This window comes from Anabrus simplex, chromosome 6 (assembly GCF_040414725.1).
Source record: "Anabrus simplex isolate iqAnaSimp1 chromosome 6, ASM4041472v1, whole genome shotgun sequence".
Taxonomy (NCBI): Eukaryota; Metazoa; Arthropoda; class Insecta; order Orthoptera; family Tettigoniidae; genus Anabrus; species Anabrus simplex.
In genome coordinates this window covers 18,106,309-18,394,666 of record NC_090270.1, presented here as the reverse complement: position 1 = coordinate 18,394,666, position 288,358 = coordinate 18,106,309, and the positions used below count along the sequence as shown (strand labels likewise).

Here is a 288,358-nt window from a genome sequence, read left to right as displayed (position 1 = left end):
TGCTTAACAAGGACGCTGTTTCCTCTAGAAATTTGGTTGTTTTGCGTAGCATAGAACAAGTGTCACATGATAGATTAAGAAGGAAGGAAAGAGGGGAAATAGGAAAATGGCTGACGAATAATTAAAAGATATATTGCAAGTTCAACACCTCCTCCAGCCTCTCCACCTACCCAGGTCTGTGGTAATACTATGGTCCTGATTGAAGAAACTGAAAGATTGGAAAAACAGTTAGATGGCAAAAGAAAAACTAATGATGTCCTTAAACTGAAATTAGAGACAGCGGAAAGCAAATGACATCAAAGCCGCGGTATCTATAAGTAATTTTATATGGAGTTAATTAAATGTAGGAGGTTAGAAAATTCTGTTCAGAGCATCCATACAAAAGTGGCGAATGATTTGAAAGGAATTTTTACTGAAAATCAAATAAAGATACAAACCAGCAAAAACGCGTTAATTGGACTGATGAAGACATATCGTCGGCTTTTACTTTAAGGTATCTAGGGAACAAAACTTACATTTATATGAGAAAAAAACTCCATTACGCTCTGCCTGGACTTTCAATGCTGGAAAAATGGGCTTCAAAAATTGACATGTGAAACGGAAGTGGTATCCTGGAAGATATTCTGCATATGATAAAGACTGCTGTTGTCTTGTATAATGACCACGAGAAAATTGCAATCCTCCAGTTTGATGAAATGCGCGTTAAAAGTGTTTTCGAATATGACACCCTGAAGGATGACATTATAGGCCCCAGTTCACAATTGCTAGCTGTGATGGTGAGAGGACTGTTCAAGAATTGGAAGCATGTAATTTACGCCGATTTTGATAAAAAGATGACAAAAGACATACTAGACAATTTGGTTTCTCATCTTTCAGAAATAGGGTACAAAGTAATGGCATGTGTCTGTGACATGGGCGCAGCAAATGAAGGCTTGTGGAAAGCATATGGAATCAATGAAACAAAAACATGGTCTTTTGAACAACGGACATCAGAAAAAAATGTATTTCTTTGCAGATACCCCTCACCTGTTGACATTAATTAGGAACTGGTTTCTCGACACCGGCTTCGAATTTTCTAATGGTAAAGTTGTCTCAAAGGAACCTGTGAAAGCTCTGGTTAAGAATGACAGCCACAAAATTAAAGCATGCCATAAAATCGATGTCAGTCATCTAAACTGTAGGGGCACAGAAAGGATGAATGTACGAAAAGCTGCAGAATTAACGTTAACCAATATAGCTACCACGTAACATCATTCCAAATTAGGTGATGATGCAACTGTTGCTGAAAGTATGAGCGAATTCACTGAACTGTTAATAATTGGTACAATCTCATGAATTCCTACAGTCTGGCAATTTCTAGAGTCCCTAGCAAAAATTCGTATGGTCTTCAGTTAAGAAAACAAGACAAAATTTTAGATAAAATGTGTGGCCTTATTAACAGTATGACCTGCAAAGGGAAAAAAGTTAAGCAAGTGTTCCAGAAAGCTATCCTTGTGACTATCTCCTCCTTGAAATATCTGATCTCAGAAGTTCAGAGTCTAGGTATGAAGTACATTTTAACCCACCGACCGAACCAAGATTCACTCGAGAATTTGTTTTCTCAGATCCGTTCTCGAGGAGGAATATACGACTACCCTACACCACTTAAGAGGTGGCTGGAGCTGGAATGGCCAGCCACCAGCACAGTAGTTGTTGTAACATGGGTCAAAAGTTTGTAAGAGTTTTTATAAGGAAATGGAACAAGGTAAAATTATTTTGTTTTTATAGCGCACGGTAGTCTGTGATACAATTTTCATTACTGTAAAAGCATTTCAAAAAGATATGCAAATATAGTTATAAAATGGTAGTTAAAATAACGAATCTCCATATAAAATTGAGCTCTGAACCACGGTTTTCCTAAACTTGTTTTAAGTCAAGATGGTGTTCAAATTAGAAGCAAACTACACCGTAGGGAAGTTTATATTTTTCTCTAATGGGCTACTTTAACATACTTTAAAATTAGGGATTCTTTATATATTTATTCATGATTTTAATAAAGCTCTGCTTATTGATTTATGAGTGTTGGCCAAATTCTAGTGTTGGTAGTTCAGCCAGTTTCCATCAGATGCCGCAGCGTCACAAAGTCTTGTCCTTGAAGTGGGATGATGACAGATTAGCTCTTACCCATGTAGGGATGTGGTGAGTGAGATCTTCAGCTGCTATCAGTCGCTTCCTCACCCTTGGTTCATAACAAGCGGCAGTGGACACGCTGACAATACTTTGTTACTCGCTAGTTGTGGTATGACCTTTCAATAGCACGTTATATTTTGTCGTATTTTATTATACCGTGGTACTATGATTAGTGGATTTTTTAATCCACTGTCGGCAGCCGTGAAATGGTTTTCCGTGGTTTCCCATTTTCACACCAGGCAAATGCTGGAGCTGTACCTTAATTAAGGCTGCGGCCGCTTCCAACTCCTAGGCCTTTCCTATCCCATCGTCGCCATTAGACCTATCTGTGTTGGTGCAACGTAAAACCACTAGCAAAAAAAAAAAACATTCATCGACCTTATTCTTTAAAACACGCCGAAGAATATGGTGAAGAACACCATGAAATTGCAAATGAACTTAAAACAGCTGCCTTGTCTGAGGTAGGTGTTATCCGACTTTATTGAATTGTCTTTGTTATGTTAGTGACGCAATGATGCTTACTATTCAAACTAAGACAATTAACTTATTTTTATTGGTAATTGTAGGTCAGAGGTGAATCTCGTCAGTTCGAATAAGCTACAACATATCTCACTAAAAGAATGGCTAAATGGTGTAACGTTACAGAAAGAGATGCAGTAATGGTTGAGAATCCGCATACTGAATAGTAGTTGCTACTAATGTTTCTGTATTATCTCTGTGTGTATACACTTTAAGTTTTAGTAGAATAAGAATAAAAATGGAATTAATTGCTATAAATGTATGTTGTTCCTCTTTCAGTTGTAGCCTATTGCAATATGGGCAGTGGCAGTTCTAGATACTTAAAACTGGGGGGGGGGGGGGGGGGGGGGGGGTGCTGTTTGGAATTGAAAGTCTTACAGAATTCAAAAGAAAAGTAACCATGTTTATGAAAATACAATGGGCAACATTAGCACAACCATTAACATGTTTATTTCAAATTTCTGTAAATTATCAATTTCTTTATTAATCAAGGAATTTTAAAAGAATTATTTCACTAAAACTGAGAACCCCCACCCCGCCAGAGCTAGAATCGCCTCTGGATATAAGTTTAAATATATGTTTGTTACTAGTGTGCATGGCAACTCACCGCTGCACTGCTCCCCGTGCACTCGATACAAGACTTGCAGGCGGATCTCCCCTGTTTCTGCATTACAACCCTCCTTGAGGCTCCATGCATGTGTCACTGTTTGTAATACCCATTACAGCTGGGACAGATAGTACGCTAGTACTAGCTGATGATGGCTGTTAAGGACCGAAACCACTACTAGTGTAATCTATTTACAATAAATTAAGTACTGATTGGTGGAAAAACACATTTCTCATCTATACATATCTCTGTTGGTGCGACGTAAAGCAACTAGCAAAAAAAAAAAAAAAAAAAAAAAAAGGAAATAACACTTGAAGAAGGATAGATGAAAGTGAGGAGCCCAGCACAAGTAAGTGGAAATAAAGCTAGGACTCAGCTAAGGGCTCCGTGGTCACCAACCCAGACTCCCAAGTTCAGAATCTATGGGCCCCCCTTTAGTCACCTCTTACGACAGGCAGGGGATACTGTGGGTGTTATTCTACTACCCCCACCTACAGAGGGAAGTTGCAGTGCCCCTCAGCTGTTGTGTTCTTCACCAGCACCGTTTCAGAGTTTCATAACGGGTAGGTATACAAAATCGTCGTTTACAATCCTTGTATTTCTTGGAAGTGGGGTTTTCCAACGTAACTAGAATAACTCACTGGTCAGATAGGTCATTCCGGAGAGTAGCGCTGCTATTGACTAAAGCGCCTGACATCACCAAGAGCGAGAATGAAATGGTATTTTTTTTTAGCATAGTAGTTACTCTAATTTCGCTCTGCTCAAGTCATGAAATACAGAACTAATGGATCTTTAGATGCTGTAACATTTATTATTTAAAACTTATACGAAAACATAAGACTTCAAATCCGTCTTTGTAAAGGCAAAGAGACTCTCACAACGGCTCGAAGGATGGAACGCAGGCCTTCTGCCCCTGCGCAGGTTCGATCCTGGCTCAGTGCGGTGGTATTGGAACGTGCTCAAATATGTCAGCCTCGTGTCGACACGTTAAAGAACTCTTGTGGGACAACATTCCGGCACCTCTGCATCTCTGAAAACACATTTGATCGAATCCAAATTTTAACACAATATGCAATGGGATGTTTTATAGATTGTTTATATATTTCAGCTCTGTTTGTTTCCAAGGAAAAAAAAAAAACTGTTATAAATTTGTAAGGCTTTTTTTTCTGCTCAGGGTTGTTGGAAAATTCCATTCTTGGTCACGTTACAATCTTTATCGTATGTCCAAAGTATCACTGTGTGACTAAAAAAATCCGTAAATGAATTCACTTCTTTTATATTAGTTTGTATTTTCATTGGATAGAATTATATTATGTATCACTTACTGGCCGGTACAGGGAAAGACGTGAAGCGGGGACAGGGTTGATGCACTACTTCATTTCAACATTGGAAACAGTGTCCGGCGTGCTGGCCTTTGGTCACAGGGGTCCCGGTTTCGATTCCTGGCAGGGTCGGGAATTTTAACCATAATTGGTATATTTCTCTGACATGGGGCTGGGTGTATGTGTCCTCTCCATCATCATTTCATCCTCATCATGATGCGCAGGTAGCCCATGGGAGTCAAATCAAAAAACCTGCATCTGGCAAGCCGAACTTGTCTTCGGACACTCCCGGCAATAAAACCCATGCGCCATTTCATTTATTTTTGTCAGAAACAGTACATTATTTTGACTGTTGACTGTTAGGCTCAGCACTAACCCAGGCTCAATATTTTCCTGCTTTAATTAATACAATAATATATATATTGTCCATATTTAGTATATTACAGCCATGCAATATCTGAATATACTTCTGAAAAATTATGATCCTAACATGTAAAAAAAAAAAAAAAAAAGTACTTGTCACTTTACAGAAAAGCCATTGTATATGAAATGTAATTATTGTGTTGCCTTAAAAAAAGTATGTACTGTATTGTCCCTATCACGAGCCAGAGGCTCATGGGACCTTTTGTCACCAATAAATAAAAAAAATAAAAAAAAATTCCTTTGTATTATCCATAACAGAATCAAGACTACCTCGACAAAACACAGCTTGGGTTGAGAAATTCTTTTAGTACAAGGGAAGGATTGTTTGCACTGGTTATCTTAATTCAGAACTGTCTAGATCAGGAGGTTTCCAACTGGCGGCCCGTGAAGCCATATTTTTAGGCCCGAGAGAAGATTTTAAGAAATAATGTAAAGAAAAATTACAATAAATATTTCATAGCTTGTTGAAAAATATATTAATTTTTAAACCCCTCATAGAACAAATTAGAACTAATTCATTCTGTCATATTATTTCCCCTTTTTAAGTATTCTCTTGACCTGAATAGATTATTTTTTATTTAAAAATTTTAAAATCTCAATTGTTTTCATGTCTCACTTACCTACTTTTGATGGTTTTTGGAGACGCCGAGGTGCCGGGATTTTATCCCGCAGGAGTTCTTTTACATAAATCTACTGACATGAGGCTGACTTATTTGAGGACCTTCCGATACCACCGAACTGAGCCAAGATCGAACCTGCCAAACTGGAGTCAGAAGGTCATCGCCTCAACGATCTGAGACACTCAGCCCGGCTCCAAATTGTAAAATAATGTTTTAAACAATTGAAATTATAAACCCTCATTTCAATTGAACTATGCATATTATTTCATTATGGTACTTCTGTAACCGAGCTCGATAGCTGCAGTCACTGAAGTGCGGCCAGTGTCCAGTATTCGGGAGATAGTGGGTTCGAACCCCACTGTCGGCAGCCCTGAAGATGGTTTTCCGTGGTTTCCCATTTTCACACCAGGGAAATGCTGGGGCTGTACCTTAATTACGGCCACGGCCGCTTCCTTCCCACTCCTAGCCCCTTCCTGTCCCATCGTCGCCATAAGACCTATCTGTGTCAGTGCGACGTAAAGCAACTTGCTTGGTACTTCTGTACTATTTGCAGAATTTTACAAAAATTGGCCTATTATTCAAGTGCGGCCCACGAACATGACTAAGGTTTCCAACATGGCCCTTATAAATTGGAAACCCCTGGTCTAGATCAACAACAAGATGAGTTTGGTTGTTTAATTGATTTTGATACAGTATAACATCCAAAACTTGAAGAATCCTAAAGGACAGAGGAGTTGACAGAAAAGATATACACATTATCGAAAATCCTTACTGGAGACAAAAGACCTGTTGTCTATATCAGAAAGCAAACTACAGTCCGGTTCCATAGCTATATGGTTAGTGTGCTGGCCTTTGCTCCAGAGGGGTCCCGGATTTGATTCCTGGCAAGGTCAGGGATTTTAACCTTCATTGGTTAATTTCAATGGCTCCAGGGCTGGATGTGTGCGACGTCTTCATCATTAGGTTTCATCATAGGTAGGGCCCCATCCTCACAGACACGGAGGCTGCCTATACAGCATCAACTCAAAAGATGTTCACCAGGCCTCTTTGGAGACCACATGCCATTATGATAGCTAACTACAAATGAGGTAGCCTGAGGAGTTAGGTAAGGTTGTGTTTTATCTCCATTGTTATTCAACCTTTTAAGCAAAGCAAAGTCACCTCTGTACAGGCCATGAAGGCCGTTGGAGGAGTGGAAGGTAAAGGCTTCCAACCATTGTTAACCTCGGCACGTGATGGGGTAGAGTGGTTAGCTCTATGCCCGGCCACCTTTGCCCCCAGGAATTAACCTGGTACTCATTTTTGGTGTAGGCTTAGTGAACCCCAGGGCCATATGCACCTCCAGAAGTGGAAAACTCGTTTCTTAAATTTTATGACTTCCTGACGGGGATTCGAACCCACGTCCTTGCTGGCGAACCGAGAACGCCTTTACCGCCTTGGCCAGGCAGCCCCCCTATTCAACCTTTACTTAGATAAAATTTTCAAAACTGCTTTAGACAGTCAACAAGATGGAGTAAAAGTAAATGGTGGCATAATTAACAACATAAGATAAGATAAGATGCACTTATATTTGCTGATGATGTTATGCTATGGAGTGAGACAACGGCAGAAGCTCAACCTTGATAGGAAGAATTTGAAAGAATGGGAATGATCATCAGCCAAACTAAAACCGTTGGTTTAGTGATGAGTCAAAATCCTGAAGCAGACCACCTGGGAGTGCAAAATGAAGAAATAGACTTTATCAACAACTTCAAATACTTAGGGAGCTTTGTTTCTTCTGACAATACCATAAACCAAGAAAAAGGCAATAGAATACAAGCTGCATCAAAATTCTACCAGTCCATTCGTCAATTACTTTGGGATGACTCATTCCCCAAACTTGCAAGCTCATGCTGTACAAAAGACATCTTGTACCAATTCTAACATACGGACTGGAAGCAGCAACGTTGACTAGATCTGCACAAAGTCGCCTACATGCCACTGAAATGAAATTCCTTCAGTCATGTCTCCATAAGACAAGGAGAGACAAAATAAGGAATGAAAGTATTTGGCAACAAATTGGATTGGACAGGAGCCTATTGGAAACCTTAGAATTAAGCAGATTACAATGGTATAGAGGAATAATTTTCATCACCTACTGAACAAGACAGAAGCAGATCAGAGATTATAAGAACCAGCTATTGAAACCTGCACAGAGGAACCTCCCATTACATGGGCAGAAACAGAAGCAGCCCTTAAGCAGCCTTAAGCAGATGCCACAAGGGAAATCCCTAGGAATCGATGAAGTCAGCATGGACATGATTAAAGCAGCAGGAGTCCAGGGTTTACAGTGGCTACACAGAGTGCTCAATGCAGTTTGGAAAGATGGCAAGATACTTACTGATTGGAGCAAGGGTATCATTATCCCCCTGTTTATGAAAGGAAATCACTGAAAATGCTCCAACTACCAGGGAATAAAACTCCTTTCTCATGGGCTTAAGATTCTTGAGAAAATTTTAGAGAGCAGACTGCGAGTCATCTTAGAGCTACAGTTTGAAGAGGACCAGTATGGCTTCAGGCCTAACAGGTCCACAATGGACCTAATCTTCAGTGACCATATGTTAATGGAAAAATTTTGGGGAAAAGGCAAAGATCTGTTTATTGTTTTCTTTGATATTGAGAAGGCATTGAAAGAGAGAAGATATGGGAATGCCTGAGAAAAAGGAATGTGCCAGAGGGACTGATGAGGAAAGTTCAGATGCTGTATGAGAACTGTAAAAGCTGTAATGTCTACCTAAATTTAAAATTTAGACAAAGGACCCTCAAGAATATACCAGTGAAATGCTTGCAAGCCTTTGAGATGTGGATCCACCAGAAGATGCTCAGTGTTTTGTGGGTTGCTCGACTAACAAACCAAGAAGTATTCAGATTGGCAAGAGCATTTCAAGAACACATTCGAACAACAAAGCACTGTATGGTTTGTTACCTTGGACACATCCTCGGAAATGACCGTTACCTGATCACACAGCAGATTCTTCTTCTGTGAAACTGTCTTGAAACAGGTATCAACTGGACATCCTCCATGATTCTCTGTCATTATAACAATAACCTTTACATCACACTAACTACTTTTACAGTTGTTGGAGAAGCCGAGGTGCTGCAGTTTAGTCCCACAGTTATTTTACGTGCCAGTAAATCTACTGACATGAGGCTGACCTTTAAATACCAACAGACTGAGCCAGGATCAAACCTGCCAAGTTGGGATCAGAAGATCAGCACCTCAACTCTCTGAGCCACTCAGCCCGGTGGATTCTCTGTCCTGAACATCTTTTTTCAGTTGTTCATAGCTTCTATCTTGCTTGACATCTCTTGACATTCCAAACCTTCTTCCATCTATTTTTCCCTCCATCACGCTCTGTTGAAGACAATTTCTGCATAGTATGGGACCCAACTGTGGTATTTTCCTCTCCTTATTGTTTCAATCAGATGACTCTTCTCTCCTACTCGTCTTAGCACCTTACATTTCTCACTTTATCTGTCCACTTCACTTTTTCCATTTTTCTTGACAACTATATTTTAAAACTTTCAAAATACTTTGTTATCTTTCTTTCTTTCTTTCTTAATGTCCATGTTTCAGCACCATATGATACAGTGGATTGTATACAAAGCAAAATATAGGGTCAAAGAGGTGTCGGGAGGAGGCGAACATCATGGCTTGGAATTCACAGTGTTGAAAGACTTTTCCATCTAGCAAGAGATCGCCAATGTCAGGGGGACCTGGTATGGTACTTTGAAGAAGAAGACCATGTAATATTTAAAAGGGGAATTCCTCAAGACAGTATTATTGGACCTTTGTTTATGTTTTCTTATTTATATAAATGGTATGATTAAAGAAGTGGAATCAGAGATAAGGCTTTTTGCAGATGATGTTATTCTGTATAGAGTAATAAATAAGTTACAAGATTGTGAGAAACTGCAATATGACTTCGATAATGTTGTGAGATGGACAATAGGCAATGGTATGATGATAAACGGGTGAAAAGTCAGGTTGTGATTTTCACAGATAGGAAAAGTCGTCTCACTTTTAATTACTGCGTTGATAGGGTAAAAGTTCCTTTCGGAGATCATTGTAAGTACCTACTGAGGTAAATGAAATGAAGTGTCGTATGGCTTTTCGTACCGGGATATCCCAGGACGGGTTTGGCTCGCAAAGAACAGGTCTTTCTATTTGACTCCCGTAGGCGACCTGTGTGTCGTGATGAGGATGAAATGATGATGAAGACAACACATACACCCAGCCCCCGTGCCATTGGAATTAACCAATTAAGGTTAAAATCCCCGACCTGGCCGGAATCGAACCCGGGGCCCTCTGAACCGAAGGCCAGTACGCTAACTGTTCAGCCACCAAGTCAGACACCTACTGAGGTGTTAACTCTCTTGGTGCCAGGCGGTAGTGCGAGCATCCACCCTTTAAATTGCCAGAGCCGATCTGGTCGGCCGTTAACAATCCAGACGGAAGTTGCCAGAGCCGATTACATCGGCCGGCTAAAATTCTGTGATATACGTAATTTTGAGGCAACCTATAGTGAAGTGCATACTTTTGTTACAACCTGTAGTAAAGGGGCTACACGTCATTGTGTGCCTGGCCTTGCTTTGGCAGTTCTTTTTTTTTTTTTTTTTTTTTTTTGCTAGGGGCTTTACGTCGCACCGACACAGATAGGTCTTATGGCGACGATGGGATAGGAAAGGCCTAGGAGTTGGAAGGAAGCAGCCGTGGCCTTAATTAAGGTACAGCCCGAGCATTTGCCTGGTGTGAAAATGGGAAACCACGGAAATTGGCAGTTCTAAGGGGGTGTTATACCTTTCACAAGAGTCGTTTCCTGTGTTTACAAATACCGCTAACCGGTCAGTAAGAATTGCTCCTTGCAGTGAGTGGTTTTGTGACAGGAAAATGGCATGTTATTCACATGATAATTTTTCAGCAGGTATTGATGACAATAAATTAATGCAGTATTTAGAACAGTGCGAAGTTAACGCTGATGATTTATCGGATAGCGATAGGGAATTTAGTTCAGAGAGTAGTGACGAAATTATACCGGACACGTCCGCGGAATCACCGCAGCTAAAGGAGAGACGTTTAATTATGTCTAACAGCACTAAAGCTGCTCTGAATATGGTGGTAGATGAAACTAGTGATAACGAATATGATGATGATGATGATGTCTCTGGAGAACATTTTGTGGAAATTTGTCCCAATGAACCCGACAACATTCCTCAACCTCCTGTCTCCTTCAAGAAAGTTCTTGGACCTAAACATGCCCTACCGTCTGATTCTCCGCCCGTATCACACTTCTATTTACTTTTCACTTACTCTCTGCTAAACCTTATAGTCACATATAGTCCTCTATCATTACCTAAATGCCGGACTCCGCGGGCGAAGTGTAGCGTGCCTGCCTCTCACCCAGAGGTCATGAGTTCGATTCCCGCCTGGTCCTGAGGGTTGGTTCGAGGTTCACTCAATCTAAGTGACGCTAGGTGATTGCAATTGAGGAGATATCTGAGGGTAGGGGACCCCGGTCTGGAAAACCAAGAATAATTACTGAGAGGATCTGTCTCACTGACCATGATTCACCTCGTAAAGTGCAGGTACCGAACTGAGCAGCAGTCGCTTAGTAGTTCAAAGCAAATCACGGCTTTAGTGCCATACATTTCTTAATTTTGTAAATTCTGTTGTATTGTAAAATTATTTTTCTAATATATACTACAACCGAAAACGAGAAACTACTTTTTCTGAAAACAAAAAAACTATAATATCAACTACTATTTTTTATTTATTTAATAATTCAGAATTATTTTAATACTGTGTTGTCCACACGTAGAAAATTTGTTGTCAGTATTTGCCAAACATCGATACATACACGCGAATTTTATCGGTGAGTAAAATTGTCTTGTTTTTATTAGTTACATATATTTGAATTTTTATTATTTACGTTTTTATTTTTCTCGTTCAAATTAGTTATTCTATAGAATTGTATTTAGAAATACATTGTACATAATTACGTATATTCTTTTGTATCATAAATTATTTTTTCAAAGTAGATATTGAGAAAGTGCGAAAATATTTTTCTCATCCTAAAAATAAACGTTATCGACAACTATAAATCAACAATAAAACGTTTTTGACTCTTTATATCACTCCAAACCAGTTTCTTATTCTACGTAGTCGAAATGTGGAAAATTTCCTGCTGGTATTTGCTATACACCGGTAGATATACGCGAATTTTAAAATACATGTATTTCCACTGAAAACGGCCTGGCACTTTACAGTAGTAGAGTGGAGGCGGAGCTCTGGCCTCTTCCAGCTGATGGGGAGCGGCCGACTAGATCGGCTCTTGGCTCCAAGAGGGTTAATATAGGAAAGATCTTCATTGGGGTAATCACATAAATGGGATTGTAAATAAAGGGTACAGATCTCTGCATATGGCTATGAGAGTAATTAGGGTTTGTAAAGTCTCTGGTAAGACCCCAACTAGAGTATGGTTCCAGTGTATGGGACCCTCACCAGGATTACTTGATTCAAGAACTGGAAAAAGTACAAAGAAAAGCAGCTCAATTTGTACTTTTGCAAAATTTGGGGTGGGAAGACTTGGGAGAAAGGAGACGAGTGTTAGAGGGCATTCGACCAGTGCAGGTTATTGTAAATAAAAAAAAAAACCGTGTGTGAATAAATTAATTCCATCCCCTGGTCTAAGGAGTTTGGACAGCCAAAGTAGGGGACTGCCTGTAGGGGTGAGTACAGTGGGGACTTCGAGGGCCCTGGGACCGCTACGGTAGCTGTGAAGGCCCTTCAGGAACTCTGAAAAGTGGTGGCAAAAGGGGCTCTGGTTAAGACGCAGCAGGTCATTATGCTACTTAGGATCCAGAACGTGTAAAAAAAAAAAAAAAGTAAATAAATAAATGCAATGTAAATATTAATCTTATAACAGTTGTATAGTATCATTTGAAATAATTCCACATACTGTATATCAGTTGACTATATTTGTAAGTAGTACAGGAGATATTATAAGTAGAATTTTGTAAACAATATCAATTTATTAAGGATGAGCTGTGTGTTTAATAGAAAACATTGTTAGCGTAAATTGTATAATATTGTATTATAGGAAATTAATGGGGAGGGGAGTTCTTATCTATCATAGTAAGGACCTGGAATTACATTATCGATCTCTCTCTCTCTCAAGATTTTGATTTGATTTGATTTGATTTGATTTGATTTGATTTGATTTGATTTGATTTGATTTGATTTGATTTGATTTGATTTGATTTGATTTGATTTGATTTGATTTGATTTGATTTGATTTGATTTGATTTGATTTGATTTGATTTGATTTGATTTGATTTGATTTGATTTGATTTGATTTGATTTGATTTGATTTGATTTGATTTGATTTGATTTGATTTGATTTGATTTGATTTGATTTGATTTGATTTGATTTGATTTGATTTGATTTGATTTGATTTGATTTGATTTGATTTGATTTGATTTGATTTGATTTGATTTGATTTGATTTGATTTGATTTGATTTGATTTGATTTGATTTGATTTGATTTGATTTGATTTGATTTGATTTGATTTGATTTGATTTGATTTGATTTGATTTGATTTGATTTGATTTGATTTGATTTGATTTGATTTGATTTGATTTGATTTGATTTGATTTGATTTGATTTGATTTGATTTGATTTGATTTGATTTGATTTGATTTGATTTGATTTGATTTGATTTGATTTGATTTGATTTGATTTGATTTGATTTGATTTGATTTGATTTGATTTGATTTGATTTGATTTGATTTGATTTGATTTGATTTGATTTGATTTGATTTGATTTGATTTGATTTGATTTGATTTGATTTGATTTGATTTGATTTGATTTGATTTGATTTGATTTGATTTGATTTGATTTGATTTGATTTGATTTGATTTGATTTGATTTGATTTGATTTGATTTGATTTGATTTGATTTGATTTGATTTGATTTGATTTGATTTGATTTGATTTGATTTGATTTGATTTGATTTGATTTGATTTGATTTGATTTGATTTGATTTGATTTGATTTGATTTGATTTGATTTGATTTGATTTGATTTGATTTGATTTGATTTGATTTGATTTGATTTGATTTGATTTGATTTGATTTGATTTGGTATGTTCTGAGCTGCCAGTGGAGAGATGGTGTAGAATGACATTAGTAGACAAATAAGTTTGAGTGGTGTCTTTAAAGGTAGGAAAGATCACAATATAAAGTTGGAATTCAAGAGGACAAACTGGGGCAAATACTTGTTTATAGGAAGGGGAATTAGGGACTGGAATAACTTACCAAGGGAGATGTTAAATCAATTTCCAATTTACTTGCAATCATTTAAGAAAAGTCTAGGAAAACAACAGATAAGGAATCTGCCACCTGGGCAACTGCCCTAAATGCAGATCAGTAGTGATTGATTGCATGAAGAAGAAAAAGAAGAAGAAGAAGAAGAAGAAGCCATTGTAGACCAACAGGTCCTGTTGCTGTAATCGTTTCCACACACAATTCATCCAGTTCTGCTGCATTTCCCACTTTCACTTGTTTGCAGCAGTTTTTATCTCTTCCAATGTGATTTCACTCTCAGATTCAGTCTCCTCACACTCTACCTCAGTCATCTCATCTACACCTCTTCTCACATCCAGGAGTGGACCTCGAACCAGCCCTCAGGTCCAGGTAAAAATCCCTGACCTGGCCGGAAATCGAACCCGGGACCTCCGGGTAAGAGGCAGAAACGCTACCCCTACACCGCGGGGCCGGCAGTTTCTCCTTAATAGTGACGCGAAATCCATAAAAATTACTGGCAATCCATAATACCGGAAGTTAGCATATATTAAAAGCCTTTAAAACACTGGGCATTTTAAAGGGAACATTAAGTAAATAAAGAGTTAATGTCTTTTTTCATTTATAATATTATTATTAATGAATTTTGGTTTAATTAGGACAAGGCAATTGCAAATTAATGGGGAGGGGAGTTCTTATCTATCATAGTAAGGACCTGGAATTACATTATCGATCTCTCTCTCTCTCAAAGTACTACTCGCTGCTTATGACTCGTGTCGTGTCTACATATCCGTCTCGCTCTATCATTCCATTCGGGTCCAGTCTTAGACCGAAAGCTTAATCTTGACATGACAAGCCATATCCCTGTGTTTTCCCTTTTTTTTGTTCCAGAAAACGGATACCCAGTCCATACTTAACTGTATCTTGATTACGGTATTCTATCACTAATGTACTCATGTAAGATCTTGTTGGTTATTATTCCCACGCCATTCTTTGGTAATGTCCTCCACTGGAGTAGAGAGTGTATTCCTCCCTCAACTGCTTCTTTCCTTTTCCTATCCATTTAATTACACTCAAATCCCATCATAGCTATTTTCTCCTTCTCTATGAAATCAGTCAGTTCTTCTCAGTGGCATATGTTTCGGTCAAGATGTGGGCTCCCACTAGATTTAGGCAAATACACTATAGAGAATACGTGCCACTTTGCAAGATATCGCAAGACATTGATGGACCTAGCAAATTCAACGCCTCTTGAAACAAACCTTTAAAAAAGTACATCATTCCTTTTTACAGATCAAGATAAACCATGATTACTTAACATGAATCTCGGCCTGCCCACTGCCAAAGCCTTTCCTAAAATCCATAAGACCTGTGCCCCTATTCGCCCCATCATTATTTGCAGACCTAGCCCATTATACAAACTAACCCAATTTATCCAGAAATTTCTTAGTAAAAAGTATAAATTACTATCAAACAAATCCGTAAAAATCACTACTGAATTGATTAAAAAATTGGACAAATTTAAAATACAACCCTGTTATACCATCCATTCATTTGATATCAATAACATGTACCTCAGTATCAATACTAAAAAACACTTCCTCATAATCCATAATAACCTAAACACACATAGTGGCCTAAGCAAACTTGAGACTTCATGAAGGTCTCAAAGTTAGTGGTTAATAATAACTGCTTCACATTTGATAAATGCATATATCAACAAGATGGATTGGCTATGGGGTCACCGGCCTCAGGAACTTTAGCAGAGATATATATAGACTCCCTAAAACACATGGCGAATAACAATTACAACACCTTCTCGAATATACTATTTTGATCTAGGTAAGTTGATGATACTTTGTTTATTTTAGACAACAGAACAGTAAACGCAACTACCACCCTTAATAACTTAAACAATATAGATACCCATATAAAATTCACATTGGAGTCCGAATCCAATAAATCAATAAACTTTTTAGACCTTACTATAAATAGACTACCTTCCTCTCTAGAATACAAAATTTACAGAAAACGAACAAAAACAGCGACAACTATCAGAAAAGGCTCTACATATCCGCATACACATAAGTGCGCCACCTATTACAGTATGGTAGATCGAGCGTTAAAAATACCGTTTCCAAAAGAAAACCTAGAGAAACAATTGAATTCTATTCATTTCATCGCCAAATATAGTGGATACAACTCCTCATTTATAGAACGAATCATTAACAAATGTAAACATTGACGAAAGTCAACATTAACAGAAGTAAGATCAAACACCGCTGTATATTCCAGCTTCACCTTTAATGAAAACATTTATATAGTATAGTAAATGTCTTCAAGAAACACAATACCAAAATTTCATACAGAACTACCGGTACCAATAGAAACATGGAAATAGTGCATAATTCCAAGTCAATAAACAAAACCGACATTTTTGCAAAGTCAGGTGTTTTATTGCTTTAAATGCAATAAATGTTTTTCTTCATAGATCAGACAAACTGGACGAAGTTTTAAAATTAGATATTTGGAGCACGTCAATGCCATCACGTACAATAGGTTCTCGGCAATAGGCCAACACATTCATGACTCAAAACATAGTTTCAGTACTATAGATCAAGACTTAGAAATTCTTAAGAACATAAACAAAGGCCCTTTACTCGATGTTACAGAAAACTGTCTCATTCATCTGGACTAATTTTTCAACCCGAATCTAAACCTCAATGAAATTTCAGAAAAACCTAACATATTGTTCGACTTTTTAATCGAAGTCAACATTAACAAAAGAAAGATCAAACCCCGCAGTATATGCCACCTTCACCTTTAATGAAACTTTTATATAGTATAGTCAATGTCTTCAAGAAACACAATACCAAAATTTCATACAGAACTACCAATAGGAACATGGAAATCGTGCATAATTCCAAGTCAATGAACAAAACCGACATTTTTGCAAAGTCAGGTGTCTTATCGCTTTAAATGTAATAACTGTTTTTCTTTATATATCAGACAAACATGCCTTTGCTGGCAGGACGTAGTGTTTACGGTGCACTATGTCTTCTGGTATGGGCTAGAGCAATATTGTTACTTTCATTGATCTGTCTCAGCTTTATCATTGGCTTTGACAAGATGAAAGTGACTGAGGTATGAGTGATGCTAGTAATGCCATTCCTTATGCAGCCAGTTCCTGCTATGAATGGTATGAAAATGTTGCTCATAGGGTCAGTTGGTGCATGCATTTCAGTGGGCTTGGCAGACTGATATGTAATAGCAACTTCTGGCTCGGTGAGAAAAGCAACAAGAAACTGCCTCCTCATTTCCCTAGTACGCCTCTTCAGTGATGCCTAGGCCATTTATGACAGCTGATGGCGGAGCTGTTGAGGATCCAACCAGTCTTCGGGCTGAGGACTAAACATACATACATCAGACAAACTGGAAGAAGTTTTAAAATTATATATTTGAAGCACGTCAATGCCATCAAGTACAATAGGTCCTCGGCAATAGGCAAACACATTCATGACATAGTTTCAATACTATAGATCAAGACTTAGAAATTCTTAAGAACATAAACAAAGGCCCCTTACTCGATGTTATAGAAAACTGTCTAATTCATCTGGACCTATTTTTCAACCCGAATCTAAACCTCAATGAAATTTCAGAAAAACCTAACATCTTGTTCGACTTTTTAATCAAAGTCTTTAAAGGCATTAAATTCACAAATAAGCGATAGATCTTTTACGCTTTGCACAATACTCTCTCGCGCTGCACACTACCACCACTCTGTCCCCCTAATCCGCCTTAAACACCGCCCACCCACCCCTTATATCTCCCCTCTCCACATATCTTCTTCACATAACAAACATCAAGAACGTTACACAAGGTGAGTCCCATATTTTGTCAGACACGACTCCGAATTTGTCTTGCCCCATTTCAAGTAATCTATTCATCTAAATAGTTTTTGAGACAATAATTTACGATACCCTCATTGTTGGACATATACATTTGTGTGTGGGGACTTTAATCTGCAATTCTCGGCCATTGTTTGCATTGCCGTTAAATTATGTGCCTGAAACTGTGGCGATTTAAAATGTATCTTCTTACGATTGTTACGTCGGTTGCTTCGAAATTCTGATTGGCTCAATAAGCAAATTTTTGACTTGAGTGTGCGCAGTGTCGAGCTTCAACTGAGCGACGCGCGGCTTGTCCGGCCTGCACGCCAGTCTGTTACCAGCAGCTCGCCAAGATGGACGCGTTTGGAGAAGTTGTGTACAAAATGCGATTGAAAGTTGTTGGAGTGGAGTTTGATAAACCAGGCTAATAGCCTCGTTAATTAAGGCATTGCCTGAATTATAGCGAAATGATGTTGTGTGTTTCATATTTACAGTTTTTTTAATATTAGTGTGACCGAACTATCTGAAGGAGGGTTCTTCCTTACAAAATGAGCTAGAACGTAAGCTATTGGATTACAGTATATTAAATTGGACACCTAAAAATGTAAGTACAAGTATCTACTTAATTGTTTCGAAACTGTTCTGCTGCCGGATTATTTGGAGAAGAACGTGTGTATCAAGCTATCTGCGACAACTATTATATTAGAAGAAATGTTTTGGCAACGCTGTTAATATTACTTCGTCTCTACTCCGCTACTGTAATTGAAATTAGGCCTATAGTTTATGGACCTGGTGACCACCGTTTATGCATTAAATTAAGCTGGACTTTCTTCTTCATCGGACATTTTAATGATATAAATTGTATCTGCTAAATATTAAAATGTAACTTAACGTGATTTTGGTAATGTTCTATATCCAAATTATTCTTATGAAGTAATTCTGGAACATGGTATATGCGCGGGTGAGAGACCTATTATTCCATTACTTTAATTTAACTGAGATTATCGTTGTGCTGCCTTTTTCTGTTTCTTAAAGTTATTATTATTATTATTATTATTAATTTTGTTGGTGGATTACTTTTTACATTTCTTGGTTCATATTTGTGGCATCCGATGGACTGTTGACAACGTTTTGAAAGACGTTATGTACTAGTATTGTTTTCGTAATGGCTCATTGTTTAATTACTTAAAGGGATGGTTTATTTCCGGTCTTATTCGGCCATTACCGTTTTCCAAGGCCTCCTAAAATTAAAATTGTGTAACCGGCATTTAAATCCTTTATTAATATTTTGGTTGGAAGAAATGTTAAATTTAAAGGACTATACATAATTATTGTAATATTCTGGTTATAATAAACTGGAATTTGTTCCCTATTTCTTGATGATACTTTTGCCCTCCTCAGATTATTCGCGTCCGTTTTTCTTTCCTTCTTCTTTCATTATTGCGTGCCATGTTTTTATCTTATCTCCGGTACGCTAATTTTGTGTGGGCTTTGCCTATTGTCTCTTTAGTCTGATGTTGGCTTCGGTTTTTGGGAAGCTGTATGCTTCGTGTATACCATTGTTTTGTTGTCTGAAATTTTTAAGTGTTTCCCTTCCTAATTTGTAGTTTATTTGAGACATATTTTATTCGGGTTCGTGCGATTTTCTCTTGTGTCCTTTCAATTATTTTCGTGTGGAATTTTTTTTTGGGTCTGCTATCGTTGCCTTATATATTGAGTGTGTTTCCGTGTTTCGGGGTGATTGAAATCCTTGTGTACTGGTTCCGGAAGCAAATTCCAGTTTATTGTGATTAATTGTAGTACACTTACTCACCAAGAAAAGCTGGCCAGTTATGTAATTAATATTTAATGCACGGATCCGTTTTAACATTTGTCATTCATTTATTCTAAGGCAAACTGTAGCTTGTAATCTGAGTGTGTTTTCACGATTTTATTTATCCTAAAAATAGACATTTGTCTCCTAATTTAATGAGTTGAATTATTACAATTTTTATCTTTTTTCTATTTACTTACTTATTACTACATAAAAATTATTTTACGTTGTTATCCGAGTGCGCACTCATGGTAAATTTTGCTTTAAAAATTTATTTTTACCTATAATTGAAAGACATTATTTACAAATTTATTATTTGTTCTACAGTTTTCATTCCTAAATTCTGTTTATATTTTTCCTAATTTTAAGTAAAGTTCAAGTTATTTAAACATTAATCTTGCTTTCATTTAGCAATCTTGACCTGGCAACCCCTCAAGTAGTTAGCTCGATCCAGTCCTTTCCCTTATGTTCTGTGCCCTCCACGCTGGTTTTGTTAATACTGCTCCTGCTCGATGGTAAGTATTTTGCTTCTTGTGCACATTTGGTTATATTTATGGGGTATTATTATCATTCCTGTTTTTATCTTTGTCGGGTTGCAGTAGTGTTGTGGTAGCATTCGCTGTGGTTGTTGTTGTTGTTCTAACAACTTGATAGGTTGCCCAGGTCAATGTTGCTGGCTGCTAAAAGTGACCAACCTTTTAAACTTAAAAATTGTAAAACTGAAATGGACCAAAGTAATTCCTTCCTATGTATGTTTCATGTTTGATCGAGACTTGCTTGTTGCTGCCCTCTTGTACTTGGAGTATGGCGTGGCTCTGTATTTGTGCACTTGCTACTTGTTTTATTTACCATGTTCCGTGGTCATGGAATCCTGTTGGTTTTGGGGTCTGCTCATACTATACCTGCCATGTAGGGGTAAGTTGAAGACCATTCTCACTTTTATTAATAATTAATTTGAAGTATTTACTTAATCTGCTTTCTGATTTAATAATTGAAAGCTTCTTCCACATTTTACCTTAATGATGTGATGTTCTCTGACCTTGTTATCTGCAGCTTCTTGGTATACTAGCCCTTGCTGGAATTGCTGTGCTTGTCCTTGGTGGGATTTACTTGGATTAATTTGTGTTGGGTTTTGGAACTGCTGTTGTAACCCTGGTTTAATCTCTAAGTTATGTTTTTATTCCAGTTTCATCCATGGTCCAGAGTGTCTGATATGAAATTGTATTGTAATAAAATTTTATCTTGCAGTGACTGTGTATCCACCTCGCTGTTTGGCCTGAACATGTGAAATTGATTTACAATCTTGACCCATGGTGACTTTCTCCTTCCTGTTCTTGGTCTTGAGGATCTTTCTGGTATCTGTACTGTCTTGTGGAATTATGTAATGTGTGGAAGAATGCTAGTATTTCATGTAAATGAATGTGAAAACTATAATGGTCTTCGACCTATCAATTTGTTGAGTCTATTGAATTTTACTTAACTTGCTGGGACTAAAACCACTGTAACTTGCCACTGGATTCCATGAGCCACCTTGAATATTCAAAATTACATTTCCGATCTCTTGTGATTGGTCTTGATAATAGTATGTTGAAGTCTTGGGATATTTCAGTTATTTTCTCCTTTTCTTAATATGTAAGTCTTATTCAAAGGTTGGATGGGTAATACTATAACTCATGAATTGGTAATTCAAGAATTTGTGTATGTTTGCTTACTAGTCAACAAAAGAATGTAAAATAACCTTGTTATTTTGGTAATTCTTCAAATGCCGATACAAACTAATGGTCTGGTGTAATGATGTTAACGGTGTTACTTATATGTTTAACTCGGGTGTAAAATTTGAACTATTATCGCTGGTAAATTTGGACATGTGGAACTTGTGTAACTCCTCGAAGCATAATGAAATATTACAAGGTGTCCTGGAAACCTAGTTGGAAAAATTTTGTCTGTTCTAACATGTGTGGTTGAACCATTTTGGTTCAGTGTGGTCTGTAAATATGCACTTGGTCCCTCGCTTTTGCTCGTGTGTGTGGTGTTTCAGTTTTAATCGCGCGGCGTTACACCCATGCATCTGCTGAACGGAGAACTAGTGTATGAAATATCTGTGGTTGCTTACTACGCCATGTGCTGGTGTGATTAAACTATGTTGTGTACTGTCAACTTGTGTGGTGTGTGATGTGACGCTGGCCCCGTTGTATCTCTTCGGTCACACTCAACGTGTTTATCTACTGGTATTTGGTGAAGTTCTGCTATCCCTCAACCAAGTAAGACCTTTCCATGTTACTGTACTTAATATGTTGGACTATCATCTCTGTATCAACGTGTGAACATTTATTTTGGACATTGAAATTGTATCATATAATTTTGTATCCCAACATCTTGACACTTTGCCTCCCCGTGTTTTGGCTTTCGGAGGGGAGAACTGAGACAATAATTTACGATACCCTCATTGTTGGACATATACATTTGTGTGTGGGGACTTTAATCTGCAATTCTCGGCCATTGTTTGCATTGCCGTTAAATTATGTGCCTGAAACTGTGGCGATTTAAAATGTATCTTCTTACGATTGTTACGTCGGTTGCTTCGAAATTCTGATTGGCTCAATAAGCAAATTTTTGACTTGAGTGTGCGCAGTGTCGAGCTTCAACTGAGCGACGCGCGGCTTGTCCGGCCTGCACGCCAGTCTGTTACCAGCAGCTCGCCAAGATGGACGCGTTTGGAGAAGTTGTGTACAAAATGCGATTGAAAGTTGTTGGAGTGGAGTTTGATAAACCAGGCTAATAGCCTCGTTAATTAAGGCATTGCCTGAATTATAGCGAAATGATGTTGTGTGTTTCATATTTACAGTTTTTTTAATATTAGTGTGACCGAACTATCTGAAGGAGGGTTCTTCCTTACAAAATGAGCTAGAACGTAAGCTATTGGATTACAGTATATTAAATTGGACACCTAAAAATGTAAGTACAAGTATCTACTTAATTGTTTCGAAACTGTTCTGCTGCCGGATTATTTGGAGAAGAACGTGTGTATCAAGCTATCTGCGACAACTATTATATTAGAAGAAATGTTTTGGCAACGCTGTTAATATTACTTCGTCTCTACTCCGCTACTGTAATTGAAATTAGGCCTATAGTTTATGGACCTGGTGACCACCGCTAATGCATTAAATTAAGCTGGACTTTCTTCTTCATCGGACATTTTAATGATATAAATTGTATCTGCTAAATATTAAAATGTAACTTAACGTGATTTTGGTAATGTTCTATATCCAAATTATTCTTATGAAGTAATTCTGGAACATGGTATATGCGCGGGTGAGAGACCTATTATTCCATTACTTTAATTTAACTGAGATTATCGTTGTGCTGCCTTTTTCTGTTTCTTAAAGTTATTATTATTATTATTATTATTATTAATTTTGTTGGTGGATTACTTTTTACATTTCTTGGTTCATATTTGTGGCATCCGATGGACTGTTGACAACGTTTTGAAAGACGTTATGTACTAGTATTGTTTTCGTAATGGCTCATTGTTTAATTACTTAAAGGGATGGTTTATTTCCGGTCTTATTCGGCCATTACCGTTTTCCAAGGCCTCCTAAAATTAAAATTGTGTAACCGGCATTTAAATCCTTTATTAATATTTTGGTTGGAAGAAATGTTAAATTTAAAGGACTATACATAATTATTGTAATATTCTGGTTATAATAAACTGGAATTTGTTCCCTATTTCTTGATGATACTTTTGCCCTCCTCAGATTATTCGCGTCCGTTTTTCTTTCCTTCTTCTTTCATTATTGCGTGCCATGTTTTTATCTTATCTCCGGTACGCTAATTTTGTGTGGGCTTTGCCTATTGTCTCTTTAGTCTGATGTTGGCTTCGGTTTTTGGGAAGCTGTATGCTTCGTGTATATCATTGTTTTGTTGTCTGAAATTTTTAAGTGTTTCCCTTCCTAAATTGTAGTTTATTTGAGACATATTTTATTCGGGTTCGTGCGATTTTCTCTTGTGTCCTTTCAATTATTTTCGTGTGGAATTATTTTTGAGTCTGCTATCGTTGCCTTATATATTGAGTGTGTTTCCGTGTTTCGGGGTGATTGAAATCCTTGTGTACTGGTTCCGGAAGCAAATTCCAGTTTATTGTGATTAATTGTAGTACACTTACTCACCAAGAAAAGCTGGCCAGTTATGTAATTAATATTTAATGCACGGATCCGTTTTAACATTTGTCATTCATTTATTCTAAGGCAAACTGTAGCTTGTAATCTGAGTGTGTTTTCACGATTTTATTTATCCTAAAAATAGACATTTGTCTCCTAATTTAATGAGTTGAATTATTACAATTTTTATCTTTTTTCTATTTACTTACTTATTACTACATAAAAATTATTTTACGTTGTTATCCGAGTGCGCACTCATGGTAAATTTTGCTTTAAAAATTTATTTTTACCTATAATTGAAAGACATTATTTACAAATTTATTATTTGTTCTACAGTTTTCATTCCTAAATTCTGTTTATATTTTTCCTAATTTTAAGTAAAGTTCAAGTTATTTAAACATTAATCTTGCTTTCATTTAGCAATCTTGACCTGGCAACCCCTCAAGTAGTTAGCTCGATCCAGTCCTTTCCCTTATGTTCTGTGCCCTCCACGCTGGTTTTGTTAATACTGCTCCTGCTCGATGGTAAGTATTTTGCTTCTTGTGCACATTTGGTTATATTTATGGGGTATTATTATCATTCCTGTTTTTATCTTTGTCGGGTTGCAGTAGTGTTGTGGTAGCATTCGCTGTGGTTGTTGTTGTTGTTCTAACAACTTGATAGGTTGCCCAGGTCAATGTTGCTGGCTGCTAAAAGTGACCAACCTTTTAAACTTAAAAATTGTAAAACTGAAATGGACCAAAGTAATTCCTTCCTATGTATGTTTCATGTTTGATCGAGACTTGCTTGTTGCTGCCCTCTTGTACTTGGAGTATGGCGTGGCTCTGTATTTGTGCACTTGCTACTTGTTTTATTTACCATGTTCCGTGGTCATGGAATCCTGTTGGTTTTGGGGTCTGCTCATACTATACCTGCCATGTAGGGGTAAGTTGAAGACCATTCTCACTTTTATTAATAATTAATTTGAAGTATTTACTTAATCTGCTTTCTGATTTAATAATTGAAAGCTTCTTCCACATTTTACCTTAATGATGTGATGTTCTCTGACCTTGTTATCTGCAGCTTCTTGGTATACTAGCCCTTGCTGGAATTGCTGTGCTTGTCCTTGGTGGGATTTACTTGGATTAATTTGTGTTGGGTTTTGGAACTGCTGTTGTAACCCTGGTTTAATCTCTAAGTTATGTTTTTATTCCAGTTTCATCCATGGTCCAGAGTGTCTGATATGAAATTGTATTGTAATAAAATTTTATCTTGCAGTGACTGTGTATCCACCTCGCTGTTTGGCCTGAACATGTGAAATTGATTTACAATCTTGACCCATGGTGACTTTCTCCTTCCTGTTCTTGGTCTTGAGGATCTTTCTGGTATCTGTACTGTCTTGTGGAATTATGTAATGTGTGGAAGAATGCTAGTATTTCATGTAAATGAATGTGAAAACTATAATGGTCTTCGACCTATCAATTTGTTGAGTCTATTGAATTTTACTTAACTTGCTGGGACTAAAACCACTGTAACTTGCCACTGGATTCCATGAGCCACCTTGAATATTCAAAATTACATTTCCGATCTCTTGTGATTGGTCTTGATAATAGTATGTTGAAGTCTTGGGATATTTCAGTTATTTTCTCCTTTTCTTAATATGTAAGTCTTATTCAAAGGTTGGATGGGTAATACTATAACTCATGAATTGGTAATTCAAGAATTTGTGTATGTTTGCTTACTAGTCAACAAAAGAATGTAAAATAACCTTGTTATTTTGGTAATTCTTCAAATGCCGATACAAACTAATGGTCTGGTGTAATGATGTTAACGGTGTTACTTATATGTTTAACTCGGGTGTAAAATTTGAACTATTATCGCTGGTAAATTTGGACATGTGGAACTTGTGTAACTCCTCGAAGCATAATGAAATATTACAAGGTGTCCTGGAAACCTAGTTGGAAAAATTTTGTCTGTTCTAACATGTGTGGTTGAACCATTTTGGTTCAGTGTGGTCTGTAAATATGCACTTGGTCCCTCGCTTTTGCTCGTGTGTGTGGTGTTTCAGTTTTAATCGCGCGGCGTTACACCCATGCATCTGCTGAACGGAGAACTAGTGTATGAAATATCTGTGGTTGCTTACTACGCCATGTGCTGGTGTGATTAAACTATGTTGTGTACTGTCAACTTGTGTGGTGTGTGATGTGACGCTGGCCCCGTTGTATCTCTTCGGTCACACTCAACGTGTTTATCTACTGGTATTTGGTGAAGTTCTGCTATCCCTCAACCAAGTAAGACCTTTCCATGTTACTGTACTTAATATGTTGGACTATCATCTCTGTATCAACGTGTGAACATTTATTTTGGACATTGAAATTGTATCATATAATTTTGTATCCCAACATCTTGACACTTTGCCTCCCCGTGTTTTGGCTTTCGGAGGGGAGAACTGAGACAATAATTTACGATACCCTCATTGTTGGACATATACATTTGTGTGTGGGGACTTTAATCTGCAATTCTCGGCCATTGTTTGCATTGCCGTTAAATTATGTGCCTGAAACTGTGGCGATTTAAAATGTATCTTCTTACGATTGTTACGTCGGTTGCTTCGAAATTCTGATTGGCTCAATAAGCAAATTTTTGACTTGAGTGTGCGCAGTGTCGAGCTTCAACTGAGCGACGCGCGGCTTGTCCGGCCTGCACGCCAGTCTGTTACCAGCAGCTCGCCAAGATGGACGCGTTTGGAGAAGTTGTGTACAAAATGCGATTGAAAGTTGTTGGAGTGGAGTTTGATAAACCAGGCTAATAGCCTCGTTAATTAAGGCATTGCCTGAATTATAGCGAAATGATGTTGTGTGTTTCATATTTACAGTTTTTTTAATATTAGTGTGACCGAACTATCTGAAGGAGGGTTCTTCCTTACAAAATGAGCTAGAACGTAAGCTATTGGATTACAGTATATTAAATTGGACACCTAAAAATGTAAGTACAAGTATCTACTTAATTGTTTCGAAACTGTTCTGCTGCCGGATTATTTGGAGAAGAACGTGTGTATCAAGCTATCTGCGACAACTATTATATTAGAAGAAATGTTTTGGCAACGCTGTTAATATTACTTCGTCTCTACTCCGCTACTGTAATTGAAATTAGGCCTATAGTTTATGGACCTGGTGACCACCGCTAATGCATTAAATTAAGCTGGACTTTCTTCTTCATCGGACATTTTAATGATATAAATTGTATCTGCTAAATATTAAAATGTAACTTAACGTGATTTTGGTAATGTTCTATATCCAAATTATTCTTATGAAGTAATTCTGGAACATGGTATATGCGCGGGTGAGAGACCTATTATTCCATTACTTTAATTTAACTGAGATTATCGTTGTGCTGCCTTTTTCTGTTTCTTAAAGTTATTATTATTATTATTATTATTAATTTTGTTGGTGGATTACTTTTTACATTTCTTGGTTCATATTTGTGGCATCCGATGGACTGTTGACAACGTTTTGAAAGACGTTATGTACTAGTATTGTTTTCGTAATGGCTCATTGTTTAATTACTTAAAGGGATGGTTTATTTCCGGTCTTATTCGGCCATTACCGTTTTCCAAGGCCTCCTAAAATTAAAATTGTGTAACCGGCATTTAAATCCTTTATTAATATTTTGGTTGGAAGAAATGTTAAATTTAAAGGACTATACATAATTATTGTAATATTCTGGTTATAATAAACTGGAATTTGTTCCCTATTTCTTGATGATACTTTTGCCCTCCTCAGATTATTCGCGTCCGTTTTTCTTTCCTTCTTCTTTCATTATTGCGTGCCATGTTTTTATCTTATCTCCGGTACGCTAATTTTGTGTGGGCTTTGCCTATTGTCTCTTTAGTCTGATGTTGGCTTCGGTTTTTGGGAAGCTGTATGCTTCGTGTATATCATTGTTTTGTTGTCTGAAATTTTTAAGTGTTTCCCTTCCTAAATTGTAGTTTATTTGAGACATATTTTATTCGGGTTCGTGCGATTTTCTCTTGTGTCCTTTCAATTATTTTCGTGTGGAATTATTTTTGAGTCTGCTATCGTTGCCTTATATATTGAGTGTGTTTCCGTGTTTCGGGGTGATTGAAATCCTTGTGTACTGGTTCCGGAAGCAAATTCCAGTTTATTGTGATTAATTGTAGTACACTTACTCACCAAGAAAAGCTGGCCAGTTATGTAATTAATATTTAATGCACGGATCCGTTTTAACATTTGTCATTCATTTATTCTAAGGCAAACTGTAGCTTGTAATCTGAGTGTGTTTTCACGATTTTATTTATCCTAAAAATAGACATTTGTCTCCTAATTTAATGAGTTGAATTATTACAATTTTTATCTTTTTTCTATTTACTTACTTATTACTACATAAAAATTATTTTACGTTGTTATCCGAGTGCGCACTCATGGTAAATTTTGCTTTAAAAATTTATTTTTACCTATAATTGAAAGACATTATTTACAAATTTATTATTTGTTCTACAGTTTTCATTCCTAAATTCTGTTTATATTTTTCCTAATTTTAAGTAAAGTTCAAGTTATTTAAACATTAATCTTGCTTTCATTTAGCAATCTTGACCTGGCAACCCCTCAAGTAGTTAGCTCGATCCAGTCCTTTCCCTTATGTTCTGTGCCCTCCACGCTGGTTTTGTTAATACTGCTCCTGCTCGATGGTAAGTATTTTGCTTCTTGTGCACATTTGGTTATATTTATGGGGTTTTATTATCATTCCTGTTTTTATCTTTGTCGGGTTGCAGTTTTCCTTTTTCTTTTTAGGCCTCACTATCCACATTGAACTGAGACAATTTTAGTCTAACTAAAACCATATTCAACCCACCACTTATTAAGTGCCAGCTATAACATATAATTTTTAGAAGACCTTGTTAATCATATAGACTACTGGACTTTCACTTATACCTCCACCGATATCAACAGAGGAGTGGACTTCAGTTTTACGTCAACATTTTAATGTGTACATCCAGATTTTGAACTCACATATCATCAATCCAACATTGAATGTGTAATATCATCAACAGTTTCACAACCATAGACTATAACACATGTAATGCGTTGCAACATATTACCATATATTTTGCCTACTTTTCATTTTTAAGTGTGAAATTGTCACTTCATGTATTTTATATCAAATTGTACATATATTGTTTATTGTAATGTAATATGTTACTTGCCCAGTTTGCAATTTTAAGTTGAAGATGACACTATGAATAAATAAATTACATGTTGTAAACTAATATCTTGTACGACATATATTTAGTAGGTATCGAATAGGTGGGACCTTCATTCAAATTTTAACAGTGTAATCTCACTTCAATACAGAACAAAATGAAGTTTTAATTAATTCTTCTTCATGTCAAGATTCTCCACCAGATCACACCATATTTTCTTTCTATCTTCAGAATTTGCATTCATTAATATTTTTCCATCCTCCTCATTAATAACAATAACAATCTGAGAAGCTATGTTGCTGAAGTTAACAGTTAAAACACGTTTAAAATATAACTCTACTCAGCCAAGCCAGGAACTACTGCTTTTATACATCTGGTGTTCTGTGACCAAGTACAGTGTTAGTGGCGCGCTAAATCTATGACTGCTCAGTCTTCTCTAAAATTTACCTTGTTCTCTCGTAGGATGACAGCTCTTGATCCACTGACGTGCCTGCAACTCATCTCGCTGTCCTCTACCCACTGCAATACACAGTAGCACTGCCTTGTCAAAGTGTAACTGTATTTCGAATAACCTATACTAAATTCTGTAGCCACAGACACTGTACATGCACATCATTTTAGCTTAAGCAGAGAGGTTGCAATGAGGAACAGAAAAGAACACTTTTGGTTAGAATTACACATGCATACATGCCTATGATTGTGCAGAGAAAATTTTGTGCGTGGTGTTCTAAAAGGATACGGAGAGAGCTCTAGTGATGGGGACAACTGGTGCAGAAATTACAGCTTTGGCGATGTGTAATGAATATGGACTCAATTCTTGATTTTGCTGAGGCAAACGACATCACCATAACCAACACTTATACAACCCCTGTGCAGATAGTTTTGAGAATGAGCCTGTAATTGTAATCACAATTAGGAATAACAAGAGATACTTTGTCAGCAGATGATAACCTGTAACTGAACCAACCCTTGGCAGTCATTTTGCACCATTCCGCAAGATGGCACTTAGTAACGCAGGTGTCTGTACAGCAACAAAATTGCTGTCTGGATGGTGGTAGAAGTGGATGTGAAAATCAAGCAGCATGTGAGCGTAAACTTCCGTGTGGAGTTAAGAAGAACAGGTACAGAAACCTGGAAACTTATCTAGCATCCACCCTGACTTTCACTAAATTTATGTACCAATGAAACCATAAACCTGCTGTTCTAAGGAACATGAATAGAAGGGATCTTGTCAGAGACTGAGAGGAATTGGGATTGATGAGGAAGGAGACCGTCTATTTAGACACCAGTGTATGAAGATATGGAGACGGTCCTTTTGTCTTTTCATGCTTTATCCTTTTCCCCATTCCAATGCTGACGTCTTGTGTTTATCCCATTCTACATATGAACTAATTTGTCACTTGTTTATTCCTTTCCATTACTTTCGCTCAAATACTGGATTTCAGTGACAAATGCTTGGTTTCACCTGAATGAACAAAGCAACATACTAAGTACATCTATCTATATGATTCAGTAGAAATCCGAACCTACAAACAAATGCCCAACAGGTTATCGTAAGGGTATATTTATGGCACATCGCCAGGGCTTGGTGCTCGACATCAGGCGATTATGAAACTAACCAATGGATTTCCATCGATACTTTTGAGACAGAACTAGCAAAATAGTCTCCTTGATTGACATTTTCGAATTGGAACTTATTTCTGTAGAAATTAATTTCTGGTATTTTGCTGCGAGACGTGGACTTACATTATCTTTAAAGTGATTTAAAATCATGAACTGCTCCCTTTTTCTACGCATGATTATATGTTACTACTCATTTGAAACTTACTTATGCTCCTACCTGAAGGTTTGTTGCGACCCTAAGCCTGTGTCAGCTACCGTACTCTACCGGAGAGATCGAATTTCCTTGCCTAGCTGTAACCCATTGCGCATTTCTTTGGTGCATCCTTCCCCAGGCGTGACTAACCAACTTCTTGTTACCGAAGCGAGCAGAGATGCTGTCTGCTGTGAAGATGGAGAGCGAACGGACGCCTATTTCACGGTTCGCTGCGAAGCACGCCTCTAACATGGATCCTGGTTATTCTAGTGTATACTAGAGGATTCACTCCCCTCCTGAAGTGCCATCCTTCTCTGGACCCATTTCTGGAACACCGCCGATGTAGTATATAACTAAATTATTTAATTTTCATTTTGCCTCATCGGCGTAAGAATGTCTTCAGATTTTTGATTACACCTTCAAGACCGTAAGTTCTAAAAAATGTTCTGCTTCATATCTACTGTATTAGGATTTCGCCGAAGTGTTTGCGATGCGTAATATGTGTTTCATGGAAAATCTCTCCTGAGATTCTAAAATCGGAAATTTTTCGGAATATGGGTTCGTCAATAATAATAATTATTATTATTACTGCACGTTAACGTTGCAAATCAGTTCCCATGGATTAATATTGTTGTACAATTATGAACATTTCAAAATTGGAATTCTAAACAAATTTTATTGTTATTGTAAAATTAATATTATTATTATTATTTCCTTTTCTAAAAATTGGTGATGCCTTAAGCCTTTGCTAGAGAGGCTGTGTTAGGGTAGTCGAAGGATACTATTAGAGGCAGTATTCATAAGGTTTTACTTCGCGCTTATTTTCCTATTCTGTTCAATTTTGTTTTCTATTCTTGTATCTTTTTTCCCTGGGGTCTTGCTATTCTGATTTTCTTTGATCCCTAATTTGCACCGTTGCGTCCCTGATTGGGATTGGCTCTACTCTTCCTATGGTGAGCATGCATTGTTGTTGTTGCCATGGTGATAATGAATTTATGCTGGCTGTGAATTAATTTAATGTTTCTGGTGGGATGTTGTAATGTTGATTGCTGGTCTCGCTTGATCAGATTTTTTGGCAGATAATTTGAGTGTGATTGGGTTAATTTCACTATATCTCTGTTTATTCTCGGGATATTATTTTTCTGATTTTCGCCCGAAATTGTGTGTGGGATTTTTCTTAGTTTCTCTCTATTTGTAAGTGGGTGTGAAAACCCTTGTGAGAACTCGCCTAGTACCTTAAGAAGATTTTAAACCTGCCTAATATATTTCTCAAGAATAGAAAACTATCAGTTAACATATGATTATTTTCAAGCATTAGATAACCTGAACCGATGATTTGTATAGATTCAAACAAAACCAAAGGCAACAAAGATTGTTATTATTTATTTGAGTTCTATTAAAGGAAGCTAGTTTAGCTTATTAAGTTGTTGATATTGGGTCCCAATTAGTAAATTCAGGTCTGATCGATCCACAGGGGTAGATTGTTCAGTTTCTTTTTTCTTAAATTTCTATTTTAATTTTAATCCTTGTTGATGTTCCGTTTTCTTGATGTCCAGAGTATTTCTTTTTAATTAAATTTACATATTTATGTCAAAGTACCTGAGCGTATCTTTCTTGTGGACATTTTAAAGCCATACAGTGACAGTTTTCCACGGATAGTGGTCACCTGGTATATCTGCGGTAAGTACTGCATTTTTCCTTGTAATTTTGTGTTTTCCTTGAAAGGTGACGTTAGCTTCCACTTGTTTTCTTTGCATTCTTGTAATGTTTTGGTTGCTGCCAGTGCGGGCATTGTGGAAATGGGTGTTCGCACGTGTCAGTAAGTGGTAGCAGACCGCTGATTGTCGTTTGTTTCGTGCTTGCGCTGTGCTTCATGTGAGTTGTTCCTTCTGAAGAATTTTTTTGGTTAGTAGAGTCTTGTGTTATTGTGTTTCTTGGGCTCGTATCTAACCGTTTTTGCATCCCCAAAATATGGTCACTGTATGGTTTTAAGTGTTGAAGAGTCTAAAGAAAGACTAATAAAGTGTTATTAAGAAACATTACTGTAAAAGGAAGTGCCTTATCCTAGTAATCTCTTGCTTTTACTGTTGCATGTCTGCCACGATGTCCCGAGCTGTGATCTCCCCATACCAGCTGCGTAGGGGAGAACTTGAGTATGAACTCCAAATTAGAGGAATTAAGCCAGCTAGGTCTGTTCAGGAATGTGCGGGTCTCCTGTCCGCCATCTCTCAGGTGCCTATCAACCCTTCTTACGTTTTGACATTACTAACAGTTTAACCGAATTCGAGATCATTCACGAGGAATTTATTGGTCAAACTCAATCCAAGAGCCAAATAAAAAGGCCCAAAGCTAGGGTGCATCATTATATTGGGCGAATACAGGACTTATTGTCCATTCATCCCGAAGCCGAATTTGTATTTGAGTCTGTTAAATTGTTGACTATTGCCACGAGTATCTCCGCAGAGTTTGATGTGATGATAGCGAGTAGAGATATGGAGAATTTAGCTATTTCTGAGACAAGGAATGACTGTAACCTACCCCTGTAACTTCATCTGGCTATGTGGTGTCCTCCCCGAACCACCAGTCCTTATGTTGTGCTACCTATCCTGCTTTTGAAAATCTGGTACCTCGATTAAATGCCTTGACCTCTTATAACCTATTTCAGGAGCTTCTTCATAGTGTAAAAACCTTTTTGTTAAATTCAATTGAGGAAAGTCTGAGATTTCTACGTTTCTTAATCAAGTTGACTGAGTATTCTTCGTGCTCTTTTCCCCCATTGTGATGGAATCTTAAGAGAGAAATTTCGGAAGCTATTACCAAAAATCTGAAGATTAATGAGTTGCACGAATCAATCCTCTATAAATTTATCCCATCTTTAGCCCTCCAGAGCTTAGTCCATAAACATTGCTTTAGAACTCAATTGTTTTTGAGAATATCTTAAGTTACATCTTGGACATTCGCTTCTACTGTAGAGTTTTCAAACTTTCTATACCTGAGGAAGAAATGGTAACTAGAATTTTGAAGGGAATTTTGCCAGCGTATAGGTCGTATCTTGCTTTGACTAAGTGTCCAACGAATTTCAAAGAATTAGAAACTGCATGTTCATTTGCGGAGGATGTAAAACATGGGAATGTGTCCAGGCCAATTCATCAACCCCCTCCTGCCAACCCAGGATACACAATTACCTCGAAATAGTATTAACAAAAATGCTTCAACTGTGGAAGTAAAGATCATCTGAAGAATGCTTGCCCTGCTGTAAAACGGAATGCCAATCTTTGTTGTTATCTGTGTGGTTCTGAACAGCACACTAAAAATAACTGCCCTTCGTCCTTTCGAATCCGTGGCCAATGTCTAAACTCTAAAGTTAAAGGTTCTGAGTGTAGTGAGGCTGAATATCTTGATTATTGTCATTCAGTAGTATGTCCTGAGGGACGTGAAAAGATTTCTGGAAATGTAATGTCGAAGGGCACTTTCGTCCATGTTGGGGTACACAATGAACCTTTGGTTGCCTTAATTGATTCGGGCAGTATTGTAAATGTCATCAATTATAATTAGTATTATCGAATGAGGTCACCTTGTAAACTCCCTGATCTGCAAAAAATTGAGGTTGAATGTGTCACGGCTAATGGAAAGAAAATGGAAATTTTAGGATCTATTATGATAAAATTTAGGGATGAGCAGTTTCTGCTGGAAAACCTCATGTCTTGTTTCTCCTAATCTTTCGTGTAACCTGATTTTAGGCACTGAATTCTTGTCCAGTGTGGGACTGGTGTTGGATTTACGTGATATAAAAATTTTCTTTAAATTCTCCCCAAGGTATTAATTTAATTTATGCCCAGTTTAAGAGTACCAATGTTTCTGGTGTTGCTAACCTTACCCATGAAGAGACTAGTGATATCGATCAGCTAAATCTTGATCATTTGAGTGAAGAAAAGGCAGAACAAATCCATGCTCTCTGTAGGCAATTTTCTGCTGTGTTCACCAGTAATTTTGGATTGACTGATGTTTTGGAGTACGAAATTGAACTGACTGACAACCAACCAGTGAAATCTCCTCCTTATCGGCTCTCCCCAACACGCATGCTTGAATGAAAAAAGATCATTGAACAAATGCTTGAAGAGGGTGTTATCAGGCCTTCTACTTCACCAAATGCTTCTCCGGTATTCTTGGTACCTAAGCATTCTGGGGGATTCAGGGCTGTTACCGATTATCGTGTCTTGAACAGTATGATTTTTCTTCAATCTATACCTTTGCCTGATTTGCATACCTGTTTTGGCTGGGGTTCTGGGGCAAAATTCTTCACTGTCCTGGACCTAAACCAGGCTTATCATCAGATACCATTATCTAAACGATCTATCCCACTTACCGCATTCATTACTGATTGGAAACTTTACGAGTTCTTGCGATTGCCCTTTGTATTATCTTGTGGTGCTGCCGTCTTAACCAGACTCTTGAATGCTATCCCCTCGGACGTCAAGTTCAAGTTTTATATTCAATTATTTGGACGATCTTGTAATCTTTTTCCAACACTACCGAGCTCGATAGCTGCAGTCACTTAAGTGTGGCCAGTACCCAGTATTCGGGAGATAGTAGGTTCTAACCCCACTGTCGGCAGCCCTGAAAATGGTTTTCTGTGGTTTCCCATTTTCACACCAGGAAATGCTGGGGCTGTACCTTAATTAATGCCACGGCCGCTTCCTTCACACCCATAGCCCTTTCCTGTCCCATCGTCGCCGTAACACGTATCTGTGTTGGTGCGACGTAAAGCAACTAGCAAAAAATTCCAAACCTTTGAGGAGCACCTGGTGCATGTTAAGAAAGTTTTAGAATGTCTGAAAAAAGCAGGTCTTACTGTGATACTATCCAAGGTTGCCTTTGCCAAACCAAATATGTCATTTCTTGGGCATGTGGTTTCCTGCGATGGTATCTCCATCGACCACATTAGGACTCAGGCTGTCAGGGATTTCCAAACTCCAAAGGATGTCAAGGGCATTGCACGATTTGTAGGTAGGGTAAATTTCTTCCGTAAATTTATTCCGAATTTTGCAGAGATTGCTGCCCCTCTAAATTATCTGAGACGTAAAGATGTCAAGTTCTCCTGGGGCCCCACCCAACATGAAGCCTTCGAAACTCTGAAGCTAGCTCTCATGAATGCCTCAATCTAAGCCATTCCTGATTTTAATCACCATTTTATTGTCCAAACTGATAAGGCTATCGCTGGAGTTCTACTTCATGAATTTGATGAAGGTCGTAAGCCAGTAGCCTATGTTTCTAGAACTCTTACAAACCTAGAGAGTAAATACTCGGTATATGAACTGGAGTGTCTTGCAGGTTTGTTTGCTCTTGATAAATTCAGGCCTTTCATCGAGCATGTACATTTTGTCCTAGAAACGGACAATCAAGCCCTCTCATGGGTATTAAACCATCTAAAGAGAACTGGTAGAATCACTAGATGGCCTCTACAAATTTCTGCTTTCAGTTTCAATGTTAAGCACATCAGGGGAAATGAAAATGTCATCGCCGACAGCTTAAGTCGGATGTTTGATGGTGGTAATGTGACTGATGAAAAATCTGATTCCGGGAATCTCGAAGTAATTAATATGATTGGTGTTAGTGCAATTCTTACGGACCTTCCCATGCTATTACACGCTCTGGGTGATCATAAAAAATCAGATCCTGAATTGAATGAAATTATTGATAAAATTAAAGACGGAACTGAGGTATAACCTTATACTATCCATGTAAGTGTGTTCTTTGTTGTTAAAGTCCTAATGACCCTCACTTCAAATTTGTTGTTTCCAAAGTCCTCATACCGGTTATATTTAGGTATTACCATTGTTCTCCTTTTGGTGGTCATTTAGGTATATTTAAAACCAGGCAGAAAATTAGGCAATTTTTCATCTGGAAGAAAATGGACAGCGATATTAGGAAAATGGTTAATTCTTGTCAAACTTGTGCTATCAGTAAACCGAGCCTGAACAACCGGGTCAGATTGTAGTCATCTTCGTAAGCTTCTCGCACTATGGAAAGACTATTCATCATTTTCGTGGGTCCCCTACCCCGATCTTCGTCAGGTAATACTCATATTTTGGTAGCTATTGATGCATTCTCTCGTTTCTGCTGGATTTTTCTACTACGTCTACCCATTCTCGAACCACTATCAGCTGTCTAAATTCTATTTTTGCAACTTGTTGCCCACCCAAGTACCCGGTTTCCGATAATGCTAGTGCGTTCACTAGCCTTTCATTTAAGAAGTACTTGTTTGAACTGTGCATCTCGCACGTCACCACTACTCTTTATTACCCCAACCCTTCCTATGCTGAGATTATGAACCGCAAGGTGAAGTCTGCGTTGATTGCTTATCATCATGATAATCAGACCAAGTGGGACTCTAGCTTACACTGGTTAACCTATGCTTTCAATTCCGCCTTGCACAAATCTCCTGATAAAACTATTATGTCTCTCATGTTCTGCTATACCCCTTATTCTCCTATGTCTAATCTTCTTCATATTGAGGATCTTCTGCCTGATCTATCCACGCCTAATGATGTCCGTAGGACTTGGGATGAAGCTAAGAAGAAATTAGCTGTATCGTATGAGAAGTTCAAGACTAGGTACAAGACTAGGTAGAAAACCTAAGTTGAAAGTTGGAGACCAAGTTTTTGTCAAATGCTACCCCATCAGTAAGGACGTCAATACGTTTTCTGTCAAACTTGCTCCTAGGTGTTACAGTTCAATCAATCACTACTGATCTGCATTTAGGGCAGTCGCCAAGGTGGCAGATTCCCTATCTGTTGTTTTCCTAGCTTTTCTTAAATGATTGCAAAGAAATTGAAAATTTATTGAACATCTCCCTTGGTAAGTTATTCCAATCCCTAACTCCCCTTCCTATAAACGAATATTTGCCCCAATTTTTCCTCTTGAATTCCAACTTTATTTTCATATTGTGATCTTTCCTACTTTTAAAGACACCATTCAAACTTATTCATCTACTGATGTCCTACCACGCCATCTCTCCACTGACAGCTCGGATCATACCACTTATATGTGATAAATATCATTTTTGATCTGTATTGGTGATATTTGATTGAAAAATTACAATAATTAATTAATTTCATTAGGTGGTCAAATTGATAAATTAAATTATTGTTATTATTTAAATCACATACCACTTAGTCGAGCAGATTGTCTCCTTTCTCCCAAGTCTTCCCAGCCCAAACTTTGCAACATTTTTGTACCGCTACTCTTTTGTCGGAAATCGCCCAAAACAAATCGAGCTGCTTTCCTTTGGATTTTTTCCAGTTCTTGAATCAAGTAATCCTGGTAAGGGTCCCATACACTGGAACCATACTCTAATTGGGGTCTTACCCCATACTTATATGCCCTCTCCTTTGCATCCTTACTACAACCCTTAAATACCCTCAAACCCATGTGCAAAGATCTGTACCCTTTATTTACAATCATGTTTATGTGATTACCCCAATGAAGATCTTTCTTTATATTAATACCTACGTATTTACAATGACCCCCAAAGGGAACTTTCACCCTCATCAACGCAGTAATTAAAACTGAGAGGACTTTTCCTATTTGTGAAACATACAACCTGACTTTTAACCCTGTTTATCATTATACCATTGCCTACTGTACATCTCACAACATCATCGAGGTCATTTTGCAGTTGCTCTCAATCTTGTAACTTATTTATTACTCTGTACAGAATAACATCATCTGCAAAAAGTCTTATCTCTGATTCCTTCTTACTCCAGTGTCTTTGTTGGCAAATGACCCTATCGCCAAAAGGATTAGGAGCAGTGGCGGCTCGTGAAGAAATCTTCCTACGTGCAACAAAAAAACAAGCTAAATACGCTGTTTTAAATCTGCATATTGCCATGATGAACAACGCATACTTCAAACTTGGTAATAATAATAATAATAATAATAATAATAATAATAATAATAATAATAATAACTATAATAACACTTTTCTCACAATTTATAACTCAGAACAAACAAAAACAACATTAATTTGGAAGCAGATGAACGACAACTGTCTACGAGATAAATAATTCATTCGAGAAATATTGTTTTTACTAACCTAATGGCGCAATATGAAGGCCATATGGCGATCTTTTTTGCTGCAAAACTTGTCAATCACATTTTGGTTGAAGTTCATTATTTTCGAGATAAGCTTTTTCTCTATTGATAGCATCGCTAATGCATTCAACCGTTCCTGACACATACTATTTCGAAGGAACTTTTTAATCCTTTTAAGACTCGAAAAGCACCTTTCCAGTTCTGAAGTGGTAATTGGAATAGTAATCCAAATCCTGAGTAATTCTGTTATTTGCGCGAAGGTATCTAGCAGGGTCAGTTGAAGCAAAGGAACTGCACCATAATTTTCTATGAAATCAGTTCTTTCATACAGAATGCTAAGCTCAGTCATTCTATTCTTGTCTGGTAGTCTGTATACGTCACACACGGCGTTAACTCCTTTTACAGGGAACTGTTTTGAATATTCGCCAAAATTAATCGAATCGAATAAATTTGCAACCTCTAAATAAGAAACAGACTCAAATCTACGACTTACTCTTCAGTGATTCGATCACAAACATCCTTAGCTTCAGCCGACCTGTAGGATTCCGTTCTGCTTCTTTTGCTTTGTGGCATTTCTTAAGAAACTTAATTTGCTATTTGATCGACAGAATCCCTGACTGAAGCTACAGCCTTCGTAACAATGCCAACAGCATTTCCTATTTTGATTGCATCTGTCGATCTTGCTTGTAGCTGGGAGTACAAAACATCCACATGAGGCATTATTCTGTGAAAGAAGGACAGCCAAAATAAGACCTCTTCGTCCTCCAAATTGTGTCTGATTCCACGTACTTCTTGAACTGTCCTTACAGATTTCGACTTTTCCAGGTCCACAAAGCATTGCAACAAAGCTTCATACACGACATTGACGGTTCTAGTCTTGAAGTTCCATCTTGTTGATGGACATCCTTGAATTCGTTGTACTACCACTTTTACCAAAGATGCCAGACGTTGAGATCTGGAAAAGAATGCAGGAAATGCAGGTAGGCTGCAGAAAAATACGCGCGCAGCTTGATTTTGAGAGGCCACGTGTTCTAATACGAGGTTGAGATGGGGGGCGTAGCAGTAAATGTAACTGCCTAGCTTTGATTTCCCTTCGAACTCCACCTCTTTCACCACTCATCACAGATGCTCCACTGTATGTCTGGGCGATAATTTTCTCTGGATTAACACGAACATTACTTTTATTGGCTATTTGTTATTTTTTACGTCGCATCGACACAGATAGGTCTTATGGCGACGAAGGGATAAGAAAGGCCTAGCAGTGGGAAGGAAGCTGCCGTGGCCTTAATGAAGGTACAGCCCCACCATTTGCCTGGTGTGAAAATGGGAAACCACGGAAAACCATTTTCAGGGCTGCCGACAGTGGTGTTCGAACCCACTATCTCCTGGATGGAAGCTCACAGTCGCGCGCCCCAAACCACACGACCAACTCGCCTGGTCCGAAAATTACTATTGACTTGCTGCAGCTTGCACTCAGATATTGCATCTGCGGTTTGTCCGTCTGGATTAAAAATCCCCAAAATCTTTCAAGTGGTTGGCCATTTAATACGTATCTGAACACAATGCCAACTGTGGCTCTTCAGAGTTGTCAGTAGTTTCATCTGCCATGGTAGTAGTGTATTTAGTGTTATGTACTTCCTCCTGTATGTTTTTACGGCAGACTTGCAGCATACAGTCAAGCAATTCATTCTGTATGGTTTTTGATGTGCCCTTAAATACCTTATTGGCTTCCTTGTGTTCCTTAATGGCACTATATAAACTGCTCATAAAATCAACTAATCCCAAGAACACGCCTGGATTTTCAGATCTTTCACACCTTTCGTACTCCAGGTATCATTATCTTGCAAATAAGACGCAAGGAAAAGAAAACAGTATTTCTTAAATCACAACCATATATCCAACTGTTATCGTCGTAAACTTTACAGTTGAAATGACTGACATAACTGGAATTTTTCCCGCGCGAAGGCTTCTGAGTTAAATTTCAGTCTGGAATGGGACGAATTATAATTTTTATATTCAATTTTTTCTGACGTTCTCCTAGAAAATACCAGTAGTCCTTTCATCAAACTGCCCACACTATTCATGTTGTATACTCATTTCCCAACTTACATCAGTGCAAATAGACTCGTGGGAATATAGATCCTCACTAAGAACACTAACTTAATTTTACTTTATATACACCGCAGTGGATAAATAATTTGATAAAAATCCGTATAAACTTTAGCACTAACACCATGACAGAAAAAACACGCACCAGTAATATAACCGCGAGATTAAAAACCGCACAAAGCAACTGAAAGAGCTGCCAACTGATTCATTGAGACCTCCCCTATTACCAGAGTAAATATCCGGCTCCATGGCTAAATAGTTAGCGCGCTGGCCTTTGGTCACAGGGATCCCGGGTTCGATTACCGGCAGGGTTGGAAATTTTAACCATCATTGGGTGTATGTGTTGTCTTCATCATCATTTCATCCTCATTACGACTCGCAGGTCGCCTACGGGAGTCAAATCAAAAGACCTGCATCTGGCGAGTCGAACATGTCCTCGGACACTTCCGGTACTAAAAGCCATACGTTATTTCATTTCACCAGAGTAAATTACATTGTAATGTGGGATAACATTTAGGGTCAGTCAAAGATTCTTTGACTCACCTACGAATTCCTTATTATTGACTCAAAAGGAAGATGGATATTTTAATAAGCATGTGTGCGATAGATTGCCTCCACTTACGCTTTACTTTCGAGCCCAGACGATGCTACTCTCTAGTGGCAGACTCGCTTACCACGTTCAACATCAAGGTACCAGGAGACATCGAGTACTTCTACCCCCCTTGCGGGAGAGGAAGTAACTAAAGACGGGATCAGTGAAAGTTGATCCCGGTTTATGGTATACTCCACCGGCTAGAGGGAGTGTTGCAAGCTTGGCTGCGCCTGCGTATTGCTTCCTTCAGGCTACAGGCAAGGGCTCACTTCACATGAGCACGAGCTTTGTTCCCCGGGAGAACGGCGCTAGGTGTTCGACAGATCTCGTCCTGATTTTCACAAAACATAAATTCATGTCATACTCAAAACAAAGAAAAGGCACCAGGATAATTGTACTGTACATAAATAATATTCCTTACAGTTCCAAGCTACGTGCTGGAGCCCGGTAGCACGTACTGACCGGCCGCCACTGATTAGGAGAGTACATTTGTCCCAAATTAAACCTGGCTGATGTGGATTGTCTGTTGTGCTCGAGGATGTTTTGCCTCTCTTTCCTTTTCTCATGCCTGTGTAAATTATAACCTTAATTGAATATGGTGGCTGTTCTAGTTTAAAAATTGTAGGAGAACTTGCACACTTTGTTCCTTAGGTAATGTTGCAAGTTGGAGTTTAAATTGCACCTCTTATTAGACTTGGATATGCAGGCTGACATGTCAGATATCTAATCAACCTGTGTTGCTAAGTTATTCTATCTTTCCTTATGTACTGGATTAGTTTAGTAAACTATTTCTTGGGATGTACTAAATTTATGTGAATGTTCTAGTTGAATTGTTTTCTGATGAAAATGTATAGGTCCTCTGACCGTTAATTCTTATTCTTGAGTATTGTTCTTCGATAGTGTGTAAGCCAGTTTACCGTTGGGTTGTCTTTCTTGTGTAATATTTAATTGTTGTCCACCTAAGTTAAAAAAGGGGAGGTGTTTTTTTATTAGTTTTGAAAAATCTGCACGTTACTACCTAGTTCGGTAAGTATATCAAACTTCGGGTCTCATCTTGTAGTAATTCTTGGTAATCTATACCTCATATACGGTCATTTAGCCCGGTTACTACCAAGTGACCATGTATCATGATGGTTGTGTTGTGTTGTGTAGTATGCTTATTGCATGAATGGGTTTCCATTTTGATCCATTTTCATTGCTAATGTTGGTCTGTGGGTGATTTGGTGGTGATCAGAGTTAATTCCTCTGTGTTATTCCCTTGTGAGCTATATTTATCCTTGTTGTGTGCCTCAGATAACCTAGCAATTTGGTCGTACGTACTATCGTAAGCAATTGTCGCTAGACGGTTTTCCTTAAATTTGGTAATCTACTCATGAAAATTATGGTTCCATTTGAGTTGCAGTTCGTATGTGGTGTCAAGTGTATTTGACCTTGTCTACCTTGGTGTTGAATTGTGTAGTGAAGTAACGGATCTTTCGCCTGAGAAGTTTCACTTCTTTTGACCTTGTGGTTGGTGTTCTGATCCTTTGCCTGGTGTGATTGTTGTTGGTCTGCAGATTCAATTTGGAGTTAAATTAGGAAGCATTGTGGCTTCATGGCATGTTGTTGAGAATGGTGTCATTCTGTAATCCCTTTGTGGGCTAACGCATGTCTCATGGTTGTCATTTTAGTAATTATTGTTGGAGTTGTATTTATTGAGTAGTTACCTTACTTGGTTTGGGATGGTATTTGTCTTGCCATTTCCTCTGGTGTTCTGGTGGTTTGCGACATTAATTAATTAGAGTTGTCTGCAACTGTCTTTGAATGGCTTCCTTGCTAAGTAAACTTCTTATTTTCCTAAGAGTTTGGTTTTTGGCCTCCTTTTTTTCCCTACATAACTTGAAACTCTGATGGTGTCTTAACTTAATGTGTAGTATTGAAATGTTCATTTAAGGTTTACTTGCCAAGCTATGGTCTTTTTTTTTCCTCAGTGGAACATTAGTATCTATTGTTGTTGATTTGTCACTTTGACACTCTGTGGGTTTGCTAGATGAGTATGAGATTATCTTGGCGGCTCCCAGTTGGTGCTTAAGTCCTCCTGCTATTTGATTACGGAATCTTTAATAGTGTTTTTGCCATCATCATTCTTCCATTGAGCGTTTTCTAACGATCTATCTCATTATCTAATGTTTATGTCTTATTTGCCTGTTCTCCTGATTAATTGGAGGAGGTACCCGTCTTCTGATATGAGACAGTGTAAATCTGTGGATTTCACTTATCTTTAGTCTGGGTTGCACCGAGGATCCATTGTGGTCAACTGGTAGTGTATGAGCAAGATCTTGCTCCCTCGATTCCTCCTGGTCATCGAACCTGAGGTATTTCCTAACCTTTTCATTTGGTCAAATTTCCATCGTGAAAAGTGGTTTGTGTTTTTCATGAAGTTGGTCAGTTATTTGACGCCAGATCATTGTTCCTTCTGAGCTTCTTCCCTAAACATTTTCTGTGCTGTTATAGGCTCCGTGTGCTGATGGGAGAAATGCACCGCTGTGCTGCGAGTGGCGAACATTGTAAGTTCGTTTCAACGCGCACATATCCGCTGTCATCTCACCGTGTGCTGCCATAGCCGACTAAATGATAACAATGGGATTTCAAAGTCTTTCATGCAACAACAATTCGCCACATTATTCCAAACTTGCAGAAAGTGGTCATGTAATAAATTTACAAGAAAAAGAGATCGCAGAAAATAACAACAGAACAATAACAGCAAATGTGATCAGAAGGAAACATTGGTTCGTTAGATATCCTATTATTTCACGATAGATGCAACATAGTAATTAGTGGTGGTGATAACGAGATTAGTGTTCATATACATATTCAACAATGCTATCTTCAGAAGAATATCCTTGGTCTATTTCTAATACGATATCTTGTTAGCGTAAGTTAATGCTACTAGGGAGGCGATTAATTTTAATTTGAATTTATTCTAAACATAACCATGTTTCCTAAGAAAGCCCTTGGAACAACCATTATTATTTCATGAAGGCGAATAATTGTTTCGATGAAATGTAAGCATATTTCAGCTGTTGCTGGACGAATTCTATTTCTATTCGTCCTGGCGGTTGCTCAGGACATGTCACCTCGCGTACTGATCGACCGTGCGAATGGTCGTGACCTCGCATCTCAAACGTAGTGAAAGAACTACAACAAGCGGAAGAGAGTAGAGGAACTTTTTATAATAAAAATTCTCAGGCTTGACATTGGACCTATTGAAATTCCTGATATTGAAACCGCATGTACACTATCAAGAATTATGCATAAGAAGGAAAGTTCAAAACCACTTAAAGTTGCTAATAAGTGATTATTTATATTGTGTATCTGTATTTATAATATGATCAAGTCCACCTCTGCAATATTTAATGGTTGGCGCTGCTAGCTGCCTTCCTCGGGGACCAGGGCTTGAATCCTGACACTACTAGAATCTTAAGATTGGCATGTGATTAAAACGGTGCATGCAGCTCATTGCCATTAGGGGTGTGCTTGAAAAGAAATGCACCACCTCGGGACGAGGACATGAATTTTCGTATGTAAAATATGATACTTCTGTGAGGTATTAATATTACATAAAGGAGGCCTATTTGTGTAATTATATTTGTCTACTGCCTTTCCAAATCCATTTCGTTAGGTTGCAACGGAATACTATATAATTTCACACTTTGGTCTGTAGTACAGTACAGTACAGTATCTTATTATTATTATTATTATTATTATTATTATTATTATTATTATTATTATTATTATTATTATTATTATTATTATACTGGCTATAATTAAGACTATGGCAATACAATACAATGTATATCTATTATTATGCGTGTGGTCTAAAAAGATGGCCTAATGCAACTTGCTTTGCAGATATAACATTGCTCTAATAATTTTTTCTAATTGTTAACCTATTTGTAAAATGGTTAAAATATATGTTTTAAAGAGTTACATTGTATTAATTAAAATGTGTAAATCCTGAATTACTTCTTGCGATTTACTGCTATGATCCACCGTCTTTTCAAATGCATTTCATGAGATTGTTAAGAAATCCTTTGTATCACAGTATCTATTAATGCAGCCGACAACAAGCATGTAATTCTGCCGTAAAGTTATGCCATTAAAAATAATCATCTGAAGACAGCATTGTAAAATGATTCTTCTTGTGATTCTCCTTCTTAATTTATTTATTGGGATCCGCTTTTGCGTTATACCCAGCCACTAGTCGTTTTATCGTGTAAAGCCTAAACTATGAAGGATAGTATATTAATTGTAAGGGGGAGGGGGAAGATAAGAAATTAACTGAAAAAATACATGCAGTATCATGTACTTTTTCAGAATGTACAGGGACACAAGGTTCTACTCTTCACGTCACTGTGATCCATCACGGCGTCTATCTACATCGCAAACATGACCGGATCAACACACAGGGAATGTGGTTTTAGGTTCTAATAATGGCTTTAAAAACACAAGGGATTCAGCGATAGAGGATGACTGTAAAATGATTGAATATATTTATGTAAACATCACACATATTCCAGCTTCTTGTGGTCAGCTGTTAACGAAGGTGCCTCTAAGTAGTTCTCGTAATTTTCACCCGCAGCAGCATATTGCTATATGCACGGAGCCTATACCCATGGTGGTCAAGTTACTCATGTAAAATATTAATTTCTTTCCATCTATGTGTTATCTGTGGCTTGGTGTCGATTGACGGACCTGTTGTTGATGACAGACTATTTGCGCACCCACCATCTTGAAAATATTAGAGGCCTCCAACTGTTGTTCTCACGGCCACCCTTGCCCCAATAACCAGTTAAAACTTAAATCATGGATTTTAATTTTTTTCTTAACTTCACCATTGGATGAGTTTGCAATTGATTGCTATAATTACTCACTATCCTCTTTCTTCTTCTGCCAAGTCATGTAGTAGTTATGTAAGTGTGGGGTTACTCCATTCTGGTTTGTATTTGTGTTTATAATGAACTGAAAATTTAGTTTGTGCGTAGGTAATATTCTAAAGGTTGAAGAATATCTGATTTTTTAGTCCTGCGTCTCTTACAGTAATGTTTGATATTTCGAGGTGATTCTCTTGGTTTTTCTGTTGCGCTAGGATGCTGGTTCTGTATTAAGTTCTTACTTATTCAATGTCAAGTCTTAGTCTCTGTATAACTAACTATAGGCAATGTATTTTAAATATTAGAATAAGGTTTTAAATTTTCAAACTTAATAAATATTAATATTATTTTCAATAAGATGACATAATACATAAACTCTTTATATTTAAGAGGTTTTTTAAAGTTTAGTATGGATAAGTTTGTTAATGGCAAGCCATAAGTGTAAGTTCTAGAACAATGGTATCAATTTAACCTTGTAAGAATATTTATAGCTTAAGATGTTCAAAATATGAAAGAAACATGTCTTATGTTTTAACTATTAAGCAATAAAATAAGGATGAGATCCTAATTTTATAATTGCTTTTAATGTGTTGAATAGGTGGAAATCAAAGTTTTATTGATGAATATTGAATTTTCACGACCGCATTGTAATCGAAACAGACTTTCAACGTATTGGGTCATGTTACGTACATGTAGTACGTGTTGAAGAGATGTTAAGTACAGAACAAAAATGGCCAGCCGGACACCAGTGGGATCCGAACCCACAACCTCCCGATTTCGCGTCGGTTGCTCTGTACTTAACATCTCTTCAACACGTACTACATGTACGTAACACGACCTAATACGTTGAAAGTCTTATGGAGTCTTGGTTGTAGGCGGCTCCACATCGTTCATAAATAAACCAGCCCTCCTGGATAATAAGATTTATTTACACCACACACAGTTTTAGTACACCTTTGCATGTGAGATAGGTTACACTGATTACACCAACAAGACACAAACAGGCGTGATGCTCATGCTCACTCCACGCAGCCGAATGACGCTAGTTTTGCAGCTATACCCTGATGCAATGTTGCATCGTGCACAAGGGTGCGTTCTGTATGTGGGGCGAGTTCATTCTTCCTGATGCCGCCACAGTCTGTTTTGATTACAATGCGGTCGTGAAAATTCAATATTCATTGACATGCCCCACAACGCGCAACTTAAACGCACTCTACAATGTGCTAGCAGCAGTGCAAGACCTGTAGCTCAGATCCTTTCAAACAGAACAAAGATGGCCTAGGCCACCATAGCTCAATTGGTAGAGCAGCCGACGCGAAATCGGGAGGTTGTGGGTTCGGATCCCACTGGTGTCCGGCTGGCCATTTTTGTTCTGTACTTAACATCTCTTCAACACGTACTACATGTACGTAACACGACCTGATACGTCGAAAGTCTGTTTCGATTTCAAAGTTTTATTGTTCTCCTTTTAACAGACTTTCAATACGAAATAAATGAGGATAGTCTCCTTCAAGACCATAAGTTCTAAAAATTGTTCTGCTTCATATCTATTAGGATTTCGTCGAAGTGCTTGTGGTGCGTAATATGTTACATGAAAAATCTTGCCTGAGACTCTAAAATTGGAAATTTTTCGGAACTTGGGTTTGTCAATAATAATTACTATTACTGCGTGTTAACGTTGCAAATCAGTTCCCATGGATTAATAGTGTTGTACAATTATGAACATTTCAAAATTGGAATTCCAAACAAATTTTATTGTTATTGTAAAATTAATATTATTATTATTATTATTATTATTATTATTATTATTATTATTATTATTATTATTATTATTATTATTATTATTATTATTATTTCCTTTTCTAAAAATTGGTGATGCCTTAAGCCTTTGCTAGAGGGGCTGTGTTAGGGTAGTCGAAGGATACTATTAGAGGCAGTATTCATAAGGTTTTATTTACTTTGCGGTTATTTTCCTATTCTGTTCAATTTTGTTTTCTTTTCTTGTTTCTTTTTCCCTGGGGTCTTGCTATTCTGATTTTCTTTGATCCCTAATTTGCACCGTTGCGTCCCTGATTGGGATTGGCTCTACCAAATACTTTAATACACCAATACCGGACAGCTCTATCTCAACAGCATTGAGTGGAGTGCGAACAGCGACGGTTGTGACATCTAGCGTGTTGGTGTGAATTGCATACTTGTCTATGCCACAGTTGAGAGGAATGCACTACACTCACTGGAAATAGTTTTGTTAAAATAATTGAAAAACTACAATAATTAAGAATGAAATTTAAAAAAAATGAAATGCCTCCTTCATAAACCTCCAAACGAGCATTATATTAGCCATGCCTTTCGCTGTGTCTTAAGAGTTGTAAAGCAGAATTTGTTTGAGTATCCACCCAGCCCCTGGGGGAAATATTTAACAACTAGTCTCTCCTCTTCTTTCTAGCCTTTCCTCAATTACCTAGTGGCGGCTAGAGCAGGATTTTGTATGGAATTAGCCTAGTTCTCCGGCCAGATGCCTTGCCTAACAGCAATCATATGTGAAGGGATATATACCGTACTTACTATTGCGTGTTTCTGTGGTTATTTTTCGTATGATGTGTTGTATATACTTGAAGACGCGTATGAATACGAACACAAATCCGTAGCACTCGATCTACAGGCATTAACAGACGCTATTAAAATCTCCGACTCAGCCGGGAATCGTACCAGTGCCCTCTGAACCGAAGGCCAGTACGCTAGCCATTCCGTGGTGGTGATTATTTTAAGAGGAAGTACAACTGGCCAGCCATCCTCTATTAACACTAATCAGAAGGGAAATTGAAGAGGTCAAGCACTCCGAAGAATTAAGGTACCGGTATCATAAAAAGATGAGGAAGAGACGCGGGGGGGGGGGGAGCACGAAGCGCTAACCATTCAGCCAAAGCGCCAAAGGAGGCAGATAACTTAGCAACGTCCATTAATTATTAAGATTCTGGAAAAGAGAAGCTGTAATTAAGGAACAGGTGCTTTGGTCCATTACTTCGACTTCATATTCTTTTTCGGTACGGCCGATCTTCCCGAACTCTACAGGGGAACTCACCTCACGGTGCTATCTCGCTTTTGCTGTACTTTGAATTTGTTTTTACCTATGGAAACAGAAATACATAATATATATAAAACACATATTGGGATTACGAAAGTGAACTACGATGTTCCTGATAAGGAAGAAGTGTTCAGAATTTCCTAAAGTCTCTTTCACAAATGTATGCATGAAGAATTACCCTACACACGTATTAAATTAGTTGGACTGGTGCTCAGGCCTATACCAATAATACACTGAAATAATTTTCTTACGCCGGGCTGAGTGGTTCAGACGGTTGATGCGAAGGCCTTCTGATCCAAGTTTGGCAAGTTCGATCCTGGCTCGTTCCGGTGGTATTTGAAGGTACTCAAACACGTCAGTCTCGTGTAGGTAGATTTACTGGCATGTAAAATAATTCCCGCGGGACTATATTACGGCACCTCGACGTCTCCGAAAACCGTGAAGTACTTAATGCTACGTAAAGAAAATTATTATTATATTATTATTATTACCGGGCGAGTTGGCCGTGCGTTTAGGGGCGCGCAGCTGTGAGTTTGCATCCGGGAGATAGTGGGTTGGAACGCCATTGTCGGCAGCCGTGAAGATGGTTTTCCGTCACACCAGGCAAATGCTGGGGCTGTACCTTAATTAAGGCCACGGCCGCTTCCTTCCCATTCCTAGGCCTTTCCTATCTCATCGTCGCCATAAGACCTATTTGTGTCGTAGCGACGTAAAACAAATAGAAAAAATATGGTTATTTTCTTACAGTAAAAAAAGGTAACTGGATTGGCTATATGCTTTACGTCGCATCGACACAGGTATGTCTTATGGCGACGATGGGATAGGAAAGGCCTAGGAATTGGAAGGAAGCGGCCGTGGCCTTAATCAAGAAGACAGGTGGTCTAATGTTCTAAGGGGAAGGAGATTGCAGGCCAAGGGCTCTATTCAGGATCAGAATTCAGGACAGGTGTCTGTGCAAAATCGGTACGAGTCACTCCAGGTAGAACAACAGAGGGAATATGAGGGACAGGGAACTGTTGCTGAGATGCGTGGAAGTAGGAGGAAGGGGAAAGGTAGGAAAGGGAAATGTAGAGTAGAGGATAGGAAAAGACAGGTAGAACAGGGTCATGGGAAGGAGAAAAGGGAGGAGGAAGTAGCTTCTGCAGCTATCAGGAAAGATAGGGCTGACCAGGAGGGGAGGGGATCAAATGAGGTGGGTAGAGTTGAGGCTCTGGTCATGGGGGATTCCATCGTTAGACACGTGGGGAAAGTGTGTGGAGGAAAGGGAACCAGGGTAGAATGTTATGCAGGAATTAGGTTGAGGCAGATGTTGAGGAAAGTAGAAGAGAGGGAGGAGGGGAAGGAGAAGGTGGTAGTGTTTCACGTTGGTACCAACAACGTAAGGAAAGCTGATATAAGTACCAACATAGTTGGAGATGTGTGGGATCTGGTAAATGCAGCACGGGTGAAGTTTAAGAAAGCGGAGATTGTTATTAGTGGAATACTGTGTAGAAGGGATACTGACTGGAGGGTGATTGGGGATTTAAATGAGACTATGGAGTGGGTATGTGGGAAACTGGGAGTGAAATTTCTATATCCTAATGGGTGGGTAGGAGATAGGGTTCTGCGCTCGGATGGCCTTCATTTAAACCGCAGTGGTACGTATAAGTTAGGAAATTTGTTTGGAAGGGTAATAGGGAGGTACATTCAGGGAAACGGGATGGCCTAGGGAGCGGTGATAAGGGAACAGGGAACTGGAAATCAAGTAGGGGTGACATAAAATTGTTAGTGTTGAACTGTAGAAGTATTGTAAAGAAAGGAATAGAATTAAGTAATTTAATAGATATATATTTACCAGATATTGTAATAGGAGTTGAATCATGGCTGAGAAATGATATAATGGATGCAGAAATTTTCTCACGGCACTGGAGTGTGTATCGTAGAGATAGGATAGGAAAGGTGGGAGGGGGAGTTTTCATTCTGGTGAAAGAAGAATTTGTAAGCTACGAAAAAGTTAAATATGAGACACATGAAATTCTAGGTGTAAGGCTCATTTCTAAAGATAATAGGCAACTTGATATATTTGGAGTGTACAGATCGGGAAAGGATAGCACTGATGCGGATTCAGAATTATTTGATAGGATAGTCAGCTATGTGGGAAACGACATGGAAAGAAATGTGATTGTAGCGGGAGATCTGAATTTGCCAGATGTCAATTGGGAAGGAAATGCGAACGACAGGAAGCATGACCAACAAATGGCAAATAAGTTAATATGGGAAGGACAGCTGATTCAGAAAGTGATGGAACCAACCAGGGGGGAAAATATTTTGGATGTGGTGCTGATAAAACCAGATGAGCTCTATAGGGAAACTGAAGTAATAGATGGTATTAGTGATCATGAAGCTGTTTTTGTGGTAGTTAAAAATAAATGTGATAGAAAGGAAGGTCTTCAAAGTAGGACTGTTAGGCAGTACCATATTGCTGATAAAGCAGGTATGAGGCAGTTTCTAAAAAGTAACTATGATCGGTGGAAAACGGGAAATAAAAATGTAAACAGACTCTGAGATGGGTTTAAAGAAATTGTTGAGGAATGCGAAAACAGGTTTGTACCTTTAAGGGTGGTAAGGAATGGTAAAGACCCACCTTATTACAATAGAGAAATAAAGAGACTAAGAAGGAGGTGCAGACTGGAAAGAAATAGAGTTAATCAATCAATCAATCAATCAATCAATCAATCAATCAATCAATCAATCAATCAATCAATCAATCAATACTGATATGCATTTAGGGCAGTCGCCCAGGTGGCAGATTCCCTATCTGTTGCTTTCCTAGCCTTATCCGAAATGATTTCAAAGAAATTGGAAATTTATTGAACATCTCCCTTGGTAAGTTATTCCAATCCCTAACTCCCCTTCCTATAAATGAATATTTGCCCCAGTTTGTCCTCTTGAATTCCAACTTTATCTTCATATTGTGATCTTTCCTACTTTTATAGACGCCATTCAAACCTATTCGTCTACTAATGTCATTCCACGCCATCTCTCCGCTGACAGCTCGGAACATACCACTTAGTCGAGCAGCTCTTCTTCTTTCTCTCAATTCTTCCCAACCCAAACATTGCAACATTTTTGTAACGCTACTCTTTTGTTGGAAATCACCCAGAACAAATCGAGCTGCTTTTCTTTGGATTTTTTCCAGTTCTTGAATCAGGTAATCCTGGTGAGGGTCCCATACACTGGAACCATACTCTAGTTGGGGTCTTACCAGAGACTTATATGCACTCTCCTTTACATCCTTACTACAACCCCTAAACACCCTCATAACCATGTTCAGAGATCGGTACCCTTTATTTACAATCCCATTTATGTGATTACCCCAGTGAAGATCTTTCCTTATATTAACACCTAGATACTTACAATGATCCCCAAAAGGAACTTTCACCCCATCAACGCAGTAATTAAAACTGAGAGGACTTTTCCTATTTGTGAAACTCTCAACCTGACTTTTACCCCGTTTATCAACATACCATTGCCTGCTGTCCATCTCACAACATTTACTTCTTTGGCCTTAGTCTCTTCCTCTACCTCGACATTATCCTTGTAACCAACAATCTTTACATACTGCTGACTGAATACTTCTGCCTTTTGAAGATCCTCACATACACACTCCCCTTGTTCATTAATTATTCCTGGAATGTCCTTCTTGGAACCTGTTTCTGCCTTAAAATACCTATACATACCCTTCCATTTTTCACTAAAATTTGTATGACTGCCAATTATGCTTGCCAGCATGTTATCCTTAGCTGCCTTCTTTGCTAGATTCAATTTTCTAGTAAGTTCCTTCAATTTCTCCTTACTTCCACAGCCATTTCTAATTCTATTTCTTTCCAGTCTGCACCTCCTTCTTAGTCTCTTTATTTCTCTATTATAATAAGGTGGGTCTTTACCATTCCTTACCACCCTTTATCTTTAGAAATGAGCCTTACACCTAGAATTTCATGTGTCTCATATTTAACTTTTTCGTAGCTTACAAATTCTTCTTTCACTAGAATGAAAACTCCCCCTCCCACCTTTCCTATCCTATCTCTACGATACACACTCCAGTGCCGTGAGAAAATTTCTGCATCCATTATATCATTTCTCAGCCATGATTCAACTCCTATTACAATATCTGGTAAATATATATCTATTAAATTACTTAATTCTATTCCTTTCTTTACAATACTTCTACAGTTCAACACTAACAATTTTATGTCATCCCTACTTGATTTCCAGTTCCCTGTTCCCTTATCACCGCTCCCTAGGCCATCCCGTTTCCCTGAATGTACCTCCCTATTACCCTTCCAAACAAATTTCCTAACTTATACGTACCACTGCGGTTTAAATGAAGGCCATCCGAGCGCAGATCCCTATCTCCTACCCACCCATTAGGATATAGAAATTTCACTCCCAGTTTCCCACATACCCACTCCATAGTCTCATTTAAATCCCCAATCACCCTCCAGTCAGTATCCCTCCTACACAGTATTCCACTAATAACAATCTCCGCCTTCTTAAACTTCACCCGTGCTGCATTTACCAGATCCCACACATCTCCAACTATGTTGGTACTTATATCAGCTTGCCTTACGTTGTTGGTACCAACGTGAAACACTACCACCTTCTCCTTCCCCTCCTCCCTCTCTTCTACTTTCCTCAACATCTGCCTCAATCTAATTCCTGGATAACATTCTACCCTGGTTCCCTTTACTCCACACACTTTCCCCACGTGTCTGACGATGGAATCCCCCATGACCAGAGCCTCAACCCTACCCACCTCATTTGATCCCCTCCCCTCCTGGTCAGCCCTATCTTTCCTGATAGCTGCAGAAGCTACTTCCTCCTCCCTTTTCTCCTTCCCATGACCCTGTTCCACCTGTCTTTTCCTATCCTCTACTCTACATTTCCCTTTCCTACCTTTTCCCTTCCTCCTACTTCCACGCATCTCAGCAACAGTTCCCTGTCCCTCATCTTCCCTCTGTTGTTCTACCTGGAGTGACTCGTACCGATTTCGCACAGACACCTGTCGTGAATTCTGATCCTGAATAGAGCCCTTGGCCTGCAATCTCCTTCCCCTTAGAACATTAGACCACCTGTCTTCTACAACTCCTCCCTTTCCTTCCCCTCCCTCTTGTACACCTACTTATTTATTTATTTCGTGTCAGAGTGTTGAGAAACTTAAAAATATAAATAAGGTATTATATACAAATAAAACACAATACATTTTATGTCACAAAACATGTTTCACACAATGTCTGCCCAGAAATGGGCAACAGAAATTCCCTCTTCCGTGGCTTGAATCAAGTCCTGATGTGTACAACGAACAGGGCAGGACTGACAGTCATACAGGTGTTGGGTAGTTTGTTGCTCCCCACAATCGCAGAAGTCTGACTGATCTTTCAGATAACCCCATTTTTTAAGGTTATCCTTGGATTTACTTACTCCACTCCTCAAACGATTAAGTGCCTTCCAGGTTGTCCATTCCAAATGATGACCAGGGGGTGGAGATTCTTCTGTGAGAATCCTAATTATCTCCCTCAAACTTTCCAACTCCTCCCTCATACCCCTCAATGCCTCACCACACCCACAATAAGTACACTCGCGCTCCTTAGCCATTCTTTACGGGGGGAATTTTAAATTAAAAAATAAAATAACTTATTTGAAAAAAATGAACGGAGGGATATATTGTCTGGGATAGTACACAACAATAAGGTAATTAATATACGACTACACTACAATACTACTTAGTCGTGCTCTATTTTTTTATCCTACAACCCCTAACAGGATAAAAGCTGCTGTTAATTACTGAATATCGAAAGTAATACACAAGAACTACACAATTCCAAACTGCAATTAAGCCTATCCTAATTTCAACAATATTTTATTAAGAGTTTCTACGGATACCTCTACTACACCAGTACTACACAAATATTTTATAATAATAAAATAAGCACACTCAACTCTAATAGGATATTACTCGTATACTACTGTACAGTACACTACAGTAATTTTTAAACTACTTTCAGACGTATCCTAATTACGATACCGGTACCGTACCGTATGTCACTACTAAGCACAACAGAAATGAAATTTGCAAGAACTACTGTACTCAAAGATTACCAACGAAGCTAAATGCTTAGACAAATTATTATTAGTATTACGGTCTAATAGATATACACGAAAGATAACACACGAATATAGCAGGCAAGATACGGCACTATCTAAATGTACTGTATCTATACTACAATGTATCTACACTACACTACACTGCGTTTGGTTAAATGCTTAAATATCAAAAGGTTTGCCGTACACGAAGAAAAACACGAATATAACTGGCAAGATACTATCTAATATATTATACCTTATCTTCACTACAATTCTACTGAAATGTGGTTATGTGATTATTACAGCTGGTGGATTACCGGTACTATTATTTTCCCTACTCCACGGGACGGAGAAAAAAAGTGTCCTTAATTAGGCCTACTGAAAAATACGAGGTTGTCTACAATAATTTCTCAAATATTTCTATCAAAACTACTACTACTACTACTCCAGGGACTTGAACTGCAATTACTGGGATATATGAACTTTATTATTATTAGCTAACCGCTCACAAATACTGAAAGATCGAGGGAACGAAATATAAATTACGGATACTAACTACCTACTCAGAAGTACAAATGAATGGAATACAAGGTCAGCTGATTTTTATTTATATTTACTTGACTACACTACACCCTTTGTTCACGACTGTAGCCAACAATGCAATATTTGAATATGAGGAGCGACAATAATCAATAACAATACGACTGTTAACTATTACCGTGTAATCTCTTTAACTTCTTTTTAAATGGAAGTCTGCAGGCGTATCGTGTTTTTTAATGTAGTAAATTATATCCTTCGCGATAGTTTGAACGGATATCTATACGAAATACCGGAGAAGTTGCTGCAGAATTTACGGTACTATTCCTTACGATAATCTGCCTTTGTAAGTACAACCAACGAACCTACAAATATTTACAAATATTTTTGAAGTTAATATTGTTACCTAAAGTATTGCCTAAACCTAAATTCCAAACAAGGTGCACCTAGCTAGCCTACTTAACCTAGAAAACGTAATTTACTGAAGGCCAACTGAATTACTTGTTACAAAACTTAAATAATTATTACTACTCCCAATTTCTACCAACAAGCACTAAACACCACTATATAAACAGCACTAAATGAATCAGATATACACAAAATTAAGCTATTTCAATAGGTTTTCACTACTTTATCACTACAATAATGCAAGAGCTCTCTCAACAGCCAACCGTTCTCAAGCGCATCCAACAATGCCAATGTAGCAGAGTTTAGAAGGCAGTGAAAGACAAGAGACAAAAGAAATAACAAAAAAAAAGAAGGTAGGAACCCGATATCGCGAATTCATTAAGATGATGTGTTGTGCTTGTAAAATCTTTGTTGTACATACAGCAGTGTAAATAAATGCATTAAATAGTGATTAGTGACCAAGAGTTATAAGCAGTAACATTGGTGACCTCCGACGTGATACAAATAACGGCAAGTTTTCGAAGTGTAGTGAAGTGAAACATAAAGAAGCCACCAATTAAACAACAGCACACTGTTACGTGAGTAGAAGTTCTCAGTCGCATTCATTTCATCATCCTGTGATGAATATCAATCTTAGGCCGTAGACTGTGTTGTAAATTGTGTATTCAGAAACATATACAATAGGAACTAACCCCGAAATGGCAACCCAGGAAAACAAAGATATTCCAACCGTAGGCTGCGAAGCTAACAAGGTTAGCATAAAAATTCCTCCGTTTTGGTCTGAGAAGCCCGAAATTTGGTTTTTCCAAGTAGAAGCCCAGTTCAACATTAATAGAACCGCATCCGAAGAAACCAAATTTAATTACATAATTGCCCAACTAGAACCAAAATATATCGAGAATATTTGGGATATAGTAACAGGACCAGGAACTGCTAAATATACGGCCGCCAAATCACGGCTCCTGGATATTTTCAAAGAGAGTGAAGATGTGAAAATCAAAAGATTGTTTACTGGTGTAGAGTTAGGAGATTACAAACCTAGTCAGCTTCTTAGAAAAATGCAGTAGTTAGCTGGAAAGGATGTGACTGATAAGGTTATTAGAACCCTTTGGTTAGATAAGCTTCCAGATTCGATAAAAAATATCCTAGTCGTGAGCGAAGAGTGCCTGGAGCGTGTCGCAGTGATGGCTGATAAGATGTTGGAGATGAACTCCCGCAATGACGTATTCAAGGTTGATACCCAAGACCCAAAAGGTACTATTATTAATGAGCTAGTTACTAAGATTGCTCATTTGGAACAACAAATCGCTACGATGTCCGTAGGACAACCCAGCAGTCGAAATCGTAGTCATCGTCGGCGAAGCTCTAGTCGTGACCGAAGCCGAAGTAGAAGAAGATACGACCCAAAAGGCAAGTACTGCTATTATCACTTCCGATTTGGTCAACAATGCATTCCAGAGAAATGTAAACAGCCTTGCTCATGGAAGGCGTCGGAAAACTCCAACGGGCAGTAGAATTAGCGGCTAGTTCACATGCCGAGAACCATGATAGAAGCCGCAAACACCGGTTATTCGTAACAGATAATAAAACAGGCCTGCGGTTTCTAGTTGACAGTGGGGCAGATGTGTCAATAATTCCACCAAGGAACTGTGATCGAATCGATGATTCGTTTAAACTTTATGCTGCCAATGGTACTGTAATTCCAACGTATGGTATCAAAACCCTAACTTTGGATTTAGGTCTACGCAGACAATTTCAGTGGCCATTTGTAATTGCTAAGGTCAACAAGGGTATATTAGGAGCAGATTTTTTAAACGAATTTCATTTATGTGTCGATATTCGTAACAAACAATTAACAGATGGCGTAACCAAACTTAAAAGCAAGGGTGAGGTTATGTCCATTTCGGAAAATGAAACTATAAGTACAGTGAACAAAAGTATGCAATTTGCCGACTTGTTCAGGTCCTATCCTGAAATAACATCGCCAAATTTGGTACCAGAAAAGATTCCACATAATATTAAACATTATATCAATACCCAAGGAACTCCAGTTTATTCTAGAGCAAGACCATTAGCACCTCATCGGTTACAGCAAGCGAAACAAGAATTTCAATTTATGCTGGATCATGGAATCATCAGGCCATCAAAGTCAGAATGGGCTAGTCCTCTTCACTTGGTAAACAAGAAGGATGGATCACTTCGTCCATGTGGAGACTATAGGAGACTGAATGAACGGACAGTTCCAGACAGGTATCCTATTCCGAGACTTGAAGACTTTCATCACATCTTGGATGGTGCAACGATTTTTTCCAAAATTGATTTATTCAGGGCGTATTTTCAGATCCCAATAGCAGAAGAAGACAAGCACAAAACTGCCATTATCACACCATTCGGACTTTTTGAATGTAATGTCATGTGTTTTGGACTTAGGAATGCCCCATCGACATTCATGCGGTTCATCCATGGTGTTTAGAATGGGTTAAATTTCGTATTTCCGTACCTGGATGATATATTGATTGCCTGCAAATCAGTTGCAGAACACAAGCATCACCTACAGCTAGTTTTAGAACGGTTGTCGAAGTATGGCCTCCGTATCAACATGACTAAATCTGTAATAGCTGCAAAAGAACTTGAATTTCTAGGGTACCTGATTACACCAAATGGTTCGAGACCACTTCCTGAGAAGGTACAAGCAATCAAGGACTATAAGTTACCTGAGACCGTGCGTGACTTACGCACATTCCTCGGTTTGATCAACTTTTATCGTCGTTATCTGCCAAATGCAGCAGAAACTCAAGCTATTCTACACGAATATTTGAAAGGAGCTAAGAAGAACGACAGCAGAAAAATTGACTGGACCGACTAAGCCAAGAAACAGTTTGAGAAATGTAAAGAAGACCTGATTAATGCTACATTCCTGACATTTCCAGTTCCAGATCTGCCTATAGCCCTTTTCACAGATGCTTCTGATCAGGCTGTTGGAGCAGCATTACAGCAATATGAAGACGCTGGTTGGAAACCTATAGCTTTCTACTCCAAAAAGCTTAGCAGTGCGCAGAAGAATTACAGTGCATATGAAAAAGAATTGCTTGCAATATACCTAGCCGTGAAACAATTCAGGCACCTCATTGAAGGTAGAGAACTTACCATTTTTACGGATCACAAACCAATCACCTACGCATTCCAACAAAAGAATGAGAAGGCATCCCCTCGGCAACTACGGCATCTGCAGTACATCTCGCAGTTCACGACTGACATACGTCATGTCAGTGGCAGAGATAATGTGGTAGCCGATACTCTGTCAAGACTCCATGAAATTTCAGTAATTGATTATGAAGTCATAGCAAAACATCAAGAAAATGATGAAGAGCTGAAGCAGTTACGACAAGACAATACATCACTGAAATTCAAACAGTGTCAGTTAGGTTCTCAGTACATGTTGTGGTGTGATGTCTCTACTAATAACATTCGCCCTTTTGTTCCAAAGTTATTTCGCACAAATATTTTCAGACAGATTCACGATATGGCACATCCTGGCGTGAAAGCAACAGTCAAAAACGTTGTTGCCAAGTTTATATGGCCAGGAATAAGAAGTGATGTGCGTAAATGGGCTCAATCTTGCATTAGTTGTCAACAAAACAAAGTGACAAGGCACACTAAGTCTCCAGTTGGAAATTTCGAGCAACCAGATGATAGATTCAAAGTGGTTCATATAGATATAATTGGACCCTTGCCACCATCAGAGGGAAACATTTACTGCCTTACTTGCATTGATCGATTCAGCAGTTGGATGGAAATCATTCCAATGGCCAATATCACCGCCCAGTCAGTAGCAAGTTCATTCTACAACAATTGGATAAGTAGATTTGGAGTTCCAGAAGTAATTGTTACGGACCAAGGGAAACAATTTGAATCGGAATTATTTAGAGACTTAGCAAAGCTCTGCGGAGCGAAAATGCAACATACCACTTCGTACCATCCCCAGGCAAATGGAAAAATAGAACGGCTACATCGTACTCTTAAAGCAGCAATTAGAGCACACAAGGACCCCAGATGGACTCAGAGCCTACCGACAGTTCTACTTGGTCTACGAGCAGCCATTCGAGAAGACTCCAACTACTCACTTGCAGAAATGATGTATGGAACTACCATCATACTTCCTGGAGTGTTTTTCGAACATTCAGTGCAGTTACAGTGCAATCCAGATACCTTTGTGACCCAACTCTGGGATCACATAAAGCATCTTAAGCCTGCTAAACCTAGAACAGTGACGTCCAGATCTACATTTATTCACAAAGACCTCTCTTGTAGTTCACATGTGTTCTTGAGGATAGACAAAGTTAAAAAATCCCTCGAGCCACCTTATGAAGGACCGTTCCGGGTGGTAAAGAGGCAGGACAAATATTTCACCATCAGTATCAAGGGCAAAGATGTAAACGTTTCCATTGATAGACTCAAACCTGCTTATATACTAGCAGATGAAGAAACAGAACGAGATACAGTGAGGAATCCTAACCTACCTCCTATAACACCCCCTGTTTCCGAAAAATACCATGCCAACCAGAAACAGGAAAATACCTTCCAGGACAGTGAACGAGTCAAGACTACACGTAGTGGTAGAGTGATAAGATTTCCTAACAGATATCGGGACAGAATTCAGTTAATGACTTCTTAGGTTAGGTTAGGTTAGGTTAGGTTAGGTTAGCCTTTTGTCATGTACAGTTCATAAAAGTTTTCATCTTCTGTTAACGTAACTTAGTTACTGGCAGGAGAGTGATGTAGCAGAGTTTAGAAGGCAGTGAAAGACAAGAGACAAAAAAAATAACAAAAAAAAAGAAGGTAGGAACCCGATATCGCGAATTCATTAAGATGATGTGTTGTGCTTGTAAAATCTTTGTTATACATACCGCAGTGTAAATAAATGCATTAAATAGTGATTAGTGACCAAGAGTTATAAGCAGTAACACCAACAATGGCTGTGGAAGTAAGGAGAAATTGAAGGAACTTACTAGAAAATTGAATCTAGCAAAGAAGGCAGCTAAGGATAACATGATGGCAAGCATAATTGGCAGTCATACAAATTTTAGTGAAAAATGGAAGGGTATGTATAGGTATTTTAAGGCAGAAACAGGTTCCAAGAAGGACATTCCAGGAATAATTAATGAACAAGGGGAGTGTGTATGTGAGGATCTTAAAAAGGCAGAAGTATTCAGTCAGCAGTATGTAAAGATTGTTGGTTACAAGGATAATGTCGAGATAGAGGTAGAGACTAAGGCCAAAGAAGTAATAAAATTTACATTTGATAACAATGACATTTACAATAAGATACAAAAGTTGAAAACTAGAAAAGCGGCTGGAATTGATCAGATTTCTGGGGATATACTAAAGACAATGGGTTGGGATATAGTACCATATCTGAAGTACTTATTTGATTATTGTTTGGCCGAAGGAGCTATACCAGATGAATGGAGAGTTGCTATAGTAGCCCCTGTGTATAAAGGAAAGGGTGATAGACATGAAGCTGAAAATTACAGGCCAGTAAGTTTGACATGCATTGTATGTAAGCTTTGGGAAGCCATTCTTTCTGATTATATTAGACATGTTTGTGAAATTAATAACTGGTTCGATAGAAGGCAATTCGGTTTTAGGAAAGGTTATTCCACTGAAGCTCAACTTGTAGGATTCCAGCAAGATATAGCAGATATCTTGGATTCTGGAGGTCAAATGGACTGTATCGCGATTGACATGTCTAAAGCATTTGATAGGGTGGATCATGGGAGACTATTGGCAAAAATGAGTGCAATTGGATTAGACAAAAGAGTGACTGAATGGGTTGCTATATTTCTAGAAAATAGATCTCAGAGAGTTAGAGTAGGTGAAGCTTTGTCTGACCCTGTAATAGTTGAGAGGGGAGTTCCTCAGGGCAGTGTTATCGGACCTTTATGTTTTCTTATATATATAAATGATATGAGTAAAGGAGTGGAATCGGAGGTAAGGCTTTTTGCGGATGATGTTATTCTCTATAGAGTGATAAATAAGTTACAAGATTGTCAGCAACTGCAACGTGACCTCGAAAATATTGTGAGATGGACAGCAGGCAATGGTATGTTGATAAACGGGGCTAAAAGTCAGGTTGTGTATTTCACAAATAGGAAAAGTCCTCTCAATTTTAATTACTGCGTTGATGGGGTGAAAGTTCCTTTTGGGGATCATTGTAAGTATCTAGGTGTTAATATAAGGAAAGATCTTCACTGGGGTAATCACATAAATGGGATTGTAAATAAAGGGTAGCGATCTCTGCACATAGTTATGAGGGTGTTTAGGGGTTGTAGTAAGGATGTAAAGGAGAGTGCATATAAGTCTCTGGTAAGACCCCAACTAGAGTATGGTTCCAGTGTATGGGACCCTCACCAGGATTACCTGATTCAAGAACTGGAAAAAATCCAAAGAAAAGCAGCTCGATTTGTTCTGGGTGATTTCCGACAAAAGAATAGCGTTACAAAAATGTTGCAATGTTTGGGTTGGGAAGAATTGAGAGAAAGAAGAAGAGCTGTTCGACTAAGTGGTATGTTCCGAGCTGTCAGCGGAGAGATGGCGTGGAATGACATTAGTAAACAAATAGGTTTGAATGGCGTCTATAAAAGTAGGAAAGATGACAATATGAAGATAAAAGTTGGAATTCAAGAGGACAAACTGGGGAAAATATTCATTTATAGGAAGGGGAGTTAGGGATTGGAATAACTTACCAAGGGAGATGTTCAATAAATTTCCAATTTCTGTGAAAACATTTCGGAAAAGGCTAGGAAAGCAACAGATAGGGAATCTGCCACCTGGGCGACTGCCTTAAATGCGGATCAGTATTGATTGATTGAAGGTACAGTCCCGGCATTTGCCTGGTGTGAAAACTGGATTCGAAACTCATGGCCTTCAATTTTCAATATCAAGACTACCACGATAACCATTACGCTACAGGCCCACAATTTTTCGATTGTGAAATTTATGGTACTGTTTAACAATGTGGGCCCTCAATTTTGAGTGTACTAGAGCTCCGTGTTTGTTAATATTTTTGGTTTTACGTCCCACTAACATTTCAGTAGAGTATTTGATTTATTTTCTTAATATAAGGGGCATAGATTGTAACCTCAACACAGATGCGAGGTCATAACTTTTTTTAATACTTGCGGTCCTTATCAGTTCCCATGCCCATTACCTTGCTGGGTAATTGGTTCAGCGCGTAACACTTTCCTTGGAATATAACTGCAATGTAATATTATTTAGTGACAAACACTCATACATTATAAACAACACGGCAGTGCGCCAATAATCATACAGGTGGCAATATGTTATTGAAGAGTTGGTCACACCAATCCATGTAGGTAGCAGCACTATCGACTTCCTCGCTGAAAACAGCAAGCTGTCCGGTATCGTCATATTAAAGTATATATTTGGCTCTACTCTTTCTAGAGTGAGCGTGCATTGTTGTTGTTGCCATGGTGATAATGAATTTATGTTGGCTGTGAATTAATTTAATGTTTCAGGTGGGATGTTGTAATGTTGATTGCTGATCTCGCTTGATCAGATTTTTTGGCAGATAATTTGAGTGTGATTGGGATAATTTCACTATATCTCTGTTTATCCTCGGGATATTATTTTTCTGATTTTCGCCCGAATTGTGTGTGGGATTTTTCTTAGTTTCTCTCTATTTGTAAGTAGGTGTGAAAACCCTTGTGAGAACTCCTCGCCTAGTACCTTAAGAAGATTTTAAACCTGCCTAATATATTTTTCAAGAATAGAAAACTATCTGTTAACATATGGTTTCAAGCATTAGATAACCTGAACTGATGATTTGTATAGATTCAAACAAAACCTAAGGCATCAAAGATTGTTATTATTGAGTTCCATTAAAGGTAGCTAGTTTAGCTTATTAAGTTACTGATATTGGGTCCCAATTAGTAAATGTAGGTCTGATCGATCCATAGAGTAGATTGTTAAGTTTTTTTCTTAAATTTATATTTTAATTTTAATCCTCATTGAAGTCCAGAGTATTTCTTTTTAATTAATTAAATTTGCATATTTATTTCAAAGTACCTATGTGTCTCTTTCTTGTGGACATTTTAAATCCGTACAGTGATAGTTTTTTCCTTCCTTCCATGGATAGTGGTCAGCTGGTCTATCTGCGGTAAGTATTACATTTTTCCTTGTGTTGTGTTTTCCTTGAGAGATGACGTTAGCTTCCACTTGTTTTTTTGCATTCTTGTAATGTTTTAGTTGCTGCCAGTGCGGGCATTGCGGGGATGGGTGTTCACATGGGTCAGTAAGTGGTAGCAGACCGCTGATTGTCATTTGTTTCACGCTTGGTCACGGGTCACATTTTACCCTGGAGACCGGCTTCTCACTGTGCTGTCTTGCTATCCTCACCACATCAATGGTCTCAAACATGTTTGTTTTCAAAGCTTCGCACATCGCCAGACTATGATTCTTTCAAGGTCATCCGCTCTCCCATTTTTCTTCACTCCGTATTATAGCTATCTGAACACGATCCGGTCTTGTGTTGTGCTGTTTCGTTTCTGCTACGGGTGACAATTTTAAACTAGTGATGGGCAGTCTGAGACGAGGTCCCGAGATTTCTCGAGATTTCTCGAGACTAGCGCAGGCACTATTTCTCGCGAGAAATTTCGAGAGATCTCGAGAGCGTTGTCCCCGCATTGTGCGGCGAGCAGCGTGTCGTAGGTAGTCGGAGCTGAATGTTGTTTGTGCCGAGTATGCTAATAGCCAACCACGGGCCTTCTCAATTTCGTAAATACGTGTCAACAAGTGACTAGGGCGTTCACTTCTACCGAGGTTTATTTTGACGCAGTATTCTGGCATTGTATGCACTGGTAGGTACACGATTGAGTGGTTTAAGTTCAGAACCTGACGGCTACTGTAGGTACACGTACCTGGATACTAGAGGCGTGCATTATTCGAACGCGAGACGAGGCAAGATGCGCCTTACTGCATATGCAACCACCATTACGCATGAGTGAAGTGTATTCTAAATATGCTGCAGTTTGTTCCAATTCTTTCGACAGGTAGGTGTACATAGTTATCAGACCCCGCATTCAATAACACATGACCACTGCTTGTGTTTACCGATATTTTGGTGACGAAGGAAATAATTCATTAAAATGTTATGGAGTATTCGCGTCGTAATTAGGTACTTCGACATATGACGGTGCAATGTGAAATTGTCTATAGTTGTACGCGACAACTTGAAGTTGTGTTGCTTGTGTTGCTTATTCAAAAGAAGTAAAAAACATCGGCGGAAATACTTCTGGGATGATCCGTCACTTACAAACGCATATCAATGAAGAGGAATAATCACAGAACACCTCCCGCCCGGTCTGAATCACAAGAAGCTACCCTGCCGACAACGATTGTAAGGCATCCAGGTAGGTTTACATCCTAATAACAATTAAAAAATTATACAAGTTATTCAGCTAAGAAGTCCACCTGACATAACTCGTGAACAGTTTAAGATACTGGCATTCTGTATTCACTTTCGTTAATGGTATTAAGGAGCTCATAGTTCAACATGGATGCTTTCCTAGGCTTTTAACAAAATATATCATCACACACGTTTCCACATGAGAACTGCTGATGATAACTTTCAAGCATACATTCGTAGTTACTGGGACGTCGCACAGCTCGCAGCACACGAGCGTTGCCATCACCCCTGCAGAAAGAATTGGAGCAAAGTCGGGCATTTTAGATTACACGTTCGACTCATGTGTAATGAGGGTTGCATATGTAGCAAAGCACGTCTTCCCGGTCTCAGATTCGAATAATGCACGCCACTAGTATCTAAGTAGGTGTACATCCTATCTCCAGTTATTCACAATTTATGTATTGTTATTCACCTAAGATGTCCACCCCAAATAAGTCGTGAACAGTGTAAGATAATGACATTCTGTTTTCACTTTCGTTAATGGTATTAAGGGGTTCATATTGGTTCATATTTGAACATGCAGTACTTTTCCTGGCCTTTTACAAAATGTATTGGCTCACACGTTTTCGTATGAGAACGTTCTTTCACGCAATAACTGCCAATGATATACTAAAGTTTACAGTCGTAGTTACTGGTACGCCGCACAGCTTGCACCACACGAGGATCGGTCTCGAGATTCTCGCGAGAGTCTCGAGATCTGCGACGTCAGTCTCGAGAGTCTCGAGCGAGAGCGTTGCCCATCACTATTTTAAACAAATGTGGATACCAGCATTCTTCAAACAAAATGTGATTTGGAACTAGTGGCACGCAGATCATCATAACAGGTTCAAATTGGAAAAAGTAAGGAATGACGAGATGAGCATTCAGAAAACCTCGTCGCCTGTTTTATGAGGGATAGCGGCCTGTTTTATTGTGTTTTAAAGTGAAGTTTCTATTGTTTTAAATTTTTTATTTCATTTTTAACTACACTCTTATTCTACTGGCTATATTTTTATCTATCTTTGTGTACTTTAATATGCTTTTTAGCTTTTAATTTGAATTAAATATAAGATTTTAAAGATTTAAATGGTGAACACCATATTTCATCTTCTTCCTTCTCGTCACGCACCACAGTCTTGCTATTGATGAATCGAAACTATCTCGCAGAAGACGAAAACTTCACAAGATGAATTTTCGACTATAACTGAGAGCTGCCAGCAGCGTGAGCAGGGGAGTGCTGCGGGGTAAAAGCTCCCTGGTGAGCAGCCTGGCCACAGCTAGCAGCGAGGTGCTAGGGCGAGCATCCATGTGCCAGCAGCGAAGCTGAAGCATAAATGGATGTCGTTATGCATCAGTAGACTAAGCGCCATTTGACGAAAATTGTGAATTTAGCGCTATCTTGTAGAGGAAGTCTTGAACTATTTATAAAAAAAGTTCCCCACTGCATTACAAGATGCCGTTAGTTGTCAGTAAACTGAAAACCTAAGCGACAAAGCGGGGAATCAGTAAAAATGTAAATTGCATCAGTAGACTATGCGACGTTCCAGTTTGCATCATTACACCAAGTGCCACATTCCTCACATAGCGCGGATGACAGTGAGGGAGTCCGCGTTTTCGATAGTGCTAACATTTTTATGGGGTGATACACTGGTTTATCAAGTGACGAAGTTCACCAATGTATCAAGTACTTCCAAACGTAAGTAGGGCAATGCTACTAATCCAGCTTGCTAAGAAGGTTACGACGGAGAATCATTCTCTAGAAGATCTTTCTAAGGTTAGTATCAAAATGATATTGTTGTATGGTATCTAATACGGTATTCTGTAATGAAAGCAATATTTCTGTATTGATATACTTATTTCAAGAAGCTGCGAAAGCTTCATTGTAACAGTGTTTTAACACGTTATGCTAGGTAATGCACGCCAAACCAATGAATTCCAGATCAGAATAATGAAAGCAGGGCCATTTCTGTATACGTATCATTGTTTAGGTATCAGTAATATTGATAATCATCAGTATTCGAATCGTAATGATACAATATAACTGTAATCCTATTTCGATCATTTTGTTACTGTTCTAGACTACAAATAATAACGTAATGCTAGTTACAACTAATAAGCAAGACATTTCTGTGGTGGGAATGCATGATATGAATGCAAGTGCTGAAGGTGAAATTTCGGAGTCATCTCATGGAACTGAATATAAAAATCTAGAGCCACTTCAAGTGGACAACTCTGTGCCTCTGTCACCGAACTTGTTGGAGGTGCGTGTATGTACTGTACTTCAAAACCTTCGTGTCTAATTTGAATTTTAAAATTACGGATGTATTTATTCAATGCTATACAAAGTGTCTGAACATAGGTTAGTGTTTTATTATCATCCATTAACTTTCTTTTTTAATTTGTTTAAGATTCCTAAGATGACCAAGTTAAAGTTGAAGCTGTGAATACAGGGAATGAAATTCTTAATACCAGTACGGAAGTCACTGAGAAGAACTACGCAAACACTGAGGACTGGTGCGGCAATGAACAAGATCTTTCTGGTAATAATGGACTTTATACCGAAAGCAACGTTACTAACAATGCAAAAATGGCAACCGAGGACGACTTAGTGGAGATAGGAAGAGGAAATATCCAATGCAGAACCGCGATGTTCAGAAGAAAAGCTGCATACAGACTAAGTCCTACATGACCCAACATGGAAAGAGAAAAGAAGAGAAGACATTTAGAAATTTTCTTTGTAAATGCAAGTGCGGTGAGAAAGTCTCTTTAGATGTTCGTGAATACGAATTCAAGGAATTTTATTGTGTCGAATCCCATGATGCCCAAACTGCCCTCATAACTACTATGGTGACTGAAGTGCCTATCAGGAGGAAGAGGAATAAATCTTCAGAAAGGAAGTCTTTCACCAGGGAATACAAGATTACCAGTAATCAAGTTTGCAAATCTTATGTTTCTGCAGGCGTAGAGGATTTCCAGGTGTAAGGTTGATCGAGCTCTAAAGAAACTGAAGAGTAGCAACGGAGTTAGAGATCTTCGTGGAATCGGTGGTGGGAGCAATAAAATATCCGATGAGAGAACTAAAGGTGTTATTGAACACGTCAACCAATATCCACGGTACAAATCCCAGTATTGTCGGAAAGAAACCGAAAGGGAGTTTCTCAGTAGTGATACGACCCTTCCGTTAATGTATGACATGTACAAGGGGGAAAATGAAAATCCAGTTTCGTTTTCAATATACAAGAAACTGTTTCTAACGAAATTCAATTTGCAAATAAAAAACTAAAAAAGGACACATGCAATTTTTGCAATTCTCTTGATGCTGAAAATTAAAGGTGTCAAGAATGATCATGATCGAGATATTCTGTCAGATAAGAAGGCAAACCATTTAGCTGAAGCAGAAGCAGCGCAGAATTTGAAGAGAAATGTACTGCGTGCCAAGGAAACTGAAGGACTGGAAACAATTACTTTTGACATCGAAAAAACATTATCATTGCCACGAATTTCAACGAACATTGTGTTTTACAAACGTCAGCTATGGTTATACAACTGCGGAGTACACGAGGAAAGTAATAATTAAAGTCACTGTTACGTTTGGCTGGAAGGTGTGGCAGGTCGCGGGGCACAAGAAGTCGGCTCATGCTTAATGAAACACCTACTGGAAGAAGCATCCACTATTTCTGGGCTAATATTATGGTCAGATTCTTGCGGTGGTCAGAACTGTAATATTAAATGGTTTTAACGATGAAGGCAGTATTGGATCAACACCCTACTCTTCAGAAGGTAACCATGCGAGTTTTAGTACCTGGTCACAGTTTTCTTCCCAACGGCAGTGACTTTGCAGATATTGAGCGTGTCCTCGAATTTCAACAGCGTTTATACAATGCAGAGGACTACTTAAACGTAATGAGAAACTGCAGGCGGAAAATCCTCACTGTTGTTCACCAGATGGAAAACACGTCATTTTTCAGTTCAGTAGAACTTGAAAAATTATCATGAATTGGAAAACTGATGTCCATGGTTGCAAGATAAACTGGCTAAAACTGAAAGAAATCCAGCTCTTGAAATCACAGCCATTCGCTATGTACGTCAAAACTAAATGTGATGGTATGTATATATATATATTGTACAAGTACACAAAAGTTTACAAATAATGAAATGGAAATATCCAAATTTGACAACCATTCCAGAGCACATGGTATAGTGTAGAGTCTTCAGACCACCGTCAAATGCACGAAGTGGGCACTCTTGAACAATGTGTTGTATGGTTTGGTCCTCCACTCCACAGTCACAGGCAGCAGATGTACGGAAACCCCATTTCTTTAAGATGTGACCACACCTCCCTTGACCCGTTCTAATGCGGTTCAGCTTCGACCAGGTTTGGCGTGGTAGTTGGAATCCCTCTACCTTCTTTGTAGGATCTTCAACTAGGTGAGCATTTTTCGGTGGATGTTCGCTCCAACGTTGTTGCCATTTGTAGGTCATGTTGAAAGAATTGATATCTTCTAAATCAACCCAGGTTGGCTTGTGTGATTTCAAACGTGTTGTTGGTGGATCTTGCAGGGCATCATACAATGGAGAGTTCTTATGAGAGTTGATCTTCTTGAGCAAGCTCACCTTAGCTGCTTTCCTCCTCAGATCTTGCAGAGCAATGTTAGCTAGGACTGGTAGCCACTGTGTGGGAGTAGATCAAACAGTACCAGTGATTACCCTCATCATCTCATTGAGTTGCACATCAATCTTAGTGGTATGAGCACTGTTTTCCCATACAGGGGCACAATATTCACCAGCAGAACATAGAATATTAGCATCTGCACCCCAGCTGCTTCCGGCAATCTTGCGGAATACATTCACTCTTGAGCCAAGTTTCCTCGATAACTGTTGTTTGAATGCCAAGGCCCGATCCAGAGTGATTCCATGATCTATTGGATTGTAGTTATGGGGTACTTCGATTCTGTCAAAAGTCACATGTAGCTTCCCTCGGGCTTCTTTATTATTTAGATGGAATGCAGTAACCTCAGTCTTGTTTGGGTTGGGTTGAAGTCTCCATTTGTGGAAGTAATCGCTCAGTTTTGCCAGATCACTAGTTAGAACATTCTCACAGTTCATGAAATCTTTACTCTGGATAATTAATGCTAGGTCGTCTGCATACTGGATTTTCATGGAATCTGTGTGAGGCATGTCATGGATATACAGGTTAAACAAAATGGGGGCCAGAACTGATCCCTGAGGTACCGGTAGGCCATTGTTTAGAATTCACCTGTCAGAAAGCATGTTGTTCATTAAAAGTGCCAACTTTTGACATGGGATGATTCCAATAAATTTGGACATCAAACCCTCCCTCCATAGTGTCGTAAGCTGCTGTAAGATCCACGAAAACTGCAGCTGATTTCAGACCTCGTTGAAATCCATCTTCTACTACAATTGTCAATGTTAAGACCTGGTCTCAGCAACTCCGATGTTCCCTAAAGCCACCTTGTTCGATCGGGATGATTTGATCGATGGCCTCTTGAATGCAATTTAGAATAAGCCTTTCTAGTAGCTTATAGGTCATGCTGAGTAGTGATATTGGTCGATAATGAGAAGCATCAGTTCCATCTTTTCCTGGTTTCAGGATGGCAATTATCTTAGCCTGCTTGAAAAGCTTCGGTAATTTTCCAGTTTTCAGAATTTCATTGAAAAATCCAATAAGCCAAATCTTTGTTTTCGGTCCGATGGCTTTAAGAAACTCTGAATATATGCCATCAAAGCCAGCGGCTTTGTTTACCTTTAGCATATTCAAGGCTTTATCAAGTTCCTCAATGCAGAAGTCACGTGAGTAGATTGGGTGTGGTTTTAGATGGTAAATCTAAATAAGTCAAGACAGGAACGACCACGGGAAACTAGAGTTCCGTTTCATCAGGCATTAATAACTTTGTGGCCAAATGGAAAACCTATTTCTGAAGCCAAACTAAGAGACCTTGGGTCGCTGATGCACCTAATACCTGCAGATGCCAAAGAATTTTATCAGAATCTTCAAGCAGATTCTGACATTGTAAATTACATAGATGGATTCAATGGAGATCCTGATTTTGAGATTGAATGAACTGAGAGCAACAATCTTATTACCTGTCCAGTGATTTGTGTGTATTTATGGGAGTAAATATCTTTAATCACATTTTCTGTTCTTATTATGTTCGACTGAGGTAAGTAATTAAAATTCAATATTTTACTTTGGAATAGCTTTATTTTTCTAGGAATAAGGTAATCATAACCACGTTTAACAACCGTATACTTTACTACTAATTTAAGGGACTGCCATTCTGACGATGATGACGTTTGTTTAAAGGGGCTTAACATCTAGCTCATCGGCCTCTAATGGTATGGGAGTCTGCCATTCTACAACTAATGTATGTTTCAAGCAGAACAAAACTTGCCCATAGGCTTCAAAATATATCAATACTGTACTCTCAGAATATAATAGGCATATCGTGAAGGAAAATCCATAAAAAATATGCATTGTATAGACTACAATGTCTCATGTCTTACCATTCGTATTTGACTCGATAAGTTGAAATTCCTCAAATCAGTAAGTGGTTATAGCAACGACTTTAGGGAATAGCTCTCCTTCTAGAATTTCGCCATCTAAAACTTAAATAATGTACGGGAGTTGTGGCGCGGCTCGCGGTGGATCAAGCATTTAGTGGGCCTTCCCAGACAGTAGGATATTCAGGTTTTAATCATAGCTGCTGCCACGTTATATTTTTTGAAGTTTTACTCAGTAGATACTCAACAGTTAGGGGTTACTGGTGTCAGCATCGTGCTCCATTATTCGCAAGTGAGGTAAACCTTAAATTGCATCATTAGACTAAGCACCATTTCTTCAAGAAAATCTATGTAGTGTGAGTATAAAAAATGTTGAAATTTGGTGCCCAAATTTGAACGCGATTATCTCGAAACCAACTCTTGGGGCTTGGTCTAGTGATGCATAATGGCATCCAAATGTACCTTAAGGCTAGTGTGTGTATCTACCCTATTCAGATTTAGTGATTGTGCACAAGTCAAGTGTGGAATGCTGCACTGTGTAAAGCTGTCAAGACTCTGCTGCCAAGACATGTCTCCAAAGGGTATTCTAATAAAGCATGTAAATATGGTTTGCCATAAAACTTACTTCAATTTCTGGCTCGAGTGATATTCTAACATGGAATGATCAGTGATGAGTATCATACAACTCAAAATAAGGAAACAAGTGTATAGCATTGACGCACCAAGTACAGGGTCTCTCATATAAACCCGGAGCGTCCAGCAGCGTTTTTACTCTCCGAGACTTAAGCAGCAGTACGAGAGGTGTGTGCATAGTTCTTGACCTTGCAAGGAGCATGCACGTGTTCCACCTAGCAGTCGGCAGTCTGAATCTCAGCTGTTAAAACGGTGAGACAGTTACCGGTATTTTCATATATAAAAGTTATTAAGCTGTTAAAACGGTGAGACAGTTACCGGTATTTTCATATATAAAAGTTATTAAGTACGAGATGGCTCATCGGGTACGCTATTCATTTGTTCAGCAATTTCCTGGTGAAGTGCCACATTCACAAGCTCAGATTCATGTAATTGTAAATAAATAAATTTCAAATTACTGGCTCAATGCTCAATAAAAACATGCATGCACACAAGCAGTTAACATTGTTTAAAATCTGCTGATCCAGCCACAAGAGAGATATTGCGAGTGGTATCTTGCATCATTGAATGATCGTTTATTCGACCAACAGCATGTGTTCTTTTTGGATGAGACCTAGTTTCATCTTAATGGTTGAGTGAACAGTCATAACTGTCGCTATTGGTGTGCAGATAATCCTGATGATGATGATGATTGTTGTTTTAAGGGGCCTAACATCGAAGGTCATCGGCCCCTAATGGAACGTGATGGACGACATGATACATGATATTTAAATTTTTTAAAATGTATCCACAGACAAGAGTTAAAAAATATGGTGATGAAAAAATGAGTATGAGATTAAAACAGCAGTGGATCTGATTTGCAATGCCTTATTTTCTAATAAAATAAGAGAAAATACAGGGAGAAAAGGAATATGGCATTGCCTGGTCGTGCATATATATATATATATATACTTCATTTACATTAGACGTTAAAATAACACATTAAAATACGCAACGCAAACTAAAATGAAGTCAATGGGATAAAAACGCAATTGAAACAAATACACGAGGACAAAGGACATCACTAGACACGATAAAACAGACCACTATCCCTCATAAAGCGGATGACGAGGTCTGCTGACTGCTCGTCATCTCGCAAGATAAGGGAGATGGAACCCGGAAGGTTAAGACTACGGCGAAGATCGACCAGGTCCATACACTCCGTATGGATGTGTACCATGGTAAGATGGTTGCCGCAGGTACACACCGGAGGGGCAGATAATCCTAATGGTGTTTATGAAGTCTCTCATTATGATAGGAGGATTGGTGTTTGGTGTGCTGTTAGTGTAAGATGAATACTTAGGGCTTATTTTTTTTTCAAGATGACAGAAATGCAGCGAGTGATAGTTCATCCATTACGTTCCTCAAGGACTGGAAAAGAGCGAAGAAAGTATCATTTGAAAAAAGAAAGAATATAGGAGAATCTGGATCTGAGTACTGACTAAGACCAAACAGATCATCTCAGGGCAAGGAAGTGAACTGCTCAGAAAAAGTGATTCAAAACTGTGACCATAAATGTTTGCAGAATTGACTCAGTGTACAAGAGTATGACCGGGGATGGAAAGATTGGTGCTGGGATGTTAAAAAGTACTCAAGAATTTAGCCAACGTGTTGATAGTCAAGCTGAAAGACAGTGCTGGTGTCTTGTATGAAATACATTTCCAGCGGCCCACACTTGGCCCATGCAAGTTTACAAAGCCTGTTCAAAAAATTAACTTTTTAAATACTGCGCAAATGCTAAGCCCTGGGAGATTCCAATTAAATAGTGATATTATTTCTAACTAGCCACTTGTTGCACATTTCTGAAACAATTAGTTATAAATATTATTATAAATAAATATTAAAAATATTATCCGCATCCATGAATGATTATCCGCAGATACTGTTAACCTTCATCGGCTAACATATGCGGCTGTTGGCCGCAAAATTTGAAACCAACTTGCCGATTCGTCTCGGTGCATCACAGTGTAATGGAAGGAGCCAATATTCCTAAGTTACACCCTTCTCCATTAGGCGGCACGGTTTCCAGAAGTCTCCACGACAAGGAGGCGTCCAGTGTGTCTTCTAAGTTCATAGGTGTCAGATCGGCAGCTGTCTGCCGCACGTTAGCCAGTGTGTCTCAGCTCTTGGTCACAATGTAAGTGTATGTTATTATTATTTTGGTTTGTGGATTGCTTTGTAAATAGGTGTTTTTAACGACATTAACTATAAAATTATTAATGTCTAATACAAATAAGTACATATTATAAAACTTTTGTCATAATATAAAATATACGCATCCTTACTTAGAAACTTGACCATCTACTACTACTTCTGTAGCTAACCGCTTGCTGAGCATCTTCTGAAGAATAGCATTACATTCCTTGGGATTCTGCGTGAAGGTGGGTGGCTATCCCCCTCAAGTATGTGACTGAAAATAAAAGTGTTTTGCGGTTGTTTGTAATATGTGAGGTATATTTGTTTTGTTCGGACATGAACATTTTGGCTAATAGATATTTTGATTGTTCATGATTTCTTTTCGCCTTTATTATATTTATATGATCAACATATTGATACTGTGCATACAAAAAAAAGACAGCATAGTGACGTGAACTAAAACCAACTGAAAATTTATGTCTTAGAACAATAAGAATTGTGATAATGTTTAAGCTTCTAAAATATGTTGTAATGGAAAATCATTCTGAAAAATAATACAGTTTATTACTTAATACAGTACTTATTAGTACTGATTTAAGAGACCTGCTGTATATTATGCATTTAAGTTAAACAATAGCACCGACAGTTAGAAAGATGCAAGTGCGGCTAACAGCCGCAACGATAACCGAAGTGTTAAAAAATTTATGTTAGCCGATGAAGGTTAATATTAAACTACGGTATACTATACCCAAGGTATTGAAACGGATAGATCTGTTAACATAATACAATAGGCCTGATACCTGGCACCAGACCCCCTACAGTCACAGGTTTATGAGGGATTTTCTCTTGCAACAACTACCGACGTACTGACCTTTATTCCCTCCTCCCATTAATTGTGGGCAGGAGCCAGTCAGGCTTAAGTCAGATTTACGGCTTCGTGGTCTCAAGGCTCTTTGTATATCACCTTTCTGCCATATCAATGTCAAGAGTCACCTAAACACAAGCAAAAATAAGAGTATACCTGAGTGAAAATTAATAAATTTCATTATTTATAAATTATCGGCAAAATTACCCGCACTGCCATACAATTTGCATCCGCCAAGACACTAACTTTGTGGATATCCGCATTTGTGCAGGGCTCTAGTTATTGCCCAGCAGCTGTCAGATTTTGAGTGTATTGACTGCGAGTTGTGATTGTCGAAATGTCCAAATATTAAGAGCAGCGTATCAACATTATCTTCTGCTTCAAACTGGGGCAAAGGTTTACGAGACGTACCAAATGAGGACGATGCAAAGTGCAATATACAGTGGTGAGGAAAATTTTTGCTGAGGCCAAAGAAAGCGTGGAAGATTAGGTTGAACGTAAAAGTGCTGTTGACGGTCCTGTTAGATATCAACAGTGTTGTGCATCGTGATTTCCTACCTGAGGGTATTTGGTATTACCTTGAAGTCTGGAGACATTTGAGAGGAAATGTCAGGAGAATAAGAATTTTGGAGAAAATTACTGTGGCTTCCACCATGATAACACGCCAGCTCAGCATCTGGTGAATTTTCGACGAACCCGAATTTTTTTTTTTCAATTTGTTTTACATTGCACCGACACAGATAGCTTTAATGGCGATGAAGGGACAGGAAAGGCCTAGAAGTGGGAAGGAAGCAACTGTGGCCTTAAGTAAGGTACAGCCCCAGCATTTGCCTGGTGTGAAAATAGGAAACCATGGAAAACAATCTTCAGGGCTGCCGACAGTGAGGCTCGAACCCACTCTCCGAGATGCAAGCTCACAGCTGTGTGCTCCTAACCGCACGGCCAACTCGCCCGGTCCAAAGACAACTATGGTGGTGGTTCTTATTGTTATAAGAGGGAGTAGAACTTGGCAACTATTGACAGTAATCAGAGGGAAAATGGATAAGTTCTGATCCTTTGAAGAATGAAGGTACCGGTAAAAGAAAAGGAAGGGCATGACAATTAGACTCCCTAGCCCTCGTAAACCAGGGCGGAGGAGAACAAGACTTGACCAAGAAAAACAGGAAAGATGAAAGCCAGGAACCTGGCACAAGGAAGTGGAAGCAATGCCACACACACCTACAGGAACCATAGTGTCCAACCCATGCTCTCAAGAAGAAAGCCCCTGATCTCCCCCCCCCCCTCCCCCCCCCCCCCCCCCCCAGTCGACTCTTGTGACTGGCAGGGGATAACATGGATCTATTTTACCACCTCAATCCACAGGGGAAACAAGTCAGCTGTGTTTCCTCATTCACCCCATTCATCTGACTTAGATGCAGAAGACCTTTTCTATTACCCAAACAAAATTCGCCCTGTAATGGCGATTTCAGTCAACTGAAGAGATCAAACTCAAATCGTAGGCGGAACAACGAGTGACCTCCCAAACTATCCACTAGAACTGCACCTGTAAGTGGAAATAGCATTGGGAGCATTGTATTAATAGAGGAGGGGAGAACAAAGTGAACAAGACTGCAGGTAAACCCCCCTGAAAGAGTTATTTTCAAAGTTCAGGTATTCTTTGAACAGGCCTTGTAATAAATAAACTCTTATAATACAAAGGTAAATAAGACTGATATAATTGTAATGAAGATGACCAGTTTAGACTGATTTGAGTTATTACAGGTAAAAGTACAGATTTTGTTAATACAATGACTGCAGCAATAAATGAATACATGGATGGACTTAACATACCTAGGCCATTTATGGAGAGCTACTACACTAGTTCATTACAAAATATGGCCAGGAAAGATGTGAATGCTGAATTATAAAAATAATTACAACAAATCTGAAGTCATTAGTCAAATGTAATGGACGGTCAATACGTATTGAAAATATATTTTCAGATTTTGCTACACTATAAAAATGGATGGATTCTCAATGAACAGTTTCATAAAATCATAAAAATGTCCATGTAATCATGACAACACAGAAAAAGTAGGATTACAATCATCAGAAACCATTCACAAGAATCAAAATAAAAATAGGCCTTTTGGTCTGACTATGGGATCAAACAAGTTGACTACTTCTCTTTTATAACACTCAGAATATTACCTTACAGTTATAATTATGTTCTGTACAATAAAATACAATGCAAAGAATATAGTTTTGTTTTATTACCTAGACATCCTAGAACGTGCATGGGCATTTACTGATTCACAAACCACAAGTAGTTCTTGACCATCACACAAACTGTGGCTTCATCCATCACTGTTTCATATTCTAAATATGAATGACAGTCAGTGGCAGAATTCTATGACGAACAGTTCCACTGTGTTCCCAAAGAAGACACTGACCTTTGTTTTTCATGTTCAAAACTGTTGGATCTGCAGCTCAAATTAGTATCAGTGTAAAATTATACATTTTAAAAAACATCATGATAAAGTAGCTGTAGATGCATTCTGACATTTTTCAGTTGCTAAGCTCATGAAATTAAAATTATTTGCAGTAAAATCTTGGTCATGTTGGCTTCTACTATTTGTTTTAGCTAATGTTTCCTCAAATGAACTATACCATGTCAAATTACAGATCCCATTTGACAGACTATCATCTGTTGGTGCAGCTGAAAACAGCTTTAAATGAAACAAACCCAGATTTTATTAAATGTAAACGAGACGTAATTAAAAGTAAAATTTTGTAATTTATTATTTGTATACTGTAATCTAAAGTACATTTGAACTGTAATAAGCATCTGTCTAAGAATCAGCAATCTCCACTGCTCTCATTGTGTTCAGACTCGTTCCCAACTATGCGATGTTTACTGGCCTTACGGGTTGCTTATCAGTCGATTTGGGATTTGCCCATGCATGTCCCAGAAGTAAAAAGGAGGGAAAGTGCAGCTAGACAAAGGAGATAATGTAGACATGATACTGTATAGGCTTTTGGGCTTATGCCGTTTCATTCCAGGCTTGTGTCAATGTCATATTATGTACACATGTTATGTGAACCTCGTAAAACTGTTTCTGATGGTTCGGTTAGCATCCGCTTCGAACGCTTGCGCTGTGCCACGTCCGGGGAGCCATCTGGTGGCAAATGAACGTACCATTTCCACTTCTATTATTACGTCTAAATTTAAAGAGTCATTGTTTAAGAAGCCTTTCTTGTAGACAGTCAAGATTTTCTTCTGATGACGCAGAGCACAGTTCTCTGCAAAACGTAAAGAATTTCACCTTATTATCTTGACACGGCATAAGCCCAAAAGCGTATACAGTATCAAGTCTATAAGTACCGGCCGTGAATGCATCAATGGCAACAAAGGAGATAATGGTTAGGATCTGTACTTATTAATATCAGGTATGAGGCCATAATGCCAGCTGCAAACTGTAGGACTTGCACACTAAAAGGCACAAAACACTACTAAAATAATATTTATTATTACAAAATTAGTTACGTGCTAAGTGTTGTGGAATGGACTTGCAGTAGCCACAACTTCTCTCAAACAACACAATCGAAAGTTGTATCATGATACAAGTATATGCTCCCATTACATCACGTGATGTGGAGCAATCTCTTTCATCATACAAAACAATACTCACTGACTGAAAATGCAACCTTTCGCCAGAAAATATCAAAGTTCCTAAAAGCTAAGTCCACTTAAAGTAACAGGTGATTTATTTTAATCTCTCAGTGCAAGGTTTTCATGATGCTAAAAGGTTATAAAATGGTTGCACTTTTTATAGTTTTATTAAATATGCACAAATCTGGCTAATTTTTTAATGAATGATGTAAACCTGCTCAAAATGGGAACTTTTTTTTTTTTCAGTCAAAACCTATCTTTATGCTGATTGTGTATCATCCAGTATTAACAGAAAGCTTCAAAACAAACTGTTCCACAATATGAATCCATCCATTTACTGCAGAAGAGTCACACACCAAAATCTACATAGCTACTCTTTTCATGTACATTTCCTTTGGTCATCTGCAAACTTGACAGCAATGATACAAATTCACATTTGAAAAGAAAAATCAAAACAACAAACAGGCTTCACTGGACATGGAGATAAGAGAAGAAAAGAAAACCGCATACTCACACAACAACATACTTCATCATGCACATCCATAGCAGGTCACCCTCAAAATATCTCCATATATACTCTATTTACTCATGTATCCTCTGCATATTATTCCTAACTAAAAAAAATATAAGGGCAGTCTATCGTAAAGACAAATGGAACAAGGCTACAATTACCACTGATCTGACTAGTGTTATAAAATATATTGAGTGGAAGTCAAGCCTACATCTTCAGCACGCTAAAACTCAGTCTCATTTTTATTGCTAGCAGAATTGTTACAGCACTGGGGGAATTTGTAATTTCAAGTTTACTGTGGTCAAGAAAATTAAGATCTATATGAATGATTTTAGTACAGTGTCGCTTGAAAGACAATGTTTACATTACAATAGGTTTTCATTGTGCAGCGATATGATAAGTATTCATTTGTCAAGAAGAGCCAGTTTTAATTCATTCGCAGATTTCCTGGCGTCTGTCTTCCAAATGTGAACAAGGTCTGTAATACAGAGAAGTTCTGCACTGCCAAGTCCACTCTTAACAAATAGGATGATATATGTTGACTGTCTGCAAACCTATTTAGAAGGTGCCAAACATGTTTTGAGAGCTAAGTATCTCCTTTAATGCCAGGCAACTTTTCAGTTTCCAGGTTTCACTAGAAATTGCTTTCTATAACTTATTTGACAGAGAGTACAGCACCGATACGGCATGCAATTTACTACCCAGTGGACCAGTGTCTAAGCGCAACTTGCTGTGGCTTGAGTATTCTTCTTCTTCTTGCATTCTGGCCTTCTAAGGACCAAGTTACAATTTCAATTCTTCCTCCTTAGTAGTTCTTTCCTTTTCTTCCAGTATTCCTTCATTGTTTCACTGTGCTTCTTTTTCCTGTCTTCAGTCCACTTTGTGCCTGTTTTCTTTTCTTTCCTCCCTTGGAATCCTTCCATTTGTAAGACTTTCTTCCTAAAAATATTTCTTTCCAATAATTCTGCTTCTCGTATGTTGTTCCTTTCTAGGTCTTTCTTGACTTCTTGAATCCAGGTGGTGGTTGATTTCTTATTTTATGTAAGGTACTTATGATTCGTTTAGTTAGTCTATTGTCATTATTATTATTGAATATCGAAAGCAGTTTGGAACCCTATTTTACATAATATACTAGGGGTATAGTTAAAATGCATATTCAATTTTACAATGAAAATGAATTCATGTATCTAATTGGCGGAAAATGAAGTGGAAGAAGTTATTAAAATATTTATAACAGCATGACTTCTTGAACAAATCATATAGGGGTTTTGATAATTCAATGTTACAATAATTTAAATAAGAGTTCAAGTCATGCCTTCTTCTTTCAAATGCAGCACATTCAAACAGTATTATGGTTTCATTTAAAAAATAAATTGAAAACATTAAATGCTCATAATTTATCCAAAACTTCAGTTTATGCAGTAGTCTATGACGAGTGTTCTACAATTTATACGTCTAATAACACGATAAAGAGTTCACAGTTATGGCCGCAAAGCTCGCAGACACAAGTCGAGTTTGGTTCATGGTAGAATTTTGCCTGCCACAGTTTGTGGTGGTAGCCATGCACAGCCAGATAGATCACAAAGTGCCCATGGGTCCTGGTTTGTTTCCATCCATACTCGGTTCATCATGGCCTTGGTCGAGTAGAACTAAATCCAGATTTCCCTTCTTTTCAATGTCATTTCTTCCAGTAGATTGTAGAAGGCAAAAACAAAATATTTAATGCTATTTAAACATTCTGTGTTTTGGGGATATCTTTGAATCTTCTCCAACTGCCTGAACAATTTAATGTGTGGCAACGTTGAAAAGCAGGGGGCTGAGGGGTCTCCCTGAAGTACACCATTAGATCTCTCTTGAAACTGTTACACTGTTGGAAATTTGGACATTGTTACTCCCTAACATGTTGTGGAACAGAACTGCAGTTGCTTTGTTTTCCTCCACTATCAAACCTAGTTTCTTAGAGATGATGGTCCTACTTAAACTGTTGAAGGCTTTTGAGAAATCTAAAAATACTGCATGGTATTTGCATTAGTGTGTTCTAAAGACATTCTCTAAGTCATCTTTGAGATTTCTGATTGCCTGGAGCAAGTTTCTCCCTCCTCTAAAAACCAAATTGCTCTTCTGGGATTTTATTGTTGATTTCTTTAGTGAATCTTTTTGTCACAAGCTCTGTAAATATATTTAATAGGCTGTTCTAAAGGAATTAGAGTCACACGAATGTCCTTTCCCTTTGTAGAGCACCTTTATGGCTGAAGTTGTCTGTTACTGGAATGTCCCCTGATCGCAGGCATAGATGTATTAGATGTGTAAAAGCTGGAAGCAATAGGTTAGCCACTGTCTAGACATGCCGTCATGTCCAGATGCTTTCCCATTTTTCAAACTTAACAGAGCATTGTGAACCTTCTCTGCTGTGAACGAGCTGATACTGGTGCTGTCTGGTTCAATTGGTTTCTTCCGGTATGCTGCTACTTAAAATGTTGAAGGCTTTTGAAAAATCTAAAAATACTGCATGGCATTTGGTTTAAGATAATGGTGAAGTGCTCCACCCAGATGGTCTGTGTAACAAATTATAGATCTCTTTCTTAGTACTAAGTAAGGGCCATTCTTTGCTTCTTCCACCATCCTGGTTGTTCAGTGAAATCCTTGTGCATCTTTTTGAGTACATACTTGTATTTCTTACTGAAGCAACTATAAGTAGCTAGGTCATCTTCATAATTGCTGGTTTTTGCTATGTGGAGGGCTTGCAGGACTCAAGTAGTTGAACCATTTTTGTGATTTTCATTCTGCTATTGTTGTAGTTGAGGATATAAGAAGTAATTAATTTATTAAGCACAAAGTCCCTATATTCTATTGATGCTATACATTATGTTGTAACAAGAACAGGGCTTCCTGTAAAGTCGGGGTGTGAAATCCATTGGTTAGGCAAATATTCCTGTGTGACAATTTGAAGTTAGACTCTTCTCCACACAGAGTCGAGATCATTCGCCTTTATTTTCCTTTTAAATTGAACATGTTCGTCTATAATTTGCTAGAGTGCAGTTTCATTTGGCTTTCAGGAGGTATTCTTTGCAAGGCTTACCTCATTCTTAACTTCTGCCTTTGCTGGAGAGATTGAGTGTTAATAGTACACTGTCTTTTGTCGTGGGCTAAATCAAATTTGATACTTTCACTGACCTGTCTTAGTCTCATCCTTGGATTTGACCATATGAAATTGACTTGAGGTATGAGTGATTCTAGTAATACCATTCCTTATGCTGCCTGTCCCTGCTATGAGTAGTGTGGAAATGTCATTCATAGGGTCATGCACTTCTATGGGCTTCGCAGACAAATATAACAGCAACTTCTGGCTCAGCGAGGAAGGCAACGGAAAACCATATCACTTCTCATTTCCCTCGAATGCCTGTTCAGTGATACCTAGGCTATCTATGACAGCTGATGGGAAAGCTTTTGAGGATCAAACCAGCCTTCGGGCTGAATACTCAACAGACATACAACTTGTGTATTACCAGCTATTGCAAACCTTGCTATGGCAGGGCAATGCTTTTAAAGTTGTGTTTCTGCTTCCAAGTTAGTTTAATTCCGGCTACATTGAAAAAAATTAAATCTATTGCCCTACTGCCACTATATGTGAAATATCCGGCTCCATGGTTAGCATGCTAGTCTTTGTCCTAGAAGGTCTTGGGTTTGATTCCCAGCCATGTCAGGTATTTTAACCTTGGTTAATCCCAATAGCTCAAGGCCTGGTTGTGTGTGCTGTTCATCATAGGTAAAGACCCATCCTCTCAGATGCGCAGGTCAGCCATATGGCATCAACTCGAAAGAACTGTACCAGGCTTCTTAGGAGGCACCCGCCATTATTATAACTTACATGTGAAATATGTTTAGTCTCCACCTTAGCGACAAGAGCATGTCGTTCTTCTTCCATCTCTTGTCAATATCCTGTCTGCAGTTGATGTTGTCGGCAGTGATTATGTTGCTTCTCGGGGTTGTTTTTTACTAGTGCAGTCATGATTGTTGCTGTGACATCTTATACGGGTGTTAATGGTTAGATGTACAGGCCTATTAGTTTTCTGATTTGAGGATCACAGTGTGCTTGTCGCTGAAGGCGAATGGTAACTCTCCAAGGGTAGGTTTGAAGTAGCAAGATATATCTTGTGGGTCTTCCTTTTGGTCCCTGAGTGGCAAAGATGCTCTGAGTAATATCTATTGTGTTAGTTGCAAAGGTTGTACACAAATGTAGCCGGCTTATTTACAGCCACGCTCTGTATAATACCACTTGGAATTCGCTATAACGTGATTCCATTTCACTTCCAATGCGATTGTGTTCGATTGATCCATATACTTGTTGGGGTGGTCCTGCATCTTTGTTCCATGACCTCAGACCATTTTGTATTATTGTCATCGGATTGCTGTTCTGAAATGGAAGTGATTTCTTCATCTCAACAGGTGTGGGGAACCGTTACTTCCTGACTAAAGTGATCCTTGTTTCTGCTGGTGGGTCTATCTTTTCTGTTGTTGCGTTAGTTCCTTCATCCCTGACTTATCTGGCTCAAGTATTTGTTCATCTGTATTGGCTCTTCTCTTCTGAGCTTTCTTCTCCTTTGTGTTTATTCCATGAGACTGATCAGTATTATCGATAGCATGTCTGTACTTTTTCCGTTGTTGGAGGGTCGGGAGGTGAAGAAGACATTCTAGACCTCAGGCAGATTGCCTTGAATCTGGAGATTTTCTCATCAAATTCCTTTCCTCCTCGATATTTGTTTTTAAGTTGGTCATCACGCAATATCAACTGGATTTGAATGGCTATCTTTTCCAGTATCTTTGTATCAACATCTGACACTTTGGTTATCCTTGGTTTGCATACTGTGCACAACCAGGTCAACTTACAGTAACTTCATATTCTCCTTAATTCGGTGCATATGAAGTGCTGCCACCAGTGGCCACTCTTGCGTTCGATGGCTTCGCTGTTATGATGGACTCTTTTGGAGCAGGTGTCGCACTGATCAGTTGTAAATTCCTTGCTTATTGGCATGACGGCTCAAATCATTGACATGGATCATTTCCGGAGTTAAGGGCACTCTGTAGAAATAAGTACAATCAATGATTTGTCGCGTCAAGTCCAACCTCTCAACTGTACTATTGCCATATCTTGTACTGACTTCTTGTTCCAAATATTATATTATCCCTGTTGCACCTGACAATTCACTCCCAGTTATGTAATATAAATCGTTGGTTAGTAGTAATGATAATGCTCTATCTAAGTCCTGAGGTTGACACTTGATACTTAGTCATATCTGCCATTGTACAAGACCAACTGAAAAAGAAAGTCATATCTTTGCCATTCAAGGAAATTAGGAATCCCCTCAAGAGGAGAAGACACAATAATAGTAATAGCCGGGCTGAATGGCTCAGACTGTCGAGGCACTGGCTTTTTGACCCCAACCTGGCAGGTTCGATCCTAGCTCAGTCCGGTGGTATTTGAAGGTCGGTAGATTTACTGGCACATAAAAGAACGCTTGAGGGACTAAATTCCAGCACATCAGCATCTCCGAAAACCATAAAATTAGTTAGTGGGGAGTAAAACCAATAACATTAATAGGCCTTTACATTGAACCCTTAACACCCTTACATGATGTTATAGCAGCAATCACGATGGTGGTGCTGTGAACATACTGTGAACGCAAGAGATTTGAAACATCGTATTTGCCTCTTACACAATGCTTGTTTGTTTAAATGTGGTTTCAATTTACAGCAAGTGTATTAGGTTACTTATAATAATAACAATCTATGTATTTATTCTAAATACTGAACATGTTCCAGAATATTGGGATATGAAATGACTAATAATCAGTTTGAAGAACAGGAGTGGATATGATCGGGAGGAGACGAACCGGTGAGGAATGAACTGGAAGATGAATTTCTGTTTGAAGGTGACCTATCCAATTTTTAATTTAGACCTGCGATCAGTTCTATTAAAAAGAGACAGAAGATACAAGGAGACTGGGGTGACATATATGGAAACACTGGGCTGTGAGCAGAAGCAGCTATCTCAACCAAAATAAGCTCCGTCTGGATTTGGATGATAATGGGTAGCTATTCACAGAAGGTGTACTGAGGCGGCTAGAAGAAGTGGCAAAGCTATCTTTTTTTTTTGCTAGGGGCTTTACGTCGCACCGACACAGATAGGTCTTATGGCGACGATGGGATAGGAAAGGCCTAGGAGTTGGAAGGAAGCGGCCGTGGCCTTAATTAAGGTACAGCCCCAGCATTTGCCTGGTGTGAAAATGGGAAACCACGGAAAACCATAAAGGCAAAGCTATCTGTCAAGAAGTTCTCTCTTTGAGAGCAAGGAAGGAGGTCAAAGATAATGATCTGAAGGAGAAGAGGAACTTGATGAAGGAGAAGTTTGTTGTAGCTCTGATCTACTGCAAGCAGAACCTCCAGTGTTACCTGGACTATGAGGAAGACTGCAACATTTGCACCTTCTATTTCTTCAGATTGTCACAAAATTCATCGAGAAATGATTATTTTGTCAAAGTGAGCCACAGAGAATTGTAAAACACTGAACTATACACAGAGTAAATGGCAATAATACAAGAGTAGACTCTAAACAAAGTTGAGAGTTTCATAAATTAAAAAGAAGTTTGTCGTTTCACAACGATACGAATCCACAATCTCCAAGATTGAAAAACATAAAGCATATAATTCAGTTAACAGTAGAAAAAATATTTCTAGATATGAATGATTAAATGAAATATACAAATACCTAATTATATATGCGAGTTTTTTTTTCAACGTTAGGAATTACAAGATAAGGTGCATGACATACATGAGTAAATAAAATGTTAGGAAGTTCTAAATTCAAATTAAAAATCTTGATTCTACATGTGTTCATAAATAAAGTAGTATTACAAAAAGGAAAATAATACCGATGGCTACTCTAACAAAATATAAAACTTTGATCACATTTTTAATAAATAGTGGGCTATCTAAAAGAAGTATGTCATTGTCAGTCTTTCCAATTTCAAATACAAACACTCACAGGCACACACACACTCTCTCTCATGCACACAAAGTCTCTTCACGATATTATACACGAGTTTCTTCCCGTGCAACTGGTCCGTGTTGAGTCCACACCGGGGGGCGAACCAGACGATGAAGAAGGACTATGTACACCCGTAGAACTCACACCCACAAATTTCAGTTTTTTGTGATGTCCAGTAAGACCACTTTTACTTAGGCTTCTATTGTGGTGCATTAAATAACGGTGCTGCATTGATGCAGTAGTATACGTTGTCATGGCGTAAGACTTGAGACACGATTTTATAGACGTTGGAAGTGGAAGCTGGTCGATACTGTAGACGGTTGTTCGTGCTACTATGGCACGGCAGCACAATTCCTGCAAACTCAAGACTGAAAGTGGAAAAAAGTTAAAATAAGTAAACATTAATACATAAACAAAGAAAATGTCACACACTCTGATGTATCCAGATCTTAAAGATTGTGGCGACTTATCTATACGAATATTATAAAGAAAGAAAATTTGAGTTTCATTCAGGCTTTTTTCTTCCAGATTATTATAGGCCATACAGAATTAAGCTAGCTTACCTGGGGTGTGAGCAATTCAAATAAAAATAGAGGAAGTCAACAAAATTGTGCAGCAATCGAAAGTAAAAACTATGATAAATATGTCCAAATTATATGGCTAATATTTGTAGCTCTTGATAAAATAAATAAAGTCTGCAGCAACATATGCTTACCTTCTATAATGATCTTTAATATGCAATGCAATATTTAACTTTGATCAGTAGTATCTATTAAAAAGAGTTTAAGGAAATAATGTCCCAAACACACACTGTCACTTCAACTTATACTAACAAGCTTCAGATAACGTTTGCACGGAATTACGTCGTCACACTTGAAGTTTGTACTCAATTTCATTGTTGAGCAACCTGAATCCACCAAACCTGTGCAATGACAAGATTAAGGGTCAAAGCAAAGTAAAACAAAGCTACTGTATTAACTGGGCTAACAGCTGAAAAGCTGGCATATGTAACTCTGCTTCCCATTATACCATACAGCTAGCTACCTTTTCTTTTCAAAAGGTGCCAATTTCCTGTCACAACAATTAATAAAGCACAAGGACAAACATTCAAAGATGGGTTTCAATTTATGATGATGATGCTTGCTGTTTAAAGGGAACTAACATCAAGGTCATCGGCCCCTAATGATATGAAATGTAATGACAATTTTAACAGCCAAAATTCATCCACTGACCTGAATTCAAAACATGATTATGAAGAATGAATGGATGAATAATCATAATCATTTTACAGTTCCAGTTTCCCCGGTACTGTTGGCGAGCCTCTTCCATTCTGTCTTATTGAGGTACTTCTGTTGTTGATGACGTCCTTCCAGAGTCCTTCCCCGATCTGTAATGTCCATCTTTACGATGTCCATCCAGTGGGTTCTTGGTCATTCCACCATCCATTTCCCTGCCACACGTCTCTCCAAGTTAACATATGCTATCCTTGTTGGTTCCATCCTCATCCGTTTCCCTGCCACCCGTCTCTCCAAATTAACATATGCTATCCTTGTTGGCTCCATCCTCATTACATGCCCAAATCACCTCAGTCTGGACATGCTGACCCGATCTAACAATGCTGTCTCAATCCCAGTTTTCTTCCTAACCACATCATTCCTTAAATTGTCCAATTTGGTTTTTTGAATTGTGGACCTAAGGAACTTCATCTCGGATGCCTGCAACCTGGATGAGTCTTACTTAGTGAGGGTGCAGGTTTCAATACCATAGGTTACGATTGGTATGAAGTACTGACTGAACATCACCAGCTTTGATTTTCTTGGTACTTTGGGATCCCAGAGGAGTGTTCGTACTTGCTGGTAAAAGTGAGAGCTCTTCTGCACTCTATTTGCCACCTCCTTTGTGGCTAGTGTATCTCAAGATATTATACTCCCAGGGTGTAAAGCTTTCCAAACTTTCTAGATGATGGTTTCCTAGCATGATGTTCGCTGGTCATCCCTCTCTGTTTATTGCCATCACTACTGTTTTGAGTTCGGTTATATTGAGATTGAACTCCTGGAACTTAACCTTCCATAATGAATGGATGAATATGAATTTAATCAGTGGATCCAACTCACAATACTGGAAGTTAAAAATAATTCCAAAATCAATCCACTAACTAGAATTCAAAAAAGAAGCCGATGAATAATGATTATGAACTTAAAACAATCAGTGGATCCGAATTGCAATGCCCCACCTTCCCAGAAACTAACTTAAAACAATGGATATACTGACCAACGGACTGCTTCGAAAGCATAATCCTGAATTGATGATTCCTGTTGTCTAAAGGGATCCAAAATCCAGGTCAACGGCCCCTCATTATGGTAAAGTCGAACCATGGTATTTCTCATGTAGTGGTTCCAATCACAGGTAACGTAGACACACTGTGTTCCATACATTGTGGTACTAACAAGTAATAGTCGCACAGGTAAAGCAGATCTGTGGTGTTTCTCAGGTAGATGTACTAATCACAGGGACTTGTACTACCCCGTGATGTTCCTAACATAGTGGTACTAATCACAGGCAACGCAGAGTCACAGTCACTCATATAGTGGTACTAATCAACCCAGACCCGTGGTGTTTCTCACACAATGGTACTAATCACAGGCAACGTAAGCCCGTAGTGTTCCACATATAGTGATACTAATCACGTATACTATAAAACCATAGTGAACTACCCCACTGCTGCTACTTATCACAAACCTATTGCGTACCTAACATAGTGGTACTACTCGCAAGTAAAGGCGACCCATGGTGTTCCAACGCTTCGAAAAATGAAGTACCGGATAAAGAAAGGCAAGGGCCATGAAGTGCATGAAAATGAAAGACTCCCTCGAATGCACTAATACAGACGCGGTCAGAAAAGAACAAAAGTTGACCAAGGAAGATCGGACAAGATAGATGAAAGTGAGGAGCCTGGCACAAATAAGAGGAAGCAATGCCAGAACTCAGCTAAGGGCCCTGTGGTGGCCAATCAACGCTCCCAAGTTGGAGAGATCCTGGGACCCCTTTTAGTCGCCTCGTACGACAGGCAGGGGATACCATGGATGTATTCTCCATCTGTGTCCCCCACCTCACGTGGGGTGGTTTTGATTATTGGCAAGAAAGTTTGTCATGTCCAACTGCATGTTGGCTTATCCAGATCCATTAGTTCAGATGTTCAATATACAATATTTTGACAAGTGTAGATATTGCAAGTGTCTCCTGTAAGACCAACCCCTCATTCACATTATGGGAGATTGGCAATGACATGAAGTAGGAGATTGCCTGTAGGACTGAAGTACTGTGGGGACTTTGTATGTTTCAGGACCACTATGATAACTGTGAATGCCCTACAGGAACCCTGAAAAGCGACAGCTAACGGGGCTCTGGCAAAGTCTTCAATGGCAGTTTTAGTGGAATAATAATAATAATAATAATAATCATAATAATAATAATAATAATAATAATAATAATAATAATAATAATAATAATAATAATAATAATAATGATGGTAAAACTTTACATCCCGCAGCCCAACGTTTATAACATTATAGGGAAGTGAAAATAATGTAAATCTTACTTGGAATTCCTTTTAGAGGAGAGATGTGTTCATCGCCATGTCTAGGAACCCACCAGCCCGCCCCGAGAAGTATATTTACTTTTATAACCTAATAAAGAGCAGTAGCCGCCATCGTCCATGGCTCAAGTAGTTTCTTGCATTCTCATTGGTCATGGTGAACGGAATGTGACGTCATGGACATCAATGCTGATAAATACACTGCGCTACCAACCCCGGCTGAATAAAAGCACAAACAAAAACACCATGTAAAATTACAATGCGGCTTTAACCGTTCGGACCAATGGTCTTGTCCAGGTCTTATCCTAACCATCCGCACGGCAAGAACCAGTCCAGACCAATCGTGTTTCCACATGAAATTACAGGTGTAGGGCCGCTTCGCGGCTTCTTACCGTCCAGACCAATGGTCTTGTCCACGGCAAGAATCCTAACCGTCCAGACCAATCGTGCTTCCACATGAAACTAGGGGCCTAAGGACGCTTCGCGGCTTCTAACCGTCCAGACCAATCGCCTTGTCCACGGCAAGAATCCTAACCGTCCAGACTAATCGTCTTGCCACCAGCTATCGAAGCACCTCACTCATTAGTTCCTCCGTACAGAGGTTGGCAGCTCTGAGCATAGCTTCACAACATCCTTCCTGAGAAGGCCGCGAGCGTGTAAACAAACGACAGTCGTTCCGTGCGCAGCTGAATGTAGCGAGTGCTGGGCTGCGAGAAGTAAAGCATTGATATAATAATAATAATAATAATAATAATATAATCTATTTATGTATCACCTACAGGATGTCATAGAAAAATTAAATAAAAAATTAAATTAAATAAAAAATAAATTAAATAATATACATACAAATATACATATATATACAAGCAGATATAAATCTTCACAAGATTATTCACATCATTTACAAAATTAACAAGTTATTACTCCATCTAATGATAGAAATGTGTATAGGCCTATATTGAATTAACATTTATTTCCTTTATGTCTCTTATCTTTTCATTTGTTCCTTCATCATGTTTTTAACACATTTTTAGCTTCTGTTATGTAAATAAACTTAACCCCCTTTTTTCACTGAAGATGGCTCAAACGAGTCGAAACATGTTTGAGTTTTATTACTCCATCTAATGATGGAGATATGTATGTATGTATTGAATAGAAGCCTCTTATGCGGCACAGTCTGATAACTGCATACGGGAGATAAAACTCCACAATGGAATTAATGCCCGCCTAGCAATTCCGAATTGGAAAAAGAGGCTTCTGATAAGTTCACCTGCATACACCCCAGCATCAGTGGGTAGGGTCTGACACATCCCACTCTGACGAGTCTAGTGTCAGACCTAAGACGAAATGCTGGTTAATAGAGCAAACGCCTGAAAAGCCATATATCTAATTTTTGATCTGATTTTTGATATACTCTATTGGTGGGAAAATATCTAATTCCCTTCATGGGAATTTAGAATCACCATTCAGAACTACAGGCTCCTGGAGAATACCACATTGAATGTAGCTGCAGAAAGTACTATGTTGGTGAAAAAAAGTCTGATCACCACCTGCCTAAAAGAACATATCCGTCACACCAAGAATCAAAACACAGATATTTCAGCGGTAGCCAAGCATTTCTATGAAACAAGACATTGAATATCATTTGACAAGACCAAGATCCTAGCAGCTATTCCTTGGAATCTGGAAAGGAAAATCCGCGAGGCTATCAAAATCAAGAAACATACAAACAATATGAATTTAGAAGAAAGATATAAAATCAGTAATTCTGGGATGCATATCATACATAGATTCAGACATACAGACCATAACATAAACATGCAGGTCGAACCTCCTATTACACAACAGTGTGGGCAGCCCTACTACGCTCATTTCTCGGCATGGCTCTCAAGGCCGACCAAGCCACGTACAGATTTAGCAACACCGCCTGACAAAGCCCATGTGAATTTGCCCGCAAAGTGATCTGATTGGCTAACTTCAGCAGCCGATTAAAGGACAGCGGCAAGAGATATCGACATAATTGTTTTTCAAATTACTTATCAGTATGACCAACACTCATATACTTGGTTCACATTGTTTCCGACCATCCTGTATAAGAGAACGGACACAACTTCTAACACACTGTTGCCCCACTTTCCATTTCACTTTCATAAGAAAGATTATTCAAAACAGCTTCCCCAATTGGTGAATCAGTTGTGAGCTAAAATATCAAAGTTATGTTGCCTAGTTTTGATATGATGTACTTTTGTGCATCCGTACCAACCTGCTTTGTTGGTCATTCACAGTGTGAAAGGTGTATTTGTCCAGTGAGCGCATTTCATTAGAGACTTTTATATGTGATGGCTGTGTTGAAATTTCCTCACATTCTTCTCTTTCCATATCGTTCACTACCTGGTCCAAGTAACAAATATACACTAGCCTGCATAACAGTTATGCTATGAGGTTTGCATAAACATTAGGGGTTCATCCATCAGAACCTCTTGAATTTACGTTACTCTCGTTACATTATAGAACAGCGGGCTGGACAACACTTCTTAATAACCAAATTATTTTGCATTCTAACCTAGTACTGCCTAAAAAACCAAAGTCTATTGCTAATGCCAGAAGAACTGATCATTTTTTTTTGCTAGTTGTTTTACGTCGCACCGACACAGATAGGTCTTACGGCGACGATGGGACAGGAAAGGGCTAGGAGTGGGAAGGAAGCGGCCGTGGCCTTAATTAAGGTACAGCCCCAGCATTTGCCTGGTGTGAAAATGGGAAACCACGGAAAACCATTTTCAGGGCTGCCGACAGTGGGGTTTGAACCTAGTATCTCCCGAATACTGGATACTGGTCGCACTTAAGCGACTGCAGCTATTGAGCTCGGTAAGGAACTGATCAAAGGCAACATCAAAGAACATTTTACCACCTAATGTAACAGCTTTGCTCCAAGTGATGCATCAATATGTTTTACAAAACATGAAGCGTTTATATAGGAGAAACCCACTCAGTAAGTTTACTTACGAAGGTGGTTTGAAAAGTCCGTGCAAAGTCTGAGAGATGGCACTACCGGCGCGTATCGAGGTCATGTTTAGTTAGTAGCATCTCTTGAATAAACACACACCAAGTTTCAGCCATATTGGTCTATTTCTTTGTGTTTGGCATTCGTGTGAATCAAGGAAGTCGAGTGATTTTCAAGAAATGGACGAAAAAGAATTTAGTGTGGTGATTAAACATTACTTTATGAAAGGCAAAACGCCTCAGGAGACTAAAGAGAAGCTTGATAAACATTATGGTGACTCTGCACCTTCGATTAGAACAGTTTCACAATTTTCGGACTGGCCATACGGGCACAAGTGACGCTGAACGTTCTGGACGGCCCGTGGAGGTTATGAATCCAGAAATCATTGATCAAATCCATGATATGGTGATGGATGACAGAAGAGTTAAGGTGCGTGAGATTGCTGATTCATCTCGACTGAATGGGTACATAATATTTTGCATAAATATTTGGACATGAGAAAGCTATCCGCAAGATGGGTGCTGCGATTGCTCACGCTTGACAAAAAACGGAATCGTGTGAAGTGTTGCAAGGATAGTTTGCAGCTTTTCCAGAAGAATCCAGAGGACTTTAAGCGTCGTTTTGTTACTGTGGATGAAACACGGATACACTACTATACTCCTGAGACCAAACAACAATCTAAACAATGGGTTACCAAGGGGGAATATGCACAAAAAAAAAGGCAAAGGTTATGGCGACTGTCTTTTGGGATTCGCAAGGGATAATCCTCATTGACTATCTGGAAAAAGGTAAAACTATTACAGGTGCATATTATTCATTGTTATTGGACCGTTTGAAAACCAAGCTGCAAGAAAAACGCCCGCGATTGGTCCATGAGAAAGTCCTTTTCCATAACGACAACGCACCAGCACGCACCTCAGCAGTTGTGGTCGCAAAATTAATGGAAATATGATTCCAATTCGTTTCACATCCCCCCTATTCTCCAGACTTGGCTCCCTCGGACTACTATTTGTTCCCCAATTTGAAGAAATGGCTGGAGGGACAAGGATTTTATTCAAACGAGGAGGTGATTGCAAACACTAATGGATATTTTGCAGACTTGGACAAATCCTATTATTCGGAAGGGATCAACAAACTAGAACATCGTTGGAGGAAGTGTATAAGCCTAAAAGGAGACTACGTCGAAAAATAAAAAAAGTTTTCCCCAAACACGTAAGTAGTTTTAATTTTGCACGGACTTTTCAAACACCCCTCGTAAGATGAAGAAAATGGTGTGATTGTTTCTACTGAAAGCAATAAACAACTACTGCAGCTGCTTGGGAACATGTTGCAGAACTGACAATTAAGATATCATAGTTCTAGTTCTTTGCTGATGACATAGTTTGGGGAGATAATGAAAAGGAAATACAGACACAAGTTGATTTATGGAATGAGGAGATAAGAAATTTTGGAATGAAGATTTAGTGCTGTGAAAAGCAAGACTTTGATCATGGCGAGAGGTAACAGAAAATCTAAGGGAGTGATAAGAATAGGAAATGAACCTCTTGAATTAGTGAAAATTTTTAAATATTTGGGCAGCATGAAGTCACAAGATGGATATTTGCATGGAGAAATTGATTTAAGAATACAGCAGTCTGCAAGCTTCTGCCAGTGTGTGAGAGATATTGTATGGAACAAAGATGTGCCAATGAAGTGCAAGAAGGTTTTATACTTATCCTATTATAAACATATACTGACCTATGCTTCAGCAACCTGGACGTTGACCGAGCGGAATCAAAGTAAGATACAAGCAGCTGAAATGAGTTTTTTGAGGAGCATACAGGGAAAGACAAGACAATATAGAATACAAAATGAGGAAATAAAGAGAAGCATGGGAGTGTGTAAACTTCGAGAAGAGACTGATTTAGCAAAGCTGAAAAGGTATGGACACATGTTGAGAATGCCAGGAGAGAGAATAATAAAAGAGAACATTCATGGATACAGAGACTTCAAAGAAGCCTACGGGAATGAGATGGAGCTCTATTGTGGACTGTATTGCAAACAGAAGAGTCGATAGCAATAACGTACTAGAAGAGGAGGGCTTTGGTACACTACCCTACCTCGAGAGAATCTGGAAAAGGGATTGGAAGAAGTAGTTCTAGTGATAAAGTTTGTGACAAGTTTCAACCTCCAGACTTTATTGAAATGTTTGTAAACATTCCAGGTTGCTCAGACATAGATGATGATTAAATACCTGGTTACAAAGAGACAATGATGGTAGTTATGGTATGGCAGATGATAAAATTATAGTTGCAGGTGCATTTGCACGTAAACAATATTAACACAAAATAAACCAACTCGATATATTAGTAGTACTGTATAATGATGCCTATAGTGAGCTACATCATACAAGGGAAACAGCAGCATTCATCATCATCATTTCCCTTTATCCACCTTTAGCCGGGTAGGGGCACTTTCTTTGGTCTTTCCACCACTCCTCCTCCAACACTGTGTTCCAGTCCAGGTTTCTTTCCATAATACTGCGTTGGATTGTACCCTTCCATCTCAATCGTGGTCGTCCACGGTCTCTCCTTCCTTGCATCACCTTTTTTGGGCATTCTTTCGTCACTTAATCGCTTTATGAGCCCAAACCATCTTAGTCGGCTCTTCTCTATTCTATCATTAATTTTTTCCACTCCAATTTCTTCCCTGATTTTCTCATTCCTTATTTTGTCTCTTCTACTCTTCTGTATCATACTCCTCAAGAACTTCATTTCGGCTGCCTGTATTTGACTCGCATCCTTCTTTGTCATTGTCCAAGTTTCTGCTCCGTAAGTTGTTATGGGTACGAAATACATCTTGTACATAGTTTCCTTTGCTTCCATTGACACGTCTTTGTCCCATAACATGTTTCTTACACTATGATAGAAACAACTTCCAGATTGAATCCTCTTACTAATCTCAGCATCCAGTCAAGCATTCTCATTAACTATCAAAGGGTAGGAAGGGTCCACCTATTCAATACAATTAGAATGTATATTGTGTTATAAAACTGGGACTAGTTTCGACCCCATATATCTTGGGTCATCTTCAGCCATGCTCCAATTGGAAGACATAAGCACACATATAACCAATAATAATATAAACACTCTGGTATGACACAATTTACAGTCTTAATTTAAAACATGAGGTCCGAACAACATACCCAAACTTGAAACTAAATGACACACCAAAACTGCTGTGGTTGATGCCGAACTATTTTGTCGCTCCTACAGCAGCCAATGTTCTTGAGTTGATATCCTTATCTGTGTAGATGAGCAACTTGATTGATATTTTATGTTTGTTCATTAGTAATATGGGTAATGACATGACTTATGTAGCTTTAAGAGGGACATTTGTACTATGGGGTCGAAACTATTCCCAGTTTTATAAGACAACATACATTCTAATGGTACTGAATAGGTGGAACCATCCTACCCTTTGATAGTGATCAATGGTCAATACGGACCATAATGAAATTCGTAACTTATCATTCTCCATTAATTCACTCCCCAGGTATTAGAATGTTTCCACTACTTCCAGGGGCTTGTCTGCAAGTCTAATCTGACCTTTCCCTTCTTTCTCCCACTCTAGACATAACAAGAGTTTTACTCTTTTCTACACTTATTTTCAATCCACGTTCTTCGATCTTCCCATTCACCACATCCAACTGTTCTTGAACCTTCTTGTTGCCTTCTCCCCAAATCACAATATCATCTGCAAATAACATATTCATTTCTTTTCCTCCATATGTTGCTTTTGCTATTTTCATGATGTCATCCATTACTATTGAAAGAGGAACACTTCCCTGCCTCAGCCTGCTAGTTATTTTGAACCAACTTGTCTTGCCAACTTGTGTTTGCACACAACTACAACATTCCTTGTACATTCCCATGATCATTTTCATTAATCCCTGTCCAATTCTTTTTTGCACCAGACTGTCCCAAACTTTAGTCCTGGGGACACTGTCATATGCCTTTTCAATATCAATGAAAGTCATCACCATATCATTCCCATACCCCCCATTGCTTTTCCATTAGTTGTCTCATAACGAAAATTGGCTCTATTGTTGACCTTCCACTTCTGAAACCAAACTGATTTTCCTGTATCTGATTCTCAATCCTCAACCTTATTCTACTTTCCAGTATCCCCTCCATTATCCTAGCAACATGGGGTATTAAGAGTAATTCCCCCCATAGTTCATTAAAACTTTATTGCCTTTCTTGAAAATTGGGATGATTATTCCTTTTTGCCAATCCTCAGGGGTCTCCTTATTCTCCCAAACATTCCTGAGAACCCGATATGTCCACTGCAGGCCTACACCTCCAGCTGCCTTTATCATCTCTACTGAAATTTCATCTATTCCAGCAGTTTTTCCATTCTTCATCTTTCTTACTGCCATTTCAATTTCATTAATTTCAATTTCTTTATCCATTTCTTCATCAACTAATTGCCTTTCCTGGTCGCCCATTGAACGACTGTCATCAGTTCTTATGTTCAGCAATTTCTGAAAATACTCTCTCATCTATTTCTTATGGCTTTGTTAATATTATGCTGTCCGGCTCCATGGTTAGCGTGCTGGCCTTTGGTCACAGGGGTCCGGGGTTCGATTCCCGGCAGGGTCGGGAATTTTAACCATAATTGGTTAATTCCGCTGGCTCGGGGGTTGGGTGTATGTGTCGTCTTCATCATCATATCATCCTCATCACGACGTGCAGGTCGCCTACAGGCGTCAGATCGAAAGACCTGCATCTGGCGAGCCGAACTTGTCCTCGGACACTCCCGGCACTAAAAGCCATACGCCATTTCATTTCAATATTATGCTGCCTTCATCCGTCACAAAACTGGTGTTTACTTGATCTCTCCTTTTGTTTCTTAAGATACCATACAGTAACTTCTTGCTGCTCTACTTATCATCTCTCAATTTCTGTGTGAATAAGGCCCAGCTTTTCTTCCTCCACTTGGCCAAATTCTTTGCCTCCATATATTTTCTTCTACTTTCTTCAGTCTTAGATGTTTTCCAGGCCATTTTCTTTTCCTTCACTTTAATCTTTACCCTATCATTCCACCAGCGTGTCTCTTTGTCTTTCACATTTCCTGATGTTCTAGCACATAACTTTTATGCACATCCAACCAGTGCTTCCTTAAATCTTTTCCATTCATCTTCAACATTCCCCACCTCCATCTCCTGGGTACCAAGGGTATTATTTCCCTTTGAAATTCTTCTTGTATGCTTTTCTCCTTCAACTTCCATACTTTCTTTTCTCTCTTCTTAATGGGATTTTTTCAATCTTTCCCACTTTCAATTTTCCTATCACAACTCTATGATCTCCACCAAAGGCTTCTTCAGGCAAGACTGTAACATCTAAAAGGTTCTTCCGGTGTTCTTTCTCTATGATTATATAATCAATCATGGTCTTTGATCATCTGTCTCCCCAACAATACCTTGTAATCTTTTGACTGTTCTTCTTCCTAAACCAGGTGTTTCCAACAATCATTTGGTTCCTCATGCAAAAAATCAACCAACAACTCGCCTTCTGAATTTACATTTCCATATCCAAAGGGCCCTACAATATCTTCCTTTCCTAGTCTTTCCATTCCAACTTGTGCAGTTAGATCTCCCATCAATAGCACTTCCTTATCTACTATCTGTCTCTTCACTTCCTCTAAGAAGTCCTCTAGATGTTCATCTATGCAATCTGTTTGTGGGGCATACACCTGAAATAGATCTTTCACACCATTTTCAAACTGGAGTCTCATCACCTTCATCCTATCACTGACACATTTTGTATATTTCACATATTCTTGGTTTCTTCTCTAAGTACGATGGCCACTCCATTTTTTGCTTTAGGTCTTCCGCTGTAACAGCCTGTATCCTTCTCTCAGAGGAATCCCCCCCTCATACCCCTCTTCTTGGTCTCACACAGTCCGATATCTTTTTCTATCATGAAGTCAACCATGTGAGGCGAATGGAGGAGGATAGGTTACCTAGGAGAATAATGGACTCTGCTATGGAGGGTAAGAGAAGTAGAGGGAGACCAAGACGACGATGGTTAGACTCGGTTTCTAACGATTTAAAGATTAGAAGTATAGAACTAAATGAGGCCACAACACTAGTTGCAAATCGAGGACTGTGGCGACGTTTAGTAAATTCACAGAGGCTTGCAGACTGAACGCTGAAAGGTATAACAGTTTATAATGATAATGTACGTATGTATGAAGTCAACCAGTTCTTCTGTCTTTCCCGTCAATGTCAGGACATTTACTGTTGCAATCTTGATGTAGCAGCATTAACAGTGTATGTCTTAGGCCCTAGTGTTTGTGAAAATTCAGGTATTAACTTGTTACTCTCGTGTGTAATTTGCATTAGTGAGGGTACAGTATATTTTAGGCTACCTGATTTTCCGGATAATTCAACCAGTCTCTGCTATAAATGGTGTAAAAATGTTGCTCATATGGTAGGTTGGCTGATATATAATAGCAACTTCTGACTCAGTGAGGAAAGCAACAGGAAACTACCTCACTCCTCTTCCCTAGTATGTCTCTTCAATGATGTCTCCTAGGCCATCTATGACAGCCAATGGTGGAGCTATTGAGGATCCAACGAGCCTTCGAACTGGGTACTGAACATACACAAAGTTCTTTATTAATCTGGATGACTTCTGGTCCCAGCTAGTCCGGATAAATGAGGTTATACTGTACAAGATTTTGCTTACAATTAATTATATTTCCTTTGCACCTGCTATTAGTTCACTAAAATCCAGGTTTGTTTTAATTAAATCTCATTATTATACACTGAATGACCAGCAGCATCAGCACATCCATGATAATAATAATAATAATAATAATAATAATAATAATAATAATAATAATAATAATAATAATAATAATGTGTCACAACAACTTTCCTGCACCTGACTGTTATTGAGGTTTACAACATGAACGAGAGACAGATGAAAGAGCAATGACCACCCATAGTGCCATCTCCTGTAGTTTGTGTTAAAGTCAAGAACCACTTATGGTTCGTGATCCTGTAAATGCCCATACATGCTTTAGATACTAAAATTATTAGTACCAAGCTCGGAAGCTGCAGTCACTTAAGTGTGGCCAGTATCCAGTATTCGGAAGATGAAGGGTTCGAACCCCGCTGTCAGCAGCCCTGAAGATGGTTTTCCGTGGTTTCCCATTTTCAAACCAGACAAATGCTGGGGCTGTACCTTAATTAATGCCATGGCCACTTCCTTCTGACTCCTAGCCCTTCCCTGTCCCATCGTCGCCAGAAGACATGTTGGTGCGACGTAAAGCAACTTGCAAAAAAAAAAAAAAAAAATGTAATAATCAAGATTATGTAAATGCACAAGTTGGAATGGAAAGACAAGGAAAGGAAGATGTTGTAGGGCCCTTTGGATATGGAAATGTAAATCCAGAAGGCGAGTTGTTGGTGGATTTTTGCATGAGGAATCAAATGATTGTTGGAAACACCTGGTTTAGGAAGAAGAACAGTCAGAAGATTACAAGGTATGGCTGGGGAGACAGACGAACAAAGACCATGATTGATTATATAATCGTAGAGAAAGAACACCAGAAGAACCTTGTAGATGTAACAGCCATGCCTGAAGAAGCCTTTGGTGGAGATCATAGAATTGTGATAGGAAAATTGAAAGTTGGAAAGATTGAAAAACCCCAATTAAGAAGAGAGAAAAGAATTAAAGTATGGAAGTTGAAGGAGAAAAGCATACAAGAAGAATTTCAAAGGGAAATAATACCCTTGGTACCCAGGACAGAGGTGGGGAATGTTGAAGAGGAATGGAAAAGATTTAAGGAAGCACTCGTTAGATGTGCAGAAAAGGTGTGTGGTAGAACATCAGGAAATGTGAAAGACAAAGAAACACACTGGTGGAATGATAGGGTAAAGATTAAAGTGAAGGAAAAGAAAATGGCATGGAAGGCATGGAAAAAATCTAAGACTGAAGAAAGTAGAAGAAAATATGTGGAGGCAAAGAATTTGGCCAAGAAAGTAGTGGAGGAAGAAAAGAGGAAAAGCTGGGCCTTATTCACACAGAAATTGAGAGATGATAAACAGGGCAGCAAGAAATTACTGTATGGTATCTTAAGAAACAAAAAGAGAGATCAAGTAAACACCAGATTTGTGAAGGATGAAGGAGGCATAATTTTAACAAAGCCAGAAGAAATAAGAAATAGATGGAGAGAGTATTTTCAGAAGCTGCTGAACATAAGAACGGATGACAGTCATTCAATGGACGACCAGGAAAGGCAATTAGTTGACGAAGAAATGGATAAAGAAATTACAATGAATGAAATTGAAATGGCAGTAAGAAAGATGAAGAATGGAAAAACTGCTGGAATAGATGAAATTTCAGTGGAGATGATAAAGGCAGCTGGAGCTGTAGGCCTGCAGTGGACATATCGGGCTCTCAGGAATGTCTGGGAGAATAAGGAGGTCGCTGAGGATTGGCAAAAAGGAATAATCATCCCAATTTTCAAGAAAGGTGATAAGAAAGTTTTGAAGAACTACAGGGGAATTACTCTAATATCCCATGTTGCTAAGATAATGGAAAGGATACTGGAAAGTAGAATAAGGTTGAGGGTTGAGAAGCAGATACAGGAAAATCAGTTTGGTTTCAGAAGTGGAAGATCAACAATAGAGCCCATTTTCATTATGAGACAACTAATGGAAAAGCATTGGGAGTACGGGAATGATATGGTGATGACATTCATTGATATTGAAAAGGCATATGACAGTGTCCCTAGGACGAAAGTTTGCGACAGTCTGGTGCAAAAAGGAATGTTGTAGTTGCGTGCAAACACAAGTTGGCAGGACAAGTTGGTTCAAAATAACTAGTGGGCTGAGACAGGAAGTGTTCTATCACCAATCCTGTTTACAATACTAATGGATGACATCATGAGAACAGCAAAAGCAGCATATGGAGGAAGAGAAATGAACATGAAGTTATTTGCAGATGATATTGTGATTTGGGGAGAAGACGACAGGAAGGTTCAAGAACAGTTGAATGTAGTGAATGGGAAGATTGAAGAATGTGGATTGAAAATAAGTGTAGAAAAGAGTAAAACTCGTGTTATGACGAGAGGGGAGAAAGAAGGGAAAGGTCAGATTAGACTTGCAGACAAGCCCCTGGAAGTAGTGGAAACGTTTAAATACCTGGGGAGTGAATTAATGGAGAATGCTCGACTGGATGCTGAGATTAGTAAAAGGATTCAAGCTGGAAGTTGTTTCTATCATAGTGTAAGAAATATGTTATGGGACAAAGATGTGCCAATGGAAGCAAAGGATACTATGTACAAGGTGTATTACGTACCCATAACAACTTACGGAGCAGAAACTTGGACAATGACAAAGAAGGATGAGAGTCGAATACAGGCAGCCGAAATGAAATTCTTGAGGAGTATGATACAGAAGAGTAGATGAGATAAAATAAGGAATGAGAAAATCCGGGAAGAAATTGGAGTGGAAAAAATGAATGATAGAATAGAGAAGTGCCGACTAAGATGGTTTGGGCACATAAAGCGAATGAGCGACGAAAGAATGCCAAAAAAGGTGATGGAAATGCAAATCCAAGGAAGAAGAGGCCGTGGACGACCACGATTGAGATGGAAGGATACCATCCAACACAGCATTATAGAAAGAAACCTGGACTGGGACACAGTGTTGGAGGAGGAGTGGTGGAAAGACCGAAGAAAGTGGAGAGGAACCATATTTGCCCCTACCCGGCTACAGCTGGATAAAGGGAAATGATGATGTCTGGAGGAGATTTGTCCAGGCTGAGGTAATTGTAATTATTGCTCTGTACTGGTTATATTATAACATCCACATAGGATAATGATTTAAACTTTGTCGGAGTATGTGCATATTTAATTCTCTTAACTGTCAGTAATGGTTAGGTTGTGCAACTGAAACAGCTAATAATTAGAATTAGTTTCACTATGATTGAGAAGTTTCATCTGGGAAGATGTGGGAGTATGGAGACGAATAACTTGTTTAAGCTGTTTGTTCCAAGCTGTCAGTGGAAAGATAGCGTGGAATGACATTAGTAGATCAATAAGCTTGAGGAGTAGAAAAGATCATAACATGAAGATAAAGTTGGAATTCAAGAGGACGAATTGGGGCAAGTATTTGTTTATAGGAGGCTCTAAGGATTGGAATAATTTACCAAGGGAGTTCTTCAACAAATTTCTAAGTTCTTTGAAATCATTTCAGAAGAGTCTAGGTAAACAACTGATAAAGAACCTGCCACCTGGGTGACAGCCCAAAATGCAGATCAATGACGACTGATTTGACTTAAAGTTCAGTCATTCCACTAATGGCTAGTTGTCTTAGAGGACGGTTTGAAAAGTTCTTGGAATCACCGCTAGATGTCAGTGCTAGAGCAACGAGGTTCCCGCGCAATAATCACACATCCTTTGTGAGTGAACACGTGACGCGTCACTGCTCTAGCTGCAGGAGTGTGGTAGTGACGACTCTTTGTTGTTGTTCCCGCGTAGTGATTTGTGACAATGGGAAAAAACTGAGATTCAAGCAGTGATTAAATACTTTGTAAAGAAAGGTATGAAAGCAAAGGAAATTCATGCCGACATTCAGAACACACTGGGGGACTCTGCTCCTTCATTTTTAACTGTTGCCAAGTGGACCAGTGAGTTTAAATTTGGTCGGGAGAGCCTGGATGATGATCCACATAGTGGACGACCAAAAAGTGTTATGACCCCAGAATTTATCGCAAAAGTGCATAAAATGGTCATAGAGAATCGTCGACTGAAAGTGCGGGAGATTGCCGAAGCTGTAGGGATGTCTTCTGAACAGGTATATTATATTTTAACCGAAGAGTTGGGTATGAAAAAATTATCTGCAAGATGGGTGCCGCGGCTCTTGACATTGGACAATAAACGCACCAGATTGGAAATGTCCGAACAAAGTCTGGCCCGTTTTCAGTGCAACCAACAAGATTTTTTGCGCCGGTTTGTGACTACAGATGAAACATGGGTCCACTACTGTACCCCAGAGACAAAACAGTAGTCAAAGCAGTGGAAACATGCTGATTCACCACCACCAAAGAAAGCAAAGGCAGTGCGTTCGGCTGGAAAGGTCATGACCTCAGTTTTCTGGGATGCAAAAGGCATTCTGCTGATAGATTATCTTCCTACTGGCCAAACAATTACGGGGCAATACTATGCAAATCTCCTAGACCAACTACAGGAAAAGATACGCGAAACAAGGCCTGGTTTGGCAAGGGAAAAGGTCATCTTTCATCAGGACAACACTCCGCCGCACACAAGTGCTAATGCAATGGCAAAACTTCATGAACTGGGGTACGAATTGTTGCCACATCCATCTTATTCACCTGATTTGGCACCATCAGATTTTCATCTAATCCCCAAGGTGAAAATTTTCCTCGATGGACGGAGATTTTCTACAAGGGAAGAACTGACAGCCGAATTGGAGAGGTATTTTGAGGCCTGGAGGAATCTCATTTTCAAGATGGGATCAAGGCATTGGAACATCGCTGGACCAAATGCATTAGTCTACAGGGAGACTATGTTGAAAAATAAAAACAGCTCCACCGAGGTAAGATACTTAATTCTAGTACATTCCGAGAACTTTTCAAAGCACCTACGTATATCGTAGAGTTGTTTCGAACTGGTCATAATTTGTTCCCAAACACATTCTGTCTGCAAATTATATCAATGCACTCTGCATAACAGTTCACATTCTGCTCATCCTTGATTTCCTCCCCCCTCTAGTGAACTAACGAATCTGCAAATTGTCAAAAAATTAGGATAGCTGATGAAAGAAGTTGTGATTGCTCATGTCAAATCAATTTTTATATATAAGATTGGTTTTATGAGTTAACCACACAGAATGAGCTGCAGACGAGATACTTTATCAGAGGGAAGACACTACATAAATAATAAAATCTAGACTAAAACTTTAGAACTACAAGTTCCCTATCATAGGTTATGAATTTACAAACCAAATTGTTTAATTTTGCTACCATCCTTCCAAATCCAATCCATCCACCTTCTTCTCAGTCTTCCAACTGGTCTCTTTCCATTAACTTCTCTTTTAATTCCCTTCTTGCTACCTGTTCCTTTCCCATTCTTTTTACATGTCCGAACCATGTGGCGGAAGCTTGTTAACCACACCCGGACGACTGGAGTGGGACATTGATGATGATGATTGTTTAATTTATTATGTGTTGTATGTGAGCATATGTTTTCCCAATTGGATTGTGGCTGAAGATGACCCCGTGTATATGGGGTCAAAACTACTCCCAATTATATAAGACACTATACAAACTAATGGTATTGAATAGGTGGACCCTTCTCTAATCCTTTGATAGTACAGATTGCCTACTTCGTCACTTTCGCTAGTTTGCTATAGTGGGGATGATTTGATTGTGATTATATTTTATCATTTCATAATAATAATAATAATAATAACAATAATACGGTGAACATATACATATGGTATCACTTCAGCAACAATCCAGGAGGTAAAGTATACAAATTAAGAAGTGGAATCTTATAAATCTTGTGGAAAGATAGAACTGTTCGGTATCACAGCTGGGGACCAACCAACTCACTCTAAACAGTATCTTTACTCTTATAGTAAAACATCACAAAACAAGGACATTTTACAAAGTAGCCAGGTAAAGGAACGCTGAGTATAAGTCCAGGATCTACTGACATGGGCTCCGCGACAGTGACCTGGAGGTTGTGATTTACACTAATGGCAGCTAATTTCAAAGGAGAATGGTGACCTGGTATCTTTTGACAGTCTGACACAAATATAATATAGATCAAGCATATCAAGAACAGGGTAAGGGATCAGAGATGAAATGTACTTCCGCCGCCACCGCCGCCGCCGCCACCACCACCACTACTTGTAGAATAGATAAAATCCAGAAAAACCAACCCCCATTAACATGGCTTGAACTCAGAACAGCATTAAAGAACTTGCTTTGACGATCTCACCTCAGATATGATAAAGGCAGTTTGAATACCAGGCTTAAATTGGCTATATACAGTGTTCTCGGTGATCTGGGAAGAAAACAAAAGCCAGAAGATTGGAGAAAAGGAATAATCACCTCACTGTTTAAAAAGGGCAATAGTCGGAAATATGGAAACTATACGGGTATAACATTGTCACACACCTTAAAGCTGTTGGAAAAGATCGATGAAATGAGAATTATGGAGATAGTGGAACCTTTACTTGAGGAAGAACATGGATTCAAGAAAAATCGAAGTACTATGGATTTCATTTTTGCTGTTAGAATACTTACAGAAAAGTACTGGGAACAAGGAAAGAATCTTGTGATTACATTTTTGGGCATTGCAAAGGCCTATGTGTCCCTTGAAACAAGATCTGGGAATGCCCAGAAGACCTTGAGTTGCCAAAGTGCCAGAGTGATAAAGTGAAGATGCTATACCAAAATTGCTACAAATGTGTTCAGACAGGCAATGGAAGATCAAAATGGTTTGAGACAAAGAGAGGTGTCCAACAAGAAAGTGCACTTGTTCATAATAGTAATGGACAAGATCATAAAAGTCTATCAAGAAAATGGATAGCAGACCAAATGACCTGGTATTTGCTGATGGTATGCTCCTATGGGGAGAAACAGAAGCTAAAGTACATAAACTGAGTAGAACAAATGTATTCAATAAATCTGAGATGAAGATAAGCAAAACAATGACCTTCAACAGGAAAGAAACAAACATAAGCCTCTTTTTGGAAGGAGCTAAACTAGAATCAGTTTCTCACTTCAAGTACCTCAGAAGCACAATCTCCAAAGACAACACTGTCAAGCAGGAAATGCTCAGCAGGACACAGAAAGCATCAAACTTTCACAATCAAGTCAGAAATCTACTCTGGGACTGCAAAATACCACAAAAAGCAAAAACAACCCTGTACCACACCTACTTCATACCAATTCTCACGTATGGTTTAGAGGCTTTTACTCTACTAAACAATGACTACAGCAGAATTCAGGCAACAGAAATGAGATTCAGTAGAACTATGAATAAAACTACTAATCCTTGTCATCATGAATTCCTTCCAGCGAGCTGGGTAGGATGTTTAAGAACGATGTGCCTCCATTTATTACAGTCCTGGTATGCTTCTTTTCACTCTAGGGCATCCCATGTTTCTCCTCTCTTCTCTAGATCTTCTGTTATTAGATCTAACCACCTTTTTCTAGGGCGTCCAAATGGTCTTTATCCCGGAACAATCATTTCAAAATACTTCCTTGGGGTTCGAGTCACCTGAATCCACTGAACGAGTCCTAGCCACTTCACACTACTCTAAAGGACAAAATCAGGAAGGAAATAAACAGGAAAGTAGCCAGCATTGAGGTCCCTATTACGAATATAATAAAGGAGCTTAGACTTCAGTGGTATAGGAATGAAGAGCAAGACACCTGCCAGAAAATGCTTCAACCTTACTGTCCAAGGAAAAAGACAAGAGCGAAAGGCCAAAGAAATGCTGGATATACACAGTGAAATCAGATGTGGAGGAGAGAGGTCTCAAATGGGAAGATGTCCTGGAACAGAAGATGTATGCAGACACGAAGAAATGGCGAGCGTTAGTACACCACACCCGGGAAACTGGAGTTGGAAAATGATGATGAGTAGCAAATCAAGGGGCCACCAAACTGGGTACAACTTTAATAATGGGTCTGTAAAAGAGAGGTTTACAACCCAGCTAACACGACGTAACAAGACCATGACAGAATGCTAGTGACCAAACCATTGGTCTGGATTGGTTAAGTCTGGCTAGTGACAAGACCATTGGGCTGGGGGGGGCCAGGTTAGGGCCCCAAAGGGACCAGCAGGCCTCTAGAATCCCCTGCAAACATACTCTTGGCCCCTGACAAGACAACTGCAATCCACTGAAAACCACCGATAGTGACAGTTTACTGTAGGTCGTTATCCAGCAAAAACCACTGATAGTTACAGGGTTCGGTTGGATTCAGTAAGTGGGACATAATTTCAAACTGACCGACTGCTGTCAATGAAACCACTGTTTGTGACAATGATTTAATGCAATAAACATAAAAATTGAATCAATTATTAGCCTATCAAGGTTTTGTCGAGCCGATACACCAGGAAGTGGTGAACCAACACCATGCATACATAGTTTGCAGCAATCTGTAAAAGAGGATACTAATTTATGATAATGTTTTTTCCAGTCAACTATAGTAGCAGTGAACTTTGTTTTTCACTGTTATTGTGTAAAATAGGAAGTTACTAGTTCTGATTAGCACAGTATCCCATCAGAAACACCCACACAGGCAGACAGACAGAATGTTAAACAGCGACTCGTGAACGATGACGGACAGGATGTCTAACAACATTTAAATTTGCCTCCACTGTAATTTTGCTATTTTTGTTGAAGCTAAATGGTCTTCTTTTCATAGGAGGAATGTGTCATGATCCTGAAACTCGTGTTGATAGCAATTCAGTTACTATATATACGATAGTGATCTTTCGTGGCAAATACAAATTACTTCGGAATACCATCTGGGGCCTGTTCCATGAACAAACTTTGTAACTTTTCACTTTGTACTTTTCAGTTCAGATTTTGTTCCACCATCACTTTACAGATTTTGCTTGCAAAGTGAAAAGTTAGGAATCTTTTCACTTTTCAAACCTGTTATGTTGGTACAGAAATGCAAAGTGCAAAGAACTGAAGTGAAAAGTTTTAATAAATCTTGCAATCTGTTAATTAACAAGTATGCACACTAGTTTCTCAGCGTAGAATTTAGTTTAGTGATATAAACACGTTATGATGAGAGCTTTTGTTAGCATCAAGTGAGGACAGTGATGAATCCAATAAGAGAACGTACATAGACAGGATTAATTTTCATAACCTCACTTCGATTGAATTTCGCGAGTGATTTCGTATTACCCCAACACAGCCTGACTATATTCTTGAAATGATGGGTCATTTATTGAAACATGCAACAAAAAGAAGTCAATTCCTTTCCGAAAAAGAACAAATTCTTATATGCTTACATTGGTTAGGGAATGGTGCCCAGCTGCACGGTGTAGCAGCAATGCATGGGACATCAAAATCAATTATTTGCAGAACTGTTACTAAAGTAGTAGATGTTATAATAAATGTAATATTTCTTAACATAGTATGTTGGCCCGATAATCCACACAATATAGCAACGGGATTTCTAATGAAGGGTGAATTTCCTTCTGTATGTGGATGTGTTGACAGTATTCTCGTTAACATTGATGTGTGTCATCATTTCCATCATCATCATCATCATGTTTCTCCTTGACAACTTCGCACAGCCAACTTCTTGTATTAACCTTTCTTTCCCATGATAAAAACTTTCAACGGCACCAAAATTATACTGTCAAGTTCGCCGCAAAAAGTAAAGCATTAAAATCATAGATTAGGCCTATACAGTTTGCTCATGGAATAAACTCGATCGGATCACTCATCCACAAAGACTTTTCACTTTGCGAAGAAAATGAAAAGTACAACCTATATCATGATGGAACAGGAAGACTGCACTTTGCAAGAACTGAAAAGTGAAAAGTGAAAAGTTGAAAAGTTGCAAAGTTTGTTCGTGGAACTGGCCCTTGTCTTAATAACAATGTACTACATATCTGTCGTACAGCCTAGATATGCAACTTTTAAGTCTTTACCAGTCAAATGACACGTTGGCCGAGTGGTGATGCTAATAAACTACGAAATTAGAGATTGGTGGTTCAAATCGACCCATCACCATGAATTTATAACAGGTAAGTTACAAATATATATGATGTAAATAAATATAAGAAAGGTAAAGAGGAGACAGGTGGAGAGAAGGCAGCAGGAGGAGGAGAGTGAAGACATAAAAGACAAGTGAATTGGTAAAACTATTCATTAATTTTAGTTTCTCCCCAACTGAAACCCCTATTACCCACCAGGTCACGCAAGTATAATGTCATAGATGTATCGGCGCATTCTGGCCGCTCTGGAAAGCTACTATTGTCTGCACTCCCATAGTTCAACACAGATAATAGATTATCAACTATAAAGAGCTCCCTGAAACATTTCTAGAAAATAGAACTCGGAGAATTACAGTAGTTGAAGCATTATCTGATCCTGTAATGATTAAGAGCGGGAGGGGGGGGTCCCGCAGAGCAGTATTACTGGATCTTTGTCTTCTTACATAATTCTACAGGGCAATTCAAAATGATGGATGCGATTTCAGAAATTTATTCTGTGAAATCTAATAAACATATCGTAATGTGAGACATGTGCTAAGAACGGTAAACTCTCAAAGTTTTTTCAGTCAAATCACAAGTGTTCTATGTGAGCACCTCGTGTAACACGACATACATCAAGCCGACAGTCAATCTCCTGCCAAACCTTGTGTAGTGTGTCGCGGTCAAACTCTACGATGGCCGTTGTAATGCAGGCACGAAGGTCGTCCAATGTTAGTGGAAGAGGTGGTACATAAACATGATCCTTTACGAAACCCCACAAGAAGAAATCACGTGGGGTTAAGTGGGGGAACGTGGTGGCCAATGAATGAGAGTTCGATCCTCCTGAGATGCACGACCTATCCAGCGTTGTGCCAATGTCTCAATGAGATGGCTCCGAACGCTGCCATGGTAATGCGGAGGGGCACCATCCAGTTGAAGGATGAAATTTGCACTATCCTCTTCGAGCTGTGGCAGGAGCCATTGTTGCGGCATATCAAGAAAAACATATCCTTTCATAGTAGGTTAAAGGAAGAAAAAGGGTCCATAAACCTTCTCATGGGAAATAGCACAAAACACATTCACCTTGGGAGAATCACGTTGGTGTTCCACAACCTGATGGGGATTAGAAGTTTCCCAGGTCCTTACGTTGTCTATTCATAGTCCCGGAAAGGTGAAAAGTCGCTTCATCACTGAAAATTACCCTTTCGGACAACCCATCCTCTTTCATTAATGCGAGAAACTCAGCACAGAAGGACGCACGAACAGCATAATCAGTGTCTTTTAAGGCCTGCACCAGTTGCAAGAGGTACGGTTTCATTTGTAAAAGTTTCCGCAGAATGCGCCAAACAGTTGCCTGTGGAGGTTCAAGTTGCCTCGCTGCCCGGTAGGTGGACTTCTGCGGACTCCGCACGAAACTGGCGCGAACACGTTCCACTGTCTCTTCCCCGGTCGAAGGATGGCCAGTCGACTTTCGCTTACAGATGCAGCCCATGTCTCTGAATTCTGCATACCACGCACGAATGGCTTTTCCAGTGGGTGAATCTCTTCCATACCTGATATGGAAATGCCGTTGAACACTAATCACAGACTTGTTTACATGGTAATCAAGCACTCAGAACGACTTCTGGGGCCTGTTCCACGAACAAACTTTGCAACTTTTCACTTTGCACTTTTCAGTTCAGATTTTGTTCCACCATCCCTTTTCAGATTTAGCTTGCAAAGTGAAAAGTAAAAAGTTAGGAATCTTTTCACTTTTCAAGCCTGTTACGTTCCTCCATTGGTACAGAAATGCAAAGTGCAAAGAAATGAAGTGAAAAGTTTTCATAAATCTTGCAAAGAGACGATTCCCATTTCATCTGTTAATTAACAAGTATGTACACGAGTTTCTCGGCGTAGAATTTTGGTTTAGTGATATAAACACGTTACGACGAGAACGTTTGTTAGCATCAAGTGAGGACAGTGATGAAGAATCCAATAAGAGAACATACATAGACAGGATTAATTTTCATAACCTCACTTCGATGGAATTTCGGAAGTGATTTCGTATTACCCCAACACAGGCTGATTATATTCTTGAAATGATCGGTCATTTATTGAAACATGCAACAAAAAAGAAGACAATTCCTTTCCGAAAAAGAACAAATTCTTACATGCTTACATTTGTTAGTAAATGGAGCCCAGCTGCACGGTGTAGCAGCAATGCATGGGACATCAACATTAATTATTTGCAGAACTGTTGCCAAAGTCGTAGATGTTATAGTAAATGTACTATTTCCTAACAGTACGTTGGCCTAATAATCCACATAATATAGCGACGGGATTTCTAATGAAGGGTGAATTTCCTTCTGTATGTGGATGTGTTGATGGTACTCTCCTTAATACTGATGTCTCATCATTTGAGAGGTTATTTTTAAAGCTTCCAAAAAGGATGTCACGTTTCTCCTTGACAATTTCCAGCACAGCCAGCTTCTTGTAATAACCTTTCTTTCCCACGACAAGAACTTTAACTGTACCACAATTATACCGTCAAGTTCGCCGAGAAAATAAAGCATTAAAATCATAGAGTAGGCCTATACAGTTTGCTCATGGAATAAACTCGATCGGATCTCTCATTCGCAAAGACTTTTCACTTTGCGAAGAAATTGAAAAGTACAACCTTGATCATGGTGGAACAGAAAGACTTTGCACTTTGCAAGAACTGAAAAGTGCAAAGTTGAAAAGTTGCAAAGTTCGTTCGTGGAACAGGCCCCTGGTCTCCAGCTGCAGACATTTTCTTTACTCGCTTCCTGCGTGCTCGTAATGGCTGAAAATGAAACCACGTGGGATGAAATCTAAACTCAACTAAGCTTTGAGAGTTTGCCTTTCTTTGCTCATATCTCACAGTATGATATGTTCATTAGATTTCGTAGAATAAATTTATGAAATCAGGTCCATCATTTTGAATTGGCCTGCATAAATGATATGAGTAAAGATCTGGAATCACAGATAAGGATATTTGCAGAAGATGTTATACCGTATGGGGTAGTAAATGACTTGCAGGATTGTGAGCGACTGTAGAGGGACTTAAAGAATGTAGTGACATGGACAGCAGACAATGGTATGAACGTAAATGGGATAGAAAGTCAAGTAGTACGTTTCACCAGGAGGAAAAGTCCTCTCAGTTTTAATTGCTGTGTTGATGGGGTGATTGTACCTCATGGGGAACAATGTAGAGCAAGTACCTAGGTGTTAACATAAGGAATGATCTTCAATGGGGTAATAATATTAACGAAGTAGTTAAGAAAGGTTAAAGATCTCTTCACATGGTTCTGAGAGTATTTAGGGGTTGTAGCTGAGCCTCCGTGGCTCAGGTGACAGCGCACTGGCCTCTCACCACTGGGTTCCATGGTTCAAATCCCGGTCACTATGTGAGATTTGTGTTGGACAAAGCAGAGGTGGGACAGGATTTTCTCCGGGCAATCCGGCTTTCCCTGTCATATTTCATTCCAGCAACACAATCCAATATCATTTCATTTCATCTGTTATTCATTAATCATTGCCCCAAAGGAGTGCGTCAGGCTTCGGCAGCCGGCACAATTCCCATCCTCGCCGCTAGATGGGGGCTTCATTCATTCCATTCCTGACCCGGTCGAATGACTGGAAACTGGCTGTGGATTTTCATTTCAGTAAAGATGTAAAGGAGAGGGCGTATAAGTCTCTGGTAAGACCGCAGTTAGAGTATGGCTCCCTCACAGGACTACTTGACACGAGAACTGGAAAAAATTCAAAGGAAAGCAGCACGATTTGTTCTGGGTGATTTCCGACAAAGGAGTAGTGTTTCTAAAATGTTGCAAACATTGGGATGGGAAGACTCGAGTGTAATGGAGACGAGAAGCTCGGCTATGTGACTGAAATAATAACAATAAGTTATTTTATTAATTTGACCACCTAATCAATACAATAAATCTTGTCTTTGTTGAATTACATTGACATGTTAATGAAAATAGGACCAGAGCCCTTCCTAGGAGTGTCACTCTGAAGTGTGAAACTGGTAATATCCCAGTGGACAAACCAGTCTCACTTACACATTTGAAAGAGGCTAACCACAGCACGGCAGGCACGTGAACTTATCAAAGGGCCTAGCCAAAGTTCTAAAAAGGTCCTGATAAATTTGAATAGGACCAGAATACGAATGGTAGTTGGACTGTTGACAGGCCACACAATACCTTACAGAGACACTTACACATCATGAAAATCAGTCAGGATCCGATGTGTAGAAGATGCGGTAGGGAGGAAGAGACCTCCACGCATGTGTTATGTAAGTGCGAGGCTCCTGCAAGTACTAGACGTCGATATCTTGGCTCACATTTTGTGAGCCTGGAAGACATCAGGAATGCCAACATCTGGACACGGGTATCCTTTGTAGGAGCACTAGGGCTGGACTAGGCAAACCCGTTTAAGGGACATTAAGAGTCTTCACTTACCTACGTGTGGAGCCCTGCGAAGGCATGGTACATGTTTAGCCTTACTTATGGGCATCATCAGCCATGGGTTTAACCTTGAAATAAAATCAGGCACCTGATTTACATATAAATAAAATAAAACTAATTTATAAAAAGCCTTGAAGAGACTTGAGAGAAAATAAACATATGGTAAAAGACTAGTACAATGTTGGTTTTAAAGACTATGCTATGAGTGAGAAGTTTGCATTTGGTAAAGTATTTGTAAACAAATAATTACAGGTCACTTGACCATCTTTCAACATTATTTTATTCAACACTATGTTTTACAAAATACGATTTTGATCATCATTCTCATTATTATCTAGTTCTGACCGCTAGTCGGTCGACATCATTTTATAGCAATTTTTACCACTTGTCTATAACAAACTGTTGCTTTTTTTCATTTTACTTATAATAGTAGTCTTCCAACGTCACTATCGCAAATACTTGCACCAAATGCAAACTTCTCACTCATAGCATAGTCTTTAAAACCAACATCGTACTAGTCTTTTACCATATGTTAATTTTCCCTCAAGTCTCTTCAAGGCTTTTTATAAAGTAGTTTTATTTTATTTATATGTAAATCAGGTGTCTGATTTTATTTCAAGGTTACACCCATGGCTGATGATACCTATATGTAAGGCGAAACATGTAACATTTTTTTTTTTTTTTGCTAGGGGCTTTACGTCGCACCGACACAGATAGGTCTTATGGCAACGATGGGATAGGAAAGGCCTAGGAGTTGGAAGGAAGCGGCCGTGGCCTTAATTAAGGAACAGCCCCAGCATTTGCCTGGTGTGAAAATGGGAAACCACAGAAAACCATTTTCTGGACTGCCGATAGTGGGATTCGAACCTACTACCTCCCGGATGCAATGTACCAATTTAATTAACATGTTAATGTAGTTCAACAAAGACAAGATTTATTGTACTGATTAGGTTGGTCAAATTAATAAAATAACTTGTCACTATTTCAATCAAATATTATCAACACGGATCAAAAAAAAATATTTATCACATGTAATATGCGGTATGTTTCGAGCTGTCAGTGGTGAGTTGGTGTGGAATGACATAAGTAGAAGAATAACCTTGTGTGGAGCTTTTAAAAGGGTAGTGTCCTAGTGTATGCACTCCAGTATATAACACACAACTTCGCGAAGAAATATATATGAACTGTACCTTAAAATCCTTTTAGAAGAGAGATGAGTTCATTACCATTGCCAGGGACCCACCTACCCGCCCAAGAAGGTATGTTTACTTTCATAACACAACGAAAGTTTTCATGCGCCATCGACCATTAGCCGGCCAGCTACGAGCACGGCCATTGGTCGACATGACGTCATTTCCATAATTCGTAACTAGCTGATTCCGTTACCAACCCGCGCAAAATAAAAACACACCAAGAAACACGCCAAGAAAAAGATGTAATTTAGTAGCTGTAACCAATCTTTCCAAATCCAGGTCAAGCTCTGTCATAGGAACAGTGGACCCCTTTGGGGGCCACACTCCCTTCGAGAGGCTCTTAACTACTGCCGCGCCGCATACTGCCTGCACGGCAGGAAAAAGAAAGTAATTTAGAAGCTGTAACCTATCACTGCAAATCAAGGCCAAGCTCTGTCATGAGAACAGTGCCCCCCTCCCTTTGAGAGGCTCTTAACTATAGCCGCGGCGCATACTGCCTGCACGACAAGAAAAAAGTAATTTAGTGGTTGTAACCTAATAACAAATTTTGCAACAGTCTGTTGGACATTTCCTTAACAGTTGGCAACAGTTTGCACATCGTAAAGGACGCTCCTATCGGCAATCCCGTCAACTGAAAATAAAAGAGCATCACCAGCCGCTGAGCTTCCGTGTACAGCAACCGGAGTGAGTGGAGTGCCTACACTATGGCTATGCCACCACAGCAATGGTCTTGTCACTAGCTGGGCCTAAGTTGGCAGCTGTAGTGTATTGTGACATTGTGCAAGGTGTGTCATGTTAAGATTCCTAACCTCTCTTTTGCACCCCCGTTAGTAAAAGTTTTACTGGAAAAACCTATGAACAATACTTCGGAATATATGCACTATTATTATCAATTAGACTAATGGTTGTCTGCCACAAAACAGTAGCCTCGCAAACCTTCCTTCTAAGAGGCTCTTCACTGAACACTCCTGAATTGTTAGACTAATGGCTTTTCGTCACTATCTAGGACGAGCACAGAACAATGCAAGCCACCTACCCTCTTCATCCACACTTAAAGGGAATTTCATTCAACAGTAGGTGGCACTGTCCTCCTGTGCACCCCCAAGGAAGTGAGTAAGGTGGAAGAAACAAGAGAGCATTGTCCTCAATGCCTGCCATGGTCTTGCTGGCTAGTCCTCTGCAGTTAACTGAATTTGTACTGATGAAAATAATGAAGCTTCTAATTAGAATTTATCGTAGGCTTGTACGATAGTATACCTATATGTTCACACAGTAACGATAAGACACGACACAACCAGTACAAACTGAACAAATGGAAATCTTGAAACAACACTGTCAAACTATTCACCTTTATTCGATCTCCAAAGTCTCTCCATTCCATTTCGATGCAGTGCCATACGTGATAGCTCACTGAAACTTTCACGAATGTTGAAGTCGCACAATGGGCTGACTTCAAAGAATGCCATTCGATTCTTAGCTGCATAAGCTTCTGCTTCCCTGGCTCCAACTTGTCGTTTAAACGCCAAATGTAGGCGATTTCCAACCAGCACCTTGGGCACCCCAGGTGCATGCTGAAACAAGAACAAGAATATTATACCTGTTCTCGAGAACAAAAATACAGCCTTCTCTAAACAAAGAAAATTAAATATTTTTGTCAAACCTCTTCAACCTCCTTCAGCCATCGATCGATACCATCAAAGGACCATTTGTTTGTGATGTCATACACCAACAAAATACCCTGCGCACCTCTTGAGTATGATCGTATTATGGTGCAGAATCGGCCCTGGCCTGAAGTGTCCCATAGCTGGAGCTTTACACGCTTACCATCTAGAAGTATTGTAGTAGTTTTGTACGCTAGAGGAAATATAGCAACCTATTAATATTCTTGCATGCTTAATAATCTAAAATAATCGTAAAAACATAAGAAATTGCACGTTAGTAACGGCTTACCACTCCCACTGCAAAACGGTGATTCTGAAGAACCATCTTCTAAACCACTTAGGATTTCTTGCTTACCAACGTCACTGTCACCAACTAAAAGAAATTTCAATAAATAATCATACTGTTTTTGTTGAGAAGTTAGTCTTGGCTCCACAGCCATAACACAGTCTTTTGTTTCCCTTGCACAGCATTTTACATCTTTCAAGAGAAACTGCCCTACTTCATTGACATGACTGAGGAATTTCACAATAGATGGCGGTCGTGCGAAGTAAATAACACGGAGTGCCAATCGTCTTCACTGTTCAGAAATTCAATCCAAGGACGTTTGAGGAGTTCCGGATGTATATGGCGCAATCAAAAATGGAGCCTATAGGCAAAGAGCAAACTGGTATATTGACTGAGTTAATGGGAAAAGTTGCTTTTGCTAACTATGTAAGATTTGGTACCGTACTATACTTTACTTTCCTTACTTTTTATAGCTTACTATGTTAAGAACATTTTTTTTTTTTTTAATTCTGAAATTTGAAGGTCCCGACTTTCGACCGAGTCAATTCATAGTACAACGCACGTCAATAAAACGGATAATTCCAAAATACATTATTATTCCGCCAAAACTTCATTATGCTACAGTAGATTACTTTTTGCAGTTGTTTTTAAATTAAGCTATTTCTATTGACAGGATAGTTTGACAAGTTAATATAGGGTCTGAAATTATTCTAATGCAACTCGTTTGCAAATACTTAATCAAATCAAACAGAGGGCGTGACAAAGTAACGAAACACCTAATGCAATTGTGTCTTTGTATTTTTAGATCACTTGCACAGCAATTAAGATATTTTTTATAAGGATTTTCTTTGGATATATTTTGTAACCCCTTCATTAAACGTATCGCGTACGAATTCAACTATTGCCTAGAAACTTGGCCAGAATTTTCAGTTCCTAAGCAAAACGTTCATTACTTCGCGAACGGCTGCGTAGTGTATATTTAAAAAAAAAAATACAATTAATGAAGTTATAGTGAAGTTTGTTTTAAGAATCGCCTCCTGGTTAAAACCTGACTAGGACTTGCCCTATAAATATACTCTAAATTATATTTATGCATGGGTTAGCAGATGGATGAACGAAAAATTCTCTTTGTATTTGCAATTATTTGCATTCTAGAAGACATTGAACGCTTTTACTGAAGGCTACTGAATACAGATTACCGTACAACATGAGCACCTGCATTGCTTCGAATTGTGACAGATCATAAAGTTCCTTAACCAAAGCACAAGTCAAACTACCTTGATGTCTTTTGCTGATTAGCTAACCCAGACTATAAGCAGGTTTATAATATTCTTGTTCAACCATAGATCCGCTTGTATCTTCTCTCTTTCAGGTTTCTTGTATAACCTTCTTTGATTAACTTGTAGGCCTATTGCTCCCTATAGTTGGGGGCTTTGGAATACATCCACAGAATCTCCTGCCTGTCGTAAAGCGGGGGACCAGGGGTGCTTATGACTGTGGGTTGGTGACCACAGTTGCTGTAGCTGAGTCCGGCAATGCTTCCACTTGCATCAGGCTCCTCACCTTTATCTTTCCTATTTGATCTCCCTGCGGGTGGGGGCAGTAGAATGTCACCCACGGTAGTCCCTGCCTGTTGTAGAAGGTGATTGAAAGGGGCCCCATAGGCTATTAGCTTTGGAGTGTAGGTTGGCAACCACAGGGCCCTTAGCTGAGTCCTGGCATTGCTTCCACTTGCTTGTACCAGACTCCTCACTTTCATCTATCCTATCCAACCTTCCTTGGTCAACTCTTCTTCTTTTCCAACTCCTATGGTATTAATTCGAGGCCTGGGGAGTCTTTAATTTTCATGCCCTTTGTAGCCTTTGTCTTTCTTTGGCCGATATCTTCATTTTTTGAAGTGTTGGATCCCTTCCACTATTTTCCCTCTGATTAGTGTTAATAATAACAACAACTACCACCACCTGATTGTATTTGGTAGGAAGTATTTTATCTGCACACCCTTCATGGCCTTATCCTTTCTTTTGTCTATCAACTCTAGTTCTCTACACTGCACTCTTCTCTGATGGGTCAGAATGTTTGTTTGTTTGTTTTTTTTTTTTTTTTTTTGCATTGCACCGATACAGATAGGTCTTGTGGCGATGATGTGATAGGAAAGAGCTAGGAGAGGGAAGGAAATGACTGTGGACTTAATTAAGGTACAGTCCCAGCATTTGCGCGGTATGAAAATGGGAAACCAGAAAAAACCATCTTTAGGGCTGCCGACATTGGGGTTTGAACCCACTATCTCCCAAATGCAAGGTGAAAGCTTTGTGACCCAAACTGCATGGCCACTTGCTCAGTGGGTCAGAATGTATATCAAGGGCTGATATTCTCGTTGGTTTGACACTTTAAATAGCAGTAACCACTCTAATAAAAGTTTTCAAGCAAAGGAATTAATAATACAACTTCATACTACCTGTGTTATGTCAAGAAACAAGCGGTGTGGTCTCATGTCTTTATGTCAGAAGTGCCATATTGTACAGATACAGCTTACTTAGCTAAATATAAAGAAATAATTATTCTGCTCTAAACAAGATATAGTAGGTAATAACAAAAGATATTACAGGTCTTTGGTTCTTGTGTGAGATAAAAACAAAGTCCGATTGACACAGGTAAAGGAACAAAATAAAAGATAAAGATGACTTTTTTTTTTTTTTACAAATTGTATTACGTCGCACCGACACAGAAGGGTCTTATGGCGACGATGGGACAGGAAAGGACTAGGAGTGTGAAGGAAATGGCCGTGGCCTTAATTAAGGTGTGAAAATGGGAACCCATGGAAAACCATTTTCAGGGCTGCTGACAGTGGGGTTCAAACCTACTGTCTCCCAAATACAAGATACTGGCCGCACTTAAGCAACTGCAGCTATCAAGCTCGGTGCGGTTCAATTTATGTGGAAAGACCTCTTATCTCACGCTACCCACATTAGGACTGAAGATCTGTCAAGATAGCTCCTCTGCTTCTGATGAAGTTGGCAAGTAGAAGTCTCCCTCTGGGTGGGGGTGGTAGAATAACATCCATGGTATCTCCTGGCTGTCATAAGAGGTGACTAAAAGGGGACCCAGGGGCTCTGAACTTGGGAGTGTGGATTGGCGAACACGGGGCCTTTAGCTGAGTCCTGGCATTGCTTCCACTTACTTGTGCTAGGCTCCTCAGTTTCATGTACGCTATCTACCTACCTTGGTCAACTCTTGTTCTTTTCCATCCCCATCGGTATTAGAGCACTTGAGGCCTAGGGAGTCTTTCATTTTCATGCCCTTCATGGCCCTTGTCTTTCTTAGGCTGATACCTGCATTTTTTTCGAAGTGTTGGATCCTTTCCATTTTTCCTCTCTGATTAGTGCTATGTATAGGGTAGTTCCCTAGTTGTAATTCCTCTTAAAGAAATCACCACCACCACCACCACCACCTGGCAAGCAGAAAGGAACCCTTCAGAAACTAAGAATAAATTGATGCAGAAGTATGAATTTGATGAGGAGTGTTTACATGCTTGTGCGTTCCTCCTTTTCTGTTTCTCTCTCTTCTGATTTTGAGCTGTAATTGTGTTCGTCATAATGTGTGATCTTATTCAGATTCCTATCTTTCTATGAATAACTGGGAAAAACCGAAGAAAGAAAATTCTTCAGTAGGCTACACAAATAATTTCTTAAAAATGCCGAGGTAAGAAAGCTAACGAAAATGAATACTTGCATAAAGAAGAGATGGAGAGCAGCGACTTATCTGTATTTTTCCTCTTCAAGTTCACTGTCACTACCACCATAATCCACCCTTCTCTCTTATCTGTGGTGGTGTTGGTGATTATTGTTTTAAGAGGAAGTACAACTAGGCAACCATCCTCTGTTAACATTAATCAGAGAGAAGAAGAAGAAGAAGAAGAATGAAGGCAAAAGAAAAAGCATGTCTTGAAAATGAAAGACTCCCTAGGCTTTGCAAACATAATACCATCAGGGTTCTTAGAGAACAAGAGATGACCAAGCGAGGTCAGATAGGAAAGATGAAAGTGAGGAGTTTGACACAAGTAAGTGGCACCATATCAGACTCAACTAGAGCCCTGTTGTTGTCAACCAGGAATGTTCATTTGCACTGTTTGTAGGCCTACTGCTTATTACTGCTTGACCAGCCAGACAGGAAAAGAATGAGGAGTACTGCATTAGAGCAAGCAAGGTATTTCAATCCTGGGTTCCCCCTGCGGGTGGGGGTGGTAGAATAACATCCACGGTATCTCCTGCCTGTCGTAAGAGGTGTCTAAAAGAGGTCCCAGGGGCTCTGAATTTGGGAGCGTGGGTTGGCGACCATGCGGCCTTCAGCTTCCACTTACTTGTGCCAGGCTCCTCATTTTCACCTATGCTATCTGCCCTCCCTTGGTCAACTCTTGTTCTTTTCTGACCTTGATGGTATTAGAGCACTCGAGGCCTAGGGAGTCTTTCATTTTCATGCCCTTCTTGGCCCTTGTCTTCCTTTGGCCGTTACCTTCCATACCCTTGTCCACACATGTAAACCACAAAATACTGCTTGAATGTGTTTTGTTTTGTGCTTACAAAATAAAACGACCAGAACCGTTAACAGTAGGACTACCAGAACCTGTTTGTACTGTCTGGCTTGAAGGGTGATCGAGTAATTTTTTTTTTTTTTTTTTTTTTTCCTAGTTGTTTTACGTCGCACCGACACAGATAGGTCTTATGGCGACGATGAGACAGGGAAGGGCTAGGAGTGGGAAGGAATCGGCCGTGGCCTTAATTAAGGTACAGCCCCAGCATTTGCCTGGTGTGAAAATGGGAAACCACGGAAAACCATTCTCAGGGCTGCCGACAGTGGGGTTCGAACCTACTATCTCCGGAATACTGGACACTGGCCGCACTTAAGCGACTGCAGCTATCGAGCTCGGTGATCGAGTAATTGCAGTGATAGGTAATACTGCCTCCCCTCCTAGCAGGAGTGAAGGTGACTGCTGGCTGCCAAGTAAAGGGAGACAAGCAGGAGTAAAGCAAGAATGTACACCCCTGTTGTGAACACACATTTGCAAGTTCAGAGCTCCTGGTAGTTACCCCTTTTTAATCATCTTATTTGATAGGCGGTGGATACGGTAGACGTATTCTACTGTCCCCATCCACAGGGGAATACATCTATCCAGACAAGGGAAGCAACTGCTTGGCCTTCTTGGCTGAAGTATAATAAGCAAGAGAGAGGAATCGATGGTGTTATACGCTGGGAAATGGGGATGGATTTTGGTACATGGAGTAAGAATCTTATTCTATCCTCTGCTGCTGATGGCTGCTGCCAACATTTTTGAAATTTCACATTGTAATGCGTTGGCTGGGTGGATAAATGTGTACATCATTCGGGTTCTAAGATTTTATTAACTAATTGCGGTCTGCGTATTAACACTTGCACCTTACGCTCATAGTACATGACACACAATTACACAGTTCGTTCCCTCTCTCTTGTTCTCACTGTTCATTCGCACTAATTCACATGGACTTAGGTCACTAACACTACATTCTCACTCAGTCACTCCCTTGCGGCTGTCACAGTCCACAGTTCACAGCCTACACACGTCAGTCTTGCAGTTCAGGACGGTACTCTTTGTCCATACACTCTTGTAGAACTCCACTCACAGCCCCATGCCAGTTCCCAGTGTCCTCTTCCATGCTGCACCAGAACATGTGATGTCTTTCTACAGCAGCCGGCCAAGGAAGCACAGGCATGGTGACGAGCATATACAACGAGTCCTCAGCTCCAACATGTGGACACTCCAACACTCAGCTCAGGCTCCCCCTATGGGTGGGGGCGGTATCCCCTGCCTGTTGTAAAAGGTGACTAGAAGGGGCCCCAGGGGCTCTGAACTTGGAGCGTGGGTCGGTGATCACGGGGCCCTTAGCTGAGTCCTGGCATTGCTTCCACTTGTGCCAGACTCCTCACTTTCATCTATTCTATCCGACCTCCCTTGATAAACTCTGTTTCTTTCCTGGCCCCGACGCTATTAGGTTTCCGAGGGCTAAGAGTCTTATTTTCACGCCCTTCATGGCCCTTGTCTTTCTTTGGCAGATACCTTCATTTTTTGAAGTGTCAGATCCCTTCCATTTTTTCTTTCTGATTAGTGTTATATACCAGCGGTCGAAGGGAACTCATCATATCTTTGGCTAACCACCGAATGACAACAACGTTCCCTTCCAACTAATATGCTCACCTCAACACGCCCAACAGCAAAGACCATACCCATTACAAACTCTTACCACATCAAAGAAGATGGTCTAATGGTGCCTACAAAGACATCAATATAGCCCATGGCACCAACATTTCCAACTACTATTATCTCAAAAGGAACCAGACCATATGAAAATTCTCCAATATTTATAAGCAAATAAATGAAAATCAATATTTTAAAACTTCAAGAACCAACAACCATTACCATTGATCAACTTTCCGTAAGTTTTTAACAATACGCCATCTGACAACTAAATGGAATGTGTTTTCTGATTTTTATCTCTATTGTAATATCTTTTAATATGTCATAATCGTCAAATAATTATCGTATTTTTAGACTCCAATATTTTCACAAATATTGTCAAATAACAGCATACTACATTTTATATTGTAATAGTGTCTAACAATCTCCAATACATTTTATATGACATAGTTTTTAACAGCATTCATAAATTATTTCCAATCAGGTACCTGATCTATCCTAAGGTGAAAAATGTGGCTGATGATGCCTACTATTGATAGGCAAAACATGTACCATATAATATATCAATTTCATGTTAACAACTTTGATAAGGACAATGTCCTAATTTTTAAAATTGTATTGTATTGAATATGTGAATGGACAAGAAAACATTCAAGTGTTATTTAATAATAATGACTGTCAATACGCGCTTGTACTTCTTGTGTTGTATTGGTGTGAAAGTAGGGGTGGGGGATGCTGTGGGGAAGGAAAGATGGGCGGATCATTAAGTTTGCGTGCTGTTAGCGGCGGGGAGCTTGTAGGGGCGGACAGGGAGGGAGGGGGTAAGTAATATGCATATAAGCGACTTCCTCAAATTAGGAGTCTTCAGCATTTCCAAACTTAATTCTATACTTTTTCTCTTGTTGCAGACATTATCAACACGCTTTCCTACAAATTAGAATCAACAATCACGCATCACCTAATATCAAGACTGAGTGTCCCCTTTCAACCAGTAGCATAACAAGAGGCAACAACCATAATTTCAATTAAAGGACACAACCAGTTTTGTTCTGTTGAAAATCCATTCTTCACTTTTATAACGGAATTGAAGAAGAACGCCGGATATGAATAATATGTGCTTTAATAATAATATATCAACATGTCATTTTCTAGATTGTTAAACAACCATATATTTTAATACAAACACTCATTCACAGGGCAGCCACAAGAGACAGAATAACATCAATGCCTTGTGCATAAGATTGCAAAAGTTTCAAGAAAGCAGTAGTTTAACACGACCACAACCAGTTTGAAAATTTTTTAATTTTTCATCATACAATCTCTTTTAACAATAATTAACCATCTCAGCCAAGCTGAATTCTTAGATGTTTTTATTATACAAATCCTCAAACTATTAATTAAGAACATGTAATATGGACTTTTTTTAACTCTGTATAATGTAGTATCAATGTAACATTTTGTACAAAATTAGGATCCTGATTAATGATTAAGAGGTATGAGATAAAGGCTGATGATACCCAGCTAGTGGGTGAAACATGTCCCAGTAATGATATTATGACAAGATATAAATTATAAGAACTTGACATTGTATTGAATAGGTGGTTTTTAATAAATATACATGATAATGGACTTAACATTGAAAGCGACTGTACTTAAGGACAGGATGAGATGGAGGAGGCTCATATACCACACCCGGGAAACTGGAGATGGTTTAGGATGATGATGATGATGAATGGACTTAACATACTACTTAGCCGAACAGCTCGTCTTATTTCTCCCAAGTATTCCCTGCCCAAACTTAGCAACATTTTTGTAATGTTACTCTTTTGTCAGAAATCACCCAGAACAAATCAAGCTGCTTTTCTTTGGATTTATTCCAGTTCTTGAATCAAGTAATCCTGGTGAGGGTTCCATACACTGGAACCATACTCTAGTTGGGGTCTTACCAGAGACTTGTATGCCCTCTCCTTTACATCCTAAATAATCAATCAGTCTCTACTGATCTGCATTAAGGGCAGTCGCCCAGGTGGCAGATTCCTTATCTGTTGTTTTCCTAGCCTTTTCTTAAATGATCGCAAAGAAATTGGACAATTATTGAACATCTCCTCATAATTGTGAAGAGATCTGTAGTCTTTGTTTACAGTCACATTTATGTGATTACCCCAGTGAAGATCTTTCCTTATATTAACACCTAGGTACTTACAGTGATCCCCATAAGGAACTTTAACCCCATCAACGCAGTAGTCTGGATGGGAACCGCAAAGTTTAGCCATTGAGCTTATCATGTTTCCCTAATTTAAGTATCATGCAAGTAGTATTTTATATGAATTTTACACTAAACCTAAAATGACGGCTCAATTTTTTTCAGCTCCCATTGTTAACTCGAGCAACAGCAGAAGATGAAGAATTGACTCCAAGCTACATGTTGCAAGAAATAGAGAGTATCCTTTAAAATCTGATGTTGGTTGTTTTTTTTTCATTCTGTAGTTTGGTTTGTATTTTCATATTCATTGTTGTCTTTGAGTAGTGCAGCAATTCCCATGTTCGGGGTTCTGCAAAATTGCATAATATATTTTTAGAATGGTCATAAATTCAAGCGTTGTTTTAACGTAACAGACACTGCACAAGAACTTAGTGATGATTTGAAATGCGGACTTGTTGAAATCGATGGAAGCTTTAAACATATTGCACCAATACTACACATCTTATTTATGTGAACAAGAATTTTCATGCTTAATGAATTAAAACCAAACAGTGAAATAGGCCTTTGTCCATCAAGGAAGAACTTCATGTTTGCCTATCAAGGTTGCAGCCAAGAATAAAATTACTGTGCTTCAACAAACATGCCCAAATATTGCACTGAACTGTCCATGACAGCAGAATTAGGGTATGGATTTAAAAAACTGTTTTCCTTTTTGACTGAAAGTGAATCTTTAGAAAATATGTTTCTATACAATAGTTTACCAATGGTTGTAGAAGTCATCGCCAGCTACAACTCGTATCTGAATAAACATATTCTTAAGCAGTTTACATTTTGACACTCACAATCCTTTATGAATATGTAACATATGACTTAGGAGCCCAGTCATGGCATGAAACATACGTACACAAATCACATGGAATGGTTGGGGGAGGGCAGGGCTAAGCTTGACAGAGCTTCCGTGGTTGTTGTTTAGCCTCTTCATGTCTATGTATTTCCTCTTCAAACACAGTAACTGATGTAGAAACAGTGTGGCGCCAAAGTATACGATTCTCAGGATGTATATCCCAGGATTGAGTGTTAATTCCAGCTGTTTTCATAGTATGCTTTAGCTGATCCCTATCCATTCATCTGAGATGATAGCCAATGATGGTAGCCTCAATGCTTATAGCATGCGCTTTTTCAAGAACTGCAAGGTTGATGGTGACACAGTCCTCCCATTTGATGTTCAAGTTGAATCTAAGTTTCTGCAGATGGAAGCGCTCTAACTTTTTGATATCCTGACAGTAGAGGATCTAAGTTTCACAACTGTAAAGCAGTGTTGATATCATCACAGTAAACCACGACCTTGGTATGCACTGTAAGATCCTTATTCATGAAACTGTTGTGATTATTGGGATTTGATTATTTGGACTCGGAAGACGGCGATGAATTATGTATGTAAAGTATTTATTCATTTGTTTGTTTTGGTTTCTCCTCAGTATGTGAAGTTTGGAATTGTTTGATTTGTTTGAAGTTGATATGATTTTAAGATTATTTGATTGTCATGGTAATTCTGGTGCATACTGTACCACACGCGCCACTTCGGCGTGGGAGATTTCCGGTTTCGTAAAGTTGCATCAATTTCGTAATTTCTAGAGGATTCCCAAATGTTCTTGGTCAGCACTAATTTCTGCGCTCCTATTGGAGAAAATAAAAGGAAATGTGATTGGTAGGTGAAGGAAAACATCGTACGCTCATTGGCCGTGGTAAGATTTCATAATTTCCGGAGAGAAGCGTTGTCGCTGGAGCCTTGCTCTGCGAGGGCGTCTTTTCTGTTTGACCACTGAAGGGAACGGTCACCTTCCAAGGTACGGGTCTTCTTGGCCCCGCCATCCGGTAAGCACTTGATTATTTTTTTTAACCTTTCAGGTATTCAGTTTCAGATGTAGTGTTTCACTTAATTTATCTTGCCGGAGCGTACCCGTGTTTCCTTCTGCTTCCAAATGTTATCATTATGACTTAGCCGTTCCGGTAAGTCACCTCACTTTGTTAAGAGATAGTTCCCGTTTGTTGTTTTGTAAATTAAATGTTATACGCCTTTCGAAGTAATCTTTATAAGTAATATTTTCCTCGGGACTGTCTCATTCATTCCGCTTCATCGTGGAATATTCATCTTTAGGTCGGGTACCCTTTCTCAGAAGTGTTTTTGAGGGGGCTACCCACTGAAGATGCTCTGCTCCATGATTATACGTAAATATTTTTCTCCTTAGATGTATCTCTTCACTTTAGTATAACGTTACCTTCCTTTTATTTATTTCAAACTGTTTTGGGTTTTTAAAGGTAACGCCACGACAGTGGAACATCATGTGTGATGTTCCGGTGTAAAAGAAATTTAATAACTAAATGCTACCCTCATGTAAACTGTAAATTGTAATGGTTGTTGAAATAATGCCGTCAAAATTTTAATGGTATATTGGCTATTGCTTTATATATGAAATTGAATCTAAATTGTTAAGTAAAGTTTAGGATTACATTGACTTCGCTTCTTCAGTATTACCAATACCTTCCACCGCCTGGATATGGTTCCCAGCCGCTTCCCGGTTATCCTTTCTTAACAGTCATGTTGGTTAACCTGTTTGTTTATTTTCTGTGATTAATGTGCTTGCAAATCTAGTTTCGTACATGTTGACATGCCTAGTGTAGAGTACTTTTGGTGAATGCATTACGGTAGCAAACATTTTCTCTTCATTAAACCTATTAATTGTAACCTTACCCTTTGGAGAGGTTACAGAAACCACAATGAAATAAACATCCAAATGCTGAGTGGGCAGCACCAATTCTCCTATCCACATCTTGTGAGCAGTTAGCATTTGTTGAGAAGATACTTCCTAGATGTAAAAAGTGCTTGACCTGCTCCAGTGTAGTATCGCAGTAGAGATACTGAAAACTGGGAAGTTTGACCCAGGTACAAGGCTGTGCGAGTACTTTGGTTTTCTGAACTTTAATGGAGAGACCAAAATGATCGCAAGCCCTTATGAAACAATTGGCTGACTGTTGCAGGAGCTCCTCAGGTGTGAGAGCAGCTGTGGCAGCATCATCTGCATATTGCTATTCTGAAATGGAGAGAAGTAAGAAGTAGTAAGGAGAGATTAAAGAAACTTAGTAGGAAATAGAATTTAGCAAAAATATCACTAAGGAGAACATGATGAGAAGCATAATTGGCAGTCATATGAATTTTAGTGAAAAATGAACGGATGTGTATAGGTACTTTAAGGCAGAAACAGGATGCGGGAAGGACATTCCAGGAATAATTAATGGACAAGGGAGTGTATGTGTGAGGATTTATAGAAGGTGAAATATTTAGTCTGCAGTATGTTAAAATACAGGGAGAATAATTTAAGAGTTCAGACTTCTGCTCGCATGCCATGGGAATTCCCGAGCGAGCGCCATATGGCTTGTGTCAACACTGGCGAGATAAGAAATGTTCACTGCCAGCGTGCAGCTGTTTAGCACTCTGTCCCTCAGTTCGCTAGAAACTATTGGACATTCAAGGTGTGCTGTGAGGTTATTATCACGATGGTTAAATACACTATAGAGCAAAGAATATTTTTGGTCGAGTGTTATTTGCACAAGAAGAAGAAACCAGTTAAAAGGTGCCTTCGAAAATTCCGTAGACAATTTCCCGGCATGACAGTACCATCAAAATGTTACGTGCGTCAGCTCGTTTACAAGTGGCGTAATTCTGGTTCCGTAATCAATAAGAAAAAGAAGCGGAGGAGAACAGCTCTCACATGGGAGAGGTTAGAAGATATACAGGCAAGACTCCAGGTCAGTCCACATAAGTCGCTTCAGAGAGTAGCTCAGGAAAGTGGTATTTAACCTTCTTCACACGTAATGCAAAAAATTGACACATTTACGATCTTATCGGACTCATTCAGTCCATAACATACTGCCTACAGATTTCAATGCAAGAATATGATTTTGCAATTGGCTAATGAATAGTGTCCACGACGGTATTGTGGATCCAAACTTTCTTCTTATGAACGACGAAGGATGGTTTCATTTGAGTGGATATGTCAATTCACAGAACAGTAGAATCTGGGATACAGACAACCCGCACATTTTTCAGCTGAGACCTTTGCACGATGTGAAGGTGGGTGTGTGGTACCCTATCAGTGCCCGACAAATTATCGGTCCGATACTTTTTCAGGACACTATTACTTCTGACCGTTATATTCACAACATTCTAGAACCATTTTTTGCTGAACTGACTGAAGAAGAGAAAAGGGACGGCTATTGCCAGCAGGATAGTGCAACGGCCCATATGGCACGTAGCTCTATGCGACAGTTACGGGAAGTGTTCAATGCTGATCAGATCATCAGTAAAGGCTTATGGCCCCCTCGTTCACCTGATTTAAGCACATGTGGTTTTTATCTATGGGGAAATCTTAAAGTAAAAGTTTACAGGAATAATCCTCTAACTGCTGAAGAATTAAAAATTGAAATTAGTTAGAAATATTGTGCACTCTATCGGTATTCATGAACTACAAAGTGTGTTTCGAAATCTCATTACAATATGTAAAGCTTGCATTGCAGCTGAAGGAGATCACTTTCAGCATCGTCTGTAAATACTGGCGAGTTCATTTTAATTTCGTAGTTGATTTATTTATTTATTTATTTATTTATTTATTTATTTATTTATTTATTTATTTATTTATTTATTTATTTATTTATTTATTTATCTATCTATCAATTTATTTATTTATTTATTACCAGTGAGTTCAGTTTAATTTCCTAGTTGATTTATTTACTTGTTTATTCATTTACTTACTTGTCCAGAGCATCTATGTAGCCGGTGAGTTCAGTTTCGTTTAGTTTCTATAAGCGTAATCATGCCGCTTCTTTGAGCCCACTCTGCCTGCTTGTCATTGCGGGCACTGCTCTCGCTGTCTCCGCTTCCCAGCGCGCCTAATCCTCGGCACACTGCTCTGAACTTTTAAATTAATCACCCTGTAGTTGGATGTAAAGATAATGTCCAGGTAGAGAAGGTGAGTTTTTGTTTAGTTTTTGTGATTAGTTTATTCCAAAAAGGAGTGGATCTCACCCCTCAAATAAGGTGCCCTTGGGGGTCCAGGATAACAATTTGGTAGTGTCTTATAAGCTATTGTATAAGTGGTTATTTAGCACAGATCTTTTAAAATTCCTCTGATAATACCTTACCAGAGAAATACTGAAATCTACCTATTATAATAAAGATATTTACCTTGGAATTATGCTGCTCTCTCATGGTCTAAAACTTCTGGAAAAAATCATAGGAAGTAAATTGAGAGGAATGTTAAAACCTTTATTGGAAGAGGAACAATGTGGTTTTAGGCCCAGAAAAAATCTACAGATCATATATTTGCTATCAGGATGTTAATGGAAAAACACTGGAAAGAAGGGAAACTACTTTTCCTGCTATTCCTAGACATTGGAAAGGCTTATGTTAACATACCAAGGGAGCGCATCCGGGAATACCTAAAAGAGTTGGGGGGGGGTTCATGACATTCTTATTACAAAATTGAAGATGCTCTATGATACAACCACAAATTGTGAGCAAGTGTATTCCAGGCTGTTCAGATGGTTTGAAATGAAGAGAGGAATAGAGCAAGGCAGTGCTTTGTCACCCCTCCTATTTATCACTCTGATGAATGCCACAATAAAGGCATTAACCCTGCAGTGCTCGCACGCGGACTCATAGTCCGCACGCCACTACTTTTCTCTTTTCTCCGTTTATCTTTGACCGTAGGAGATACTTGATTTCAATACCTTCCTGTCAACAGTTCCCATGCGTCATTCTCTCGTTTAGCTTCATTCTGTGCGGTAGTATTGAAATAAATAGCTAATGCGGACTCACAGTCTCGCACGACTGTTGCTGTAGAAGATTGTTGTTGCTGTTTATGTAAGTATTGTAAGAGGGCTATTTTTGTAGGTAGTAGGACTTCAATTGGAGGGTTTTATGTTAAAATTTGTGCTTCTTGAACATGATAGTGTTTTGTTGTAAGTTAAGGATCTTTCACTCTCATTTTAGAATGGATCCTTATGGGAAAGAGGCTGAAAGACTGCAGAAACTGATAAATGATGTTCTAGTAGAAACCGGTTCAGAAAGTGATTGTGTTGATGAAGGTGAAAGTGATGAAGATACCGATGAAGTGGAAATTCCGAGTGAAAACTCAGACACAGAGCAAGACACAGATGAGACGGGTGACAGGAGTGTTTGTTCACCACATGATCTAGTGTATATAGGTAAATTGTGTGCTCCGAATGTTTGGAGAATGTATACAGTGACTAAAATGTGCTGAAAAAAGTTAATTCTGTAGTATGTCTAATGTATTACGTGTTTATCTGTGATTGACAACCTATTTTGTGACTATATCCTGGGTCGATAAAGTGATTATCACTTTAACATTGTTCTATAACAATTCAACATTTGTGATTGTTGTATATACTTTTAGAATGATTAAACATAATGTTAAAGTAGTCATTGTATGTCGAAAATGTACTTTCGCTGTTAGTTTCATGTTAACAACTCTTAAATCTACTTATATCTACGTGCGGACCCACAGTCCACCGGGACTACTCATGGTACAAAAGGCAGCGCTATTACTTGCAGGGTTAAAAGGGAAGGAGCAGCAGGATTTACAAGCTTTCATCTTTGCAGACGACGTGGTGATCTGGTGGGAAACTGAAAATAATGTGGAAGAAAGGCTGCAGAAATGGAGTCAAAAGTTTAAGAGACATGATTTAAGTATCAGCAATGCTAAGACGGTGGTAATGAAGATACAGAGGTCAGACGACGAACTACGAATCACACTAAATGACACCAACCTCGACAGTGTTCCAAAGTTTAAGTACTTGAGTGTCCGGCTCCATGGCTAAATGATTAGCGTGCTGGCTTTTGGTCACAGGGGTCCCGGGTTCAATTCCCGACAGGGTCGGTAATTTTAACCATAATTGGTTCATTTCGCTGGCACAGGGACTGGTTGTGTGTGTCGTCTTCATCATCTTTTCACCCTCATCACGACGCGAAGGTCACCTCAGGGCGTCAAATCAACAGACCTGCATCTATAATACCAATATAAATGGTTTGTTATTGGACATTATAAATTTTCCAGCTAATTCATTCCTGGTTGCTAGCGTTTCACCCCAGTGTGCTAAGTTGGTAAATAGCACACCCACCATTACGCATGGCTAGTGCATTGCAAGTGATAAATATCATTATTGATCCGCATTGAAGATACTATATGTAGGGTGTTAAATAGTTTATTATGTCACCTTTTCAATACATTAGAAATTTTAAACATTTAGGAATTTATCATTATTTTCATATGAGACATGTTTCGCCCTTGCTTGAGGGCATCGTCAGTCATAGTACTACCTCAAGGCATAAATCATTAAATTGTAAATACTAAGATATAAAATTGACATATTACAGTGAGAAAGTCAAGAGAAAAACAATCTTCAATGATGATATAGATAACAATGTATCAGCCGTTGGCTGTAAATTATCAGTTGTGAAGGATAACAGCATCAAAATGTCCTACAAAGGATGACTTAACATATTAACATGGAGCAGTTTTAGGGACTTGCTCTAATAGGTAACACCATAGGGTATTTGACAATGTTCAGCAGCAGTGGTCCATATGAAGTGTTGATGTTATATTATCAGAAATGTTGGTAACTGTTACTAAAATCTCATTAGGAAACAGTGTTCATTGAGAAAACAATGTTCATTAATAAATGGAGTTTAAAAGGGTTATCCTCCCAATAGTATCACCACCTTGATGAAGGCAAGATATATTTTGCTGGGTGTTGTGGAGGCTTGCACGTTCAAATGATCCTTAGAGCTATGTCGGCGGGAGCATATGCTCCTGGTAGGGCCTCCCAAGCCGGACAGGTCCAAGGTGATGATCCAGACTAAGAGTGATACCCTGGTCCTCCAGGTTGGGGGTTGGTACGTGGGGCTAACAACTCCACTACCACAAAACAACATATTGTTCAGAAACCAAAACAAGATAACCGGACGGTCCCAAACTTACGACGACTAAAGCGCGCTAAATGGCAATGATACGGATATATTGGAACATGGAATGTGAGAAGTATCTTTCAGGCTGGGGCTAGTAGAAAATTGAAGGAGGAATTACTTAAATATCAGAAAGATGTGGTAGCATTACAGGAGACAAGATGGAAGACAATCGAGGTGACAGATCTACAGCACTATATTTTGTTCAGTAGTGGGGAAGAAGAAAATAGAATAGGAACAGGATTTATGGTCAAGAAATCAGTCAGTCATAATGTGATTAAATATGAAGCAAAAAGCCCCAGACTATGCCGGTTAAGATTGAGAGGGAGATTTGCCAACGTATCACTAATTAGTGTCCATGCCCCAACAGAGGATGCCGAAGAGGAAGAGAAAGAACAGTTCTATGAAAAAATGGAGCAAGTATATGACAAGTTGCCCAAGTATGATGTTAAAGTTGTCCTAGCGGATTATAATGCCAAAGTAGGCAAAGAGAAAGAAAACCACCCAGTGGCAGGATATCACACTAAACACCAAAAATACAATGAAAACGGGTGGAAATTGATTGACTTTGCCTTTAGCAAGGAGCTGGTGATTAAGAGCACATGTTTTTCCCATAAGGAGATCCATAAAGAGACATGTATATCACCAGATGGTCTGACAAAAAACCAGATAGATCATGTGCTGATAGATGCACGACATGCCTCCAATATAATGGATGTTAAAAGCATGCATGGTGCAGACAGTGATTCAGATCACATACTGGTGAGGATCAAGTTCCGAGAAAGACTGGCAATTAAACCCAGGGATAGAGCTGAGCAGAGCAAGATCTATAATGTAGAACTGGTAAGGGATGAGAACAAGGAGGAAGAGTATAGAGACCGGCTGCAAAGAAAACTACAGATGGACAGAAACAGAGATGTGGACATCAACACAATGTGGGAGGAAACCAAGCTAGCAATAAATACAACAGTGCAGGAAGTACTTGGTGAGAGAAGGGAACAGAGTAGAAATAAATGGTATGACGAAGAAGTGGGTAAGGTTCTTGAAGAGTGAAATCTTGCCCAACAAAGAATGCTACAGAGACCCACTCGAAATAATATGGCAATTTTTAAAGAGAAATGGAGAATAGCAAAGACATTGATAAGGAACAAGAAAAGAATAGAAGAAAGGGAGAGAGTGGATGAAATGCAGAAGAATTTTGAAAACAAACAAGGTAGAAAATTCTTCCATGGGGTTGGACAAATAAAGAAGGGATATCAACCTAGAGTGAATATGCTTAAGGATGAAACTGATAGACTCATTGTTGGGAAAGAACGAATTCTGGAAAAATGGGCAAAACATTTTGAAACATTACTTTCTGTCAGACCAATAAATGAAGAAAGAGAAGGATCAGGCCGTATGGAAACTTCAGAGAGAGATGAGGAGGGTGAATATGGAGATGAGTGTGAGCGGGAAGAGAGGAATGAGGAAAATGGAGTTGAGGATGAAGACGATATGGGATCACCATCGATTGAAGAAATAAGAGAAATTATAAAACAATTGAAGAGCAGTAAAGCCCCAGGGAATGACCTCATAACAGCAGAAATGGTAAAACATGGAGGAGAAGTGTTGGTGAGGAAAATACATGAGATAATTAAAAAGGTATGGGAAACAGGTACAGTGCCAGAGGACTGGACACTAGCAAATATATGCCCTATACATAAGAAGGGGTCGCACATGCAATGCAAGAATTATCAAGGTATATTCTTACTGAGTATAGTATACAAAATCCTCTCTACAGCCATAACAAAGAGAGTTAGTAGTAGAGCAGAAAGAATTATAGGGCAGTACCAAGCTGGTTTCAGACCTGGAAGATCGATGATGGACCATATTTTCACCATGAGAATGACTGGAAAAGACATGAATACAACGTTTGACTAGGACATCTTTTTATAGATTTTAAACAAGCCTATGACAAAGAAAAGAGATCGACATTGTGGGAAACGATGAAGGAGTTTAAATTCCTACAGAAGTTAATAAAATTGGCTAAGATGACCCTGGAGAACAGCAGAAGTCAGGTAAAAGTGCAGGGAAGTCTGTCAAGATCTTTCAGAACCGAAGAAGGCCTAAGGCAAGGAGACCCCTTATCACCAGTGTTATTTAATCTAGTGTTGGAGAAAGCTGTAAGATCAGTAACTACTAATCCGGGTGGTAATATTTACAATAGACTGATCCAAATTTTGGCTTATGCAGATGATGTGGTGATATTTGCTAGAAGTAACGAGGCACTTACAACTGCCTTGAGGGAGCTGAAAGATGCAGCTGGGTCCTTGGGTTTGGAGATAAGTGAGGCTAAATCTAAATATATGGTATCGGAGAGAAGTGGAAGGAACACTGAAAAACTCCAAGTGGATGGTTACACTTTTGAAGCAGTAGACAGCTTCACATATCTTGGCTCAGTAATAACATCAGAAAATAAAGTTGAGACAGATATTGTAAATCGTATTAAGGCTGCCAACAGATCCTACAGGGCATTGTATCCCCTTCTGAGCAGAAAATTAAAACTGTCTCTCTACAAAACAATAATTAAACCAGTGCTTATGTATGGGAGTGAGGCATGGGTATTGACTGAGGCCACAGAGAGGAGATTAAATGTGTGGGAAAGGAAAGTACTGAGGAAGATATTTGGACCAGTGAAGGAGGGAGATTTATGGAGAATCAGAACAAATGAAGAAATAAGATTATTGTATAAGGAGCCAGACTTGGTGACCTCAATCAAAATGAAACTAATTGGCTGGCTGGGGCATGTACAACGGATGGAGGAGGGAAGACTCCCAAGGAAAGTACTGACAGGACATCCTGGGGGCAGGAGAAGGAGAGGTCGGCCCCTGATGAGATGGCTGAAGGATGTGGAGACTGATCTGAGGACCGTTAGAGTCAGGAGGAGGTGGCGTAGGCGTGCTGAAGACCGGGACGACTGGAGAGCTGTGGTCAAGGAGGCCAAGGTCCTTAAAGGACCGTAGAGCCATGGAGTAAGTAAGTTAAAGGGGTTATATTAACTTATTTATATACACAGTAGTTGGCACCAATGCATAAAACCACAGGGTATATTAGCAGTGTCCAGCAGTGGTGGTCTGAAGAATCATTGATGCTACTCTATTAGAAAATCTTAGGAAATTGTAAAGTTTATATATATATTTACATGGAAGCAGTTTGGGGAGAAAGGGCACAAAGTGTCTGGCACCAATGTTCATAACAATAATTACTGCCGTTGGTTGATGATCACAGTTTGACAGGGCAACTACACAGTAATATTTATGTTATTCTATTTAACAGTTGGGAAATTACAAGCTTATAATGCATATTTACAAGGGAGCAGTTTGGGGAGAAAGGATACAAAATGTCTGGCACCAATGTGCATCACATTACTTCTGCCGTTGGTTGATGATTGCAGTATTAACAAGGCAAGTACACAGTAATATGCAGCGTGGTCTGACCTCAGTACACAATTATTGGAATGCTAGGAAAAATATTCCAACATTTTTTAAGATTGCCAAATGAGGTTCTATTAGACGAAAGTCATACTGGAAGCTGTCTGGTTGAAGTCCCGGGTTCGTGAATATGGTTCCATAAGCAACTGTGAATTTGGCTGGCGTGGAAGGAAACTTGTTTGGGTATCGTAATGTTTAGGCATAATTTCAGTGTAGTTGAAACAAAAGGTCGCTGAGTACATGGTGCATTGTGAATGGCAACAATGACGGTAGTTATTTGTTGATAATTGTATTTTCAGGGAACATGTTGCGGGGTTAGAATCTTTCACTTTTTAGTTTTGTTTACTTCTTGATAACTATGAATGCTATGTGAAAAATGCCAGTGTGAGAATGTTGATGAGACTTTAAACGGATATATTGCTGTAAATGACAACACGAAGAACATCGGGACGAAGTTTTTGTTTTTATGATGCTGGCCTAGTGAAATAGAATGGAGTTGCTTTTGGTATAATCCGCAGTGGAGGGATTAAATGAGAAAGTACACTACTACAGAGTCTGAGCGTCATGGCTAGGACGAGACATCTTCATTTCTGTTTGTGAAATGGAGCTGTAGTGGCACGCCATGTTGGTGCCGGTGCATGCTGGATTCTAGCATGTTGTTAAAAGCTGTGGTGGATGGAGTGAAAGTTATCCGATGTGCCGTTGAGAAGCTACTTGTTCGTGAGTGTTGACTGACTATGAAGGAAGCTCAGCCGGAGGCTAAGATAGAGGGAAAAGAGGGCAAACCAAGCTCGATAGCCGCAGTCACTTAAATGTGGCCAATATCCAGTATTCGGGAGATAGTGGGTTCGAACCCCACTGTTGGCAGACCTGAAGATGGTTTTTCATGGTTTCCCATTTCACACCAGGCAAATGCTGGAGCTGTACCGTAATTAAGGCCATGGCCGTTTCCTTCCCACTCCTAGCCCTTCCTGTCCCATTGACACCATAAAACCTAATTTTGCGGTGCTACGTAAAGCAACTTTTAGAAGAAAAAAATAGGACAAGAGGGAGGCTCAGAGCAAGTTGGATAGACTCTGTCAAGAACAATATATAAGAAAAAAGAAAAAGACTGGAATCGAAGGTAATTACTGACAAGGAGTGGTGGAAGGAGAAGCAATGGTGGACAGGTACCAACACCCCGACCTGGCAGGAGCTGGACGAGGAGAAATTAAAATGATGAAATGAGGATCATGATGCTGAGTGATATGGGTAAAGAACTTGTCACAGATAAGGCTTTTTGCATAGGATGTTATTACGAATACCATAACAAATAAGTTATAGGATTGTGAATAACAGCAAAAAAGTTGTGAGATGGACAGCAGACAATGGCATGCTGATAAACAGGGAAAAAGGTCAGGTTGTAAGTTCCATCTAGAGGAAAAGTCCCCTCAGTTGTAATCATTGTATTTTGGGGGTTGCTGTAATTACCTAATATAAAGAATGATCTTCATTGAGGGAGTCACATTAACAAGGTTCTAAATAAGGTTTACAAATCTCTTCATGAGTAGGAGGCGGATATTGTTGAAATGTCATCTTTTTTCCCTTTGCATTAGGACGTTGTTCAGTAGTATAGAAATTCATTGTGTGGTATAACAAATGATAATAACACATTTTTATTTTCCATTCTTTTACATGTTTTTTGCCAATTTGGGTTGATCAGTCATAATTTCTACTTTCAAGAAGGTTTTAAGTCATTATGAAGGGGTGTCAGTAAATAACTGGAATTAATTTTTTGTGTTTCAATTATCCCACGCTGGAGTTTGCAGGTGGTAGTACTGGGAAGGTCTGACCTTGAGTGATACAGTGCAAAGCATGTCACTCGCCTCAGGCTTCTCAGTTCCAGGGGAGCAGCTGAGGAAGGAGGCCGTGTTCGCTGTACCCAACATGGATCTCAAGTTGCAGTCTCTCTCTCAAGTCATTTCACTCATGACTGAGTATCGTGACCCAGGGACTTTGTTGTTTCTTTTATAAGCTGATACCATTCTATACGTACTTGCCTTTTCCGGACTGTTGCAACAGTATAATAATATTTATAGATCCACCTGTTCAATACAATCCACTATTTCACGTGGTTAAAATTTATACATAATACTTAAGTCATAGGTACATGTTTCACCCCTTTTTTATGGGCATCATCAGCCTATATTAATCTTAAAATTATTGGATATTATTATAATATTTGTGATATACGTCATCTTCAATACGGAACCAAAATGAGAATAGTTGCTTGTAACTGTTGCAGTAGTGCGCTTCAATTAGATTTTGTGTTCTCCTGGACAAAACTCCAACACAAACAGTGGAAATGTTCTTACAGAGAGGTAGCTATGGGAAAGATGCAAGTTTTTGATTGGCACAAATGCTTTAAGGAGGGTAAAACTGATCTTGAGTGTGCTCCACGCCCTGGAAGAACCTCAACTTCGAAAACCGACATCAGTGTGAACAGTTTTGATGGTCATGTTGCGGGAAAACTGCTGTTTAACCACTGCAAAGAAAAATTGCAGAAAAAAGACCAAACTTTGCTCAAACGGGATGGATCCTGCACCAGGATAACGCACCTGGGCATCGGGCAATCCAGACACAAAACACAATAACCGAATTGGGTATTGAGGTGATGCCACATCCACCTTATTCACCGGATCTAGCACCATGCAACGTCTACCTATTTCCTGCAGTGAAAAAAGAACTTTGGGGTCATCATTTTCAAAGTGTTCAGGATGTAAACAATGAAATTTCGGGTATACTCAACAGACTATCAAGAAAGGGCTTCGGGGAGTATTTTGAACAGTGGACTGAATGCTGGAACCATTGTATTGTGTCTGAGGGAGAATACTGTGAAGGTCTGTAAGTGAATTTGAATAAAGTTAGCCAGTATTTTGCTGTAATAAAATAATTCTAGTTATTTTTGACACCCCCTCATATTTAGCATTTTGAAGGCTATCTAGATCATGGTTTTTTTTTTTAAATTTAGGCATGTATTCTTCATTATCAGACTGATAAAAGTCTACAAGTGACAACATAAAGAAATTATTTATTCAATTTTTAAAATTTTATATGGTTCAATTTGTTAAATATCCTTCATGACCAAGCAAACTGAATTGCAGTTGTTGGTGACTTAAGAAGGGGTAAGGAAAGGATTTATACCTGTGTTTCCAAGAAATGTGCAGGAACACAATACAGAACTCTGATAGAAGGAAATATTTCCTAAAGTGTCTAAAGTACAAGGAATGCACCAGCCTTCACACCTGCCCCTGCATTCTTTCTGATTATATTAGACATGTTTGCTAAATTAATAACTGATTGAAATAATAACATTAAGTTATTTATTAGACCACCTAATCAATACAAAATCGTCTTGGATGATTTACATAAATTTGTTAGCTAATAATGGGACATGTTTCGCCTTCCCTGAAGGCATCATCAGCCATAGTCTTAACCTTAAATTAAAAATAAGCGTCTAAATAACATGTAGTAATGAAATGAATTTTAAAAATCTTGAAGAGATTTGAAGTAAAATAACATTAAAAATAACAATGATGGTTTGAAAATACAATGTGATGAGATACAATAGTGGAAGTATTAACAAAATTAACATTAGAAGGCTGCTAAAATAAGTACAATGGATAAAACAACAGATTGTTATACAATAAGTAGTAAGATTGCATAAAAGTAAAGTTGATAGTCAAGGCGGTTATAATTAGACGATGGCGAAAAATCTTATATAATCAAAGTAAAGAGGAGAGAATAAAAGTCGAAGTTAGTCGAGAGATCCAAAGTTCATCATGATCTTGAAGATAAAAGAGGAAAGTCAGATGCATATGGTGAAGTTGAAGAACAGTTTCAAATAGGATCACTATGGACCATCTCAAAATTTGAAGTGATGTTCAAATGTTGTAAATTGTGAGTTTGTAGATATTCTAGTTGAAAAAGCATATAAAAGTGGAATCTGTAAATGGAAGCAAGAAACGTAGAGTTAATTGTGTGAAAAGGTATTTGAAAAATATTGAAGTAGAATCGTATGCACTTACCATTTGACGGTGACAAAGATAGCTTGTAATATTATGAGTTAGAAGAATTTGCAACCGTAGACTTCTTGCTACGTGTGTTATAACTGAAGTTTTGTGCTGGAGGGGGATCTGTTTGCGTTGACGTAACTATTGGAGGGGGGCTGCTATTGGTGGGAGGGAAGGAAGAGAGTGTATTACTGCGCGTGTTGTAACGGTGTAAGGCTATTGGAGGGAGCGATGTTCCGGTGGGTGTGGCTATGGGTTTATTGGTTGTATTTGAATTAGCGGTACTAGCGGCGGGGGGAAGGGAGGGGGGTATATTAGCTGTAGGGGAGGTGGGAACTCTAATTGATGTGAGGTTGAAGATTTTTAAGAATTTGTTGGTGAGGGAAGTTGATTCTCGTAATAAAATAATAATCTGTTCATACAAGGGGCTTTTTTTATCAATAGTGTCGTTTAGATTTTTATCTTTATTAAAATGTTGGTCGAGGAAAATAAATAAGTTTTCATATTCTGTCATGAGTTTGCTTTTATCGACTCTTTTTAGGATATGGAGGTCTTGTTCTATTGTGGTGAATTTATGCCCGGTGTCCCTCATATGGTTGGCCATTGCGGAGAATTTGTTGTGTCTTTGGGCATTGTAATGCTCGGCATATCTGGTAGAGAAGCTGCGGCCAGTTTGGCCAACATAAGAAAAATTACATGTAGAGCATTTCAATCTGTATATTCCTGATCCAGAGTAACTATTGTCTGTGATGTTGATAGAGTTGTGATTGAAGAATAAATTACGATTAGTGTTTTTTGTTGTGTAGGCTATTTTTATTTCGTGCTTCATTAATGAATTGGTTATCGGGTAAATGCTATGGTTAGTGAACGTGAATTTAGCGTATTTTGGTTTGACGGGTTTTAATGGGGTTAAATTGGTAGCTAGTTTCAGTTTGGTTTTATTGATGATTTTATCAATCATACTCGTGTTAAATCCATTGAATTTAGCTATTTCCTTGATGAATAGTAATTCTTTCTTTAAATTAGTAGAGGACATAGGGATCTTTAATGCTCTATATATTAAACTGTGATAAGTGGCTTTTTTATGTGAGTTGGGATGTAAAGAATCATTTTTTATGGTTGTTGGAGAAAAGGTGGGTTTTCTGTATATTTGGAAGTCGAATTTGTTCAATGCTCGTGTGATTTTGATATCTAAGAAGTTCAAAGAGTTATTGAACTCATCTTCTTTAGTGAATTTAATATTATTATCTAAGTTGTTGAGGAATGATAGTATGTTATTGCTGTTGTTGATTTGTTTATCAATGATAGCTATGGTATCATCAACATAGCGATGCCAAAGGCAGAGTCCGTTGATGTTATTAATAATCTTACTATGTTCGAGATTATCTAAGTATATATCGGCTAGTATTCCAGACAATGGGTCTCCCATCGCTAGACCTTCTTGTTTGTAAATTTTCTTATTGAAGGTAAAATAGTTGTTGTCTAAAACGAAATTAAGTAATTTTAACCATTCATCAATTTCGATTTTACTCAATGTGCTATGTTTCAACAGATTGTTTTTTATGATGTTAATAGTATTGTTGATAGGGATATTAGTATACATGTTGGTGATGTCAAAAGAACATAAAACGTGGTTTGGTTGTAGACTGAAATTATTTAGGGAATTACAAAGTTCGATCGAGTTCTTTATGGGGTTGGAGTTGTGAAATTTGAAGTGTTTTTTTAGGAATTTGTGTAGGAATTGAGAGGTTTTATAGGTAGGACTATTGATACTATTAATTATAGGCCGAATGGGGACATCATTTTTATGAATTTTGGGCAGTGATCTGACTGTAGGTAATTTTGGGTTCATTACAGTTAATTTCTGATAATCTTGATCATTTAAAATGAAGTTAGAATTTTTAAGAAGGTTCTTTAAGTTACGCTGTATTTTGTTTGTTGGATCTTTGTTAATTAAGGTATAGGTATTGTCTGAAAAAAAGGTTTCAGTTTTATTGATGTAATCTTGTTTGTTCATTATTACTATGGTGTTGCCCTTATCTGCTTTTGTAATTACTACGTTGTTGTTATGGATTTTGGATTTCAGGTTTAGAATTTGTTTCGAGACATTGTAGTTATTATTAGATGTTATCTCATTAATCAAAGTTGGGAGTTTCTTTTTTACTTCATATCGTACGTCATTCTGTTTATCAATTGGGATTTGTTTATCGATATTAGTTTCAGTTTCAGCGATGGTAGTGATGATGTCTTCTGCCTTTTTGTGATTGGGCCAATTATGTTTGATGCCTTTATCTAACAGATTTAATTCTTGGTTAGAGAAGGTTGCATTAGATAGGTTGATTGTAGTGGGAATGTTAGTCAAATGGGAAGGGGACACTTTGTTGTTTGTATTTTGGTCAGGAGTTTTACATTTGTTTTCTTGAAGACAAAGTAATTTATGGTTTAGGGTTTTCTGTTTCTTGTCTAATACGTAAGATAGTTTGATGTCAGTGTAACTTAAAAATGAGCTCCATTCAAGTGGGGGTAATTTCTGAGAGATGGTCAAATGAGTCCTATATAATTGTAAATTTAGTAAAGATTTCTTTTTGTATAATAGTTTAATTTCATTTTTCAACCATATGTTGTTTACTTTCTTTTGAGTGGCATTAGATTTTGAATAAGGATGACTTTTTCTTTGTAAAGATTTGAGAAATTTAGGTACCAACTCTAATTTCAAGCAATCTTTAAGAAACTTGATATCTCTAGAAATCTTGCCTATTTTAATTTTTAGGTTCAAGTACTTGTTAGGTTTTATTATTGCCTGGTTGGCAATGTAAATTAATAACTGGTTTGATAGAAGGCAGTTTGTGTTCAGGAAAGGTTATTCCACTGATGCTCAACTTGTAGAATTCCAGCAAGATATAGCAGATATCTTAGATTCAGGAGGTCAAATGGACTGTATCACAGTTGACCTATCTAAGGCATTTAATGGGGTAGATCATGGAAGACTACTGGCAAAAATGAGTGCAGTTGGACTAGACAGAAGAGTGACTGAATGGGTGGCTATATTTCTAGAAAATAGATCTCAGAGAATTAGAGTAGGCGAAGCTTTATCTGACCCTGTAATAACTAAGAGGGGAATTCCTCAAGGCAGTGTTATTGAACCTGTATGTTTTTATATCTATATAAATAAAAATGAATCGCTAAATGTGTTGCTAAGCGAAAAACTCAGGAACGGCTGGACCAATTCGGCTAATTCTTTTTTTCAAATATTCGTCAAAGTCCGAGTAAGGTTTTTACGAAGAGAAAAATTGGAATAATGCCAAGAAAAACGTAAAAACCCTATTTCTCTTTTTTCCATTCAAACTGTTCGTCTCTCTTTCCTTCTCCCACGTTTGCGCTTAGCGCTGTCCTCCTCTAATCCAGCACGTTAGCCAAATGTCCGTAAATCTCCGTGTTATCGGTTAAAATGGGTGAATATCGGATTATGTACAAAATTTCAAGCCGCATTTGATGCCGTTAACAAAATAAAGGTTTACAAAATAATTGAGTGTGAAAATGTTAATATAATGGAATGTTAATTCAAATACAAAATGTTCATTGCTTAGAACTTATCATGTCATAACTCCTATTTTATATTCACTATATTTGCAATTTTTTCACTGCTGGTAAAGGAACATTTTGGCTCGATGTAGATAAGTTTGTTTTTAAATTTAAATGATAAGAACATGCACTATTTGTGTTTCTTTTCAGTCATGTTCCAAGATTTTTATGTGCAGGCACGATAAAAGTCAGTCGCTGGCCAACTTCTTTGCTATTGAATTTGCATGGGGGGTTAAAGCGAGGCAAATGGTCTTCACACATGGAAGTTATTTTTAAAACATTTGGAATCGCGCGTACGCTCTCCAGACAGTCGTATGCAGTGTCGTGTTTTGTATAGTTGAAGACCTTTGTCTACCCTGATTGTTTTTAAATCTTCACTTCTCAACAAACAAGTTCATCGATTTCTTCGGTTGATTGGTTTATTTTATGTGTGCTTCCATATACAGCATACTCATTTCAAGACTCATGCCGCCTATAAGACGCGGGCGGAGCAACTTCGGTCGAAGAACTTGAAATGCTACAATCCAAGCTAATTTTCAGTCTAATCGGACTGCACAACAACGTGAAGAGCGAAATGAAACTGTTCATAGGCACTGTAATGAATTGAAACATGGTATCTGAAAGCAGTTCAATTCAAACTTGGAAGATTATTAGCTGAACGACGCGCTGCACAGGTTTGTGATATCCAAAACCTATGAACTCAGTTTGCCAGAACTGTTAGGCATTGAAAGACAAAAATGAAGCCGCTGAATTGTGTTGCGCAAATGGCAAAGTGAAATTAGTGCCATTGATTCCACCACCAGATCCATTGTACTCATTGGTTTCAGGAACAGGAACAGATTCCATACATTTCCTTATAAATATAAAAAAATATAACAACTGCTTTCAAATGACTTCCTTTGGGGCAACAAATGTACTTCGGGACAATTTCACGCCAACTTTCAAGGTAACATATAACACACAGACTTATCCCTCATATTGCGTTCTTTTCAACTATTTTAACGGGGAAGCATAAAGAATTTTTGATATCATGCAACCCTATGATTCCGATTAACATGCCATTTGAATTTAAACGGCTGCAGTTTCCAGTGCGGCTCGCTTTTGCTCTGACCATAAATAAATCCCAGGGGCAGTCACTGAGTGTTTGCGGCAGTAATCTTGAAAACCCACGTTTCTCGCATGGCCAATTGTATGTTGCCTGTTCCTGTGTTGGAAAACCATCAACTTTGTTTGTTTACGCGCCAGGTAATCAAACAAAAAAAATATTGTGTATCTTAAAGCTTTACAATGAAAAATATCTTCATAGTGTTGATTAGAATAAGTGTTTTCTATGATAGTTATTTCCTACGAAGAAAGAGGAGTACGTTTTGCCACATTATCTTCACGCCGTCAACTTATCAAATTACTTGATTTGCAACGGGGGATAATTATGGCTCTGTGAGGAATTTGAAGACCTGCTGAACAGTCCCCATCTCCGTTACAGTCAGTCAGGGTTATTTCTGGGTAGTGATAAGCTGTGACCTATTTGAGTATTTCCTTATTGACAATCAAGATATTAATATTCCAAGTAATGAAAACACGTTTCTCCAGTAGTTTGTTACTAACTTTTGGTAGCAGGAGAAAATTAACTCATTCGATGTTGATGATGTAGTCATTTGCATTATTCTGATTTTTGCGTGCAATACAGACTGAATTTTTGCTAATTATTTTTTTGCTATTTGCTTTACGTCTCACCGACACAGATAGGTCTTATGGCGACGATGGAATTGAAAGGCCTAGGATTAGGAAGGAAGCGGCCGTGGCCTTAATTAATGTACAAGCACCAGCATTTGCCTGGTGTGAAAATGGGAAACAACGGAAAACCATTTCAGGGCTGCCGTCAGTGGGGTTCGAACCCATTATCTCCCGGATGCAAGCTGACAGCTGCGCGCCCCTAACCGCACGGCCAACTTGCCCGGTACAGACTGAATTTGAGTTCGTTCCATTGTAATTTATTCTTGACAGAACGACGTCTGTAGGGTCAGCTAGAACAGTATATAAATTATATGAGTTAAGAAGTGGAATCAGAGATAGGCGTTTTGCAGCTGATGTTATTTTGTATAGAGTAATAAATAAATTACAGGATTGTGAGAAACTACAAAATGACCTCAATAATGTTGTGAGATGGACAAAGGCAGTGGTATGATGATAAATGGGGTTAAAAGTCAGGTTGTGAGTTTCACAATTAGGAAAAGTCCTCTCAGTTTTAATTACTGCATTGACGGGGTGAAAGTTCCTTTTGGCAAGTAGTACCAAGAAAATATCTTCATTGGGATAATCACATGAATGGGATTGTAAATAAAGGGTACAGATCACTGCACATGGTTATGAGGGTATTTAAGGGTGGTAAGGGTGTATGAGGTAACAGGTAGGGACCCTCTTAGAGGCAGCCCTGCCCAGGGAGTGGCGCCCCTGCCTATGTGAGTCCCAGAGCATGCTGTTCTGGTGTGTAACATCTGGTAAAGGGTAGCAGCTCAGGGTAAAGAGTGAAGACCTCAGCGGCAGCAAAAACGGAGAATATGATTCGTACGGTGGAGCTGGCAGAAGAGGCAACCCATAAGAAGTGTAACGCCCATGCTCAAAACACATCTTAGGTTCCTCTGCCACTACCTTGTGGGATGAGGAGGGATCCTCAAAGGCTAAAGGAGTAAACCCTGAAAGAAAGTCCTCAGTTATGTTAGGCCTAGTAAGCCAGAGCTTATTTTGTAGTTGCTTTCAAAACACATAAGAGCCTCAGAACACATTTATGAGCTAAATTAAGACACCAGCATGAGCAGACTCATGTCAGGGATGATGGTTTATGCCCTGATGATAGACAGGGTCCTGGCAAAACTGCAAAAATCCCGGAGGAGACCAACACGGATTGGGACCATCAACTTACTCAGTCTCACAGGAAAATGTGAAGAACTAGTGGACCTCATGGAAAGGAGGAAATTAATGATACTGGGGCTGAGTGAAACCAAATGGAGAGGGAAAGGAATGAAAAAATTAAAAAACAATATACACTGTATTGGCATGGAAATACATAGAGATGAGGAATGGTGCTGGTTTCATCATGAGTATAGATCTAGAAGGAGTCGCTGACATTCAGTATGTTAGTGATGGAATAATAAAGGTGACTGTGCATTTTGGCAAAGAAAAACTAACTTTGGTACAGGTGTATGCACCTCAAACTGGATGTTGTCAAGAGGATAAGAACCAGTTTCTTGATGATTTGGAAAAAGTTATTAGTAAAGAGAGAGTAATCATTATAGATCTGAATGCACAGATTGGGACGTATAGAACAGGATATGAGAACATAATGGGACCTCATATATATGGTGGACGAAATATGGAAGGTGAACATTTCCTTGACTTCTGTATGAGGAATGGGTTGGTGGTGAAAAATAGTTGGTTCAAGAAGAGACAGAGCCATAAGATAACACAATACAGTTTAGATGGCCTACAAAAGACTGTAATTGATTATGTCATCTCAGATGAAGAAAGGAGCAGAATGATAACAGATGTCAGAGTAATACCCAGTGAGAGCCTCGACAGTGACCGCCATCTATTAGTAGCACACCTGAGAAACTTCTATGTGCCAAAAGTACAGAACAGGAAAATGCCAAAAAACAAAGTATGGAAACTCCAGAATACAGATAAGAGAACTGAGTATCAGAACGGGATAAAAACCCTGTTACCAAGAGATGAAAGAAAAAATGGAGAGTCAGAATGGACCAGACTAAGGGACACATTGGTTAAGGAAGCAACTGAAGTTTGTGGAAAGACAAGTATGAAAATAAGGGAGAAGGAAGCACCTTGGTGGAATGAAAGAGTGAGAGCAGCAATCAGGGAAAGAAATCTCTTGCAGAAAGAAAGGAATAGGGAGAAAAATAAACCGGATCTTACTAGAGACGAGGCATAGATCAGAAACCTCGAACAATTATACTGAAACACGAAACTGGATGGTAAAAGAACAGTTACAGAGGAAAAGACCAAGGCATGGAATATATTCACTCAGAAACTGGAGGAAGACAGCAGAGGCAATAAGAAAAGATTGTATAGCGTCATCAGAGGTAAAAGGAAACCAATGATTACCGTAAAGGCACTTGAAGATGAAAATGGAAATCTGGTTAGGACAGAAAGTGACATGAGAGAAGTCCTGAAGAACCATTTCGACACCTGCTGAATAGACCAGTTCAAGAACGAAACACAGAACTGGAAATCCAAGCCTACAATGAAGAACTTCTCATCACCTGGACAGAAACGGAGACAGCCTTAAAATCTATGCCTAAAGGAAAAGCTTCAGGTATAGATGAAGTACTAAATGCTGTATGGACAGACAAAAAAAAATACCTGTGGATTGGAGCAAGGGTGTTATAATTCTCCTGTTTAAGAAAGGCAGCAGGTGGAAACCCACCACTGTTCATCACTGTTATGGATGAACGTCAAGGAAAAGTTAGGTTAGGTGAACTGAATGCAGTGGCCTTTGCTGATGATATTGTGATTTGGGGTGAAACAGAAGAGGAAGTACAGACCAGACTCAACGTATGGAAATTCCAGTTCCAGGAATATAACCTCAACATCAGCGAGACCAAGACAGTGGTGATGGCAGTCATCAGAGAAGGGCGTCCAGCAAGTGTAAAACTAGGAGACCACCAGCTAGAGTGTGTGGATAGTTTTCCTTACCTTGGAATTGTAATCTCCAGTGATAATTTGGTTGGAAAGGAAATTACAAACAGAGTGCAACAGGGATCAGAATTCTACCAACAAGTAAGAACACTTTTATGGGATGACATGATTCCAAAAGCGGTAAAACTGATGATATGCTTACAATATTGTGATTTTTTATTCCACCTTTTCAATACAATTGGTTTTATGTTGTTAGATCATAATGCTACAACACTATTTTATAGGGACATGTTTTGCTTGAATTTCAAGCATCCTCAGCGTATATAATCATCTCAAGGTTAAGACCTGTCATATTTGATTTGCTTTGACAAATTTGTGCTTAATTATAATTCTAAAATTAAGTAATAAAATACATAAACTTAGGAATTTATGAATACATTAATAGTTTAACAATATGAATGACTACACTAAAATTGGAATAACCGTTAATTCTAAAGACATTGACGTCCAAAACACAGTATCTTCAAATGTTGAAAATTTGGCCAAAATTGTTTTCTCAAAGTTCTAGTTTATTAAAAACAATTGTAATTTGACATCTATGTTAAAATGTTTGAGTCGTAATTATTGTTAAAACTATTGGTGTCTGAAGATTAAAATCTTGGATACGTTGGAATTCAGCTTCAGGTTTCAATTTTGAGGCTTGCTATTGCAATTTAATAGATTTGAATAGCAAAATGTTGAATTGGGTAGTTTCATCGAACTAGTCTTGATTTTACGATCAGATTTTCCGTTGGTAGTAGTTTGTATTTATGAGGGTTTCAGTCAAAAGGGACGTCAATCCACAATCTTGAGGAGTTGATTTGTTTCTTTCATAATATTTGAATGATGGTGCGTCTGTAACAAAGGAAATTTACATGAATAATGTTGTGTGTTATTGTGCTTATGCAGTGATCTGTTGGTATGTATTCACTTACCCCTTTGACTGCTACTACAAAACCTTGTGGACTTTGTTACATTACGGTGACTGTTATCTGTTGTGGTTCTACTCCTTGTGTTATACGTATGGAAAAGCTGTTGTGAAGGGCGGGTAGGGGATTTAGGGGAAGAAATATTAGGCGGGGCATTAGACATTGGTGTATCATGCGGTGAGGAGTCCTTATCTGTTGTCGAGTTGGGGGTAGGGGAGGAGACTGTAGGCAGGACGTTGGGCCTTGGTGTGTTGTGTGGAGGGGAATCTTTATGCGTTGTCGAAGTAGTTTCTGTGGTAGGAGTTTTCAGATTAAATATTTTAAAGAATTTACTATTATCTGATTTGAAAGTTTGTAATAATATTGGCAATTGCTCTATTAACGTACTTTTTATCTCGACCGCGTCATTCAGGTTTTTTCCCTTATTAAAATATGGGTCCAAATAAATATATATATTTTCAAACTCCGTCATTAGCTTCCCCTTTTCAATCCTTTTGATTTTTGTGAGGTCTTTGTCTATTGAGGTATATTGATGGCCGGTTTCTTTCATATGGTTACTCATTGCGGAATATTTATTGTGCTTTAAGGTGTTAAAGTGTTCCATGTATCTAGTAAGGAAGCTGCGGCCAGTTTGGTCAACATATGAAAATTTACACTGTGTACATGATAGTCTGTATATTCCAGAGCCTTGAAATTTGTTATTGTTGGAGTTTACTATGTTATGATTAAAGAATAAGTTTTTATTGGTGTTGTTTGTTTTGAAGGCTATTTGCATACCCCGTTTTTTCAGTGATATTTTGTTGATGTTGGATTTGCCTTAGAACAGGGATATATTATTTGTCAAACCATAGTTAGACAGTCACCAGAATTCAGTTTATTCATATACTTTAAAGTCAATTTTAAGTTAATTTATATAACATTTCCATAAATTTAAGGGCATTTTATTGCTTATTTTTAACAATTTTTTAGGTCATCAACAGCTGCCCACTTCTTACAAGGGTGTTTAGAGGTTGTAGTAAGGGTGTGAAGGATAAGACATATAAGTCACTGGTAAGACCCCAGTTAGTGTATTGTTCCAGTGTACGGAACCCTCATTTCTTGATTTGAAAACTGGAAGACATCCAAAGGAAAACAGCATGATTTCTTCTGCGTGATTACAAACTAACAAGTAGTTTTATAAAAATGCTGGGAAAACTCGGGAGTAGGAGGATGAGCTGCTCGACTAAGCGACATGTTCTGAGCTGTCAGTGGAGAGATGGAGTAGAATTAGTGAATTAGTGTGATTAGTAAATGAATAAGCTTGAGTGGAACTTTCAAAAGCAGGAAAGATCACAATATGAAAATAAAGTCGAAATTCAGTGGGACATACTGCAGCCAATGTTTGATCATAGGAAGAGGAGTTAGGGATTGGAACAATTTACCGAGGGAGATGTTCATTTAATATATTTCCACCTTCTTTGTAATCATTTAGAAAAGACTAGGTAAACAGTTCAGTGTTCTCCCCAGAAATTTTCGTCAGCCGGGTGGCAGGAAGGAGTAGCCGGGCAGATGTAAAAAATGAATACGATAAAATTTCAATTTATTTCCCTCAGGGCATTAATAATAATAATAATAATAATAATAATAATAATAATAATAATAATAATAATAATGCCTCAGCTACCTTATCCAAACATTTTAATTTGATGCCATCTGGCTGTCTGCTCATCAATTTCGACATTCCGCTAACCCTAGGCCTGCTAGGTGGCAGAGTAAACCAAATCTCTCTTTGGCATCTAAGGCTGAGTTTTCGTGAATTTTGACAGGTAAACACCAAATTGTCACCAGAGATCTTTTATTTGCTGCCATCGTATGACATGGAGGGTGAAATAGACTTTTGGGATCCGGAGGCCGACACCCTACCACTGATCCACAGAGGGCATTAGCAGTAATGTGGGAGCCCTAAATGCAGATAAATGGTGATTGATTGATTGATTGATTGATTGATTGATTGATTGATTCATTCATTCATTCATTCATTCATTCATGGTACTAAGGCTTAGTTGTACTAATCGTAACCCATCAACAAACAACTATAATAACAACTAGTTAGGTATGTATGATTTTATCAAAAATTGAAATACCGGTATTTCTTTAACTGTCAGAAATAACATTTCAGGCAGAGCCACATTGTCAGCAGTTGACTGAGTACCTGACAAGGAGACTTGCAAAACCTTCAGCTGTTGTCAAACTAAAGGTAAAGTATGTCTAAAGTGTTCCTCATCGCTGAAATGAGAACTGTTTGGGTTTGACCACACAGACTTCAATGATACTTGTGTCAGACATCAATTAACATATCCTTAGTTTAATTATGATAATCATTTTGTTATAGAATAGGGTTATAATTAATTGCTGAAAAACAGCTGTGTGGCTTGGGGCAGTATGCACTGTAGAAATATACTGACACCGTGAAACCTGTGAAAATTTTGTTTCAGTCAAACAGGGCCAGCATATGTGAGATGGAAATTTAAACGTGAAATTTTGTCCAAAATTTCTAATTTTCAATCCCAAACAATTTGGAACAAAATTTAGATTTTTATCTTAATATTTGAGTGAGTTATTATAGTTTGAATATTTGTAATAGAAAAGGGGTTTTTGAGAAAAAGCGTTTTTAAGTATATATTTAAGAAACAATTATATATGAAGATTACCTTTCAGATGTCCTTTTTCAAATAGAATGTCCGGCTCCATGGCTAAATGGTTAGCATGCTGGTCTTTGGCCACAGGGCTCCCAGGTTCGATTCCCGGTAGGATTGGGAATTTTAACCATCATTAGTTAATTTTGCTGGCACGAGGGCTGGGTGTATGTGTCGTCTTCACCATAATTTCATCTTCATCATGATGCGCAGGTCACCTATGGGATTCAAATCAAAAGACCTGCACCTGGTGAGCCGAACATGTCCTCGGACACTCCCGGCACTACAAGCCATACACCATTTTTTCATTTCATTTCAGATGGAATAGGTTTTTTTAAAGTTAACATTTTATATTAACTGTATTAAGTTCTTTTAAACCGTACCACTTCTTCTTTGGTTCTGGGGTCTTCCCATTGGCACTGGCTTCAGCTACTGGTTCAGGTTTAACTGCTTTGTAATCTTCTTTACAAATGGTCCTGATGTTTTTGAACAGATAATATTCCGTTGCCTTGTCATCCCTGCTGGAATCAGCCCATTTTCCGCAGAAAAAATCATTATGCTCATGCTTTTCCTTTTATCTATCTCCTGCCAGGTCGGGGCATTTATGACACTTCTCCACCTTCCTCTCTCCTTCCACCATTCCTCTTCCATCATTTTGTCCCACTCCAGGTTTCTTCGTGTTGCACTCCACTTTGTTCTAGGTCTCCCTCTCACTCTCCTTCTCTCAAACTTCATCTCCATTATCTCTTTTGCTATTCTTTCATGTCCAGACCATCTTAGTTTACTCCTATCAATTCTCTCATTTAAGTTTTCTATTCCGACCTCCTTTCTCAATCTTTCTTTCTCAGTTTGTCTTTCCTATCATACTTCTTCATATTTCATATTGCTGCCTTGAATTCTACTCTCCTCCCTACTTGTCACTGTCCAGATCTCAGCCGCATATTTTATGCTCGATAATGCCGAAATATAAATATTATATGCTAGAAAACCGAATCTTAATGAGGCTCATTATAGTTTAGATTTTCATTATGATACAGGTTCTCCACCAATCAGAGTTCAGATTTTCATTATGATACAACTGTTTGATCAATTAGGTAAGGTAGCATCGCACCTGTGCTCAAAGCACTAGCTTTGCACTTGTTTCCAAAATCAAACATGTCGGACACACATATTAACATCAATGCACCTTCTACTTCCAATATTCCACAACCACACGGCACATTCCCGCAAATTCACTTCACCAACTGAATTTGCATTTGAAATAAAGCTAGACTATGATAACCTTCTATCAAAGCTTTCAAAATACAGGACATTGTCAAGGTCTCCGATCCACTCACGGAAAATCAATAACCTAGCGCATGCACCCTGTGCTCTGTTCAGTAAACTCAACTGTCAAGCGACATCTTGACAGAAATTTATGAATATTTAAAAACTAGAGTTACAATTATCGTCGAGCATAAACAGTCGTATGCAACTCACCTATAATTGTAATTATAGGCTTGTTGCATAATGTACTATTGTACATTATTATCTCTTTACATTTCCTTGGTACTTCCTTATTCCAGACGAGGTTTCTTACACTCTGGTGGAATGCATTGCACTGTTGCACCCTCTTGCTAATCTCTATGTTTAGCCTTGTATTCTGCATTAATTCACTCCAGAGGTATTTGATACTGTCAACAATTTCAAGGATTTGATATCCAATTTTCACAATGCCTTTCCCTTGACTTTCTCCTCTTGACATCACCATGGTCTTGCTTTTCTCTGCACTGATTTTGATACCATGCTTTTCAATGTTCTTGTTCTTTGCATCAAGTTGTTCTTATACTTCTTTGCTGTTTGTTCCCAAGACCACAATATCGTCTGCAAATACACTGCCTGACAAAAAAAGTTAAACACCCAGAAGGAGAGATCCAATATTATCCTATTTTGGTGTTGAACGCCATGTGTTTTTTTCCGTCAGAGGTCAGCACAATCAGACTGCTACAGCCCCAGTGGAAGGGGGACAGAGTCACGCGCCTCACCGGCGTCAGTGAGTTCGGAGACTTGGATGAGCGTGGGTAACAGTATTGTGTTTGTGCGCTACAACATGGACCATGGCGTCCTAATGTATATTTTGTACAGTGTAAATAGTTTTGTGAATAAATGAAGTATGTAATGTACATTATATTGGCCTTCCCTTTGCACTTAATGAAGCACATTTCGTGGACTGTGGGAAGAGCTAGGCCTCGTTCAACACGAGTAAGCAACTCTAAAACGAGACCGAATTTTTGGTATACATGCACACCATTGATGAGTGAGTAAATGATTATTTACAAGGATCTGTAATGTGCAACATGCCCACCAGAGTGCATTGGTGATGGCACTGTCCTGTTGTTGATAAGCTGTTACCAGTCAACTGCTGTGAGTCAGACAGCTAAGCAGGACGTGCAGAGAGGACTGCGTATAGCATGAAGCTTATGAAGCACCCGCGATGCCTCAGAAACACGTTAGACAGCCTATCCACCAATTGACAGCATTTGACAGAGGCAGGATAGTAGGATTGCACGAGGCTGGTTGGTCGTATCGTGCAATTGCCAGGCATGTGGGCCATTCAGATGTCACAGTGGCCCAATGTTGGACTCAATGGGTACATGAGGGCACCCAGTCACGTCGTGCAGGTTCGGGTCGACCAAGAAACACCACCCCAAGGCACGACCGTCGTATGGCGCGCCAAGCATTGCGGGATCCCATAACTTTGGCATCCGCGAACATATACCGAGAGTTCCCACACAGTGTCTCAATGACTTGCATCTGTCCGCTGGATTGGGGTTCTACTGCCCCATGCGTCGGTTGCCATTGACACCAGAACACCAACGCCTGTGTTTGGAATGGTGCCTTTCCCAGGAGTCATGTACAGAGGACGACTGGCATCGCATCATGTTCAGTGATGAGTCCCTCTTCTCCATAACCTCCGATGATCATCATGGGTGTGTTTGGCGGCGTCGAGGACAGAGGACAGATTCTGCCCATATTGTGGAAAGACACACAGGCGTAATCCCGGGCACCATGATGTGGGGAACCATAGAATATGCATTCAGGTCACCTCTTATAGTGCTTTGGCAGACGTTGATGGCACAGCAATACGTCACGTCCTACCCCTTATGGCACAGCACCCTGGGACAGTGTTCCAACAAGATAATGCACGTCCATACACAACACATGTGTCTATGGACTGCCTAGAGTATGTTGAGGTCCTCCCCTGGCCAGCAAGATCCCCGGACCTCTCCATCATTGAACACATGTGGAATGACATCGTTCCAGTACCAACCTGCGGGATCTGGAGGGACAGGTGCAACAACTGTGGACAAACTTGCTTCAGGAGAGAATCCAAAAGCTGTTTGACACCATTCTGAACCACAAAGGGCATGCATTGTGACCTGGCGTCAACAATACACCTGTAACTGCCTTGTCTCTTTCATCCCATATTGTAATCAGTTCAGTAAAGGCACATGGTCTTTCAGCATATGAAGTTTCATCACTTTCAACCACTCCTTCTGAATGCTTAACTTTTTTTGTCAGGCAGTGTAGTAAGAACTTCATCTCTCTATTCCCATATGCTTCCTTTCTCTCCTTTACAGTTTTGACCATAACCATTAGAAACTAGGTGACAGCTATATCAGATGATATGTGTCCTCAGGAAATATGCGATCCACAGTTTTATTTCTATCAATGTCCGTTTTGGTATGTACATTACCTTTGTATCCAACATTGAACACAATGTGGTGTGAGGTACTTTGTTGGTGTTGTTATTATTCATGGAATTTATCAATCAATCACTACTGATCTGCATTTAGGGCAGTTGCCCAGGTGGCAAATTCCCTATCTCTTGTTTTCCTAGCCTTTTCTTAAATGATTTCAAAGAAATTGGAAATGTATTGAACATCTCCCTTGGTAAGTTATTCCGATCCCTAACTCCCCTTCATATAAATGAATATGTGCCCCAATTTGTCCTCTTGAATTCCAACTTTATCTTCATATTGTGATCTTTCCTACTTTTAAAGATGCCACTCAAACTTATTTGTCTACTAATATCATTCCACGCCATCTCTCCGCTGACAGCTGACAGCTCGGAACATACCACATAATACCAATATAAATGGTCTATTTTTGGACATTATAAATTTTCCAGCTAACTCATTCCTTGTTGCCAGCATTTTGCCCCTGTGTGCTACGTTGGGCTCATCAGATGGTACCTAGCACACCCACTAAGACAATGGCTAGTGCATACCATGGAGGTCACTGCATAGGCTACTTGGAGCCACCGGCAGTGCCAGTGCACTATGAGAGACTTTGTCTCTTTACCAAAAGATTGATGCCTGCTTGGCCATCAGATGGTATTATAAATTTACTCGTTCGGGACAAATATTTCAGGTTCCCAATGGGAATCAACATCTATATATCAACATACTACATAGTTGAGCAGCTAGTCTGCTTTCTCCCAATTCTTCCCAGCCCAAACTTTGCAACATTTTTGTAATACTACTCCTTTATCGGAAATCACCCAGAACAAATCAAACTGCTTTTCTTTGGATTTTTTCCAGTTCTTGAATCAGGTAATCCTTGTGAGGGTCCCATACACTGCAACCATTCTCTAGTTGGGGTCTTACCAGAGACTTATATGCCCTCTCCTTTAGATCCTTACTACAACCCCGAAACACCCTCATAACCATGTGCAAACATCTGTACCCTTTATTTACAATCCCATTTATGTGATTACCCCAATGAAAATCTTTCCTTATATTAATGCCTAGATACTTACAATGATCCCCAAAAGGAACTTTCACCCCATCAACACAGTAATTAAAACCAAGAGGACTTTTCCTATTTGTGAAACTCACAACCTGACTTTTAACCCCGTTTATCAACATACCATTACCTGATGTCCATCTCACAACATTGTTGAGGTCACGTTGCAGTTGCTCACAATCTTGTAACTTATTTATTACTCTGTACAGAATAACATCATCTGCAAAAAGCCTGACCTCTGATTCCACTTCTTTACACGTATCATTGATATTTATGATCTTCATATATTATTTGATAGTGTTGTGACTTTGTGCCTGACAGAGTGTGGAAACTGAACCTTTTTGACTGTTCTCCAATATTCATAAACATTGTGAGACTTCGCCTATCATTGCGTGTGCCATACTACCATTCTTAATATTACGTACTGTTTCATCTTATACCGATCCAGAGTTTAATTAATCTTTTTCTTTTTCATATGCATTGTTTTACATGTTTTTACGGCTAACGATGACCTGGACTAGGGTCGAAACCGGTCCCATTTATTTTTACTATTAAATAAAAATGTAATCACTACATTTCTTTCCTATGTGTTGAATAGGTTGAACCTCTTTCAATTATTTAATTTTTAACATATATAAGGAAACATAAAGGTCCAGTAATACTGTCCTGAGGAATTCCCCTCTTAATTATTACAGGGTCAGATAAAGCTTCGCCTACTGTAATTCTCCGAGTTCTATTTTCTAGAAATATAGCAACCCATTCAGTCACTCTTTTGTCAAGTCCAATTGCACTCATTTTTGCCGGTAGTCTCCCATGATCCACCCTATCAAATGCTTTATACAAGTCAATATCTTGCTGCTATATCTTGCTGGAATCCTACAAGTTGAGCTTCAGTGGAATAACCTTTCCTAAAACCGAACTGCCTTCTATTGAACCAGTTATTAATTTCACAGACATGTCTAATATAATAAAAAAGAATGCATTCCCAAAGCTTACATGCAACGCATGTCAAACTTACTGGCCTGTAATTTTCAGCTTTATGTCTATAACCTTTCCTTTATACACAAGACAACATTCTGAACGCAGTGAGTACTCTAACAGAATATATCAAAGCAATAGAGGAAAATGTGAAGCCAGGAAATCGCGTGGATATTTTTGAAGCAAATACAACAGTAGAGGTTAGAAAACTTCACATTGACTTGGAAGAAGAAGAAGGGGACGAAAGCAGCAGCGCGAGACAGGTGGCACCATCTATAGACGCAACAACAGAAACACGAGGGGAAGACAACCAGGCAAAGGCGCCAACAATTGGAGAGAGCAGCAATCCGGATGGTAAAGATATAGAGGGCATAGATCGTTCCCAGAAAACATTCGGGGAAACAAATAACATGAGGACATCTCTCGGCCGCATAAATAAAAGTGCAACTGGGAGTCAGAATAGCACACCATCTGCCGATGACGAGGAAAACCACCAAGGAAGAATACAACACGCAGCAAATCCTACATTTCCAATAACACAAGGCAAGAAACGCAATAACGCTATAGTCAAGCAGACGACAATAAATGTCGAGACAGTAAATGAGAAATTAGAAAGCATAATGGAATTCCTGGAAAACAAGCTAGATCAAATAATTGAGCAAAAAGTTAACCAAAGTCTAAAAAGCAAAATTACAACAGAAATAAACCACACGGTCAGGACAGCACAAAATGCATTCGATGAAACAAGCACTAGTACACGCGAAGAGAAGAATCAAATTCGCCAGAGAGAGAAACAAATGGAATAACATATCGCCCTTAACCAATCAAAGACAAAATGATGACGGTGAACTAGAAGCGGCAGAAAAAATGGCATGGCTGCACGTAGGTCGGCTTAAACAGAGCACCACGGCAACAAATATAAGAAAATTCTTGGAAAGGAATGGCATCATAGGACACATAGAATGTGAAGAACTTCATACACTGGGAGACAGAAAAGCTTTTAAGGTCGGTTTCCCATATATCTATCTGGAAGATGCACAGAGCGCGGATTTCTGGCCACCGGGAATAAAAGTCAGAAGATTTCGCTTTCGGAGATATGATAGGAGACCAGAGGAAGAACGAGGGGTGGAACTCCAGTAAACATCTCACCCAATTGCCAAAGAAGAAGGGACCTTGGTCGAGCACGGAAATAAGTGTATTATTATGGAATGTAGAGGGAATAAGAAACGCAATCCCCCACATATCACAGAAGACAATAGACGACACAGATGTTATGATACTGACAGAGACATTCCTCACGGAACCAATGGACTTGCAAGGTTACTATGGTATACACACGCTAGCGACCCCGACGGAAGGAAGACCAGCAGGGGGAGTCACAATCTTCATAAAAGGGAAACTGGGAGATATCAAGCGAATCATCAAGGAGGAAAACATGGTCACAATAATCACATCAGAAATTACGATAATAGGAATTTATATTCAGCCAAATACACCTATAGAAAACATAATGGATAAAATATCTATAGCCATAGAACAAACGAAAGCAGAAAGGAACGTTATAATTGCCGGAGATTTTAACTGCAGGATAGACAAAGAAAATACCAAAACTCGCATCCTTCTTGAGACACTGGAAGAAGAAGGCTTCAAAATAACGAACAAAAAAGAAACACCAACCTACTTTGCACATAACGGTCATAGTGCCATCGACTTACTATTTTGTAGAGGAGTACAACTACAATTGTGTAAACAAGAAGGCCTATGAAACTCATCGGCAGCACCAATAAGGAAACACATACCTATAATGACACGCCAACGCATGGAAATCCAACAAAAGAGGAAGGAAGCAAAAAGACCAAGTATATATACTACGAAAATCCAGCGGGAAACAGTAGAAGAAAGCGAGGAAAACATCGGGAAAGCTAGAAACCTAATAGAAGAAGAAAGACTAGAAGAAGCCCTAGAAACAGCCACCAAAGTAATAACGAAAGCTATTATAGTAAAGGAAAGAAGACACGCACAAGCTTGGTTTGACCAAGAGTGTTACAAGGAAAGAAAAGCAACTCTAAAGGCCCTGAATGCAGCAAAATTATACAGACGCCCAGAAGACTTAACAGCATATGCAGAGAAAAGGAAAAAATATAAAGAACTAATAAAAAAGAAAAAAGAAGAATATACAGAGAAACAAGGAAGGAAACAAGCCGAGGAAGCAAAATCAGACCCATACATAGCGCTGAAAAAGAAGACATCAATTGCAACAGGAGAAATTCATATGGAGAAGTGGGAACATCATTTCTCGAACATACTGAATAAGGAAGGGCTGAAGCAAGCATATGACATAGAAACAGCAGAACCCGCGCATGCTGTGGAGCCAATAACAACGTATGAAATTAGGAAAGCAATACAAGGAGGGAGAAACAAGAAATCCGCAGGACCAGACAAAATTTACATGGAACACTTAAAAGATTCACTTGGCGAGATGGAAGAACTGTGGAAAGACCTAATGAACAAATGTATACAGACTGGGAAGATACCAGAGGGATGGAACACAGCGACTCTAAAGATATTGTTCAAAGGAAAAGGGAGCAGAACATCACTAGACTCATTTAGAGGAGTAGCACTAGAAAATGCATCCTTTAAAGTTTTCACGAAGATACTAAATGAAAGATTACTGGAAGCCTTCAGTGGGTACATTCCAGAAAATCAATTCGGTTTTATGAAAGGCAGGAGCACGGTCCAGGCAGTGAAATACCTAATAAATCAGGTAGAAGAAGCCTTAAGACACAAAGGAGGGAAATATCACGCAGTCTTTGTTGATTTCAAGAAGGCATTCGACTCAATCGATAGGCAAAAGCTAATCGAGAAAATGAAATTGACAATCGGCGAGAGAGACCCACTAGTGAGAATAGTTGAAGCATGTCTACGGAGGAACATAATCCGAATAAACAACAACGTAGAAATTTCTGAAGACATAATACAGACGAACGGAGTTATGCAAGGGGATCCCATGAGTCCCACACTTTTCAACATTTATACAGCAGATGTGAACCGCATAGTAGAGGAAGGATCAAAAGCAGAGCTGATCCTATACGCAAATGACATGCTGATCGGAGCGAAAGAAAAGGAGGATGTGCAAAGGGCAGTCCGCAGACTAGAGACCTGGGTGGAGGAAAACAGCCTACAGATAAATGAAGAAAAGACAGTACAAATGACCTTCAGAAAAGGTGGGAAATCAACGCCCAAAGACAACATAACATTACACCAAAAGCCATTACAAAAGGTACGAAATTACAAATATTTGGGAATAACACTACAGACAACGGCGGCGTCCTTTGGTATACATATTCAAGAAAGAACGGCAGCAGCAATCAGAGCCTCATACAGCATCCAAAACATTTCAAACCTTTCAATCAGCACGGCGATGAGACTTTTCAAGACGACAGTAGCGCCAGTGATAACATATGGAATTGAGATCGTGTGGAAAAAGCTGAAGATCGGAGACCTGATGAGAATAGAAAGAATAAAAGCAATGTTCATGAAGAGGATTACCCGAGTCGGAAAGACAGCGCCATCCCGCATGGTATACGAAATGCTGCGGGAGACGTATTTCATAGAAGACATACGATCACAGTTCTACCTACAATCAACGGAAGCAAGCAGGGCACTAGTAAACATCAGGGAAAGGAAGAAAAGTGAAATCGACCTCGACTTCTACGCCTCACCAGCGATGACGGACGATAGATGGACTAGAGAGTGCAACACACAGCGCCACGTGATAACACGACTATCCATACATGGGTTTCACCACAAGGTATGCGTAAACCAGAAGTTCCATGAGCCAGACGAAGATTGTAAGTGCATTTTCTGTGGACAGAAGTGTAGTAGATATCACATCATAACATGCACGAAAAGAACCAGGACAATTACAGACTATAGCAAAGACTAAAATGTGAAATTTATTTAATGCTCAAACTTGAGTGTACATTTCTCTATTAATATACACAGGGGCTACAATAGCAACTCTCCATTCATTTGGTATAGCTCCTTCAAGCAAGCAATAATCAACATCTTGGATTGTGTTGTGACTTTGTGCCTGAAGGTGTATGCAGTCTGGCTCATTTAACTGTTCTCAAGGGAGACTTCATTAGTTAGTCGGAACATAGAAAAATGATGAACTCTTCTCAGAAGAACTCTTAAGGTTTCACTTTACTTTGTCCTGCCTGCTGGCTCCTCAGAAATGTGTGCGCGTGTGTTTTACATTCAGGAATCATTCAAGAAGAACACTTTCGCACTGCAAGATGTGTGGTTAAGGTTATTTTTAATTTGTATAACTTTTGTTTTCTCAACGATTCATTTGTTTCCTATATTCGTCCCTGTTTTTATCTCCTTGTAAGATGTGTATTATTTAATGTAACGCCTTGTGTAACATAAATTCCTACGTGCTTGCCTGTTTCCCATTTTGGCTGATGATGACGCAAACACAGCGTCGAAACTAGTTCCAAGTACAAATACATGTTATAAATAAAATATAACTTTTTGTATTGAAAAGGTGGACCGTTTTAAGTTTTTCCTATCATCCTTCTCAGTTCAATACGGACAAAAAATGAAATTCTTAGGTTTAAATGTTCTCTGCTTTTCGTGAACATTGTGAGACAGTGCCAAACATTGCGTGTGCCGTGCTGATGCTCGGAAGATTACGCATTACTTCTTTTAAGTGACTTACATTCCACTTCGTCTGAATTTTACAGTGCCTACCCCCGTCATTTTTATATCGCCTCTTCAACTGATATTGTGTGGACTTGACCGTTAACTTCTTTCTTACTTATGCATTGTTTTTCGAGTTATAATCGGCTGATGATGACCCAGACTGGGGTCGAAACCGGTACATTTCCACTTTTAATTAAATAAGAATGTAATCTCTACATCTCTTATTTACTTGTATTGAATAGGTTGAACCACCATATTTATTATTTCAATTTTACTGTGATACTTTTCAATATGGAACAATGAAATGTTTATCTTTAAATGAGTAGTTCTCAGCACCACCACTAGGTGATCTTTTGTCGGATTGGGCAGTGGCATATTGCTCGCACCCCACTTCTCCTGACTGCATGTAGGTCACCTGCTGTCAGTGTAGAGAAGAAGCTATAGCACAATTAAGGAAATTGTCAGAGTCCTGTTCAGAACCTCTCACTTTGTCATGCTGTGGATAGCCTACATAACGACATACGACAACGTTCTGATGGCTTAATTTATCATCATACCATGTTTATTGTCTTCGATACACAACTTTGTGTTTAAAACTGCATCCACTATTTTAAAGTACATGAATATTATTGTATTACTGTAAAGTTTATGAGGTCATAATTGATTATCCACCAAAGTTTAATTGCAGTCGGTTTGATCTAGACCAGACAGTTCCCTTGTGAATGATCATTGAACCTCAGCATATTTGACTTACCTAGGTCTTCATGGCTTGTAACACTCAATTTACTGTAATTTTGCAAATCCTTCTAAAGATATACGACATTGCTTGCGAGCAATTCAGTATTGTAATTATTGTCATCATCATCATCATCATCTGGAGCAGTTTCCAACCACAGGCTGGGTCTGCTTGGAACATAAGCCTCACCAGTTTTCTGTCCATACACCACTTCTCTTCTGTCACTGTCATCCAGTTCTCTCCTCTTGCCTCGATGCTCTTCTTTACACCTTTCAGCCGTCTGTCCCTCGGTCTTCCTCTAGGTCTCCTTCCCTTCAACTCCATTTCTAACATCTTCCTTGGTATTCTCTCTTCTCCCATTCTCTTAACATGTCCATACGACTGCTGCCTTGATTTTTCTATCTTTTTCTGAAGGGGTTCCTCATTTACCATTTCCTGAACTCTCTCATTTCTTACTCTGTCGATTCTTATTAAACCTACTCAACATCTTTGAAACTTCATTTCCACTGCTTGTATTCTACTTTTATCCCTCACCTTCATCACCCAGGTTTCTGATCCATATGTCAAAATTGGCACAAAATAAGTCGTGTAGATAATTCCTCTACATCGCTGTGGTACATTCCTGTTCCATATCAGTCCTCCCACATTCTTAAAGAATCCATTTGCACACCTTCCTCTTTCATTGATTTCCATCCTGTTTCCTCCATTTTCTTCAATTACACTTCCCAGGTATTTAAAGCTTTCAGCTCTTTTCAACTGTTGCCCTCGTAATGCCATGCCTTATATGCTCGGTTCTTGTTTCATGTCGTTACCAGCACTTCACTCTTTTGGGCTGAGAACTTCATTTCATAACATGACACAACTTCCTCCTGTACTTCACTCTCGCTGTTTCCCCATATTAGTAGATCATCTACGAACAGCACCGCTTTCATTCTTCTCTCTCCAGTGCTCTGTGCTACCTTCTGTATTACATCATCCATCACCACTATAAATAGTAGAGGTGAGAGGGCACTTCCTTGCTTTACACCATTTGTTGACTTAAACCATCGAGTTCTTTTGGTTCTGACTTTAACACAGCTTTTGCTTCCATCATACATAGATTTTGTTTCTACGGACACTGCCATATGCCTTCTCTATGTACGTGAAGGCCATCACTAAATCTTCCCCATACTCTTAGTGCCATTCTTGTAGCTGCCTCACTATGAATATGAGGTCAATAGTTGACCTTCCTTTCTAAAGCCATACTGTTCTTCTCTGAATTCTTTTTCCACTGCCTTCCTTATTCATTTTTCCAGTACTTTTTCATATATCTTGGCACAGTGACACATCAGGGTTATACCACAGTAGTTCTGACATTTTCTTCTGTCTTCTTTTGTAAAGATGGGTACTGTTACACACTTCTTCCAATTTTCTGGCCTTTCTTCTCGTTCCACACTATTGTAATCAGTTGGGTGATGTTATTATGGTTTCCTACATTAAATGTTCAAAATGGTGTCCCTTAGCACTGACACATGCATCAACACACCGTAGCACATCTGGGTGTTATACTACGTAGAGTTGTAGATTTTTATGTCATACCAAAGTGCAAAATATGTAATTAAATATGTAATATTCATTAAATATATAATAGTATTAATGCTCTAAATTTACAAAAATATTTGTATATTCCTTTAATTAGGACTTATGGTTATGATATGAGACAATAAAGTCATTTTAAATGCCTCCATATTTTATGACATAGTCATCGTTGTTTCATTAGATCATTTATATAGCCTACGGCTTTCTAATTTTTGACAGTATTGAATAATCAAATTAAAGGCATAATCAAAATACATCAGATGTTTAAAAATAATGTTATGTACTGTAAATCACAGAGTAATTTCCTGCTGCCTTCATGCCTGAAAATGAAACAAATAAATGTTACTAAATAAAGTTACTATAGAATCTGACTTTAAAATCCTGTTAAATAGCACTATTAGTATGGTAATTTTTATCATGATGCGCAGTGTGTCACCAAGTACTTCTCCATGTTTTCCATTGTGATGTTTTGCCCTTAACTTGTTTCAGTAAACTTCCCTTGTAGGCTAAGAAAGACCGCTTTACAAACAAAGAAGTCTTATACTGCCCTTCTTTTCAATACGAAAATCCATCTACATTAGATATGCTGTTGTATGCAGTTGAGGCACTTGGACATACTGTTTTTCACATAAGGAGGGTTAGGAATTCCAATTTTAAAGGAAATTTAAAGCCAACTTTAGCAATTGAAATATATTCTATATGAGAAGAAATTTGCCAATTAGTTTTCTATAGTCTGAAAATTAAACGGACTGATGCAATATTTATGTAATGTTTTTGAATAATTACTTAGATAACACTCATCAATTTTGTAATAACAGACCGAGAATTGGGAAGACACGTCATGAATATGAAGATAACCCCCAGTGAAAGTATGGAAGGTGATCATAGATTATTAATTGTGGAATTAAAACAAGTAAAAATCCCTAAAATTGTACTGAAGAAACCAAAGATCAGGATTTCAGAATTGGAGGAGGAGGATAAAAGAACGGCATTCCAAGATTGGATAAAAAGGAAGTTGCCTAACACGGAAATACGAAGTGGAGAAAACGAACGGGACAATTTAAGACAGACATTTGTGGAAGCAGCAACTGAGGTATGCAGGAAAACAAAAGCAAAGGTTAAGGGAAAGGAAACACGGTGGTGGTCAGAGAAAAAAAAGAAATAAAAGAAAGGAACAAGGTGAAGAAAGAAATGGATAAGGAAAAGCAAAAAATGTATCAGAGGGATGAGAATAAGATAGAAAGGTTACGTATGGAATACAAAAGATTGAAACTACAAGTAAAGAGGAGTATCAAGAAAGAAAAGGAGAAATGTTGGGGAGAGTTTACCAATAAAATTGAGCAAGATAGTTGAGGAAATCAGAAACTATTATACAGTGTAATAAAATCGAAAAGAAAAGATCAAGAAAAAATCAAGGCATTAGAGAGAGAAGATGGATCCATAGTACATGACAAAAAAGGTCTTCAGAAGGTGATGGCAAAGTATTCTGAAAAACTTTATAATGAGGATGACTGCTCTGAGGAAGAAGGAGATAAGAAAATGGAAATAATAGATGTAGAAAAAGAAGAGAACCCGATAACATGGTGGGAACTTAAAAGGGCAGTGAAAGCAATGACCAAGTGTAAAGCAAGTGGAAAAGGTGAATTAAATGCTGATATGATTAAGGCAGCAGGAAGCATTAAACTACCGGGCGAGTTGGCCGTGCGTGTAGAGGCGCGCGGCTGTGAGCTTGCATCCGGGAGATAGTAGGTTCGAATCCCACTATCAGCAGCCCTGAAAATGGTTTTCCGTGGTTTCCCATTTTCACACCAGGCAAATGCTGGGGCTGTACCTTAATTAAGGCCACGGCCGCTTCCTTCCAACTCCTAGGCCTTTCCTATCCCATCGTCGCCATAAGACCTATCTGTGTCGGTGCGACGTAAAGCCCATAGCAAAAAAAAAAAAAAAAGAAGCATTAAACTACAGTGGCTATACCGGGCCCTCAATGCCATATGGAAGGATGAAAGGATACCTGAAGACTGGCAACAAGGAAGCATTGTACCATTGTTCAAAAAAGGAATTAAGAAGAACTGTGAAAATTATAGGGATATGACCGTAGTATCACATGGGCTAAAAATAATGGAGAAAGTTATAGACAAAAGACTGAGAGATATAATAGAAACTCAGAGGAAGAACAATATGACTTTAGACCAAATAGATCAACAATAGACTTGATATTTACAGTGGGAAAATAGAAAAACATCTGGAAAGGAACAAGGAAATCATCTTCGTATTTTTGGATTTGGAAAAAGCTTATGATACAGTTAAGAGAAAACATGTATGGGAATGCCTACTGAAAAGGAATGTACCAAAATCATTAATTAACAAGATAAAAATGTTGTATCATGAGAGTAAAAGCAGTGTACAAGTGGGGAGTGGTGACTCTGAAACATTTTATACAAAGAAAGGTCTCAAGCAGGGAAGTGAACTGTCGCCATTATTGTTTATTATACTGATGGATGAAATCATGAAACGTGTAAAACAGAATATCAGTAGTGATGAAGTGAATGCTCTGGTATTTGCAGAAGATGTGGTGATTTGGGGAAAGGGAGAAAAGGAAGTACAAAGGAGACTGGATATTTGAAATGAAAATCTGAAGGAGTTTGGAATGGTAATTAGTAAAAAGAAAACTGTAGTCATGCACTGTGGAAAAGAGAAAAAGAGAAGACAATAGAACATAGATGGAGAACAGTTAGAGAATGTAGAACAGTTTACATATCTCGGTAGCATTATTAATGGAAGTAATGAAATCAACCCTGAAGTTAATAACAGACTAAGTAAAGGTACAACATTTTATCAAGTCAGAAGCTTTTATGGGATGACAAAGTACCCAAGAGAACTAAATTAACATTATATAAACAGTATTTCATACCAGTTGTAATATACGGACTAGAAACGCTGGTAACTAATAAGAGACAAGACAGTAAGATCCAAGCAGTAGAAATGAAAATTTTAAGAACATCAGTTAAAAAGACAAGAAGAGATAGAATTCAAAATATTAAAATCAGAGAAGAGCTGAATATAGAACCGTTAGTACAGAACATACAGAAAGCAAGACTGAGATGGTTCGGACATGTAAGAAGAATGGGAAAGGAACGGGTAGCAAGAAGGGAATTGGAAAGAGAAGTTATGGGAAAGAGACCAGTTGGAAGACCAAGAAGAATGTGGATGGATCAGATTTGGAAGGACACTAGAGAAGCTGGATTGGATGTGACGGAAGTAATGGAGCAGGAAAAGTGGAAGGACAGAAAGGAGTGGAGGAGGCTTGTTAACCACACCCAGGCGACTGGAGTGGGACATGATGAAGATTATGAATTACCTAGATATGTACAAAAATGTAAAAATGTGTAAAACGATGCACTGGCAGAACCACCATTTGTCAACATTTTTCGTTTTGAGTTGTCTGCATGTAAAGGAATACATAAGAATCCGGGCCCTCTCATTTCCACTCTCTGGACTACATTGAAAGTTTTATTTTTACAGATTTCTTTACCAAGTTCTCTACTGTACTGTTTTGGTAGTTATGGCACTCTTCTCTGGATGTCCAGTTATAGGGAATGGTATTCTCTTTCTTTTCTTTTACAACATAAAAACATAATTCATGGTGTTGCAATGCAGTGAAGGTTAGTGTAAAACATAAAGAAATTTAAATACGAGAGTATGTTAATGCTGTAAATTTGATATTTTTGGTCAGTATCATTTGATAAATATTATCAGATTATTCCCAAAGTGATCATAATAAGTGGCGAGCCCTGTATATCTAGAATTTGTTCAACCTCTCTGTTTTATTTCTTGTTTAAGGTTTTGAAAATAATGCTCCACCTGGTCCACAATGGTCATGTGAATTTCCGTGCCCACTTACGGAGAAACGACGATACTATTAAAGAATCAAATACATTTCACGGCCCTCCAGATCCACTCCTTGGTACGACGCGATACGAAACTGTCCGTCAGTATGCTCAGGTAAGAGAACAAATTGACACATCGTGGGAGGAACCAAGTTCCTCTTCTAGTATCAGCCCAAAATAACAACTCAACACAGCAGTTTGTATTATAAAAGGGAAATTTGTGTATCTGTTTGAAATCATTAGCATACTTCTCACCATGTTACAGACTTGAAATTTGACATGAGAGTAACTCCCTTAGTTTAGAATGAACACAATGGCATGCAGCTTTGAAAGAGGGAGGAACAGGAAAAAAGAAGGGAACAAATATGAAAAGATGAAGAGTCAGGGACAATTGCCACATCTTCATACACTGCTGTCTTGATATAAAAGGGTTCTCCCCTTGTCAGTACCAATTCTTCTTCATCTACAGGGAGTATAATTTAAGTTTTCATAGCAGAGTACTGAGAAAAAGGAGCGCAGCGAAGTGGAGACAGTGATTGCAGTGGCCACAATGGTAAGCGGACGTAATAGTCTTGATGGTGTGGCATGATAATGCCTGTAGAAACTAAATTAAAATGAGCTCACCTGCTATATACATACTCAGGATAAATAAATTAATAAAACTGAACTGACCAGTATTTACAGATGTTGAAAGTGATTTGCTTGAGCTGTGATTCAAGCTTCACATCTTGTAATGACATTTGTTCTGTGAATTGACATATCCACTCAAATGAAACTGTGCTTCATCACTCATGAAGAGAAAGTTCAGATGCACGACAGCATCATGGACACTGTTCATTAGCCAATGAAATCGAGAATACAAACCTCCGCTTTACCCTTATGTGAAGCAGACCAACAACACGCACATTTTCAACCGAGGAAAGGGCATGAAGATCGGAATGTCTGAAGAAGTACTGGGAGGACCACAAAGCCCGAACAATCCCTTCAAAGAGACCTGACCGATGGGCTGACTAAAGTGATCCTAATACTAATATAGTTGGTCCATTATTGGACATTATAAATTTTCCAGCTAACTCATTCCTGGTTGCCAGTGTTTTGCCGCAGTGTGGTAAGAAACATAGAAATCATCTCTATCCAACCAAAGGGAACCACAATTACTGACATAAAAACCTCCTCAAGATCAGTGGCCAGATTCCCATCTTCGACCAATAAATCAACCAGGTTTTTCATGAGGCCATCACTATTCAATTATCTTAACAGTTTGGAATATGAATTCTATTGATCTATTATTTTGTTCACTGTGCATAAGTTTTGTTTCGTGTTTGTCACTTTGTAGGGGTCTATAACTTAAAATTTTATGTATCTCCTTATGGTTGGTTTTACAGGAAAATAGCTTATTGCAAAATTTGTTTAGAATATAATGTACAAACTTTTTTGTGATACAGTGAAAAATAAGGGAAATATCAGTTGTGATTGTGTGAAAATTTAAGTCAAGAGACTAGCTCTGCGGAGGGCTGCTATAGAGATCACATTTTTACAAGCTTTGGACATTTGTCTGTTCATTTTTAATATTATCCTGATTCTTAGTTTGTATACTACATGGAAATAATAATAATGGCGTGTGGCCTCCGGAGAGGCCTGGTGCAGGGCCCTACCTAGGATGATTTCTAATGTTGAATACGCCACACACACCCAGCCCCCAAGCCATTGGAATTAACCAATTAAGGTTAAAATCCCCAGCCCGGCTGGGAATCGAACCCGGGACCCTCTGAACCGAAAGCCAGTACGCTGACCGTTCAGCCAACGAGTCGGACTACATGGAAATGCAAAGGACTGCTGAGAGCCAGGAAGCAAGTACACTGTGACAAGCTGCCTCACAATCTCAGGAACAACATCAGAGGTTGATAAAATTGTAATCATACACATATGAAGTAATTGTAGCCTCAACAATGGGTACAACAGGTATAGCTCATTCCACGTTAAGAAAGCAGTATTGCTCTTATGACAACAAGGTTGCTATATCAAATGGCTCTGCTCAAGAGCATCACGGGAAAACCATGGCATATACCGTATTTACGCGAATAAACCCCGCCACCGAATAATCCCCGCACTGTAACTTTAGGAAGGCTGATTTTGAAGAAAAAAAAAATGCCAACATTGACTCAAATAAAATCCGCACCCCAATTCGTGCCTCAATTTGCTTAACAAAATATGCAGGTATTATTTGCGTAAATACGGTATGTTGCTGGAACTCAATACTTAAGTTCAAAATAAAAGAAGGAAGAAAGTGAGCTTCAAATTACTTGTTTGAAATCTAGGGTACAGGGGTTATAGGGAAGGGGGAGGGATTATTTATATTTTTACAGCAACATAGATAAAGTACCGCACATAAGAACCTCAATATTGAAGTTCAAGGCAAATTGGGAGAAAATAGACAACAGATAAAGTTTATAGGCTCGGGGTGGGGGCTGCAGTTAATTGCATTTAATAAATTTGCCCAGGCAACACAGAGTTCTACTGTGCCATCATATCACCCCACGAAAAGAATGGTATCAATTAAATGTGCTTGTGAAAAAGTGGTAACAATGTGGCAAAAATAAAAAGCGCTTAAGAAAGCTAAATAACAAAACCAAGCACTAATAAACATCATAGCGAATTTCTGTATCAGTACAAATCATGCCGTGATGTATCGTTGCACACCACAGAATCAAAGTCTTCAGCAACAACTGCTGTACAGTACAAGAATGTTAGGAAACACACTAAATAAGACGACTTCTCTTCAACAGTGATAACCTGCCGGTGATTCATAGCGTAATGGATTACGCTATGCATGTACCAGAGCAACTCAGAAGGAAAATGGAAGAAGGCAACAAAGCGATGGCTGTTCCTGCCACCGTGCTTCCTCCCTGCAAATGTATTTATTAAATAAAGAATGTTAAATAATTCTTTTAAAAACTCACGGGCAAAAACATGCCTCATCCGTTTTCTTTCTTTCATAATACAATATAAAGTACATTATAATATTTGTTAATCAATAGGTTAGGTTCTTTTAAAACTCATGGTAGTCTATATTGGTTAGGTTCTTTTAAAACTGTATTGGGGAATAGTGTTAATGTGCAAGGTACACAGACTAGGTTAGATTCTTATCAGATCACTAAAATCAATGAACCTGTAGAAACAAAAATATCTACTAGTAGGCCTATTGTGGAAAATGACATCCAAGATACTAAGAAAGCACCAAGGTTAGTTGAACACTTTAGAGGATACTATCAAAATGTAAATGGGCTTCGAAGCAAACTAACTGAACTTAAAATTTCTTCATGTTTAGCTGACTATGACTTCATGGTATTAACCAAAACAAACTTAAAAGATGAAATTAGTGATGTGGAACTCGGACTCGAAACGTATTCAATTTTCAGATGTGATAGGTCTTCTTTAACGAGTACGAAGGCATCCCATAGGGGGAGGGGGGGGGGTAATGATCTTTATTAACAAGAGGTTTAAACCTACTCTGATACCGTGCATTAACACAGTTGAACAGTTGTTTGTGTCCCTGACTTTTAACACCACAAAATTAATCATTGGGGCTGTATACATTCCTCCCAAGTCTCCTGTCCAAAAATATTTCGAACATTGCAGTGCTGTTGAAAAAATTATGTCAAATCTTGACAACCATTTATTGCTCATTGTTGGTGACTACAATCTACCACATCTTAATTGGATAGTAAATGAAGAAAAATCTTCTGGCCTTATGTCGGTAGGTAACCACACTATGCAGTCCAGTTTAGTTATAGATACTTTTTCTTATCTCTGTTTAAATCAGTTTAATGCTATCCCAAATTTTCTAAATCACTTTCTTGATTTGGTTTTCAGTAACTCCAGTTCCATTGAAGTAAAATCTAGTAATGAAAGCATTGTCCCCCTCGATAGACACCACCCAGCATTAGAGATTTCTTTACCTATAAATGAGTTATACAATTCCTTGCCTGCTGATAGTTTTTATTTTGACTTTTTAAATGGTGACTATAATGGACTAAATTATTATCTGTCACAGTTTAGCTGGGAGGAGATGTTTCAAAATGTATCAATTGATAAAGCAGTAGAAATCTTCTATTCAGTACTACATTATGGCATGGAACTTTACATCCCTATATGGAATTTTAAGACTCCCAAATTCCCAAAGTGGTTTAATCATAAATTGAAGTCCCTGATTATTGAAAAGAAGAAAGCACACAAGCGATACAAAATATCAGGTCTCAATAGTGATTATCAGCATTTCTCGAAATTAAGAAATGAATGCAAGTCTGAATCTAAATCTTGCTATACAATGTATGTGTCCAACTGTGAACGAAGTATTACTTCCAGTCCACAGAAATTCTGGCAATATCTAAGTTCTAAAAGGTCATGTAATAATATTCCTTCAACAATGCATCTTAATGAAGTTAGAGCCGATACTGGAGAAAATATTGTCAGTCTTTTCATCCATTTATTCTTCTTGTCAGAATAGTAGTAGTATGTCATATGATTATCCTTTCTCTGTCAATCTATCAGTTATAAACATTAGTAAGGCAGAAATTTACAACAGACTGGTATCTCTGGAATCAAAGAAAACTGTCGGACCTGATGGTGTTTCAACGTACCTGCTCAAGTACTGCTCATTTATATATGTGAAGCACTCTTTTATCTGTTCAACTTATCATTAAACCAAGGCGTTTCTCCAGTGGAATGGAAGAAAGGATTTGTTAGTCCAGTTCTCAAAAATGGTGATAAAACTGACATAAAACAATATAGACCAGTTATAATTTCTTCTCATATTTCCAAAATTTTTGACTCAATAATTCTTGACAAAATCACACCTCTCTTTAGAAACATCATCATTGATGAGCAACATGGATTCTTTTCAGGACGGTCAACCTGTAACAATCTTCTTTTATTCTATCAGTTCCTCTTGGATGCAATAGAGAACCACTCCCAAGTGGACTGCATTTATACAGACTTCTCAAAAGCTTTTGACACTGTCGACCACGATATCTTGCTGCAAAAACTAACAGGCTACGGAAATAATGCACCTCTCCTCTCATGGTTTGAATCGTATCTTAAAATCACCTGCAGATTGTTAAAATAAGGAATCATTTTTCAGCACCTATTATTGTTACCATTGGAGTTCCTCAAGGGTCTCACCTTGTGCCCTTACTTTTTACTCTCTACATAAATGACATAAAAGATATACTTAAGAATTCTGAATTGCTTTTGTTTGCTGATGATGCAAACATTTTTATGCAAATGAATTGTCCACTTGATTGTTTAAAACTTCAAGAAGATTTACATCATCTGGAAAAGATTTTCATTCAAAATGGGTTGAAACTTAATCATGAGAAATGTAAAATAATATTGTTTTTTTAAAAACAAGAAGAAAATATCACTTCAGTACAAATTTAGTAATAACAACATTCTAACTCCTGTTTCACAAGTTAATGACCTTGGTGTTTTATTCAGTTATAACCTGTCGTTTAATGAACATATTGAAAATATTTGTAAGAAAACATTTCAAAGATTGGGTTGCATTACTAGATACTCTAGAGAATTTTCAAACTTAGCTACCTATCGATTTCTGTATGTGTCTATGGTACGCCCTATACTAGAATACTGTACACCTGTTTGGAACCCTTCTCATCAGACCTCTATCCATAGATTAGATTCAGTACAACATAAATTTCTTCGTTTATATTCATTTAGAGCAGGATTCTCATATGATAATGTAGATCATACATCCTTACAACAGTCCTTAAATATGTATAGCCTGTCACAACGCCGTGAATTATTGGATACACTCTTCATTTTTAAATTGCTTCATTCCTTGGTGAATTGTCCACAACTCCTTGCAAAAATTAACATACATGTACCAGACAGACGCACAAGGTTCAAGAATTCATTGTCTACAAATTGGCATAGAACTAACTACGCATTCAGTGGGCCAATTGAACACATGTCAAGATCTCTAAACAAACTAGATATTGATATATTTAACTGCTCATTGTCAAAATTGAGAAATCACTTACATAATCTCCAAATTTGACTATTACTTTCCTGTGATTACTTGTAATGTAACCTGTGTATATATCTGTACATATTTTTGTACTTATACTCCAATGAACTTTCTTTTTAGTATGTTTTGTTTCGTTTATTCTTCTCTACTGTTATGTAAAATGGTATTACCGTTAATAAAGTATTAATTAATTAATTAATTACGAGGAATTATGAGTGTCTAAGAGGGGGTGTTGATTCCTTGTAGGTCCAGAAGAACAGTACTGCTCTCTTAACATGGAATGAACTATAGTTTGAAATAAGAGTGAAGTGTTGTTGTTTTGAGTCATCAGTCCATAGACTGGTTTGATGCAGCTCTCCATGCCAGCCTATCCTGTACTAATCTTTTAATTTCAATGTAACTACTACATCCTACATTTGCTCTAATCTGCTTTCCATATTCATACCTTGGTTACTCCTACCATTCTTAGCGCTTATACTTCCCTCAAAAACCAACTGAACAAGTCCTGGGAATCTTAAGATGTGTCTCATAGTTATTCTATCTCTTCTTCTTGTAAAATTTAGCCAAATTGATGTCTTGCCAATTTGATTCAGTATCTCTTCATTCATGATTCCATCTATCTATTTCACTTTCAGCATTCTTCTGTAACTCCACATTTGAAAGCTTCTGTTCTCTTTCTGTCTGAGCTAGTTATCATCCATGTTTCACTTCAATACAGTGCCACGCTCCAGATGAAAGTCTTCAAAAATATCTTTCTAATTCCTATATCAGTGTTCAAAGTAAAATTTATTTTCTTAGGAAAAGCCTTCCTTGGGTAATCTGCCACCTGGGTGACAGCCCTAAATGCAGGTGATTGATTGATTGATTGATTTATTTATTTATTTATTTATTTATTTATTTATTTATTTATTTATTTATTTATTTATTTATTTATTTTTTTTTTTATTTTATTTTTTTTTTTTTTTACTACACAAGTAACAATATTCATCTACTTCCTTCAATACTTCATTTTCTAATCTAATATTTCTTGCATCAGTTGACTTCATTCGACTTCACTCCATTACTTTTGTTTTGGACTTGTTTATTTTCATCTTGTACTTCTGTAAGACTGTGCCCATACCATTCAGCAATTTCTCCAGAAATCCTGCAGTCTCTGGTAAAATAACAATATCATCAGCAAATCTCAGAGTTTTGATTTGCTCTGCCTGGATTGTGATTCCCTTTCCAAATTCCTCTTTGATTTCCTTTACTGCTTGTTCTTCTTCTCAATTCTCAATCCTAAGATTGGTTGGCAGCAATTCGTCTTCTCCACTCTTCTCTGTAATCTGCTAATCTCTTCATTTCCATATATGAGCCTGTTCCTATGTCATCTCTGATCTGTCTTGAATATTGCAGTCTAGGTCTTCCTCTTTTACCTTGAATAATTCCTTCCATGACATTAACTATGAAACCATTGTGCCTACAAAGATGGCCAATTAATTGGTCTCTTCTCTTTCTTATTGTTGCTAAAAAGGATCTTTTTTTTCACCTATTCATCTAAGAACTTCTTCATTGATGAGTTTTGCTGTCCATGAGATCTTTTCCATCCTCCTCCTCCTACACCACCACATCTCAAATGCTTCCTGACGTTTCTTATCACCTGCACTAATAGTCCACGTTTCTGAACCATACAAGGCCACACTCCAGACAAAGCACTTAATAAATCTCTTCTTGGTCTCCACATTTAAATTCCTTGATGTAAGTAGTATCCTTTTCTTGTAAAAAGCCATCTTTGCTTGGGAAATTGTGCTCTTTATGTCGACTGAACTTTTGCCATCTGGAGTGATTTTTCTTCCTAAGTAGGTAAAGACATTTACTTGCCTTAGTTGTATATCATTAATTCTGATGTCGACTGCAATGTGCTGGTGGTTGCATACCATAATTTCGGTCTTTTTTGTATTAATTTTCATGTTATATTTATCTCTCAATATCTTATTCATTCTTATTAATGCACTTTGTAGTTTCTCTTCATTCTCGTCTATGACAACTATGTCATCAGCAAATCTTATCATTTTGATTTCTACTCCATTTATCTTTATCCCTTCCATATCATCTTTACATTCCTCAATGCCTTTCTCAGTATACAGGTTGAACAGCACTGGTGACAAATTATATCCCTGTCGTACTCCTTTCTTTATATAAGCCTCCCATACTTCACCATTTATGTTTATGATGCCTCTTTGGTTGTTATAGAGTTCATATACTATTTGTCTATCTCTAGAATCTAGTCCAACACTAGTCATAATCTTCATTAACATATTCCAGTTCACATTATCAAAAGATTTTTCTAAATCCAGGAATGCAATAAATAAAGGTTTTCTAACGTCTAGCATTTTGTCTATAACCTGTCGTAACGTTAGAATAGCTTCTCGTGTGCCTCTATTTCGTCTACATCCAAACTGATCTTCAGCCAAATGTGGTTCAGTTTTATTGCTTATTCAGTTATGTATTATTCTTGTCAATATTTTTGACATGTGCGCCAATAGACTCAAGGTGCGATGTTCTTCACATTTTAGAGTTCCAGGTTTCTTTGGTATAGGGATTATGAACTTTTTAAAATGTTCTGGAATTTCTCCAGTTTCATATATTTCCGTAATCAGTTTTAAAATATAGCCGTGTGTTTCATCATCCAGTCTCTGTATCATTTCTCCAGTTATTTCATTGCATCCTGGCGCTTTATTAGGTTTCAATTCTTTCACAGCCTTAAGATATTCCTCTTTTGTTAAAGAGGGTCCCAGTTGATCACTTGTTATGTTGTCTTCATTTTCAAGGTCATTTATGTCAGTAGGATCTTCATATAATGTTTCTATGTAACGCTTCCATCTTTCTCCCACTTCTCTGCTTTCAGACAACAGTTTCCCATTTTCACCTAATATGCTGTTACTACGGCCAGTGATTGTTCTAAATTGTTTCTTAATTCATAAGCAGTTTCCGTGTTTCCTTTCTCTATTCTTTCTTGTATTTCTTTGCATTGTCTCATTATATATTCTTCCTTTGCCTTCTCTGCTTCTCTGTTGACTAGGTTTCGGAGTCTTTTATAGTTTCTGATTCCTTCTTCACTCTTTGAGTTTTTAAATTTCCTCCTTTCCTCTATAAGTTCAAGCACATAATCTGTAACCCATGGTTCTCGTGTTTGTTTCTTTGTTTTCCCTATTACCTGATTTGCAGCTTCTATGATAGAGTGTTTAAGGCCCATCCATTTCTCATTTATTGTACCATTGGGTATTTCTGCGACATTCTGTTTTACCAGTGTTTGATAGTTTTCCTTGATTCTGTCTTGTTTTAGTTTCCTGACATTATATCTGCAATATTTTTCCACGTTCTTCCTCTTCTTTCTTAGTCTTAAATCAGATTTTAACAATGCTACATCAGCTCCTGGATAACTTTTGGATTGATTCTTATTGAAGTATGAGGCCAAAATTTGATGAGTACGACTAAATTATTACTGTATTTTATTTATACAGATGATGAATTCTTCCTTTAATGTTTGTGAATTGCAGGTTAGTAACCTTCAATTCTATTTACTATCTGTTTGTATTTCTAGGACTTACTCGAGGTCCTCTTCGACCCCGGATTGCTTCGTCTAGAAGAGGAAGGTGGAGGAGATAAGGATAGAACCAAGATGCATCTTGGAGGCCTTGGTTCAACTGGGAGCACTAAGGGCAAATATGAAGGCTTTGGCAGCAGTCCCATTGAGAAAGAAGGTTAGACCCTAACTGATACTTGTAATATAAATTCGACATCTATAAGGCCAATTGGATTCGTGAGGGGAACCCGCCACTTGTAACAACCCGATTTCCCAGAAACTTCGCTCAGTGAAAGAGGGGTCGAAATAAGCGAACAAATTTTTCGGCTTATCTGTAGACGCTCGACCGTTTCCGAGAAAATGACGACCAGGCAAGTTGGCTGTGTGGATAGGGACGCGCAGCTGTGAGCTTGCATCCGGGAGATAGTGGATTCAAACCCCACTGTCAGGAACCCTGAAGATGGTTTCCCATTTTCACTCCAGATGAATGCTGGGGCTGTACCTTAATTAAGGTTATGGCCGCTTCCTTCCCACTCCTAGGCCTTTCCCATCCCATCGTCACCATAAGACCTATCTGCGTCGGTGTGATGTAAAACATACTGTAAAAAAAAAGTTAAGAAAACGTTCCTTGAGGTTTCCCATTCTTTTTGTGTAAGAAGTTCAACTTTCGCGGTGGTGCAGCGGCTATCACCGCAGCTTCACACTGTTGCACCCCGTGTTCAAATCCCATTTAATTGGTCGGGTTTTTTTGGTTTCATTTTTCTACTTATGTCCATTGATGATTACTAAACAAATGTTTCTTATCAAGTTAGTGAATACAAGGGCCTTATGGTGATTGTAAAATTACAATTGGGTTTCACAGAAAGTGTTATGCATTTATTATATATAGGGTATAGCCTATATATATGTGTTATTTTTCAGGGATTACAATGTTTTGTAAATTCAGTCTTATATTAATGCTTCAGGGAGATACGGTGCATTCCCTTGGATGATACCGATCGTAGACACATTCGAAACAGAAATTTCACACACCACGAACATCGCGCGGAGGCAGGTTTGAAACAGTTATATTTCTGGGTGGGAATGTTACTCGGGAAAGAAACTTTGTTAGTATTACTGTACGTTTCGCGTGTTGACAATAAGTTTGCGACAAACCACACATAACAGATCCTTTTTTTTTCTTTTCCAAAAAACAATTTCAAATACGTTGTTTCATTCATTTATTGATGTTTTAAAATTCATTTACCAGAAAGAACATAGACAAATAAGAACAAAAATATTTTGAAATACATACTATACATTTGTATAGTAATTGTCCATGGACAAAAGTAAATAAATGAAACAAACAAAACAAACAAACAAACAAAAAATCATCAGAATTTTTACACGGGGCACAAAAGTGTGAAGCCGCAGCCCAAGCCACTGCACCACCGCGTCGGTTGAACTTGCTACATGCTAATAGGCACATAAAGCATGTCAGAAACTTTGACCGTCATTATCTCGGAAACGGTCGAGTGTCTACAGATAAGGCGAAACATGTGTTTGCTTGTTTCGACCTCTCTTTCGCTGAGCAAAGTTTCTGGGAAATTGAGTTGTTACACTTGGGGGGGAAGGGGGTTCCCCATGTCAGATGGTCCTGGGTTTGATGCCCACCGAGCCGTGAATTTTAACTGCCTCTGGGTAATTTCTCTAGCTTGGGAACTGGGTGTTTGTGTTTGTCTCAGTTGTAAGCATAACATGACAACTCGGGGGTGAGAGAGAAATAGAATTATGAAGGGATTGGGAAGATGGGGATACGGAGGTAAACTGGGAGGAATGAGGCAGATTTTCGCTATGTGAACGCCTACTGCCTTAGGACGCGGGTGGAAGGCGTTTCCCGAAGGCAAATTAGTACATTGACGGGCAATATGGCCCGGTAATTTACAACGATAACAGGTTATAGGAGGACGGCCACTAAGGGTAGGTACGGCAGACAAAGCAGAATGTAAAGGAGGAGCAGGGATCGGTGGGGGAGAGACGGAAGCATAGTAGGAACGATCCCCTAGAGAATGTATCATATGTTGTTGAGCAAGATTGTAGAGTTGAAAAAGGGAAACGGGGGGGGGGGGGGGGGGGGTAAGAACATTAAAAAGCATGCGGAATGATGGAGCGGCATAAAACTGAATAATAGATATCAGTTCGGAAGTATTATATGAAACATTCAAAACGTCACTGTAAGTGATGATAGAGTCCAAATAGTCGTGCGCAGGTTCATTGGGTAGCTGGTGGCGTCTGATGAACTCTGTACTTAGTTTGTAACGGACTTCTAGGGGCAAGAAATAATTGTGTATCGCATGTCTCAATTCATACCAATTTGAAAAATTCGACATATTATCCAACCAAAAGGTGGAGAAAAAACCCGTAGTTTTGGTGGATAAGAGACCAATTAATTGGGGAAAGGAGGCAACTTTTATATTTAAGAACTTACGAACTGAAAACAGCCAAATGGTAAGATTTCGGGGATCTGTTGCGGATAATTGGGGAACTTGTAATAACGATTGCGTAATGATTTGTACATTAAGTGCATTATCAACAGAGGGGGTAGTAGGTACTGGGGGTTGAGAATAAGGAGGGGGCGACGGGGCCATGTGATGTAGTAAAACGGAAGGTTTAGTATCATCGGATTGCAAATGAGGTGTATGAGTCGAGGAAGACGGATATAGGGATGGAGAAGATGGGGTAGACGAAAAAGAAATTAGATTCGGTACAGGAGGGTTAGGTAATGATAAATTTGGTGTTAGCGGAGAAGATAGTACGGAAGAGTCATCCCCTAAAGGGAAATTGTCGGAAAAACAAGCCATGAATGAAAGCACACAAAGGAATGAAGCAGTCAAAATAGGAAGTACTCTGCTACCATTTTGTTACGGTGAGCGTTGACACATTTAAACAGATATGTACTTTCAAGTGCTTGCAGCAATCACTAAGCATAAACCGACCAAGTTCAACGTAAAGTAGGCAAAGGGACTCAAGAAATACTTGCCGGTGCGGGGGGGGGGAAGAGGACTCAGCAGAGCAATGCGCAGGGAAGGGCGTAAAGTGAGGTAACACCAATATTTAAATGTCGTGTCTAGAATAACCAGATGGCAGTGATCACGTCCCAAATCAAGTGGTGATTTCAATTATGGGGCCTTTCCCCAGAGGAACTATCGCGGAAGGGACACGTGGAAAAAGGGGGGGGGGGGGAAGGAGAAAGAGAACACCCAAGAAAACTCCCACAAGCACAGGTTTCAAAAAAATGAACACATATATTAAAACAACTCCAAGAAATAACAATTGTTTACACTATAAGGATGAGAACTTCGACCATTTGATACACCATTAAAATGGGAAATTGTACAAATTTTCAACAGAATAAACCAGAATAAAATTTTATACCAATGTTCACGCGAATGCCACAAAAGTAGCAAGGAATTATGTAAACAGGAACAAGAAAATTAACATTAGTTAAAAGGAATTTTTCCAGTGCTCACAAGGCACGTGATAAAAGAACAGGCTATCCCCCTAAAACTAAGGCACACCTTTTTTCTTTTTAAAGCAAGTAGACACCAGAGTAATCGAAAGGCACACGCCAGATGAAGTGTAAAAATTTTTAGCAGAGCACCAAGCTACAAATTTATTAATATGTAACTAGAGGTACGAAAGGTAGACGAAAAGAAGGAAAATCGGGAAAGAGGTTCAAGCAGGGAAAGGGGATTGACCAGGGTACGATATCTACTCCAAACGATAGAAAAGGTTCCAGTACAACTGTTCAAAACTTGAAGCCCAGCACGCTTCCTCCTTCATATTTCCATCATAAAGTCAAAGTCAATAATTTGGCACCGTGAAACTTCGCTGTGTCCTGAAGGGACGATAGTTCAATATCGAAGCGTTATTCTAGCCCATATGATGAATGAGAGGGCGAAATAAAAATGAATGGTAAATAATTACAGTAAAAGTCTGCTCACCCAACACGTAACGGAGAACCAGGTAAAGTCCAAATGCACTCGGACCAGCCGGTGCAGGGTTTGAGCTCCCACTGCCGATTACAACACCAAGTCACACCTGATCGCCGGACAGGAGAAAGCGGCGAGTATATATACACGGAGCGAAGCGAGCTCGAGAACACACTAGAACAGGTGACGTCACGGAGATTGCGCGTGGCGGAGTAGCAGATGAAGCAGTGGTGAGACAGCATAGCAAGCAGAAGGTTCATAGAGCAGCGCAATATAGTGTGCACTAAATCAAGACGGAGAAGCAGCCATAAGGTAGGCGAAGTTGAGCTCGTAACACAGTACACATCTTTATTTACATACAACACGTCACACTACAAACCACCACAGAGACATGCAACAGTGAATAAATCTCTCTAAATCAGGAAGGGCATCTGGCTGTAAAACTAGGCTAAATCTACCAGGTGTATGCATAAGTCTTTTCCAGTTTCACTAACAGATGGCACCAGCGAACAGGACATAGCGTATGAATTTGACACTTACGTCAGTTTGTTCATCTGACATTAACCTACCAACACACACAAGTTGAGTCCGCCAAAGACTAGCGTCTGTGTTGTATCGTTCAATGATCATGTCAACGTTTGTGCCTGAAAAAGAACATTTGCGGCACGCATTGCTTCTTTTATTTAATCAAAAGAAAAAGGCTGTGGAAAGTCATCGTTTGCTGCTAGAAACATATGGTGAACTCGCTCCAACGATTAGAATGGTCCTTCAACACCAAGGCCAAATTGCTTCGGCAAAAAGACCATGCTTTGTGTCTGGTGGGACCAGAGCAGTATTGTGTATTATGAACTCTTGAAGCCCGGCAAAACTGTTAATGCACAATGCTATCACCAACAAATTATTAATTTAAATCGCGCATTGATCGAAAGATGACCAAAATGGGCCAGAAGATATGGCAAAATTATTTTATTACACGACAGTGTAGGGTCTCACACAGCAAAACCAGTGAAAGACACCTTGAAATCGCTTGGATGGGACATCCTTCCGCACCCGCCATACTGCCCCAACCTGGCGCCATCTGACTATCACCTCTTTGCATCAATAGGGCATGCACTTCAGCAATTTCAAGGAAGTTGGAAAATGGCTCGACAAATGGTCTGCCCCAAAAGACGAGCAGTTTCTCTGGCATGGTATTCATAACTTACCTGAAAGATAGACGAAGTGTGTAGAAGCCAATGGCCAGTATTTTGAATAAACAAAATATGAATTTCCTTTGAAAATGCAGTGTTTTCTTTACCACAAAAATCGGCAAAAACTTACGCATACAGCTGGTATACAACGTGCCAACCCAAGGTAATTGGGAAAAGGCCAGGAAGAAGATTATTGTTATTACGATGATGATGATGATGATGATGATGATGATGATGATGATGATGATGATGATGATGATGATGATGATACTCTTTTGAGTGTCTGAATTATTAACAGTACAGTAGTCTTTTCTTCTGTTTTCAGAAACAATCAAGGGTAAAGTGCTGGATATATTTGAGAAGCTTGTGAACCCTGTGGATGGGACAGCAGAAGTTATTAAGTCTGCTCTTACCAGTTCTCCAGGCAATTATGAAGCAGTCCAGATTGAACAAAGCAACGAGATGCTTTTCCAACCAAGAATGAAGAAGAGCACTTCTACTACAACAAAAGGTAGGTTTTTAGGTCGACTTGGAGTTTAAATTAGATACTGAAAATCCATTATATTGATGTTTCTTCTCCTCAAAATCAAATCAAAATCTCTTTATTTGCAAATGAGGTGTCTACCTCAGTGGCAAATGGTACACTAAAATACATTATTGTCAAGCACTAAATATTAAATTAACAAGAAGAAAATTTTCCTATAATACAATATTATACAATTTACGCTAACAATTTTTTTTCTATTAAACACACAGCTCATCCTTAATAAATTTATATTGTTTACAAAATTCTACTTATACTATCTCCTGTACTACTTACAAATATAGTCAACTGATATACAGTATGTGGAATTACTTCAAATGATACTATACAACTGGTATAAGATATTAAAATTTACATTGCATTTATTTACTTATTATTATTTTTTTTTTTTTACCCATTCTGGAACCTAAGTAGCATAATGACCTGTTGCGTCTTAACCAGAGCCCCTTTTGCCACCACTTTTCAGGGTTCCTGAAGGCCCTTCACAGTTACCGTAGCGGTCCCAGAGCCCTCGAAGACCCCACTGTACTTCACCCCTACAGGCAGTCCCCTACTTTGGCTGTCCAAACTCCTTAGACCAGGGGATGGAATTAATTTATTCACACACATTTTTTATTTACATTAACCTGCACTGGTCAAATGCCCTCTAATATTTCATTTATTTTCTCTGTTCCTGTTTATTCTCTTCTTGAATATCTTTATAGATTTTGGAAAAGGATCAAACACTACCCCTGGTAAACTGTTCCACTCCTTCACGCCCTTCCCAATGAATGAAAATTTACCCCAATCGCTTCTGCTAAAATTCCTTCTAATTTTTTATTTGTGGTCAGTCCTGCCAATATAATTATTTTCCAACTGAAGCCTCTCACAGATATCTCCCCATGCTTCTTCTCCTGTATAGGCTCTATATAATCCTATAAGTCTAGTTTTCTCCCTTCTCTTACTTAAAGTTTTCCAGCCAAGTTCCTTTAACATTTCTGATACACTACTCTTTCTCCTGAAATCCCCTGTTACAAATCTTGCTGCTTTCCTCTGCACACCATCTATTTCTTTTATTAGGTATTCTTGGTGAGGATCCCAAACACTGTTTGCATATTCCAATAATGGACGAACCATACTTAAGTAACTTTTTTCTTTTAATTCTTTGTTGCATCCTTTAATTAACCTCATTATGACATGTAATGATCTGTATGCTTTCCCAACAATGTCATCCACATGACCCTTCCAGTGCAAATTACTTTCAAATCTCACACCTAAGTATTTGCACTTGCTATCTTTTGGGATAACTACCTCATCCAAAGTATATTCAAATTCAGTTTTAAAACTCCGGTTTGTAAATGTTGTAACAGTTGATTTGCCTCCATTAACCTTCATATTATTTTCTTCAACCCATTGTTGGATACTCTCAAGGTCCCTTTGTAATTCTGAACAATCCTCAATGTTATTTATTTCCCTATAAACAATTATGTCATCTGCATACAATCTTATTTTTGATGTTATATTATTCTCTAAATCATTTGCGTATATTAAGAAGAGTAACGGACCAATTATACTACCCTGTGCAATTCCCTTACAAACTTTCTCTTCCTGCGATACATTATTTCCTACTTTGAATTTCTGAACCCTTGAATTTAGAAATGTTTTTATCCAACGTGTAACCCTTACGTCCAATCATTCCCTCCAGTTTCTTTAATAATATTCCATGTTCCATTCTATCAAAGTCTTTGGAAAGATCTATGGCTGTGCAGTCTGACTGGCCTCCTGAATCCAATTGATTTGATATGTCCTGCTGAAATCCTGACAGTTGTGCTTTACAAGAAAATTTCTTTCTAAATCCATACTGGCTCCTCATGAACCAATTTTTATCATCACATATTCCTCTGATGTACTTTGATATTAAACTCTCCAGTATTTTACAAACTATACTGGTCAGGCTGATTGGTCTGTGGTTCTCTGGTTTCCTTTTATCGCCCTTTCCTTTATAAATTGGTATTATTATAGATTCCTTCCATTCCTTTGGTATTACACCATTATTTATGACATAGTCAAAGAAAATTGTTAAATAAGGCACTATGTACCACCCCATTGTCTTTAACACCTCCCCAGTAATTTGATCACTTCCTGCTGCTTTTCCTTGCTGAAGCAGTTGTATTCTCTGAAAATATCTTCATTTGTGAATGAGAACCTTCTTGTTTCCCTCTGTGTCTCTCCCTCTCTATCTTCTGTTTCGGTTTCCAACTCCTGACAATCATCTACTGAATCTCTGAATTCCCTACTAACTAGGTTTGCTTTCTCAGTATCTGTTAAATAGTGTTCACCCCCTTCTCCCACCATTGTAGGAATTTGAATTCCTTTTCGTTTTTGATTCCTGATAAAAGAATACAGCTTTTTCCATTTCCCTTTGTGGTAAAATTAAATTAAATGTCGTATGGCTTTTAGTGCCGGGATATCCCAGGATGGGTTCGGCTCGCCAGGTGCAGGTCTTTCTATTTGACTCCCGTAGGCGACTTGCGCGTCGTGATGAGGATGAAGACAACACATACACCCAGCCCCCGTGCCAGTGGAATTAACCAATTAAGGTTAAAATCCCCGACCCGGCCGGGAATCGAACCCGGGACCCTCTGAACCGAAGGCCAGTACGCTGACCGTTCAGCCAACGAGTCGGACCCCTTTGTGCTCATTACCCTCTTGAAGTATGCCATTCATATAATTCTCTTTTGCTTCCTTTTTCACTCTATTCAGTTCCCTCATTAGCTGTTTTCTAGTTTCTCTACTCTCCCTACCCTCTTTGATTTTCCTGTTTACTATTCTACATTTTCTTTTTAATTTTCTTATTTCCCTTGTATAATAAACAGGGTCTGAGGTCATTTTACCCTTCCCAAATGATTCCTTTAAATTTAGCCCAAAGTGTATCCACATTACTCCCTTCACTTATCCAACAACTGAATTGTGATTTAAGGAAAGTCCCAAATTCATCAACTTTAGTTTTTCTGTACAATTTCTTGTCTTGTGTGACCTTCTTATTAAGCCTTTTTGGTACCAGTCCTACATCCATTATTACAGCCTTATGGTCACCTATTCCTTCAATTACCTCAGTTTTATCAACAATTTCCCATGGTTTAACCCAGAACACATCTAGTAAGTTATTGAGACGAGTCTGTTCTTGTACTACCTGTGTAAATCCTCCCTCCCAAATTAACTTATTTGCCAGTTTCTGTTCATGGGCTTCACTTGCAGCTCCATTCCACTTCAGGCAAGTTTAGATCTCCCCCAATTATTACCATATCATTATTGTTGTTTTTATGAGTATAATCTATTATTTTCTCAAATATTTCCATGTCTCTTTCCTCTCTTCCAGGCCTGTATGTTCCTATAATTCCCACCTCCTTCATATTATGACAAACTAATTTTATCCCTAATATTTCATCCCTTTCATCGGTAAACCATTCATGTGAACAATAAGTTTCCTTCACCAGAATAAATACCACCCCCACCCCCCTGCCTTTTTATCTCCTCGTCTCTACGATAGACTGTATACCCTTCTGGAAATACTTCTCTATTACCCACCCCTTCTCTCAACCACAATTCCACTCCGATCACCACATTAGTCTCATAAGATTCCATTAATGTACCGAATTTTAATTGTTTATTTACTACACTCTGACAGTTTACCAAGAGCAATCTCAGACCCCTTTCCTCCCTAAAACGTGACTGTTGCAATTGGGTAACTTGAAATTCCTTACTTTTCTGAGTTTTATTTTCTAGTTGACTGAGCCAGCTTGAAGTACCGCTGGCTCTTTCTACTAGTTTTCCTGGTCAGTAAACTCAAGGGAGTTGCCTTTTTTACAGTACATATCTTAAGATTAATAAAATCTAGAACAATATTTGCTATCTTTCGTTTACCTGAATTGTTTACATGAAGGCCATGTTTTGTGTAACAGTGTCTCTCGAAACTGCTGCTATCAATTACCTGTGTATTACGAAAATGTTTACAAATTTTAACCATATCTGTATTAACTTTGTCCACTTCAATGTTCACACACGAGTCTCTAATAAAATCATGCCTGTGGGGCACGTTCACTACAAAGATGTTAGTGTGAGTCAGCTTACCAAGTGTACATTTAAGTTGAGAAATGACATTCTTAGCGTCGTTGTGAGCTACGTCGTTCGTCCCGCCGATGATCACTACTGCATCACGACTTCCGAGATTTCTTGCTGCCTGTTCGGTGTTTTCCAATAACTTCTTGATTGAGGCCCCAGGATAGATGACTGCTGATGCTGCAATATCTTCATTGTTCATTTTCCCCGCAATTCCCCTCTCCTGGCTATCACCAAATATAAGAACGTTCGACACTTTTGCCAGTGCACTGTGTGGGATTTTAGGCCTAACTTTGTCGCTTCTTGTAACGGATTTTGCGCTATACGTTTGACTGCTTCCCATATGTATAAGTCCTTGCGTATCGCTTACTTCCCTCAGGGCTGAAAATCTATTTTTGGTGTCAGTTACAAAGTTGTCCTTATTTAACTGTACACTTTTACTCCTAGAATCTGAAGCAACTTGACACCATGCGCTAGAATTCATGGAACCACCTGTGTTCTGAGTGTTTACTGGTACCAGTACTTTCGATTCCAGTAAACGTACCTTCTCCTTTAAAATCTCATTCTCCGCTTTTAATGCTTGTAAATCCTGTTGCAATAAAGAGAGAATTACAAGTACATTATCATTATCTCCATCCTCCAAGGAATGAGACGCCAGCGATTTGTTGACCGTTGTAGGCCTAGGTTTGTTACCGCTATTCAAATTGCTCTCACCACAGCTCACACAGGTCCAGGTATCTTCATTTTTAGCGAAACCAGCACTACATATACACTCAAAATGGTACTTTTCACACTGGATACCATTCTTCACTCGTTTCTTATTTACACCACACTTATTCCCGATTATTTCGCATGAGAACTGGGAGCTATCTTCACTTACATCCTTCGCTGATGCCATTTTAGCCTACATACCTATATACCAGTATACTTCTTTTAACCTTTTAAGCTCTGAGTTACCAATATACCATGCGTACCTCTGTGCTGAGTTTTTTCATTCACATCTAACAAAAATGTCAGAAGCTGAAATTTTAATTAAGGGGTGGGGTGGGGGTTGGTAGGCTTCAAATGTCAAGAAACATGGGTGTTATTAACCTATACAGTTTGAAATTTATTTTTATTTAAAACTAGCTGATGTACCCGTGCTTTGCTACGGAATTCTACATTGTATACAGAATTCTAGGTTAGTTACTGTACACGTTGTGAGCAAGATTGTATGAAATTGCATAGCTTTTAGTGTTAAGCTAGAAACGCGATGGGGAAGTCGTCAAACATCTTTTCTCATATAAAGACTGAGTTAGAGAATTTTCACTGTAATGGTAAACCCGCTTGCATACCATCAGTCACAATCAGGTTGGGAGCTTTCATTATAATGGTAGACACTCACTCTCCACCTGCCTTTTACATCCTCAGAAAGGCCGTCTCAGTGGTTTTCCCATCTGGAATGAACATACGTCATTACAATGACTTCAGTAGGAATGGCGCGATAAAAAGCAATGCTTTCATATGAAATACTCGATCAAATGGAAAACCACACATTTTCTCACTTTTAACGAACACGACTGCATTGCCGATCTAACAGTCCAAAGTTCCAGAGCTGGAATGACCAAGGCGCAGACTGCCGTGGGCCGTGAACACTCTTCGTCCCTTTTCGATGTGGAGAGGTTCGAATAGTGGCGACTCCCAGGACAAAAACTATGCCCTTTTACTAATCTGTTTCCTAGGAGTACCGATGAGTCAGAAAGTATCAATTCACTACACTGGCGGCGGAAAATCTATCTGACTTGGAGGCAAATTTTTTCCTCCAAGCCAGAGGAGAAACCGCCTCTCCACTGCTAATTTGGAATAAAATGAATGTAGAATTTAATAAAAATAAAGAGGAAGAAGCTTTTCTTTAGTGAATTGTGCTGCTATAATTTGGAATAGCCTTAACTGTTATTCTAGACCATACTACTACTACTACTACTACTACTACTACTACTACTACTGCTGCTGCTGCTGCTACTGCTACTACTACTACTACTACTACTACTACTACTACTACTACTACTACAAGCCTGCCAACAACTTGGCCGACAACTCCCGCCAGGGAATCTGGTTCAGATTATGTTAGAGAGCCCGTCTGCCTGGAACACAGTAAAGGCAATGGTGACAAGCATTATGGGGATGAAGGAGAAAGAAGAGAAAGGAAGAACTTAATAACATACATCACTCCATTCTGATGTCATGCCAACAAGCAGTTCCAGAATGGTCTGAGTGAAGTGAAGTTCCAGAATGGTCTGAGTGAAGGGGTTTTTAGTTGGTGGAAATCCAACTCCCACACAGAGTGGTGTCTTTAAAAGATTTTCCCCTGCCATAACAAAAAAAAAATACTACTACTACTACTTTTAAAATTGCAATTGAGTGGATGTCACAAACTGTAGATACAGTGCAACATACTCTAAAAGATGTAACTGCTGTTCTTAAAGATGCTTGTAGGACCAGCCGATTGAGGGGATCAACAAAATATAAAACACGAGTCCCTTACTGGTGGAACAATGAAATAGACATGCAAAGGAAAGACTGCAATCGCAAGAGACGAATTCTTACAAGATCTAGGAAAAAAATCAGCCAGGTCAGCTTAATACAATTAGAAGCTGACTATAAGGCATCAAAGAGGCAACTAATGAAGCTAATAAAGGATTCTAAGAGAAATCTCTGGCAAAAGCTATGCGAAGATCTAGACAGTGATACCTGGGGAGCGGGATATAAGATAGTGACCAGTCGAATAATCAACAGGGTACCAGTTCAGCTCCCAGCTGATAGAAGGAAAGCCATAGCAATGGAGTTGTTCCCTTGTACTAATGACAGACTTGAAATAAATGGAATCAGATTTTTGTGTTGCAGAACCGTTTACTGTGGTTGAGTTACAAGAGATAGCACGCAATATGAAGACCGGTAAGGCACCAGGTGTAGATGGAATCCCACCAGAAGCCATCAAGTATGCAGTTGAGGTGGCACCTGGTTGGATCTTATCAGTCTTCAATGAATTATTAAAAAAGCATGAATTCCCCAATGAGTGGAAAGTAGCCAAGCTAGTGCTGTTATTGAAGGCAGGGAAACTATCATTAGATCCATCAGCATACAAGCCACTTTGCTTATTAAACACCTTGAGCAAACTTTACGAAGGATTGTTTAAAACTAGACTGGAGAAAGAACTTGAACAACAGGGAGGACTTTCTTCGAACCAGTTTGGATTTAGAAAGGGTAGAACCACAACCCAAGCTATTGAGAGGGTGATTCAAATACAGGCAGAAAGCAGTGAGAAATGGGCTGCCTTGATAACACTAGATGTCAAAAATGCTTTTAACACTGCTTCTTGGAGCATTATTTTGAGAGAACTTCGTAGGATGAACATTTCTCAGTATCTACAACAAATAATCATTAAGTACTTCAAAGGACGAAGAATACGATTTCATGATTTGGAAGATCTTGAAATGAGTGCTGGCGTTCCACAGGGATCTGTCCTAGGACCCACCTTGTGGAACGTTCTATATGATGGTGTCTTACGCCTGCAGCTGACAAAAGGGACAACATCTATTGGTTATGCAGATGACCTTGCAATAGTGGTAATAGCAGAGAATGTAGAAGAACTGACCTTCCGAGTAAATGAATCACTGAGACGAGTTAACCTTTGGATGGTAAATAATAAGTTGAGACTGGCTCCACATAAGACTGAGGCTGTAATTTTGAAAGGTTCCAGGAATTGGAAAAATGTCCGTTTCTTATTAAATGATACAGTGATTATCCCAGGAAAGTCTGTACGATACCTTGGGGTTCTTATTGACAGGAATTGCACATTTGGTGCACATGTGAAGGCAGTAACCCAAAAGGCAGAGAAGAAGGCATCGGCATTAGCCAGACTTATGCCTAACATCGGGGGACCAAGAACAGTTAAGAGACAGATTATGTGCTCTGCAGTATATTCCATTTTACTTTATGCTGCACCTATCTGGCACAATGCACTCAGGAGGAAGATTCACCGAAGAGCTATGGAAAGAGTACAGAGGAAAATGCTGCTCAGAGTTACCTGTGCATATCGAACTGTTTCGACAGCAGCTTTACAAGTTGTAGCTGCCAGTATTCCCATTGACCTCCTCGTTGTTGAGAGAAAACTTTGGCATGAAAGGGGTGCAACTATATCTGCTGACGAAAAGAAAGCCTCGAGGAACCAACTCTTACTAGACTGGCAAGACCGATGGGATGGCACAACCGATGTTGGCCAATGGACAAAAAAGCTAATACCCAACATAGAAGACTGGCTTAAATGTAGACATCAGCAGGTAGATTACTATCTGTCGCAGATCCTAACAGGACATGGAAGATTCGGCGTATGCGCCATGAAGATGGGAAAGATGCAGGGAGATGGTTGTCGGTACTGTTCTGAAAGGGATACAGTAGAACACACTTTTTTCTACTGTGTTCGATGGGAAGAAGAACGAAGGAAAGCCTGCCAACAACTTGGCCGACGACTCACGCCAGGGAATCTGGTTCAGATTATGTTAGAGAGCCCGTTTGCCTGGAACACAGTAAAGGCAATGGCGACAAGCATTATGGGGATGAAGGAGAAAGAAGAGAAAGGAAGAACTTAATAATATACATCACTCCATTCTGATGTCATGCCGACAAGCAGTTCCAGAATGGTCTGAGTGAAGAGGGCAGGGGTTTTTAGTTGGTGGAAATCCAACTCCCACACAGAGTGGTGTCTTTAAAAGATTTTCCCCTGCCATAAAAAAAAAAATTAAAAAAAAAAAAGCCACTACTACTACTACTAAGTGAGCCTTAAGTATGCCCACTGCTCATTCAAAACAGAGCATCAGAGTAGGGATCGAATAGCTAGAATACTATGATGTACTACTGTGTGTTACGTACCAGCTGTATCAGAAAATGTATGAACCAGAGAATGGCATGCTAAAGAATAAAGTTTTCTAACTCCCTGGCTATTTCCCGCCAATATTCAGTCAGGCTGTTATACTCGGTATGCAGCAGTAATCCCATCTATCGAAGTTTAGAGGCAGCATAAGAGACAAAGAACATAACAGCAAACAATGGTCAATGTAATGTTATTGTTGATCAATGTTATGCGCTTTCAATATTGTAGGCCTTCACATTTAGTTTTCTTCCAACTCTGAAATACCACTCTTATCATAGTCGGTACGTTAAAACTGAATAAAACATAAATGACCGGAAATTGTATTCTCTATAACTTTTGTTATGCAGTACTTTTCGATAGGACCAATGACATAGGTATTTAAAAATTACAATTTAGGCGCCTTCCCCTAAACTACAATTTCATCCAGGGTAAATAAAATTGTTTATAGTTTAGACTGTAGTTTCTTATTCCCTGACTCTATAAACCGATTTTCATTAAATTCTTGTTTACCTATTTTCTCATGGCTCGGCGTTGATATGGACTTAGCAACAAAAATACAAATTCATGAATATCTGTGTTATCATAGCCAGTATGGTAAAAATATATGATATAAATTGTCAGAAATTTAATTTTATATAACTTTGGTTATGTAGTATTCATCGATACGACCGCTAACAACATAAATATTTGAGAACTAAATTTTAGGCCTCCCACTAAAATACAATTTCACTAAGCATTAATTAAATGATTTATAGCCTATATTGAAGTGGCTCATTCTCCGACTTCGCATACCAATTTTCAATGAGATAGGACCACTAATAATGCAAATATTCAAGAATTAAGTTTTAGGCCTTCTTCTGAACTACCATTTCACTCAACGTGAATAAAATTATTTATAGCCTAGATTGTAGCGACTTATTCCCCGACTTTGTATACCTGTTTTTATCAAGATAGGACCACTAATAACATAAATATTTGAAAATTAAATTTTAGGCCTTCCCCTAAACTACCATTTCAATCAGCGTGAATAAAATTATTTATGGCCTAGATTGTAGAGACTTATTCTCTGACTTTGCATACTGATTTTCATTAAAATTCTCTTTAGCCGTTTTCTAGTGATGCGTGTACATACTTACATACATACATACATACATACATACATACATACATACATACATACAGACAGACAGACAGACAGACAGACAGACAGACAGACAGACAGACAGAGATAGACAGACAGAAATTACGGAAAAGTAAAAAGTGCATTTTCTTGTTACTGTGGATATGACCGATACAGAAATACCATTCTTTTCAAATTCTGAGCAAATTACAGACAAAACTCTTATTCTCATGTGCCCTTGCCTAGGTTATGTTTATACAAGCTAAAGGACTCAACAACAACATTGTTGTTGATATAGAAGTTGATTCCCATATCATCTGATGGCCAGGCAGGCATCAACTTTTTGGTAATGAGATAAAGTCTCTCTAGTGCATTGGCACTGCTGGTACCTCCAAGTAGCCTACGCAGTGGCCTCCACGGTATGCACTAACCATGCGTCTTGGTAGGTGTCCTATTTACCAACTGTATGAGCCCAACTTAGCACACTGGGGCGAAACGCTGGCAACCAGGAATGAGTTAGCTGGAAAATTTATAATGTCCAATAACGGATCATTTATATTGGTATTATATTGTTGTTGGCAGAAAGCCTACAAGATTTACTGCGACTGACCATCTGAGTCGCAGAGACAAGTGACCAATGGGGCTTAACACATAATGTAAGTAAGACACGTTTTATAGTAGTATCCTGAGTACAACACCAAGAGATCTTGATGATCAATGGCGAGACAGTACAGCAAGTGACAAAATACAAGTATTTAGGAACAAATGTGAACTACACTATTGACCATACTGAGGAAATAATGTCCAGGATCGGCGGAGGCAGAAATGCATTCAACAAAATGAGGAGAGCGTTCTGTAGCAGAGACCTTAATTTACATCTAAAAATTGGACTTCTGAGATGTTGCATCTTCTTCACCTCGTTCCATGGAGTTGAGACCTGGACCATAAAGAAGAGAAATGGACAAATTAGAGGCATTTGAGTTACGGATGTACAGAAGGATACTGCGGCTGAGTTGAACAGATAAGGTCGCAAATGATGAGATAATCAGGTGAATGGGAAAGAGAAAGGAAATATTAAATACTGTCAAAATCAGAAAGCTCCACTATCTTGGTCATTTGATCCAAGAAGAGAAATATAATCTACTGCAGCTGGTCATTCAGGGGAGGATACAAGGCAAAAGAAGACCAGGAAGAAGAAGCATTTCTCGGATTGAAAATCTGAAAACTTGGTTCAACTGTTCCACTGTTGAGCTGTTTCGCACTGCATCATCTAAAGCAAGAATGTGTATGATGGTAGCCGGCCTTCTAAGAAGAAGAAGAAGAAGAAGAAGAAGAAGAAGACGAAGAAGAAGAAGAAGAAGAAGAAGAAGAAGAAGAAGAAGAAGAAGAAAGTACAATTATTTCCTAAAATCTGTAAACTAAAACATATTGCTCCCCACTTACAAGTAGAAAAGTTCACTTTAAATAAATAGGATGATGGATTTTAAAAATCAGAAATCACAATGTACTGGTACCGTGACGTTTGCAATTTAATAAAGGGTCTGTTTAAAAAGCTTTACACAATTGAATTCTTCTAGGATTTCATCTTAGATACTGTATGGCCATACCATGAAGGGATTTTATAGAATATTATTACGAAGAGATACTTCTATCGAAATGAGAAATCCGTATTCCGTCTTCTGTTTCCCTTCACACATGTGATATTGGAATACAATTTCAGTATTGTTATTTTCTATGAATTTTGCTGCATTTTCACACTTATCACAAAATAAATAAATTTCACTTTAAACTGGCCTTGTCACTTTAATTCTCTGTAATTTGCAAAAACAAAATCATTAAGAAATTAAAAACTGCTTCAAAATATATTTTGTCGCGTTTATCGTTAATGCGAGAAAGTCGTGCCTCTAGCCATGCGGTTAGGCTCGCACACCTGTGGGCTTGCATTTGGGAGATAGTGCTTTCGAATGCCACTGTAGGCAGTCCTGAAAATTGTTTTCTGTGGTTTCCCATTTTCTCACCAGGCAAATGATGTGGCCGTACCTTAATTAACCCTTTCATGACTCAGTTATTTCTGTTAATATTTTTAGTGAAATTTGCTGCTAAACAGCAATAAATGGAACCATATAATGGACCACGATGTTGTCTACATTTTTTCTATGGGTCATTTCTGAAAACAAAAATTAGTGGGAAGTATACGTCCCAGTGGTCTCCTCTATGCTATAATGCTGCAATTACATTAGCATTTCAAAATGATAATTATGGTATGGAGATGCTCAGAAATAAACAATAATAACACAGTAATATATTTACATGTATTCTTAAACATAAAACCAATACATTTCCAAAAAAAAAGGTAACAAGTTTACACACTGATCGTAACCAATTTTCAACCACCACTGTAACGTTTATAGTGCTGCATACTGATAGTCTGAATGTTTTGGATTAGTGGGTAGTTTAATGCTCATGAAACTGAGCAAAACAAGGGACTGCACAAAGTGGTACTCGACAAGCCAAACAGATAATCTTGGAACGTTTCTCCTCATTTTTGTACTACATTGCCTACATCTACACCAGCCTTTGCCCTGTGCTGGCATATGAATACCTGCTTGTGGCAAACGAATGTCATCAGGTACTCCAATAACACCTCACTTTGGTACCTTGAATGCCACTATACTTCTCCACTTTCTTGAATGCAGCCATCAATTACTTTTAGAGCTAATCCTTTCCTAAATGTCAGCTGATCAGCGACTCCAAGTTTGTTGAGTCTCCGCTCCATAACCAGCTGTGGACTCTTCAGTGGATTCCTCAAGTATCATCAAGTTGAATTCAGACAGATTAGCCATCTGTGCCATTGCACCTTCATCTTGTTCCTCCTCAGCATCGACATTACCATCAGGAAGAGAATACAAAGTCTCCAGTAACTGTAGATCTGACAATCCTTTCGGAGCCATCTGAAAAAAATTACGCATTCGTCATACAAAAGTTATGATAAAGGAAAATATATTGGGATAATAATAAATGATCCACATAGTTTGATACTTGAGGGACTAAGTCAGATATGTGATCTTTTATAGAAATTAAAATGTATATATGCTTGTAATAAAAATCGGGTAACACGTGCTCATGGCATATGAGCAGACTAATGGTAATATATTTCAAACTAACTAAATGGGCTATAATTATATATGTATATATATATTCATTATTTATGACCTAATATGAATGGATGAAAACCATAATGGTATAAGTGACATTTAAAAAAAAATTAGTTAAGTGCAGTCTGGCTCTAGTGATGGATGGTATAACTACAAATAACATGCTTTATATGAGTGTTGAGATGTTTAAATACCTTTTTCTCTGAATGAACAAAATGCTACTTATACCGTTATGGTTTTCATCCATTCATATGATGGTAGCACATTTAAAGATAAACTAACAATGCATAAAAATTGAATAAAACATACCTGCACTTGGATTTCAGAAGTAAGGATGAAAAATCTTCAATTTTGCGCACTTTCAGCTCTGTTTACATCATTTCACAGTCTTCCTGGTCAGATATCCATGTTTGACAGACACACGAATCAAAGAACTTCATTACTATAATTTTTTTTTGCATTTCCTGGACTTTTTGCGCAGCACATACTGTTAGTGGGAATTATACATCCCAGTGGGTTTAATCTCGCAAAAGTATTAGTGGGAAGTAGGTATCCCATAGAGCATGAAAGAGTTAAGGCTATGGCTGCTTCCTTCCCACTCCTAGCCCTTACTTTGCTATCCCATCATTGCCATACGACCTATCTCTGTCAGTGCAATTAAAGCAAATTGTAAAAAAAAATAAAAATTTGAATTTTTTTCCTGTAGTTTCCAGATCGTCTGTGAACTGATCCAGCTGGATCGTCCAGTTGGTCTTTTCACCTGTTGTACATTCCTATGCATGTACTGTCTCCCTGATCCTCTTCACATGTCCAAACCATCTGAGTCGTGCAGCACTCAGCCTCTCTGCCACTGACAGGCCCACCTGCCTCTCCTCTCTAACACCATCATTCCTAATTTTATTCCTTCTAGTCCTCTGGATGGATGACCACAGAAACTTAATTTCAGATGCTTGTAATTTGCTCAGTTGTTCCTTTATTAACTACACAGCACTCCACACTGTTTGTCTCTCACAGGAACTCCCTTGTTCTTTACTAGGTCCCACACTTGGAGGAAGAACTTGTATAACTTTATTACTCTATTCTGCACTTTTTGTCGTATTTTAGTTTTCATCGCGCGAGTTAGCCATATGTAGAGTTTTTCACATTAATTTATGTTCTATTTTGCAAAAAGGAAACAATTTTTCATGTTATTTCATGTTATTGCACTTCTAGTTTGGTACTTGATATTGTACTTTCCAAGTAATTGAAGCCTTCCACACATTCACTTTTCTCCGCCTCATGCATAAGGTTGCACTGGAAGGTTTCCTGCTCAAACTCATTGCTACAGTCTTACTGTCAGTTCCGTTACTCTTTAAACTTGGAGTTCCATTCATCTGATCTTCTCTGTACCTCTAACTCTGTCTCTCCCCATCGTCAGCAAAAATCAAAGCTCTGAGATCTCCATTTCCTACATCTGTGATTTCCTTTATAATCACATCCATCATCATCATCATCATTTTCCAAATCCAGTTTCCTGGGTGTGGTATACAAGTGCTCACCATCTCTTCCTGTCTGCATACATCTTCTGTTCCATGATGTCTTCCCACTTGAGGCCTCTCTCCTCCACATCTGATTTCACTGTGTCTATCAGCATTTCCTTGGCCTTCCCCTTGGTCTTTTTCGTTGGACAGAAAGGTTGAAGCATTTTCTGACACGTCTCTCACTCTTCATACTCATAATGTGCCCATACTACTGAAGTCTAAGCTTCTTTTATATTGATAATAGGGACCTCAGTGCCAAGTGCCTTCCAGTTTACTTCATTCCTGATTTTGTCCTTTTGAGTAGTTTGATTCATACTTATAATGAATCTCATTTCTGTTGCCTGAATTTTGCTGTAGTCCTTGTTTAGTAGAGTACATGAGTCTAAACCAAGGCCTCTCAAATGCCCAAAATCTCACACGTGCAAACAGCGGCGCAGAGTTCCTGTGCACAGTGCATCAGTTCCACTTGGCTCGGCTCGGACCAACACTTCGTCTCTGGGCTACTTGGCTAAACTCGGCTCAACTCGGCTCGGATTTGGAGTGCTACAGAGCAAGTGATCAAGATGGAGACAGGCGGAGCGAGCGAGACAGGCGTGGGGAAAGAAAGAGACAGCGCTATTGCTCCAAATCAAGGAGTGGGGGTCTGCACTCTGGGCAACCAAGCAAAGTCGTCTTTTGCACCGTGCACAGTGCATGCACCCTGAGAGGTCCTGCTCTAAACCATATGTGAAAATTGGTACGAAGTAGGTGTGGTACAGGGTTCGTTTAGCTTTTTGTGGTATTTTGCAGTCCCAGAGTAGATTTCTGACTTGATTGTAGAAGTTTGATGCTTTCTGGTCCTGCTGAGTATTTTCTGCCTGACAGTGTTGTCTTTGGAGATTGTGCTTCCGAGGAACTCGGAGTGAGAAACTGATTCTAGTTTTGCTCCTTCCAAAAAGAGGTTTGAGTTTGTTTCTTTCCTGTTGATGGTCATTTATACAGTCCTTGTTTTGCTTATCTTCATCTCAGATTTATTGAACATTTTGTTCCACTCAGTTTTTTCTGTACTTCAGCTTCTGTTTCTCCCCATAATAGCGCATCATCAGCAAATACCTGGGTATTTGGTCTGCTGTCCATTTTCTTTCACATCCATAAGTGTGATAAAAAGTAATGGGGAAAGTGTGCTACCCTGTTGCGCTCCTCTCTCTGTCTTTGAACCAACCCAAGCTTCCATTACCCACTGTACATAGTGTTTGCTTTCTCCATATAGAGTACTGTAGCATTTGGATCGTTTTTACTAAGCAGTTCAGGACCATCAATTTTTATAGGTAATCCCAGATCCTACATCTTGACTGTCATAAGCTTTTTTCAAATCCAAGTATACAATAATGAGATCTTTCCATTTTCCCCAGTACTTTTCCATTAATTTATTGCAAAAATAAGATCTGTCGTTCCTCTGTTGCTTCTGAACCCATGTTGTTCATATTCAAACTGGTTTTCTAACAGTGATCTTAATTTTTTTCTCATTAATCTTTTCCAATATCTTATAACAATGTCAATAGGGTGATTCCTCTATGATTGGAACATTTCACCTACTTCCTTCCAAACATTGGATACTTTGTTTTCCTTCCAAATCACTCCCAGTAATCGATTGTAACTTACAGATAGCAGAACAAGAGAAAAATAGTAGAAGGGAACACTTGCGGCAACTTGATGTTCTTTTTGGTCAAAATCGGCAAACAATAATATAAGGCTTAATAGCACAGGAAACAGATAGCAGAGTATACCACATATAGTTTGGTGGAGGCATGCAATAAACAGTTTACTTAAAGTAGAAAAGCAGATAGGAAAATCGTGGAAGCATGAAAGGGAGGTGGGCCACTATGGCGGTTGTAAGTGGATGGTACAAGGAAAATAGAGGAAAGTCATAAAGTGCATAAGAAGGGATAAGTATTATTCTCACGTGTGACATGTACTGTATTACATTTCCTAACCATCACAATATATCCAAGGAGGCAACTCATTAGGATATAAGACCAATAACAAACCGCAACACGGCACTAGTTGAAATAGTGAGTTATATTCCAAATTAAAATATATATAGTCTGCCTCTGTGGTGTAGTGGTTAGTAGGATTAGCTACCACCCCCGGAGGCCTGGGTTCGATTTCCTGTTCTGCACAAAAATTTGAAAAGTAGAATGAGGGCTGGAACGGGGTCCACTCAGCTTCGATATGTCAGTTGAGTAGAGGGGGTCTGATTCCCACCTCAGCCATCCTCAAAGTGCTTTTCCGTGGTTTCCAACTTCTTCTGCAGACAAAAGCTGGGATGGTATCAACTTAAGTCCACGGCTCCTTCCTTCCTTCTTCCTTGCCTATCCCTTTCAATCTTCCCATCCCTCACAAGGTTGTTGTTCAGCATAGCAGGTGACGCCACCTGGGCGAGGTACCGGCCCCCTCCCCAGTTATATCCCCGACCAAATGTCTCACACTCCAGGATACTGTCCTTGAGGCGGTAAGGTAGGGGAAAACCAACCCTGGACGTTATTTATTTATTTTCCGTGTCCAGATACACTACTAAATAATATTTTTCCAATATTCGGCTGCAAGGACAAGCTTTATCATTGGCCTGCAAAACATCTTCCTTTGTGCACGGTGATGGTAAATACTGACAATCCAGAAGGTGTTCTTCATCCTGTAGTAGTCCACAATCACAGGTCAAGTCTCCTTGTACATAGCCCCACTTAACTAGGTTACTGTCCGCAGTCTATCAAGGGTCTCGGGATATGGAAGGCAAAAACCTGGAGAAGGTTCTTCCTTTAAACTTAGGGATGGATTACGTATTTGCTGTTGCCACAGTTTTTCTGGCATATCAACAAACGGTATGCTTGACCTGAGTCTAACGAGCTGCATTTGATGGCCATAAAGGGGGTGACATAGATCGGTTGATTGCTTTTGACGTTCAACTTCTGCTGCTACTTCCCTTCTTATGTGAGGAGGGGTGATTCCTGTGAGAGGGTAGATATTTCCTGTTGGAGTTGGTCTCTGACACCCTGTAATTAGAATGGAAAATTCTAAATTCCCATGGAGGGAATTAGATATTTTTCACCAATAGAGCATTTCCCTGTAATTATACAACCAGTCGCATTCACAACAATTTCTCCATGCGGGTGATGCATATTCTGCAGCTGATAGGCAGAGGGCCAGGGCAGATGTGCGTAGGACAAGAGGATGTGCACTCCAATTGTGCCTGTTAGTTTTCTAATTATTCCTAGTGCACATCTTTTGCTTTGGTATTCTGACAGTGTTGTTTGAAAGATAATGTTCTGTCCAGTTTCACAGCAAGTTACTTCGGTGTGTAACAGTGTTCAAGGACTATTCTTCTCCATTCCATACACAGTTTTTTACTGGGTTCTTTGTTACATAGATGAAAGGCACAAACTTGTGTTTTTCTGGGGTGGGGTCTCAAATCATTGTTCTCATAGTATACAACAAGTAAATGGATTCAATAATAATAATAATAATAATAATAATAATAATAATAATAATAATAATAATAATAATAATAATAATAATAATATAAAATATTATCCAGCTATCAATGAGGTAGAATTTGCAATTAAGGAACTAAAAAATTATAAGGCATGTGGTGAAGAATGAAATGAAACTGTCTGTTGAGAGATTGACCCAGTTACCAGCACAATGAAGAAGAAAAGAATCTCTTATTTGTTTCATATCTTACGATTACCAGAAAACAGGATTTTACGACAGTTAGTGATGAAATGAAATGGCGTATGGCTTTTAGTGCCGGGAGTGTCCGAAGACATGTTCGGCTCGCCAGGTGCAGGTCTTTAGAGTTGACTCCCGTAGGCGACCTGCGCGTCGTGATGAGGATGAAATTATGATGAAGACAACACATACACCCAGCCCCCGTGCCATTGGAATTAACCAATTAATGTTAAAATCCCCGACCCGGCCGGGAATCGAACCCGGGACTCTCTGAACCGAAGGCCAGTACGCTGACCGTTCAGCCAACGAGTCGGACAGTTAGTGATGAGAAATCTGGGAAAGAAGACAGGAGGGCATTGGATCAAAGAAATTCAAGAGGATCTCAAAACAGTTGGACTCGAAATTACAGATGCAGAGAACAAGAATAAAATTACCATCCTTCTTAAGAAACACAAATTTTCAACTGAAGTGATGCACAGAAGGCCTGTAGAGATTTCAGACGAGTTAAGAACACTGCGATCGGAATGAATGAAGAAGTACTGGGCAGATAAGAAGAATCAAACAGTACAACCTTCACAGAAAAGTGTACATGGAAGACTCAAGTGGTCCAATGAGGCTAATAATAATAATAATAATAATAATAATAATAATAATAATAATAATAATAATAATAATAATAATAATAATAATAATAATATCCAAGAACAAGCAACAAAATTATTACATGATCAATGACCATCAATTAGTGAAGAACACGAACATTTGCAGATGATCAACATCCTACCTAACCTCAAGTACAGTATTTATTTTAGATTAATTAAGTTGTTGCTTCTTTTGCAGGTGTAATACTGTTTTCTGTTTCAGGTAGTTCACAAATTTATTTCCTCAAAGCTGATTTCAGCAGACTGAAGAGCCTAACCATTATAAATTACATGCTTGTACAGCTCAGTTCACAGGTGCTGTTTTCAGTTATCACATAATCCATAACTCATTTGCTTCTTCCATCCCAGCCATATCTGATGATCTTATGGATGTCCCTTTTCCTGATGAAAGTGTTCTTTATGGAGGGGTTGTTTCATACACAGAAATTTAATAGATGTTCTCCCTCAGTATTTCATCCTCCATACCCAAAAGTGGCCATCACTTCTACTCCAAATAATGTGCCAACAATATTTATTGTAAAATGTTGAACGCACTCCCTTCCCCCCCTGCCTTCTTATTCCCTTCACCCGTGGCCGATAAGGAGTGTTATTATTGGTCACAAGTATGCCACAAGGTCATTGCTTGTTCAGGTCACTTGGCGAAGCCCACATGATGAGTTACAGTTATAATTGTACCGGGAGGTACACCTCTACGCAACACATTTAAATCTTGCGCCAATTAAAACATCCTCTACAGTAGAAGTACTGAACTTGAAACTAGACCTACTTAAACTTTTACTCAGAAGATGTCTCCACCTTAATTTTGTGATTGTGAAGTTTCCAGTACTGTGTGAAATTTTACGTGTTTTGTTTACCATTTATCAAGAAGTTTGTACTTTCTACAACAGATGTCACTAAAAAAGTTGATCTGTTAGTTCTGAATCCATATTGCTCCTCCTTTAACTGTCGTTCAACGATGGTTCTCAATCTCCTTTGAATGATCTTCTCAAGAATTTTTAGCCCATGAGACAGCAGTGTTATTCCTCTATAGTTGGTGGGTTTCCGGTGCTGCCTTTCTTAAACAGGGGGAATTTTAACACCCTTGCTCCAGTCTGCAGGTATTTTGTTTTCTGTCCATATGGTATTTAGTACTCTGTGCAGCCATTGTATACCCTGGATGCCTGCTGCCGTTATCATGTCTGCATTCACTTCATCTGCACCTGAAGATTTTCCTTTATGCATAGATTTTAAGGCTGTCTCAGTTTCTGTCCAGGTGATGGGAGCTTCCTCACTGTAGACTTGGATTTCCGGTTTTGGATTTTGTTCTTGAACTGGTCTATTCAGCAGGTGGTCGAAATAGTTCTTCAGGACCTTCTCTCATGTCACTTTCTGTACTAACCAGATTTCCATTTTCATCTTCAAGTGCCTTTATGGTATTCATTGGCTTCCTTTTACCTCTGATGACACTATACAATCTCTTCTTATTGCCTCTGCTGTCTTCCTCCAGTTTTTGAGTGAATATATTCCATGCCTTGGTCTTTTCCTCTGTAACTGTTCTTTTACCGTCCAGTTTCTTGTTTCAGTATAATTGTTCGAGGTTTCTGATCTATGCCTCGTCTCTAGTAAGATCCGGTTTATTTTTCTCCCGATCCCTTTCTTTCCGCAAAAGATTTCGTTCCCTTATGCTGCTCTCACTCTTTCATTTCACCAAGGTGATACCTTCTCCCATATTTTCATATTTGTCTTTCCACAAACTTTAATTGCTTCCTTAATTAATGTGTCCCTTAGTCTGGTCCATTCTGACTCTCCAATTTTTTTCTTTCATCTCTTGGTAACAGGGTTTTTATCCAGTTCTGATACTCAGTTCTCTTATCTGTATTCTGGAGTTTCCATACTTTGATTTTTGGCCTTTTCCTGCTCTGTACACATAGAAGTTTCTCAGGTCCGATACTAATAGACGGTGTCACTGTCAAGACTCTCGCTGGGTATTACTCTGACATCTGTTACCATTCTGCTCCTTTCTTCATCTGAGATGACATAATCAATTACAGTCTTTTGTAGTCCATCCGAACTTTATCATGTTATTTTATGGCTCTGTCTCTTCTTGAACCAACTATTTTTCACCACCAACCCATTCCTCATACAGAAGTCAAGGAGATGTTCACCTTCTGTATTTCTTCCGCCATATCCATGAGGTCTCATTACGTTCTCATATCCTGTTCTATCTGTCCCATTCTACATTCTACCTGTCTGCATTCAGATGTCCTATAATGATTACTCTCTCTTTACTAATCACTTTTCCAAATCATCAAGAAACTGGTTCTTATCCTCATGACAACATCCAGTTTGAGGTCCGTACACCTGTACCAAAGTTAGTCTTTCTTTCCCTAAACACACAGTCACAGTCAACAGTTACAGTTACATTGTATTAAATTCCATCTCTGTGATTGCTTACAAGTGTATGAAAGTGACATACTGTTGTCCTTGCTATAATACAGGACTAGGATCAGTTTTGGACATAAAATAAATTGCCAAGTTTTGAAGATAAAGTGAGATGTGGATAAAATCCAAGCTGGTGTTTCTGCTCGGAGTTTGGCATTGGTAGGTCAACTTTTTTATGACATTACGAAAAATTGCAATAAAACTTTGGACTTTATGCTAAAACAAGATGATTACATAAAATAAATGTGATGACTGAAATGATTGAAGGAATGAAGTATGTATATATGTAAAGCAAGATGAACCAGGTTTTTGGTGGCAGAAAATAAAAACGGACAACTGGACCTAAACTGATGATGCTGTGTACACCGCGCTCAAATAAAAATGCTTGTTGGAGTTCCTATAAGAGGAGTCGAACTACAGGCTGTGTGGAAAGATTTTCAGATAAATTATGCCAAACAGTCTTCAAGACTAATGCTGGATGGTTGGTTCATATTCCATTATCGGCACAGTACCACTAACAGAAAAATGTGTGGGGAATGTTTAAGTGCAGACGTTGCAAGTGTTGAGCCCTTTCGTAAAGAATTAAAGACTGTTTTAGAAAAGGGAAATTTATCTTTGGCACAGGTCTACAGTGCAGATGAAACGGGTTTGTTTTGGAAGTCCATTCGTGACAATACACAGGCCAGCAGGAAAGACAATTCAACACCTAGATGTACAGTGAGTAAGGAACGAATCACTGGTCTTTTGTGTGCTGATGGCTCACACTGTTTAAGTCCAACTCGTTGGCTGAATGGTCAGCCTACTGGCCTTCGGTTCAGAGGGTCCCGGGTTTGATTCCCGGCCGGGTTGGGGATTTTAACCTTCATTAGTTAATTCCAGTGGCTCGGGGGCTGGGTGTTTGTGCTGTCCCCAACATCCCTGCAACTCACACACCACACATAACACTATCCTCCACTACAATAACACACAGTTGCCTACAGATGCCACCCACCTTCATCGGAGGGTCTGCCTTACAAGGGCTGCACTCAGCTAGAAATAGCCACACAAAATTAATATACACGGTTAAAAATCATTAGTTATTGGGAAATTTGTAAAACCTGAAACAATCAAATATGCACATCATCTCCACTTTTGTTTGTTAAGGAGGAAGCCATACTTTCCAGTGTCAACTTAGTCAAACGAGACATAAAAGCTTTCCAGTCTGTCAAACCCACAAAATTTCAGTATCAATTATAACAGTATAAACATACCTGTATACTATAAACATACCCTTCCCCTCTCCACGGAACAACATGCTTTGTCCAAAACCTTCCACTAGCGTCTCCTCGACCACAGTCATGAAATAGTGTTTCGAAGACAGTGAGCTAAGGTTCGGCCATCCAGATAAGTACAACATTTTTTCATTATCTTAATATGGTGATGGTTGAGTTCTTATAAAATCATCATTATTTGTTAATACTTGTTCATATTATCACCTAATCCTCTATCATTGACAAGTTTAAGCAACGTAAACAATACTGTACATATATGAAAATGACAGTTCATAATTTATCATTAATGCCATTTTCAACTGGGCCAGCAGCTGAAATGAAGTTAAAACTACAACCCCTCAAAACACATGGAATAATCTTTTGTGCAACAAAGAAACAGAGTTTGGTCTTGAAGGAATAGAAAATTCAGATTTCCAGGGTGCATTTGGAACTACAAACATGGAAGATGTTTTTGACTGGCTGGATAAAGATGAAGAAGATTTTGGCTACCAAATCATGACTGAGGACAAAATAACAGACCAGGTAGAATGAGTTTCCAGTGAAGAAGAGGAAGTCAATCATATCAGTGAAAGTATTAGAACAATGTTTAAACTATCAAACAAGGGAAAATTTGGACACAGTTATCAACTTTATTGACATTAATCTGGCCTACCAAAAATATTACCTTACACTAAAAGAGATGCAACAGATGATAAAAGAACAGTGCAGAAAATAGACTCAACCAAAAATAAGTTTCTTCTGAAAGCCATTATCAACAGATATTGGGGATGACCATACTGCCATAGCATCAGGTAGCGTGTCTCTTTGGCTGCAGTGGAGCATATGAGTGTACAGCAGTAGCTAACTGGTGAAGTACCTTTCTACTGTAAATGTAGCATATAATTTTCCAATACAAACTTTTATTTTTTTACAGAGGTACAGATGTACAGAGGTATTGTCAAGCCTGTTTAATATAACCTTTGAATATAGTAACCTTCATTTCTTTAATCCGACTCTTCATTGTTGTGATGACATTAGTTGCTTTTAAATTAAATACTAGTGAATCCATGTTGCTCCACAGCATTTATTATAAATAGATCAGGTAATTGGTCTCGATATGTCTGTAATACATTTAATACTAGTACATAATAACTAATTCACTTGTAATGTACTGTATGACACTTCTTTACATACAATATTCACTGTGCTTCGACCATTTGGGTGTATCTGGAACTTAATATTTTCAAAGAATATCTTGCAACTTAGAATTGGCCATGACCAAATACTGGTTCAGGTAAGTAGACACCCACTTTTTCAAGAGTTCGTCCCTGTGCTTTATTAATGTTCATACAGAAGGCTAGTGGACTTGATACTTTCCCGTTTATACATACGTAGACTGTTTTCTCTCAGCAGCATGTAAGTTATTAGGAACGTTCTGCCATCTCTTCATTATATTTAGAAGGTGGGGAAGGTCAGAAAATCAAAAGAATATCTAGCAGGGAATAGTATTCTTCCGTGATCAGAGGAAGTGTATACACTCTGGCTTGACAGGTAGTGATCAAACATGACTCTATACAATGTCCGCCCCTGTAGCGTAACGGTTAGTGTTATTAGCTGCCGTCCTCGGTGACACGGGTTTGATTCCCGGTACTGCCAGAAATTTAAGAATGGCAGGAGGGCTAGTCTGAGGTTGAAATGGTACATGAAGCTCACCTCCATTGGGGGTGTGCCAGAAAAGAGCTGCACCACCTTGGGATGAGGACACGAGTTTACTTTTGCTGTATACAATCACATTATGAGGATGAAAATTACATATATCAGAATATTAATGAAAGTGCTAGTCACTTAGCAACCCGCTAAGTACAGAATGCATTGTGGGCTAGGGTAAGCCTTTGCCTGCAATTATTGGAGTTGTCATTTAGTGATTTGATTTTAGGGTCACTCGTAGTTGCCTGAAGTTAGCGATCTGTTGATGTTCCACCTAATCATCACTACGTCAGTTGTATTAAATAGCCTACTTTATTATTTCAGAACTAGTTTTGTTCCTTATGTAGGACCATCTTCAGCTAACATACACAAACATAAAAACTTATAAATAGCACACATACATACAAAAATAAATAAATAATATATTATGTGAACTCTGACTCACATTCAACACCTCTGACAACAGATCAACACAGGCCAAGAGCAGCATCCACTTTTCTTCTTCAACCTGCATTCATACAATAGTCATTCAGTGCTTCCTGATCTCCTAATTTCTATTCATCCATCGATATACAAAAATTAGCAATAGCATTAAATGATGTTCCCTTGCAAACTAATAGCCCTGTGTCACGTTAATTTAGTAATAACACATTAACATCAAATAAGAGTGTGTACAGAGCCTAAATACAGAATTCATTTTACAATAAACAATCAAAAAGACTGTAGGTGAGCAAGTGTTAAATACCTATTCAGTAACAAGGAACTTTTTCCTAATATAGTATTAATACGTCAGCTTCAATAGGTATTTTTAAATATTTTTTTTACAATTGGCTTTACGTCACACCAACACAGATGGGAAGGAAGTGGGCGTGGCCTTAATTAAGGTACAGTCCAGCATTTGCCTGGTGTGAAAATGGGAAACCATGGAAAACCATCTTCAGGACTGCTGACAGTGGGGTTCGAACCCACTATCTTCTGAATACTGGATAATGGCCGCACTTAAGCGACTGCAGCTATCGAGCTTGGTGGTTTTTGTTTTTAAGATCACTACTAGACCAATAATCAATATCAAAAAGAATTGCACATTTTCCATAGAAGAGAATGTGACAACATGCCCGTTTCTTCTTCTTATTTGGTTCTACAGCCAGGTTCCAGCCTTGACCGCCTCAACAACATGCCTCCAGGTGTCCCGATCTTCTGCTTTCGTCTTCCATCCTCTGACTCCAGCTCCCCTTAGATCCTTCTCCACTTCATCCAGCCATCTTAGTGGGGGTCGTCCTACTCTTCTGGTGCCATAAGGTTCTGTAAATGTCACCTTCCTACAAGGATCATTTTCGTCTTTTCTGTGCACATGCCCAAGCCATCTCACTCTTCTTGCTTGATTTTGCTTACAATATCACGTTCCTTGAACAGTAGGTACAGTTCATAGTTGTACCTTGCGCGCCAGCATCCGTGATCATTGACTGCTCCGTAAATCTTCCATAAGATCTTCCTCTCAAATATGGCCAATCTGCTCATGTCAGTTGTCCCAAAAGCCCAAGTTTCAGAGCCATATAATAGAACTGGTCTTATTAGGGTCTTAAATACATTTTAACCTTAGAGCTACGGCTTGTGTAGCATGACGTTAGGTTTCTTTTTAGTCTGTGGTAACATCTATTTGCTATTAGTATTCTATGGTGTATTTCTGCACTGACCTTGTTGTCTGATGTCATCAGTGACCCTAAGTATTCAAATTCCGTCACCTTTTCAAATTTATAGCCATCAATCTCAAGGCATTTCAGTCTTGACGGATTTTCTGACACCACCATATATTTTGTCTTTTTCTCAAATACCGTGAGTCCCATCTGTTTTGATTCAGCATTTAACCTAGTAAATGCTTCTTTGACATCACTTTCTGTTCTTGCAGTAATGTCAATGTCGTCAGCATATGCTAATACTTGTACTGATTTATGAAATATTGTACCCCTCCTTTCAGTTCCAGAGTCTCGCATGACCTTTTCCAGTGCAATATTATACAGCAAACATGCCAATGCATCTCCCTGTCTGAGACCCTTTTGTGTGCAGAATGGTTCTGAGAGGTCTCATTGTAGTTTAACTCTACATCGGACTGTACTGAGAGATGCTCTTGTTAAGGCTACAAGCTTTTCTGGGATACCAAGTTCTTGCATTGCACTAAGTAGTTTATCCCGTTTTATACTATCATATGCTGATTTGAAATCAATAAACAGGTGGTGTGTGGTGATCTTGTACTCTCGGGTCTTCTGTAGGATGTGTCTTAAAGCATGTATCTGATCGGTGGTCGACTTCCCTTTTCTGAAACCACATTGATAGTTTCCTATTGTCTCTTCTACATGCTGCAGTAGTCTCATATACAATATATTGAAGAATATCTTATATCCTAAGTTCAGCAATATGATACCCCTGTAATTTGAGCAGTCCAATTGATCTCCTTTCTTATGTATTGGGCAGATCAACCCTTCTTCCCATTCTCTAGGTAAGCGTTCATTTTTCCATATTTCACAGATGACCCTGTGAAGCCTTTGCAGGAGAGTTGGTTTTGCCATTTTAATAAGCTCTGCATTTATATCATCAGGCCCAGTGCCTTGTTGTTCTTCATTCTGTCGATGGCAATTTCTACCTCTTCTATAGTAGGCAAATTCATTTCTCCATTGTCTGTTTGTGGGGGTCTGATTTCCAGTATTACTTCTTCATTACAGTGAGCATCATTCTCTACTCCCTCAAGCTGTTCCTGGAAATGTTTCCATTTCTCTAAAGCCTCCTGTATGTTGCTGTCAGTTCTCCATTAGTTTTTCTGCAGTTTAATGTTCTTGGTGTAAATCCTGTTCTCATATTCTTAATCAAGTGATAGTACTTTCTCAAATCATTTTGGGTATGCATCTCTTCTATTTCCTTGAGCCTTGCTTCATGATACTCCCTTTTCTTCTTTTTTTGTAGCTGCTTTTCACTTCTTCTTAGCCCTCTGTATGTTTCAACAGTATTTCTGGTACGTTCATTGATCATTGCTTTGTAGGCTCTATTCTTCCTTTCAGTTATTTCTGCACACTCTTTATCAAACCATGTGCTCCTTTTATTTCTGCTACTTCACCAATTATTTCCTCTGCAGTATCTTTTATCACTCGCTTACAATCCATCCAACTTACATCATTGGGTTTTGCAGCAATTTCAACCATTGCAAAATGTTCCTTTATCCGCTACTGATAGAGAACATGCCCGTTTAATTAGAGAAAATATTTTCACAACATGATGAACAATAAATTGCAAGAAACATGTTATGGACACAGCAGTGATGAACATTTCTGCCAAATATTCAGTGTTTATGACAAAACAAAATTTTAGTGAAGTGTGAATTTTTAAAGAATTTTAAATATTATGTTTTTGTATGTATGTATGCTATTTATAAGTTTTTAAGTTTGTGTATTTTAGCTGAAAATGGCCCTAAATAGTGACCAAAACTAGTCCTGAAATAATAAAATAGGCTATTTAATACAATTGATTTAGTGTTGATTAGATGGAACATCCTTTGAGGGACTTTCATTGAAATTAGGCATAATACAGATGAGGATTTTCTTTTGAGGTTTACTCCTATAGCTTTTGAGGATCATTCTTTTCCACAAGGCAGTGGCGTACTCCTTTTAATTAACTCCAGGGAGGATGGGTTGCCTCATTCAACATCTTCGCCATACCGAAGGGCTCCTTCTCTGCCGAAGCTGCCATTGAGGTCTTCACCCTTTGTGACTGGATCCCTGTCTGAACTTAGCCATCTTGTCACACCAGCTTACTGAAGATAAAGATGCCCACCCCTGCAGTGTGCATGCACCAGGCAAGAATTACTCAAATGAAGGATAGGGAAGGTGACCCTATCTCCCTCAAGCCACATGATGTCACAACCAAAGTTGGACCTCAAGTAGTACAATATAAATTCCAAGAGATGTCTGGCTCTCTGGCTGAATGATCAGCATAGTCACCCTCGGTTCTGAGGGCTTTGGATTCGATCCTGGCTGGGTCGGACGTTTTAATCTGTATGTCTGTGCTGTCCCCAACCTAACTGCAACTCACACACCACAAACAACACTATCCTCCACCACAATAACATGCAGTTTCCCATACATGGCAGGTGTCAGCCACTCTCTTCAGAGGGTCTGCCTTACAAGTTCTGCACCAAATTCATTCATTTATTCACAAAATTACATTTTTTTTTAAATTCCAAAAGGTGGCAGAACATGCCAGATATCAACCTGGCCCTTCAGAATGAACAGGAAAAATGAAAAATAATTTTCTCATGTTTTGTCTATAGACAGACATAGCTCTTGACAGGTTAAAGTTTACTTTACATTAGTTTTGATTTTGTTTTAATTCCCTCATTACGATGCTTATTTGAAATTTGGTGTAAGAAATGCTGATTAATTTTTTCTAGAATCCAATTAAATTTGGTGAACTTGTGACAGATTTTTCATGTTGTATATGATGCTCATTGTCTGTCTGTAGCTCACACTCCTGGTAGAGCAGGTGGAGGCTGGGAATCTGATGATGATGGTGAGAAGAATGTTGAGATGAAGAAATCTCAAAAGTCTTCGTCCCTCAACAGCGAAGAACAAGTTTCCACTGATTCTCTGGAAAAGTAAGTTGTTCTTTATATTGTTAGTGAGTTTAATGCTCAAGTTTACAAATCCAAATTTTAAATTGTGTATATTATTTCTAAGTTGTATTGAGAAAATAGCTCGGTGTACAGTAAAAGTTTGTGTTTTAAGACACGATGCATGCGAGGTGTGAGCTGTGAGACCTGCATTGCATACTTTGTTCCCAATTATGTCACAGAAGTTTGTGGTCTCTTACATGACACTGTGAGGTTATGCTGCAACTGATGGAACTCCTCACCAGGATGCTTCTTTTGAAAGAGGATGCGGTAGATGAAGAGAAAATTTCCCTGAGCTTTTCTAATAGAGAAGACAATCGGAATAGGAAAACCCAAGGGAACATATAAAACACCATACAGTAGAGAGTGATTCTAAATTCAGAAGTAGCTTTCGAGTCTCGAGGGACCTTTGCACAGTATTCTGCATTGCATTAAAGAAGGTATTAGCAGGAGCTTATTGCATGCTATATGAAAGAACCCTTTTCACTGGGTGACTTCAGAATTTTTCAATCAGTTTCTCTATTTCATTAGTAAAACTCCTCTTGATGCTTGATACAGAATAGAAACCATTTGTTGAAGCCTCACATGAATCTGTCTGAGGTGATACAGCAAGATATGTGAATTTGAGCAGACTGTGCATCACGTAACTTTAAAATCCACTTTCATTTGCTCCTATAGTTTGGATGTCTGTGAGCCAGCTACAGAACTCGCGCTCACATGTGTCAAGTCTTAAGAATTAAGCTTTAATTTGATAATTGTTAAAATGGTATGGATGTGATGTGATGGTCTAGTGACACCATCACTGGTTTCTCTGATCGAATTCTGGCCAGTGTTTAAAGATAAAAATTTCATTGTTCCATATTGAAAGTATTAACGTTAAAAATTAAATAATTGAATAGGTTGAACCTCTTTTTCAATTATTTAATTTCTGGCCAGTGCACGTGGGTTATACAGTAACATCTTGTTAAGACTTTTTTGCAGGGGACAAGGAAAGAGAACGTGCTAAGCAAGAAAACATGCTGTTGAATACACGAATACACAAATAAAATATCTCCAACAGAAGGTCCTATCTTACACATCATGTCAGGGGAAGTCAACATTGCCATCAGTAGTATGAAGAACCAAAAAGCACCAGGACCAGATGACCTTCCAGCAGATTTCTGGAAGTTGCAGGAATTAAAAGAACCCACAATCAACTGGCTGACCAACTTTTTCAATGCCATGGCTGACTCTGACTATGTCCCTGGTACTTGAAGTACAAGCATCACTGTGCCTGTCTTTAAGCAAAAAGGTGATCCAGCAGAGTGTGCAAATTACTGTCCACTTCGCCTCCTATTGCACACAGTGAAGATCTTAAGAGAGACCTTGATCTGTTATTTTGTAATATTTACATTGAAATTGTATGTTCGACAGACTGAAAAGATTTTAAGTTACATTTACCGACCTTGATCGATGACTGGATGAAATCCTCAGCATTAGTACCAACCAGTATGGCTTTGTCAAGGGCGCTGGAACAACCAGTGCAGTCTTTGCTACTAGAATGCTCATTGAAAATAATTGAGAGATAAAACAGACACTGCATATTGCCTTCCTTGATCTTGAAAAGGCTTTCGATTGTGTTCCACTCCATGTGATCTGGTGTGCACTTCACGACCGTGGTGTAACAGAAATGCTTAGCAATTGAATCAAGATGCTGTACACGAATACAACACGTCATGTGCGTTGCACTGTAGGCATCTTGGAGAGCTTTCCAGTGAAAGTCAGTGTACTCCAAGGCTCCGCACTGACCCCATTGCTGTTTGTCCTCATCATGGACACAATCACACGAGGCCTGCAAAGAAGTGTCCCTTGGACTCTCTCATATACGATGTTGCACTTGCTGATATCACCAGAAGAGGATTGCAGCGTCGAGTTGAAGATTGGAATAGCCATCTTTGACAATTCAGTCTTAGACTGAACAAGAAGAAGACCAAATACCTTGGAAACCACCCCAAGCAACGACTCCATCCACGTTGATGGGGAGACCTTAACGAAGACCATTAGCTTGAGGTATCTAGGATCTCGTCTACGGACTGATGGTTGGATAGGTGATGAAGTATGATAAAGGTAGCAAGGATGAGTTGGAGGGAAGTCACAGGCATACTCTGCGACAGGAGGATGCCACTACATCTGAAGTCAAAAATATACTGCATGGTAGTATGCCCTGTTACTTTATATGGCATTGAAATCGACCAGCTGACAAAGCTACGGAGTGCAAATTACATAACATGGAAATGCGTATGCTATGTTAGTTGATGGATATCACACTCCTGCATCATGCCAGCAAATGGGCATTACACCCATTACTTAGAAGGTACAGGAAAAAAGCATCTCCAATGGTATGGTTACATCTTGCTTGCCTCACATGGAACAGTTGCCAGTTTGACCCTTTGCTTTGAAATTAATGGGCAATGTCCACTTGGATGTTCAAAGCAGCGCTGGCTTGACACAGTAAATGCTGATGTGAAGACTCTCAACATAAGACCAGACGATGCCCAAGACCGTGCAAAATGATGAGCCAAGATTAAAACAGCGGGCCCTGCACCAGTGAGAAAATGCCGGAAGAAAGAAAAAGAAGATGAATAGGGGGAACATTTTCAAGTGTGTGTGTGTAATTGTTGAGGTTGTTTTGGTTGGTTTTTATCATGATATGTATTTCTGTTGCCTTCTTTATATAATATATGATGACCGGGCGAGTTGGCCGTGCGCGTAGAGGCGTGCGGCTGTGAGCTTGCATCCGGGAAATAGTAGGTTCGAATCCCACTATCGGCAGCCCTAAAGATGGTTTTCCGTGGTTTCCCATTTTCACAACAGGCAAATGCTGGGGCTGTACCTTAATTAAGGCCACGGCCGCTTCCTTCCAACTCCTAGGCCTTTCCAATCCCATCGTCGCCATAAGACCTATCTGTGTCGGTGCGACGTAAAGCCCCTAGCAAAAAAAATTTAATGATGTGTTATTATTTTCAATGTATAAAATTTGAAGAATTGTGCTGATGACTGAAAAATGCTGGGAGTTGTCATAGATGTGGTTGTATCCAGCATTATAGTTGTTTCATGGCATACTGCTTCTTTTTCATTTTTCTAAACAACTGTTAGGTCTGTCAAAATTAATTTATGAATAAACAAATTTATGATATACCTGAGAAAGAAAACATATGATAACAGAATTATAATTTAATTAAGTTGTTTTTTCAGGTATAATTCTGTTACCAGGTGTTTGCATAAGTTTTTTGCCAATTTTTTGTGGTTAAAAAAACATAATTTTCAAAGGAGATTTTTTTTTTCCAAAAATATTGGCCATCGGCTTCTACACACTTCGCCCATCTTTCAGGTAAGTTATGAATACCATGTCAGAACAACTGCTTGTCTTTTGCGGCAAACCATTCGTCGAGCCATTTTCCAATTTCTTTGAAATTGATAAATGCTGCTCTGCGAGAGCATGCCCCATTGATGCAAAGAGGTCATAGTCAGATGGCACCATGTCGGGGAAGTACGGCGGGTGCGGAAGGATGTCTCATCCAAGCGATTTCAAGGTGTCTTTCACTGGTTGTGCTGTGTGAGACGGCGCTCTGTCGTGTAACAAAATTACTTTGCCATGTCTTCTGGCCAATTCTAGTCATCTTTCGGTCAGTGTATGATTTAAATTAATCATTTGTTTGCAATAGCATTGTGCATTAATGGTTTTGCCGGGCTTCAAGAGTTCATAATACACAATACTGCTCGGGTTCCACCAAACACAAAGCATGGTCTTCTTGCCGAAGCGATTTGGAGAAACCATGCCTCACATGCTCTAATCAATGGAGCATGTTCACCATATGTTTCTACCAACAAACAATGACTTTCCACAGCCTTTTTCTTTTGATTTTGCAGCAAATGTTCTTTTCAGGCACAATGTCGACATGATTACCGAACGATACAACACAGACGCTAGTGTTTGGTGGACTCAACTTGTGTGTGTTGGTTGGTTAATGTCAGACGAACAAACTGACTTGTGTCAAATTCATGCACTACGTACTGTTCACTGGCACCATCTCTTAGTGAAACCGGAAAAGACTTATACATACACTTGGTTTATGTATTCTTTTTCAGGTTGTTTAAACACTTGTTCATAAATTAGTTGCAACATACTGAAGAACCTAACAATTATAAAATAATGGACAAGGAAACCCTTCTATCTGCTCGTGTGAGACTTGGTACGATGACCTCAGTAGGAATGTTTTATTCAGCAATATCAAAATTAGATGCCAAGTCTGATATTTAGGACCTGTTTTGGGGTGTCAAAGTTTGTTCATTTAGCACCGCATAGACAGGAGTCGGTTGGTGCACGCATTTCAGTGGACTTGGCAGACTGATATGTAATAGCAACTTCTGACTCAGTGAGGAAAGCAACGGGAAACTACCTCACTCCTCATTTCCCTAGAATGACTCTTCATCTATGATAGCTGATGGCGGAGGTGTTGAGGATCCAACCAGCCTTCGAGCTGAGGACTAAACATACATACAGACAGGAGTAGTTCATGTATCATGCTGTTGCTCTTCCTCTCTCGCACGCACACACACACATTACTTCCCTAACCTCGGCAATCGCTGCCAGTCCACAAAGCAAATGGGACACCAGGCCTTAATTAAGGCCACAGCCGCTTCCTTCCCAATCCTAACACTTCACTGTCCTTGCATCGCAGAAAACCTTCGATGTGTTAATGCAACGTTAATCCACCATTTAAAAAAATTTTGATGGCCATAATGGTTGTTTTCCTTACGCGGTAAGTGTGTCGGTGTTTACTTACTATGTACGAGGCGTGTTTTTTAAGTAAGTACCGTTTTAATATAGAAAAACAAAAAATGCAACTTTTAAACAATTCTATTTTTTACATGTAAGCCTGTATCTTAAACTGCTTCTCAACATAAGTTCTAAGCATTTTAAGGCAATTGTCATATTGTGAAACCAGCTTCTGAATTCCATCCTCATAGAAATCTGCCGCCTGATGTGCCAGCCACTGCCGCACGGTCATTTTTAGGTCATCATCGTCGTGGCGCTGACCTCGTAAGTGCAGGAACAAATGATAGTCACTAGACACTAGGTCACGACTATACAGAGGACTATCAAATTACTCCCATCTTGATTAATAAATTTCATGATGTTCCGTATTGATATCTATAGTATGTCATAGAAAGAAAGAGTTCCACCTTATCAATACTAAATTTAATAATGTTTTTTAAAACAGGACCGGTTTCGACTTATCACAAGTCATCCTCAGCTGTCATTTACATACACATTAGAATACATGTTTTAACAGTTGTATCTTACAAATAAACATGTCATGTTTGATAGACATTAGGTAGTATGTCTAGAAGTGAAATTCTGCTTCTTACATCTAAGTTTAGAGGATCAAGAATATTAAAAAGATATCTATCTTTAACACATTAAAAGAATTATAACACATGATAAAATTTGTTGTTTACACCTGACCTTGAATATAGCATTAACGTTCAAGTTTTACTAGTAATAGTTCTTTAAAAGGACTTTCATATTGCATTGTTTTTAGTCGAATAAATATGCTTAAATGTAGCCGCATGTGCTTATACAGTGTACTTTTTATTAGGCTTAGACTTTGTCAAAATGAGTAATGTGAATTCGAAGTTGAAATTACAATAACAAAGTGAAATGCGTTTGAAATAATAGTAAGCTAGGTAATTGTAACCTCTGTTGAATGACTCCTGCAATTATATGCTATTTAAAATACATTTCATGCAAAGAAGACATTAGCACACTTCAATATATAAAAGTTGAAAGGTATAAGACAATCATATACGTTTTGTGAAATTCATATGAAGTATTGTTCTTTCTTCATGCGTATGTGTCAATTTCAAATGGGGTAGTATACTTTATATAAACTTTGTCAAATTAAATAATGTGAATCTGAATTTGAGATTGCGTTGAGAAATGAAATGCCAGGTAATTAAAACCTGTATTGAATGACCTCTTCAAATATATACTGTGTAAAATACATTAAATGCAACATAAGACAATGGTAATTTCAATATGCAAGTTAAAAGGTAAGAGGCAGTCCTGCAAATTTGTAAATCTTCATATGAAGTACTGTTCTTCACGTGTACATGCCAAGTTCAAATGGGGCACTATTGGCCACTATTTGCTAAAGTCCAATCGCTATAAACTTATATTGTCTTGTTAAATATACAGATTGAAGATGAATGTGCTGCTGGGGTTATGAAAACTGTTGTTGTAGGTGGATCTTTTTCGGTCTATGATACTTGCTAACTATCTGTAAAAAGTAAATGAAATCAATTAGAAGCGTATTAGAATGTTAAAGTGTTAAACTTGTGTGTGTGTGTGTGTGTGTGTGTGTGTGTGTGTGTGTGTGTGTGTGTGTGTGTGTGTGTGTGTACATTGTAGAGATTACTTACTGTCGTGAGATGATTGGGAAGTGTATCGCTTGGCAGCTTGGCGTGTAATATATCGTGAACTTGTGGTATTAGTGTCTGTTGTCGTGAGGGGAATGGAGGGGGTGGGGAAGGGGAGTTGCTAACTGTGTAGAGGTGGAGTTAGTCGTGTCTTTCTCCTGCGCTGTGGATTGCGCGTGGTGTTGTTTATTGACTGTTCTCAGATAATATTTTTTTATAAAAGGGATGATTTTATTAAATAAAATATTGGTTTTATCGGTTATTTCATTAATATTATAATTAGGGTTGGCTTATTGGTCTACTGTTATATATAGTTCTTCAGTAATATTGAGTAAGGGTCCTTTGGGGTTTGTGCTTAATATTATCATATCATTATCTATATTAGTAAAGTTATGTTTGTAATCAACCATGTGTTGTCCTATTGCCGAAAAATGGTTGTTTTATGGCATTGACGTGTTCGTTGTATCTGATAGTAAAGTTTCTGCCTGTACGTCCTATGTAGCTTGTTAGGCAGTTATTGCAGCGGATAGGGTAAACTCCAGAACGAAGCTATTTGTTGTTATTGTTGATAGTTTTTGTGTTATGTATGATGATGTTGCTGTTATGTGTAGTCCTGTAGACTATTTCAAGGTTATGTTTTTTGAAAATGTTGGTTAACGAGTATATGTGCGTGTTATTAAATGTAAAGGTTGCGTAGTTTTTCTTAGGTCTGTCCATTTTTGATAATTTAGTTTTGGGTTTTGATTTGAATTTATGAATGATTGAATTGACTGTATCTTTCTTGTATCCATTTTTTCTTGCTATTTCTTGGATTAAATGTATCTCTTCATTAAAATCTGTTTTTGAAAGCGGTATGTTAAAGGCTCTATAAACCATACTGTAATATGCTGCTTTTTTATGGGAGCTAGGATGAATGGAATCTGTTGCTATTGTATTTATTGTATGGGTGGGCTTGCGATAAATTTTGAAAGATAAATTATTGTCTTGTCTAGTAATGGTCAAATCGAGATAGTTCAGTTTGCAGTTGTTTTCTGATTCTTTTGTAAACTGTATATGTGGGTCTATGGTGTTTAATTTGTCTAACAAAGTGTTGTCATTAGTTAGTCTATTATCGATGATAGCAAATACGTCATCAACAAAACGGCACCAAAAGAATATTCCGTTTGTTGTACTGATTGAGTTGTATTCGGGGTGGTCTAAATATATCTCAGCAATTATACCGGAGGCGGGAGAACCCATTGGTAAGCCTAGTTGTTGATAAATTGTGTCATGCAATAGGACAACACATGGTTGATTACAAACATAACTTTACTAATATAGATAATGATATGATAATATTAAGCACAAACCCCAAAGGACCCTTACTCAATATTACAGAAGAACTATATATAACAGTAGACCAATATGCCAACCCTAATTATAATATTAATGAAATAACAGATAAAACCAATATTTTATTTAATAAAATCATCCCTTTTATAAAAAACTATTATCTGAGAACAGTCAATAAACAACACCACGCGCAATCCACAGCGCAGGAGAAAGACACGACTAACTCCACCTCTACACAGTTAGCAACTCCCCTTCCCCACCCCTCCATTCCCCTCACGACAACAGACACTAATACCACAAGTTCACGATATATTACACGCCAAGCTGCCAAGCGATACACTTCCCAATCATCTCACGACAGTAAGTAATCTCTACAATGTACACACACACACACACACACACACACACAAAAGTTTAACACTTTAACATTCTAATACGCTTCTAATTGATTTCATTTACTTTTTACAGATAGTTAGCAAGTATCATAGACCGAAAAAGATCCACCTACAACAACAGTTTTCATAACCCCAGCAGCACATTCATCTTCAATCTGTATATTTAACAAGACAATATAAGTTTATAGCGATTGGACTTTAGCAAATAGTGGCCAATAGTGCCCCATTTGAACTTGGCATGTACACGTGAAGAACAGTACTTCATATGAAGATTTACAAATTTGCAGGACTGCCTCTTACCTTTTAACTTGCATATTGAAATTACCATTGTCTTATGTTGCATTTAATGTATTTTACACAGTATATATTTGAAGAGGTCATTCAATACAGGTTTTAATTACCTGGCATTTCATTTCTCAACGCAATCTCAAATTCAGATTCACATTATTTAATTTGACAAAGTTTATATAAAGTATACTACCCCATTTGAAATTGACACATACGCATGAAGAAAGAACAATACTTCATATGAATTTCACAAAACGTATATGATTGTCTTATACCTTTCAACTTTTATATATTGAAGTGTGCTAATGTCTTCTTTGCATGAAATGTATTTTAAATAGCATATAATTGCAGGAGTCATTCAACAGAGGTTACAATTACCTAGCTTACTATTATTTCAAACGCATTTCACTTTGTTATTGTAATTTCAACTTCGAATTCACATTACTCATTTTGACAAAGTCTAAGCATAATAAAAAGTATACTGTATAAGCACATGCAGCTACATTTAAGCATATTTATTCGACTAAAAACAACGCAATATGAAAGTCCTTTTAAAGAACTATTACTAGTAAAACTTGAACGTTAATGCTATATTCAAGGTCAGGTGTAAACAACAAATTTTATCATGTGTTATAATTCTTTTAATGTGTTAAAGATAGATATCTTTTTAATATTCTTGATCCTCTAAACTTAGATGTAAGAAGCAGAATTTCACTTCTAGACATACTACCTAATGTCTATCAAACATGACATGTTTATTTGTAAGATACAACTGTTAAAACATGTATTCTAATGTGTATGTAAATGACAGCTGAGGATGACTTGTGATAAGTCGAAACCGGTCCTGTTTTAAAAAACATTATTAAATTTTGTATTGATAAGGTGGATCTCTTTCTTTCTATGACATACAAATTACTCCCAACCAAATGAATCGATGAGGTCTCGGGTTCGATTAGCCATGTGAGTAAACTTCTTTCTTGAATAAAATTACTGTGTCCACCTATTCAGTACAGTTTATTTTATAGTGGTTAAATTATACATGAATTATAAACACTAGTTAGGGACATGTTTCGCCCTAGTTTTAGGCATCTTCTGCCTAATACTAATCATAAGGTCAAGCCTTAAATCTATTAACATTGGAACTTAATACGAAACTTAAATTAATACTAAATACAGTGCTCTTATGCTTCTTACAAAGTTGTGTTTTAGGTGATATTTACATAGCTTACAATATGTACGTTAACTAAAAGCCAGAATTTGTGAACAAGGAAGAAAATAAATTATTTTACAATGACTAGAAAACGTCCAACGTGTAGATCAGATTTATCCTATTGTATGGATGAAAGTTTATGCAAATGTGTACATATTGGCTAGATTGATCACAGTGTAAATTGGGGCTTCTCCAACTTTATGGATGAACATTAGATTGAAGGTTTTACAGCCGGTTCGTTCAAAGGTAGGTCACAACTATACAGAGGACGATCAAATCGACAAGAATGGCACAATATTCCAAAAAAATTTATCAGTTGAGCACTAATGAACAATACCAACAATATGTTTCCAACATACATGCTTTAAACTATTAAACATTACCCTCCAACCATGCTTCTTTCTAAAGGAATATTCAAATCCAACATGATCGACTTTAACCATGGTTCCGGTTTTGTAACAGTATACTTACGATAGTGACCATAACCACCTTTGAACGAACCAGCTGTAAAACCTTCAACCTAATGTTCATCCATAAAGTTGGAGAAGCCCCAATTCACACTGTGATCAATCTCTAGTCAATACAGTTGTAGAAGCCCCAATTCACGCTGTGATCAATCTCTAGCCAGTATGTACACATTTGCATAAACTTTCATCCATACAATAGGATAAATCCGATCTACACTTTGGACGTTTTCTAGTCATTGTAAAATAAAATAATTTATTTTCTTCCTTGTTCACAAATTCTGGCTTTTAGTTAATGTACATATTGTAAGCTATGTAAATATCACCTAAAACACAACTTTGTAAGAAGCATAAGACCATTGTATTTAGTATTAATTTAAGTTTCGTATTAAGTTCCAATGTTAATAGATTTAAGACTTGACCTTAAGATTGGTATTAGGCTGAAGATGCCCAAAACTAGGGCGAAACATGTCCCTAACTAGCGTTTATAATTCATGTAGAATTTAATCACTGCAAAATATAACTGTATTGAATAGGTGGACACAGTAATTTTATTCAAGAAAGAATTTTACTTATGGGAAGTGCTACAATAACTCCTGGTTTCTCTGCCCTATATCTGTATTCTTTAAATGAAGGAGAAAATGCAATCTTTCCAGCACGAGGAGTATTCTTTGTCGATGTTTCAGCTGATACAGTCACTTTTTAAAAAAACTCGGGCCATCACTTGTCAAAATGAAATACTTCACTTGAGTCTACTGACTTAACTGTAACATTTGCTTTGCTGTTTACAATAATTGCCATATACTCTTCGATAGTATAAACTCTGTCTGCCTTTTTAATGTTTTTCTTAAATACCCCAAAGTCCCTGTCGCATGGTAGGAATGAATGACCCCTCTCGGGAAAGTACTGTCTAATCTCCTTAAATCGATTTGAAGCTGCCAGGCCTAGCATTAGTCTTATGACCGTATGGTTCTTATTCTGGCCTGGAGAACCATCAGAGAAAACGTGTAACTGATCAACATTTTCTGACACAAATTCGTCTATATAATCTTTCAGGAAAGAAGCAACTTCATTCGCACCCTTCTTTCCTTGGCCTCCATGATACATATACACAACACACTTGTCCGTTGCAAGATCATGAATACAAAACACATTCACCCACAACTGTCTCATGTAAAACACTTCATGCACTGGTATGTGTGGGAAGGGCAGATTTTGCATAAAGTCAAAGGCAAGGCCTGTCACTTTGTCATTTGTTCTGCATAGTGTTGCAACTTCTTTCAAAGACCTGTAGAATTTCCTGCTTCTTCTTTTATGAACATCATATTCAGCCTGAGCTGCACGCTTTGCTGATTCACAAATATGTGGACTCCTAAGTTTAGCTGTGAACTCCTGACACTTGCTGCAGACATCGATCTGTGGTTGTCCGAATCGGTAGTTATAATTCTCAACAAAATAAGTTCTGTAGAAACTGTACTTGACTCCACACTCTGGATATTTTGTGACAAACATGTTGTGCATTTCTTTAATAGTTAAGCGCGGGCATCTAAGTAATGCACTTCTTTCCCTCCGTAATGAGTCCGTTTCAGAGGGAATGATTGAATATGTTCGGATATCAGTTTAGTGACATATTTTGGTATCTTTCTGGTATTTGGATTGGTTCCTCTCTTGTCCCTGGGAATTTCTCCACGAAGAAGAAGCATTGTGATACGGAATACTCTTTTCTGAGTGACGGCATGCATGCTCATAAAAGCTGAACGACATACCTTCTTTCTATTGTTGCCATCCACAACAAAGTAAGTGAAACTTGCTGCTCGCTGCTTTGAATTTTCATTCCTCGGTCTTCTGGTCTTAATTTCATTCCTCTCGATGAGGTGCTGCAAGTGTAAATCTTGTGCATCCTTACTGGGAAGTTGAAGAAACTTGGAAAGAATGGACATGCGAGCCTCTTCGTTGATAATCTCAAAGCACTTCTTTCTGCATCTAGAAGAATAACAGATTATTAATACTAAGTATAAATCTGTACCATATATATTATCTAAAATAAGAGTAGAAAGTTTGGTTGTATGTTAGAATATTATTTACTAAACAATCCCTAGTAATACTTCTCGAGCTCCTTACTTACCTGCAGTCAGAACAGGTTTCTTTGCCTTCCACAACTCTCCCACGTTTATTCACATATGCCAGTTCTCTGAGTTTTGCATGTTTCAGAACACTATGTTTATGGCCCTCAGGCTGTGCCTTCCTTTTCGGGGTCATATTCTCAAACGTAATACAAAGATCACTTTGTTATCCACCGAGATACAAACTGAAATACTGTACACTATAACCCACCATGTACCGTACCATTTCTGTTTCCCTCCAGTATGTTGTCCTTTGTGTTGTACCAACGCCGTAAATTGAAATATCCCCTGTTATACCTACATCGCATGCAACGTGCGGCCAAGAATGGAACTAAGTCATGAATTGCAAATGCTGAAGAAACGCACTAAGTTTCTGACTTATTTCTTTCCTTTACCAAACGATAGGGCTTGGTTATGCGAGGTAAATGAGGCAATAAAATGTAAATGGCCGATTTTGACTTAATTCCTTACTTGACTGCACGATTCAATTGAAGAGTTACCTGACGGTGAGGTGGCGGCCCTGGTCTAGAAAGCCAAGAATAACGGCCGGGAAGATTCATCGTGCTGACCATATGGCACTTCATAATCTGCAGGCCTTCAGGCTGAGCAGCGGTCACTTGGTAGGCCATGGCCCTTTGAAGCTCTTGTGCCATGGTATTTGGTTTGGTTTCCAAATATTAAAAAAAAAACCTGCATCTTTGACGTACTCTCTCTCTCTCTCCCTATCCATCTCTCTCTGTGTCTCACATTGATAACTAACCTGTAATTATACTGATTTATCCCTTTTTTTTTTTTTTTCTTTTCCAGTTTGGAGACTCCATCACTTGATGAAACTACTCCTGAAGTTCAGATAGTGACTGAGTTCTGTGGTATTCCCAAGTTACCATGTTCACCCTCAGATCTCAATGAGATATGCAAAAAGTAAGTACAGACTGTTGAGTTGTCTGTCTTTCTCTGTCTTGTTAGTTGCACTGGATTTTTCAGTGTAAATAATGAAAAGTAACAAACAAATGCAAATCAAGTCTCACGTATATATAGAAACATTGAAAGGAACACAGTATGAGATAAATGCAATGACAAGTCAGTGTGGGAAAAGGGAGAGGTAGAAAGAAAACACAAAAGGACAAGGATATACTCCACATCTTCATACACTGCCATCTCCGACACTGAATGTGATTATCTTATTATGTGGTGGTGGTGATTATTGTTTTAAGAGGAAGTACAACTAAGCAATCATCCTCTATTTAACACTAATCAGAGGGAAAAAATGGAAGGCATCAGAAACTCGAAAAATAAAGGTATCGGCCAAAGAAAGACAAGGGACAGAAAGGGCGTGAAAATTAAAGACTCCCTAGGCCTCGAGTACTCTACTACCAGCAGGGTCGGAAAAGAACAAGAGTTGACGAAGGGAGGTCGGATAGAATAGATGGAAGTGAGAAGCCTGGCACAAGTAAGTGGAAGCAGTGCCAGGACTATGCTAAGAGGCCTGTGGTCCCCAAACCACTCTCCCAAGTTATGATCCCCTGGGGCTCCTTTTAGTCGCCTTGTTGTTCCTTATTTTTCTGTGCAGGACATCCAGAAACTATGATATTTAGAAATTCACATCCAGAAACTGCCGTATAAGAAGACTTGAACTTGAATTTGTAGAGTATTTGAAGTCCATTTACCTTAGTTAAAATTTTGCCAGGTGTTTTGATACATCAGAATTGAGCATCTGACAACATTTTGGAAGCGCATTGCTCTTGCTATGGTAGGAGGACTGCAGCTGGAATGCTGCTATCTTGGCTCAGCGATAAGGACCTGTAACTTTTCATTTGTCTCACGAATGTACGGTCTACAGTTCAGATCCTCCAACTCCATAATTTATTTTTTAACTTGAAATGCAATTGTTCATTTACTTCTTCCTACAACCTGTTTTCCAGTAATTGCCGGATCAGGGATGGAATGAATGAAGCCCCCATCTAGCGGCGAGGATAGGAATTGTGCTGACTGCCAAAGCCTGTTGCACTCCTCCGGGGCAATGTTTAATGACTGACATATGATATGAAATGATATAGGAGAGTGTTGCTGGAATGAAAGATGACAGGGAAAACCGGAGTACCCGGAGGAAAACCTGTCCCACCTCCACTTTGTCCAGCACAAATATCACATGGAGTGACCGGGATTTGAACTATGGAACCCAGCGGTGAGAGGTCAACACGCTGCCTCCTGAGCCATGCTAATCTTTGTTCAGTTTTTTTTTTTTTTTCTATAAGAATAACTCATCATGTACTGCCTTTACATTCAAAAGTAATTTTAATATAAGGAATTCCACCTTTTCCAATACATAACTTCATCCCAGTTTTTAATGTCAATTTGTATATATTTGTTTCATTTGTTTTATGTCAGTTGTGTGCATGCACATTTGTTTAGTTATTGGATGTTTTACATTAAGGCTGAAGATGGCCAGTCCCTAGTTAATGTAATTTAGAATATTGCATATTATAGTATTGAAAGGTGGACCATTATGACATTAATTTAATAATTATATTATAACATACAAAACTGTTGCGCATACGTTATACTACAACATTTTTATATTATGAAGGTACCGGTTTTGACATGTTTTCAATGTCATCATCAGCCTTTCATAAAACCAAGCAAAAGAATGAATTCACATATAGGAACAATATACACACTAGTAAAATTCATGTAACAACACACATTTAAAATAGTTTATATAAAATATATGAGGATTGCTACGCGTTGGCAGCGTAATAGTTGTCTTGGTACATAAGTTGAGGCACTTGCTGTAAAGTTTAGTTTTGGTATGATAAAGCTTAATGAACACGTTGAAATCTTGATAGGTATCTTATTCATAGTGAAATGTGGCACTGAGAGTCCTAGGATGATATGTAGGACCGAAGTTCCTTTCTAAGAATTCAAAGGCTCGCATGTTTTGATGCCATTGTGCAGATTTGAGAAACGTTTTTGTAGAGGCTAATAGAACGTAATTCTCTCTTCACTAGGTATTTTCCGAGATCCAGTGATATTACACCCAGGCACTCTACAATCAGTTGTCGCGGCTAGTAAAACAGAGAAAAGAAACTACCCAAGTCTTAAGAAGAATAAAAAGACAAGATCATAAGGACACCCTACAGTTAATTGAAGAACAGTTCAGTAAAACTAAATCAAGGGACTACTACAAAACCTTCAGAAAGCAGCTCAAAAATATGAACCCCCGACCCTACTGATGAAGGATGAAGATGGTAAGCTGGCCCATAACAATAAACACAATGCAGAAATTCTGGCTAAACATTTCAACAAGCTTTTAAATTGTGAGGAACCTACAGAACTCCTTTATTTGGACACCAACACCCCGATAAAAACATCACCAGAAAACATCAATCCCCCACAATAAAGGAAGTCTACCAAGCTCTGAATAAATTTAAAAACTACAAAGTGCCAGGAGAAGATCAGACCTTTGCGGAAATCTGGAAATATGCAGGAACCTCAGCAAAAGTTGCCCTCCATCAACAACTTGTCTCTATCTGGATTAAAGAAGAACTACCAGAACACTGGACAACAGCCCTCATTCATCCTCTGCACAAAAAAGGGGACAAAACCGACCCTAATAACTACAGGGGAATCTCGCTCCTAGACATAACATACAAAATATTTTCAATAATCATCCTAATAGGATAAGTTTACAACTTGAGAAAGAACTAGGAGAATATCAAGGAGGTTTCAGACCCTGGAGGAGCTGTCCTGATCAGATCATGAGTCTTAAGTTGATAATGGACTATAACAGGAGAAGAAACAGAGATATGGTGATAACATTTGTAGATTTCAAGAAAGCTTATGATTGCATCCATAGAGAATCTCTGTTTAAAATTTTAAGACACCTTGGACTACACCCCAAATTAATAAACATGATAAAATTGACTCTCACCAATACCAAGTCAAAAGTGAAGTTTAGGGGTGAAACATCAGAGACATTTGAAATTAAAACTGGACTACAGCAGGGAGATGGGCTCTCACCACTATTATTTAACTGTGCTCTAGAAATGGTAATGAGGGAATGGTTTAGAAAATGTCCCCCCAAAATAAAGATTGGCCGAAAAATCAAAACAAATTGCCTGGGTTTTGCTGACGATTTAGCATTACTAGCAGTGGACATAAAAGAAGCAAAAACCCAGATCTCAGAACTTCAAAACATTGCAAATAAAATTGGCCTCAAAATATCATTTGAAAAAACAGAAATTATGCCCCAAAAACCAACACAGCTAAAAGAAGTCACCATAAATGGTAATAAAATCAAAATAGTAACTCAGTTTAAATATCTTGGAGAAGTAATAACACATAACTTAAATGAAAAAATCTCAATCCAAGTAAGAACAAATAGATTAGCTAAAGCACAAAAATTAACATGGGATATCTACAAAAAGAAATGTCTATCAATAAATACAAAAATAAAACACTACAACACAGTTATAAAACCGGAAGCTACATATGCAGCAGAAACACTCTTTTACCTGAATAAACAATCAAAGACTGACAGACTTCAGAAAATTGAAAAGAGGATTGGAAGAACCTGTATCAACAAAAAATATCAGAAAGATGGACAGTGGCGGTTAATACCTAACAAAGTCGTGTACAAAGAGCTAGAACCCATTACAGATACTATGCGTAAGAGGAGACTGGGATTCTTTGGACATATCATGAGGATGCAGGACTCGAGACTTCTGAAACAACTAGTACAACACAATCTCGTCTCAAAAAATACCACAACAGGATGTAAATGGATCAGAGAAGTAAGAGAGGATCTGAAGGAAATAGGCCTTACAACAGAAGACACCAAAAATAAGATAAAATTGAATACAAAACTCAAGAATACAAACCTCCGCTTTACCCTTACACAAAACAAACCAACAACACGCAGATTTTCAACTGAGGAAAGGGCACGAAGATCGGAGCGTCTGAAGAAGTACTGGGAGGACCGCAAAGCCCGAACAATCCCTTCAAAGAGACCTGAACGACGGACTGACTAAAGTGATCCTATGTGGTCATAAAATAAGAAGAAGAAGAAGAAGAAGAAGAAGAAGAAAGAGGCGGCCATTTATTTTCCAAGAGGTTTTTTGTGTGCGTGCGCGTGTGGGGGGTGAAAAGAAGCAGCGTGGTTACCGCGGTAGTTGCCAGTGGTATTCGTTACTGTCAGGCCGCGAATGCAAGACAACCCTTGATTTTTCACATTAGATTCTGAGAAAAACCCGTCATTTTGGATTTGGAGAAATACGATTTCACTCCAGAGGCTTATGTGGCCAACATTTCAGTTTTCTTCTTCAAACGGCATCTATAAGTCTAAAACTTATATAGCTTATGATCATAAGCTATACTCCTGCTCCCTCTTAACAGTCAGTCTGGTGTTTGTGTCCATGAGGAACATGGGGACATACACTTCAAACCAAATTAAACAATGGGCCGATGACCTTCGATGTTAGGCCCCTTAAAACAACAAGCAAGCAAATTAAACAATAGACCACTTCATCTGATGAAAAGGAACATGTATTCAAGTTGTGAATGTCCCCTTCAAGCAACATATAAACTGTTACTTATGTTACTATTCAACAAGACGTAATTTATAAATCAAATGGGTCAACTATACAGATAAGGAATATCAACTTCCAGATTGGCTCAAGATCACTTGGTTACTATAAGGACCTTGACATAGTTCAGCACCAACCATACAGTTTCAATGTGTCATTTAGTTTCAGTTTTAAAAGTGTAGTCTGACTTCATCAATGTTTTAGACTTAAATTTTAAAATAAGACATATCAAATTGTATTCTTTATTATTGGTTGTATGTAAACATGTTTCCAATTAGATCATGGCTGAAGATGACCCAATGTATGTAGGGTCAAAACTAGTACCAATTATATCAGGCACTACGTTGAGCTAATGGTATTGAATAGGTGGACCTTTCTCTGCCCTTTGATAATAACAGTGAGTTAACCGAGCAAGTGGCCACGCAGCTTGGGTCATATAGCTATCAGCTTGCATTCGGGAGATAGTGGATTTGAAACTCCACTGTTGGCAGCCCTGAAGGTGGTTTTGTGTGGTTTCCCATTTTCACATCAGATAAATGCTGGGGCTGTACCTTAATTAAGGCCATGTTCGCTTCCTTCCCACTCCTAGCCCTTTTCTATCCCATCGTCGCCATAAAACCTACCTGTGTCGGTGCAACGTAAAGCAGATTCTAAAAATAAAAATAAAAACAGTGAATTTTGTTATTAGAGAAAATTCTGAATCAAAACTATTGAAAATTAAAACTTTTAACATTTTCATGAAGGAAAAAATAAAACCCTCCTGGTGGCTTGTAATTGTCAAGAACTCACTGATTAAAACTCTTCAAAGAATTTAAGAACAATTTTATTCATTTATGAAAGAAATACAGCTTGCTGGAGCAGAAATTTGATGATGATGATATTATTACATTAGTATGTAAAGAAAAAGCAATAACTCCATTCACTTGACTAGTTATATTACCCTGAATCCTTCAACTATGAAATATGACATCCTTCACAGGTTGAAGGTATGTTTTGCCCAACGTGAGAAAGTGCCTCAAAAAATCAAGTAATGAAAGTACGTACATACATCTTCATTATAGACATTATGCTTTTCAGTAGTGTGTCTGCAAGTCCCTCTGAATTTACTTTGTGCTTCCATAATCCCATATTTGCAACTAGCTCCATCGTCTCGTTTTATTCCACACTTCTTTTCTTTAAATCATTTAAAACTGAGTCTTAACAACGATTGTTATCTTGATCTCTCTCTCTTCCTCTCTGAATGATGGATACATTATTCCATTGCACATACCTCACATAACAATAATTAATATATTAATAGTTTTTTGCAAAAGCTATTTATGTAAATACACAGAATTGTTTTGAAATGCATCACTTTGTGTCACCCTTGGTTTTCTAAGGTTAATTAATCCTGTTTACAGAAGGCAAAGGACATAAGAACAACACAAAAGGAGAAAATAATTCCTGTGGATCTAATGTGTATATGTGTGTGCGTGGTGGAGAAAGAATAACCAAGTACCTGTAAATAAATATACAGGGTGCGGCAGAAATACCTGACGAATTTCAAACGTAAATAAATTGGCAACGCAACAAGCCATTTAAAGATTTATTGCACGGTTGGAAAGAGTAGTGTTTGCCATTTGCGTCACATACACATACACACTAGGTTTTGAAAATAATGTCATCCAAATGCCAACCGTCCTGTTCGATGCACCTCTGAAGCCTCTCCCTGAAGTTCCGCATGACTCGCTCGAGCATGTCTTGTGGTATTGCCTCGGACCAAACAGTAACACGCTCGCTGTAGAGAGGTCACTCATAGATCTGTTGAGGATTGGTTGCGGACCAGTACCAAAAATGTTGTTTATTAACGTAGCCTGACAAATGAAAGTGCGCTTCATCACTTGCCAGGACACTGGTGTCAGTTGCTACAGCTTCCAGTATAGTCTCACAACACGCTCTGTGGTTGGCCCAATCACGTTCACTGAGTTTTTGAACACCCACCATTTTTGTACAGATGGAACTTCATGTCTGCGTGTAAAATCCTCCTTACGGTGCGATTCGAGAGTCCCAGAGCACGTGAATGCCTAAGCAACGAACGTTGAGGAGATTGCGTTATGGCGTGTCTCATTGCACGGACGGTCTCTGGTGTTCGGACGCTACGAGGCCTACCAGGCGGCTTCGTTTTCACACTCGAACCACTTTTTTTCCTCAAACTGATCATCCATAACAGAATGGTGTTCCTGCTCGGAACTTTCTCATGTCGACCTAAACCGAAGTGTCTGCGAAACCAAAGCTGTGTTGTGGTAACAGAGTCGGCATTTTTTAAACAAGTCTCAATCACGTAACCTCAGTGTTCACCACTCCACGCCATGCTAGCGACTGACTGACTGACTAGCCTGGACGAGACGATGCACGTGTTCTCCAAGACCAAGGCCAAGACCGTGCGCACCACGACAATGACACCTGTTTGAAAGCTGTAGCCAATACGACCTGTAGTTCGCTCCAATGTACTGTATGTGACATAAATGGCAAACCCTGCTCTTTTAAACTGCGCAACAAAACTGTGAATGGCTTGTTGCGTTGCCGAGTAATTTACGTCTGAAATTCGTCAGGTATTTCTGCCGCATCCTGTACATAAAAGATTGAAAGAGGATGGGAACATACAGAAAGAATAAGCAAAATGACAGATTGTCTTGTTAACTTATGTACATTGTAGGAAAATCCTATGAAATGTTTGTGCGGTGGTAGTGATTATTGTTTTAAGAGGAATTACAGCTGGGTAACCATCCTTTATTGACATTAATCAAAGGAAACATGGAAGAGGTCCAACGTTTCAAAGAACGAAGGTATTGTCAAAAGAAAGGGTGTGAAGATGAAGGACTCCCTAGGCCTCGAAAATCTAATACCATTGAGATCGGAAGAGAACAAGAGTTGACCAAGGGATGTCGGATAGAAAAGGCAAGGAGCCTGACATAAGTAGAAGAAATACCAGACTCAACTAGGGGAACTGTGGTCTCCCAACTCACACTCCCCTGGTGTCACCTCTTATGACAGGCAGGCAATACCCACCTGCAGGACTTACGAAGTCTGTTGAGTTATCAACTAGAAACTGAGTTATTTGTGCTTCTTAACACATTGGAGATGCTGGTCGTAGAAAATACGGGTGCGTTATTTCATTGATGTTGACGGAGCTCGGTTGCACACGTTTTCACTGTAGCCAAAAATAGTAGCCACTCGTTCAGCGAGCTGTGACTTCCCCAAAATACTGTTGGATGCTTCTATAAGCATAAAATATACTAGTTATGGGCATAAGTCAAGAGCTATTTTTTATGGGCATTGATCAAGCAGCTTAGTTCCTACATAACTTGAGGCTGTATCATCGTTCACTCTCAGCTGTGAAATAAGTGACAAAAGTACATGCATACGAACAGGAAGAGTGTGTGTTCAAGAGGCAGGCTTGTTTGTGTCATTCTTGTGAATATTTAACAGTCTAATTAAAGTGTGCAAAATTTAGACAATGAATCCATACTGGATGTTCTGAAACTGAGGACGAGGATAACATTTACACACCAAGTGAAAATCATGATTCTAAAGCTTTAGGTAATAAACTAATTTCAAGTAGTTGTCATGTGGGTTCAGTAATATACTGTAGTTTTATACTACTCCCTAATAATTTGGGTTGTTTTCCACGTACAGACGACAACTTGCACCAACTCCATGCAAACCCGTCGTCAAGCGGCGAATGGCGGGAAAGCAAGTTACTTGTAAACAAGTATAACTGTGCCAATTGACCAATTAGGTTAGAATCTGTATTGGTATATGTTTTAGTAGATGCACCTCAATATTCATCAAATTTCAAAATATTAACCTAACTGGCATCTCTTAGCTTACATTCAGGAGATAGTGGGTTCAAACCCCACTGTTGGCAGCCCTGAAAATGGTTTTCCATTGCTTCCCATTTTCACACCAGGCAAATGCTGGAGCTGTACCTTAATTAAATCCACGGCCGCTTCCTTTCCTCTCCTAACTCTTTCCCATTCCCATTCCATCTGTGTTGGTGCGACATAAAACAGAGTGTAAATTTGTTTGTTTGTTTGTTTGTTTGTTTGTAGAACTTATTATCTTTATAAATTTATATTTAATAATTTCTGTACTATTATTATTTATTTATTTTAATTTTTTATGGAGGTTTTTCTTCTTTTTGTCAGCCCAATACTGTTTTATCCTTTCTGAACGTAATTTTCTTTCTGCTTCTGGAATCACTCCTCCTATTCTCTGCTTGTTGATTTTTGTCAGTAGTCTAGTGTGTTTATCTTTCAATAGTTTGAGTGTATTTTCTGTACTATTAATATAATTAAAACTAATTTTTTTGTAGAGAAAAGTGTGATCTTTCTAAATATTCCAAAAGTTATTGCAATCATTGCTTTCCCCAGTATTGGAAAAATTTCAAAAACCATTAAAAATCCTGCTATTTCTGGAGGGTAGTGCATTCAAATGTGGCCACCTCCAATGTGTTAATTTATTGTTCCATATCATGTGTTTATAACTTTTGTTTCAGGTGTGCAGTGTTGAACTGCGTTGCCGTTCTGAAAGTAGTATCAAATCTGCTCCAAGTTCAACCCAGTGCTACAGCTAATGACATTGCTATCACACGAGCTTTGTTAATTCTGGAATGGTTTTTGAGGATGGATCTTGTAAGAGCAGCTACCATCTCCACCCTCGTGTCACCAAATCTTACTACTTTAGTAGATCCTAGTGTGAAGATAGGGCCAGCAGTCAAGACTAAGGCAGAGAAAGTGATGTTGATATTAGAAAAACTCCAAGCTTTGTAAATGTGTATAAAATAATACTGTATATATTGTATTATGTGATGTGTTGATTTTGTGAAAAATACGTACAAGTTTCTGAATTGCGTTTATAATTGAAATATCTTGTATCAGCTGAACCTTCCTCAATAATCATTATCAGTAGTGAAGCCTAAGAGTTAGACAGAATAAGCTGATCTTCCCCGAAAATGTTACAAAGAATTAAAAGCAAATATTTTATTTGAATTTAATACACGAGGGCCATCCAGAAATTGTTTGCCTATTAAAAACAGAAAGAAAAAGACAATGTAGTTACATGAGAAACTTTATTGACACCCGACACAGCAATGTTGGAGCTCTTTTTTGACATAATCACCACCAGAATTGAGACGCTTGTCATATTGTAGTGTTTTGTCTCCAAATTTATTTAATATTTACACGAATGATCAACCCTTGCCAAAAAAAAGAAAAAGCTTCATTTATGCAGGTGATCGAGCTATTGTAACTCAGGGTGATCAGTTTGAGAGTGTTGAATGAAGACTAATGGAAGCCTTAGATGAACTGAGTCCATGCTACAGAGAAAACCATCTAAAGCCTAACACGCTTTTCACTTAAAGAATATGCAGGCAAGAAGAAAACTGAAGTTTTTCTGGGAGCGTGCTCTCTTGGATCATTGCTCAACACCTAAATATCTAGAGGTAACTCTGGATCCCTCCTCTGCGAACCATGTGACCTTGCCGCGGTGGGGAGGCTTGCGTGTCCCAATGATGCAGATAGCCGAGCCGCAGGTGCAACCATATCGGATGGGTATCTGTTGAGAGACCAGACTAACGAATGGTTCATCGAAAGGGGGGTAGCAGCCTTTCGGTAGTTGCAAGGGCGGCAGTCTAGATGATTGACTGATACGGCCTTGTAATAATACTCAACATGGCTTAGCTGTGTTGATACTGCTACACGGCTGAAAGCAACGGGAAACTACAGTCGTAACCACCTCCCGAGGACATGCAGCTCTCTCTGTATGAAAGATGTACTGATGATGGCTTCCTCCCGGGTAAAATATTCCGGAGGTAAACTAGTCCCCCATTCGGATCTCCGGGTGGGGACTACACGAGAGGGGGCGATCATCAGGAAGATGGATACTGACATTCTGCGAGTCGGAGCGTGGAATGTTAGAAGTTTGAATCGTTGTGGTAGGTTAGAGAATCTGAAAAGGGAGATGGATAGGCTAAAGTTAGATGTAGTTGGTATAAGTGAAGTACGTTGGCAGGAAGAACAGGATTTTTGGTCAGGCGACTACCGAATTATCAACACGAAATCAAACAGGGGTAATGCAGGAGTTGGTTTAATAATGAATAAGAAAATAGGGCAGCGGATAAGCTACTACGACCAGCATAGTGAAAGAATTATTGTCGCCAAGATAGACACCAAACCAATGCCCACCACAATAGTGCAGGTCTATATGCCTACTAGTTCAGCGGATGATGAAGAAATTGAAAGAATATATGAGGAGATAGAAGATTTAATACAATATGTCAAAGGTGACGAGAATCTAATTGTGATGGGAGACTGGAACGCAGTGGTAGGCCAAGGAAGAGAAGGTAGCACAGTAGGAGAATTTGGATTGGGACAAAGGAACGAAAGAGGAAGTCGGCTGGTTGAATTCTGCACTGACCATAATTTAGTCCTCGCCAATACTTGGTTCAAACACCACAAACGACGGCTGTATACGTGGACGAGACCTGGAGACACTGGAAGGTATCAAATAGACTTTATTATGATTAGGCAGAGATTCAGAAACCAGGTGTTGGATTGCAAAACTTTCCCAGGAGCAGACGTGGACTCTGACCACAACTTATTGGTCATGAAATGCCATCTGAAGTTGAAGAAATTGAAGAAAGGAAAGAATGCAAAAAGATGGGATCTAGACAAGTTGAAAGAAAAGAGTGTGATGGATCGTTTCAAGGAACATGTTGCACAAGGACTAAATGAAAAGGTCGAAGGAAACACAGTAGAGGAAGAGTGGAGAGTCATGAAAAATGAAGTCAGTAGGGCTGCTGAAGAAATGTTAGGAAGGAAGAAAAGATCAACTAAGAATCAGTGGATAACTCAGGAGATACTAGACCTGATTGATGAACGACGAAAATACAAGAATGCTAGAAATGAAGAGGGCAGAAAAATATACAGGCGATTAAAGAATGAAGTGGATAGAAAGTGCAAGGTAGCTAAGGAAGAATGGCTGAAGGAGAAGTGCAAGGATGTCGAAGGCTGTATGGTCCTGGGAAAGGTAGATGCTGCATACAGGAAAATCAAGGAAACCTTTGGAGAAAGGAAATCTAGGTGCATGAATATTAAGAGCTCAGATGGAAAGCCACTTCTAGGGAAAGAAGACAAAGCAGAAAGATGGCAGGAGCATATCCAACAGTTGTATCAAGGTAACGATGTAGATAATTTCGTTCTGGAACATGAAGAGGCTGTTGATGCTGATGAAATGGGAGACCCAATTTTGAGGTCGGAGTTTGACAGAGCTGTGAATGACCTAAATAGGAACAAGGCACCTGGAATTGATGATATTCCCTCTGAATTACTGACTGCCTTAGGAGAAACCAGCATGGTAAGGTTATTTCATTTAGTGTGCAAGATGTATGAGACAGGAGAAGTCCCATCCGATTTTCGGCAGAATGTTGTTATACCTATTCCCAAGAAAGCCGGTGCTGACAGGTGTGAAAACTACCGCACTATTAGTTTAGTATCTCATGCCTGCAAAATTTTAACACGTATTATTTACAGAAGAATGGAAAAACAAGTTGAAGCTGAGTTGGGGGAAGATCAATTTGGCTTCAGAAGAAATATAGGAACACGTGAAGCAATCCTGACTTTACGTCTGATCTTAGAGGATCGAATCAAGAAGGACAAGCCCACGTACATGGCATTCGTAGATCTAGAAAAGGCATTCGATAATGTTGATTGGACCAGGCTATTTATGATTCTGAAGATGATAGGGATCAGATACCGAGAACGAAGAATTATCTACAACCTGTATAAAAATCAGTCTGCAGTGATAAGAATCGAGGGCTTTCAAAAAGAAGCAGCAATCCAGAAAGGAGTGAGGCAAGGCTGCAGTTTGTCCCCTCTCCTTTTTAATGTTTACATAGAACAGGCAGTAAAGGAAATCAAAGAGGAATTTGGAAAGGGAATCACAGTCCAAGGAGAGGAAATCAAAACTTTGAGATTTGCCGATGATATTGTTATTTTATCTGAAACTGCAGAAGATCTCGAGAAGTTGCTGAATTAAAAGAAATAAGTTTCATAATGATAGATCCGTATTGAACTGTAATTACAATAGAGTAAAATAATATATTATTATTGGTCCACCTTTTCAATACAAAATGAAAATTACATAGGGACTAGTTTCGACCTAGTAATAGGTCATCATCAGCCTGAAGTAAGTCAAAGATCGAAGAAAACATAAACAATGTAAACACAAGTACAGTCTCTTTAAAGGTACATACCAAGTGGGAAGTTGAGTAGAGATATATTAAAAATAATAACTCATCCAAATTGACGAAGCACTGAGCGGAATTTATGTAAAGTTCGGTGCGCCGTATATTATAAAAGACCACTGTGCACTAAATGATGCAATAAAGAAGAATAGTAGGTTGAATGCTGGCTTCTTCTTAGCTGTTGTATAATCGAAGAAGATTACGTCGTGTTTTATAAGGTATTGATAGACGTCAAAATACATGGATGTTGGAAGGCTCTTCAGTTTTTTTGAACATGGCAATAGTTGCGTGTGGAGGCTTAGGAAACCAGAGAAGCGTTATATTATGTTAAAAAATAGAGATCCTTAAAAAAGTCCCGTGCGTTGTATAAATTGTGGAAATGGAAATCGAAAAAACTTGGTTCTTAAGCGATAATGTTGTTCATTCAGAGATCGATTGAAAATAAAGAATCGTAACATAGTCTTCTCAAGATGTTCATAAACCAGAATTAATAGACGATGCGAAGTATGATGCTAGGAGAAAGCTCTTCTGCTTCTGGAATCTTGAAGGACGATGGATGTTTCACGAGGTGGAGCAACATATATGGAGTTAAATAAAGGTGGAAATAAATTCGCAGTTCAATGCGGACCATAAATTTGATTCTGAATAAAAGACAGTAAGATTTTTTTTTTTTTTTTTTTTAATATGTCAAAAGGAAAACTCAAGCGTGATGTGATGAGCTGAAGAGAGAAACGGAGGTAGGAAAGGATCAAAGGAAATTTTGAGGAGGTGAGGGAAGAAAAATGAAGGCAGGAGAAGAATATATAATTTTTTTTTTTATTATTTTTTATATTTTATTTTTTAGCTGAAGAGAGAAACGGAGGTAGGTAAGGATCAAAGGAAATTTTTTTTTTTTTTTTGAGGAGGTGAAGGAAGGAAAATAAAGGTCTGAGTTGTTTTTTTTTATTTTATTTTTTTTTTTATTTTTTTTTTTAGCTGAAGAGTGAAACGGAGGTAGGTAAGGATCAAAGGATTTTTTTATTTAGCTGAAGAGAGAAACGAAGGTAGGTAAGGATCAAAGGATTTTTTTTTTTTTTTAAGGTGAAGGAAGGAAAATAAAGGTCGGAGATTGTTTTTTTTGGAGGTGAAGGAAGGAAAATAAAGGTCTGAGAATTTTTTTTTTTTTTTTTTTTTTTTTTTTAAGGTGGGGCTGAGGGATGTGGGAATATGGAAGAATGATTAAGAAAAGTGCTAAAAACAGAATGAACAATCGGACCTTTAATATTAGATTTTGATTGTCTGAAAAGTTGAATTAGCAGGTCAAAAAGAACGTTTGATTTTTCGGAAATGTCATTGAGATTGAAATTGGGATTGAAATATTGGTCTAAATTAATAAAGCAATTCTCTGTTATGTTAAGGAGGGGTCCTTTATTCATAATTTTGAGAATTGTCATATCTTGTTTAATGTCAGTAAATTTATGATTACAAAAGTAATGGAGTGCAGTCGAACGAAGGCAGGTGATGTAGGAAATATTAGATTAGGAAACGAAGTCTTAAAGGAAGTAGATGAATATTGTTACTTGGGTAGTAAAATAACCAACGATGGCAGAAGTAAGGAGGACATAAAATGCAGACTAGAACAAGCAAGGAAGAGCTTTCTTAAGAAAAGAAATTTTCTCACTTCAAACATTGATATCGGAATTAGAAAAAAAAAATCTTACTGTCTTTTATTCAGAATCAAATTTATGGTCCGCATTGAACTGCGAATTTATTTCCACCTTTATTTAACTCCATATATGTTGCTCCACCTCGTGAAACATCCATCGTCCTTCAAGATTCCAGAAGCAGAAGAGCTTTCTCCTAGCATCATACTTCGCATCGTCTATTAATTCTGGTTTATGAACATCTTGAGAAGACTATGTTACGATTCTTTATTTTCAATCGATCTCTGAATGAACAACATTATCGCTTAAGAACCAAGTTTTTTCGATTTCCATTTCCACAATTTATACAACGCACGGGACTTTTTTAAGGATCTCTATTTTTTAACATAATATAACGCTTCTCTGGTTTCCTAAGCCTCCACACGCAACTATTGCCATGTTCAAAAAAACTGAAGAGCCTTCCAACATCCATGTATTTTGACGTCTATCAATACCTTATAAAACACGACGTAATCTTCTTCGATTATACAACAGCTAAGAAGAAGCCAGCATTCAACCTACTATTCTTCTTTATTGCATCATTTAGTGCACAGTGGTCTTTTATAATATACGGCGCACCGAACTTTACATAAATTCCGCTCAGTGCTTCGTCAATTTGGATGAGTTATTATTTTTAATATATCTCTACTCAACTTCCCACTTGGTATGTACCTTTAAAGAGACTGTACTTGTGTTTACATTGTTTATGTTTTCTTCGATCTTTGACTTACTTCAGGCTGATGATGACCTATTACTAGGTCGAAACTAGTCCCTATGTAATTTTCATTTTGTATTGAAAAGGTGGACCAATAATAATATATTATTTTACTCTATTGTAAGTTGCTGAATGGTATGGAGGAAGTCTTATGTAAGGAGTACAAGATGAAAATAAATAAGTCCAAAACAAAAGTAATGGAGTGCAGTCGAACAAAGGCAGGTGATGTAGGAAATATTAGATTAGGAAACGAAGTCTTAAAGGAAGTAGATGAATATTGTTACTTGGGTAGTAAAATAACCAACGATGGCAGAAGTAAGGAGGACATAAAATGCAGACTAGCACAAGCAAGGAAGAGCTTTCTTAAGAAAAGAAATTTTCTCACTTCAAACATTGATATCGGAATTAGAAAGATGTTTTTGAAGACTTTTGTGTGGAGCGTGGCATTGTATGGAAGTGAAACATGGACGATAACTAGCTCAGAAAGAAAGAGAATAGAAGCTTTTGAAATGTGGTGTTACAGAAGAATGCTGAAGGTGAGATGGATAGATCGAATCACGAATGAAGAGATACTGAATCGAATTGGTGAGAGGAGATCGATTTGGCTAAATTTGACGAGAAGAAGAGATAGAATGATAGGACACATCTTAAGACACCCAGGACTTGTTCAGTTGGTTTTTGAAGGAAGTGTAGGTGGCAAGAACGGTAGGGGTAGACCAAGGTATGAATATGACAAACAGATTAGAGCAGATGTAGGATGCAATAGTTACGTAGAAATGAAAAGGTTAGCACAGGATAGGGTGGCATGGAGAGCTGCATCAAACCAGTCTATGGACTGATGACTCAAACAACAACAACAACTCTGGATCGTGCACTCAGGTATGAACAAATATTGTTTTACAATGCTTAGTAAAGCTAAAGGTTCCACCTATTCAATACGTTATCGTAATGGTCTATTTAGAACATCACATATTTATTTAACTTATCATAAAATACATCTTTGGGACCGGTTTCGGCAATCCACTATGCCATCATCAGCCATTGAGTTTTTTATAGCAAGGAACATTCAAAAATTTAAAAATATGCAATAGCAAGTCCTATTCTTACATGAAAAACATTAAAAATATAGCTAAATAGCATAGGCCCATTGTACTATACAAATAACATGTCTTTTTTGAAAAATACAATATTATTTAGTGCATCTAAAATTATTTTTTATATATAATTGGCAAAGTCTATGATTTGGTGTACCTTATGTACAATAGAATCATGTAAAATTGATAAAAGAATCTACTTTTGCCATTTAAACCACAGTTTTAAAACAAGTCCTATTTTACATGGAAAATATTAAAACTTGGCTAGTTAGTATTAACCCTTTTTTAATGTTATACAAGTAACATGTCTTGTTAAAAAATATAGTATTATTTGGTGCGTCTAGAATTGTTTTTAGGTGCTTAAAAAGACTATGGTTTGATATAGTTGATACACAGGAAATTTTCTATAAAATTGATGAATGTTTCTATAAAAACCTCTGTCATTTTTTAAACACAGTTTCTTAGTTCCTCATAATATGCGACTTGTACTGTTTTAGATAATAAATACAGGTTCTTCTTCCTTAAAACTTATTGACACAACAGTCTGTTTGACTATGTAAGGCGTAGCAGATTCTGATGTGTTTCTCTTGTTTGAGTATTTGAACCTTGCTTCTAGTATTTTCCAATGTAAATAACTGTGTGGCTGAGGCCGAAACTATGGTTAAGATCTTGAATATTATTTTATGTGCCAGATGGAAATGGGCCGTAAATAGTGTTAATCTCGAACCAGTACGGACCTAAAAAAGGAAATAGTGAAATGAGTATGAGTTATTGAGAACGATACGCGGTACTATAGAAAAGAATTGAAGATATGAAACTCACCTCAGGTTGAATGTAACAGCGTGCAGAGAGAGTGAGGAACAACTGCTGAATGTCAAACGCCAACCAGCCGGCTCAGCTGTAAGGCGGGGCGTATTATGTAGGGGAAGGGGACGCAGGAGAGGTTGCGTTCGCGTGTGCCTGTGTGTCAGGGGGGCGTGGGCTTTGCCGGGAATAGTAGGCTAGCTCGCTACGTAATATTTTATATACGGATTGATTTTTAGGAATTTTTAAACTGTTAATCAATGAAATAAGCATGTCAAATAAAATTGTAGGTTTTTCCGAAATATCATTTAGATTGTAATTGGGATTGTAATATTGATCTAAAGTAATGTAACATTGCTCTGTTAGGTCTAGGAGTGGGCCTTTATTTATTGTTTCGATGATGTCCAAGTCCTTGTTGATACCGTAAAAATTGTGTTTGTATTCCTGTATGTGCTGACCTATTGCCGAAAATTTTCTATATTTTATGGCATTGACATGTTCATTGTATCTGATATTAAATGATCTCCCAGTCTGTCCAAGGTAAACACTGGTACAGTCGTTGCAATGAAACCTATATACACCTGATCTATCGAATGGGTTTTGTATATTAACCGATTTGGAGTTGTAAAAAATATCTAAATTTCTATTATTGGTTTTGAAGGCAATATTGACATTTCTTTTTTTTTAATATTGGTTAAACGGAAAATGTCAGAGTTAAAAGTACTGTAAAAGTAGCATATGTTTTTGTTTTGGGTGTTTCTTTTTGTAATTTAGTATTGGGTTGATGTTTAAATTTATTTATTATGCGTTCTATAAAACATTTGTTGTAGCCATTATAAGATGCGATTTTGCGTATAGTGTTGAGTTCTTTTTAACGTTCTATATTGGACATGGGTACATTAGCGCGCTAGCCTACTATCCCCGGCAAAGCCCACGCCCCCCTGACACACAGGCACACGCGAACGCAACCTCTCCTGCGTCCCCTTCCCCTACATACAGCTGAGCCGGCTGGTTGGCGTTTGACATTCAGCAGTTGTTCCTCACTCTCTCTGCACGCTGTTACATTCAACCTGAGGTGAGTTTCATATCTTCAATTCTTTTCTATAGTACCGCGTATCGTTCTCAATAACTCATACTCATTTCACTATTTCCTTTTTTAGGTCCGTACTGGTTCGAGATTAACACTATTTACGGCCCATTTCCATCTGGCACATAAAATAATATTCAAGATCTTAACCATAGTTTCGGCCTCAGCCACACAGTTATTTACATTGGAAAATACTAGAAGCAAGATTCAAATACTCAAACAAGAAAAACACATCAGAATCTGCTACTCCTTACATAGTCAAACAGACTGTTGTGTCAATAAGTTTTAAGGAAGAAGAACCTGTATTTATTATCTAAAACAGTACAAGTCGCATATTATGAGGAACTAAGAAACTGTGTTTAAAAAATGACAGAGGTTTTTATAGAAACATTCATCAATTTTATAGAAAATTTCCTGTGTATCAACTATATCAAACCATAGTCTTTTTAAGCACCTAAAAACAATTCTAGACGCACCAAATAATACTATATTTTTTAACAAGACATGTTACTTGTATAACATTAAAAAAGGGTTAATACTAACTAGCCAAGTTTTAATATTTTCCATGTAAAATAGGACTTGTTGTTTTAAAACTGTGGTTTAAATGGCAAAAGTAGATTCTTTTATCAATTTTACATGATTCTATTGTACATAAGGTACACCAAATCATAGACTTTGCCAATTATATATAAAAAATAATTTTAGATGCACTAAATAATATTGTATTTTTCAAAAAAGACATGTTATTTGTATAGTACAATGGGCCTATGCTACTTAGCTATATTTTTAATGTTTTTCATGTAAGAATAGGACTTGCTATTGCATATTTTTAAATTTTTGAATGTTCCTTGCTATAAAAAACTCAATGGCTGATGATGGCATAGTGGATTGCCGAAACCGGTCCCAAAGATGTATTTTATGATAAGTTAAATAAATATGTGATGTTCTAAATAGACCATTACGATAACGTATTGAATAGGTGGAACCTTTAGCTTTACTAAGCATTGTAAAATCTTGAGTCAATACGGACAAAAAATACTAAATACTACTTAATACTAAACAAATATTGTGTTAACACGAAACACAAAGTATCTACGCGAAATTCCATTCTTTGTTAGTTATGCGGTACCAACTGGGGAATGCAAGCTCAAACAATGAGAACTACTGCTTTAGCACTGAGCTACTCTGCAGCAGAGTCATGTTATGCCAAACTGGTAGATATTGCTTTAAACGAAACTTGCTGGACTGGTTGTCTAAGATCTACACCTTGTGATAAGATATATTGCTTGGCTGGCATTGTTCACCCAGATATTAGACATTACGTAACTGCCAAACATGAAAAATCTAATGTAGCTGTTTCCCAAACACATCCATTACACGATTATCAACCTGCTCAACCACAGTTGAAATCCAGGAGATGTTTTCTATGTTTCTACATGAAAGAGGATGAACAGGCTGCAGTCTGGCATCGGTCGATCTAAGATCAATATGAAGAAGCGGGGTCTGTCTGCTGAGTCAACCCTCTGAGCCTTCTGAGAAGAACAAACCACGGCACACCTCCTTCATTGCAGCTCCTGGCCTCTCGTTTACACTATACAAGATTTAGTGAAGGCCCCACCAAATAGTCAAGAGCTCACCAAATTCTGGTCCGATATGATATGACATAATTGTTATTTTGAATGTACCTCTAGTGTGTTTTCACCAGTTATCTAATCATTGTTCTCATTCTTAACTAATGATTTATACATAATGTATTGCGTCTGGTACAAATAAACAAACTTTTGTATGCCAGTGTTGTAGCAGTGCTGCCTGGGAATGGAACCAGCGTGTGACATTCGTCTTCAGCTCTTTGTCCATGTGAAAATGCTGACATGAGGACAGGAATTTCTTGAGATGCAAGAAAAGATGAATAACAGGGAGCAAGATCAGGACTGTATGGTGGATGAACAAACACCTTCCAGCCAAACTCCTGCAGAACAGTTGCTGAGTGTTGAGCCATATGTGGGCGAGCATTGCATGCATCAGCACAAAACCTGCACTGAGCATTCTATGCCCCATTTTTTTTTGGCCATCACAATTTCCGTAGAAACATTATCACAGACTGAACTTCACTGGCGGTGGGAGAAAGAATACGAGCCACCATTTCGAGTCACTGCTGCTGCGCTACTGATGCCAGGTGGAACTTGTCCAGCTGGTATATGATTTATGATGTAGCAATCACATTTCCCGGCTAAATATGAACACAGTAGTGGAAGTAAAATTAAACTCAATGACAAAGGTCGTCATCGGCTTTAACTCATTTCTGAGTAATTAACCTCTTCCAATAAATTCACTTCTGTCTATGGATGTACTTTCGATTGTTGAAAACACCAATTCTAGCTTGGACAAAGGTAGAAGGGCATTAAAATCATTGTGAAAGTCAATAAGAAAACTAGATATACTATACAAGGGGTTTGTAAACTGAATCAATAATTTCCAAATTCCTTATCTCCTAGGGAACTTCAGATACACAGTATATATGATACATAACAAACTGATATTCTTCAGGAATTTTCCCTTTTTTAATTTTTATTCTGCTGCTTCTTCTAAACATCAATCCGCATTGCCACAAGTTCCGCTATTTTCATTTTGGAACACCAATTTTCACGATTGTGTACATCTCCAGTATGAAGGCCAGAGACTTTCAAGTCGTCATTTAACATATCTTTCCAGTGTCCTTTGGTCTCTCATGAGAGCAGTGAACATCGAGTTGGAGGTCCTTCTGTGAAGTGCGGACTACATGTCTGAACCACTAGAGTCTTCTCTTCTGCATCTCCTCTGTAATGGGCACAATGCTCAACTGCTGTCATATTGTGTCACTGGCTCCTCGGGTGAGCAGGGTGAACCCCCAGTGACCAACAAGCCATACACATCTGCAAAACATGGACACAGTGTTCAGCAGATTTGATGGTTGGTGAGCATTCAGTTCCATATAATGCAACAGAGTGAATCATTGTCTGATAGATTTTGGACTTTAGTTGAAATGGTGTTTTCGTGTCACACAAGACTGATGTATCCTTTTTTCCATTTTCCACTTTTGCCCACATATGATGATCAACACCAGGCTTCTCTGCTGGTGGCAGTCACAAGCAAAAGTTATCTGCATATAGCAAGGTCCATGGTACATTTTGTTCCATATGTCACTTGATAGTGTCCAAGAGCAACGGCAAGAGTACTGAACCTTAACTATTCTCCTACCTTCGCAGGGAAGCTTCCTGACATCACACTCTGTTACTTGTGTTCACATATAACATCTGAACTCAGTGTACAAGCAGCTCAGGAATCCTGTGGTTGCGCAGCATCTACCGGATCAGTCCACATGGCATCTGTTCAGATACTTTCTCCAGATCAAGGAAGTGGCATTTTCTTTTTGCAATGTCTCATATTTGTCTTAAGCACACTAGGGTTAGAGAAATTATAAATCGGAAACCTTATCTCAGGTGGCTTTGCAATATATCACAACAGTCATCTCCGGGTTCTTAGATCAAATCAAATCAAAATCTCTTTATTTGCAAATGAGGTGTCTACCTCGGTGGCAAATGGTACACTAAATTACATTATTGTCAAGCACTAAATTTTAAATTAACAAGAGACGAAGAAAATTTTCCTAGAATACAATATTATACAATTTACGCTAATAATTTTTTCTATTAAACACACACATCATCCTTAATAAATTGATATTGTTTAAAAAATTCTACTTATAATATCTCCTGTACTTACAAACTTAGTCAACTCATATACAGTATGCGAAATTACTTCTAATAATACTATACAACTGGTATAAGATTAAAATTAACAATGCATTTATTTACATATTTATATTTTACCCATTTTGGAACCTAAGTAGCATAACGACCTGCTGCATCTTAACCAGAGCCCCTTTTGCCACCACTTTTCAGAGTTCCTGAAGGGCCTTCACAGCTACCATAGCAGTCCCAGGGCCCTCGAAGTCCACACTGTACTTCACTCCTACAGGCAGTCCCCTACTTGGGCTGTCCAAACTCCATAGACCAGGGGATGGAATTAATTTAATCACACACATTTTTTATTTACAATATCCTGCACTGGTCGAATGCCCTCTATCATTTCCATTATTTTCTCTGTTGCTGTTTATTCTCTTCTTAAATATCTTTATAGATATTGGAAAAGGATCAAACACTACCCCTGGTAAACTGTTCCACTCCTTCACGCCCTTCCCAATGAATGAAAATTTACCCCAATCGCTTCGGCTAAAATTCCTTCTAATTTTGTACTTGTGATCAGTTCTGCCAATATAATTATTTTCCAACTGAAGCCTCTCACGGATTTCTCTCCATGCTGCTTCTCCTGTATAGGCTCTATATAATCTTATAAGTCTAGTTTTCTCACTTCTCTTACTTAAAGTTTCCCACCCAAGTTCCTTTAAGATTTCTGATACACTACTCTTTCTCCTGAAATCCCCTGTTACAAATCTTGCTGCTTTCCTCTGCACACCATCTATTTCTTTTATTAGGTATTCTTGGTGAGGATCCCAAACACTGTTTGCATATTCCAATAATGGACAAACCATACTTAAGTAACTTTTTTCTTTTAATTCTTTGTTGCATCCTTTAAGTAGCCTCATTACGACATGTAACGATCTGTATGATTTCCCAACAATGTCAACATGACCCTTCCAGTGCAAATTACTTTCAAATCTGACACCTAAGTATTTGCACTTGCCATCTTTTAAGATAACTACCTCATCCAAAGTATATTCAAATTCAGTTTTAAAGCTCCTGTTTGTAAATGTTGTAACAGTTGATTTGCCTCCATTAACCTTCATATTATTTTCTTCAACCCATTGTTGGATACTCTCAAGGTCCCTTTGTAATTCTGAACAATCCTCAATGTTATTTATTTTCCTATAAACAATTATGTCATCTGCATATAATCTTATTTTCGATGTTATATTGTTCCCTAAATCATTTGCGTATATTAAGAAAAGTAACGGACCGATTATACTACCCTGTAAGTAAACTCTTTCAAGATTAAAATTATTGTGTCCACCTTTTCAATACAAATATATATTTTTAGTGGTTAAATTCTACATGAATTAAACACACCAGTTAGGGACATGTTTCACCGTAGTTATGGGCATCTTCAGCCTATATTAATCTTAAGGTCAAGAATTACAACTATAAACATTGGAACTTGTAGTGAACTAACTTAATACTAAATACAATTGTCTTATGCTATTTACATAGTTTACAATATGTACAATATAGTTTACAATATGTACAGTATGTACAATATGTGCATTAACTTTGCCACAATTTATGAACAATGAATTAACTTATTTTATAATGACTAGACATCTAATTATGGATTGGATTGATCACGGCGTGAATTGGGGTTTCTCAAATTGTATTGACTAGAATTTATCACTGCTGAGTTGGGGTTTCTTCAGCTGTTATGGTCGCCTGAGTCGCAAGAATTTTTACAAAACCGGAATCTTGGTTAAAGTCATTAATATTTAATTTATAGTCCACATGTAGCATTCATCGGAGACAACATTTGGGCCAAAAATAAATGAACCTTATATAATTGTAAATTTAAGAGGGCTTTCTTTTTGTACATCGCTTTAATTTCATTTCTTATCCAAATCTCGTTGACCTTGTTCTGAATTCTATTCGTATTGGTTATACCTTTCCTCTGTGTGGGTTTTAGAAATTTTGGTAACAATTTTTGTTCTGCCAGAATTTATGAACAATGAATTAACTTATTTTATAATGACTAGATTTCCAATTGTGGGTTGGATTGATCACAGCGTGAATTGAGGTTTCTCAAATTGTATTGACTAGAATTTATCACTGCGTGATTTGGGGTTTCTTCAGCTGATATGGTCGCCTGAGTCGTAAGAATTAAAAAAAAAAACGGAATCTTGGTTAAAGTCGTTCATGTTAGGGTTTGAAACAGTTTGAATATTCCTTTAGAAAGAAGCATGGTTATGTTTTAAGGTTGAAGCGTGTAAGTAGGATACATATTGTTGATTTCATTCATTTTTTAACCAAGATTCCGGTTTTGTAAAAATTCTTACGACTCGGGCGACCATAACAGCTGAAGAAACCCCAACTCAGCAGTGATAAATTCTAGTCAATACAATTTGAGAAACCCCAATTCACGCTGTGATCAATCCAATCCACAATTGGAAGTCTAGTCATTATAAAATAAGTTAATTCATTGTTCATAAATTGTGGCAAAGTTAATGCACATATTGTACATACTGTACATATTGTAAACTATGTAAATAGCATAAGACAATTGTATTTAGTATTAAGTTAGTTCACTACAAGTTCCAATGTTTATAGTTTTAATTCTTGACCTTAAGATTAATATAGGCTGAAGATGCCCATAACTAGGGCAAAACATGTCCCTAACTGGTGTGTTTAATTCATGTAGAATTTAACCACTAAAAATATATATTTGTATTGAAAAGGTGGACACAATAATTTTAATCTTGAAAGAGTTTACTTATTGTATCTTCAATATGGAACAAAATGAGATTAGTTACTTGTTACTTGTATACTACCCTGTGCAATTCCCTTCCAAACTTTCTCTTCCTGTGATATATTATTTCCTACTTTGACTTTCTGAACCCTTGAATTTAGAAATGTTCTTATCCAACGTATAACCCTTACGTGTCCGACTCGTTGGCTGAACGGTCAGCGTACTGGCCTTCGGTTCAGAGGGTCCCGGGTTCGATTCCCGGTCGGGTCGGGGATTTTAACCTTAATTGGTTAATTCCAATGGCACGGGGGCTGGGTGTATGTGTTGTCTTCATCATCATTTCATCCTCATCACGACGCGCAGGTCACCTACAGGTGTCAAATAGAAAGACCTGCACCCGGCGAGCCGAACCCGTCCTGGGATATCCCGGCACTAAAAGCCATACGACATTTCACCCTTACGTCCAATCCTATTCCCTCCTATTTCTTTAATAATAATCCATGTTCCACTCTATCAAAGGCTTTGGAAAGATCTATGGCTATGCAATCTAACTGGCCTCCTGAATCCAACTGATCTGATATGTCCTGCTGAAATACCACCAGTTGTGCCTCACAAGAAAATTTCTGCAGTGACTTACATGATGTTCGCGTGTAATATTGTCGCTTGGAACTATTGAATAATCGGTCATTCTAAGCTAAAATTTACCGTCTGAAGCACCAGAGTGAAGCTGCTAAGTACTTTTGTAGTGAGTGTGGTTTTAAATCTGCGTTGTGGAGATTAGTGTTCATTAAAGGATCAATCTCATACCTATAACCTCATCTTGTTAGCTAACCAATAATGGCCGCCTCTGTTGATGGAGGTCGGCAAGTTTTTTCTAACTCAATGAATCTAAATAATGAAAATCAGCAAGTCTCAAGTAACCTCACGAATCGACAGAATAAAGAAAGCATAATTCCCACCCATACCGGTGAACCAGGTAACCTCATGAGAACCTCTGTTACTGTTCCTAACACACTTAATCAATCTCCTAACAATCCAAGGTTAAGTTACTCTGCAGCAATGCAATCCTACCCTACCAAAGATCAAGCTATTGTTATTGAATCTTGCGATGGTATTAATATCCGAGATTATATACTAGCAATTGGAAAAGTCACTAGCCCTAGTAACATCCGATTTGTCTCACGGATATCTAATGGAAGAATAAGTATCTTCCTTGCAAGTCAAAAGTGTGCTGAAGAATTAATTTAAAAACATCCTAAGATTCTCATAAATAATGTCTCCTTGGAAATAAGACCTCTCCTAACTAAAAACAAACGAGTTATTCTATCCAATGTTTGCCCTGTGATTCCTAATATTGTTATTGAAGAAGAATTTCTCAAACTCGGCATTAAACCAATGTCAAAGATATCACCTATTAGAGCAGGTTTAACAATCCCCGGATTTTCTCACATTCTCAGTTTTCGGAGACAGATTTATATTCAAAATGAAGACTTTAACAAACTTCCAGACTCACTCCAAATTGAATATGAGGGTACCAATTACTGGATTTATTTATCCTCTGACACACCCACCTGCTTTCTTTGTAAAACTGAGGGGCACTTGGCTAGAAACTGTCCTAATAATGATGAAATAATAAATGAATGCTCCTCATTAAATCAAAACAGTCATTCTGGTGGCAAGATCAATCTAACAGAATTTCCCCAACTAGTAGAGGATACACAAAAAATTAAAGCAAACTGTCAAGAAAATATTACCTGTACTCCCTCACAAACTACTGTTCAGACAACTGCTACATCTACATCTCTTCAGTGTTCTCAAAATCAAAACTGTGGGCCCTTACCCTCAGGCGAAACGACTCTAACCTCTCATTTGGAATGCCCTCAAAACCCCTCATGTGTTCATCTTGCTGGATCAAAGAGACCAATATCACTATCTAGCAGTGAAACTACAGGCAGAAAAGACCTTGATTTTAAGGAACCTCCCCTAACAACTGAACCTAAGACAAGTGAACAGACAGGGAAACACAAGACAAAACAAACTTACAAGAAACCAAAGACAGAGAAAGAAAGCACAACTATTAGTGATATGCTTAAGCCAGTTAAGCAAGTTCTAGAAGCCAACCCTCAGTCCTTTCCCCTCAATTACTTACAACTCCAATCCTTTTTTGAAAACAGTAATGGAGTTAATGACATTGCAGCAATAGCTTCCAATTACACCCAAGATCTAGAGGGTTTAGCCCAAGCCCTTCAAAAACTATATCCATACTACACTGAAAAATCCATTAAGAACAGGAGTACTCGAATAGTCAAGAAACTGCTTAAGGCTAGCAGTGAAAACCGAGGTGAAGCAATTAACAGTTTAGTTCCAGATTACTCCAGCGATGACTCTACTTCCCTCACATAATGATGATAAAATTCCCTCTACACTTGTTTGTCATTCTTATGACTATATCATTACTTCAATGGAACCTCAACAGTTTTCGGTCACAGCAAGAGTATTTACAACTTCTACTAAATAAACATCAGCCTTCAGTTGTCTGTCTACAAGAAACTAACTTTAGAGACAACTTTGCTTCCCATTTAAGACAGTTCAACGTACATTATAAAAACCGAATTAATCCAAATCATGCAAGTGGAGGCATAGCCACCTATGTTAAAAATAATTTACACCATCAAGAGGTTCCTTTAACTACTGATTTAGAAGCAGTCGCAGTTTTATTATACCTACCACAAGCTATATGTGTATGTAATGTTTATTTTCCTACGAATAGTACATCTCACGCTGATGATTTAAGAAACCTAAAACACCAACTCCCCAAACCCTTCATTTTTATGGATGATTTTAATAGCCACAACAGTTTATGGGGTAGTCGCAATACTGATGCAAGGGCGAAAGAAATAGAGAAGATACTAGATGAATTTACTCTAGTATTATTGAACTCAACTGCTCCAACTTGTTTTGATATGGCACACGGAACATACAGTAGCATAGATTTAACTATATGTACGCCAGACATAGCTGCACTATTTAACTGTGCGCCGATTTCGATTTCGTTTCTCCAGGAGGAACGAAGGCATATCTCTCGAATAATCCCATAAGCATGCTCCTTTGGAATGTAGAAGGGCTAAACGGACTACTAAAACTAGCACCAGAAAACGCTTTACAAACATCAGACATACTAGTCCTCACAGAAACATTCCTCACGAAACATATAGACATACAAGGATTCTACTCTATCCACTCCCTAGCAAGGAAACCAACAGAAGGAAGGCCATCAGGAGGTGTATCTACCTACTACAAACCATGGATAGGACCCATGAAGACCCTACATACAGAAGAAAATCTAATAATTGCAAAAACAATCAAGTTCACTGTAATAGGCATTTATATAAGCCCGAACACCAACATAGAAGAAATAATGGAGCTCCTAACGCTTTCCTTCAGGAAAATTCCAAACACAGAAGAAAACGTCATACTAGCAGGAGATGTGAACTGCAGACTAGACAAACCTGACATGAAATGTAGAGCTGTCCTCACATTTCTTGATGAAGAAAATTTCAAATTAGTGAATGACCCAAAACATAAAACTTATTTTGCCCACAATGGAAGTAGCACCATCGACCTGGTATTCCATAAAGGAGACGATATACACATTCTAGAACAAAAGGGATTGTGGACTTCACCAGTTACCCCGCTGAGAAAACACATCCCCATACAGACCAAATTCTCACTCAAGATTCCAAAGAAAGTTATAACAACAAATGTAAAAGTCACCGTATCCAGAAAGATAAATTTGGCAGAACTAGAGAGAGTATTAGGAAATGCAACTGAAGCAGAAAAGGCAATCAAGGAGAATGATTTAAACAAAGCCCTAGCAACAATATGCTAAAACCCACAAACTGAACACAAGAAAAGCTCAACCGTGGTTCGACAAGGAGTGCTACACAGAAAGACAAATCACATTAAATGCGCTGCATAAAGCCAAGATGACGTCAAAACCAGAAGACCTTCAAATATACGGTGAAAAAGGAAAATATTACAAGAACCTACTAACACAAAAACGTACTCAATACATAGAGAAAGAAGGTGAAAAAACTGCTGAAGAAGCAATAAAAGACCCATATGTAGCCATCAAACTCAGAAGATCATCAAGAACTAGCAATGTAGAAATAGAAACCTGGGAAACGCACTTCACTCATATTCTTAACAATGCAAGGAAACGAAATTGAATACAACAACCAGCTTGAAGCGATACCTCCCATCACCAAAGCAGAGGTGTTAGACACTATCAAAGCTACAAAATGCAAAAAAGCTGCTGGACCGGACGGGTTTTATAATGCGCACCTTAAAGAATCCGCACAGCATCTAGCAGAAATATGGTCCAAACTGTTTAATAAATGCCGAGAATAAGGAAATATTCCCGATGAATGGAGAAAATCAACAATTATAACCCTCTATAAAGGGAAAGGTGAAACCAACGACCCAAACTCATACAGAGGAATCGCTCTAGAAAGCAATATCTTCAAACTGTTAACAAGAATCCTAACCAACAGGATAGTTGAAGAAGTAGACCCCAAAATGCCAGAAGAGCAATTTGGATTTAGAAGAGAAAGAGGAACCCTGCATGCAATTCAAAACCTACTCAATGACATAGAAGAAGCACAACGGCTTCACAAAGGAAAATTTTATGCAGTCTTCATAGACTATACAAAAGCCTTCGACATAATAGACAGGAAGAAACTAATGTCAAAACTCCAAACTATGATTGGAAATACTCCCCTTACAGCTCTAATAAGAAATATTCTGGCATACAACCAGATCACCATGGACGATGCGAACCATAAAACAAAGGAAATCACCCAAACTAATGGAGTGCTGCAAGGTGATCCACTCAGCCCCATACTATTCAATATTGCCACCGCGGATGTAACAAAAGCAATCAGAGAAAGAGCAAAGGATGCAGTGATCTACATATATGCAGACAACATGGTCCTAGGGTCAACAAAGAAGGAAGAGCTCCAACTCGCTTTCTCAGCGCTGGCTGAATGGGCAGGAAATAATAGTCTGAAAATAAACTGGACAAAAACTCAACAGATGGTCTTTCGGAAAGGCGGATGAAATGCAGGAAACGACCACATAGAATATGAAGACGGCAAAGTGGAAATTGTAAACTTATTCAAATACCTGGGAATAACCTTGCAGACTACTGGGATGTTCAGACTACACATAAAAGACAAAGCAGTTGCAGCAATGAAAGCCATGTACGACATCAACAATCTACAGCAGTTATCCTTAAAAACAGCTATGCGCCTATTTGACACAACGATCCTACCAATATTCACCTATGGAATTCACTTGATATGGGAAAGACTAACAAAGAGAGACCTGGCCACCATAGAAGGAGTTAAGGCAAAATTCCTAAAGATCATAATGGGCATCTCAAAATACACGCGTTCCCGCCTAACATACGAACTAGCACAGGAACCCTTCCTTATTGAAGAACGGAGGATAAAACTACCACTGCCATCCACAACGAATGTAGAAGCACACCTAGCGGAGAGGCAGAAGAAGAGAGAAGAAATTCCGCTAGAGTTCTACAGCACAGATGCCATGTTGGATCGAAATTGGACGAACGCCAACCAGAAGCTAAGACATGTGATAATAAAACTAGCAGTACACGGGTACCACCATAAAATGAAAAATGTGAGTGTTTGCTGTGTGATCAGTTCTGTGACATATATCACATCACAAGATGTAAAAACAACAACAAATCTCTATGCGATTATAGCAAAGACTAAAACGGTCAATAATCTTTGTAATGCACATTCGTGCGCTTTTCTAATAATAATAATTTAACTGGTCCATTTATTCAACTCTGCAAGGAAGTGACCACTTCCCCATCATAATTAATGATGATCAGTTCTCCAGACAACACATCAAAACTCCAATACTGTAAATGGAATTTAAATAAGGCAAATTGGCAATCATTTAGAAAGATTGTAAATAACTATTTAAATGATCTAACTCCAACAAATAAATTTCCTTCTAAGCACATCAATGATATTGTTCACGACTTCACTGAAGTAATAATTAAATCTGCTGACCAGAACATCCTAAAAACAGCTCCTATGCCCTTCAAGAAAATGGTTCTCTGGTGGAATGACTCCTGTAAAGAGGCTATCAAAAATAAAAACCATGCTTACTACCTATACAAAAGAATTCCTAAGCCTGAAAATAAAATCAATTTTCAAAAACACCGAGCAATAGCACGAAATAAAATAAAATTAAGTAAGAAAACCTCCTGGTTAACATTCGTCTCCTCCTTAACCTGCCAAACTTCACAAAGAGTTATGTGGAATAAAAAACAAAGAATAAGTGGCAAATACAATAAATTCTGTATTACCTCTCTAAGAGATCCAGTCGCTGGGTCAATTGAAAATGAACCTCAACAAATAGCTGATCAACTGGCTAAATCATTTTCAAAAATCTCTAGCGATAACAATTATGAACCTGAATTTCTTCGCATGAAAACAACTCGAGATCCAATAGACTTAAGTGAAACTGTACCTACACCGAACTATGCTTATAATGATACTTTACAGTTACAAGAAATGGTTACAGAACTCAACAAATGCGGCAGATCTAGTCCTGGCCCAGACACCATTCCATATGAATTTTTAAAACAGCTTCCACATAGTGCACTCAATTATCTACTTGCTATTTTCAACTATATATGGAGTTCCAAACTATTTCCAGATCAATGGCGTTGTGCTATTGTAGTGCCTATACTCAAACCAGGAAAGGACATTTTGATCCCAGATAATTATCGTCCCATCGCCTTGACAAATACAATGTGTACGCTACTGGAGAAAATTGTTAACAAGAGATTACGCTGGTATTTGGAACATATACACTTTTTTAGTGATGCACAAAATGGTTTTCGTCAAGCATGTTCAACAACAGATACTCTGATATGTTTAGAATCAGAAATCCGAGAAGCTTTCCTAAATAACCAGCACCTCATAGCTGTTAGTTTAGACATTGAGAAGGCATATGACATGGTGTGGAAAGACTATCTAATTGAAACACTGATGAAACATAATATTTCAGGAAACATGCTTCACTTCATTTATAATTTCCTTAAAGATCGCCGAATTCAAGTCAGGACAAATGGAACTCTTTCACATGAAGTAACCATTGACAATGGAGTTCCCCAAGGATCAGTCATCAGTGTCACATTATTCCTCGTTGCAATAAATGGCATTGTCTCCAACATTCACCTACCAGTAAAGGCTTGCCTTTTTGCCGATGATTTGACTATACTAAGTGGAGGAAAAAATAAATTAACTACTCAACAGTTACTTCAAGAATCAATTGATAATATCCAAAAATGGGCTAAAGTTACAGGGTTCAAGTTTTCCAAAACTAAAACCAAATGCATACTCTTCTCCAAATGTAAACATACTGTACAAGACCCTGACCTGTACATGGACAATCACAAAATTGAAACAGTAACAACTATGAAAATCTTAAGAGTTTTATTCGACACTACGTTAAGTTGGATACCTCACCTGAAAAACCTTAAAGATGACTGCTTGCGAAGGCTGAACATAATGAAGATCCTGGCAGCAAAGAACTGGGGGGCAGACTACCAAGTGCTAATGAACACGTACAAAGCCATTATTAGGGCTAAATTAGACTATGGCAGCATTGTATACAATTCTGCAAGAATGTCTTCACTCAAAATCCTTGATTCCATCCAGTCCTCAGCTCTTCGAATTGCTCTAGGAGCCTTCCGTACCAGTCCAGTAGCCAGCATTCAAATAGAAGCAAATGAACCACCACTCACAATTAGACGTAGACAACTAAGTTTGACTTAATGGTAATATACTAAATTCCCATGAAGGGAATTAGATATTTTTCCACCAATAGAGCATATCAAAAATCAGATCAAAAATTGGATGTATGGCTTTTCAGGCGTTTGCTCTATTAACCAGCATTTCGTCTTAGGTCTGACACTAGACTCGTCAGAGTGGGATGTGTCAGACCCTACCCACTGATGCTGGGGTGTATGCAGGTGAATCGATCAATCAATCATCAAGTTATTTCATTCCCACCCTCATGGGGTGGGCGGGCCATCAGCTCAACGAGGAGCTCTTCGGCCTTCGGTAGGGAAGAAAGTATGAGAAAGTGAACCACAGTGGAGTATGTATCGTACATACAATATAAAGAAAAGAGTTACGGAAGAGGCGCGGCGACACTACAACCAACAAGGCGGAACCCAGGGAGGACCTGCATGGCCCCCGCCCAAGCGAACCCCAGCAACACCAGAGACGAAAACTTTATTGACACTGCTAGGTATCTCGGGCGCGCATTACAGAATGGAAAAACTTGACTGAGAAGACACAAAATATTTACAGATGGTGTTGAGGAACAGGGAGGGGGTTCGGAAAGTAGGCATAAGTGGAAGGACATGGGTAGTATTGAAGAAGGAGATAGTACAGATTGGTTGTGATATTGGTAATGGAAGTGGCCAGGAGCCGGAGAAGTTCTAGTATGGAGAGTGGGGGTAGACTGAATGGAGGCTGGGGAACAGGGGGATGAATGGTGGGCGGCAGTGGGGTGGGTGGCGTCGCCGGGCGAGAGTGAGGAAGAGGAGGACGGGGAGGAGAGCGGACATCGCGAGGTGGGGAGCGAGAAGGTTCCACTCGATAAGTTCACCGATGAAGTTGAACGCCAGCGATGATCAAACGGTGAACATCTTCGGAGGTGGAAAATTGTAGGCAAACCATGTATGTCGGGCCATGGGCGTTGAATATGCGAAAAGCCCGCCGAGCCGGAACGCTTGCCTGGTGAAGGTCGTTGAGTAGGTCTTGTTCAGCGATGGCAGGATCAACTCCACGAAGAACACAACTATAAGATGATGGCGGACCAGAAGCTGCAGTTGCGCCAGACGCGGTAACCGTGACTGGCGGGGCACTGGCGGCGGTGGAGGGCAGCTGGGAATGTGGGAGGGTCGTAGAGACGGAAAGGGGGGGGGGTAGACATAATCGGAGAGGGATGGCTAGACGTCAAAGTGGACGTAGAAAAGGAGGGAGAACTAAGAGCAACAGTAGTGAATGTGGTGGTAGTGGCGGTAGTTATTGTGGTCGTAGTGACAGGAGAGGGAATGGTGCAAGGGAGAGAGTCACAAATTCGAATAGGGAAATCAGGATCGGAGGCCAGCGTGCGTAAAAGATGGGCAGGAGTAGGGAGGGCTACATAGATGTCACTCAAGAGATAGATCTCGCCGGCAGTGATGAAGGCTTCTGCAGCTTCGGAATAACGAAAGAAGGCAACAACGTCCGGAGAGGGTTGACCCGAAAGAGCATCCTGAAGGCGAAGAACCAGTTGGGTGTTGACTCCATAATTACATAACCAGGTGCGAATAGCGTCTGGAGAATGGGCATTGTCCACATTCTTGATGAGGCAGGAGAAAGCTGGCATGTTCAGGGAAGGCGACAACCAACGAGGCGTCAGCCCAGTTCTTGTTTCTTGGGCCGGTTGAGAGAGCAAAAATTGGCGATGAGAAGAGCACCACCCAACCGAAAAAGTATGTGGACAGGAGGATGCAGGTGAATTTATTCAAATAGTTATTTCATTCCTGCCCGGTAAGGGGCAGGCGGGCCACCAGCTAAACATGTAGCTCTTTGGCCGGTGAATGAGTACATAAAAGTAGAATTTTGAAACACATACATAGAAGTATGTCTCGTACATACTGAAAACAAAACATAATCAAAGACAGATTAAAGCAGAGAAAATGAAAAACATAAACAAGTATATAACAAGGAAATATTATGTGATTTCTTCAATGTCAGTCTAATTTTCATTGATTTCGATTGGCACACAAAGTATAAACGCACAACACATCGTACTGAGAGAGAAATGTCTTCAGTTCATCTTGACGTACGATACGAAAAACACTATGGTGGAAGCAGAAAGAAATGGACGTACACTAGTGGAACAATGAGGACGCGAAAAACACAGAATGATTGAAAATGAACACGGATAGAGATGACACTGGTAGTGTCGTAAAGCACTCAGACACAGATATTGGAGGCCGGTACCACTGCCGCGAGGAGCATCGTAATATCCAGTAAAAGAAAAGTTAGAATAAAAAGGCAGTGGGACAGGGGGGGAAGTTACGTGATAGGGGTGGGGAAAAGGTAAGAGATAGCAGGAGAGCGGTCATTATTAAGGATAGCGGGGCAAGAGGAGAAAGGTTGAGGGCTTCTTTAATCGCAGAATGATTGATGGCTAGGGCAGATTGTAAGTATTTGAGACGAAGATCATGGACATGAGTAAGGATGGTGGGGAAAGAATAAAGAGGTTGGAAGTCAGCAGAAGGGGTGTCAAAGGGGAGATGGTATGCAATACGCATAGCATGTCTGTCAAGTTTAAGCAAGGTCACGTATTGTTGTCTGTCAGCTGTGAGCCAGGTCAATGAACTGTATGTTACGACGGGGCGAATAAAAGATTTATAAACTGTGAGGATTTGGGAAGGACGGAGGCCCCACGTTTTACCAGTGAGAATACGAAGGGCTCGGAAGCGTTGAAGGGCACGTTTGTATACTTGTGTTAAATGATGTTTCCAATGAAGGTTGTTCTGGAATTGAATACCAAGGTAGATTAGGGTATTAGTTTCTGTTAGTGGAGTATTATACAACGTTAAAAGAACTCGGTGACGGGGTCTAGTGAGGCGGGATTTTTTCCGAAATACAATAAATTGGGTCTTGGTGGGATTAACAGCAATATGCCAGGCGTCGAACCAGGATTCTAGAACGGAGAGGTAGGTCTGTAAATAACGGGTAAGAGTAACAGTAGTAGGTGTAAGTGCAAGGATAGCCAGATCGTCGGCATATTGATAGAGTCTTAAAGGGGGGTCGGGATGTGGGATATCATAAGTATATAAAATATATAAAAGTGGGGAAAGTGGGGAACCTTGGGCTACGCCCGCAGTCATACGAAAGGAATAGGAACGGGTACCACGGATGAGGATCTGTGCTGATCGATGTTGAAGATAGTTGAAAATAAATCGAATGATAGTGATAGGAATGGGAAGATGGCGTAACTTAAAAAGCAACCCAGCATGCCAGACTGAATCAAAAGCCTTATTCACATCGAGGCAAACTAAAGCGGCAGTTTTACGGGGGCGAAGATAGGCAGTGAGAGAAGAGGATATGTGAAAGAGGTGATCGTGAGTGGAATGATGGGATCGAAAACCGGCTTGAGAGGATGGAATAAGACCTAGAGAGTCGAGATAGGAGGAAAGTCTCCTACTCAGAATCCCTTCTAGGATCTTGCTGAGGACAGGGAGTAAGGAGATTGGGCGATAAGACCGAATGTCAGATGGAAGTTTATGGGGTTTTAGGAATAGGAGAAGATTGGCGTTACCCCAATGATCGGGGTACGCGCCTGTATAAAGAATGTAGGTGTAAATAATGCTAAGAAGATAAAAAAGAATAGGAGGGGCTTCTTGAATATGACGATATGAGATGGTATCGGAGCCAGGGGAGGTGTTTTTCCGATGTTTCAGGAAAAGCCGGATATCAGTGGGTGTAATGGGAGCATTTAATGGATGAGTATAATCAACATGAGAAAAATGGAGGAATGAAGGTTGAAGTTCAGGGAGGTTAGGATCAGAGTAAGCAATGATGGTGGGTTCGTGAGGATGATGGAAATTAGGGGCGTGGGAGGGGGAAAACACAGTTTGATAATAGTCAGCGAAAAGATTAGCCTTGTCTTGGTCAGTTAGTGGATGAGTGGGGGGATGTGTAATAGGGTAGCGAGGAAGAGGGTTGGTAGTTTTGGTTAGTTTTCGAAAAGTTGTCCAAAAACGTCGAGGGTCGTGATAATCAGCTAGCTCAGTACACTTGTCCATCCACATTTTACGTTTAATAGCTTTAATATATGAGCGCGCGTGGCGTAAAGTTCGGCGGTGTTGTTGGAGCGTAGTAGGGTCCTTGGTTCGAGTATATGCAGTAAAGTAGTCATGAGCTAGCTGCAATAAGCGGAGAGCTATGGGGGGTATAGGAGGTTTAGAGGGGTGGTAGGAGTGACGAGGAATATGAAGAGAATCTGCGGTAAGGATAGCTCGCTCTATTTTAGAAATTAGGGCAAATAGAGTGGGAATATTAGTAGGCGGTACAGCATCACTGAGTAAGTAAGTGAGAGTAGTGCGATAAGTATTCCAATTAGTGTGATTGAAACGACGAGTAGGGGGAGGGCGAGGAGGGGGTAAGGTCTGACGGGGAAGAACACCAGGAAAGGTGAGAAGGGCTGGGGCGTGATCGCTACCTATAGAAACGAGCTGCTGGATGGTGATAGATGTGGCAAGGGAGGGAGAAAGAAGGAGGACATCAGGGGTGGAATTATTGGCTGGGAGGGTGTGGAAAGGAAAATGGAAGCGCATGCCCCGGAGAGACGTACATAAATTAGTGAACTCGGAGATTTGAGTAGGGGTATATGAAGTAACATTAAGGTCTGCAACTATAATATATTCAGAAAATGTAGCGTCTATGTATTTAATAAAATCAGAGGGAATGAAAGGTTTAGACGGTATGTAGATAGTAGCTACCGTAATGGTTTTCTGAGGAGTAATTACTTCGAGTATTAGATATTCAGAGAAATTAGTAGGGAAGTGAAAGTAGTGCTGAATAACAGTAAAATCCCGTCTGACGCCGATAGCCACGCCACCACGGCCTTCAGTCGGACGATCAGCGCGATAGAAAGTAAACCGGGGAAATTGAGGCATTTGGGCCGGCGTCAGAAATGTCTCATTCAGAACAAAAATATCCGGGGCATACAATGAAAGGGAGGTGTCCAGCAGCGGCCGATTGGACTTAAGAGATCTTATGTTGGCATAGTAAAGCTTCAATACGCTAACGCATAAAGTGAACAGTACTTAGGGGAAAAAATGCAAAATGCATTTTATTCCCCGAGTACGCCACGTCGACATGAGTGTTCAAAACCAATCGAGCCGCTAGCTGGATCTGATTTAGGATGTGGGGGCGATGGAAGGGGAGGACGTTCTGTAACACCATCGTAATAAAACGAATGATGTTCTCAGAACTCGGAGAGGGGAGGGAGGAGGAAGAGACAGGGGTAGGTAGGTCTTGAGATTGAACAGGGACAACGGTTTCAGGATGATCAGGTTCAGGAGCAGGTTTGGAACGACATTTATAACTGAAAGCAGGATGATTTTGATTACAATTAACACACTTTGGATTCGACTTATTGGGACAAGCATGAGTAGGATGCTCCTCACGTGAACAGATGGCACATACCTCCGGATGAACACATGGTGTCCCTGGGGCGTGGTCGAACCTCTGGCACGTCCCGCAGCGGATCTTCTGAGGTGGCGATGTTCTGGAGGGTTCCACCCGATGGCGCCGGGCGTAGATCATGGCGCCGTCACGGAGCAGGGCGTCGAGCGTCGAGACGTCGCGTGATAGAATGCGAACCAAGGAAGTGGGTCCTTGAGCGTTCCGAATACGGATGACTCGGTAGATGTGGTGACCCTCGAGTTGGAGTTGAGCAGCCACCTCATCGTCGGTGTAGTCTCGGTCGACTCCATAAGCAACCACAGATAGAATTGTTGCTGGTCGGGTGGGCAGTGCAGGACGTTGTGTTGGACGCTGTGTGGTGACATTCGTGGCCCGTGCATGTGTCCCAAGTTGATGAGCTCCGATGTTATTCATGAAGTGATGGTAAAATGGTTGGCAGGTTTTAAGATTATAACCATCTCTCGACCGTTGGATTTCAAGTTTATAATCCTGAAGATTGGGCGTAAATTTTGCAATTAGTTGATAGATGCACCTGACGTTGGCCTTGGTGATGTCCAGATTTGTAAGCTTTATCAGATAGAAAGGCGGTTGAACAGTTGGCTGGAGCGTTGGAGTAACAATACTGCGCTGGCGAATATTAGGTGGTATTGCTGGGTTTTGCACCGCCTGAGCATAACTACGTACATGTGCAGGCATGTACGTTGCAGGTTGGTCCAACAGGTTGGACAGTTGGTGGGCGGTCGATGGTCCAGGGCCCAGCAAATGAATCCCAAGGTCCGTTCCAGAAGATTCCAGACGAGCATGAGATCCCGGTGAGGTTTCGACAGAGCCTGGAGAACGTTGTATCAGGGATTGTGTCGGACAAATTCTTTTCCTTTCTCCATCAGGACTTCCAGAACCAGATTCCGATAAACGACGAGGTTGTTTGGTTTGAGTAGTTTCCATGTCCTTTGGTGGCGACCTGGGTGAACGTGATCGCGTTGGTGATGGCGGCGGTGAAGGAGTCATCGCGTAACTTCCAGAAACTTCCTGATATGTAGACGTAAGACTGTCGACGTGTAGAGATTCCGGTCCGATCATATACTGTAGACTGAGAGTGGCAGGTGAACTTATCAGAAGCCTCTTATGTGGCACAGTCTGATAACTGCATACGGGAGATAAAACTCCACAATGGAATTAATGCCCGCCTAGCAATTCCAAATGGTAATACTAAATTCCCATGAAGGGAATTAGATATTTTTCCACCAATAGAGCATATCAAAAATCAGATCAAAAATTGGATGTATGGCTTTGACTTACGCGCTCAAGGTAGCAACTATGAGTGAATCAAGAATTAAGTTGTATGCTTTACCTAACAAGCATCAAGGTACACTCATTAAATCAGGATCACAACCACAGCCTTTCAGTGTCAGAATAGCCAAGTTTCTTGAAGAACTAAATTTAAATATCCCTCCAATACTCCTCACAGACAACTCTCTTAATGTCCCACCATGGACTATTACCCTTCCAAAAATTAACTTCGAAATAAATTACAGTGTCAAAGATGAAACTGACAGATCTCACTACCATCAATTATTTCTTGAAATTTCTAATAAATACCCAAGGCACACTGCAATCTATACTGATGGATCAAAATGTGAGGAAAGAAATGGATGTGGGATTACCGGTATATATCCTGAATGTACCATGCTATACCGATTGCCTGACTACTATACAGTCATCTCTAATGAGCTGTACGCAATAAAGCAGGCTATGCTATATATTTTGAAAACCAGCACCTGTAATAACTCCATCATTTTTTCTGATTCAAAAAGTGCATTAAACGCAATAGAAAGTCCATCATCGAAACACATCCTTGTACAAGAAATACAACTGTTGTTTAACAACATCATGAAAGAAGGCAAACAAGTCATCCTTGTGTGGATACCCTCTCATAGAGGTATTCAAGGCAATGAATCTGCTGATCAAGCAGCTAAAGGCGCTACTTACCTCCCGCTAGGCGATCTAGCAATAGCTACCCCTCACACTGACATTATTGCCTATGCTAAAACAAAATTATACCAACAGTGGAAGATAAAATGGCTTCAAACTTCGAACAGCAAACTCCATGAAGTAACAACAGAATCTACAGTACAACACTATCTTCACAACCTTCACAGGCAAGATCGAGTCCTAATAACTAGAATACGGATTGGCCACTCCAAGATAAGTCACAGCTACCTCCTTGAGAAGAAACTGCCTCCCATCTGTACAACATGCAATAGTGTGTTGACTGTGAAGCACATCATAACAGACTGTTCACTGTATGACAAATGGCGCCAGTACCACGGTATACCTAAGGATATTACGGGGACACACTCATCTCCTTCACTGTGCAAACAAATTATCAAGTTTTTCAAAGACACTGGTCTGTATTCAAATATTTAACTGTTCAGTTTAAAATACCACTTTTATATTTTTTTCATTCTTCACCCTACAGTAATTTAATGTAAATTCTAAGTTAGAAGTCACGATAAGACCTTAAAGTTAAAGTGACTCTAAATTATCTTAATAAAAAAAATAAAAAAAAGAAAAAAAAGAAAATTTCTTTCTAAATCCATACTGGCTCCTCATGAACCAATTTTTATCATCACATATCCCTCTGATGTACTTTGCTATTTAACTCTCCAGTATTTTACAAACTTTACTGGTCAGGCTAATTGGTCTGTAGTTCTCTGGTTTCCTTTTATCACCCTTTCCTTTATAAATTGGTATTATTATAGATTCCTTCCATTCCTTTGGTATTACACTATTATTTATGACATAGTCAAATGAAATTTTAATTAAGGCACTATGTACCACCCCATTGTCTTTAATACCTCCCCAGTAATTTGATCACTTCCTGCTGCTTTTCCTTGCTGAAGCAGTTGGATTTCACTGAAAATATCTTCATTTGTGAATGAGAAGCTTCTTGTTTCCCTATGTGTCTCTCCCTCTCTACCTTCTGTTACGGTTTCCAACTCCTGACAATCTTCTACTGAATCTCTGAATTCCCTACCAAATAGATTTGCTTTCTCAGTATCTGTTAAATAGTGTTCACCCCCTTCTCCTACCATTGTAGGAATTTGGATTCCTTTTCCTTTTTGATTCCTAATATATGAATACAGCTTTTTCCATTTCCATTTGTGGTCGTTACCCTCTTGAAGTATGCGATTCATATAATTCTCTTTTGCTTCCTTTTTCATTCTATTCAGTTCCCTCATTAGCTGTTTTCTAGTTTCTCTATTCTCCCAACCCTCTTTGATTTTTCTGTTTACATTTTCTTTTTAATTTTCTTATTTCCCTTGTATAATAAACAGGGTCTGAGGTCATTTTACCCTTCTTAACAGGTACAAATCTCTTCTTTCCTTCCCAAATCATTCCTTTAAGTTTAGCCCAAAGTGTATCCACATTATTCCCTTCACTTATCCAACAACTGAATTGTGATTTAAGGTAAGTCCCAAATTCATCAACTTTAGTTTTTCTGTATAATTTCTTGTCTTGTGTGACCCTCTTGTTAAGCATTTTTGGTACGAATCCTACATCCATTATTACAGCCTTATGGTCACCTATTCCTTCAATTACCTCAGTTTTATCAACAATTTCCCATGGTTTAACCAAGAATACATCTAGCAAGTTATTGAGACGAGTCGGTTCTTGTATTACTTGTGTAAATCCTCCCTCCCAAATTAACTTATTTGACAGTTTCTGTTCATGGGCTTCACTTGCAGCTCCATTCCATTCAACTTCAGGAAAGTTTAGATCTCCCCCAATTATTACCATATCATTTTTGTTTTTATGAGTATAATCTATTATTTTCTCAAATATTTCCATGTCTCTTTCCTCTCTTCCAGACCTCCTTCATATTATCACAAACTAATTTTATCCCTAATATTTCATCCCTTTCATCAGTAAACCATTCGTGTGAACAATAAGTTTCCTTCACCAGAATAAACAACCCCCCCCCCCCTCCCTTTTTATCTCCTTGGCAGTGGCGGCTCGTGAAAAAATCGTCCTACGTGCTACAAAAAACAAGCTAAATACGCTGTTTTAAATCTGCATATTGCCATGATGAACAACGCATACTTCAAACTTGGTAATACTACTACTACTACTACTACTACTACTACTACTACTACTACTACTAATAATAATAATAATAATAATAATAATAATAATAATAATAATAATAATACAACTTTTCTCACAATTTATAACTCAGAACAAACAAAAACAACATTAATTTGGAAGCAGATGAATTCTTCGACAACTGTCTACGAGATAAATAATTCATTGGAGAAATATTGTTTTTACTAACCTAATGGCGCAACTTACATCAGTGCAAATAGAATCGTGGGAATATAGATCCCCACTAAGAACACTAATTTAATTTCACTTTATATACACTGCAGTGGATAAATAATTTGATAAATCTTCGTATAAACTTTAGCACTAACACAATGACAGAAAAAACACGCACCAGTAATATAACCGCGAGATTAAAAACCGCACAAAGCAACTGAAAGAGCTGCCAACTGATTCATTGAGACCTCCCCTATTACCAGAGTAAATGTCCGGCTCCATGGCTAAATGGTTAGCGCGCTGGCCTTTGGTCACAGGGATCCCGGGTTCGATTCCCGGCAGGGTCTGGAATTTTAACCATCATTGGGTGTACGTGTTGTCGTCATCATCATTTCATCCTCATCACGACTCGCAGGTCGCCTATGGGCGTCAAATCAAAAGATCTGCATCTAGTGAGTCGAACATGTCCTCGGATACTTCCGGCACTAAAAGCCATACGCTATTTCATTTCACCAGAGTTAATTACATTGTAATGCGGGATAACATTTAGGGTCAGTCAAAGATTCTTTGACTCACCTACGAATTCCTTATTTTTGACACAAAAGGAAGATGGATATTTTAATAAGCATGCGTGAGATAGATTGCTTCCACTTACTCTTTACTTTCGAACCCAGACGATGCTACTCTCTAGTGGCAGATTCGCTTACCACGTTCAACATAAGCACGGCCGACTGGATCCCTCGCTGCGCTCCGGGTAGCAGGAGACATCGAGTAGTTCTACCCCCTTGCGGGAGAGGAAGTAACTATAAACGGGATCAGTGAAAGTTGATCCCGGTTTACGGTATACTCCGCCGGCTAGGGGGAGTGTTGCAAGCTTGGCTGCGCCTGCGTATTGCTTCCTTCAGGCTACAGGCAAGGGCTCACTTCACATGAGCACGAGCCTTGTTCCCCGGGAGAACGGCGCTAGGTGTTCGACAGATCTCGTCCTGATTTGCACAAAACACAAATTCATATCGTACTCAAAACAACGAAAAGGCACCAGGATAATTGTACTGTACATAAATAATATTCCTTACAGTTCCAAGCTACGTGCTGGAGCCCGGTAGCACGTACTGACCGGCCGCCACTGCTCCTTGGTCTCTACGATAGACTGTATATCCTTCTGGAAATACTTCTCTATTACCCACCCCTTCTCTTAACCACGATTCCACTCCTATCACCACACCAGTCTCATAAGATTCCATCAATGTACTGAATTTTAATTGTTTATTTACTATACTCTGACAGTTTACCAAGAGCAATCTCAGACCCCCTTCCCCCCTAAAACTTGACTGTTAAAATTGGGTTATGTTTGACTCATGAGTTGAGAACTTCCCTGGAACCCAGATCCTTGTACATAGATCTTGATTTAAGGATCTGGGCTTTCTGGCAAGTTTCCCTGTATGTAAAGGATCATCTGTTTTCAGACAACACATTGTAAAACATTGAGAAACTTCCCTCCACATCAATGGATATCAAGGGTTCATACTTGAAGGAAGTGAGATCTTACTCTTCAAAAGCACTCACATCAAAATTTTCTCCTTTCAGTATTTCACTTATCTTGCACATAATTTGATACCCCTGGTTTATTGCAAACACTAGTTTCATTTCATTTCATTTTCTTTCTTAGTACAGAAAATATGTTTAAGAGATGACCCAACTTGGCAGGTTCGATCCTGGCTTAGCCTGGTGATATTAGAAGGTGCTCAAATACGTGAGCCCCATATCGGTAGATTTACTGGCATGTAAAAGAACTCCTGCGGGACTAAATTCCAGCACCTCAGCGTCTCCGAAAACCTTTAAAAGTAGTTAGTGGGACATAAAGCCAATAACATTATAATTATTTTAAGAGATGATGGGTGAATTAATTATGATTCAAATTATTTATTGGTCAAATAAGTAAAAAATTAACATGAAATAAACTAAATAATTTTATTATATGACTAGCTGATGTACCAGTGCTTTGGCATGGAATTCTACATTATATACAGAATTATAGGTTAGTTAGTGTACACGTTGTGAGTAAGATTGTATTAAATTGCATAGCTCTTAACGGTACCCTAGAAACGCTATGGGGAAGTCACCAAACGTCTTTTTTTTAAATGTGAAGACTAGGTTAGGGAATTTTCAGAGGGTCTCGGATTCGATTTCCGGCCGGGTTGTGGATTTTAATTGCCTCTGATTAATTCTTCTGCCCGGGGACTGTGTGTTTGTGTTTGTCACAACACTTTCCTCTTCATATTCAGACAATACACTACACTACCAACCACCAAAGAAACATGCAGTAGTGATCACCATACATCCCTCCATGTAGGGTTGGCGTCAGGAAAGCCGGATCCACATGTGTGATACAGTTCACACTCGTGATCCTACAGATGTGGGAAAAGCGATAGAAAAAGAAGAAGCTTTTCTTAAGAAACTGCTCACTTCAGGGTTGAATTTTAAGTTATTTAGTGCATTGTGGTGGTATAATTTGGAATAGACAGAAATTGTAATTCTACACCATGTCATAAATGAGCCTCTGCCATTATTCCGTTATTTGTGCACATTGATCAATCCAATCAGCGTGTCAGAGGTAGGGATCGAATAGCTGGAATATTATGATGAACCAGTGTGTTTCGTATCAGCAGTATCAGAAAATGTATGAACCAGAGGAATGGTATGCTTGAGAAGAAAGTTATCTAACTCCCCTGCTATTTCCTGCCAATATTCAGGCAGGCTGTTATACTCAGTACGCAGCAGTAATCCCATCTATCGGAGATGAGTGGCAGCATAAGAGACAAAGAACGTCACAACAAACAATGGTCAACGTAGTGTAATTGTTGATCAATTTTCTGAGCTTTCCATTATGTAGGTTTTCGCATTTAATTTTTTTCCAACTCTGAAATACCACTCTTATCATTGATGGTACACCGCGCAAGTTGGCCGTGCGGTTAGGAGCGCGCAGCTATGAGCTTGCATCCGGGAGATAGTGGGTTTGAACCCCACTGTTGGCAGTCCTGAAGATGGTTTTCTGTGCTTTCCCATTTTCACAACAGGCAAATGCTGGGGGTGTACCTTAATTAAGACCACGGCCGCTTCCTTCCCACTCCTAGCCCTTTCCTATCCCATCGTCGCCATAAGACCTATCTGTGTCGGTGTGACGTAAAGCCACTAGCATAGTTGGTACAGTATAATAATTATAATTTCAAGTTTTATCTTGTGTCCAAGATAGATGTACTCATCGACAGCTTCTATATATTGGTTTCCCATTTTAAGTGGTTGACTGTCTGGGCTCAGAATTTTTTTTTTTACTAATGTTAATTTCCAAACCAGTCTTAGAAGAGGCGGTTTTTAATTCTTGGGTCATGCTTTCTAGCTCGTCTAGATTTTCACTTATGAGCACAATGTCATCGGCAAAACGCAGGTGGTTCAAATATAACCCGTTGATTTTTAATCCTTTATTATCCCAATGAAGGGTTTTGAATACATCTTCCAAGGCAAGGGTAAACAGCTTTGGAGAGATTGTGTCACCTTGTCGAACTCCTTTGCCAACTGGGATTTTATTGGTGATGAGTTCTTCATCCACTCTGACTACCGTTGTTGCTTGATCATAAATGTTTTCCAGGAGCTTTGTATACCTTGAGTTTATCATGGCATTTTGAAGTGCCTTCATGATTGCCCAAATCTCCACTGAGTCAAAAGCTATTTTATAATCAATGAAGGCCAGATGAATCTTGATGCTGTACTCAGTGGTTTTTTCAAGAAGAAGACAAATAGTCTGGATATGTTCAACAGTTGAGAAACTTTTACGAAATCCCGCTTGCTCGGCAGGTTGATAAAAATCCAGTTCTCTTGTGAGGCGGTTGGTTACAATTTTAGTCAGGAGCTTGTAAATGTGTGATAACAAACTCACAGGACGATAGTTCTCTAAATTTTCCTTATCACCTTTGTTGAAGAGTAGTATCACTTCAGCATTTTTCCAATTTCTGGTATTCTTCCAGAGTTAATACACTTGTTGAGGAGTATTCTCATGACTTCTAGCAGATCTCTTCCACCTAATTTCAGCATTTCATTAGTTATTTTATCCTCCCCAGGGGACTTTTTATTCCTTAGTTGTTTAAGTGCATTTTCAATCTCAGCAGTGGTTACTTCCAGTGTTACTTCATGTGTATAATTCTGGGCTAGTTGTTCATCACTGGGTGGTTTATTAATGGTTGATGTATACAGCTTATAATAGAAATTTCAAATAACTTCAGTAATGTTTTGTCTATCTGTCACAATTTCTCCATTTTAGTTCTTAAGTTTTGTAATTTTTGGTCTTCCTGTAGACATGTTGTTCTTTAAAATCTTCATGTTTTTATTTTCTTCAATTGTCTGCATGATAATGTTATTATTAAATTTCCTTAGATCTTTTCTTATTTCCTTGTGAATGGTCTTGTTAAGATTTTTGTATTCTGCTGTATCCCTGTCCATTGTCTTCCTGTCCTTAATGAGCTGTATGGTGAAAGTTGGTTCCTCTTATTTGTTTTCTTCAATGGGATCTTCTTTGCTGCATTTTAAATACTGACTGTAATTTTCTCATTGAGTTCATTCATGTCCAAGTTTTTAAAATCTTCTATTGGGTTAAGTTTTTTGATAAGAGCTTGTTGAAATGATGATTGATGTTTTTCTAAGTCCTCTACTCCTGGAAAAGTGTGCCTCCTTGTCATTTTGGACCGTTCAAGTTTGAGGTCAAATGTGAAGGTTGCTCAAACTAGCCTATGGTCACTTCCTGTATCAAATCTGTTGAGAACAGTAACATCTGTACAATATTTCTTCTTGTTGGTCAGGATAAAATCTATCTCATTCTTGGTTTGTCCATCAAGGCTCTTCCATGTCCATTTTCATTGAATGGGTTTTTTAAAGAAAGTATTCATGCAGTAGAGATTTTTGGCTATGAGATATTCTAGCAATCTTTCACCTCTTTCGTTTTGATTACCTAGTCCATATGTACCAATGTTTTCTGGGTCTCCGATTTCCTTTTGACCCTCTTTTGCATTGAAGTCTCCAATGCTGATACAGAGTTGTGTCTTTTCTGAATTTTTCGCTTTAGTGATATCTTCATACAGCTGTTCCACTTCCTCTTCGTCAGAATTACTGGTTGGAGCATAGACGTGTATGACCTGTATGGAAAATTTATTATTCGATTTGAGGACTATATATATATATATCACTCTGAGAGAGACACAAATCATCTTGTGTATGAATTCTTTGATATTTTTATTGACAAGAATAGCAACCCCATGTGTAGAAGCATCCCTGTTATTACGTAAGATGACATGACCTGATGAAAGGGTCTCAGCTTTTTCTCCTTGAAGGCGAGTCTCACAAATATCCAGAATATCCCATTTTATGTCATGCAGTTCTTGTTCTAGTCTTTCCAGGTCTTCAGCTAGTCTCATAGTTCTTATGTTGTATGTGGCTATTCTTATATTTTTAGTCGTTCTTTTCAAATTTTTGCCTTCCCCAGAATCCTTGAGGCAGACTGACATTTTGCCAGTGTGAGATTCTGAGTCTTTCACTCTACTCACCTGGGGTAGTTTCGTTTGAAAATTCAAAGTCGTAGAAGTTTATGGAAGGTGTTCGGCAATAAAACACCATGTTTGCCAGACATGTTGGTGAGTTTTGATTCAGCCGCCCCTAACATGGGGAACAGACGCCGTCGGGGTACCGCCACTAACATGTGGAGCTGTCGTGCCCTTTGTGTGTTGTACTCGTATTAATCCCCAAGTACAGGGCTGCCTCTTCCAACATCTCCGCCGTACCAAAGGTCACCCTCTCCACCGTTGATGTTGTTGAGGTCTTCACTTGTAACCCTGAGCTGGGACCCTTACCAGATACTACACACCGGGTCAGTGTGCTCTGGGACTCACATAGGTAGGGGCGCCACTCCCTGAGTGGAGCTGCCTCCTGCTACCTGCTCTGAGCAATGTACAGACAAAACTCTTATTATCTGTATGCAGATAGTCAGTTACTATTTGAGGCTTTGGTGAGTCATACACTATTGTTTAAACAGTGTTACGCAGAAGCTTTGTTTCTTATTGCAGGGTACATTCCTGTAAGCGTTTTCCCTAGATCGTACATTTGTCTTGTAATAACGAGTGTCATAGCCAGTTTTAGTCGCCAACATATAGTGGAAAAAGGAACTAATGAAAACATTTGAGCCTTCATGAGGATCTTTAAAATTGATATCTTTTGTAAAAAGTTCGAATGTCATTGTAATACCAATGCGCATTAAAATAAGTGACCCTTCTTAAGGATTCTTAAAATTAATGTCTCTTAAAAAGAGAATGTCATGTTAAAAACACTGCACAAAAATTTAGTGTTGAGTGTGTGGATTCTCTGTTGTATCATAAGCACTTGTTTGATTAATTATCACAAACGGAGGTGTGCATTTACTACTACTACTACTACTACTACTACAAGAAGAAATAATTTCATGGAAAGAAAATATTACAAGAAATACTACTAGTTTAACATTCTAAATCCTGCATCATCGCATACATAATAATAGTTTTCTGAGACGCTGAGATGCGGGGACTTTGTTCTGCAGGAGTTATTTTACATGCCAGTAAATCTACCTACTCGAGGCTGATGTATTTGAGCTCCTTCAAGTACAACTAGACTGAGCGGGGATTGAAGCTGCCAACTTGAGCTCAGAAGGCGAGCTCTCTACCATCTGAACTACTGAGCCTGGCTTAAAGGCTATTCATCTTTACAATGAGATGTTTTGGAATTCCCATCTTTCTAAGCACATCCCACATTTTTGTAATCTATAGATATATATATAACATGTTATGCCTGACTGCCTGACTAATTCATCATCACTGAGCCAAAACTACTGGACGTAAAGAAGTGAAATTTTAGAGATACATTTATATTACAGTGTAGATGCTCAATAAGGAAGGATTCTCCGATATTCTGCCGCTAAGGGGGTGAAACGGAGGGTTGTTTAAATAACTATATCTCAAAAAGACGAACAGTTTACAGACGTGAAAACTGGCATTTCAAATCTCCTTTAAAAATAAAGGAACATTTATTTTTTTGTTATCGGGAAATCCACTAGGGGAGGGGGTGCGGGGAATGAAAAGAAGTGTAAAGGAGGTTGGTTTCTTTTTATAAGAATTAAAAAACTGAACATGTTACAGGCGTGAAAATTGATACATGGAACCTCCTTTAAAAATAAAGAAACTTTTTTTATGGTTTGGAAAATCCATTGAGGGTGGGGGTGGGGCTGAAAAAGTTTTTTTTATGTGAATACTTATATCTCAAAAACTGAAAATATTACATGCAAAAAAATTGGTATTTGTAATCTTCTTTAAAAATAAAGAAACACAATTTATTTATTTCCAACTTGAAAGAGGACTGTTTCTCACATATACAGTTCTATGTCACATGTTCCAGAGTTAGTTCTGTTATTAGTGTTATAGTATCTTGGTCATCTTAGCTGCAAAAGACAATACCATAAATGTGGTTTACAAAGAGGTACTGATGTAAATGAAATTCAATTTTTTGGTGAGTTTTTATATGAAAATCCACGGCCTGTTTCCAGTCTTTCGACCGGGTCAGGAATGGAATGAATGAAGCCCCAGTGGAGAGGATAGGAATTCTGCTGGATGCCGAAGCCTGTTGCACTCCTCTGGGGCAATGATTAATGAATGGCAGATGAAATGAAACGGTAGTGGAGAGTGTTGCTGGAATGAAATATGACAGGGAAAACTGGAGTACCCAGAGAAAAACCTGTCCCACCTCTGCTTTGTCCAGCACAAATCTCACATGGAGTGATCGGGATTTCAACCATGGAACCCAGCGGAGAGAGGCTGGCGTGCTGCCACCTGAACCACAGAGGCTCTTTGGTGAGTTTTTATACTTTAGTAATTTACAGATAATGTCTTAGGACAGTACCAAGGAACGATTATTTTTATGAAATTACGAAATCCACCTGACCGAATCCATGGATAACAGCTAGTGAGTGAATATAGTGACAAGACACCAAAAACAATGCATTGTAATAAACCTAAAGCTCTAACATCGCAGCACTAACAACAAAACATCTATAAAAGGAAATTTTAAAAATATTGTTAAATATATACATTATCTCGTATCTCTTGTAAAACTAATAGAAAATACATCATAAAAATAAGAACATTAAATACTATGTAGAATAGAGACACTGGAAAATAACTTAAAGAAAATTTATAAGAACATGGCTATCCATAAGTACTCTGCACTAATCTCAATACACAATACCTTGAAAGTCATGAGTTCATAGCATATTCTTTTACAAAATTCACAATTTCTATTGTTTGATCAAGAACCTCAGTTGAGAGTGAGGTGCCTTCTTGGAGCAACTATTTTACAGTAGATTATACAGTGAATGAATAATGGAAAAGAACAAAATAAAATGTCATATGAGTCTATATAGGACTTGATTTGGCATTTGTTTGCTACTTTCCATTACTTCTTACTGTTGGGCTTCTTTACTCCTTCTTTATATACCACCTACATTCATTGTTATCTTATGTCTCTTCACTTCCCCTTTGTCTATCTTTCTTCTTACTTTACATGTCCTGGATAAAGACTGAAGATGTTTTAAGATAGCCCTTCAAATCATATTGATGCCTCTCCTCCTGATGAAATGAAGAAGCAGAAAAAAAGCCCTTATATTTTTTTAAAGAGAAAAGTACAATTGGTGGTGGTGGTGGTGGTGGTGGTGGTGGTGGTGGTGGTGGTGAATACTGTTTTAAGAGGAAGTACAACTGGGTAACCATCCTCTGTTAACACTAATCAGAAAGAAAACTGGAAGAAATCTAACACTTCGAAAAATGAAGATATTGGCTAAAGGAAGACAAAGACCATGAAGGGTATGAAAATGAAAGACTTCCTAGCCCTCAAATACTCTAATAGCATCGGGGTCAGAAAAGAACAAGAGTTCAGCAAGGGAGGTCGGATAGGATAGATGAAAGTGAGGAGCCTGGCACAAGTAAGTGGAAGCAATGCCAGGACTCAGCTAAGGGCACTGTGGTTGCTAACCCATGCTCCAAAGTTCAGAGTCCCTGGGGCCCCTTTTAGTAGGCCCTTGCAGCAGACAGGGGTGTTATTCTACTGACCCCAGCCACAGAGGGTCACTGAGTACTGATGCCTGGCCTCCTGATGACTTGAGGAAGCAGAAACAAGTCTTTCATTTTCTTGCCTTTCTTTCTTAAAGAGAAGTACAAGTGGTGGTGGTGATTATTGCTTTAAGAGGAAGTACAACTAAGTAACCATCCTCTATATAACACTAATTAGAGGGAAAAAATGGGAGGGATCTGACACTTTTGAAAAATGAAGGTATTTACCATAGAAAGACAAGGGCCACAAAGGTCGTGAAAAAGAAAGACTCCCTAGGCCTCGCAAACCTAATACAGCTGGGGTTGGAAGACAACAAGAGTTGACCAAGAGAGGCCAGATAGGATAGAAGAAAGAAGGGAGCCTGGTGCAAGTAAGTGGAAGCAATGGCGGGACTCAGTTAAGAGCCCTGTGATCACCAATCCATGCTCTCAAGTTCAGAGCCCTTGGTACCCCTATTAGTCGCCTCTTACGACAGGCAGCAGAAACCATGGGTGTTATAGTACTGTCCCCACCCACAGGTGATAGGGAAGTATAACTGGGTGACCATTTTCACTTAACTTGAACACTGCTCTGCATTTGAACATTTTTTCTTCAATGTTTTTGTTTTGAATATTGTTTTGTAATAAGTTGATGATGATAATGCTTATTGTTTAAAGGGGCCTAAAATGTAAGGTCATCGGCCCTGTAATAATTTTGGGGCTCTGAAAGGGATCATTATTCATGGGTGTAGTAAGGGTGAAGCCGGCCCCGTGGTGTAGGGGTAGCGCTCTTGCCTCTAACCCGGAGGCCCTGGGTTCGATTCCTACCCAGGTCAGGGATTTTCACCTGGACCTGAGGGCTGGTTCGAGGTTCACTCAGCCTACATGATTAGAATTGAGGAGCTATCTGATGGTGAGATAGTGGCCCCGGTCTAGAAAGCCAAGAATAACGGCCGAGGGGATTCGTCGTGCTGACCACATGACACCTTGTAATCTGCAGGCCTTCGGGCTGAGCAGTGGTCGCTTGGTAGGCCAAAGGCCCTTCAAGGGCTGTAGTGCCATGGGGTTTGGTTTGGTTAGTAAGGGTGAAAAGACATAGGGGATGGCCTAGAATGAGATGGAGGAATTCTGTAATGGACTGTATTGAAACTAGAGGAGTCAATAGGAATATAATGCAAGAAGAGAAATGGTGAAAAGGTAAAGTAAGGTGGAGGGCTTTAGTACACTAACCTACCCAGAGAGAATCTGGAAAAGGGAATGGATGAAGAAGAAGGAACGGAATAAGTTATCAGTATTTTGCCAACACATCATGTATTTCTCAAAATAAGGATGCCAATATTTGCTTTTTTAAATTAAACATGCGCCTTTGCTGACGAGATGTAGTGTTTACAGTGCACTATGTCTTCTGTTATGGGCTACATCAAATTTGTTACTTTCATTGCCCTGTCTCAGTCTCATCCTTGGCTTTGACAATATGAAAGTGACTGTGGTATGAGTGATGCTAGTAGTACCATTGCTTATGCAGCTTGTCCCTGTTGTGAATGGTGTGAAAATATCACTCATAGGGCCGGTTGGTGCATGCATTTCAGTGGGCTTGGCAGACTGATATGTAATAGCAATGGCTGGCTCGGTGAGGAAAGCAACGGGAAACTACCTTACTCCTCATTTCCCTAGTACGCCTCTTCAATGACGCCTAGGCTATTTATGACAGCTGTTGGCGGAGCTGCAGAGGATCAAATCAGCCTTCGGGCTGAATACCCAACATACAACATAAATTAAACATAAGATGTGAATCATATTCTTGATTACAAACTGTCAGTATCTAATTCAAAATAAGTCACTGATGAACTGCACTTCTTCTGTGTACAGAAACAAAACACTATCTTAATGAAAATTCCTGAAGAAAATTAAAATATCTATTAGTGGAAAAGTGACACAACAGAAATAAATTGATTGTATTTTTGAACTGTAAGGAAAAAAAAAAAATCTGCTTTTGAAGTGGTGGTGGTGGTGGTGGTGATTATGGTTCTAAGAGGAAGTACAACTAGACAACCATCCTCAATATAACACTAATCAGAGAGAAAAAATGGAAGGGGTTCGACACTTTGAAAAATGAAGGTATCGACAAAAGCAAGACGAGGGCCACGAAGGGCATGAAAATGAGACTCCCTAGGCCCTCCATACGTAATAGTGTCGGGGTCTGAAAAGAGCAAGAGTTGACCAAGAGGGGTCGGATAGGATAGATGAAAGTGAAGAGCCTAGCACAAGTAAGTGGAAGCAATGCCAGGACTCAGCTAAGGGCCCTGTGGTCACCAACCCATGCTCCAAAGTTCAGAGCCACTGGAGCCTCTGCTTAGGAACCTTCACTCACTTTTAGACATAGAAATCCATGCAGAGCAGTGTAATCAAAAGAGAAAAAAGGAAGATGGTGGTGGTGATTATTGCTTTGAGAGGAAGTCATCTGGGCAACCATTCTCTGTTAATACTAGTCAGAAGAAAAGGGGAAGAGGTCTGACTTTTCAAAGAATGAATTGTATTGGCAAAGAAAAGGGAGATGGACTCCCTAGGTCTTGCAAACCTAATACCTTCGGAGTCAGAAGAAAACAAGAGTTGACCAAGAGAGACTGGCACAAGTAAGTGAAAACAGTGCCAGACTCAGCTAGAGCCCCATGGTTGCCACCCACATTCCTGAGATGAGAGCCTTTGGGGCCAGTTTTAGTCACCTCTTATGTCAGGCAGTGGATTACATGGGTGTATTCTGCTGCCCCCACCCACAGTGGGAGAAAAAAGAACAGGTCAACACTTTGAAGAATGATGGTATCAGCAAAAGGAAACAAAGGGTGTGTGAAAATGAAAGACTCTCTTAGCCTCGCAAACTTAATGCTGTCGAGGACAGAAAAGAACAAGGATGAATCGATGAAAGCAAGGAGCTTGGCAAAAGTAAGTTAAAGTGGAAGCAATGCCTGATTCAGATAGGGACCTTGTGGTTAGTAACCTAGACTCCTGGGGGTTTCCCTCTGTTGGCTCAATCAATCAATCAATCAATCAATCAATCAATCAATCAATCAATCAATCAATCAATCAATCAATCAATCAATCAATCAATCAATCAATCAATCAATCAATCAATCAATCAATCAATCAATCACTACTGATCTGCATTTAGGGCAGTCGCCCAGGTGGCAGATTCCCCATCTGTTGTTTTCCTAGCCTTTTCTTAAATGATTGCAAAGAAATTGGAAATTTATTGAACATCTCCCTTGGTAAGTTATTCCAATCCCTAACTCCCCTTCCTATAAACGAATATTTGCCCCAATTTGTCCTCTTGAATTCCAACTTTATCTTCATATTGTGATCTTTCCTACTTTTAAAGGCACCATCCAAACTTATTTGTCTACTGATGTCCTCCCACGCCATCTCTCCACTGACAGCTCAGAACATACCACTTAAGTCAGATAAATATTAAAGTTAAATATTTATTCCACCTGTTCAATACATAAAAAAGATAATGAATTAAATAAAATTATAGGGACATGTTTCGTCCTTTAATTATGGGCATCTTCAGCCTTAATCTCAAACTGAAAGTAGATTAATCAGGTACCTGATTGTAATTAACTTACATATGAATGTGAAGGAAATGTTGGAAATGTGCGAAATGGTTGACAATAGTTATGAAATTCTTAATATCAGGCCTTAATAAAGTCTAAAATACAAATATTCATAAAATTATACACTTTCTTGAATGTAGTTAAGAAATTCTTGAAATGAGGCCTTAATGAAGTTTAAAATACAAGTAGTCGTGAGTTCATACACTAGAGGAAACTTTGGATCTTAAACAGATTGAATGTCACTATAATAATCATATCAAGTGGGGTTTATAATAAATGTGAAGTGATAAAACTGTAGTTTTCTAGAAGCATGAGAGAAGAAGAGTGCTTGAAGGTAAGTTGCTGTGTTAAATGTTAGCAGGAAGGAACGGCTGTAGTCTCTTGTGTAGAGTCGTAAGGGAAGTTTGGATTGAAGTCTGTAACAATGGGAGATTTACGTGTTAAAGAATGATTTTGAATGAAAGGAGAGTTTAAAGAGAAATCAAAGTGTGTAAAACCACTTACCTCTTTATTAACGTTGAAATGGGTTGACGTAAAGAAGATTCGGAGAGAAAACGTTGTGTGTAATTTTTTTAAATTTTCAATTGTAATAGTATTAAATAGTTGCTATGGTAGCATTGAAATGACTGATATTTAAGTTACTAGTGTTATAGATGATGTGAGATTAATGGAGGTGAGGTTCGAAGCGGTGTGCTAAGTTTATATGTTATTGGCCGTGGCGGGTAATGGGAAATGAGTTCAATTCTTAGAACAATATAAAGAGAAACAATATCATCAGTATGAAGTGGAATTCAAATATAAGTTACAACCAGTCTATAGTCTATCTTTTGTGAGGAGAAAAATTAGTCTTCTTCTTGAATTACGATGCAGGAGCGAGGGAAAGTGTGACAGTAAACATCCAAAATTATAAAGTTCAATAAGGACTCAGTTAATTTCGCTAAAAGGTGTTCTGTAAAGGGTTGATAGTATAAAAAATCAAATTGTAGCATTATTGTAGCATTAATAGTTTGGTGAAGCAAAGAATTTTTATTTAAAAAAAATAAAGGTAAGTTTAGTCCTTTCAGAGTACGTAAGAGTGAGGGAGAGTGTTTGATGGTAAGTGCCGGGCTGAGTGCCTCAGACGGTTAAGGCGCTGGCCTTCTGACCCCAACGTGGCAGGTTCGATCCTGGTTCAGTCCAGTGGTATTTGAAGGTGCTCAAATACGTCAGCCTCATGTCGGTAGATTTACTGGCACGTAAAAGAACTCCCGCGGGACTAAATTCCGGCACCTCGGCGTCTCCGAAGACCAAAAAGTAGTTAGTGGGACGTAAAACAAATAACATTATTATTATTATTGATGGTAAGTAGGTGTGGGTTTTTTTTTTTTTTTTTTTTTTACAGAGATTTGCTTAGAAGTCTGCAAAAAGGAGGATAATTTAGTATTAAAAGTATGAGATTATAGAGTTAATTAGTAGTTATTATTTGTTACTTGTGCTTCTGGTAATATAACGGTATGAGAATATGGGAGGTGGATACTGTGGGGGGGGGGGGGGGGTAGGTGGGGCATTAAGTTTGTGGTTTTTCTTTTTTTGGCAGGGCAGGAATTGTGTTGTTTGAAATTAATGGGGGCTTGGAAGTTAATAATTTAATATTATTTAGAATGTAATGTTGATTTAAATTTAGTGATTCCAGTAATTTTGGTAAAATTTTGTATAATGGGTTTTTTACTTCAACTATGTCATTGACGTTAAGATTTTTGTTATAGTATTGGACTAAAAATATATAGAATGTTTTCAAATTCATTCATAATTTTCCTTTACTTTTTTTTCATTAAGGCTGAAGATACCCATAATTAAAGGGCATAACATGTCCCTATAATTTTATTTAATTCATTATCTTTTTTATGTATTGAACAGGTGGAATAAATAAACTTTAATATTTATTTGACTTCATTGTACATTTCAGTATGGACCTAAACATGAGAATTATAACATGTAACATACTACTTAATCGAGCAGCTCATCTCCTTTCTTCCAAGTCTTCCCAGCCCAAACTTTGCAACATTTTTGTAACGCTACTCTTTTGTCGGAAATCGCCCAGAACAAATCGAGCTGCTTTTCTTTGGATTTTTTCCAGTTCCTGAATCAAGTAATCCTGGTAAGGATCCCATACACTGGAACCATACTGTAGTTGGGGTCTCACTAGAGACAAATATGCTCTCTTCTTTACATCCTTACTACAACCCCTAAATACTATCATATCCATGTGCAGGGATCTATACCCTTTATGTACAATCATATTTATGTGATTACCCCAATGAAGATCTTTCCTTATATTAATACCTAGGTATTTACAATGATCCCCAAAGGGAACTTTCACCCCGTAAACGCAGTAAACTGAGAGGACTTTTCCTATTTGTGAAACTCACAACCTGACTTTTATCCCCGTTTATCATCATACCATTGCCTACGGTCCACCTCACAACAGGTAGGGTATATTGTAGCCTAAATGTACTTTACCATCCTGACCCTCAAGGGGACTTTATAATAGCAACCTGAGTCAAGATGTGTTCTTAAGAGAGTGAGAAGGGTGTGTCATTTCAGAGCACTGAAGTTTATCAGCAGTTTACTGCCTGATGTTTTAGTTCATTTGAAGTTTATCTACTAGGTCATGGAAAGGTTCATTCATTCATTCATTCATTTATTTAGCTTCATAGACTATACAATTACATATTTTGAAATATGCCAACAGTTTAGGAGTTGTCGAGTGATTTCCTAATACTAACAATAATATATGCACAATAATGAACATTTTGAAAAAGAAGAAAAAGAAAAAAAGTGGCTAGGTGTTGAGAATTTGTACCTCTAGAGTGGAATGACAGAGTTGGCCAAGGGAGACAAAAGTTCAAAGATGAAACAAAGAATCAGGCACAATCAGTGTCTATGCCAGGTTTTATGAGTGACTAACTTGTGAGCCCCTGAAGGTCATTAGTTGATTCCCATACACGAAAATATACATTATCATTCTTTATCCTTTCATTTTATGTGATTCCAGTAAGGTCCGAGTTATTAAACTGGTATGGGAAGGTTTCATTTCTGATTTTGACACAGAGAGTTCTCCGTTTTTTAAATTTAAAAAAAAATTTTTATTCACAATCAATATCTTACACATACATGCAGAGGCAGTAAAAGATACAGTGTGAATCCCACATAAGGTAAACTTGTATGTGGGCTTCAAAAATACAGTAGCTAGATTATGTATGTACATCATGGCATCTAGTGAATATCATTTACCCCATTATCATTTTGGTGATATTTGACTACAGTAATTTTATGAACTGTTTTTCTGCATTTGGTGTATTAAACAGGAAGCTGGAAAGGAGGAACATGGGTTAAGGAGAAGGTTGGTTTCTTATTAGAGAGGAATAGTGTGCTAGTTGATTTAAATAATATAATGGAAATTTATAAGTTGATCTACTTTGTAATAATTGTTAATGAGCCATGTAAATAGCCTTTTCTTCAGGGTATTCTGAATGCCACTGATCACGTCCACAGGTAATGCATTGTATATCCGTGGCCCTAGACAACTTAGACTTCTTTGTCCAAGTAAAGTGTTCTGGCGTGGTATACTTATTCCAGATCTGTCTTGCAACCTAGTGCAAATTTTTGACTTGTGTTCTTTGCAGAAGAGCTTTAAAATTTTATGCATGTATAGGGTCACTGACTGCACAAATAGCTGCCATATGTTCAGTACCATGCTTTGCTGTAACAGTTCATATGTTGGAAACATCAATGGCTTTTTGTACATGAATTTCAGTATGTAGTTCTAGCATGTATTTACCTGAGCCAAGTGTGAATCAAGTATTCCACCCCAACTATTAACAGGGGCGGTGCATGGTATTGTTGCAGGGTTGCACAACTCCCAATAATTTTGCACTTCATTTGTCGTCTTTTCTTCTAATGTTCTAGCTTAATAAAAGTAACAGGTATTCGAAAACATGTTAAAATCAACCGTCTTCAGTCGTTCGCTGTACTAATGCTTCGTAACGGACCAACAAACGCTGCTGGCTTCGAATCATACTCAGGGGGTTTGCTATTCCTACGGCAACTCCCTAGCGGACAGCGCGGCGCAATGTACCTCAGCAGGAACGAGCCTAAGCCTGCATTGCATGAGATAGCATGCTCGCCAGTATCGGTCTCAAGGAGTTGCACGAGACTAGCAAGTCCCCTACCGAGAAACAGTTCCAAATGTCCCCGTTAGATTGCGCCACTCTGCGGAGATTACTTTATTCCTGCTTTCTCTCCTCTCG

General features: G+C 38.7%; 2 protein-coding genes across 4 annotated transcripts; one reads left to right on the top strand and one right to left on the bottom strand.

Annotated features, from left to right (window-relative positions):
- Positions 1-87,337: 87,337 nt before the first annotated feature.
- Positions 87,338-118,796, bottom strand: Rab40 (RAS oncogene family member Rab40). The gene is made up of 4 exons (XM_067149693.2): positions 118,578-118,796; positions 118,288-118,481; positions 117,976-118,198; positions 87,338-87,976 (listed from the first exon to the last, which is right to left on the bottom strand). Exons 1-4 carry the CDS (start codon positions 118,726-118,728, stop codon positions 87,645-87,647), a joined length of 900 nt encoding a protein of 299 aa, XP_067005794.1. The 5' UTR covers positions 118,729-118,796; the 3' UTR covers positions 87,338-87,644.
- Positions 118,797-118,858: 62 nt separating this feature from the next.
- Positions 118,859-238,379, top strand: LOC136876058 (AP-4 complex accessory subunit tepsin). 3 transcript variants are annotated; one of them, XM_067149692.2, is made up of 9 exons: positions 118,859-118,956; positions 127,169-127,241; positions 153,911-154,002; positions 171,069-171,230; positions 180,745-180,904; positions 186,213-186,398; positions 215,485-215,617; positions 228,714-228,827; positions 238,029-238,379. In XM_067149692.2, the coding sequence occupies exons 2-9, from the start codon at positions 127,223-127,225 to the stop codon at positions 238,300-238,302; spliced, it is 1,140 nt and encodes a 379-aa protein (XP_067005793.1). In that variant the 5' UTR covers positions 118,859-118,956; positions 127,169-127,222; the 3' UTR covers positions 238,303-238,379. The 3 variants fall into 3 exon arrangements, with proteins under 3 accessions (XP_067005793.1, XP_067005791.1, XP_067005792.1); XM_067149690.2 differs by having other exon boundaries at positions 118,868-119,000; XM_067149691.2 differs by lacking the exon at positions 118,859-118,956 and adding an exon at positions 124,925-125,038.
- Positions 238,380-288,358: the final 49,979 nt, after the last annotated feature.

What these genes read in the sequence shown, in the direction of transcription:
- Rab40 (XM_067149693.2), bottom strand. Translation starts at nt 118,728, where the DNA reads ATGGCTGTGGAGCCAAGACTAACTTCTCAACAAAAACAGTATGATTAT. An exon ending in ACCGTTTTGCAGTGGGAGTG is followed by an intron (nt 118,482 to 118,577) that starts GTAAGCCGTTAC and finishes TATTTCCTCTAG; the next exon opens with CGTACAAAACTACTACAATA. An exon ending in ACTTTGGAGATCGAATAAAG is followed by an intron (nt 87,977 to 117,975) that starts GTGAATAGTTTG and finishes TTCCACTTTCAG; the next exon opens with TCTTGAGTTTGCAGGAATTG.
- LOC136876058 (XM_067149690.2), top strand. Translation starts at nt 118,908, where the DNA reads ATGTATATGGCGCAATCAAAAATGGAGCCTATAGGCAAAGAGCAAACT. An exon ending in CTGTCCGTCAGTATGCTCAG is followed by an intron (nt 171,231 to 180,744) that starts GTAAGAGAACAA and finishes TTGTATTTCTAG; the next exon opens with GACTTACTCGAGGTCCTCTT. An exon ending in CACTTCTACTACAACAAAAG is followed by an intron (nt 186,399 to 215,484) that starts GTAGGTTTTTAG and finishes GTCTGTCTGTAG; the next exon opens with CTCACACTCCTGGTAGAGCA.